This window comes from Lagopus muta, chromosome 2 (genome assembly GCF_023343835.1).
Source record: "Lagopus muta isolate bLagMut1 chromosome 2, bLagMut1 primary, whole genome shotgun sequence".
Lineage (NCBI taxonomy): Eukaryota > Metazoa > Chordata > Aves > Galliformes > Phasianidae > Lagopus > Lagopus muta.
The window spans coordinates 54827417-55110480 of record NC_064434.1 but is presented as its reverse complement, the minus strand read 5'-3'; the positions used below and the strand labels follow the sequence as shown (position 1 = coordinate 55110480).

The 283064-nt window shown below is 38.0% G+C and overlaps 3 protein-coding genes across 14 annotated transcripts; 1 reads left to right on the top strand and 2 right to left on the bottom strand.

The window, feature by feature from the left end:
* Nucleotides 1-348: 348 nt before the first annotated feature.
* Nucleotides 349-59730, bottom strand: LOC125689885 (uncharacterized). Of its 3 annotated transcripts, XM_048937613.1 has the most exons (7): nt 59688-59730; nt 59188-59335; nt 43565-43805; nt 28802-28862; nt 17126-17237; nt 5107-5263; nt 349-1144 (listed from the first exon to the last, which is right to left on the bottom strand). In XM_048937613.1, the coding sequence occupies exons 3-7, from the start codon at nt 43592-43594 to the stop codon at nt 857-859; spliced, it is 648 nt and encodes a 215-aa protein (XP_048793570.1). In that variant the 5' UTR covers nt 43595-43805; nt 59188-59335; nt 59688-59730; the 3' UTR covers nt 349-856. The 3 variants fall into 3 exon arrangements, 1 of the variants encoding a protein (XP_048793570.1); XR_007375445.1 differs by lacking the exon at nt 17126-17237 and having other exon boundaries at nt 4013-5263; XR_007375446.1 differs by lacking the exons at nt 349-1144; nt 5107-5263; nt 17126-17237; nt 28802-28862 and adding an exon at nt 40955-42280.
* Nucleotides 59731-96302: 36572 nt separating this feature from the next.
* On the top strand, nt 96303-203811 carry AHI1 (Abelson helper integration site 1). Of its 8 annotated transcripts, none has more exons than XM_048936728.1 (25): nt 96303-96510; nt 100943-101077; nt 101927-102048; nt 106648-107258; nt 107502-107659; nt 108631-108841; nt 109583-109775; nt 111696-111791; nt 113668-113853; nt 114416-114571; nt 116354-116486; nt 116824-116947; nt 119079-119308; nt 121390-121493; nt 121900-122018; nt 124746-124876; nt 126412-126552; nt 130926-131128; nt 141044-141161; nt 158965-159023; nt 164058-164123; nt 166372-166534; nt 167742-167842; nt 182612-182691; nt 187456-203811. In XM_048936728.1, exons 2-25 carry the CDS (start codon nt 101068-101070, stop codon nt 187676-187678), a joined length of 3738 nt encoding a protein of 1245 aa, XP_048792685.1. In that variant the 5' UTR covers nt 96303-96510; nt 100943-101067; the 3' UTR covers nt 187679-203811. The 8 variants fall into 8 exon arrangements, with proteins under 8 accessions (XP_048792685.1, XP_048792686.1, XP_048792689.1 ...); XM_048936729.1 differs by lacking the exon at nt 96303-96510 and adding an exon at nt 96764-96982; XM_048936732.1 differs by lacking the exon at nt 96303-96510 and adding an exon at nt 100309-100395 and having other exon boundaries at nt 141044-141152.
* A 10526-nt stretch (nt 203812-214337) lies between these two features.
* Nucleotides 214338-240195, bottom strand: MYB (MYB proto-oncogene, transcription factor). Of its 3 annotated transcripts, XM_048936741.1 has the most exons (16): nt 240073-240171; nt 237033-237150; nt 235480-235551; nt 234756-234848; nt 234131-234351; nt 232441-232675; nt 231581-231661; nt 231078-231182; nt 229488-229745; nt 228097-228456; nt 226441-226583; nt 225924-226038; nt 225712-225837; nt 224932-225042; nt 224270-224377; nt 214338-215704 (listed from the first exon to the last, which is right to left on the bottom strand). In XM_048936741.1, exons 1-16 carry the CDS (start codon nt 240093-240095, stop codon nt 215588-215590), a joined length of 2286 nt encoding a protein of 761 aa, XP_048792698.1. In that variant the 5' UTR covers nt 240096-240171; the 3' UTR covers nt 214338-215587. The 3 variants fall into 3 exon arrangements, with proteins under 3 accessions (XP_048792698.1, XP_048792697.1, XP_048792696.1); XM_048936740.1 differs by lacking the exon at nt 228097-228456 and having other exon boundaries at nt 240073-240195; XM_048936739.1 differs by lacking the exons at nt 214338-215704; nt 224270-224377; nt 224932-225042; ... (1 more) ...; nt 225924-226038; nt 226441-226583 and having other exon boundaries at nt 227922-228456.
* Between the last annotated feature and the right edge of the window lie 42869 nt (nt 240196-283064).

The following is a 283064-nucleotide window of genomic DNA, read 5'->3' as shown; positions in this document are numbered from 1 at the left end:
ATCCCTGGGAAGACCCTTAGAGTGAAGGAGGAGAAGCACAGGGGGTGGTATGGCACTGAACAGAGCCTGGACATGCTGTATCTCTCAAAATGCGGCACTAGGGAGGCCTGAAAGCTGCTGCAACCTACCTCAGGGAATGCTGTGTCAGAAAGAGAAATTGATTTTTTTCCAAAACTTCCTTGAATTCTAAAGCCAACATTTAAGGAAATCCTAAGAAATATCACATAATGTGACTTTTTTTTTTTTTTTTTTTTTTTTTTTTTTTTTTAAATGCTTCTCTGAAAATACTGCCTAATACGCCTGTAGAGGACCTTGGAGTGCCAAAGAAAATATTTGTGTCATCGGCTTACTAAATGAATAGTCATATCTATGGAAGCCAAAATGATTCAGGTGATCACCATTTGTATCCTCCTCTTACTTCATTTAGGTTTGCTCACTTTGCCCGCAGGAGATGGTGGAAAAGCCCTCTTCCATCACACTTATTCTCCAGACAGACACCAAGGAGTCATCCACACCACCTGGTTCTACAGAGGGCAGCATTATGAACCAGGGAGAGGCATCATTTTTTTCCTGTCCAATGCTGCTCTCTGTTGAATGAAGCTGTAGGCGGCACATCGTATTTGCAGTGTATATTGATTTATGATTTCAAAGTGCTGAACAAACAACCCATTCTTCCAAGCAGACTGCAATTAATGACTCATTAGCCCCACTTTAATATGCAGGAAAAGTGGGGGACAATGGTTGCACAATTAATCTGCTAGGCCACTAGGCATTAAGGATGCCATATTCTGCCGCTCTGCCTGTGCTGCTTTAGCTTCACTGCTTGAAGCATCCAAGTGGAGGAGAAGAAAGAACCTCATAATCTCTTCTGTGCTGCTGCACTTCTGGGCTTTGACACCTCCTGTGCACACATTCTGTCCTGTGAGTCGATGCACTGGCACTGAACTCCACATCTGGCTTGTGCTTTCTCTACAGCAGCTGAAATGCAGCTTCTCATCTTCCCAGGGAAAGGATGCGTTGCAAGGAAACAGTTGGATTGTTTTCTCTTCCTTCTTTCTTTGACAGTTTTGTCTTCCCATGGGCTGCTCTTCTGTCGGATTTGTCTCCTTTCTGCTGGAGAACTTGGTGTCAAAATCGAACTGTACTGGGACAGAAATAAGCCAATTGAGTGAGTAAATAGATGCCTGGAAAGACCAGGTACCATCAAACAAATATGTGTAAAATTGACACAAGATGCTTTTTTCCTGCTCTAATAGACTCATAACCATGTTTTAATTGTACCCAAACGACCATCTGTTATGAAGAGCAGTGTGCTTGCTTCACTGACGTAATTCTTATTGGAGTCTAGGAAAGCCTTGTGCTGCTTTGGGAAGCCAAGATGATAGGAACATTTATTTCATTCATAGTAATGCAATTTTAGAACATACCTTTAGGCAAACATTTGTGCATTTTAGTACAAATATTCATGGAGAACACATATTCTTGGTTGCTTGCCCATATTGATATGAATTTGATAAACACTCATTCTTAGTAGCTTCCAAGGTTTTCTGCCTTTTCCCTTTGTCATTGATGAAAGCAGATATTTCTCAGTAAATATTGTGTTTGGACACATCAACATTTCAAGTTACTGCCTGAAAATGTGTGTTGAAGGAGTAAAGGATCGAGGAGAAACAAGAGAAATAAAAATGAAAGAAGCCTTTCTTCTATGAATAAAATTGATTTTTCTGTTTTTGTAACTCAAAACATGAATAGGTGAATGAATTCTACACAAATTCAGCTTCATGCAGAGCCTGGGAAAAGGTGGTGAAAGTACTGGAAAAGTGTGCTCTGCAATCAAGTCTCCTAGAATTTTAACATTGGTGAATTTGCATACAATTAAAAGGTAATGGAACATAACATTTCCTTAAGTTCCCATCTAATCTGAAACACTAGAAAGTGTAATTTATTAAAAAGAGCATAAGCAGCATTTTCCCTTCCTTTAATCAGACCTATGACAATCAGAAAAATCAAAAGTAAATCTAAACCACATGTGTATAATTCAAAACATAAACAGATTCTTCAGCTTATATACATACTGTGAGAAAATACTTGGGTGAAAAGCATCACTGTTCTCCTGGGAAACAATGGCAGAGACATTGTATGACTGAATTTCCAGAGACTGACATTTCTTTACAGAGCAACATATAAAACATTTATTGTTTAAATCCTGCTCTAAAATCTATCATGTTGTGGGCATTTTGACCATGTTGAATTAATCCTTCTTTTTTCTTAACGAGTACTTCAGCACTCATGAGAAGGAAGATTATTAAAAAAGCAGCTTTTATGTGTCCAAAAGCTCTTGACGTTCTTAGGTTAATTATTTAAGTGTCATTAGAATTTAGAAATTCATAATTGAGACTCAGATTGTGAATTTTGGCAAATATACTACCACCAGAGTTCTAGACTGAAATGCAGTGTGTGAAGTAGGCTTTGCTACTTGAAGTAACTGAAGAAATACTTCTCCTCTTCACCAGAAAAATAAGAGTTTTGACATGGAAAGCAAAACATTCTCTGAATAGCTTATTGAACTTTTCTGGAGGTCCTCTTGAGTTCATGTTGCTGTTGACACTGAAGCATTACATGATTGGTCAGAATTTCCAGTCTTTACCTAACAGCTGGATGTCTATCCCCAGCAAAAGTACCTATGTTACAATCATAAACTGGATGGAGCAGATAAAAAACTATCAACTGTGACTGAAATCAGATCAACAATAATAAAAATAAAATAAAAAAAAATAATGTTCCTTTGCAGTAATTTTCAGATTACTGAAAATTTGGTCCCCAAAACTTCAGTGTCTCAGATCAGAAAAATCTTAAGAACTGTAAAATTAAAGCAAAGAGTGATTTTTATTTCTTGGAATAATTGAACTCATTAGATATATTACAAAAAGTATATTGATATTTCTGGCCCTGTTTTTGAAATAGAAGAAACACAAATAAACACATACCTAATAGAAAGTATTCAGAAGCCTTACTCAACTATGAAAGAAATGTTGAATTTCATCTTCCTCTGAGAATATAAGTTCATTTTTAACCAGTAACTACTGCACTGTAGAAACTGATTATACTGCTGTTGAAGACAGTAAAGACGACACATAAAGGAAATAAAGTACAGGTAGGTCTACTGTTCTTACCCTGACTAATTGCATGTTTAAAATTAGACATTCATTAAAGAGCCCTTAATTGAAGTACAGAGGGAAGAGGATTAGTTCCTAAAAAAACTGTCATTATTCATTGCTGTGTGTATAAGGAAAGCTTCTTTCCTGGCTCTGCATCCTGTGTGGTAGGTCAGAGAAGATAAATTCTTATTGTGAGCACAGTGGCTTCAGCTCATGGAAGCTTCCAATATGGCAACAGCATCTATTTCCTTTTGTAGTAAATTAATATAACTCCCATAATAAAAAACTATCTATCAGAGACCAGAACTCCTAGGAAACCTCATACAGAGACTGAATATGTTCTCTATATACTTTTTTATTTCCTTAGTATGTAGCTAAAGGAAATACAATGAAATTAATGTAAAACTCAAGAAACTCTATGTTGTACACAATCAAACACTGATAGAGGCTGAGTTGCTGACATGCAAGGTCATAGCAGCTGTGCTAAGTCTTGGCTTATCCTCAAGGTTGCCCTGACATTCCTGGTGTTACTTGTAATTTTGGAAGTTAAGAGCAGATTTATTTACTTAATAGGAGGTTCAATCTATTGCTCTAGAGCTACCTTACTGGAAAAGCTGGTGTATATCAAAGGTTCATGTTTATGAAAATATAAGACAAGCAAAATAAATCAAAAAGAAAACTCACTGAGAACTTTGAGAGGTACCGGTAAAGAGCAACATACTTCTTTTGGCTAGATATTCATTGTAGATTTAGATGAAGAACATGATTTCGTCCAACATTTTTGTGGTTAATTTGCTGCCAGGATGTTTATATGAAGTAAATAGCTGAAATTGGAAATTTGATTCTCTACTTACCAGTAATATCTCTAATCTGAAAAGCATTTCATGAGTTTAACTCAGAACCTGGCTTATGTGCATCTAGGATTTCACATTTGCTACAATTAATTTCATAATTTTCTCCTTGTTCTGGTCATATGTTGCCACATGTCTCTTCCACACAAATGCAAAGGAAGAAAGAAAAAGAGGTTAAAATATCATTACCCAAACACTTATTTTTTTTATTTTTTCAGCTTTTCAAAACAATTGTATTACCTGCAAGACTTTACTGCACAAACTCTTTGGATTGAATTTAGTCAATAAAAAGTGTTAAAGAGAACAGAAGTTCATCCTACATGAGAGTAAAAATCATGTTCATATAGCACTTGCCTCATGCTTTAGGCATATACCAGCAAAGCTGCTAAACTGCAGACACTGAGCATCAAACTCACAGAGTGGATATTCTACAAGGATGCAAGGAAAAAGGATAATTCATAGCTATCAATAAAGGTTCTAAGTCTTTCTTATAGAAGAGAGCTACTAAATTACAACCATACAATTGCAATCTGAAGCCATATGATTTCCAATCTGTCACAGAATCTTATCATTTTGATGGCATTTTCATCTTTGCAAAGGTCAGAAATCTGAAATAGAGCACCATTATCTCATAATGAGTATTGAGAGAGATAGATCCCTTATGTGTCTGCATAGTTTGTTATTAGAAACACTACTGTGGACAAAATCTTAATTGCTTGCCATAAAATGCTAATCTTATTTTTTCTTTAAGGGAAAAGTATTTGTCAAAAAGGTACACCTTAAACTGAGCCACAAAAAAATAAGGCTTTTTAAAATAAGGCTTTCAGAATACATTATTTATGTATCAAGAATTCACATTTTTAATTCTTAAGAGCTGGAGAAGTTTTTCTTTTCATAATGGCACACCACTGTTAATCAAAAGGTCTACTCTGTACTTCATGGAATAAAGCCAAGATAAAATCACGTTTCACCTGAAGGGCAAGGCAAATGAGCTCTCTTGTTTATCATCTACTTCAAGTTGGGTTTTTTTGTTTTTTTTTCCTAAGAATATTTGAATTTTGTCTCCTAAATTACACTAAGACGCTGCTGGAACTTACGCTGCCCTCTGCTGGAAGGAATACATTTGGCCTTTTCATGAAAAAACAGCGCAGTGAGTAAGGGCCGATGTTTCTAGACCCCAAAGCTGGGTGTTCCCCTTTGGCGAAGCCTGCAAGCAGTTGGCATGGTCTGTGTATCCACAGGCAGATGTTTGATCTACAGATAACGACAAATAAACATTGAATTTTACAAAAGTAAATGAACATTGAATTCAAGAAAGTAAAAACTAGAAGACTGTATGGTTAAGTTCCCCAAAGTCAGGAAATGCCAGAGGTGAAGTTTCAAATGGAAATGTGACTCTAATCCCATGCGTGTATGCATTTACAGGGCAGATTTTAATTATATGGGGGAAAATCTAATTATTTATTCTACATAATTTGGAGATGTTCTTCAATTTAGGTAGCTTTCAGTTTGGTTAGCCATATGCAGGAATTTGCCTGAATCTGTTCTTTACATTAAAGTCCCCAAAGGTGCTTGCTTGCTTTTTGTTATTGAAAGCAGCCCATCCATAAACATCAGATGCAAAACAAACTCATTCATAAGCAGACTGAGAACACAAATCTGAATTGCTGGAATAGACTCATTTTTAATTAATAAATTATTTAGTAGAATAAAACATTTAGCCACCACTTACTGTCAAGCCAAATCACTTTCCATAAATAGAATTTTGCATAAGCAAGGGGCAATTAAATCAGGACAAGCCTCATTGTGTAACCATTGTGTAACCACCTATCTACCTACAGTGAATGAAGGATGAATTCAAAACATTTGTACAAACATAAATGGTTGAAGGAAAACAAGTGAATGTCTCTACCATGCTATCTCTTTCAAAAAAAGTAGGCAATAAAGCAGCGCTGATTAAACTTTTACTGTATATCTCCATGTTTCTGACTGATACAGGTTTTCTTTAGAAACTGCTATGAAAAAAAAGGCTGATAAAAGAGACTGGGAAGCAAACAGTATACAGAAGGGAAAGTCTTCCTTTATTTCTTAGTTCTGGTTTTGATTTAGCTTGCATGACGGATCTGGAAACCACTTCTCCTATTCTGAATTCATTCTGAGGAATGGAGGGGAAAATGAGAAAGAACTTTCTTGCTTCAGTTTGAGGTAGTCTGATTAATCTTTATTTACGGATAAACAATGAAAAATAGCACACATGCTGCTGTGTTCAAGGTCATACATATCCTGTAGATGACACAGATATCAGATCTATTTTTAAATCATTTACATGTATTAAATGTGCCGTTCTGCAATCAGACACCTAAAGTTAGGCACAAACTACACACAAAGGCATACCTTTGTTTAAAATCATACCCCAGACGCAATCTAGTCATTCAAGTCTTAATCAGAAACCAGAGTTGTAGTTCATTTGCAGCTGATTTTTGTCAAACTAAATTTCATTTTACAGAGCGTTTCAGTAACATGAGCAAACCCCAGGCAGCAGGAGTTTGGTACAGACTGGAGAAGCCCTTTCCCTGTGTTACCTGGAGGCAGCACAGTGTTCAGCAAGTCTCTTGGATCCAAGCAGATGTGGTGGAAAATGTAATTAAACGGATTTATTTTTTTTTCTGGGGCTGGTGGTTTTGCATTGCTCTGGAGCAGAAATGCCAATAAAGCAGCAATAGACACAGCCATGTTTTGTTGCGGAGCAGTCAGAGTACAGAGCGTACGCACAGAGCATGTTCGCAGAACCCAGGCCTGGGGACGTGTCTAAGCCAGTGCTAGCAGCACAGCTGAGTAGTATGGCATGCGTGCTTAAAGGCCTCCATCAAAGACTTTTATGGTTTGTTCCCATAATTTAAACCCATGAAGGAAAACAAAACCGTCCTGACTTCCTTACCAAGGGAAGTTCCTGATCTGAGTACATCTGTCTGACATGTGCCTATCCCTTCTTCCAGGTCCCGCAGCTTTCCAGCAAGCAAGCCGCAGAGCTGTTTCCCACTCATTCAGACAGGAAAATCCAGCAGTACAAGAATATATTTTTCTTTCCCTTCAGCTAAACCTCTGCCCATCTTCATGTTCTGGGCCTTGCTATAATAGAGGGATTCTTCTCTGTACATATAGGAAAAAGGAAACTGTCCAGAAGCACGCAGTGATCTCATTGCTGTATCACTTTTCCCACTAGCCTATTTTGGACTCCAGGGTAGGATCCTGGGGCTTAGAGCCACCTGAGCGCCTGACTGACCTTCTGTTCTCTCCCTTCGTTCTTGGTACTGTGCAAATGAATCCAGAAACCTGCAGATGTTTCGGGTAACATAACATTTGACTGTTTAAAAATGTGGCATTGCCTTCATTAGTGATTTCCTCCTTGATTCTGTGACACATAGTGGAATGCTGTGGCAGCTGATGAAGGGAAACTATCTCAGTCTTAAATCTAGATGAAATTACTGTTACTTTGTGTGCATACGGAACTAGCATGAAAATCAAGTTTTAAAAGAAAGAACAACAAAAACAAAGACAAAAACCACTCGACCTAACTAGAAAAGACTGTGGAAGGAATGTTTGAAAAAGAAATTCTAATTTCCAGAACCAATTTAAAACTTCAACGGCCGAAGCAAGCGAAGAGAGTCTTGTGAAATCATTTGTCCTATGATAATACCTCAGAAGCGCTGACGTGTGGAATAATAAATAATATTTCTCACATTTCTTTCTTACCATGTAAGAGAAATGCATTACTTTCTAGAAGTTTTGAGAAAGGAAGAATTATTCTTGCTTGTGTTCTTCTATTCTTCTGTGAGTAAGTTATTAAGGAAAGCTATGTTAAAGAAATGAGTTTCAGTATAAAAATGTCTTCTTCTACAATCATGAGGCATAGGATAGGGAAGGAGGAAAGCAATAAATTGCCAGGTCTTCATTCAGCTACATGAAAAATTATGTTTTTCTATTGGTTCATTGCTTATATATTCCAATTAAATGCAGCTTTTATGAGACTTCTGCAAAAGAAGAATCTCCCTACCCAGTAATTTGAGCTGGTTTAAGGGAAGTTCTGAATTCTAAACCAAAAATCTTCCAATTGACTTGGAAACTTGCATAGACAGCAGAACACCAAGCTGGTGAGCTCTTTGCAGTCTGTGTTGCTAGGGAGACCAGGAGCTGATTTTGGAGAGCAATGTAAGTACATTTATATAATAAGGAGTTGCAAGTTTCAGTGCCACAAGTGTACAGATTTCTCTGGTAAAATGTACTGGAAATATTAGAGAGGTATAGGTGCTTTTTTTTTTCCTGTTGTTGTTGCTTTTTGTACTTTCCTCCTCTCTACCCCTCCTTTCCCCACTGCCCCCTGGAACAAATCTGGGAGAATTAGAGAAATGTTAGAGACAACATTTTGCATCTATTTATATTTATTTATCTGTGCTCTCATGGTATTTGGGTAATCAATAGCACTGGAGTAGTCAAAAGATTCTGAAGATTAAGAACAGACTTAACCTAACCCACGCCAATATAAAATACTGTCTGGAGGCTGTACATTGCCCCAGCTTCATTTGTGGGAACTGTAAACAGCTGACGGGCAGTAGCCAGCTGTCCACTGAGAAATTGTAGCTCTGAATCATGACTGTGCCTTCTTCCTTACCCATCAAGCAGAGACGTAGGGCTGCTGGAGGCAGAAAAGCTGCACCTTGTGTTGCCTAGCCAAAACACGTTCTTGCCTATCCTTAATTCTCAGGCACATTGAATGATCATGGCATTCAAGATAAAACCAAATTTCCCAAAGTTCTCATGCCTGGTTCAGTTTTACTAATTTATTTCCATCTCAGATGTATGCATTAACAACATACTGAAAGAGCTCTACTTTTCACATTTGTTTAAAAGTGTATATAGTTTTGCAGATTATACTACTTCATTGCTTCTTTGATAACAAAAGCCCTAATATATTAACGACTACTGTTGTTAATAATTTCAACACAGCTTTGTAAATAAATGACAAGAATCACAGATTTCTCTTTTTTGTTTGACATTTCACATGGAAAGACACAGACGTGTTTGTATACGGTGAAACATGTTTGTACATTTGTTAAATGTTCACTTTAACCACCACGTTCATAGAATCATAGAATCTTTTAAGTTAGAAGGGACTTTTAAAGGTCATCTAGTCCAACTCCCCTGCAATGAGCAGGGACACCTACAGCTAGATGTTGTCTCACCAGTTTTATAGCTACATCAAGACTAGAATACTTAGTGAAGGAAAGTAATTTGAAGAAATATATTTTGCATTTAGTTCTAAGAATTGCTGGCATTTTGGGACTATAAAACTGTCACTACAAGAGATTCTGTGATCACTGATTTCACTCTGGAACACCAGTAGTCATACAAATTGTTTGTTTGTTAAAAATAAAGGTCTCTGAGGACGTTATGGGAAAAAAGAGAAGAAAAAAAAAGAAAAAAAAGGAGTTGACAGTCATTGGGAAATGACTGTTTTCAAAGAACCTATCTTGGTGTATTATGAGGGCTGCTCCAAAATTAATGCCTCGCATTTTATGATGTTAGTCCCACAACATGAGGCTTTTGGTGGTATGGCAGTAGAGGTTGAACCTTCCCACCAATACCCTGTTACATTTTGTTTCTGTGTGACGGATACCAGCAGAGGGGCAGTCTGACAAATTGGCATCTGACATGGCAGTGCACACGTATGAATCAAAGGTGTCACTGGAATGAGTTGCACCCACTGACATTCACTGATGCTTACTGACTGTTTATAGAGACCAAACAGTGGATGTGAGTACAGCGAGGTGGTGGGTGGTGTGTGGCATCAGAAACAGTGGGTCACCTCTGCTGGAGCAGAATGTTACAGGTGTGGCATACAGGTGTGGCATGCAGGCTTTTGTTCACCTCTGGCAATGGTGACTGTGTTGAAAAACAGCGTTTTGTAGCTGATAATTTGCTCTATCAAATGGTGTTATTGTGCTTTTTGTATCTGTTGTAGTTGCCATGGAAATAAATAGGAGGCATTACTATAAGACCTATACAGTAATTTCTCTTTCTGTCACAAGATGACAGAAAGACTGTTCACTTTCTGAGCGATTCAAGGCTCTCTATAGTCATGTTACGAAGGGGAAGGAGATGATCTTGCAGCCTTTGACTCTAACAGTGATAAAAGAATTGCTCATTTGTGTACTGTCCCATCCTGTGGTACAGAAGGGCAGCAGTCCCAGAAAAAGTTGTATCTAGAGCTCCAGAGAGCTGCCTGGTTGCTAGTAGGAACTCTCTCACTGGGGCTACTGAAGTTCCAAAAGACTATGCTTGAGGAGGGAGACGTGTTCCTAATGTGATGATTCCACATTACATCATTATCTGCCACCTGCTATGATAACCTACACTCTTTGAGTCTTTGAAACAGAATGCCCTGAAGAGTGAATTCTGATGATTCCATATGATGAGATTTAGCTTTTAAGTGTTCTTCCAAAGGTCTGAATTTGCAGAATGATTTAGAGACTAGCAATTTAGAGACTTGCTTTCTTTCAGTTCTTTGTTCAGAGATGTTCCTCCATCAGAAAAGTAGTTTAGCCCAACTCATACGAATTAACTTGCTATGAATCGTAGTACCATCTTGAAGACCTTTGGTTCATTCTTTGGGAATGTAAATGAAAGGACTTTTATTTGATATAGGACTTTATATATAAAGGATAAAGGACTTTTATTTTATATAAGCCCCGGCCACTGTAAAATCCAAGAGGAAATCATTAACATTAGAAAAGAGGTCTCCTGTGTGTCTAAAAGCAGAAACAAAACTCTCCTAGAGCTAGTGAAAAAATAGTAGCCAAAACTCAACTTCTATATAATGTGATAAAATCTTCTTAAATATAAATTGATGTTTAAATGATCTTTATTTTTGAGCACTTTACTCCTTTTATGTTGTGGAAGAAAAAGATTTTTTTCCAAGTTTACTGTATAAACCCAGTGTATATTTCTTATCATGTTCTGTAGGGAATTGTTCCTTTCTCCAAGGGCAAGCTCAACTTTTTGAATGCAGAGTGAAAAAAGGCAGTGAGAGAAATACAGCCTGGGAAAACTCTGAGAGGAAAATCTGCCTGCATTACAACGTGGTGCTGACTCAACACTGAGATCTGGAGGAAACAAAGGAAGAATCATTCCCAAGAATGCAGAGAAGACTTCAGTGTTTATTTCAACCCACAGATTCACTGCCATCTACTAGGGTTTTGGAGAAAGGACAGTCATCCTGCAAGAAACATCGGTTAGGATTGATTTCTTTCAGGCTTCTCTCATCCAGCATTTCTGATATCATGAGTCTGATGTCATGACCTCCCACGTCATCTTGTCCCACTGCATTTGCTTTTGTTCAAAAAAGTAACAGGTAGCATTAGAGTTTGAAGTTTTTCCTAACTTATGTGCAAGTGTGAAAGGAAGACAGCAGTGTGATTCTGCTTCATGATTTTGACAAATTCAGTGTGCAGACAGGAGAGAGGCACACAGGTACCGAGAAACCACTGACAGGAATGACAGGATCAATATATCCTCTGTGTTCTGCTAGCATATGTATTATTAAACCGCTCTTCATGTGATAAGGATAAAAGGATTAGAAGAATGGGAAACAATGACACTAAGCAGTTCATAGAGCTGCAGTATCAAATGGTGCATATCATAGATTCTACTGAAGACTGCCTATCACTGAAAGGCTTGAAATTTGAAATAATTAGGACTAATTCATCACTGCAGTGATCAAAGACATTTTTGAGATTCAGTGTCACAAATAGCAGTGTTGTAGTGGCTGGGTGGATTTTGGAAATAGCAGTAATACATATTTTTTCCACTATGAGTTAGTTACAATGAAATGGATAAAAGAAGCTGATTTATCCCATCAGGACAATAGTTGGTGGTAACTGCCGAGGCAGCATCTGAGAAAGCAGAGGATTATACTTCCATGTTTAGACTCCATTATTGTTATCAAAGAGCATGGAATTCTTTGCTTTCTTCTACCTTGAAAACTAAAGATGAGAATTAATAGACATGAATACATGGACTTCAGTCTCAATTTTTTGCTTGTTATTTCTGGATGAAGGATGAAAGGAACAGGTGACTATACAGACTTCCCCATGTGAGATGAGTCTTATCTCTTTACCTATATCACATTTGAAACTGCACAGGTGAATGCATAATACATGGCCAGCTGCAAGAACAATAAGTGTCACTTTCCAGGAGAGATTCTAGGATTCTAGGAAACAGTGGTGCAAAATAAAAGGACAACCAATACAAAGAAAGATGAGAAATCTTGACATCCCATTTCCCAGTGGGAAAACTATATCATTATTAAGGTGCACAGATTTACAAAGGGAGAAGCCAGACAGACTGAACATATTATAATAATATTAGAGGAGACGGTAATTTGTAACTACACCCCTACAGATACTGCCAAGTATCTGCTCTTGAGCACTGATAACAAGATACAAACATTGATGATTTCAAGATTGATGCAAAAGAATTCTTGAAAATTGAATATTTTCCACTGGAGTATTTGGTTGTCTAATACTTAGTGTCTGTGTGTGATCAAGCAATTAAGCTTACAAGCATTCCATTCTAATCTACTATCAACCTAAATTTTAAAAGATGCCAAATTCGTATTTGCTTCTTCAGGTAAAAAAACAAACTAATAAACAAGTTGATTAACTTTTATTAGCTCTGTTTTATTTTCAACAAGTACTCCTTTTTTATTCATTCCAATGAAACGATAGGCAAAACTACTAAAATTTCAGTATGACTGGCTGAATTTCAATCAATTTGTATATGTCAATCAAGTAGACAAATTTAGTCATTAGATCATCATTACCAAGTGAACTCAAAGATACTGTGCAACAGACAAGAATGAACATGGACAACACTTTGACAGGCTTCTGAAATAGCCTATGAGAAAAGAGATTTCATCCTTCCACTTCAACTTGACTTTTAATTCAGTGGTAATAGCAGTCAGATCACTTGCAGCCTCAGCCTAACAAACTGTTTACTTCTAGTGAAAGTAAAGGAATAAATCTTTGTAAAATGACTAATTTGTCCACAGATAGATATTCTACTAAATTCTAAAATAAAGGAGTCCTATGTGTTTTTTTATAGAACTTTCAAACTAGTCCTAAAATTCTGGCAAAACACATACCTCATCTTCTGGAAGGAACTAAATGTTGCATGTACAAATCATTTTTGTCTGAAGTAGTTACTCTACAGAGAAGTCTGCTTTATCCAGATTGTCTTTTCACCAGACAAGATTCAAGTGGAAATAGAAGTTTAATTAAGAAAAGCAAAAGGTAAAGGTCTCAAGTTCAGTTAGAATTTGAATATGTGGAGTTCATCTAAGATCATTATAACGTTTTTTTCCAATTTACTAAGAACAGAATCTTACTCCTCTTTCTCTTTTCTGGCATTATTGTTGCATAGAAATATAGCTTCTGAATCTACACCATAATGATTGTGATGACTTCACTTCTCCTATCCTGTCTTTCAGAAGAAGCTAATAACAGGAGTTTCACCTTTAGGAAATTAGTGAGTGTATGGTGTGGATGGAATCACGCACAGTGTGAATGCATATGGATGAGTAACGAAGAGAAAGAAAAGTTACTTCCAATAAATGTAGCTTTTATGCTACATTTTATCCAAGGTTGGACAAAATGAATGTCAAAGGCAAAAAGATGCTTTTTGAAAGAGTATTAGACTATGAAACCACCTGCAGAAACTGACAAGGTCACAATAGAAGTGCAAAAGTAAAATATTAATCAACTGGAATGGAAATCCCAAGGTAACACAAGAAGCAAGGACACAAAAGGTACTATGTAGTAAGAGCTCAGCAAAACCTTCAATTTGCTTTATAGAGCTGGGGAAAGGAATTATAAAATTGAATAACTAAAAAAGTATCCCTCTCCTAAAAGCTATGAATAAAATAATATACAAAAAGGTGTGGCTTTTGGAAAAATGTTTTGCTTCACTGGAAAAGTATTTTGAAAAGTATTTCACAGGGTAGCTGAGATGATGTAAGGAAAATGAATCCACGAAGGACAAAGACTACATATCAAAGCCAAAAATGGGGTCTGATTCAAGCCTATACTACATGAAAATTCATTATAAAGTGAATATATGTTCATGTTATGTAGACAATAATAAAGTAGAAGTGTATGATTACTCTGTATGATGACTCGTTTGGTGAGGCTTATGGAGCACCTTTGATTTGACAGATAAAATATAACTATTTATGATCAGCTTTCAGCAAAACTTAGACTTTTAAGTGCCGAAGTCTGTTCTAAAAATGACATATACTTTAAAAAGAGTCTTGGTAGATATTTCTTAATCCAAATATTGTTGACTACATTCTTCCTTCTATAAAATTTAGAACGCTGTTAATTTCGATCTCCAGCATTAATTGCTTCTTGCCCAGTAGGCATCACCACACAACTGCATCCACTCATTTTTTGATAACTTGACCCATTCAGGTTGGGGGCAGCCCAGAGCACTGATTAAAAAAACTCAAATCAAGTAACTTAATGAGAAAAGTAGGCGGCATTGGCAAGAATTTTCTTTCACAATAACCTACATAGAAATTTGATTTCATTTTTACTCCAAGCATTCAATGCTTTCAAATTCAGATTATTCAAAACTAAAAAAAGGTTTTGAAGCAGGTTTATTCAATCATTCAGGACCACAGTTCACTAGGATCACTTGGTGAAATACAAAGCTGAAAGACCTTCAAGTTCAAGATGAGAGACATGAAAGAGCGAAACCATTTTTATTTATCCCACTGCACTTGCTCTTCACTATATCTAAATTGTCATTTGCTTTGATTTTACATTTGAAGCTCAGAAATCATCCAGAAATGGTTTCATGACTATGGGATAACTAGAACAGCTTTACTTTGGACTATTTACAAGAATCTATTATAATTAAATATTTCCACTATATGCCTATCTGAAAATGTTTAACCAAAAGACTTTCAATATACCTTAAGAAAACCATCTGGAAAACAAACTAGTCCACACCGTGTTATATCTAGCAAATGCATTGTATCATATTATTTCAGTGTGAGGTTATGCACTAAAAAAATCTTATTCTGTTATTTAAAAGCTCAAAAAAAAAAAAAAAAAAATCTTCTGTGTGACGTCAACAGACCTGAAAAATATTCCTTTCCTGCAACCCCATTAAGGAGGTAGGAGATATCTCAGAGCACTGGTCTGTTTCTTGTGATTATATTATGTCACATCATTGATCAAATCAATTTTATCTTGTGTTTATAGCTAGAACTTGCTCATAAAGTTGCCGTTGTTCTCTGGTGAGTTGCCACTGCCTACTTTGTCAAGCAGAGTTGAGCTGGAGGTTAGCAATCTTTTAAAGTTTAGTATTTCACTTCTAGCTTCCCTTCTATTTTTTGGTATCTTGAGCTCACTAGAAATCTTACAAGTATTTTTTTCCCACTGGCAAATGTTTCAGAAACAAGTTGTTTTGTGCAAAGATAAGAATCCCAAAAGAAGAAAAATGAAATGCTTGCTCTTTTCATAAATATATTCAAGTTCTTATTTTCAAGATTTATATCATTTATATCAAACCACAAAAACTGAAAAGTGAAAATTCATTTTTAGATAAAATAAATGACTTTATCAATCAAATATTTTCCATAATTTTTCTTCAGAAATTCTGAATTTAATTTCTTTCATTCTATAGTGGAGTGAAAAATTGTGAAAATCCTTCTAAAAATCTGGTTTGTTCCTAATTCACATAGACTTCTCATTTTACATGCGTCACGTATATATTTTTCATTAAAGTTTTTATAACCCATGCAGTCAGAGTTTGTACTTATTAATTCTTCCCCAAAAAATTAGTCTTTTTTGCTGCCTTTGAAACATCAAATTTTTTGCCTAAGAAAATTTTCCGAGTATGTTTTTAAAATTATGAAGAAAATTCATAATTCCTACAAGCTCCATGTTTCAAGATAAAGTATTTAAACTTTAAAATTTTAAATTTTGACATCTTAGAGAAAAATATTTTTTAACATTGTAGTCTTAGCTCTACTTGCAAAACATAATGTAACAGTCATGCAATCACTAATATCTACAGAAGTGCAATCAGACCTGAGAAATATCAGTAGCAGATGTGCTGGTGGGCTGTGATGGCACTGAGCCTTGAATACAAGTATGGCTGCTCTGGTGCAGATATGAATGGAGTGGTAAAGCAACGCAGTGCCAAGCAGCATCAATTTTGTACTGGCTGTCTTTCAGCAGTTTAATCACAAAATGAAAGAAACATTTTTATGGATTAGGGACAGTCAAATAAATGAAGGGATAGATTATGCATTGTTGAGACCATACAAGCATGGGGAGAATAGCTTGTAAAAGAGAGAAGGCAAGGATCTTCCGTCTGTGGAAACGCACGTATTTGTTTTCAGAAACATGAAGATTGTACAATCTCAATTATCAAATTCACACAGTTCAAGTGTCTACTGTACTGAAGAATCTGAGCTTTTCATTTGATAATGTACTTCACTACTCACGAACAGAATCTGGGACTTCATTGGTACCTTCAGTATTTTCCCCTAAGAATTCTTGGTCAGAAAGCAATGAGAAGTTGGATAAAAAATGTAAGATCATGTGTCACAGGATAGTTTGGGTTGGAAGGGACCATTCAAATCATCTAGTTCCAACCCCTCTGCTGTAGCCAGGGACACTTCCCACTAGACCAGGTTGCTCAAAGCCCTGTGTGCCCTGTCACAGCAGTTCAATTCAGGAAATTCAGATAAATAACCTGATTTAAGGGCTGTTTATGACTAAATCAGAGTGCAAAAATAATCATAGACTTAGGTGAGAACTATAACAGCATCACAGCATCTTTTAGCTCTTCCCTTGCTACTGCAGTTTCACCAATTTGTAGAATATTTATACCATACAGAGTAAGCTCTGCAACAGTCTTACAGCATCAGATGTTTTTGAAGGCTCAGATAGGTTTATTTGAACTTCTTTTTTACTGCCAAAACTAATGTCAGTTTATTTCAGATAGTGAAGGATAGCAAAAATGCATAGCAATGAGAGAAGAACTCACTTGTGAGGTAGGAGTGGCTCCCCAGCAGCACAATCTGTGCATACAAAGCAGGCATGCGTTATTCCTGCAACTCCTTTTATTGATATTTCCAGCTCAGAGCAGTCTGTCTCAGCTGAAGTATGAAAAAATAAGAGGTAAGAGAAGCAGTTAAGAAGCTTGGCAGACATTGACAAGAACATGTGTGCACGCTATGTTGGTTCATGCATATGAACCAGCACATGCATGCACATACAAAGGTGGATGTCTTCTCCACCACATCAGGAAAGGGGACTGATCTGGTAACAGCATTCTCACAGTCCACAGCCAAGCAGCATGCTGGTTAGCCTGCTCAAGCTGGCCCTGCTGAAGGCAGAGCTGCCAGGTTCCTGCTGTGCCTCAGGGCTTGGTTATGAAGGAGTCAGCTCCACTGCTTATCCTTATCCTGGTTTGAGAGAATACAAAAGGAAAGGGTTCCACTCTTCACTTGTCTTTGTATCTTAGCAGGGAGAGAACATGTATTTTTTGTTTGTGATTTTAGGTATTCTAAATATAGTTTGAATTTTATGCTTGAAAATCACAATTAAATCTCCCCAACCTAAATCAATGCTTTCATGAACTCGAACGTGAAAGACAGGTTCTTACAATTTCATTAATTACAATAGATTAGAACTTATTTTAGATCTACAATTAGTCCGGTATTTCACTCAGTGAGACACAGACACCAGCACTGCACAGCTGGATTCCTGGTGGTATCACTGCCATTGGGTAAGTGCTCCCACTTTGTTGTGCATTCACCATCCAACAAATACACGTTTCTATCATCCTGTGCTCAGCACTGTTATTATTAAAACTTAGCAATGTTTTTGTGACTAAATGATGATATTGTTTCTCTGAAGAGGTTACCACTGAGATGTTAAACATACTGTAATTCCTTGCTGCAACCACCTTTTAGCACATTTCGTGCATGTGGCAGAGTGTATGAGACTCACACAACCATCTCCCAACCAGATCTGAGTGTTACAAATACAGTGTGCAGTTCTGAGCATCTTTGGAGAACTCTGACTCACATCTGCTGGAAGCAGTTGGCCCACCATATTTGCAGACTGTTAACTGAAGGCACCTGGTATTTTAGACTACAGAAGGAAAAACCAAATAGTAATGCAACAGGGAAATGCATAGCCCCTTCCTATTACTGGTTTTGATCCATTAATTATATGATCTAACAATGTATTGATGTACTTTGTATGCTTTGCAACACAGCTATCTGCTCACACCATACACCATACAATTGCAGGAGATATTAACAAAGCTGTCTACACGCAGAGCAGTGTACCATCATGTTTTTTTTTTTTTCATAAATACTAATAAATATAGAAAAATGTGAGAGCTGACTGGAAAAAAATAAGAAAAAAAAAAACAAAAATTAAGCATCTTTTTGCTTCCTAAAGTGGAGATACTAGAGGTTCTCAATTTTTCACGTGCATGCATGCATATAAAGACTTCTAGTTTACCCTGTATTTTACTCATCAAAATCTCAGTTCATTCTAAAGTTTAATCCTTCTTCTTCTGGGACCAGATGAATTTTTTCTTTTTCGTTGGAAGAAATCAGGGCTGAGTCAACTGGTTTCAGTGGCTTTTTGTTCTTTTCTAGTGTTGTCTGGAAGCAATTTTCTCAAGCTTTGTAATTTATTTGTCATCTTCCTCAAAATCCCCACAAAAAAGAGAATGAGAGCCTTTCTTTGGAATTAAAAACAAACAGAAGAAACCTTGACATTTGATTTTTGTACATATCTTTCATATCCTGAGTGTAATAAATACGTGTTTCAAGTACAGATGCCTGGAAGCTTTAAGAAAAAGAAATTATGACTGAAGTGATGTCTTATGCAGAATAGAAGCACAGAGTTGGCATCTTCAGGGATTCAGCTATATATTAGATACGAACACAAGCCCCTACTGTGCTCTAGTATTGTAAAATCTAGTACATAAGAGGATAGAGTATCCCAGTCTTTAATCCTAATCTTTAAGGGTTTCTTCTGTAAAGTCATTCCAACAAAGCAACTCTACAATAAGCATCAAATCCAATAACAATGTCCTTTCTTACAAGTGCCATTTTCTTCTGTTTCACTTTTTTCCCACCTCAACCTAGGTAAAGAGGTTAATGGCCTAAACAACAAGATTAAGCTTTGGCAATATAAAGACAAAACAAGACAGGAAACAATCTATTAATAGCTGGAGTTCTATTAAAAATAATGCATAAAATACTTGTCTTCAGTTGTTACATTTCTTATTTTTTGGTATCACTCAGTTCTTCTCCCAATTTCTTAATCAAATGCTTCTGCTGAACCAGAGTTGTGGCAGGATATAAAACTGGTTCTGAAAAATCACAGATTCTATATCATCCTTGCAAAATTATTCAAATCTTCAGCTGCACCTGGAATGTAGCATGCATGGTTGTGAGAATTCAGCTTGACCTGTATTCTGCAAAAATGCAGAATTTTAGTATCAGGTGTTACATTCTGTCCTGGATATAGTTTCTGGATTGATTTAAAGTTCAATCCCTCATAATGTATGCATACAATCTAATGTCAAAATGGAAATAGCATATCTTACAGTGGCCTGCTTTATGTTCAAAATAGATTGATGCAGCTTGAGAGCCAAATACGGGGAATAGCTTTCCTTAGTAGCACTAAAATGGGATTTTAGAGCAAGCTGGCATCAACACTACAGTAGTTTGTAAACATGAGTTACAAAAAACAAATATCTAATGAGAGGAGCAAGTATGATCTCTACATATATCTAATTACCTCTTATAGGTTATCAAGATTACCTCAGACTTACTGGATTGAATGCAAGCTTGTTAGCTAATAGTCGTGTAAAATTTGTTTTCAGACACAATCACTCTCAAATGATACAAACAAATAAGAACATTGAACTTATTCACTGCTACCTTAAATCATGTTCCAGACAGTCTTAGATTGGACAATCTTTATGAATTAAGCCAATTACACATCAAGATATTCTGCAGGTCTTAGAATAACTACAGCCTTGAGCCACTTCACTGCTTCATATTGTCTTCATCACTGAAAATATACAACAGCTACAAGCTGCATATTTTCCCTTAAAACCATGCACATTCTCAATATTTTCTCCATTACCCAAGCACAAATATTCTTGTCTCTAAAAAAAATCATTTTTATAACTGAAACTTTGGCAGATTTATATTGCAGAATTTACATATCTGACAACATAAAAGCCTATCAATCTCTTACTGTTACATGTCATATAGTCCTTTTCACGAATTAATCAAAAAGCGTTTAGGATATCTACCTACACTCCTCCTACTGGAATCTTCTTTTAGATCTCTTACCTTTGGTGGTTAGGAGCTTTATTCTAACTTCCAACCTAAGTTCAGTTATGACAAGTTCAACAGTTATTCACTTCTGCTATAAGTGCACCTCTTCAGCACATATGTAAAGAACAGAAAGCTCCACTTAGCTAAGTTAAGCAAAATAAGTTCTTTTTCCTCATTCTGTAGAGCACGATCTCCATTTCCTGCCACTAAAGGTCTCCTTTAGGTCCATATTCCTTTAGAACAACTGCATTCAGAATATCAGAAGACAGAACTGCACACAACTTTCTAGAGAAAGGCATTTGCAAGCTATCTGATCTTTCCTAGAAAACACCTCTTTGGATGCACCTCAGGATTACGACTGCTCTTTCATTACAGCCATAACAAAAAGATGAAGTGTTGTCATTTTCTGGTTGATTAATCTGTGCTGATATTTATTCTCCTATTTTATTTGCAGATGCTGAACATTCGTGTTGTAGAGGACTTTCTTATGATTAGTAAAATCAGTACTTTCTACTGTTACTACCATGGTAAAATAGTTCTTTTCTGACGGTTCCTTAAAAATCCTGTAATAATCAGAAAGACTACAGGCTGAAGCAGAGAATTTAAGCAACCTGGCATCAAAGATAATATTGGAAACATTATTCAAGTTTTAAGACTTGCTGTTTCTTCTGCTTAAATTATATTATTCAGTTATATCCATATTATTATTGTGTTTTTCATGTGTTCACACATTTTCAAATTAGTTGGGCTGACATATTCTTTGTAAAGGTGAATACATGAGTGACTTTTGGCCTAATTTCTCTTGATCCTGTGTAAAAATGGAGAAGTCTCCACAATTTTTCTTTTCTTTTCACTCTTATTTAAGATATGAGTATAATCTAAAACCTTTGACATCCAAATACCTATAGTTTCAAGTAACAAAGTAGTTGCTGCAAAATGTCCTGTCACGTTATTCTATAACGAGTTATTGCTCTTCTGACTGTGAGACCTGTGTGCTTGTAGTCTTAGTTACTACTACCATATGAATGCTCCAGAAGAAAAAATTGAATTCAAAATCATGTCCTGATTGAGCAGTTAGGCTAGAAAACATGGATCCTCCTCCAAAAGATAGTAAACTCACATAGCTCATTTTATTATCTCAATTTCTACTATGAAGTAATTTTGACCAGTCATTAATGTATCTTATTAAGAACACTGATTCCAGGAAGTTTGGAGAAGAGAAATAATGTAGATGTCATTATTTTTAATCTTTTTTTTTCTTTTTTAATGTTTACAAGATATAAGAGAAAGACTTATTTGTAACATTAGATGATAAATATATACCACAGACTCCACTGGATGAAGAATTCACATCTTGCTAGTGGAATTCTTTTAAGCTTGTTGCAGTTTATCCTGCTAAAGATTATTTTTTTCCTCAGACTTTTGTAGTTCAAATAGAACACAGCTTCTAGATTATCTGGACAAAAGACATCACCTGCTATAACTTAGTGTCATATCAGAGTTTACAGTCAGACAAGCTGAATTCACCAATCTACTTGGCTATTTTTCTTTGCCTCCAGAGAAGTTTACCAGGAATTATTAATCACAATCATCATAATTACATACAGCTCAAATTTTCAGAGCTCTAAACCTCTCAAAAAAAAAAGGCTGGTAGGATCTCATTTTATTGATCCGTATGTGATAATCACTGGAAAGAGCAAATGGTAGTTAAAGAAAACGAGTGGATTTTGGCAGCCGGCTAGAATCCTAGTCAACCAAGGAGAACATTAGCTGTGAATATAATAATAAATACCTCTGACTGTATTTCATCACAACAGGGAACCACATTTGCCTGAAGATGAATTTGTATTACTCTGTGGCTCTCTCTTATAATGCCACTATCATTACAAACCTTTTTCGCATGAAAGTTTCACAGTTTCTTTTCCAGGAAGTGACAGTACCCTTGGGCTTCCCAACTGATAGCAAATTTTATCTTGATAGCTTTTCATACCTAATTATGTCTGTTTAACGTCATGGCATACTACACAGATTTCTTGCTAGTGTTTACTATGTTAGGCATAGACACTCCAATGGCATGGGGTTTTTTTACAGTTCAAATCACTATACACGTTAGAACCTCCTCAAATGAATATGAATAATGCTTAACAGATAATTAGGATGTTCCTTCTCTCTAGATCTTATATGTAGAAAGCATAAACAAATCTATTCTGTTTGCAATGGTATCTCTTCTTCCTGAGCCAACAACAGGAGCTGTCTCATTATTCATTCTTTTTGCGTGACAAACTAAGCTTCTGCAACATTACTATTTAAAACCTCTAGAAAGTATTTCTTGTCCCTCTCATGAATTCCGAATTCTTAGAAAAATCCTCACATACATTTTTCTCAGGTTTTTTTGTAGAGCACGAGAAATTCATGAGAACATTTAATAAAATTCCAGGAAGCACTAAGAATTCTTTCTGAAATCTGTTGCGTTTTCCTTTGAACACCCTTGGGCCTGGAACACAATTTAAGTGGTAGCATGATGGAACATTATCTCCCTAGAAAGGTGCTTAGGTGTACATAAATGTGCATTTCACTTATTTCTTGCTATTAGGAGCATATTTTAGAGTATTGCTGATAAACTGTAAAATATTTAGTTGTCAATCACTTCTGTTCACAAGAAGAATTATTTATTCCAACTAAGATGAGTGATCTTACTCTTGTTTCTGCAGCATTTCAAGAATATTCCCCTATACAAGAACTTCCCAGGGGTATGACTTTGGGATAGTTGAGTCTTTTAAAGCATATAATTTAGTGGTTTACAAGATGATACAGGGAAGACTAGGTTTCTTCTTTCACAGTGGATGATCTCTGGCAAGTACATGACTAACAAGGATGGAAAGCAAGCAGTAATGGATAAGAAAGGAAGAAAGCTATCAATAAGAGCATGCTACTCTGAGAAATGGGTTTCTGAGTACTATACACCCATTTTGCAGTTAGAAAAGAAATTGATTATGAGCAATCATAAGTAATATCTTAGCATATTTTGTATATTCACAAAATGTTTCCTTGTACACACACCGTCAGAAATTACACAAATTTCAGCTAAGGAGCTACAGTTCTTCAAAGAAGCAAATGTATTTGTTTTTGTTCCTCTTTGACACCCTATTTAGTCTGATCCAGTCTTGCTCCAGACACAGGGTTTTTAACCTGGCAAACACTATAATATCAAGCTCCTCACAGAAGTAGAGAAATAATTTTTAGTGTCTTTTTTTGTTTAGTCTCTCTGTCATATGGAGTTATCAAATAGTTTAAATTATTAGACAAAAGAAAAATCATGTGTGTAGTTCTTACTAAGTTATGAACATTTATGTACTTATTAACAACTTCAAGCATGAACCCTAGCAAAGAGGAATATTCTCTAATGTTTAAACATTAAAGAGCAAGGACTACATTACAAACACAGTTGACAAAAATGAGGAGACAAGTTCTTGAATATCTGTTTCTTCATGAGCTGGGATTGTTCAGTCTGAAGAAGAGGAGGCTCAGGGGAGACCTCACTGCACTCTACAACTTCGTGAAGGAGGTTGTGGTGAAGAGGGATTTGGCCTCTTCTCCCAAGCAACAAGCAGGACATGGGGCAATGGCCGCAAGTTGTGCCAGAGGAGGTTTAGGTTGGACATAAGGAAGAACTTTTTCTCTCAGAGAGTGGTCAGGCACTGGAATGGCTGCCCAGAGAGGTGGTGGAGTCCCCATCCCTGGCAGTGTTCAAGAGGCGTCTGGATGACGTGCTGTGTGATATGGTTTAGTGCTTGTGGTGGCAGTGGTGATTAGGAGACAGTTGGACTAGATGATCTTATAGGTTGTTTCCAACCTTGTGATTCTAAGATTCTATGATTCTAATATTATCTATAAATACCTAAACATTGAGTAATTTTTTTGGTGGTATGAAGTTCTTGTGAGAAGAAAAGTAAAAATTTTATCACAACAACAAGAATATAATGAAGTGCTAAGCTAAGGTTTCTCTCTGAAATCAGATCATGGTAGGAGGTGTTAATGTTTTAGCAACGCTGTAAGACTATAGGAGAAAGTGCCAGAAATCCTGGATCGTGATATCCTGCAACCTAAAATTTAACTGTATAGCTGTAGCAAAAGCACTTCTCACTTGTTCAGCCAACCTTCTCATTCTCTCTTCTGCAGTAAATAAGAGAACAGCCATGGATCACAGCTAGATGAGCATTCTGGTTTTGATACTTGCCCTTCCCATAAGGATTCAAAGACTATGTTAATTCTGAGTCACTTCAGCAGTTTTTAATCTTCTTCTTGGAGTCTAAGTTGTGGTGTACTGTCCTTAGAAAAAATAAATTGTTTTAAGTTCGAGAAATCTTTCATCTTACTGTAAATTGTAATTCAGTCAAATCTCCTAGCCATAAAACTCTCAGTAAAGCACTTCTAGTCTTCAGAAGAAAAAAATATCTAACAATTCTCTCAAGGTTTGTGCTGAGAATGTAATGGCTCTTAGCAGCTAATGAAGAACACTATAGAGTTCAGTGCTAACCTCTTTCCTACTACCCTACAATCTTCAGAGAGAAGACAAAGTCCTATGCAGAGATGAGATAAAAATAGGAACAGGAAAATCATGAGATAACAGGTGTAGATTGTGACAAAAGATAGAGCAAGCATATAGAAAAAGCCTCTAAATCATTTGAACACATCACCTACAGCCCATGCAATAAACTCCATCATATTTCTCTTTTAATATAGGCCACAAAGTACAAAAAGTATAGCAGTTGCACGTCAGATTTCATTGGGCATCCTGGTGAATATGACTATAGAAATGTATTGCCATCAACATAATGTAATAGAATATGAGTTGTCCTGTGGGAATAAACAGAAGTTGTGCCCTTAATAATTTATATGAAGCACCTCCAGTGTATCCACTGCTAAGTGAGAGAGCACAAAATGAATGAGTCTGTGCAAGTGAGAAAATAACTGTAAGAAATGAACAGTGTCTTGGAATCATGAATTCTTGCCTTATTTATGTCACAACTTACCAACTATGATGTTTCAGCTAGTGCTAAGCACAGCAAATTAATCTATAAAGGCACCTCATCACAGCTACACTGATTTGGTCATTCACATTAGTTTGGGTGTCCCAACACTCTGAAGCACCACTATTATCCTCACACAATATATAACCATCAAAGAAAATTTGCATTTCATGAGGGGTCTTCCTTCTACTGAAACAAATCCAGTTTGAGTTGATCCTACTAAATCTAAATCCTTTTAGTCTGTTGCTTGCAAATTTGGAACCCTTTTCATTCAGTTTAAGTAAATAAATAAATAAAGGTAATCAAGGTTACTCAGAACTGTTCCTCAATGCAACACCAAGGTGCAGTGAGTTTCAGCCCCATCTGGTTTCCCCAGGAAATTTCCCCAGGGGGAAATAGTGGGAGCTGAGGACAATAGGATAGCCAGTAGCTATGGGACCATACCAGTCCCACAGACCTGGGGCAACTTCATCTGGGTTTGCTTCTCAATGAGCCCAGCCATGGTGTTTGGGCAGATCCAAGGTCAATCTGGAGAGTCAGTCCACATGTCAGGGTCAGGTCTGCTGAGGGCAGTATGAATGCAACACAGCCCTGCGATACCTGGGTAGGGCCACCACAACAAGATGGGTCTGAGGTCAGCCCACAGGTCAGGGGTCAGGTCAGCAGAGTCTGTGGTGGGCAGAGGCATGGCTGCAGCTATGCTGGAGACTGGCCCTACTGCACAACTGCAGTAGGAGTGAAGGCCTGGGGTGACACAAAATAGGGCTCCAAGGGCAGGGCTTGAGTAGGGTCACATCTAAGGGCCAGGAGCACACTCAGAGAGGGTTCTAACACAACGTTAATAAAATTAAAGCTTTGTATTAAAAATAATGAGTCTTAAGAATTATTGCTTTTAATGGGAATTGATGCAACTGTTGCTAATTAGCTCTGGCTCTTGTTACCCACGAGCTTTTGATGCTGTTGCCTCATTTAAAACGGTGACCTTGAGGAAGAACAGGATGATCTGCCTAGCTGTAGACCAATCTGACGAAATCAACCAGGGAATGTGTATTGGTAAAACTCTTTCATAAATTCAATACCTCTTGTATTTGGGTTTCTAAGAACAGAGAGTGAGAATATATTTTCCATTTTAGTATGGGTGGCAATTAATGACAAGGCCCACAGATAGATTGCAATAGCCCAGCACAGCAAGCCCTCCTGCTGAGAGAGCATCTATTGAATTCAGGGTCAAATGCTTTGGGCCCCAGGAGTTGCTGTCATGCTTTGAGCAGAGCTTCAAAGGCAAAGCTCCACTTCTTGTATCAGTTCACAACCAAAGGAAATTGTGTCCTCTGAAAAAAGCACGCAGACCCTCCCTTCAAAGCCTAAATCTAACCTCATGAATTCACAGTAGATAGAGTTACAACGCATACCAGTGAAAGGTGTCTGCCTAATCCAGGCTTTTCTTGTAATTTCCCTGAAAAGCGTATTTAAGATTATTTTTTTCACTCTAGAGGAGAGCTACCTCCACTTCTGGGTTGTGTAGGAACTGAAGAAACACATCTGCCAGAATGAACAAGCAGAAGTTAGTCAGCAAGCTTTTATGATTGTCTAAATGGTCCTCTCAGGCAATAGAAGGGATTTACACATTCTGTTTGATGAATTATCAACATCTACCACTGTCTCTCCCTTCCAGATATTTGGGTTATATTTGATTGTCTTTACAGGAATTTTGGGCAAATAAAAGGGGTTTGGAAAACCCAAATCTTTTCAGGGGGTAGGAACAAAACCTATCAAATTTTGTTCAATAGTTATATTTGTACGTCTCTTGTGAAGGCCGTTTTTCTGACCTGACATCCCTAATCCCTTTTTTCTCTCAGCCAGGTATGCTATCTTACAACATTCCTTATCCATAGTTTACTTGTTAGAACATGTTCAGATGCTCAGATGCTGTAATACTGACAAGAGAAACTTTAAAATCCACAGCAGTGGCTCCTGCCTAAAGCCAGCTTCGGAACTGAACAGCATTAAAAGGTACCTTTAAAGTCAGCTAGCCTTCCCCAAGTCCTCTCAGATTTACTGGGAAGATGAAGAGACTGTAACCTTGGTTAGCATTTCTGAGCTGACAACAGTTTGACCTCCAGCAGCTCCCAAGGCTCCTACCCTCATACATTGCCTGTGCCTAGCCTGAGAGCTCAGAAAGTAATATTATGTCCATACTAGGCAAAGGAGGGAGCCTACTGCAGCTCTTAAATTAATCTGTTCCTAAAGCAGATTCATAAACTGAACTTATAAAATACACTTAGGAAACAAACACATCGTTTCAGGTCTTCAATTCTGAAAAGCACCTTGCCAAAAGAACACTGGATGGGTACCAAATATGGACAACAACTAAAAGTAGAGGTGACATTATTTTACCTTATTTCACCTCAATTTGTACAATGTACAGTTTGTGTACTTGTGCTCCCTTCTGAATTGGGCTATAATTGCTAAGTGTATTATAGTAAATGGGTGAAAAAACAGCCAAAAGCAAATGCTGACCAATTCAGCCATATGAGAATCTTGAAATCTGTGCTTCGTATGTACCATCTGTGTACAGGTTACTCAGCTCTGCAGTAATAACCCTCAGCAACTACCCCTCTCCTTCAGTTGATTACACTCTAGGGAAAATGCATAAGAAATAAACCATACACAATCTTACAGGCTTGCAGCTACACGAGACCTGAGAACAGATACTCCAAAGGACTTGGATGAAATATCTTATTGGATAACTGACTGTCATTCAAAAGCTTGCAAAAGATATTGATTGAGAAAATCTCCTAACTTAAAGTTAAGGCACATTCTTTCTGAATAGTCACCACCATAGTAGGTTGCTGGAAGAAAGAAGGCAGGACAGAATGAGTATGTCATCTAAATTTCAGGTGTCAAGTATACATTATCACGCAGAACACACATTGTATGTATTTGGGGGTTTTTTTGCAAAACCGATGGACAAAAATCACATCAAGCAATTCAGCATAAAAGACTGAACACTAAGAAAAAGACCACCGCAGCTCACTGGTTTTCTCTCTGCAACCATTCACAAAAACACAAGACAAAATTTGTTCATGTTTATATGATCCATGGATATCAAAGTCAGGGTGAAGTAGTATAAATATTAGTTGGTAACAAAACATTGATATTCAACATGCCAGTGTTGACAATTTTTGCAATATATCATTTTTATACCTAACTTAACTGAAAATGAGAATGAATCCATGACATCTAATATTAACAATAAAAAACATGCTGAAGTGCATACCAAGTGCATGCACAGATTTTAGAGTTGAAACTTACCACAGAAAGTTTGAATGCTTCTCAAAAACAACTGAGGAAAGTGGGATATGCTTTGATAATCCTGTAAGAAGGAAAAGAAGTAATGTGCAAGTTATTCAAAATCTACTATTCACTTGGTTTAATTTCAAGCCACACAGCCTGGCCAATATATGAGTCCTGAAATCTTTAAGAAACTATTTTAAACATATTTTATAGCTGTAATCAAACTAATGGTAATTTTGAGAAGGCAAGTATTTTTGCACATGATCATACTGCGTACACCAACTTTATACAAGGTTTATCCAAGCAGTCAATGCCTATAGTGAATAGGAAATTTCACCGAGAACCTTTCAAATGATGCTGCATACTATCTAGCAGCTGCTGCACTAATACCACAAAATAAATACCATCATCTTTCCTACTGATCTTCTTTCATGGATTTGAAAGTGTGCAGCAGTGAAAGACAAGCACTGGCCTCTGTTCAAATTTGCCCCCAGTTCATGTGCATATACACTTCAGAGGTGGCTTATCTTGTCATTGCAGGAGACAGAGCGAACAGCAGGTGGAGGGAGCCAGCGCTGCTAGCAACCAGGCTCTCGAATTCTGCTTAGCAATTTCAGGCATCAGTGTGAGCTGACTGCTTGACCTACCCTTGCCCAGCTTGACAATTGGAGAACAGACTGGGAAAAGCATGTGAACCACAAAGCTTGCCTCTTTTTCCCAGATACTCAAGGAAATTGTGGATCTTTCCTTGTGAATTTAGCCTATCACATATCCCTGTACAATCATGGTTACTGCAGTGCTAATAGTTAACAAACTAACAAATCAAAACAAAAGTTTTGATTCTAGTAATAGACTGTAAATTTTACCTCTTGAGTTCTGCTCATTTAAAAACCTAGGTGGACAGGTGTCAGTAATTTCAAAGTAAATTGGTCAAAGCAGAACGCATCAGCAATAACAAGTATTAGCTATCTAATCTGACTCTCATTTTCGTCTCAGACAATTGTAGAGCAACCATGATATTGTTAATAAATCTTACTCTTCATTTCAATATTTGTTTTCCTAATAAATCAGTGTATCATTTTAAAACACAATTACCAAATAATAGTATTTTATTCACCAGATAAGTCTGCCACCTTCTTCCTCCTAAAGTTATTCTCAGCCTCTTGTGCAGCAATCCAGCACATAGATGCTGATTCTCCTGTTCCAATATAATAGCCTATACAGTGTATTTGCATTTGTTCCCTTAGGTAGATCAGGACCTGTCTCAGCTGTATCCTGCCTGCTCAGTGGAGAAGGTCTCTTCATCATCTACTTCATCTTTCGTTAGAAGCAACTCTCCCTTTTCCATTCCCCTTTCCATCCTTGTGGCTTATTTTTACTGAAGGTTATAGCATTCTCCAGAGATTTAGTTAGACAGTAGTAATGAAGGCTGGTCTCAGGAAATTAGGTCAGATATCTGTAGCTTTCAGGATTAGCATCACAGATACTAACACGTGAGTTCATGCATAGGTACACAGCAGCTGATAATCTGCAAATCAGTATCGGGTTTCCTGATATTAATATTCTCTTCTTGTTCCCTAGTGTCCCAAGAATGCTGGTCCCCATTAAATGCCCCTCTGAACCTCTGCACCCTTGAGCAACCTGATATCCAAGGAGGTGGGTAGACAGCACATCCCCAGGAATTTCCTCATGTTTCTGGAGGGTGAGCGCTGGCAACTGCCTGTGAGGGCTCAGACTTGTTCTGAAACTGTCCTGAATTCAGAAGGTCATTCACAGGATACATGACACACTTAGGGAAGAACTTGCCCAAGGGTTATGTGACAAGTCCCTCTATGGAAGAAATATTGCTCAGAAAGAGCTCACTAATGGGAGGTGTAAACCAGGCTTTGAGCAGAAGAAAACAACCTTGGGGATCTAGCAGTCTTTTCCTGCATCACCTTTTCAGAAAAAAGAAAAAAAAAAAAAAAAAAGTTGTATGAACACAAATCTACCGTTAAACCCAATTAGCAGAACAATTCATTGTCTGAATGACTGCAACAATCTTCCCTGTTCCACATAAGCACTTTCTGACAGATAGCCCTGTCCAGAGCCTAACCACTTCCATATCCTTTTAAAACTCCTTTCTTACTTGCCCAAACATCTATATCAATGTACTTAGGTTTCCATAGCATTTTCATTAAATCTGCTGTTGTTCAAGCTCAATATCTACTAACAGCTAATCTAATTTTTGTTGCTCTGAGTAAATAATTTTTCTACTATCTCTGCCTCTTAGCTCATTCCCTATCTGGCTAGCAAGAAAATTAGGAGCTAGATAAATGGAAGCCCTGTGGCTTTTATGTCAATGGATGAGCCTAACTTGTTCCTAAATGAATCTCACCTACAGTTCGTGTGCATGTCTGAATGAGGTCTAGAAACTACAAGGAATGGCTCCTCAGATTTCTAGGTTGTGATTTATGAATTTGCCATGAGAAGAGATGAACTAAAGAATGAAACATCAAAATGGTCTCGAGTTATATATAGACAACATACAAAACAGGTAACTTAAACACCAGCAACATCAAAGCTTTTCTGAATCAAAGTCCATATACAGCTAGAGATGGGAACTCCCAGACAACTAAGGATGAGGAAGAAAACAAGAAAGATGAATCAGTAAGGCATTGTGGATTGAGGTTCTTTTTTTGTTCTTTTTTTTTTCCTTTTTTTTTTTTTCCTTTTTTTTTCTTTTTTTTTTTTTTCTGACAAATCTAGTTTAGGAGATAATCTACTATCATTATCTCAACCTGCTTGTTCCTTCCTTTTCGCTGCAATTCATAAATACTAGGGTCACTTCAAAAGTAATGCCTCCTATTCACTTTCATGGAAACTACCACAGATAATAAGAACAAAGTAACACTATTTGATAAAGCACATTCTCAACTGCAAACCACTATTTTTCTACACAGTCACCACTATTAGCTTGCATTTTCACCAGCAATGAACAAGAGCCTGCATGCCACATTCAGGCTCATAAAAACCTGCACTAGAGGAAGTGACCAAATGTTGCTGTCACTGCTGCTGAATTGCATCACCCACCACCTCACGGTACTCATATCCACACTTTGGTCTCCATATATGTTCAGTAAGTGCCAGTGAATGTCAGAGGTTGCCAAGGTTTCAATACGTAAAAATTCAATGCCAGTGGGTGCCACTGTTTCTGTACGTGGGAGTTCAGTGATGCTCCTTAGCTTATGCACTCCCATGTCAGATGCCATGCTGTCAGACTGCCTCTGCTGCCATCTGTTGCATGGCAACAACACGTAGTGGACTATCGGTGGGAAGGCTCAACCTCTACTGCAGTGCCACCAACATCTGCCTCTGTGCACATACCTAATAAAATAGGAGGCATAAATTTTGGAGCAGCCCTTGTACTGTCTGCATTAGTTCTGGTGCACAACTTCTGGTATAAATTTATCAATTGCATCACAGAAATGGTAGAAACAAACAAACAAACAAAAACTCCAACCACTTGTTCTCGTACGCTTAGCCATGTAGATCTTCACTTGTCATTCACCTGAAGAGAGGTTAGTTGGCAAAATTTTGAAATTCCGGCCAGCCAGGTTACTTCTGGTGTTCAACTGAAAAGACAGAACTTCAGGGCAATGACCAGACCACGTTTCTACCTCTGCTAAATAAATTCATCAGCTTGACTGCTATTCTCTTCACTAAAAACATGGAGGAATACTAAGATGGAGCTGGCAAAATCAAAATGAAAAATATTGTCTGAGTAATGAATATCTGGCTATTGACATGATATTCCAGCAATGTATGAAAAGTACAACAAACAAAGATTTGTTCAATTTATTAGCTCTTAAATTATATGAACCATTTACCCCAATCTGGCTAATCAAAGAGAGACAACAGACTGTTCTAAGAAAAGAGTGGAAAGATCAGTTCATACTCAGCAAAAAAATGTTATCCTAGTATATATTAACTGAGAGGTTTTGCCTTTTATATGTATAAATAAATTTTGGTTGGAGGGCGATGTCCACTATTAGCTTCATTCTTAATTGCTTTAAAGCTGAATTATCTGAGACTGTTTCAGATGTTCATCATATTTTTTTCAAGTCTTGTTCTTTGAAAGAGCCTTTATCAGGTCTCCTATTATTTATTTGTCTGCATTCCAGCAAAAAGTAACAAAAATGAATAAGGACATGAACTCATGCAAAAGTAGCATCTTTTTTTGGGGTGCCTTTACAGTTTCCACTACTTTAAGGATTGTGCCTAACACTTTAGACATTTGTTCATCACCCTCAACACATCCTGTAAGAATCACATCCTTGGTATACTTCATCCTTTTTTCTTACTGGGACACTCTTTCCTTCTAATGTTGTAGCAGCATCATCACCCTCTTTCCTCCTTCCCACATAGACCCAACTTACCCATCCCAGCACTTTGCCCCTGCCTTCCTTCCTTCTTTTACATTCCTCCCACTTCCTCTCCCTCCACATTTTTCCAGATATAAGACCATTAACCAGTCTTACAGGGGAATGTATGGCAGAACCCTCAGCTGCCTGACCATGCCTGGTGCTCTCATTTGTTCTCTCTTCTTGCATCAAAGGTGATGCAAAGACTTGGTGAAAAATACAGACAAGGACTGCATATTGGAACAGCAGCTACCTGAGAAGGAGGTCTGCATGGCCTCAGATAAATGCAAGGTTGCATCACCCAGGTAAACAAAGTAAGAATCAGAAATACTAAAGTACAAGTTACTTAATATGTGACGCCATTTTGATATGCAATTTTTAATGGGATTGCATTCAAGATGAGTAGGTAACCAACAATGTAAGGAGATTAATGTATTCTTCAGGTCCAGCCCCTGGCAGATACATGCTGTGTTATGATTATGCATATTTAAACAGTCAGTGTGTCCTATCTCATGTTTCAGAATCCAGGGAAAATGGTGGTAAAATGTAATGTCTGAACAATATTGTGTTTTTTAAGGCCAATGAAAATGTGAACCATATCAAGTTAGTCCTAGATAATTTAAAAACATAAAAATGCCATAGTTCTTACACTGAAGCTCTTATAAAACACACTGAAAATAATAATTAAAAAAAAAATCAGAAAGAAAGGAATAGGACAAAATACGAGATTACATTAAATTCCTTGCAAGATTCAAATTAATTCAGCCATCTCCAGCTTCATTAAGTGTTTTCAATGAGTTGTTACAGAAGGGGAGTGAGTATGACAAAAAATAAGGGAAAGAAGAGTGAAGGGAAGGTAGGAACAGTGGATGAGCAGGTGCAGGAGATCTATCAGGCAGTCAGACATCAGAGAAGATAGGCAGTGCCAGGAGAGAACTCCAGAAAGAACAACTGTTTTATCACATAAAGTCTCTGGTAGGTTTCAGCTGCATTTTATCACAAGAAAAATCTACCTGCTGGTGTGGCACTGAAGAAATGTCCTGTGTGGCCTCTCTCCTCCCCAGCAGTAACTATATCAGTTGCTTTCTGTAGATGTTGAGGCAAAGTCAACCTCCAAAAGAGACAGGAATGTGGATATGGAAGACCACTGTAGTAAACAAAGCTCTCGCATGCCAAATATTTCACATTTGCTAAGCAAAAAAATCCATAAATAATATTTGTGAAAATCTTCAATATAAAAGCACAAAAAAGTCTTACTCTTGTTTTTATGTTGATTATACTGTATTTATGCCCTACACTGTGTATACTGTATCTACCACTTCTTACTTCATTTACAGTTTAGTACAATACTTAGTTCCTAAGACTTCAAGAGATTCAGTTTGGATGTAAAACACTGGAGTTGTTCAGGAAGGTTTCAGAGCTTTCAGAATAGAGGAGATTTGTGCACCAAAGCTAAGCAGGGATATTTTTTTCCCTGTAGATTACCTAAAGCAAACATTAAATATTAGTTGCTTCTTCTGCTAGCTCAAAACACACGGCAAAGAGATGCAATATTTTGCTTCCGTATCACATTCGTAATCCAAATGCATCATTTTCTGTACTTGGCCAGATTTTTCCTTCGTTGTCTTCATTTTTAATGTTAGAATGCTCTACAAGGATCACTTGCATTAAAATAACAATAATAATAATTCTTAGTTGTATTGACTATTGAATGAGATCTTTTCTTTCTTAGGTAATTTTCTTCATAATGCTGACCTTGGTGATTCTCTTTTACTTTAAAAGAATATGAAATCAACATAGAGCTGGCATGTATAGTAGCTGCTTACCCTAAACTTTGATTCCAAATTGTGGAGTGGTGAAGGGAATATGAATGAAATAATTACCCAGAACATGCAATCAGCCTGAGAGTCGTGCCACAAAGTACCATTTAGGTCAAGAGTCCAGAACGACTCAAAAAAGTTTTGGATGTCCATGGGTAGCAAGTACATCCAAAATAAGCATTTCTTAAAGCCCGCAGGAATTCATGGAGGGACTTAGGTTTCAAGGCACTTACAAACATCTAGCTAACATGGGTCAAGAAGAACATTTCTGTGGGCGGTTCATTCTGTAACGTTTTTTGAAGCAGCTGATAAAGGTCCTTATCAGAGACAGAAAGCTGAACTAGAAGCTGTTGCTGCAACTGTATGTGCCACTCTTACATTTATTCCTACAAAGGGCAGATCTGTCTCAACTATTCCAAAATCCAAAGTAAACATTTCTGATGGTATGGAACCTAGGAAAACTATTTCTAAATGGCTACTTGGTAAATGTCTGCATTTCTCTTTGCAAATTGACTGCTTTCTTTGTTTTCCCTTATTATATCTCACGAAAGAACTATCTGAAAATACAGCAGATGTTTAACATGTAAGAAATTTCATTGCTGACAGGAGAATGTTATATGATGACAGGTTATTTGAAATGGTCAGAGGGACTGTGTGGTGAGATCATAAGTCACTCTGTGCATCAGGATTGGACCTAGTCTGCCCAAATATTGATGGAAGGCAAAACCACAACCTCTTCTACCACCTGATATCATCAGGGTCTCAATTTTGGTATACAAAATACCCAGACTCCTGATTGTTACAATAATTTAGCTGATAATTAAGCTGGTTGTAAATGATTTAAGAATAGAATAATTTTGATAGCATGCTCTTTTCTTTTTTTTTCCTCCCCTGAAATTTCTGGCAAATTCTCTTGGGACAAAACTAAGTTTTGTGCAGCCTACTGTAGCCACAAGAAATCTTTGTTTCTGCTTAGAATTCTCCAGCACAGAGCCCATCCAGAGCTTTGTGGGGAGAGCTGACACAGGCAGCTTCAATACTCAAGTGATTGTTCAACTCAAGTGATTTTTCAACATTTCAATATTTTTGCAGAAGTAGGCAATGTTCATTTGAAATTAAGAAAACCTTTAAAGTGGGCTGCTTCTGTTTGTTTTGCTATCTTTTTTTCAGTGTCTTTGTTTCATTTCTCAAAAAAGTAATGTACCCTTGATACCCACAGATGGCCAAATGACATGGAAAGTATTTCAAAATTATAAAAATTTAAAAAATATATTAAATCTGTGATCAGCGCCATATTTTTAAGATACCAGTTGTGCTAACGTAGCCTGTCTGCCTTAAAGAAATGAAGCTAATATCAGCATCCTGTGAACTCCAAAAAGCAGCTCACTTATATCTGGATACTGTGGTTTAGCTGGAATAACACTTCAGAACCCCATGAGTAAATGTTAACATCCCACATTCACGACTTTCACAGATACACCAAAAAGAAAAAAATAATTAAATTCTGCACTCCTAAATACTGTAACTTTACTTCAAAGATCAGATTCTTCCTTTCTCAGCCTCAATTTCTCTCTCTCATTTTTTTTTTTCTTTTTTTAATACAGTAGAATTTAAAATGATAATTTTTTTTTATGTTTTTGGAAACAAGTATTCAAAAGTTATTCAAACCCCAAGAGATCTGAAGTCAGGCATTAAATGTAGAACAGTGACATTGAGCACTGCCTATAGTAATGCTTTTAGACTCAGTTCAAGTCTCCTATTATTTATTTGTCTGCATTCCAGCAAAATGAAGCATTATATTAAAATAAATTGATGTTATGGAAAACTAATGGCTGTTTGAGTGTTGAGATGATCTACATTTTGACAGAATGAGAACAATGATTTTGTCTTTGATTTTTATATTTGATACAAGAAGGATTAAAAATAATAAACCCCTCACATTTCTATTTTAAAAATCATGCATAGCAACAGTTCAGCTCTTCTGGGAAAACTTAAAAAAAAAAAAAAAACTACCAAATTTAGGCGTAAGATAACTTGCCATTGGTTGTGCACTCTGTATGCTTTTGTGACTGTGCTGTTCAGAAGAGCAACAGTGAAGCCACAGATAATAGAGAAAAATTTTCTTTAACAACAAAAAGGAGAGATAAGGTTTCTGAAAACAAATAAATAATCAAAAGCCCACTAGGAGATAAGAGGAATGAACAAGTACTGACGCAGATGCCAAGTACTGAAGCAGACGTCCTTCCTGAAGAGTGCCAAAAAAAAAAAATCTGATGTCAGTGTCCCACCGGTACAGTGACATATTTTTTTAATACAGTGACTGCTGAGCTAGAAAGGAGCTCGTGAAGCCTGTGGGCACCATGACATTAGAACACCTCATGCCTATCTTGCTCAGGGAGATCAAAGAAATGGTGACAAAGAGCAGAACTGAGAGTTCCTGAAACGCAGTATCTTGCTGTCACTACCAGGCTGTGATCTTCCCTTGCCTCAAGTCAGCCTGGTGAATGCTTTCTGCTCCAACATTATGAGGAATTCAGGATGGATGGACTGCAAGGGGGACAGCTTTGCCAAAATGGGTCATTTGTCAGAACAGGGGGCTGTGGCTGCCTCAGGTCCATCCTAGTACTAGTTGAATATGGCACCACCAAGCTAGTTTAAACAGATCCGTTGCTTCTATTCTCAGAGACATTCCACATTCCTACACATTCTGAAATAAAAGTCTTATATTCTGTAAGCAAGCACAGTGTGGATTAATTTTATATTACGATGATTCATGCTAAATGATATGGGGTCCAAGACTGATGGGAAAACACAGAAAAAGACAGACTTGAGGAAACAGATTCCAAGCAAAGTCTGAAGGAACTACATGCAGTTTAGAGAAGAATCACTGCAGAAAGAGGAAGGTTTTAAGTCTATCAGTGTTTCTGGCACTTTTTATAAACATTAAATTAATAGAAAAAAAACATCAGTAAAAGCCTTGTTTTCTGAGGTGATGCATGAGTGATACAACCCTGACTGATCAAAATCCAGAAATGTATCAGAAGATTAATTTAGAGAAGAAAGCGGAAGCAAGAATCAAGACTCTCTAAACCCTTAAACTCTTAAATTCTCTTTGTTTTAGGGTTGTGGAAAAGGACTTAGTTGTGCAATTAATTATACATAAAAACAGCAATTGCTTTCAAGCCCCGCTCTGAGAGGTTGCAAATCCTGTCACATTTATGTGCATTTGCTTTTACTGGCTGCCCTGACAGCTATGCCACCTCTAGCACCAGGAAGCACATGGTCCTTTCCATCTGGCTGCTGAACAGGAAACACAGGAAACTTCGACCACCTTGAGCACAGGGCCAAGAGCAGTGGTGAGAAGAGCATGTGATCCAGCACTGCAGCTCATTCCAAATTGCAGGTCATCAAGACTTGAATGTGGTCTTCTAGCCTACTCAAAACAGTGCATTCTTGAAAAATGAGGAATGCTGACCTCAGGTACAAATACTGGAAAAAGGACTGGTTAGTCTGGAAATCTAGCTCAAGAAAAATCGCTTGCTCACCTTACCCAGATTCTAACTATGTCACTTGCTCTAGACTATGTGCTTCCTGTCCCTTTTGTATGATAGGGTTTTTTGATGTTAGTACAGATTACATTTTAATTGCATTCCTAGTTACACTCTAAGTTTGATTCTGCCTTCTTGCCATATCAATACAAGGGAGAGATTTTCCATTAATCTTACAATTAGCACTACAAAGATCTGAAAGCACAAATATAAATACAAAACCAAACCACTATCACTAACAACACAAACTGACACTGATTAAACATAGTCAAATATTAGTGCACAGAATAATTAAGATTGGAAGGGACCTCTAGACATTGCGTTGCCCAAGCCCACTAGTCAAAGAAGAGGAATCTAGAGTGGATTCCTCAAAGTTCGAATATCTCCAAAGATTTGGTCATTCTCACTGTACAGAAAGATTTTCCCTTGTGTTTAAATGTAATTTCCTTTATTTCAGTTTGTGCCTATCACCACTCGCACATTCACTGGATACAACTGAGGTAATAATGATAAATAATGTTAATGCAAATGCAGGAAATATTTAGATAAAGGGAGATAAAGAAACAGACATTGTCTCAAACAAAATGGAAGATATTACAGAAAATGTCCTTTAACACTCCTTCTCAGATAAAGAAGAGCAGAAACTATTGAACCATGCAATCTTGTAAGTTGCAGGCTGAGAATTATCATCTGGGAATTCCTTTACTGAGTCTGTTAATTCTGTGTTGTTCCATGGGTTGCTTTAATTTCAGTCTTCATGATTGTTGCTCATACATATGATCACACTTAGTCTACTGTGCCTCAGAAAAAAAAGTGCTCTCGGAACATTAAAATCAGTGTGCTATACTGATTTTATGTCTTTGCATGTGCCTTTCAATCACAGCAAAATGTCATTTGTCTGAGGAGAAATACTCTTGAAAAGAACTTTCTATAGAAAATTCTGTTAAATTCTGAAAAACAAATATCCACAGAATTAAATAGCAGCAGGAACTCAATCTATTACAAGTCACATAAGAATACAATAACGGACTTCAGAGGAGGACTTTTTGTTTTTGTATTTAAAAAAAATACCTTGAATCACCTTACTTGTTAGGGAAGAATTGAAATAAAAGTCCTGAGAACTGAGTAGCCTCTATTTAGCCACATTGCAATTACTTAGGTCTTTCCATGCTGCTAAAACATTACCAACAGAGCTGACCATTTCTGGCAGCAACAGTCAACCAAAGATTGGCACTAGTTTAACTCCACTTACTCCATAAATTCCAAACAACATTTGGAGAAAATAAATCATATCACGACTACTGGGGAGACAAGTAGTTAAATCTGACACTCATGTATATTACTGTATGAAGCGTTTGGAAGCTATGTGAGTTTTCAAAACTTGGTTGATCTGTATTCTTAAAAAGACATTAACAAATATCTGGCAGGAAGTAACCGTTCATTTTATGAGTTATTATCTCCTTTCAATTCCCAGATGAATCTGCAAAATATTTTGAGCTCTTCACTAACAGAATTAAATAATGAGATATGAATTCACCTATTCACATTCCAATTTCCTTTTTCATTACATAAGCATTGATATTAGCCAAAGAAATGTCTAAACAGTGAAGGAATCCAACTCTGTCTTTGTGATCATTTGCAAAGTATAAGATTTTACCACTGTCCAGTTATAAACCATGTTGTTGCTCATATGAAATTAGTTTTACCACATTGACTTGCATTAACTATGCTGGATGTTTTGTAACATGAACTCAAACCTAGTAATAACCAGCTTGAAGAAGAGTGTTAGATCTGATTGCATACCATCATTAGCTTATCTTTATTATTTAGCAGAAATCTTACTGAGAACTGATGATGGAAACCAGCAGGCAGGGTTACCACTTTATGTAAGCAAAAATGTGAATCTGACCTGATAGGATTCCAACAAATTGAAGTTATTTTTCTTAATGCAGAGGCAGAAAAAAAAAAAAAAAAAAAAACTATCTTAGAGATATCCCATCAAATGACAATGATAAGGAGATGCAAAATATTTTCTTCAAAATCTAATATGATAGAGGAGGATTAGAAGAATTCAACTATTTCTGTTGTGAGCACCAAGGTTAATAAGTGTACTAATCACTTCTTAAAAGCCCAGCATTGAGCAAAATTCAGTATTTCTTGCATTGTGAAAAAAGCTGCAGCAGAAAAATTAGATGTTTCCCGTGAAAGTAATTGAAATTTTGGCAGTTACTTATTTTCAACATTTTAATACACATAGGGAAAATTCACATTAAGGGCAACATTAGGAACATTCTGCTTTTCAGTGACAATGCTTCAGAAAACAGCACATTAGTTCTGTTTCAAACATCAATCCAGAAAAAAATACCCAAATTTACAGGGCAACAGCTATCAACTTAATTAACAGAAGGTTGAAAATTTTAGTTCACAGATCTTCAGGGTGGGTGAACTAAGGAAGTTTGAAAAGGAAAACCCAAATCAAGCCTTGCAAGGCCAAGCTACAGGAGGGGTTCCACAAGCATCTGTGGTTTCAATAGCCTTTGATTTCATTGCCCAGTCTTCCTAAGAAGGAATGCAAAATATAGAGGAAAACTGATAGGCTATGCATATATTTTCTGCTCACTGCAGTGAGGCTTGGTGCTCTTTTGCCCTACAGCAATCATATAATTTTTTATATTAAAGCAGTTAGACAAAATAAACAGATACACTTTTGAATATGCAAGAGAACACTTTTTCCATTTCACCCAGATGTGAAATGGAAACAGAGCTGTTTTGAAACTTCATGAGAAATATGAAAACAATACTTGAACTTCTAACAACTTGGGGACATTATTTTGAGAAAAGATAGATTCCAGAATGTATATTCATTGGAAGAATAAACTAACTATTTGAAGAAAAGCTATGAGTAATTCCTATTAAAGGATATACATTTCTTCACAAGTTTCAGTTCAGCAAATTTCTCCCTCTTTTACAAAAAACAAACAAACAAAAAAAAAACATTAATTACACTAAGATATTTTCTCCCTGAAGAGCTCTTCTCTGACTGTGAAAGTGTTTTAGATTTCCTTTCCATCTTCAGGTCCTTCAGAAAGAGGCCCTGGGTTTTCACTGTAGAATATTTACTGATAACAAATAATAATAAAAGATATAATCTTGGATATACTACAGTACTTCTGATATTAGGCATGGATACATTCTGCAAAACCTTCAGTTACATGATGATGGGTCTCATTCAACACAAGGCTCTTCAGTAAGGAGAGATATACAGTTAAGTTTAGCAAGGCTTCTTTTCAGGGGGTGGCAGAATGTAAAACAAAGAAATCTCTTCAGAGGGTGGCAGAATGTCCATTTCTTTGTTTCACAAAATCCTGCAGATGTGCACAGGTCCAAACAAACAAAACCTTACCCAAGCAGGAGGGTTGCAGATGTATATCAGGCAACATAAATGATGGAGCACAAAATAAACCACTACATATCTTCCCCTGCTATCTCTGACTCTGCATAAAATATTAAACATGCTTTCTGATTTCATACTAGTTGCTGTGGAAGGCTTGATTTCAGCATTTTGTTTTTGAGATATTAGCCATGGCTTCTTGAAGTTCTTTCAGAATATTTTTGTTCATTACACAAAAGGAGACAAGATACTGAACTGTTTACAAGTGTAAAACAGCTTCCTTTCGGCTTCTTGCCATAAAAATACAATATTCCAGGAAATGTAAAGCAGTAAGACTGAAAAAAAGATTATTTCATCAAGTGGATTAGCAATTTGGCCCAAATAACAAACACAAGTGTGCTTCAGAATGTAAAAAAAATGTTTTTTGTTTTTTTTTTTTTCTTAGTGATATTGCATACACAGAGAAGCAAAGACAGACCAGGCTTCAGAACTGCTACTTTAGTATCCAGTTACTGTTCATATTCCTTTTCCTGTTAACTTTTGTGCAGTGTTAAAAAAATGACAACAAAGCCACTAACAAACAAACAAAAACCCAAAGTAACCAGAAACAACAAAATTTGTCTGACTGCTGTTCTTAAATTCTCTTTATCCACGTTCAATCTGAACTTGCAAGTGGGAAAGCTTGAACAAGTTACTGTGAGGTTCTCCGTTCTGCACAAGATCACCAAATTAAAAACTTTCCTTACTTTATGGTTTGGCGCTCTTCAGTCTAAAGTTAAAGTGTTGGCCTCAAACAGCTTTCAAAGCCATATAAAAATCAAAGCATCAGTGTTGCTGACAATCATCTATGAATTCTATTGCTAAAACTTTATTTCATAGAATCATAGAATTGCAAGGTTGGAAACGACCTATAAGATCATCTAGTCCAACCGTCTCCTCATTTCTGTGCATCTTAGCTACTTCATAGAGTCTATGGGTCTGCATGAGTCTACAGACTTTATAAGTCTGTAGTCACAAGCATATAATCAACCAATTTTTTTTTTTTTTGCGATTAGACCTTTAAAAATATCTCCAAAATTTTTAATGACATGAAATGTCATTTATGTATATTGATCAGCATGAAAGTACAAAGCAAAATCATATATTTCTATAGATAGCAAGAGATCTGCTTCTTACTTCAGATCTCAATTCTATCTGATAAAGAGCTTGAAAGTATAAAATAATAATTTTAATGTAAATCTTCAATAAACGGGACAGCTTCGAGAACTGGCCATATTATCTATCATCAATTGTTAAAATAAAACTGCCACAAGTTGCAGAGTTGCATATAACTTATGAGTTACTTACCTGCCCAGTCTTGTCTTGCTTCTACAAACAATCCTAATGGCATCCATGGGAAGCCACTTACCAGTGACAAGGATCTATCTAACTGAAGCCCAATTTAACAGTTTAACTGTTCCCTGTGATCCATAATAGGGACAAAGAACTGTCAAAATGAAGCAGTCTATTCAGTAATATTTATTTTAAGTTTATTTTGTTAGTAGCAGTAACTTTGCTATTTTGGAAGCTGTCCTTTTCACTGCAATCTCAGTTTCCTAAGTGGTAAACAATAAACATACCTCAGTCTGTGAAGCCTTCTGGTCTGGCATCCTGAATGCCTTAATTTAAACTCCTTGAGGAAGTCAAGGCAACCTTTCAAGGTAGTACATCTGAGTATCAGGCATAATCCTTCTGCTGGCCAAATTAAGATTTATTTAAAAACACAGCTGTCTTGATAAAGGAAGCCATGTAGTTTTGTCAGAGTACAACATTCAGTAGCGTGTTTGAGATCTCTCATCCTGTTGTTTCAACCCTATCACCCTAGGAAAGAAAAAGAAAACAAATATGAAATAATGGAACTCAGCATCAGCAAAATAAGCACCTTCCACATGGGAAGGCTGTTCACAGAGCTGCCAAGCTATGTAGACGTAAAACCTTCCATTTTTGTGCTGGAAGCAGAGGTAAAAATACTCTCCTTACTATCTTTGCAAAAGATGAATATATTTTGAGTCTTGGGATGAATTTAGTGATTCTTTTCTTGCTTTTGATAACCAGTTTAACTACTTCTTGACCATGAGAACATGCAAATTTTATAAGATTTGTTCTTCCAAAAAGCTGTTGTTGAATTAATAGAACACTGAAGCACCTGATAGGGTGTTTTATTTTTCTTCAAGACATCACATGCTCAAATGATATCCAGAGAAATAGATTTACTAAACAGGCACAAAATAAATATCACCGGCTCCCACGTGAATTCTATACATGAATACAAACTCCAATGACATTTCATGCAGATAAGATCTTCATATCTGAGACTAATTGAATGCCACACATAGATATTGTCAGCATGCAAAGATTTTTTTTATTTACTATAACAATATCATAAATAGTATAAAAGATAATGATCTATTTCATTATTCTATGCATTGAAACAAAAAATTGCAATTACTACTTAATGAATGTTTGTTAATTTAGATATCTAATTTTCCATTAATATTATATCTTCATTATTCTACTTAAACCGTTTGAAATGTTTAATTAACAATCTAAGAGTGCATACTCCAGAAGTCAGAGTTTAAAGCCAATAACTGAAAGGCAAATACCATCAGAAGTCACAGCCATTCTCTGTTAGCCCATCAGTTACAGGTTTGGAATATTCTGATATCATCTACAGATATTTTGTTACTGAACAGCAATTTACCACAAGAAGTTTCACTTACAAATTGGAAAGCAATAATATTTTGGAGGAACTGTTATGGAAGGGGAGATTGGAAACTTCAGAAAGTTTCCAATTTTGTATAGAAATATTTTACATTGAAATATGAATATATTTATGCTGGTCAGCATTCAAATGCAACCATAGTTCAAAATCATCTGAGCTAAATCTCAGATTGAAAATCAATTTGCCTTCCATTTTCTGAAGCAAAATCAGGGCTTGATATGACCTTCATCCCATTCACAGCATTGTGATACAGATCATCACAAAAGTGTACATTCTACAGTGATGACTTTATGTTTTGTAATGCAGTGATAAATCAAATTCAAGATGATGGTATGAGTAACAATAATTGCAAATAGAAGAACATGCAAGAACATGGAAATTGAGCAAAACTGTAGAAGTTACTGTTTCCAGAAGAAAAAAAGTAAAGAAAATGTAGGTATCTAACAAAATTAAAATATGAGATAGATAATATATAATGCAAATATGTACGTACACACACATATATTCCTGCATATATATATATAATACAATACATACATAGGAACAACAAAAAATGATCCATGAAAATAATAGTCTGTCACAGCTACAGCAAAGCAGTTAAAAAATAGCATGATGTGGATTCAGTCCACAGGTGTATTGCATCTTGAAGTGAACAAACTGACTCACATCATATAATTTCAACAGTTTTCTGTATGTAAATGAACATATGAAGTATAGTCAAGGAAATGGAAAAAGTCTTCTCTAGACTAAGAAATGATAAAAATGGCAGCAAAGCAAGGCAAAACTCAAGTAGTGTAAGCAAAAGTACTAAATTGTTAAGTACTCACAAGACTACAGATGTAGCAAAAAATATTATTTTGCAATACCATAGATCAAAAAATACTATTGATGAGGAAATCATTCTTCATTTCAGATGTGTTGCATTGCCTCCTACAGTACTGACCTAAAACCAGGCCAGGACCAAATGACTGCTGTTCATCATATTGGTGTGTACGTGCAAAATGGCGTTTATTACACGTGAACTCTAGCTTATATAACCTTTGTGCTTCGTCTATGCCCCTAAGGGCACGTGCCACACATCAATCATAGAGCAGAGAGAGGGCCTACTGCGTCACATCCCGTGGGGGGGGGGGGGGGGGGGGGGAGCCTTGCAGTTGCCGACAACAAGATGCAAGTACACAGATAAAGAATTTAGAAATTGCAATTTAGACTAACATGAAAAAAAGGAAAAATAACACTATTGTTGCTGTTATCTGTAGCTACTAATTTATTGACACCAGTGTCAATTAGTATAGCTAGCTGTTTCAGACTAATACATGCTCTACAAGGGTTTTCAGAGAGCCCTTTCACCTTCTGGTATAAGAACACAGAAGTCCTATTTCTGTCATTGGGAAGCAAGGAAATGAATCAACTGAAATAGGTTAAAACTGTGATATGATACTTATAAACCCTTCACAGAGAGCACCAAACAAAAGATAAAGATAGTTCAGTGCAGGTACAGGCCTACAGGCACCAATTGATGAGGAGGCTAACTGAGTACTAGCTAGCCCTGAATTGATCTGGCAGTTCGATTTAATGATCTTTGTAGATCAGTTCCAGCTGAACTATTCTGAGTACTATATATATAAACTCCCAGAGTCTACCAAGAAGGAAGGGAAAAAAAAAGAAAAAAAAAAAAAAAAGAAAGATGTGCAATGGCATGTCAAGTTGCTTAAGTATTACTCTTAAAGAGATCATTAGGTATTTATAATCACTGAGGTTACTAAGTGCCACATACCAGAGCTCTAAGGCCCATTAATCTTATTACCAAAACTACACAGATATGTTTTATAGAAGTTACTGATGTACTGAATTCTAAGCTGAGACAACCTTGGAGAATGAAAATATGTAAACTTAACTTGATCCTCAAGACATTCAGAAACATCAGCAAAAGTAGTTACAGGTCCATTTTAAAAGCACAACCGGGAAGAATCCAAAAGAAATTATATAGTGGTGGAAACTTATGGCTGCATAGTCTCCATTTAAATGGTCAGGCAATAGTAGAGATGTTTCACAGGCCCAGCAAGAATGCTGGAATTACAAATATGAGATAAGAATACGCAGTGCCAGATGCAAAAAGACTCAAGCCCCAGGTCACTCAGAAGAAAATTACCTCAAGATTATTGGTGGATGTGTTCTGAAGTAGAAGCCTGTAGCCAGCAAATACAGAAGTGACAAACTGTCCAAAATTTATAACAGAGATCTGCAAGTAGTTGAATAACTGTTACATATGTGCAGACATCCATCTAGCAATAGAAATAGTGAAAATTTTCAGTCTAGTTTTACCAGTCTTTTAGGAAAGTAGGAATGGACCAAAACTCAATGCACCAAAACTAAGGTACACAATTTCACTACAGAACACAGTTTACCCTTATGGATGCTAGCCAAACTATAAAACACTGCTGCAGGACACATTATAACAAAAACAGTGAAATATTTCTTCAATAAACACAAATATTGTCCGATTTCAGATGCTAAAATCTGTGCTGAGAGACCATTTTCTAATCTCTGTCTTGTCACACAGCAAGTCACTACTGTCCACAGATAAGTTTGGTACTTGAAGGCAAAATACTTTTACATGGCTTTGACCAGATTATTCCAGCTTTGATTCTTTTCAATCAAAATGGAGTCAGAACCAATTTATCTTTGCCGAATGTTTTAATTGTAGCCAATTATTATTTATCACTATCTAGTTGAGATATTTTCATTGAGTCCTCTAAAATGACAAAGTGTGTATACATTCTGCCCTATTAATACAGTGGTAATAAAAAAAAAAAAAAGACAACATATGAAAGTTGAAGTCTATTCTGGCAGGCAAACAAATGCCTAACTACCATTAAAACAGACACAAGCCAGAGAATTTCCTGGGCATACACTGAATACCTGCAACTAGACTATATATATATTCTAGTTATAGTTATCAACTTTGAGTCAGACCCCAAAAAAGGGAGCTTGCCTTTTCTTCTGAAAGTTGATGGTGCTTTGACTGATTTGGGCCTGTACAGTTTGTTACAAGGCTTTCTGATGGCATGGTACCCTTAGTGACTATTTTGTAGCCACTCAATTTGTGACATGGCACTGAAATGTAATAATGCTTTGAGGATAAGTATAGAGTTGGGTGGAGGACAGACCTTCATTAAGATGCACTTGTCACTACTGAACTACTCTACTACTGACCTATAGGAACCTGGGCCTCCAGGCTTGCATAAGTTCACGTTATTTTAATCCTGGGTGAAACATCCAAATTTGAACAAAACAGTGGCCTCATGGGTGCGTTCTGCCACTTGTGTCTTGTGTCAAATGATGATACAGGACCATGATAGTGACTGGTAATGAGCTGCACAGTTGGTGTGGTATTTGATAATAGCAAAGCCCATGATTTGTGCTTAGAGCAATCAAGGTACAGTGAGATCAAGTTCTCTGTTAACACCTCCCAAAACCTCCAGCTGTTCCCTGAGTCTCAGTAATATATGCATATATATAACTGTGAGTCTTGTCAGAGAGTGTCCAGCTGGTCTTGCACAGAGCATCATCTTTCCTTTCCAGAGGGACAGATTAGTCTTTCACTTACCCTGCTCCACCTCTAGCTCTTCCTGGCACTTTCTAATCATAATGTGTTACAACATACTGCTTTATAACACAAGCACAGATGGGATTTTCCTTCAGCTAGTGACAGACCTACAAGAAGCAGATTTGTTATCTTGAAGCAAAGTAAGCAGAAACAGGCCTGAAATCAATTTGGAAAAAGGCAATACACACTCAATGTGTAAGTCTCACTGTAGAGAGGCAATGCTGTTGTCTGAATTATTTTTCCTGGTTTAGCTTCTAAAAGGTCTAAGGAAACAGCTAAGAGACTCTGTACTAAAGCAGCCCAAGAAAACTATGAAAATAAGGAATTAAGCTCAATGGAAGATTAAATACAGAGAGGCAATGTGACATATTTTAAAGAATTATCACATTAATAGGGTTGTCATCAGTACAGAGGAAAAAAAAAGGTGATGAAGAAACTTGGAAGACATGGAAAATCTCATTCTAAAGGGCATGATATAAAGAAATTATCTAGAAATCATGGTTCTCTACACTTGCTTCAAGGTCAAGTATTCCCTATCAATCTCTCAAAATACAATCATATTTAAGTCAGAGAACTGTGTTGTAATTGAAAAAAGATGCTACTTGAGAAGTATGAGTAAGGAGTATGGGAAGTGAAATCAGAAGCTTTTTGTGATTTGAATAAGAGATGCTAAACCTCAGAAGATGGAGGAAAGACAGATCCCATGCTAAATACAAAACTGGACTCCTCTTTCTAGGTCTCAGCAGTCCTTGCAACTACCATGTACACATGTTACAGATCAAGAATATGTGAGACTACATACAAAGGATAACTAGTATCTTCCTTCAGACTTTATTTGAAAAGGGCAGGCTTTTTAAGATATATAATGGATACGAAACAAAAATGACAGAAATAATAGATAGCAGAAAAAGAAAGCCACATTTCAAACTACTAAATCTCTTGTTAGGTAGAACATCTGAATAAAATTTTAACTATAATTACTGCTTCTATAAATTATAAGCTCTCAGTGATGCTATCAATTGATACTAAAGGGGATGGATAGATTTCAGCAAAGCCTTTCACTTTAAACTGCTCAGATTTGAGAAAGCAGATGAAAGTAAAGAGTTAGAGAAGTGGGAGAGGAAGGGAGATGCAAAAAAAAAAAAAAAAAAAAAGGAAAAAAGATGACAACAAAAAAATCCTGTTACACAGTAATTTTTACCATGAATTATCAGAACAGTCTGAAACAGAAATGTATATTATAAGAAATGCTTCGTTGTTGTTTTTTTTAAAAAAAAAATTAACAGCCATATATTTACACATTATTATTCTGATTTTGTTTAGTATCTGTTCCTTAGTATAAAGTATGTGGCATGTTACAAAAACAAAACTCTAAGAGCGATGAACTCCACTGCGTAACACCAAAAGAAGGCTCAAATAAAACAGCAGTTCTAGTAATTCCTTAATGGCTAGCAGTGGGCTCATTCAGGAGCACATATTCTGGTGTTAGCTTTTGGAGACTTGAATTTGAATTAGCAACTCCGTGTTAGAAGTTGCTCAAGAAATAAAGGAAGACATGATTTTGACCTACTAAATATCAATAGCTGTAACTATTTTGATAAGATTGGAGAGACTCTGATACAGAGTACTTGGAAAAAGAATAAGGGATAATATACCATCAATCACTTCAAAGATTTCCAGACTGTGTGGCAAAATGCATACCAGAGTTATATAATGAAAAAATGATTCTGAGGCTAACATGCCCTGAGGAACTGTAAAGAATTTTCATTTCACTGGCAAACAAAGGAAAATATTGTAGTGACTGTATCAATGAATAATGCTATGGGGCATTTCTTTTTAAATGATGTCAAACAAAGTATCAAACAAATATACATGTAAAAATCTTTTCAGAAATAATCCAAACTGCTCTAGTAATTACTGGTTTGTTGAAAGAACAGATACATGAATTAAGTGCAAAGTAAAGCACTACTTATGCCTCCTGACGAGGGACGAAATATGATATGCAAAAAAAACACCCTACTGATACATTTATTTCTTATGTAATTATATTCAGCATAAAAAATAAGCATCGAGTCATTTGCAGGCAGAAGAGCAAGCTCACACAGATGTCTTGGGCAACATACACTTTTTAGAATACAAAGACGAAAGCATTCAAAAAAGCAAAGAGTTGTCCAAGAAATCCCAGAATACTGTCCAAAAAAATGAGACAATATGGAAAAATGATCTGCCATATTGTCCTTAGACATTTGTGCACAATAATCAATTATAGTCCATTGTTAACCTAAAAATTTCTGTAATCAATATTCCCAAGAAACACCTTGCTGAAAACTCGGTAGCACGGAGTGACCTTAAAAAGGAGTGCATCAGCTGCTGACCAGATTAATTAATTAGTATCTAGCTCAGGACCTGTCAAGGTTTGGGTTTTTTTTTCAAATATATACACAATCCACTGGCCACATATATTTTATATTAACCTTCACTTTTCCTGTTACTTTGTAGGGGATGATATCACATAGTATTCAGCACTTTTCATCTCCAACAGTGAGGGATTTGCTGGTCAATACAGTCTGTTACAAAAGATGATGTATCAATACTGCCAGATGAAATGCTTGGCTAATCTTTAGGATATCTTTGAGACAATGTGCATTTCCTTACCAAAGGTAATATTAATGTTAATACCATAATCTATATATGTGACAGCCACACGAAATACAGATGAGATCCATCTTTTAAAAGAAACATTCTGTAGTCTAAAAACTATTGCTCTACTGCAGCAGAAATCAAATTATATGGGCTAACTAATCACTGTTAATGCTTAAAGCTCCTTACAGAAGACTAGGAACTCTCACTGCATTTCCTGTTCTGAAGTAGTACGCTATCATCCTTTTACCAGAAATCATAGCCTCAACACTCAGTACTTATATACAACCAGTTGGTGCAAAGAGGTTCTGAACAAAGTCTCAAGCAACCTGAAGAAAAGTATTTCAGCCTCTGCTCCAAAGGGGCAAGATAGTTAAAATCTGTATGTTACATAATGTTTATTCAATGATTCAGCATTTGCAAAAGGGTTAAGTGCACCTCTTCTACATCATGGAATTCTATCAGTGCTGGCACTTACCTAACCCAGCTCATCCACATTACAGAATCAGACAGAGATAAGGTGCTAAAAAACTTGTTAGTAATAGCTTGAATTCCAGAAATAATATAGTGATCAAAAGACATTTCCGTGCCAAATAGATACTCTCCTAAATTGGACAAACCCTTAGAATTCAATTATTTCTTGCATTCTTAACATTCAGTGAGGATGAAATGCAACTGCCCCGCAAGTCATTCATGTTCATCTTGAGAAATGCCCATTAGAAGTTTCTGCCTCTTGGAGTATTTACTAATAAATTATAAAACAAAATTAAATCAGGATCAATCTCCTTCCCTATGAATGAAAGAACCTTGTGGCACAAACTGAGAAGTTTCACAGCTAGTCCTTGAACTGAATAGACCAAAGCTCTGTTAGAGACACCTGATGATGATAGTAAGTTACCGATGTAAAGGCAATGGATTCAGAAATCTCTTCTGTAAATGACAGAACGTACATGTGGGTACCTCATTTATCATAACTACTGTTTTTTTTACCATATAGGAAAAAAACGTCTCTGAATTTGATGGAAGCTAAGCTATTTTAATTGTGGGGGGCAAAACATTTTAAAATACAAACATACCAGAAATGTTGAAAGCTAATGCTAACAAGCACAGATATGAAATAATAATTAGTTACAGAAAGGAAAATTTTGCCCCCAAAAGTGAAAGACAAATTAAGTGAACTTATTCAAAAGTTACATTAATCTATCATTTACTACAGGAGGGATGAAATCATACGCTATCATTTTATGCAGCTGTTATTGACAAAACAAAAGGCATTTTCTGTATGACTTAGTAAGCCAACCATCACTCTACACCAGTACCACTTCTGCTTCATCTTCAGACAAAGCTCAATGTTGCAATAATATGCAGGATCACAGAAAGCTGAGAAAAGGCCTATGACTAAAGCAGTAAAATGCAGCTTCCTGCTTATGACCAGAATTTAAAAACAACAACACCCACCAAGAAAACAATAAAAGCTACAAAGTAAATAGGGTTAGTAATCACTACTTCCAATGAATTACTTGACAGCAGGAGAAAGTGCAAGGTGACCTCTTAATTGTTTACAGTGTAATGAGTGTAGATAATAACATCAGTTACATCTCCAGATAATTTGCACTGCTTGTAAACATTGTTGCTTTCCCCACAGGGGAAGAGCTAAAGAGTAATTTTATTATACATTACAAGACACGGGAATATTAAAAAAAAAAACAAAAAAAAAACAAAAAAAACCTGAAAATGTAAAAATAAAGTTGGTTTACTTGAAAAGGAGACTTATTCTGAGGCGAACGTTGGTCCTGCAAGAATATGTTGGGAATACATGCCAGTAAAGGTTGTACTGGTTCTGTTGCTTTCTCAACCCCTCTCTAACCAGCATGTAAATTCAAGTTTATTTTGTTCATTAGCAACAGTGACAAATCACTGCTATCTATGTTATCTGTGTGGATTATATTTTTATGGTGAATTGACTAAAGATAATTGAAGTACATGCTGATCTGACACTATGGTTGAATTTGTATTGTCAAGCATTGCACGGGACTGCAAACTGTTGGTATTAACCAGTTTTGTCATATTTATCACTTACTGAAGTTAATTAATTCAGTTCTAAAATGAGCAGCTTGCAGATTTAAAGCTTTAAAAGGGTCAGACGTCTCTGTTCGCATTTAGCATTTATTTGTAAATCTCATTTTCTCTTGGGCTTTGAGACTTCCTTATAGAGCACCACTGCTGATTTTCAGACACATTGCATTATGTTGAAGACTAGACAACAATAAAATGGACCATTAGCTGCAGTTACTGCCTGATGTAACACTGTTCTTACAGACTGACACCTTGTGGAAATGCAGGTGCACTTAGAAAAAAAACATCATATATGACAATCTCGAGCTTTACGTGCTTGTGACATTAGGCACACACAGCACTCAAAGCATACAGAGGCCTCCTCCAAAATATGCTGTGCTTGTGGGACATTAATGGAAATTGATATAAGGAAGAGTGAGATGGAGCTGCTATATAGTTAATATATGTGGTATTCTCCTTCCATCATGCTGTTGCAGTATTAGAACATGCTCCTATCAATTGCAGCTCATCTAAAGTTATAAATAACAAGGCATTTCCTTTTTTTCCCTACTCTGTTAGTACAGTCTTATAGTCTCTACAGCAGGAACACATATCATGTGCTTTCTGTTAGTAAGTATAAAAATGACAAGTAGCTGCATTAAATCTTTGTCTTCACTAACTAAAAATCAATGCATGCTAAGCTTCTACACAGTATTATTTCTTAACAAGCAGCTTTCAATACAGAAAGCTGTGGTTACTAAACGGAAACAAAATATTTATTTGTAAAACCATTTAAAGAAAATAAAAATGTAACACCAAAATTATTTATGCATTTCCATAGAGACTAGTCATTAAAATGTTGTTTTGGAGTTTATATGTAACACTGATGAGCATTAGGGAAGAACGCCCACATAAAAAAAAAACAACCCTGTGCTTGTTAATTCTTTCCACATGCAGGGCTATTTTATGTTGTATGAGGAAAGAGATTAAATTCAGCTTAGTTTTACATTAGCATGGGCATAGATACTAGAAGCAATTAGCAAGAAGGCGCAGAGACTTCCTAGGTAACACAAAGGTTTCTTGCTTCAGAGATTAAGATTCTGTTCTCGCTTTCACTTATGCCTTTTGAGATGCTGAAACTCAATTACTAACCTTTCAAACTTTTCACACAATTTAGTTTTTTCAAAAGTTACATGCTCATTATCAGTACAGAAAATGTGTAACTTAAAACAGTTTTTTATTCTCAGGACTCCTTCACCTTTACGTTCAAATTTTGATTCTGTTAATTTTAATGTATTCTTCTTTTGGCATTAACTTTAATGACACTTTAACTAGAGGATTATTATATTTCCTCCCTTTTGCTGCCTTCAGCTTTCACAAGTCCTCCTGAAACAATTAGTTTACCAAAGCATGGCACTTACCTGGAGGGGTAGAAATCTGTTTCGGATATCTAAGATAGCCCTTGCCCTAACATTTGTAAATCTTATCGTTACAGAGACATTACTTTTCTCTACTCCTGCTCAATACTAATTACATTTTAAATCCTACTGTAAATGTGAGTTCAATCTTGCTTTAAGACAGAAAGTGTTTTAATACTCAAAATTTTGGAAATTTTTCAGGAGGGCTTATGAATAATGTGCTTTTCAAGGACAAGCGGAAAAAAAATTTTAGGACCTCAGAAACATCTGAAAGCAGTTCAAGATCCATTCTGTCTCCACCTCCTATGACAAGAGACTGAGGGAGCTGAACTGTTCTGTCTGAAGGAGGCTCAAGGGGATCTTATCAGTGTTTGTGAATACCTGAAGGGAGGATACAAATAATACAGAGATAGTCTTTTGTCAGTAGTGTCCAGCACCAAAATAAGAGGCAATGGGCACAAACCAGCACACAGAAGCTCCCTCTGAACACCAGGCTGCACTTCTAGTCTGTGATGGTGACAGAACACTGGCACAGACTGGCCAGAGACTGTGGAATCTCCTACTTGAAGATATCAGAAGCCACTTGGACATGGTGCTGGGCACCCTGCTCTGGGAGTCCTTGCTTGGGCAGGAACAGAGGAACACAAAGGTCCCTGCAAACCTCAGCCAGCCCTGAATTTTATGATTCCCTATCAGTGAAGGAATTATAGGGGTGGGGGGAAGGATCTTGCACACTGCTTATTTTCAGAACATCCTTCCTGCATATATGCAGAATAAATTCAATAAATTCATACCGTTTTCCAGGTATGGTTATTTAAACTGAGGCTTACAGGTGCTGATGAAGTCTGGACCTGTTTCTCAAAACTAAAAATATTTTGCCAGAATGCAGTTTTTAACATTGCAGGAAATTCTGCTATTTTAATGTAAACAAGCTTAACTTTAGTTAAAGGATGAGTAATGAAAGGTTAAATTGAAAGCAAATGATATTCCAACTCAAAAAAAGGTAATATTTTAGTTGACTAATCTATTCTGTGAACAAGTAAAACTACATCCAGAAGTACAGCTGTAAGAGCTGATGTCTCCTTTTTCAAAGCAAGTATGCTTTACACAGTAGGAGGCAGAGGTTTCCATGTTTTTTAATAGTTTAGTTTGCTAATTTAGATATCAGCTTATTATTCAGATATTTCGTGTTTCAATTGTGCTATATTTAGCTATCAATCCTTAAAGGAATGGAAATTTGCTATAGTGCATTCTAACAACTATGTTAGTAATTATGTTTAACAAGTAGTTTTGCAGATGTGTTTATGACTGTGTGGCTACACTAAGAAAATTAGAAATACTTTCTGCTTTACACAATATCAATTATTGATCCAAAATGGGAAGAAAAACGTTAGAAGTCGGAAAAAAATCCATACAGTGAAATGAAGGGCACTCTTTCTCATGATATCTCCTGAGATTCATTGTTTTGATTCTTTTATTCTATTTTGCACTAGGAATTTGTCAAAGTAATGTGTTTTCAAATGACGCAGCTTACAACTAGAAGGCAAGTCTGATGAAATACAGGGTTAGCTCATGCTTAATTTTGATGCTCATGGGAAATATTTCTCAGGAAAAAGAAATTATATCCTAGCCTCTTTTTCCATGATCAGTTGTTCATCTTCCAAAGTTGTCTCCCCACTCTCTTCCAGAGATGCTCTTCTATAAGAAGGTTTAGGAATATATTTGGAATCTGTACTCACATGCACCAGTGGACCTAACATCAAATTCCCCACAACAAATAAATTAACCTATTGGAATCACTTCTAATAGTATTTTCAAAAGTTCATTATGTAACGTGTCATCCATCTCATATTACTCTAACCTCATAATGTAAATGCCAGCATGCTGATGAATAGGTCATGTTCAATGCTTTCCTTCATCATAGGGCTGTGTGGAAAGGGCCTTACACAGTCACGCACTGCAAGGGCTTCTGCTACAGCTAAAGCAGCCAGAAGTCCAATTTGTGTACTCTATTTATAGTGCTTCCAATTACGTGCGTTGCAAGCTGATTCCAATTATCTCAAGGATCTCTGCTCAAAATGCTAACATACCAACTACACATAAGGTCAGGACAGACTTGAAATAGTAATGTCATCTTGTCTAGATACAAAACTTTAGAAGAGATGTCCAGAAACCAGTTCAGGTAATTCAAGAAACCTGATATAGTGGAAGGTGACCTTGCCTGTGTTACAGAGGTTAAAACTAGGTGATCATAGGTTTCCTACCAGCTGAAACCATTCCGTATTCTATGATTCTAAGAAGTTAGAGAAGTCAAGATCATATTGAAATGTAAGCTCAATGTGATTTTTTTTCCTCCTGTTTTCTCCAATTAATTTCACCGCAGGATGGCCGCATTGCTCTGCTTACTGTAGCCTCCACTGCTACCAGTCCTACAGTCTTTCAGATGATGCTTTTAACATCATTTACCATTCTGTTTTGCAAATGTCCTTTTATAGACTAACGTGAAAGGTTTTTGACATAATCATTACAATCCAGACTGAGTTTTAATAAGAGATAATCTGGGAACAAAAACAGTTTCAAATGATGGTAGTAAGATGCCGAAAACAAATCCTTCTTTTATACAGTTCATATATTGTATACTATTGTAACTATTACCAGCAACTAAATGAACTAGCAACTGTATGAAGTGTGCAAAGTTTTATTATTTCACCTAATATGATACCCACTGATTGAAGTAGGAGCGTAGAATCTCACTGTTTGGTAACTGAAGATTTAGTTTTCTGCATCCAAAATGCATTCATACTGGTTTTGAGAAGTCTTTCAGTACAAAGTCCTATTGTTGTTGTCATTTTACCTCTTCCAGAAAGAAAAGTTAAATTTTGCTTTGAAAAGCTTGGAATAGAAAGGAAAGAAAGCAGAGAAAAGATACTCCATTTCACACTCTGAAATAACAAAAATAATTTAGTTCATATTTAACTATGAAAGTGTACTTCTAAACATTACAAACACTTGTTCAAACAGAGGATTCCTTTCATAGCAATGCAGTGGAAAAAAGTTTACTTAAGTTTTGCATCTTAAGGAAGAATCACAGTGTTTTCTTAAGGAAGCACTTTTTGATGGCATAATTTTTCATACTGTTTCATTATTTCAGCTAGACTTGCTCACGCTGTACAAAAGACTCATCAGCGTCTGATAATCTTTCTATTTTTGTGGAAACAGGCCAAGATGTGCAATAACAGCTAGTAACTCTGTGGTAATGAAGTAATCATTTCCTGGAAATTTAGGAGTTGAAAAATACTTTAAAATAATTATCTAAAAAGCAATACATCAATGTAGAAACCACAGTTAATTTTCTTACTCCTTTGTTACCTCTTCATGGAGACACAAAAACTCAACATAAGAATTGGACATATGTGAACTGTAGACATGACACACTACATAGTTAGGACAACAGCATTAGCAAGAAAAAAGGGAAAACCTCTTCTCAGTCAGAGAAACCTAATGAGAAAGATGGAACAGAAACCAAGTCCCTGGTATTCCTGACTTTTCCTCCTCCTTCCCCCCATCTTATTGTGGTTGGATTTGTTGATTTAGAAATCAGTATTGCAGAACAAGCTGAAGCTAACAAACTCAGAAACATTTTGTTCAAACTCTGTACCTTACTCTGACACGTCTTCCTTTTATTGTATTACTGTCTAGGCATTTACCAAAAAGAGCATTGAAATGTATACTAACAATTTTAACTGACTTACAGGGCTCATGATTACTTTTCCTTTTTTTGAAAACTGACATATGTTTGATAACTACATGGCAGTCATTTATTAATGTTTTGGTCAACATTTCTCCACATTTAATTCCAGGAAATCCTTCTATTCAATCACAGTCTCCAGAGGTGGATGAGCTGAGTGTGTGTAGAGCTTGCTGACCCTACCAAGGTTTTGCTTACCCTGCAAACAGATGATCTTAGAGAAAATTATTCTAAGAATACTAAAAATATCACTCATCCTGTGTTGTTTTTTTTTTTTTTTTTTTAGCTTAACCAGTGATTTGATGTTTTCCTCTCTCTATTTTGGTCTTTTTCATTCCCACTCTGTATATACATTAATGCACAACAAACGCTGCCCACATTTGGAACATTCCCTCATCAGGTCTTGTCTAACCATTCTATTCAATGTATGCAAACACCTGTACTTTACTCCAGGAACCATATTTGACTTTACTCTGTCCATGCACTCAGATGAGTACCTACATAGCATGCCTTCTATACCACCATTATCTCCCTAGATATCTACATTGAGGAAGGGTAAAAGGCTGGCAGGACATAAAAAGCAAATCCTTACACACTCAGTAGATTTTCAGACTAGCTGATGTTGTAATCTTTCTCACCAGTATCAGCCTTAAACTCAGATGAAAGAAAACTGATGGATCATTTCAGATGTTTCTGCTTGTAAAACTCATGGTAACGAACACTAAAAATGAAGGAATAATTTATCTACACACATACCCAGTAAACATATATTTAAAGCCATAAGCTCTGGGCTCTATCATCAGAGAACTTTGAGACAAAATAAAATCTAAATTTTTTCACCTTAATTTTAAAAAGAACAGCGTTTTATGAACATCAAGCAAAGAAAAGGTTACACTGTTTTATATTGTCTGATTTTGTCTTCATCCATTTGCACTTTCAGTGCTAGCAAGGAACAGAAAATAATGTGTTAAACAGGACCAGAAAAAAAAAAGTTGTAAGTTTCCCACTACCTGTGGCATATTTTTTTCCATCACAGTGGATCCCCATTGCTACCACACTTCAGGAAAACATTGATTTAGAATCACAGAGGGATTGACGGGAACATGGAGCACAGGGAGATACGATTCCATTTAAAAGCAGACACCTTTTCAGAAGCGTCTGAAAAACAAAAAGCAAATTGCCTAACACTGTACTGTATCCCACTCTGGTTTTCCTGTGATTCCTTACAGGTGTTCAGAAAACACTAGCGCTTTGTTTTGTAAAAACTTTAAGTATCTTGGAAATACAAATATCTCCTATCTGTTGTTGGGTTATAGCCAGTTAAGAAATGTTTCAGCAGGCTTAAATATTTGATGTAGAGATGTCCTGAGAGGGATTATAAAAAATAAGAATGATGCTCAATTGAGGGATGTATAGTCAGTGACTATAAAGACATTATAATTATGAAAAAAACAAGAGAGTTTGTCAAAGCAGACTATAACAACAAAAACAGAATAGGTAGAAAGCTTACCCGTATCCTAGGCTCACTGCAAAACTCCAGAGGAAGGATCCCCAGAAGAGATCCTTCCCCTCTGGTAGCCAGCTCTTAAATTGGTCTAGGAGAGGTGGAGCCTGGCTCCACCCCTTCCAGCATCACAGGTGAATTGCCTTCACCTGTGCTCCCATGGCTGACTCACTGCTTGCCTCAGGTGATCAATCAGAGGTTCAGGCCGTGACTCAGCAGTTCCCATAGAAAGGTAAACAAAGATAATCTTCAAAGATTGAAATTTGAAAATTTCATTTTCATTAAAATGCTTTGGATAATGGAGTGGAAGAACCTAGTCAAAAGAATTCATGTGCCATACAGCGATTGGTATGGGGTGTTCTTGAATAAGACCTACCCATTGCAACTTCTTCCTATATCCTTATTGAGACACTCCACAAAAATAGCTTATGTTAAGCAGTTTTTAAAGATGGAACAAAATGCAGGTTTATTAATATCTAAAAATGATCACTATATAATCAGCAATGTATTATCTACCTCAGAGTAGCAGGATTCATATCCCAAAACTAACAGAAGTATAAATGTAATTATGTCCTAAAATATTTAGATTGATTAGATGTCTGGTTATGATTTAATATGGCTCAAATCTGCTCAGAGATCCCTTTCTAAAATCTTCACCTTAGTGCAAGACATGAAGCCATTGTAAAATCACTGCCAGTGAGAACCCTGTTCAGCTGGTGTGCTCCTGATACCTTGGTACAATTTAACCTACAGTGCATGTATTATAAGGGATACATTTGAAACAATGAAGTAAAATCTACACAGTGTTGACACCTAGTTCTGCAGAAATATATGCACATTTGATTTCAAACAATTACAGAAGATGTTTGCACAGATTGAAGAATTTTCCTAATCCTGCAGTATTCCATCATAGATGAAAAATAACAGGAATAGAAGAGAACAGGCTCTGAATGAAAGAAAAACAAAAAAGCTGCAAGTCAAAATGGCTTTGTGAGCCCAAGGCGCCCGTAAGATTTAGGTGGTAACTATGTACTTCAATCTGAATCTCAAACCCAGTCACACTCTGCTTTTCATGCTTTGCATTAGAGTTGTCGGTTTTCCTCTGAAGATGACGAAAGTAGCCCATATCTAAACATGTGGGACAATTTAATGCCTGGATCAGTTCCAGGATCCAGAAGACACAGATTTCAGCTAAAACACATGAGGATCCCAGTGTGATAGATATTCCCAAACTATTCATAAAACGCACTTGGAAATTCAGGGCCCCTCTAAATGCAGTAGCAAAGTGGCTTTCTCTTCAAAGAGAGGACCTGAAAAGGAGCTTCTGCCCATGCTCTATTCATTACATTCTATAAGCTAGGATAATCGCAGTTTCACCTTCTATTCAGAACCACCCTAATCATCTCCTCAGCTTCTTTTTGTATTTAAATAAATAATTCTTCTCCATTAAAACGAAGAATGATGCTCAGAAGAGGGATTAAAGACCAGAAGATTTTTCTCCCAGGAAAAGGCAGTAAGAAGCAAGACACTCACATACAAAACAATTAACAATCTTAATTTCTTCCAAAGATTCCCAATTTAGTGATTTTCTTCTGCATGCTCTCAATGAATGCAATGAAAAAAAGTGTTCTGTCCCCTTCAGCGTTCTTTAGTCTCTGATCATGTTCCCATTACAGGAGGTAAAGTTGTACCTAAAAGCCTCTAAGCAAGGAAAACTATTGACCAAAATCTTGTTGTTTTTGTTTTTTTTTTTCAGAGCAAGTCCTCAAAGTAGTAATCTACATTACAAAAGATGGGACCATCACCTGTGATTCTGGCCATACCTTGCTCAGCTGCTTTTTTAAGTAAAAGCTCTGAGTTCCACACTTCAGCAGAGTAAATATATATATATTTTTAAAACCCAGAGTAGATTATCTCTGGGATTCAGGGACTGAAACGTTCAAGATGTGTATGTCTGCTCTCAGCAGTTCCCTTTCTAGTATTTCCACCACTATGTCAGTTTTAGACAGTTGTCTACTGATTTTTGGAAGCCAGTTTCTCAATGTGTTTGAATCTCATTTTGACACATTTCCTTCTCAGAAATGCTTCATAATTATACATGCAGCTAATTCATTCTTCCAAATTCACCAAGAGAAACGGACTTGAAAAAGGTCAGGTAACAGACAGAACTGACCTGGTCCATCACAGATTCCAAAAAAGCTTCTTAAAACAGAGGTAGAATTACCAAATGATTGTGGAGAATCTCAAAGTCCTCAAGATTGACTATTCACTCTCCATAACCTCACTTCCCTCATTGAATGAGCTTCTTATAGCCAAAAGCCTTTTCACAAACAACAGTAGCTTTGTTAAGTCCAATAAACTTTCCTTTCTTATCTGAAAACCTTTGTGATTTGGAGGTATTTGTTTCACCTCAACTTGAAAATCTTCCTAGTACCAACTGTAATGGCACAGTCTTGTAAAACCAGTAAAACAATTAGAAATTTGAGGACATATGTATATCACTTTGAGGTTGTTTTTCATTTTTAGGATAAGATCTGGAGTCAAGGTGCTAACATGTCTCCAATCAGCAGCAGTATCAGTTTGATTCTGCTGCTGATTTATACACAGGAAACGGCTTTATAGCGCAGCAGCACATCACTGATAGGATAATTAGGTACTGTGTCTGGGGCACTCACACTAGATTTTCCTCTAATATATCAGAAGACGAACATCTTAAATAAAACATTTCAGAAGCCATCTACATGTCTTAACATCCGGAATAGTAAACTGTCTTTCTACCTGCACGTAATCTGCAACTCCCCAGTGCCTGCAGGAAATCCACAAGAAAAACCTCACTTACGCACATATTCACCACAGCAAAATCATGCGATCAGCAAAGTGAAGACAGCAGCCATGGCTGCTGCTGCTGGAATACACTTGAAATAAAGAAAGCCAAACCTACACACTCCTCAGCATTACTTATACATAAAATACAATAAATATGTCTATATATGTCCTTTATGTAAATAAAATAAATACACACAAACTCGCCATTAGAGTATGTAAACATACAAAAAGAGAATACCGCCTATTTTTATGTGACTTTTTTAAAACATAAAATGTGTACACGTGTACTTTGAGGACACACACATAATGGCATCATTGTGTTATTACAGAGCTCTGCGTCAGTAGAAATCTGTGCTGGTTTCAACTTGTCTGCTTTGTACTTGTCTGAAATTGATGTCTGACCTTCCTGGTTTGCAGCCTACAAGTTTATATCCAGAACTGCAAATTTTGTGAAAGCTATTTGGTGATCGCTTTTAAGAAAACCAGCAAGGCCTTGTACAAATTTATTGTGCATCTCATTAAGAGATACTATCAGATGTGTATTTTTAGCTTTTCTGTGTTAATTTATGGTTAATTTGTTGAGAGCTATTGTGCAATACTTACATCTTTATAATGTAAAAATACATACACCAGGGTTTTATAAAAAAGAGCTTTACAACAAGTGTATATGTATATGTAAACTCAAAAAACTTGTATCAGTCTTTAGTTAGGAAGATAGATGCATCAAAATATCCAGGAGTGGTGAAGTGCTGATGTACAAACGCAAACTAAATAAAAATTTCTTCTGTCTTGGTCAGCAGCCTTGGCTGCTTCACAATAAGCAGGATTTGGTTCACCTCAGCAAGGAGCAAACTCTGTACTCATTTATTTGTCAGATGGCTGCTTTTGGCTGTATGCTGGGTGGGACAACATGCATTTGTTTTGGTCACTCCTCCTAAGAATTCAGGCTTATTCCAGTAAGTTAGTGGGCATGGTGGTGATGGGTTGACAATTGGCCTACATGATCTTAAAGGTCTTTTCCAACTTCAGTGATTCTATCATTCTAATAAATTACACTATTTTCCCCCTGCCATCATTTCTGTGCACTATGGCATTCCTAGCTTCAGCCAGAAACACAGAAACAGTGCTAAGGGAAAAGCTCTTCCTCTGCTACTGTACTTCTGCTCTGATGAGAAACAGGAAATACCAGCACTCTCATGAGAGTGCCTGTTTTCTAAAGACCTCCAGCTCAAATTGGGATGATTACACAAACCATCTAAGCCTGAAAATCTTTTGAAATTGGCCTATTTCTAAGTGGGACATAAAAAGCATAGCAGAATGCTATAGCTTCATCTCTTTAAGACACTCATAAATATGAGGTGAAGCAGCACTGTTTGTCTGACATCTCTACAACAAGAATTAACTCTTGATAAATATTGAATTGGAAACCTTGCCAACTCTGTGCACAGATCTCTACATTTAAAGCCTCCTTTAACAAACAGATAAAAGTAAACATTTTCAGACAGGGGCTTCTGTCTCTGTGATAGCTTATAAGGGCTGTATTTTTACAGGTTGCACAGTCACCTTTCCGATAAGCAGAATCCGTCAGGATTTAACAATGAATATGCAGAACCTCAACCACTCAAGTCCTTGATAAAAGGGTCCTAAGAGTCAAAACCAAAAAGTCAGTACATAAGTAGAAGTAAGTAGTACCCAGAGTAATGCTGACAACAGCCAAGAACCGATGCTTCAAGAAAGAGTACAAAAATCAGGACACACAGCATGTGCCTAGAAAAGGTTTTAGCAATCTGGTTAAGTGACTTTCTTAGACAAAAGGCATATTTCTGCCATCATGTTTACTGGCAATATGAATCAATCTTTTTTTATTTATTTTGAAAACAATCATATTTTTGGCCTCAAGATCTTACAGCAATGAATCCCAGCAGTTTAACTATGCATTCTGTAGAAAAGTACATTCTTTTCTTTCTTTTAAGCTGCTTTTAGAGTTCCTGTGCTACAAAATGCATGATTATTCCTTACTCATTTTCTCCATGATTTCATTATGCTTTTTCCTTTCTTTGGCCTTTTTTCAAACCAAACAAGTTTCTCCTAATCTATTAACTCCCTGTGTGTTGCATTCCTAATCAGATTTTTGTACTTCTTTGTATACTGATGTTTACTTACTGGAATTAGACAACCAGAACTTCATTTAATGTTCAAGATGTGGACATATCCTGGATTATTTAGTGATGCATGACACTGTTTATTTTTCTCTCTTCCTTTCCTCATTCTTTTCACATTTTTTTGGCTGATAATATGTCAGCTGATGTTTTCAGAAGCCTACTCAGAGAGTCCAAGCTATCCTTCCTTATATGTGACAGCTCATTCTAAGTCCATTGCTTCATAGACCTAATTATAGGGACTTCTCCCCCCCCATACATTATCAATATTAAGACAAAAACACTGTCTTTTATCCAGCTAATAAGAGCTAGAAAATCCATTAGCAGCTATCCCTAGTTTTTGCCATGCTGAACAGTTTTTGATTATTAGAAAATCTTTTCATAGCCTTCTCCCATCACTTCTTTTACACCTCCCTGTGAATAGCTGAACACCACATTTTCCAGTACATACCCTCATGAGACACCAATGGAAACCTCCTACTACTTTGACAACTTGGCCATCTTTTAACCAGTAATTTATCCTTTACAGTATTTTTTTCTTTTCTCTTGCAGAAATTTGGTCACTTCAGGAACCACTGTGAAGGGCTTTGTGAAAAATTTTTTGAAATCCCAGTATGCTTTATTCACTACACCACCCTTATCCACATGCTATTGACTCTAAGAACTGCAATACATAAAATTGGCTTTCCTTCACAAAATCCACGTTAATATTTCACCCATGCATTTACGTTTTTGGTTACCAGTTCCATTTATTGTCATTTTTGGAAAGATTTGCCTGGAAATAGAGTAAGATTTATTGTTCATAGATTGCCAGAGCATCCAAGGACTTCTAAAGCTCAATATCATATTTAACACTTTCATTTCCTCAGTTACAGTGAAAAAGGGGCATGTGACACGTATTTCTTAGCCCACTGTTTTTGTACCTGAGTTCTTTCAAAACTCCAGGATGACTCTGGCAATCTGATTCTTCATATTCATTATTTGAGTAAACATTTTAATTTCTATAAAAATACAGTGAGAGACAGGCATAATGGAATGGAGCATATATCCAACAGGTTCCTTGTGTAAGCCTATAGATACCTGTAGTATTCTCCCTGATTGCAGCGATAGCAGAGCTGGGACTCCTTAGGGGCAACTCACTAAAACCCAGTACTAAGACTGTAACATACATACACAAAATCTCTCAGAAAAACAGCAAGGCTAGTTCTTAAGAGTATTGCATATCTTCAAGAAAAAGACAAACCTGAGCTTGATTCACTGACTAAAGAAGCCAACACAGACTGTGTTCAACTGCAGGGGAGGGGCAAGTGTCTGTTAAAGCCTCCATCCTGCCTACATCTCTCCACAAGCAAAAGAACAGTTGAAGATGTGCAGCAACAGCAGATGGATAAAGGTTTAAAGAAGTATCAAGCTTCAGCTGGGAAAGTTCCTGAACAATCTGCTACAAATTCGGAGCTGAAGATTACAATGAAATACAAAATTATATCTGTTCCTAAATTACTAAATCTCACCTAGTTTGTAGGTTTCAGGTGGTGGTGAATATTCCTATCACATACTGGATCCACTCAACGTATTAAGTATCAATAATGTGATTGTTTTAAATCTATCTAAAATGTATTATCTTAAAAGGTCATTAGCATTTCCTGGGGTTTGTATCATGAGAGAAGATACGCAAATCTATAACTATTTCACCACTTTATTTCTAAATTAGTTTTAAATCTAATGAGTTTTCCTCCTAATTTTCAATCACTAATTATATATTTTGTATTATTTTTACTTTCCTCCAATTCATTTTTTTTTAGCTCTGGAAACAAGATATGTCAGTAACTAGAAAGATTGTTCTAGAATAAATCACATTTCCCAGAAATGTGAATGAATTCAAACTATAAGAAAGCCTTCAAACCTGAAGGCCTTAGGATTCATCATTTCAGATATTTTTTTTACCAGATGTAGAGGAATACGGGATCTTGATGACTTTCAGAGTAGATTTCTGAAATATTCAACTCTGTTTACTGTTAGTACCTCTCCTCTGCACCCTCACAGTGCTTCACTTCTTTCATTTCTGACTTGTTTATGTTTGACATTGCTTTCACTCCATAAGCAAACACACTGAGATTTTCATAACATACTTTTCTCTGTTGCTTTGTAAAAGAACTAGATAAAAATACAGCAGTAAAAGCCTTTTTACAACACTGTTACAGACTCATTTTAACAGCGTCATTTGTCATCTTAATACTGTCCCTGGTGCGAGACTGCAGAGTGCATTGCAACCTGCAACAAATCCCATCAGGCAGACCTGATAAGGCCCATCCAGCTAGAGACTATTCAGACTGTATTTAGACATAACCACACTAGGCCTGCAAACTGTCATATTTTTCCTGGCCCCTGCAGTCCGCAGAACTGCAGGCAGGCTTTCCCTGCCTACTCTAGAGTTATTTCCTGTGCATAGCTTTTTTTTTTTAATGGCCCCCAAGTGGCTTTTCCTGAGCCTTTCAGACAAGGGCAACTACATCCATTCTTCCTTCACCCTCGGGGGCTTTGGGATTACCTTCCATCCTTGAAAAACATTCAAGATTGCAGCATTATTCACATGCATCTCCGTGTTTAAGTTGATTTTTGATTTGGAAGTTTTGGAAGTTCTTTCAGATGAGTTCATAGGACTCTGAGGAAACATATCCAGCAAAAACCCATCCTACATTCTGCCAAGGTCTTTTCCTTAAGGATCCATCTTCCATGTAGCATGCCTTCCCTTTACTTGGCTGGCTCCACACAGAAACTAGTCACCATTGCAAGAGACATTCTGTTTTTCTGCCTTTCCAATACTTCCTGCCTGAGAGCTTCAAGGGATAAGTCAACACCAATTGTTGCTTCTGCAGTGACGGCCTTAGGCATGATGTGCTCTGCAGCCTGTTCACCTGCTTACCCAGCTGCTTGCAGGAGTCTGTTAGTTGTACCAGGTAATGTAGGAAAGCTTCTAGTCACTCCTATATCTGCAGTGAATTTAGGATTGAATTTGTAGCCCTGCTTTCCTTTATGACTATACATACTTTCAAAAGACAGGATCAATGAAACCTTTTAGCTTACCCTCCACCCATCTCTGCTTGCCAGAAGTGGGGTTTTTAAAGCTCAGCATTAAGAATGTCATGTCTTTGTCTTTCTTTCCAGGGGATTTCCACATTCAAACCACCATCTTCAGCAGAGCTTCTGGAGAAAATAGCCTTCATGAAGGATGTGGCTATCTCATTGTTATAAGTCAGCCCCACAGAAACTTTTTATTGCTGCAGACAAAACTCAGCAAAGAGGAGGCGGAGACACTGCCTTAGGCTCCATACCCCACCCTGTTACTACTTTGTTATTAATATCACAATGCAATAAGCAGTGGAGGGAATATGTGCTCAGTGAAATAAAGTAAGCTTGTGAACTTAAATACATAATCTCTAAAACTGAATTCAATCCCTGGAACCTTTTTCCAAAACTGAATGGAGCTAAGCACAGTGGCCCCCTTTTGACTGGTTTGTTTGTTTTAAAGTTGATAACAAAACAATAAAAGTTGGATGGCAAGGAAAAATGTAGGCTTCATTTCACTCACCTTCTCAACATGCAGCATATATGCCTCTGAAAATACCTATTTATCATTATCTATATTGCACTGACAGCAGGGTATGACAATGCTAGGAGACTGTGGTCTACTAGACTATTATTTTGCAGGCAGTATTATTTGTAATGTCTTTAGTGGATAAAAGATAATGAGAAAAAAAGAGACATGAACTACAATTTCTTTATCTTTTAGTATAATCAACTTACTTTCTGACAGAAAGCTAAACTTTGTGGAAAGTGCATTAAAAGCATTTTTGCTAAAGGTCATAATTGCAACAACAACTAGCATTTCCTAACTAACCCTGGGAACTCTTCAGTAAATGATAATATCCAGTAGATGACATATCTCTGTTTATTCATACCAAAAAAGTGTCCTATCCTTCATAATACGTACACAGTCTCATACACTTCCACATATGTATGCCACATATTAAAGTCATTTCCTGTATTATTTGGACTACTACAAATGTGGTTACAAGGTAGCCAGATTGACAACTTTTTTGTATTTTCCAGCAAGCCTAGATACTGAGGAAAATAGAGCTTTTACAGTCTATTTGTTACACATTTAATAGAAAGGGATTTGTAGCATAATGAGGAGTATTAGTTTGGACATACAGCATTTCCCTAGAAGGGGACAAATATAATGTTCCACTGCAAATACATATGTAACAGCTGCCATCTCTACAAAATAATTTTTGTGAAGGTATGTTAGTTACTTGATCTAAGTACCTTCTTTAGTCTTTGTATATACAATTCTCCCAGATGGTTAACAAAGATTAATCAAATTAACTGAGGTGATTTGAAGTGGAGTGTCAGAATTACTTTGGAGATTCTTTACCTATCTGATGCTGCCATAATTTTAAATAATGTTAGCTCTAGGTTGTATCTGTTGTTTTGCTTCTCTTTAAAAAACAAACCAAAAGCTGCAGGTGAGTAAAATAAAGTACATTAAAAGTACAGTGCTTTCAGAAATAACTTTGTTGAAAAAAAATCAGAGATCTCCAGAATTGAAAGTAAATAAATTGGTAGTTCCAAAGACTATCAAATGTAAGTACAAAGCATAAGCTTGTTGAAAACTGTTACAGTCAGCTTTAATAATGTTTATATATATATACATACACACACACACAAACTAGGGCATTTGAAATTAATAATGTTATGAATATGTAGAGTAGAATAAAAAACAACTATCCTGAGAAATGAGATGAGGTAGATGGCAGTTATAACTGAGCCTCTACTACAATCCTGTTCACCTGGCTGTACCTCTCAAGTAAGTTGCTTGCAAATGATAGAGCTGCACCAGTTTGCGTTCTCATTGCAGACAGTTATGCTAAATGAAACTGCACTTCAACTGGAATATCTTAATTGGTGGGAATGGAAAAAAACACTGCAGAGCATCATGTGGTACAAAAGAATTTTGATCCTCCAAGCTGCTTTCATGTATGAGAGTACTATCAATATAACATATATCTGCAATAACTACACTAGCAAACCAAAAATGCTCAGTATAAATCTGGATGAGAAGATGTTTGTGCTTAGAAAGAGTATTAACTAAATAGCAATAATAAAGTATTCCACATGCCCTGAAAAGAAAGCTATAGTGTTTACAGAGACTGAAACAAAGATGAAGATTTCTACCTGTAAAGTAAGTGATTATATCCATTTACTTGCCTGATTGTAAAAGACGAAAGAAAAAGTTACAACACTTCAATAAAGTGTTATGGTGTCTACTGTCAAGTATTCTTTTGGATTATTGAACAGCAGATAAATAGGAACAGGGGTCATCAGGACACTGTTAATAATCAAACACTTCAGGCATAGGACTCACAGTCTGTGTCCACAGTACGTAAAAAGTGTCACATTCTCTCCCATAAAATTGGACATTCCAGAGCCAAATTTAAGATAATGTGAAGTCAGAGGCACTGACTTGAAATGCAAAAGCATTTCAGTTGCTGAGAAACATTTCCCCTCATCTAAAAAACAGAGGAGGGGAGGAGAGAGTGAGAGAGAAAGAAAAATAACAAAAAAAGAAGCATCTCCGGAGGTTCACTGCTAGCTTAGTTTCTGGTTTGTGTCAACTTGTTTATATCAGCTGCTGATTTGCGTCACTGTCTTGGCTTTGTGGTTGTATCTGGGGCCTGATGGACACCCTGGTGCATTAAGAAATTCACCACAACAGTACAGCATGCTAAGATCAAATAGCACAACCTAATGTTTTCTTAAGTATGCACACCGCACACAATCCTACAAAGAAAAATTACTGGAGGCAGCTAAGAAAGGCAAATTATCAGTTTTATGCAAGACAGCTTTAAATTCAGATAAAGAAAAAAATGTTGATGCAGTACCAAAAGAGTGCATGCCAAATATTTTGAAGGGTTTCAAACTATTGCAGATGCATTTCTAAAAGGGCTTGTATTTCTAGGAATTCTGACATCTTGCTTGCATCCTTTCATCTCCTCTGAATTTTTAGTGCAAGTATCTTGAACCTCTTCGTATTCCCTGTGGTGTGCACGGAGTTTTTTTACTTTAAGATATAAAAGGTTATTTTAGTTATGTCGTTAATCAGCTCTTTAGAAATGAAAACAAAACAAAAATCACACAAAAAATATCTTGAATATTTAAGCTTGAGCACTGTACACTGGATATTATAATTATAGTGTCTAGAGTGCACATACAGCTGATATCAACTCTGCATTTTAAACTCTGTGCTCATGATCAGATAGCACATACTCCCACAAACAGAATTGCCTAACTGAACACTTTAAAAATGAGCAAAAGGTGGTGCATATTCCTTCCTGCTGTATCCATGTTGTAGAGCAGAAAAGGCAGAGCAAAAACTACTGCAAATCTGAGAGCAGGCTTCAGTAAGTCGAATAGTAATTGTCCTCAGCTCATACTTTGTTTCACATTTTCTATCCAAACAAGCAAGTTTTTTGTGATAACTCATAGCAGGCCTAACAAATAGACAAAATAAATGCATGAAATTTTAACAGGGATATACAGAAAATAAAGTACTTTCAAAACCACATTTGCTGTAAGCAAGCTTTCTTTAATAAAACCTGAGAACAGTTCCAAAAGCCTCAGAACACTTAAGATTTTTCTAAAAAAAAAAAAAAAAAAAAAAAAAAAGATTTCTTTTTTGAAAATAAAACAAATTTGGTCAAATTTATAAAGATATTTAAAAGGTGAACATTACAGTTGAAATTACTGTTTTACCTCTCCTTTTCTTTCTGAGAATTTAAAAATATTTGGCTGTTCCCTCAATTTGAAATGAAGCCAGATTTTGAAATCTCAAACTCTTGAGTAAAGTAGAATGATTCCCCTCCAGGTTTTTTCGATAACACATTGTATTTCAGAAGTGGGAGCTGAAGTTATTGACCTCCATAGGTGTCCAAAGACACGATGCCCATTTTCATCTTATGAGTCTATCCTCCTTGTCCCCTTTCCCACACACTAGCATTACCACAAAGCATTACAGGGCAACCTGGTTGAAAGTTATGAGATAACCTCCAGTCATCACTCTCAGCGGACACTGGGAATTTTGAGAGCTGGCAGGATGCCTCAACTGTGGAACTGGGAGCTTCTGAAAATATTGTGTTAACACAGCTGCTAGTGGCACACTGAGGATTTGGTGAGCAGGACAGAGCCAGAAAACTGGACTGGAGTAGCTCTGTGGTTGCAGGGCTGTGGCATGGGCCCCAGGCTAAAGGAATCCTAACTCTGTTAGCTTGAGTATCGAAGGAGAAATACCTGGCTACAAAGGAAGGCTAAGAAGAAGCTCGCCTGTAGGTACAGCGTAGAGAGGACGAGAAGAGAAAGAACAAGCAGTAGCATCCAGCAGCATTTCCATCTCCTCCAAGTGGGAACTACATCTCTAGGTAGCTCCTCTGTTCTTCACTGTTACACTGAGCCAGCAGGTTTGCTGCTCCCATTTTCTTGGGGCTTTTTTTGCTCAGCCGTCCTAGACAGTTTCCCTGGTTCCCAAATTTTGTCCTTTCAGACCTCCTTAAAAACAACTGAAGGGCCTGAAGTGTGCCATTATGACAGCCAGAGAAACTTGGAAAGGAGAGTTTGCAAAAATATTTACTATGTGAACTCCCTTCTGCCTGTCTTCATAGAAATTGATCTAAGTGACCAAGGAAGAAACTTGAAACCCAAGCTTCTAATTCAATCCACAATGAAACAGAAAATCAACATGTCCTGAACTGACAACTGGAAAATTATGTCAAAAGCACAAGTCTTCACTGCCTTTATAGCTTTGCAATTCTCTCCAACCCCCCCACGCCTCCATTTGTTTAAGCATGTACTAATTGGATAAGAAACACAGGAAGATGACTCTTTGCCTTGCTGACAGCATGAACTACTTCAATTTACTGCAGCAGTTTGACTGCCTATTATCAATTGTTAGTCACTTTCATATAAGCAAAGTTGGAAAATAAAAAGTCAGTCCTTTAGTCCAACAATCCTCGCTAGCTGAGATCATAAGAATCTGCAGTTTTGGCTGTAGTACTTAGGTGTTCATTCCTCAGCCATTCCAGTATTAGGAGATTATTATTCTATCATACGAAGAAAGTGTGTATTATTTAAATTAGAGAAATAACCCCTTTTGAAATACACAGCTGTGAATTATAAAGCATACATAACACTGTTCAACTATTTTCACTTAGTTTTTCACACTCCCACATAATTGACATGGTAAGAATAACACCACAGGTGAGAGAGTTACCATAGTTAAATAACATGATAGACGTGGCATTGAACAGCAACAGCCTCTCTTAAAAACGCCTTGCTTAGTTATAGATTTATACACCAATAAACATACAAATTTGTTTCTAAGGTCAGACCTTTTCCTCAACACTATCCATAAGGTGCACAGACAACCCAATCTTCCCTGCATTCAGTAGCACAGGTGTAAAAAGAATTATTATGCTCCACACCCACTGTCTTCTTCAGCTTCAGAACTAGAAAACTTCCAAATATTCTGCAGGAGAGGGACAGAAGGGTGGTTATGAATGCACATATAGACAAGGTATCTTAATTGAGAACCCTAGATGGCAATCTTTCTCCCTTGTGTACTTATGTGAATTGTCATACAGTGTGTCTACATGAAGGACACCTAATAAACTCTGAATGACCTTGAGGCTGAACAACATATCTTTCAAAGGCAGGGGGTCAGAAAGGATTTATGTAAAGCAAATGATGCTCAGAAGGTGGGTATGGGGGTATGTGTACCTCAGGGATGGAGATATTAATCAGAGAGGTCGCTGATGTCACTTCAAGCCTAATTGAAAAGGCCTCAGTGGTTGCAGGCATACTAAACTACAATTAACCATTCATCAATACATTTTTGTGTTGGTACACCTATTGTCTTTTTGCCGCTAACTGGAAGAGGAGAGATACCTTGTAAAAATCCTGGCCTATCAACATAAAAATTGACAGCTTTCCTATTAGCTAAGTTATAGAGGCAAACATTGGTCATGACAGTCTGTGGCTTAGGAAATTACTGTGGTTAATCTTCTGACTCATAGAATTGGAGAAAACTTCAGGAAGAAACTTGGAATGGATCTGAACCATGACTTTGTCTGAAAAATATATCAGTAGAGATTTGCATGGAGGACAGTGTTTCTTACTGAGGTCTTTGGCAGTTGTCGTTATCAATAGTTGAAAGCAAGAACAAGATGAAACTCTCTCATCATCTCCCCCCTAACCGTGAAGCTTCATAGGCCTGTCCAGCAAAACCCAAATGCTGGAGCCAAGAGTTGCTTCCAAGTACCACTTCAAACACTTCAGTGAAGTGTTCAATAAAGTTTGAAGTGTTGAAGAGGACAGACTTTGCCAGCAGCAGATAATATCTGGTGAAATTTGTACAGCTGCATCTCCATAAAATATATTAGATGACAAAGTATAACTACACCAATGCCAACATGAACAATCAAGAATATTAGAATGACACCAGCGAGTACACTGCCAAGGATGATTTCTCTGGTGATTTTTCTGTCATGTAAATCATGCTCAAGCAAGAATATTTCTAACTTGGGAAGTTTAATTTCTGTGAAGCTTTGCCTTGTTGTGACAAATGGATGCCCACAGAAAGTTGCAGCAATGCAGGAGAACATAATAGGTCCAAGACACTGCTTTACACTAGTGAAAGCCGCTCCAGCAATACTTGAGAGCCCACTTCAATGGATACAGGCATGTAAGTTGTGCATAAGAAAAATATTAGTAATCAGATGACTTCAAAGGGGACTCACAAAATCTCCACCTGAAAAAAAATAATGATGAAGATATGAATGATCAGATTAAGAAGGTTGAGGGGAGTAAGAAATATGGAGTATATGCTCCTTCACTTCAGAGTGCAGAAGGTTGGGAACAGCTTGCAGGCATGCATTATCAAACAGTAAGTTCTCCTGGAGCAAACATGTAACCAGAGGCACAGGGAGAGAATCAGCATAGATAAGCAAGGGAGAATATGAAGAAAAATATGTTTTTGCTAAACAGCTTGCCAAAGACCTGGTTTTCTTTAATGTATTTGTCCAAAGCATATTTTTAAGCTGTTGTAAATTAGGAAGAACACAGTTATATGAGAATTATGTAAACAGGTTAGCATGACACTCCTCATATGAATGGATAACTCATCTTAAGACAAAGTCAAAAGCCATAATGCAATTATTGCTCAACTTACATGTTTAACTGGTGCCAGTATCAGAGAATGAAAACAGAGTTTAATATGTTACAATATCCAACTACTGGCTTGGTGACCACTTCAGGTCAAAGATTCAGTCTAGTTTTCCCTACAGTTTAACAGAACACAGATTTTGAACTACAAACAGAATTTTTTCCTTAATCTGCCAAGTGACATTTGACAAATCACTTTGCTGTGCCACAATTCTCTGCAAATTAAATACAGCATAACAATTATGACTCTAAGCAAAATACTTCCAAAAGAAACTAAGTAAAGTTCTAGAAATTATTCAAGAGTAATTACCTGATTATAGTCATGTGAATGCACTGTCTAGTATGTTAATATTATTAACCTGATTATTTTTGTATAAACATACACATACTTAACCTAATTTCTTAATTTAATGAATAAATTTTTATAATACATCAGCTGTCTTTCTGGTAACTTTTTAAAACTCTGGCATGATATACAGTGGCGGGGATACTCCATCATTTTCTTTTCAAGCGTTCTGTATTTCTTGATTCAAACTTCATTAAACTAGTTTCCCTCACACAGAAGAGTTCCAATAGGAAAATACTGATGCAGTTAGAAGAGGCCATTGAAGACGCCAGTCTTTTCACCCACATCTGCTGGAAGACTCAGCGTTGCTAAATTGGAACAGGCATGCACTTTTCAACTACTGCAGTGTGCAGTTCAGTAGCTGTATTCACCTCCCCTGCTGTTAAAGCCAAGGCTTCATATCTTTATGCCTTGTTCTGTGAACTTGGAAATAAGAAGTTCAGGGAAAACGGGCAGTACAGCTGTGGCACAACATAGGAATATTCTGGTGCTCATCAGTGAGTTTATTGGCTCATTATTTTTTAAAAATGTATTGGATCATAGGATATTCATACTGTCACAGGATAGCTCAAGCTGGAATGGACTCTGAAGGTTCCTACTCCAGCCTCCTGTTCAAAGCAGGATCACAGTAGTGGTCAGATAATATTGCTCAGGGCTGTATCTACTCAGGTCACAAAAACCTGCAAGTATGGATAATATACAGCCACACTGGGCAAGTTGTTCCAGTGGCTCATCTTCCTTCATACCTGTGTCTCTTCCATGCAGTGATGTGAAGTGTCTTCCTCCATTTTCTTAATAACCACCTAATGGCTGGGACAAGACTGCTGTTAGGTGTTCAAGCTGAAGAATCCCGATTCCTTCAGCTTTCCCTCACAAGGCAAATAGTCCAGTCACCCGAGGGCAACATCTTAGTTGTCTTCTGCTTAACTCTCCCTCAGTTTATCAGTGTTTTTCCTAAACAGGATGGTCTTTAAATTAGCCACAGCACTCCAAATACTGTCTCGAGAGTAGGAATCTCCTGAATACTTAGTTAAGTGGGGATCATTCCTTCCCTTCATCTACTGGCTGTGCTCCTGTTAATATAGATCAGGATGCTGTTGGTTTTCTTCATTCCCATGGCACACTGCTAGCATGCTCAGCTTGCTGCCTGTCAAGACTTCATCGCCCTTTCCTGCAGGGCCTTTTCAGTATCTCTCTCTAGTGGTCCCTAACAAAATGAATTTTGTGCTCATGAAAGCCAAATTCCTGTCAACAACATCAATCACGCAATCAGATGTTTATCCACAGAATTTATCTGCTCTCCCCTCCTTATTACTTTCCTCTGCATTTGTTAGATAGACGAGAACACCACCTGGACCACCACACCTTTGACCCTCACTCCCAAAGCTGTTTGGTCACTTTGATATACTCAAAATCCCCAGCAAAATTATTAACACTGCTAAAGTGATTCAGAAGCAAGAAAAATAGCATGAAGGCCAAACACCTTGGCAGTTTTTTCCCCCACATGCTGTATCTAAGCTCTCAGCAAGCAACAGATCTTCCTAGATATCAAACCAGGTCAGCTAACTGGGGCATCTGTACCTTATAGATTGAAGTCCTTCACTAACAACACTCAAAACTTCCTCTTGGTGTTAATGTTCATCAAGTGGTTCATCAGGCAGCTCTGATGCATCTCTAAGGATGTCTTTTTTTCAACACGCTGAACAAGTACAGCAAGTGCAGGTCTGCAGATGGAGAAGATCCTCCTCTGCAGATGGTAGATCCTCCTCTTACTAGAAATTATGAGCTCCCTACCCTTTCTAGCCCAGGACTCTCAATTTCACCCACAACTGAACACAGTTTCTGGCTGCCCCTCTTGTTCCTGCAGGATCACTTTGAATATCCTGACAACTAGTTTCCTATCTTTCCTGATGCTGTGCAGTTTGTTCTCTTGCTCTTACAGCTCCTCATCTTGGCAAAATAGCTCCAGTACACACCTTCTGCAGCAAGGACACTGCTTTCCCCTGCTCCAGACTTTGGAAGAGGCACTGGGCAGCCTGAAATCTGGGGAGCTTCACCCTCCCTCAGAGGTTGTGACCTCTTATGTGACATCTTATGTGATGCCAGGAGTAGTTGCCCCATCTGGTGCTGGGAACTGTGCCCTGTGGTGCAACACTATTGTTCTTGGTGAGTACCACATCACCATCATCAGATTTCTGGCACCCTTTCATGCGTCTCTCCAAACAAACTTCTGCTTCTGAGAGCCATACCCGAGGCTCTATGCTCTGGGTCTACCAATTAGGTAGGTGAATGGCTAGTGCTGACCTTCTCTAATCAGGATCAGCCCTTCCCAACAGAAAGCCTTAACCTAAAAATGCCAGGAAAGCCTTTGGAAAGTCTAGAAACAAAACCCAGAACTCCTCTGCAAATGGCTAGCTCTGACAGAGAATAGAAGAGCCAAAAACAACTCTGCTCCTCTTCATGTACCCAACCCTGTGAACCAGCTCCTAGTCACTGTGTTCCCTAAGGGCCAATAAGACAGTAGCTGAAAGTCTATAGAGTGGGTTTGTGCTGGAAGGGACCTTAAAGACCGTTAGATTCCAACACCCAACTGTGGGCAGTGCTGCCACCCATGAGGTCAAGCTGCCCAGGACCCCTCCAACCTTGTCTTGAACACCTCCAGGGACGGGGCAGCCTGCTCACACTGAAATGTAAAGGCTGGATGCATATTGCCTTAAGGGTAGGCTTTATGTTAAAAAGCTGTCATCCTGCTAGGACTGAAAACGAGATGGTCATAGGCTAAAAATGGTGATAGGCTAAAAACCTAACTAAATATTTTTCTTGCATCTCTTTACAGGGTTCACATAATTCTCCTGGCAGAAGGGTCAAAACAAAATTAAACACAACATGTCAAAACTAATAAAGTGAAATAAATGCCAACAGTCTTAAGTTGTAACAACCCAATATTAGATGGAGAAAATGTTGGTAAGAGAAACATCTCTAATCCAGAACGCCAAATAGACCACCAGAGATGAAGGGAAAAAAAGAATTTAGCTACATGAAGAACGTGCTTTAAATTGAAGTGGAATAATAAACTGAATTTTAATAATAAAGCAAGTAATTACTGTGATTAACTAAACTATGCCATGTGAAAGGTTATGAAAAGACTGTGAAAGAGGAACAGACTTTCACAGGGGCATGTATAGTTCCCATTGCTATTGGGAGAATTCACACATACATCAGAAAAGATGTGGTTTATTTTATATGGCAGGATTCATAGATCATGAGAAAAGTCTTACAGAAATGAGAAGTTGTGATCTACCATTAACATCCCTTACGCTTACTGAGTTAGAGTACTCATTTCCTTGTCTAGTGCAAATAGGACTGAATAGCTATGTAATGGGATTGTACTTATATTACTTGCATATCATCAGGAAGGAGTTCTGGAATAGTGAACCGCCCATGACACATGTAACATTGCTACCACATCCTTCCAGGTTTGAGAAATAACTAAACAATTTGCATAAAGAGCATTATCCTAAAAACTTGTGCTCTCCCAAATAAGGATCTGTTATTTCTTTACCATTAAAGGGTTAAAAGTACAAATTTAAATATCCAACAATTTTGAACACACCATTCTTAAATAGTTTCCAAACCAAAATGTTTTGGTAACTTAGTTTTCTGCAAAATGATTACAGTCTTGGTATTTTGTCCTGATATGGCATGAAAGTTATCCCTGAATCTCGAAGAATTTTGAAGTTAGGTTTGCCAGCATTATTCAGTTAGCATAAAAGTTATTTCAAAGAAAAATACAGCTATTTGATGTAAGTGTATATGAGAACACATTTTAGAATGAAAAGGGCTAAAGTAAATTTACACTGCTCTTTGTAAAAATAAACAAACATTTCTATAGTTGCAGGGAGTGAGCTGAAGACACCTGGACTACACATACCAAGTTCAGGAGCACACTAAAAGATAGCATTATGAAATCATTCAAATTTGTGGATTCATTACACATGAGAAGGAGCTCTACCGAAGTTTCTGAAATCTCACATCCCTAAAGCCATTAACATACAAAGTAAAAAAATTCACTCTTCCAGCTTATGAGAAGCTTCTCCAGAAAACCAAACCAAAAAGAAAACACTCAAATCCAAGCAGATACAAAACCTCACATTCTCGTAGAAGTTGAACTACTCATCGAGAGGGATTCTTGAGGCAATATCGCATTCCCCTGCAGCACACCTCAACCAAGCTAACTCTCACTAATAGACAGCTTTGACTGAGAAAAATGAAACCATGCATTTGACAGGACGCTGAATATCCTAATAAGGCTTTGATTGGCCTCACCTGGGGACTTCAGCCAGGTCCTGCCCTGTGCTCAGGAGCCTCATTTAAGCTCATCAGTGCCAGCCTTCTTTTCTCTAGACTGGAGACTAATAGCTCTCTTGCTCTATCTTTGCAGGAGAGATGGTTTATTCTGAGGATCATCTTTGTGTCCCTCCTCTGATGCATTCTGTGTTTCTTCTGTGCAGACAACTCAGCATCTGGATGCAGCCTTCCAGATAAGGCCTCAACAGTGAGGAGTAGTGGGGCAGGATCACCTCCCTTGCCGTACTGGCTGTGCTTCTTTTGATGCAGCCCTGAATATGGTTGCTTTCTAGACTTCAGCATGTTACTGGTTCATGTACAGCTTCCCATCCACCATTATCCCCAGGGCTTTTTTTCATCAGGGCTGTGCTCAAGTCTTTCATCCCCTAGCTTGTACTGGTAACAGGGGTTGCAAGACCTTGTGCTTGGATTTGTTGAACCTAGGCCCACAGCTCAAGCCTGTCTAGGTCCCTTCTGCTTCTCATTCACTGCAGCTAAGGCCAGGGTTGAGGTCTGATTGTGTCAGGCTTTGGATTAAGGATGATAGGGACTGAAGACCTATGTTTATCCTGGAAATTGTCAAGAGTGGTGCTGCTGCAAGAAACAATGAAAGGTTTATGGTAGATTACTGGGGATCTGGCAGTCACTGGGCTGTAGTTAGCTTAGATTAGTGTTATACTTAGGTCTTAAGACAGCAGAGCTCCAAGAGTTTGCTTTTCTGACGCACTTAACAGAAGTAGCATGAGAACTACGGAAAGAGTGAATGGGTCCAGCTTAGTGTTGTGTCAGAGCTACTTGGCAAGAACTATAACTGCTTTGAAAGAGGTTTAAGGTTATGGCTTGGTAGAGTACGGACTGAAAGATGGCTTCAGTAATGGTTCCTCTATAGTCTAGAGTGAGATCTGATGCTGGTAGTGTTGGAAAATCATAGTCATAGAATGGTCTGGGTTGAAAAGGACCACAATGATCATCGAGTTTCAACCCCCCTGCTATGTGCACGGTCACCAACCACCAGATCAGGCTGCCCAGAGCCACATCCAGCCTGGCCTTGAATGCCTCCAGGGATGGGGCATCCACAACCTCCAGTGCAATGTGCAGTGTGTTCCAGTGCATGCAAAAAAAAAATCTAGTTGCTTATGGAAGTTTCTAGGACAGAGTGGATCCTGCAACCGTGGTCTTTTAAATTGGGATTTGAAGTTTAAACAGTGTTGTGTACTGGAGTCTCATGCCTGTCTTGTTGGGAGATGTCATTTGTTTCCACTGGTGCTGGGAAAGCATTTGTGCGTCCTACAGTATAAACAGTGTTCAACTTTAGTGCTGATTCTGCAAGACCTAAATGAGAGGAAAATAGCTAATCCTGGGAGAAAAAATGACTTATGATAAGGCAATTATGGATTACTTGGCTATCGCTAACCATAGGAAAAATATGTTAAAGAACTTGTACAGGGGCCATGTTTGACACACATATTTTGACTGATGACGAGGATGAGTTATAAATCTTTCAGCTTACATTTTCATACAAAATGCACAATAATGCTCAACTGCTTAATCAGAGAGGCGATGAGTTTCATTCAAGAAATTATGGAATTATGAATTGTGACTTTTTAAATGTTAAATATATACATGATTTTATTATTTGAGCATGGCAACATTCTTTGTGTTTAATTTGTTGTGAATTAATAGCTCAAATTTTAAAAACAAGCCTGTTTGCTTTGTCCTGTTTAAATAACAAAGGCCTCTAATGTCATGTAATTTTTCTGTTTAATGTTCTACCACTTATTTAACTTAGATGCCTAGTTGTATAGCAACTGCTAATAGTGAATTTGTGTTCAAAGAGAGTATTTGAATGAAGTGTATGAAATTTCAGTATGAAATTGAAAACTTTAAGTTTTTAATAAAGCGATACAAAATACTTAACAGGGATTATGAAATTCAAAGTTCATGATATAACACTCACCTTAGTGTGAAATAAGAAGGTCCACAGAAAGGGTTTTTTTTTTTTTCCTTTTTTAAAGAAAGGAAGAAAAGATGTCAAAACTGTTACAAGTCTAATGGTAGGAGGCAGCATTCTATTGGATTGACTTGTCACTGTTCAATTGTCTTCAGTACCAGTTAAGATGCAATGCTACTTCATATTCGCGAAGTATGCAAAAACAGTTACAATGATTCTTAAGCTGAAAAAATTCTATCTGTTTTAAAAGAAAAAAGTGCAATACATTCTCCAGGTTGCCAGCTTTCCTTCAGAAAAGAATAAGAAACTCAAAATACAGGAAGCTTGCGATTAAAGTGTCATTTTATTCAGCTTTTCAATTTAGTGCATTTGGAAAGTAATAAGTAGAAATAAGTAATACGATGACTAGAAGAACAAACACATTATTTAGGAGCTTACTGGACAAATCAATATGTTATTCTTCAGAAATCGAAGTAATGCTGGGAAGGCTTGAAATTAAAACAAAAGCTAGATTCATATGAATCACCGTTTTAAACTGAGTTAATCCCTCTTGTTTGATTGCCATGTACTGAAAATTTGGATACACATTTTCTTTAACAAAATATGCTGCATTTTATTCATTGATTATAGAACTCTGGGTACATACAAGGAGTAATGCTATTTTCTTAACTTAGATTATTGCATATTCCTATTGAAAAGGAACATGACTGTTGAGATATTTAGCCTCCATTTCAAGTGCAATCATATAAAAGCAGTTTGTTTAAAATATTTTTTTAACTGTTGAATCATGTATTTCAGTACTGGATTGAACTGGACAAAGATGTCATAAAATATAAATAAAATTCTGTATTTGACCTCATTCTCTCGAGCAAAATAATACACAGAAGAAATGAAGTATAGACAAGAACAAAAATCTACAAATAGGAGACGTTCAGTTTCTGTTCAAAGTCATTACAGGTTTGAACAAAAATGGCATGAACTCTGGCTTTGTACTCTTCTCAACCAAGAGGGAACTTGCTATCTTTGTTCCTTATTGTTTTTTGTGAATGTGCAATTTGTTGTTTACATTCCTAAGCCTGCTTTGTGCTAAATCTGATAGAAAAGGCTTCTGCAAAACAGCTGAAAGAGACAGAGGGAAGTTTGTGTGATTCTCATGAGCACAGGAACAGTGAATTTCTAGAAAAATAACTTTGAGAAACAATGTTTTAACTAAGGAGATATTATCAGGTTTCAGGAAGAAAAACTCCCTTTCTCTTTCATTCCAGGTGGATATTAAAACTATTGTGAAATGATAATTCTTCTTCCCCACGTTAGTCCTTTCCTAATACTTTCCAGTCCTCAGGGAGGTCTTGAGGTTCTCAAACAATTTTTGTGCAGTATCAATGCCCACTCAGCTAATTTATAGACCTTTCAGACAAATCTGCATATCCTGACTTTTCCTTTCAGAAAACAAGGGAACTCCTTCCCTGTTTGCCGAGGAAAGTCTGTGTTTTCCACTGTCTAAAATAACCACATTCCCAAAGAAAAGAGAATTTTGGTTTTTTTGAAGTACAAATTTCAGTCTTTTTTTTTTTTTTTTTTTAAAGGTCATTCAGATACATAAATGCTCCTCAATGTGGACATTCTATCAACTAATTTGTTTTCACAAAGAATGTACCATTTCTACTTTATGTAAGCTTTTGAAAGCAATGTTATAAGAACAAAAGTTACATTTCATAAGGAGCACTTAGTGTGTTCTTATGTTTGGGATCTGTCTTCGATTAATTTTTCTCTCACTTCTTTCATCCCTCAAGAATGTATGTATGTAATAGTTTGTTAACTTGCCAGCTTTGCCTGAAGCATGGACAGGACAGTTCAAGGCAATTCCCAAACATTATATCCTCTCTTCCTAGAGAAAGGTTTTTGCTAATGTGCTCTAAAAGTGACTTTGTTCTTTTCCAAAATCTAGAATTCAAGTTGCTGGTCAAGTTTGGTGGTCAAAGACCAAACCACCTCAATTTAGTTGATGTTCCTGATGGACTTCAGGACTTCCCAATCTGTATAGAATCATGGAATTGCGTTATTTGGAAAGGATCTTTAAAGGTCACCTTGTCCAACTTCCCTGCAATGAACAGGGACACCTACAGTTAATCAGGCTGCTCAGAGCCCCATCGAGCCTGACCTTGAATGTTTCTAAGGATGGGACATCCACCACCTCTCTGAAAAGCCTGTTCCAGAGCCTCACCTCACATCATAAAAAATATTCTTCCTTATACCCAGTCTAAATCAACCCTCTTTTAGTATGAACCCATTTTCCCTTGCCTTGTCACAACAGACCCTGCTAATGAGTCTGTCCCTTTCTTTATTATAGCTGCCCGTTAGATACCTGAAAGACTGCTATCAGGTCTCCTAGGAGCCTTTTCTAGTCTGAAGAGCCCCAGCTCTCTCAGTCTGTCCTTGTAGAGAATATGTTCCAGCCCTTGGCTTATTTTTATGGCACCCCTCTGGACACATTCCAGCAGGGCCACGTCTCTCTGGTACTTAGAACTCTGCAATACTCTAACTGAAATCTCACCAGAGCAGAGTGGAGGGGCAGGGTCACCTCCCTTCAGCTGCTGGCCATGCTTCTTTTGATGTAGCCCGGGATAGGGTTGGCTTTCTAGGCTAAATAATGACATGACGTTTAAAAGAGTCAGGAAGTGTTACATTCCCACTCATGATGGAATTTAACATCTATTTGATTCCATGAAATTAGACTTAGGACCAGGAAAGACGTAGAAAAGTAAGTTTATTTCAAAACAATACAAAGGTTGCACTACAAAGAATATATCACAACTTTTGGAGAAAAACAAATGACAGAAAAATATACATTATCTGTCAGATACTTTGGAATGTCTCTGTGCTTTTACATGGTTAGCAGAACTAAGAATCGAAAATAGTGAAAAATTTTTGCAATGGCTAGAATTATGCCCTGGTTCTTGGAAGGGCTGCATCCCTGGGCATGGTCTCCCTGAGTAATAACTACTACTTACTGTAGGAAAAGGGAACAACTCCCCCCGTTCCCAGGTGGTATGAGCAACATATCATGCATATTTGCTGTGATCCCTTAACCTTGGCAGCTATTTCAATAGAAAAATCAAATTTTAATTTCTCTGCTAATGAAATTCAGTTTGCCTGGAGATTTAAAGCTTTGTTTATCAATGAAAAAATGCATTCTTCTACTGCCTTTTCAGTGTAAACTGTGTGTGACAGGTAATTTTTTTAGCACTTCTGCAAGCAAATTCATTTCATGACTTAATTTTTCTATATTATATACATATGAGGGCTAATTATTATATAATAATTGTATGATAATCTATGCAATTTTCTGTCAGCTCTTTATAACAACCACATGATCATTAATGAGAAAATGACAGAGATAATGGTATGCTTGTATCAGGTGTGTCTGAATCACAGCTAGTCTCATTTGAAACATATCACCATAAGAACTTCATCTTCTGCTACAAGAGTTCAAGTACAAGTGTATGTCAGATTCCTGGCTCTTGAAAAACATGCCCTCTGAATTCATTCTATCCTTCTTAGTCTCCTCTGCTTTCTTGAAGCTATCAGCTTTTAAAGCATTTCCAAATCCTGTGCTCAGATGTAAAGAAATGTGAAGAGAAGAATCTTTCCAATAGTCACAGGGTAAGAAAAAAGCAGAATTCCCTCATGCAGCTGGACTTTCTGCTTCTCCCCTTCTGGCTCTGAGAACAATCCAGGCTCTTGAAACGGTAAGGAGAAAGCATGGCTTGACCACAGATGGTCAAGAGAAAGCTATTAAGGAATAAAAGATGCTCTTTCCTGAATCTCTGGAAGACTGATGGGAACATTTCCAACTGAAACACATAGATTCATGGAAACACCATGAAAAAACAGTCTTACATGAGCACAAGATATCATTACCTTTGTTATCAAACTATCTGATATTATAGATGAGTAAAACATAACTCTATATAATTCTCTATATCTTAGTCTTTTTAAAGACTTAATTTAAAAGACTTTAATATGTAAACAAACAAAAAAACTAAGTTTAAAAGAACAAGGCAATTCTTGAGTGCCAAAAAATTTACTGTTTTGTATACTTTTACACCTGTTAGTAAATTAAAAAAAGCAACACTGCATTTATTCTAAATCTGACTTTAAAAAAAGTCAGAGAAACTTAAGCCTGAAACAATCAAAAGCCAGCTGTAAACAATCTGAGTGATAATAAACTTCTACTTCTTATGCAAACACACAGGAATGATCCATAGCTGGGGACAATTTAGTCCTTCTTTCTGACTGAATCATACAGTGATACTTTGAGTATGTGCTGATCCATGCTTTACATGGAAAGAAGACTGAAAATATAAGACTCTCAGCTGACTTGAAGCAGCAAAAATCAATCCAAATTATTTGCCTTTAACAAGGGTCTTTTATACTTGAATTGCATGGAAAAAAATTTCAAATAAGCAACACCATTATTTGTTGTGGCTTCACATCAGAGACTGCAATGAAGTGTTTATTTTTAGTCTATGAAATATAGACTTCTCCTACTAAACACAAAATTACACACTGATAAAAACTTGGAATAAAATAATCAAAAGGGCCATACTCATTGAAGCCAGAAAATGAAATAAAACAAAGTCTGAGGAATTCTTAAACTGCACAGTATTTAAGAGCTGAAAGGACCATTAAATCATCATCAACCTATGGATGTAAGAGACCATTAGTTTTTCTCTAGATACGTGTCTCTACAAATTAAAGATTCATAAAATGGCTCAGTTCTCAGAGGATTAAGCTGTATCTCCCAAGCAAAGACAGTGGTTTAGTTCCCAGCAGTGACAACACTAAACTATTAGCAAGCAAACCATAACTGAAGCTACTGAAGGAATACAAAGTTAAAAAACATTCTTGCCAGTGGAACCAGAGAAAACTTGTTTCCACTTTCAAAGATAAGGATTAGTATCAGCCTAAGAAAAAGAACAAAACATTTGTGATTTGGCAGTAAAAAAAAAAAAAAATTGCTTCACCTCAGAACTACTCCGATGTCTAATGTTTTGTCTCTGAAAAAAATGTAATATATGTTGTTAAATACTGGTCTTTGTCTTTGTATTATGAACTATGCAGGCACTGCCAGCTATCCTCAGCATAACTCAAGTGAAAAAACTGGTAATGCTGAGCTGCAACTACTAAGAGTGTGCTGCAGATAATGTAATTATTATTTTCTCCCTAGAATGGCAGAAAGTCATTCAGTGGCTTGATTATTCATAGGCTAGTTTCTCTCTGCCTCTCACCTTCCACTTTTAAGTACAACAGGAATGTCACCTAAACTTTTCTTCTAATAGATATAATTAGTCCTACATTGTAGTACTATAAAAGTAACTATAACAGTGCTATAACAAAGAAACCTATGGAAGAGCAGGGGAAAAAACAGGAAATTATATAACAACCAGTTTAACAGGAGTTTCTCATTTAAAAGAAAATTGTCATGGAATGAATAATCAAGACACTAAATGACTGAAGTAATAGCCCTCATAGATGTGCTGAAAATAAATTGGTTTAGATCATACAGAGAGGGTAGCAAACTTTGGGTGTTAGGTAAGGATAACAGATGGCACACATCCTTCTTTTGTGTATATACATATATATTTCTTGTACTCATGTACAGCTTGCATAAGCAAGTCTGAGATATCTAGCTTAGAGAAAATGAGCATACAGGTGATATAAATGCTATTGAAAAACTGTTTAGAAGTAGCTGTTGTTAATTCACTGCCGCCATGGAGACAGTATTAATGTGAGATTTGCAGGAGTCTGTCCTGAGTCTGATACTATTTCATGTACTAGTTATTAATTGAATGTTGTAATTAAGAGGAAGCTTTTTCAACTGCTGGTTACACCAACCCATGAGAAACTGCAAGCATTTTAGACAAGAAGGCTATACTTCAAAGGGGCCTTGACAAATGGGAAATAAATCTGAAGAAAAGAGAATGCAATTCAGTAAGGATATGTACAAGACTACATGCAAAGCAACGAACACATGTACAGCTTGAGGAATGTTTACCTGGCAGTTCTGAAACTACAGAGATCAAGAGCTGTACAAGAATCAACAATATCAATGCCACTGGAAAAAGTATTCATGACTATCATCCAAAAGATTGTTAAGAGAATTTTACTTCTTCAACACTAGGACCTTAGCTGCACTACTGCATTTAATTTAGGCACCATGCTTTTAAAAATGTTTGGAGCAATTCCAGGGAGTCTAGAATAGAGCAACAGGCATGGCTGAAGATCTATTAAATATCATCTACGGGGAAGGACTGAAAGTACTGAGATTGTTCAGGCTGGAGAAAAGATGGGAAAAGTGTTAACAGTGTTCACATTTTGAAGAGCTCTCCCCTTTACTGCTTCAAAGAGAAAGGCAGTCATCTATTCTCTCTGTGCTGAGTAAAAGACCTAAATGGTAGCAAAAGGCAGAACAATGTTCTAAGAACAAGCATAACCAGTCCTTGGAGACCTGTGATTGAAGACGTTGTGTAACCTCCAGTTCTGGAAGATTTTAAGAACTACCTGCAATAATAGAGATATCATTCTCTGTGCCTTAAAAAGAACAGATAGATTGCAGGTCACTTCAGAGCCCTATATTCTACATTTCTAGGGCAAGTGTATCAATCTTTTCTCTCCACAGCTCACTTGATTACAGCTAATCACTGCAACTACTAGAACTAGCCAGTAGAATTAATCTAATGGACTAGTCTGAGTTACTCAAGAGTGATCAGGCCGTAAAATACTTCAGTTCAGGCAGTGCAAGCAAAAGGTGAGAACTAAGACTGAGGCTATTCAAAAATGCACAGTAACACAAAGTATGCTAAAAAGCATAGTAAGAAGCAAAAATGGTTTTGTACCCATTCACTGGTAGCTGGATTTATCTATGTGGACTGCTTTCCAGCTTTATCCAATAATGCAGAGGAACACTGGGCTGTAGTGGGAAATGGAGACGAAAAACCATTTGGAAGAGAAGGTGATTTAATAAGCAGAATGTGAAAGTTTCAGACAGTTGGTGTAGTCTCAAAATTATCTTTTAATCCAGTTGGGATCTGCAAATCTGAGTAAGAGTAATGATAGAGACCAGACACATGAAAAAGTAAAATGACTGAATACAGAGGTAGAATTCTGATTATGGAGAATGATGGAAAACTAACATAACTGATAGGAATCTGAGTATCTAAAATCTTAGGGAAAGACTGCTAATGGAAAGGCTGTAGGCAAGAAACAGAATTGGTAAACTCACAAAAATGCAGAGAGAAACTGAGGGCAATCAAAACATGAAAAAGATGCAATAAAATATCTAAACTTCAGGAGGAAACCAATGAACATTGACACTATTATTTTCCAACACAATGGTTTTGTATATGGTTTTGTATATGGTTATTTTCCAACACAATGGTTTTGCAATAGGGCTTCCATCTCTCTGATCTATGGATATGACTGATACCTCTGCTTCAGATGTGGTCAGGTTGCCATGTCCTTGTTTTACACAGCTCAAAAACAAAGGCAAAATACTTGGGTCTTCTACTTCCTGAAGCAAAACAGGGCTTGCCATTATTCTTTTGCAGTCTCAAGAAGTAAGATCTGCCTTTAAGGTACCTAGTTGAACAGAAAAAGGACACAGACTATAAAAAAAAGAAGCCAGTTTAAAAAAAAAAAAAAAAGACAAGCACAGAAAGAGGAGGCAATACTACATTAAGCACAAACTGCATTCCAAAAAAACAGAGAAAACATTAGAGAAAACTGGAATGTAGAAGAGAGTATCAAGGATAGTTATTAGATTTCTGGTTTCAGAAGCAAAGTTAGGAGCTGAGTTACTACTAAGAACACTGAAATCAAAAACAGGGAAAATAGAAACTTTTGGCAAGAACCTCAAATGATGTTATGCCTTTGCTCAGGTGATAACAGAATCCAGACAGGCATGGAAGTGGGAATTAAAAATGCAGATTTGCTAATATGTACATAGAAACAATGGCTAAAATAGATATTAAGAGTTGTGACAAGATAAGGATGTATATAAAGAAGACTATCATGTCTTCATTGAAGAGACAGGGAAAGAAGAATGTAAAGGTAGCCAAAACTGAAAACTGAACAGGTTGAAAAGCATCTTCAGTCAATTCCTGGTTTCCAGCTCAACAAAAAGGGCAGAAATGGGAGAACTGAGATTAGACTTACGTGCTGAATATATGAATTACTTACCAGATTTTTTCTTTTTAATGATAAACATCATTTTAATTACAAGCATCTGTTATTGCTTTGCATACTATTTAAGGAGGAATATCCTGTGCAAAATCAGGTGCTGTTTTATTCTGCATAATCAAACCAACACGATATTTAATTAGCCATTTTGAGTTCATTTTACTCCAATAAATTTGAAATATTGTTCCAAAAGTAATGCCTCCTATTTATTTCCATGGAACTATAAGAGATACAAAGATAATAACATAATAATAAACATAATAACACTATTTGTGGGGGCAAATTTTCAGCAAAACACTATTTTTCAGTCTTATCACCACCATTAGCTATGCATTTTTGTCAGTGACAAACAAAAGCCTACATACCATAATGCAAAAATCTGTCAACTTCAGCCTTGTATTGGTTCAGTATGTTCTGACAAACTTGCATGTTTTTTCTGTTCCTGCATGAGCTTTCATGGGACCCACTTGGCTCAAACTTTGCAATATTCCACCATCGTTTCCAATTAATTGAAGGTGATATTAAGCTTTTTGCAGTTTGCATGGATGAACTGATCAAGCTGCTCTCACTTCTGTAGTGTGCCAGCTGTGCATGGCCATCTGGAATGTGATGTGTCTTTCACATTGCGATCATCACTGCTGAAATGCACCACTTACTGCCTAAATGTGCTCACATCCACTGTTTGGTCTCCATAAAAATTCAGCAAGCATTGGTGAAGGTCAGTGGGTGCCATTTCTTCCAATGGAGGAATTCAAGGACACACATTTGCTTCATATTTCCATGTCAGATGCCATTTTGTCCAACTGCCCCTCCGCTGTCATCTGTGACACAGCAACATGCAATGGAATACTAGTGGGAAGGTTCAGACTCTACTGCCATACCACCAATATCCACCTCTGCCATCATGAGATATTAAAATAGCAGGCATTACCTTTGGAGCACATTTGTAAATTGACTTATAAAGTATCATTATAAATCACACGTGAACTTTGATGGAATGGTGCCTTTATGAGAAATTAAAGGTAAAGTTTTATTTTTTTTCTGTGCTAATACCAAAATTTGATTACACTACTGCACCAATGCAACACCCTAACAAAGGCAAAGTCGCCTAATTACTCAGTGCCCATAACTGCAGAGATAAACTGCACATTTGTTTGAGAGCAGAATTTCATGAGAAAATGAGATTTCCCACCTTATCTGATTCCAGATCTTTTCATTGCAAAATCGCAATGAAGTTAAACATTCACACTGCTTCATTTATCTCTCAGATACCTTCAGTGTAACTGCAGCAAGGCTCCACAACAGATGGATCAGAAGCAAACAAAAACAAGGCTGCCCAACAGCCCGCTTGCAATAGAAATTTGAGGTATTTCTGAAGTTAAATGGAACTCTTTTGCTGGCAGGAATACTGATTTTTATTCAACAGACCACACTGGAAGCTTGGAAAGAGATGAATATTAATAATGCAAACAAATAAATTATTCCAATACGATAAGAAATGAGTAAAATAATATGCTTAAATATTCTGAAAACAAATATATAAGAACCTACCAGAAATCTATGAATTAAAAATCTCTGAAACAACCTAATGATACAGATGATACAAATCAACAGAAACATTTTAAAGAATACATTAGTCTTCTAAGAAAAGATGGAGACCACAAGTAATCCACAAATAAAAAACTATTAATCATAGGATACAATAGGGATATACAGCAGAACCAAGCTCTCATCATTATTCTTTCATCATTATTCTTAATTAAAGCATATTGTATAACTGAAAAAATAACACAAACGGAAAACAGCGTAATTAAAATGCATGCAAAGATGCAGTAACCATAGAAGGGAAACAATGACATTTTGAAAAGTTAAATAGTGTTGCACTTAGTTGCAGGAAAAAATTAGATCCAATAACCAGTGTTTTCAAACACTTCAGAAGAAAAACAGACTTAGTGACAAGTGCTGTTACTCTGCCATCGTGTGGCGAGGTACCTGCAGCTTCTAAACTGTTTCCTTGGCAAGAACCTGCGTTCAAGAATACAAGAATTTGTAAATATTATTGTTCTGAAGACGGGGGAAAACAAAACAAAACAAAAAAACAGTAGAGTTTTAGCTATAGTTCAGGAGATAGTGCTGGAGAAACTTCAATCCTACTGAAATCACTATCAAAACTTTGCTGCAGAGGGCAATGACTTCTCTGCCTGAAAAGGCAATTTGAATCTATGGCTTTTGCATCCTTATTTTCTGGCAGTTAAACAAAATAAGCTTATATCATGCTTCTTCGTGTTCTAAAAATAAAGCACATTATCAAGACTGAACACATCAGTACACAACCTGAGATAAGAGGGTGTGTTGATAGGAACTTCCTATAAACTTCAACCTAATTAAAACAAAGAATTATTCATTCAAAAGTAAGTAATCTAATATTGCCCATTAACACCAGATCATAGGACTGTGCTACTTTTTAGTTTCAACCTCGCTCCAACTCTCTCCATTACTAAGAAAACTAAGACTGAAGTGTCATAAAAGGTTCCTAAACTGAAAACATCTTCACATAGACAAAAGGAGATTTATCATTCAGATTAGTGCATTGATTTTCTGTTATCAGCCTACAGGTAAAAACTGTAGCAAACTGTGAAAGAAGACTTCTCCATTTCAGAAATTTTAGCTTTGAGGGAATTGTCACCCACAATTAAGTGACAAAGCAGAAAGGAAAAAATAATCCATTTTCTACTAAAATTTAGAATGATAACTGCAGCTCAAAAAAGTCAATGAGGGTAAAGGACATTCAGAAGCACATGCAAAAATCTTTACTGAAAAAGGGCTGAATATGTTACATGCTTATGTCTTCCCCTGAACTACAGATACTAACTTCAAGGGCTGTGTCAAGGTCTGAACTAACAAGGAAATCTTTTCATCTCAAAGAACTGAAGCTCTGAGAAAAGCCAATAGAAATCTACACTGCCAAATAAGCATGCACTGACATTCATAATTACACTATCCAACTATTTAGGGAAAATCAGATTTCCAAAATAGCTAGGCCTCACGATTTGCTTTCAAAGTGCTAAAATCTGGCATGAAAGATACACTGATCTCAGGATATCAAGTATCTTGCATGACTCATTTCTAAGCTTACTAAAGGAGCTGGTAATTGACGTTAGACATTTTGTGGCATTTCTTTTCCTAATCAGTATCACTGAATTTTGTCTGTGAGTTGTCACATAAACTACACAAGCTTCAACTTATATGAAAAAGTTTGTTTGCTCAGAACACCCAACGCACCAGAAGCTAAATTAGATTATCCTATGAAGAGAAAATAATTCACAAACAACTTCTGCTAGAATCCCACTGCATATTTAGACCTCTGTAAATTGCCCAATCTAAAATCCATTTTCTATTTCATGCCTTCAAGTGACACCTAGAGGTTATCCCCTGAATGGGACAGATTTTACCTTTCTGTTGTCAGTTAGGTACTGACAAGAGCCACAATCCATTCTTCATCATTTCAAAATGCCCGCAATATTTTCAAATACACATGATATCTGCAAATTTTCTTAATGTGGACTACAATACAACATCATTGTGCATGTCCCTTTCTACTTCTCAAACAAAAGTAATGGAAAACTTTTGATACACAAGCTACTTCACTTCAAAAGTGAATACTGTGAATACAGACTTTCCAATTCATTGAAGAATAAAATTCCATGTTTCCATGTAACCTTTCTTTTTCAGGAGTCTTGTTTTTCCCCACACAGCTGAATAGAATTTTTGGTTATGTTTTTGGGGAGGATGCACTGTGTTTGGAATATGCATACTTTTTTTTTTTAGTCACCCAGAGGTCATTCAACTACAGACAAAATGCATCCCATGATTTTCTGGGCTGACAAAGTTCCCAGCTGGACTTCTTAGACGCTTCCCCTGACTTACATTGCTTTTGCAGTAACAAGTGAAGCTTAAATCTTGTCCAAATACATTTTACTATCAGGAAATGAAAAAAAAAAAAAAAAAAAAAAAAAAAAAAGGATTTTTGTGACATTGACTTTGTTACATGTTGTAACATTCTGAGCTGTAGAGCAAATTTCATTTGTAACTTAAAGAACTGCCTTGTTATCAGTTAACAGTAAATCATGTTACATATTATGAAAAGCACATGGAAATATCTACACTTAAAGTAGCTTTCTATCTGGAATATTCTTAACGGCAGAATAGTGATTTTTAGCCATCCAAGAATGAAGGTACCAAATTTGACATAAACTTATACTCTTGGTTTTATCACAGAATACACTACATCTATTCCATATGACTACCAACAAAAGCTGAAGTGTTTTTTTCCACTTATTCCCCAAAAACATCAAACTAAAGCCAGCTGAAGAGATGGGGTGGAATTCCCCTCCAACATGGAAAACTGTCCTAACAAAGACTTGTTTATAGAGCTCAGGCTGCAGAAAGAGTCCTTTATAAGTGTAATAGCTACAGAACTCTTCAAGGTGCTTTTATGAAAGAAGTATTCCTGGAAACTTGATGTCTGATGCCAGCTTTATTTATAAGGTCCTGTAGCCCATTATTGCTGCTGACCTGTGCCAAATCTTTGACAATATCAAAGCCAGCTTCAATGTCAATGAGTAAAAGTGAGTGCTGTTGAATTCGAAGTGTAAATGAGCATCCTAACATTCATATGTCACTCTCTATGCCAGGCCCAGCTTTCATCCAAGCCATGAGGCCTTGCACAATCTTGCCTTTCAACAGCCTTAAAAAGTAAGACATTTTTCAGCCTTGCTGTAATATCTACATGTCAACCTAAGTCCCAATACCTATAAATTACAACCCTGTATATCCTGAAAGTGAATTTATACGGTGGGCACCAATTCTTACCTGTGAGAATCTGGTGATTCTCATTTAATCCCAGTACTTAACAGGAAGCATAATGTCATGAGTGACAGCACTCTTCAGAGTTCACCATAAAGGGTGAATCACTTCCATCACTACTCATTTCAATATGTCTCACTTTCCTCAAGTCTGTTGGCTTGCCAAATCCAGCAATATATTCTGTTTATTTCTGTCTCAACTAATTAGATTAATTTTAATCATAACCTAGAAGCTTCAATACAGTGAAGAGAACTCCATCTATGAGCCTTTCTCAGAGAGCCCACTTCCTAAATCACTGCCATGAAGATACAGCAGTACCATTTGCTTTTCAGTTCCTTCCATCTAGACAATACACAAACCATGTCATCAATAAAACTAAATGACTTTTAGCTTCCAAAAACCTTGCCTCAAATTCTCCTTTCTACAGTTGTTACAATATCTGCACAGGATACAGAACTACCTCTTCAGCTTTTGCTCTGTCTAATCTAATTCTAGGCTCTTCCCTCATCTGCAATGAAACTATTGCAATCCACTACTGGGGGTACTAGCATACACCATGAAACCTTGTCACTGCAGTCTCTCCCTCACAGTGTGGCCACGGAAAGGCAAAGCAGTGCTTATGCATTTTTATACCAGGTAAATGTGAAACTTCACAAGCAATCTCTAAGGTTAGAGTTCAATATGGTACACAGAAGGCTTTTGGGACTCTTCACTACTCACTGACTCACAGTGGGCTCTTAAAGCCCAACAAAACTTATAAACCTGAAAGAATAGTGCTTAAGTCATCTATCTCCACCAGCTCCAGTTGATATACAACTCTGCAGACTTTGGGAGTGAAGATGATTGCTTTTCAACCCATGTTAGTTTAGTGTTAATACTGTATGTCTAACACCAAATTTACTCTTAGAAGAACTACACTCTAATTCTCTGTAATTAACAATAATTAAGCAAGCATCATATTCTGGAAAGATTCTGCATATATTCCCACACACATTCTAATTCTCTGTAATTAACAATAGCCATGTTAAGAAGTACTGTGTGAAAATACAAAGCATGAGGAAAAAAATATATAGAAACTCTATGGAAACTGTTAATTTGGGAGTAATTCTAATTACTCTAATTCTAATTGGCTTACAAGTTCCGTCTGTTTATTCCAAATGCAGTAGTTGTGATACTGCCTCATTCCCTACCTATCACTTAGGTGCACGCATGCATTTCAGATTGTGGAGGGCAAGCGACTACTGGAAAAAGAAAGCATCTGCCACTGGTACAGATATTAGTAAGCAATTTCAGGAGCTACATTCTTCTGACAGATTGCTAGGGACGGCTCCCTTGGGAAGTGCGAATGTCATGACTGCAGAATCCTTCACGTTACCTCACCTCTAGGTTGTACCCAGGGCCCACAGCCACCGCGCGGCGCCGCCAGGAGTCCCGCTGGCGGGCAGCTCCCACCACCTCAGGGCGCCAAGGCCCGCGGGAGCCACCAGCACCACCGAGACCGGCAAAGCACCACCCTACACGCACACAAACACCCGCCAGGCCGCCTGCCCCCGCTGCGCAGGCCACCGCCTCCACGCGGCGACAGCACTTCGCGCACGCGCTCCTTGCCGGCGGGAAGACCCACGAGCATGTTCTGCGCGAGCTAAACCCAGAGCTCTCCTTCCTCAGCGCGCATGCGCCAGACGCGCGGTTTCCCCGGCAGCGGGGATTGTTTTCGGCTAAACCACCTGCGCGGCGCTGCGGAGGGGGGGAAGCGTTGCGTAAGGGAGAGCCCACTGACTGGGGAGACGGTGAGGTGCCACCGAGGCGGACGGGCCTGATGTGAGTGATGTCTTCATGCCGCGGGCGGGTGGGCTGGAAAGCGGGGCCGCGGCAAGCAGCGGACGGCTGGGGTCCGGAGGCGGGCAGATCGGGATCCGCCTCCAACCCTCTGCTGTCTTTCCCCGCTCCCCTTGGCGGTCGGGGGTCGGCGGTGGATGCGGAGCGCGCTGTGACGCAGCCGTTGGTGCGCGCGGGCGGTGCTCGGCACGGGTGGCGGCGTGGAGCGGACGGGCGGGCCTCTGGGCGCGGGGGAACCCATCGATGGTGTCTGAGCCTCCTACAGGCTGAGCAGCCCTAGGTTCAGCCCCTCGGTTAGCCTTGTGTGTGCCGCTGGCAGTGTTGGTTTGTGTCCCTCTCGCTGCCGCCGCTGCCCCGTGAAAAGGGAAACTGCGCTCTGGAAACGCTCACAGTAGTCTGCTGATGGGAATTACCGTTTGTCATCGTGATTAATAAGGCAGAGACTTGAAATGAAGTAAGCAATGATAGAAATCTGTGCTTCCGCAGTGGGAGCTGAAATCCATAGTTTTGCCAGCAAGACAGCAGCTTTTCTTTCAGCCTTCTCAGGCCCCAAGCGTAATGAGAGAAAAAAAAATTCCTCAGTTACTGTGAGGCTTTTTGGTGTGCTAATGCCAGAAAGTCAGAGAGCATTTTGTCCCATCCCTGGAGGTGCTCAAGGCCAGGTCGGATGGGGCCCTGGGCAGCCTGAGCATGTGGGGGCAGCCCTGCCCATGGCACGGGGTTGGGACTGGGTGGGCTTTAAGGTCCCTTCAGACCCAACCATCTTGTGGTTCTGTGATCGACTTTTAAAAATAACCTCTCAAAGTAGTGTGAACATAAGGTATTTGCAGGCATGTCTGCGCAGCTCTCATGGGCTGTTTTGATAGGCAAGTTCATAGATACTTGCATGGCATCAATAAAGATGGCTGTCAGCTTTCTTGACTTAAATACTAAATTTTTGTGAATAATGCCCCTGCTTTGTAAACTCATATTTATCATTAGTAAAAATGAACAGATTTGACTCAGTATTATGTTCCTGTATAATTCTGCATTAAAGCTTTTACATGAGTCTAGAAGTAGTGGTCTGTAGAGATACCTGAATGAGATCTTGGTAAAATCCAAGATCTCCTGCTGACCTCACCTAAAGGATGAGACGTAAACAAAGAGCTGCTGGAAGATTTCTGAATTTCCATAATATAATACAATTTATACAAAATGTGATGTGTTATAATATAGATTGCTTTTGAGTTTGTTATTCATTTATTAATAAAAGCACAGGGTAAAGTGACATGTTTTGTGTTGAGAATAGCTGGATTGTAGTTGTAGAATATAGTGATTCACTGTACTGCAAATGTGAAAAAAACAGAAATTGATGCAGAATCAGTTAGAAGTAAAGGTGAAATATTAGAGAAGAGCAAGTTGATTTTTTTCTGGAAGGTCTCCATTGGTTCTTGAAAGATTTCATGATTTATTTTTCCTGGTTATTCCTGATGGCTGGAATATACTTCTGTTCCCAAATCTGCATTTTTGTTGTTCTGGGATTGCCTTACGTTAATTAACATGGAAAAGATTAAGTCTGGTCAGGCAAAAGTAACATTTACCAGATTAATCTCAATGAGTTTATTTTAGGTTGGGTGTCAGGAGGCAGTTCTTTACTATGAGAGTGGTGAGGTGCTGGAACAGGCTGCCCAGAGAGGTTATGGATGTCCCTTCCCTGGAGGTGTTCAAGGCCAGGTGGGATGGGGCCCTGGGCAGCCTGGTCCAGTATTAAATGTGGAGGTTGGTGGCCCTGCCTGTAGCAGGGTGGTTGGAGATTCGTGATCCTTGAGGTCCCTTCCAACCTGGGCCATTCTGATGGCTTGTGGTTGTTGATCTCTAATGTAAGGTTAAATCTCTCCTATTTTAAGATGATGTTATATAAAGTAAACAGTTCTTATCCCTGTTGATTAATGATCTATATTTATACCAGTCTAATAATTGCTTTAAGCATGTCAGATGTCATGTAATTCTGAACTAGAAATGTGTACGAAAGAAAAGCACTGTCATTATAGGCTTTAATCTCAATTTTATTGAGCTAAGATGGTAGATACTTTTTTTCTGAATGCTCAGAGGTAAATGGAAAATGATGCAGTCCCTGGTGGATTTGTCAAATGTATGCATTTCACAGAGACTACTGGTCACGTAAGATGAGCCTGGCCTTGGGAAAGGTATTTTTTCCATTAAGAGGAAAAGTATCTGCAAAATTAATTTACCTGCAGGTTGTTTTTTTTCGTTGTTGTTACGTGACTCACTTATCCTTTGGCTATAAAATGTATCCGTACTTGAAGTAGGTTTGTACTGTACTTACTGCACTGCTTTGCTCTATGTCATCTTGTATTTTTTGTTCTTATGAAGTACGCTTTATCATTTCATTTGATTTCATAATTATATTTTTGGAGAGGTGGGTGAAATCAATAAACGAATCATAAGAGAATATTACAAATTCCTGCAACTCACAGTGAATGATTCCAGTGTTAGCATGCAAAGTTTTGTCACTGTATTATTTTCTACTCCTTCAAATTATGAGTATTTCCTAGTTTATGATGAACTATACTTTTAAAATGGCCATTTTGTATAACAGTAGACATTTCAAAGGCAGACGTACTTTCAGTAGTGTTTTCTTCTTTCATTCCCTGAAAGAATAAGGCATTTGTGTTACTTCACAACAGTCACTGTTTAATTGTACTGATGAAGCTTTGCTCTACAAGTAGGAAGATTTTTAGTAAGGGAAAATATTTGTACCCTGGGTGAAAGGATGAAGCAATATTACAGAATGGATCATTTCCTGTGGAGTCATTTTGGTCATCCTTGGGCATTTCAGATGTTCTTACGTTTTGGGATGGTTAGTACACAAAACTAACAACATTTGCCAACTGACTAAGCAGCACTTATTTAACCTCAAACCAACCCATACACTTTGCCTATTTTTTTTTTTTTTTTTGTTTGTTTGCTCGTTTCTTAATTTGGTTTGGTTTTGTCAGTTAACAGACCAAGCTACTGTAAGTAACTGAAAGCTTGTACCAGAAGGGGCTAAGGAAGAAGCAAATAACACTGCAAGAGACAGGAAGAACCTGAGGCTACCATAGTGCAGATGCTCAGGCACATAATCTGCACCAACTCCTGATCTGTATACAAGTATTGTTCAAGAGAGTGCTAGATGGTTTGGATTGAAGCTGTTCCAGGGAGAATTAATCAGTATAGTAAAATTTACCAGTACATCTTAATTTACTAGGACTGTTGTATTCTGGGTCCTGTGAGTCCTACATAACATAGGCTTTGTTATGTAGGAAGAACTTGGAGTTCTTGCCTGACATGCTATTGGAAAGGTAGGTAGGAATGATAGTGTATTGCATAGAAGGCCAAGGGAAACACAATGCATTTATAGGTTGTAGGAAGGTAGGTTTCATTAGTTCCACTGTTTACAAACTAGCTTCTTTTTTTTTTTCTTTTTTTTTTATTATACAACTGTTATGATTACAAGGAAGCAAAATTGCTTCTGACATGTTCTTGGCAATACCAAGCAAAATATTCACAGGTAGACCAGTAATCTCAGAAGAGCTGAACTCACCTAACTACTGAAGGGGCTCTCTGGCTATGCAGCACTCCTCATCAGGAAAAAGCCTAGGCCTAAGAGATATTCTCCCTACAGTGGCTGGCCTTTACATGAGTCCAGGGCAGCTCTACCCTGGGTCCAGCCCTTCTGGTCAGGTGGGGAACACAGGTGCAAACAATGTAGTTCTGCCCCCTGGGCCAGCCACCCCTTCATCAGGTGCTCCATCAACAATTCAAGCCCTGACCTAGCAGTTCCCCTACAACAACATTCTCATTTTTCTTGATGAGGTGATAAATGTGTGTAATATTTTTATTTGCCTTCCAGCTTTGTTTGTATTGCATTTTCAAGCTTTTCTCCACAGCCAGGAGGGTGTAACATTTTTTTTCTTCACAGAAATGTTTCATGTAATTGCTTGTCTACTTCATACAAATACTTAAACATAACATGTAAACATAAATATTTATAGAACTGCACTAAAGTTAGATTTGCTAACAACTGTGAATCTTTTTCATTGTAGGCTATCACTTGGCTAAAATGGGACTTCTTTAAGATGCTATCAGATAGGAGTCTGATTAGGGAAGTTTCAGTATAAATGACTTCATATAAATGAAGTGTACAGTAGGGGTACTTGTTCTTTGAGGGCAGCACTACTGAAATACTTGGCTATTCAGAAAAATATATTTAACTTGCTATAGCTTTTTATTTTTTTGCTTTGAAATAACAAGTATTGGGTGCTGGTATTTGACAGCAGAGAACTTGTAATTTAGAGAAATACTTATTTCTAGACTGTCTGAAAGACCTGTACTCATACTTGATGTTAATGAATATGCATTCAATTTGTAGCTTCAAGTCCATGGACTAGTTGTGTTATTAAAGTTGTTAATTACTTTGGAAAAAAAAAAAAAAAAAAATGAATCCTGAGGAAGAAGCAGCTGTTCTGTTGAGCCTCCTTTAACTGAGGACTGAAAATGCCAACAGGTAAGAATATTTGTGTTTAATTTCTGATGTGTATTTTAATAGATAGAACTATGTGATAGGAGCTTCTTCTGTTGATGAATTTTTAAGCTGCATTGCTTTCATTTTATTTTGTTGGTTGTATCTGGTTTTTGAAGTACTGTTTTTTTTTTAGTTTGTTTTTTGTTTTTTTAATTTGTCTGCTTTTTTAAATATTTTAATTACTGTAGTAAATATGCTTTAGCTGAGGACTCAGTAACCTTTTCTGGTGGTGTGCTGGATTACATTTTAAAGTTAGCTATAAATTAAGCATTACCTGGGCATTGGGTGGCAGAGCTAGAACACCTGCTACTTCAAGGGTCAGAATGCTGCTGATAACAATATTGTGGTTCAGAGAAAGGCAGAGGCTCTCAACATTAGCTGATTTCAGATCCATAGGTGCTTCTTCCTCTTGCAGATTTGTTTCAGGCTCAGTAAGAACCCAGGGCAGCTCCTTTTCCCAGAGACAGTATGTTAACCTCTTTTATCAGGGTACCTCTGCTCTTAAATGATGAGGGCAGTCGCCTGTGCTCTGCTTTGGCTAGCCCAAGGTCTTTTGCTGATCCTGATGTGTGTGCGGTTCAAAAATCTGCTTTCTTCAGGAAACAGATTAAAAACTGTGCCAGTTTCATCAGTGAGTAGCAGCCGTGTTTGTACCATGTTGCCAAGTAATCCTCTTGCAGTTTACACTGTCAGTGGAAATTCTTAACTGAATACTAAACACATTTCTTGGTAACTTTTTTCCTGATAAAAATAATTACTGCCTCCTGTCATGTTAAAGCACTTTTGTAGGAGTAGTGGTTTTCGAATCATAGGCTAATTTACTTTTTTCAGTTGAAAGTGAGGCGAAAGCAAAAACCAAAGTTCGCTTTGAGGAAATCTTCAGACATCATGCTGGCCTGGCAGACAAAAAGAATTCAAGGAAAAAGAAGTCCCACTCTCAGGAGAATATTGTGGTAAGTTTGAATGCATCCAGCTTTTGGTTAGCTGCCTTTCTCAATGGAAAAAGACCAGGAAAATGTACTTCAGAAGTGAAATGTGCTGAAATACAGTTTATACTCTGAACAAAATGCTTACATGCCTTTTGGCTTAACGTGGGTTTTATTTGTTGTTTACATACCAGAAGTTTTACTTCAGCGGCATGTCAGAATTATTTGGTAAGTAATCTTGGAAAGGAATAAATGATATGTGCACTCATTTGAAGTCTGTCAGTACTTTTTCCCATTATGTTTTTTTAAAAATTGTTGCAGTTTTTAAATTCTCTATTGACTTCAGTAGGAATCTGAATGATAGAATAATGTGGGATTGTAGCCATAACAGTATTTGGTTTTGAGAGTAATACAGATGTGTAATACATCTGTGAATTGAGAACTTATAAGAACTTAGATCATCATCAATTTCATTCCCTAAAGTTACTGATACAGGAATTTACAAACAACAGTAAATGGTACTTGAAATGTTTTTTCATTTTTATCTCCATAATAATGTATTTTTTGCATTTGCTGAACTATGCTGCTTTACCTGTGTCGCTGCATGTGTACTTATGCAGTACGCCCATTTTAAAGATCATGCCTTAGCTTACGACTTGCAGATTATGATTGCTTCTATCAAGATGACCGCATGGTTAGATGACTTCTTTGTTTGTGGCATGTCTCTAGTTAAAAGAACCCGAAAGATTCCTCTGAGTTTATATCATAACATTTTTCCTGAACAGAAACATAGTGTTTGAGTCCTATATAATCCCAGCTATTGATGACGATTGGAATTTCCAAGGAAAGGAATTTGCTTAAAAGACAAGTTTTTTGATTTTTTTTTTCTTCTTATTTTCTTCCTGTTAGGTTTTATGCTATCTTTTTTTCTAGCAGTTGCATCCATTCCACACGTTGGAAGTGAAAGTTCATTCTTGTGTAACTTGTTAAAGACAATGGAATGCTATTTTATATAATCTCAGATCTTTACATATATTTGTTATTTATTATGTGACTACTAAATATACTTAGAGATAAAACTTAAAGTTGTCTTATAGAAGCGTAAGTTTGTCGTTTGATCATCTGAAGCTAGTATTTATGGGTACGTATATATGTATTTACTTTGTGAGCCTTGGAGCATGTATTGGGTTGTCAATAGTATATACAGAGAATCAGTGTGATGTTTAAAATGTAAAAAAGCCTTTTGCTTTGCTGGCAGGTGGAACTACAAGAGTACTCTGTTTTTAGGTTTACTTCAGTAGCAAGGAAGGAAAAAGCATCTGTGCTAAGTTGTTATGTATTACAGGTTTTGAAACATAGTATGTAAACATTGCCACAGTTAAATGCAGCTAGTAACAGCTTAAGAAATTAAGTGTCAGAACATCCTTTTGAGTATCTCAACCATGCTTACATTTTGAACAATGCCTCTCCATTGCTTAAATAGTCCCTGATGCAATCAGAGACAATTGGAACTATGGCCCTGTTCTAGTTCTAAGGTAATCGAGAGAGGATCACCAAGCACTGTATTGCTGTTCTGAAGATCATTCCCTATGAAAAAGAAATACACACAGTGGATGAAGATTGTTCTACATTGAAGCTCAGTGCATTACTGGCTATTAAATTACTTAAGCCAGCAGTCACAGCTAACAACTCCTTGCAAGGTTACCATCATTTTCTGATATAAGACTTCTGCAAAAGTGATACTAAAAGTCCTGCTAACACAATAATACAGAAATATTCTGCAGCACAAATGTAACTATATGGGTATTCTGATGCTGGTGGAGTAGATGACCTTTAAAGCTACTTCCAACCCAAGCCATTCTGTGCTTCTATGAAACATGATTATTTTTTTTTAATTTGTAAATTTTAAGGACAATGTGTTTTTGAACACATAATTGCATATTCACATGCAACTATATACTACTCACATAAGAATCTAATGCTTACTTTGGTTTTTAAGTTGGTTTTCAATTAAAATGTTTCTGATGTGAAAACACTACTGTTTTGGAGTCAGCTAGAAATGCTTGAAGTACAATCATGGTGAACAGAAGCAAAAGCTGCTACACACCAAAAAAGGAGCATTTTTAGTATTAGTGTGAGTGGAGCTGTGAATTTAAACCAATCAAAAAACTAAACAAAAAAGAAAAATTGAGAACAATATGTATTGAAACCTTGCAGTGACAGTTTTGAATATTTCCTTAAAGCCTGTCAAAGATTTAAGAGCTCACGTTGATATTTTCCATGCTGCATTTAGGTAGGAATTTCTATGAGTGATTCAGCAAATGCCTTTCATTTCTTTGTGAGAAATAAATGTTTGTGAGAAAGCAAGAGAAAGAGATGGTGAGATTTGTCTGGTTCTCTGCCAGTTTTGCTCACTTCATATAACAACTGTATGGAGTATCGGATATCTTTAAGTAATGTGAAATTCATCAGTGATGTTTGTCTTTGTGCCACATACTTGCCATAAATGGTTTCCCAGGTTTGATAAGAAACAGGTCATAGCTGAGAGCATGTTTCCACTGGAAATGTCCCAGGCTGCTGCTTTTGTTCTTACCAAACCTAGTCTTTCTTAAAGTAATAAAACCTTTTCTTCGTAGTCCAATGTTTCCTTGAGATCTGAGTTTGGAACTGCAGGAGGTTGCTGTGATTTTTAATTGTCAGATGTGATAAAGAGACTGCTCACCTGCTGCATTCTATGTTGCCTATTAGCAGGAGAGAAAGGAAGCAGTCTGACTGGAAGGGGAGAAGCCATGGCAGTAGGGCAGGATGAGTTTCAAGACACAACTCATAGGAATGAAGGGATTGTAATGCAAATGGATATAGATGTCAGCTGTGGCTGATGAAGATCTACTTTGCTGCTTAGTAGCCAGAGGTGCAGTGGCTCTGACACCTCCAGGCAGGGCTGAAAAAGCAAGACGTCAAGACACAGTCAGGAAAGGAATTTGCTATTAACCCTTCCAAGGCTAACAGTCTCTATACTTATTTTTCCCTCCGTTGTACCTCTTATTACAAGTTATTAGAATGAGCTAAACGTCATATCAAGCAAGGATTTAATACATCTATGTCAGTATAGATTTTCTGGTAGAAAAGAGGATATAAAACTAACAAAAAAAAAAAAAAGTCTTTGAAGTTTTCTACCAGGTGATAAACAAGACTGAGTCAAGAAATTCTTTCCTAGTCTACAGCCTAACCAGCTGATAATACTGAGATGAGCATACATTGAAAACTAAGATGTTATATTCAAGGCAGGACTGCATTATGTGTGTCCATTTCAGGCTTTCTTTTTACTATCTCACTGCAAGCAGAATCAGTGGCCAGCTCAGCCCTTCACTGAGTTGGCAAGTGCTGGTTCTTATTCTTTGGAGGTGTATCTGTGTTGTGGGAAGACATACAGTTGCCCATGTAATGCTTGATATCATGAGCAAAACCAGTTTGTGTTTCCAGGTTTCCACACACACACTTGAGAAGTTTTTTATAAAAGAAACTGCTGTCAGCTCTGGAGTATAGGTGGCAAATGAAAAGTACCTGAGTTTAGCTTGTGTGTTAGCCAGCCGGTGTGCATTTGCCTGTGCCCGACCCTCTCCTGTCAAATCAGCTGCACAAGCAAACCTGTTCTTGGGCAGGTAGCTTCCTCTGCCCGGTTATCCTAATGTGACAGTCCTGAAAAAAGCCACCTTGTTTGTTCTATGCTTTAAGCTGATGAGGTCGGGACCAGATGTGCTGGAGTTATTCCAAAGGTATCACTGTCCTCTGAGCTGCTTTTCCACATGGGGTGCTTTTTCTAACTTGGATCAAGTGTGTTATACATAGACAGTTGCTCTTTGCTGATCTCCCATGGTTCTGCTTTTCAGATAGATGATCTTTCTAGCAGTGACTTCTTGTCTGTCCAGCACCCAGTCTGATGCAAGTGATGTTTTAATTACTTTTTGTAATTAAATTGTATGTGTAGAAAACATGGCCCAAGCTAAGATCACACAGGCTGTGTGTCTGAGGAACTGCTTTTTTTATGTTTTAAATTTGCTTTCACAGTGACAAATATGTGTTGGAGCAGCTGAATCTGACACGAGGTGGTGCTGGTCTCTGCTCAGAGAGGCTATCCCTGCAGCTCTCTTGCTACTAGCATTTTACCTTGTAAGTTTAGTACAAGGCTTGATGGAGTAATGATCTATCAAAGGCTAACAGTCAACATGATCTTCTTTATGGTCCCTGAAGCTTGTCTCTAACTTGCATTTTAAAAGGGTGAAAATATTTGTTTTCATGCTGCATGTTGTTTTCCAGTCTGTCATAGTGTAAAGCATACTTATGCAGTATACTTACTGGAGTGGACTTACTGGTTTCTTTTTGCTAGATACGCATGAGTCATTTGAAAACATATGAAACTGTACTGAAGGTGAAGTGTCCAAATACACTTTTTTTTCCAGTGTGAATTATCTGTTGTCTTTCAGTCTGTCACTTGTTAATTTTAAATATAAAAACTATTATATCCTTGATTTTACTTTGTGTAATATTGCTGAAGAGATAACATAAAGTAGTATGTTCATCCTTAGAACATGATTTTATTACATTTCATATTCTTTTCATTTATAGCTTGACACTTTTAGAAGTAACATCGATCTAACAAAGGAAAGTGGGCATGATGAAGCAATTATAAACAACACGTACAATCCTGAAGAAGAGAGTCCCCGATTTACAAAAAATAAACTCAGAGAGAAAGCATCAATCGCAGAGAAAATAAATAACGATGTTGTTAGTGGAGAGACGAGCAAGCAAACAAAGTCTAACAAGAAGAAAAAGAAATCGTTGTTACAAGAACAATTTAATGAGGAGGAAAATTTATGTGAGGCTGAATTGGAGAGTTTTGGAAAAAAGCTTAATGATTTTCCAAAGAAAAAGACAAAAAGTAGATCACAAACAGACATACCTCATCAAGGAGGTGATGGAAAGGCAAAAAATTCCTTCACTGAAGTGAGAAATGCAATTGAATTAGAAGAGGAAGAAGAGCTAATTCAAGCCTATCAGTTGCATGTGGCTGAGAATGAGATAAATGCAATTAAAAAGAAAATAAGGATGAAACTTAAAGAACAGGTGTCTGAATTTACCTCTGCTGTTCAAAGCAATGAAGTTGCACTGAGTGACGAAGTGGGCAAAAAGAAGAAAAAGAAGAAAGAAGTAGCAGTTGTATGCAAAGCTGAAACAAGGTATTGTGATAAGTATACCACTTGTGTATGAATCTTCAGCAACATTTTTCATATTAAGATAGTCAATCAGGGAGATTTTGTGTTTATGCGTTAAGTGGTGAGATAACTGGATAATTCTGTTATGAAATAGATGTTACAGAACACTCTTGACATTAATATTAAACTTATGGATTCTGAATCTTCCATACAGTTTTTCCATATGTCACAGAATGCAATTGTTGACAGTAATCCATTACCTTGCAGTGCAATGTCCCTTTCTGAGCTGCAGCATCATCCAGCAGAAGGTAATAATGAAAATCATTTATTGGAAAGAGAATTTGTATCAGAAGAACAGAACCTGGAGGAAAGCATGGAAAAACAGAAACCTAAAGCAAAGAAGGTTAAAAAGAAAACCAAAAAAGGTCTGCTAGCAAAATGAATGGTGTGCTGCTATATCCAAATCACTTTGTTGTTTTTTTCCTTTTGTTTCTCATGTAAATATTTTGCCACTAGTACTCCCTCAATAGTGGTTGAGACTGGAATTGGAGTTGCATCTGTTTCTTTAAATAGTTGTATTTTTTTGCTTCCAATTCTAATAATCAATTGTAAGGAAGTTAATTTTGTGTATCAGTATATAATCTTGAGAATTCATTTACTGGAGTTAGTTTTAAAATTGTGAAGATGTTAAGTGTATTTTAGGAATAATATAGAATTTTATATATATATATACCCTAGCTTTATATATTACTGTTTAGTTTCATATTCTGATTACCCTTTGATTATTTAATCACATCTTACTTTATAAATGGCGTATTATCGCTGTTTTAACCTGTTGCCCAGTTCAAATGTAAGAAATACATTTTTCAGGTAGCACGTAGTCATGCTGGAGAATTAATTTCCTCAAATATTGCAGAGTCCAAAATAGGAAGCAATTTTTTAAAAAAGGGGCATTACACAAATTCCTGTTTTGCTAACTATTAAGGATGGCAGTCTCTCTGTAACTTCTAAATTGGGATGTTCTTCAGCAGGTGTTTGGTAGATTCAGGGAGAGTGCACTAGAGAAAGCATCAGTCATTGCTTATATAGTTTTTAAAAAATAAAATAAAATTATAGGCCATAGCCCAGGACAGGTTAGTGAACTATATCAATTTTAAGTAATTCTGGCAGAGAAGAGCTTATGTCAGTCGAGAGGAAGACCTCTGGTTTTGAATATTTTTAATAGAAATAGTTTACATGCATTTATATATATTCTTTCAATCGTGTTTTCAATTGTGTTTAAACTGTAACCTTGTTGCAAATTTTATGATGAACATGAAATATTTTTACTCATTAAGCTGCTACATTAATCTCTGAGTTTTGTTGTTGTTTTTTGTTTGTTTCTTACTGTTTATAGAAGATAACACAGGAGTTTCTGCAGAAAATGATGAAGAAATGAGGACTTCAGAAATTTCAACTCAGTCTAAATTTGGTTCTGATGATGATCTTGTGTTGGGAGTTTATATCCATCGATCTGATCGACTTAAGACTGATCTTGTATCTCATCCTGTAGTTAAAATCCATATCGTTGATCAGAAAAGTGGCTTATATGTCAAAAAGGAACATAGGTGACTTTTGCTTAGTAAACTGTTTCTGTTTGTGATTATTATAAATACGTATGTTTTTTTCTCCTGTTAAAATGGATCATGAAAATAACTCTGAAGCTTACGAGGTCTCTTGACAGCTTCTACATCTCTGATAATGCATAATAATGCTTACAGTAAATTAGGATGATGTTCATTCTTTTTTGACTCTTTAATCTGTGCTATTTTTTTTATTGCTTTTAAGGTCTGCATGTTTACCACACTGTTTATTCTGTATTCTTTCCTGAGAGACAGTGTCTCAAATTTTCTTGGCTCAGATGCCAAATTAGAATAAGCAAACAAAACTCTTGTGGTGTAAGCAGCATTTGCCTTTTCATTTCCATAAAATAATTTCTAAAATCTTTAAGTGAAGTTCAGTCCTTTACATTTTTCTAATGACTTCTGTTACTTCCTTTCACTGTTATTATCCATAATTATCCTAAAAAGCAAATTCTAACACTTTTTATGCCATAGACTCTATCAGAATCATTATGCATAAATGTGGTCACAGTGGCATGATTGTTAGAATTTTTAAATTTACTGTGCCACTTTCTGTGTACATCGCCAATTGTTTTAATCTTTATGTTTTTTGATTATTTTTTTCCCTAAAATCAAATGTTATCTTATATTTTTCCTTGCTTTCATTAATCAAAGTTACTGTTTTGTTTGAGTTTTGTGGTTTTAAGACATTAAAACTATTATAACTTTTTGGAAATTTTTATACAGGGAGAGGAAAGTTGTGTCTTCCAACGAGGAAGAGCAAATCGACCACATTCTTCCTATTATGACACAGCCATATGACTTTAGACAGTTTAAATCAACAGTCCCAGATTGGGAGGAACAAATCATATTTAATGAGCGCTTTAATTATTTTATTCAAAACACTGAGGAAAGCCCTCAAGTAATTCTGTTTTTTGAGGTAAGATGAAATATTTCAATGTTTTGATTGTTTTGATTTTGTAAAGTTTGTGTGTAATTCAAGAGTGTATATATGGCTTATTCAAGTGTTTTATTTCAGTTATATTGAATTACAAGTGAAGCTTTAATATACAGCATTAAGTGGATGTTTCAAAAAGTAACATTGGTGTTTTTAACACCACTTATAAATAAGTCAAAAAAACCCTGATCTGTAAGAATCAAGTTTTCTTATGAACTCAGCTAACAAACTCAATGTAAAGGCTCATTAAGATCACTTCAAATCATGAGGGGTGATACCACATAAAAAAGATAACACTTTCTTTTCTACATTCATATTTGAAACATTGAATGGCTTGAGTTGGAAGGAATGTTAGGTTTTCAACCCCCTTGCTGTGGGCAGGGTTGTCACCCACCAGATCAGGTTACCTAGAGCCTCATCCAACCTGGCCTTGAATGCCTTCAGGGATGGGGCACCCACAGCTTCTCTGGGCAGCCTGTGCCACTACTTCACCATCCTCTCAGTAAAGAATTCCTGTCTAGCGTCTGATCTGACTCTCCTTTTTCGTTTAAAAGTGTTCTCCCTGGTCCTGTCACTATGAGACTAAATAATATATATCTTTTTATAAGCTCCTTTTGAGTACAAGAAGAGCACAGTAAGCTCTTCTTAGAGTACTTCTCCTGAACAAGCCCAGGTCCCTCAGCCTTTCCGCATAGGAGAGGTTCTTCAGTGCTCTGATCATCTTCGTGGCCCCCTGGGCTGCAAGAGCACACTGCTGGCTCATGTCCAGCTTTTCATATGAGAGCCCTCAAGTCTTTCTCTGCAGGGCTGCTCTCAATGAATTCTCCCAGTCTGTACACATATCTGGGGTGGTAATTCTTGAAATATGAAAAGAAGCTTAAGTTCTTGAGGGGGGAAGGATGGGGAGAACTCGAAGACAGAGTCAATGTGCTTGCTGCAGTGTGTCTTTTCCATTGTACCAATGAACAAGCCATTGCCCTGTTTTCTATTAACATTTTAGAAATTGTAGAGTAGGTTTTTAATATAATTTTCTGCTTAAGTATTTCAATTATTGTAAAAAGTGTATACAAAGAGAGATTCTGCAGTATTTAACTGAAATTGCAAAGCTAATATATTATTTCTTTATTCCTTGTTTTTCTAATTCAAATACCTTATATATACAATCTCACCGTATGTTGGTTTTTTTTTTTTAATTTTCTGTGACACTCGTAAATGAACACGTCTAGAATTAAGAGTCTCCAGTTACTTAGCACAGATCTAACTACAGTTGTTTAAAATTCTTTGTGGGAGTTATGATAGCCAAAAGTATGACTACACCAAAAACCTGCTGTTTGAACACCATGGTTTTTGAAGTGTAACTTAGAAAATGAAATGATTGTAAGTTTTTCATATGCTTTGTAAATTTAAAGGAATTGCTATATATGAGAAGATTCTGATCTGATGAGAAAAATGAAGGCTCTTATAGGCTAACTGATGAAGTTAAGAAGGAAAATTAACTTTTTGACTGATCTTTTTCCAGTTAGATTATTTTACAGCTTGTTTTGCCTGTTAGGAATGTTATCTGTACGTATCATATATGAACTGTAGGATTTATGAAAATTATTCATGATCTTTTTCCTTTTTTTATTGAGGAAGAAGGGAGAAAAAAAAACCTGATCTTAAAGAGAAAAAAAAAGCACTTCTTTTTTAAAACAGATCATAAATAGTCATCAGGTAAATGCAAAAGGTCCTTTTGCTTCTAATTGTGTCATTGTGTGGAAGAAGGACTTTTTTTTTTTTTGTAACTGTATAAAACTGAAATCTGTAATAAATCACATCTAGTGCATTTTTAGTGGTATTTTTTTATTGCTGTAAAGTATATATTCACTAAAAGTACAGTTATATTCCTACTAATGCTTGCAGATCCTTGATTTTCTAAGTATGGATGAAGTGAGAGTCAACTCTGATGCACAAATTCAGAACTGTGGTTTCCGAAAAATCTGCTGGGCATTTCTAAAGGTATTGTGAATTTTTAAAAGAAGAAAATATTAGAAACCTTTTTAATTAAATTATATAAAATAACTACTAGTAAGTGGTAAAATGCTTTTGAATATTTCCAGGCAGTGGTGATGAAAAACAAGTCCTTTCCTGTCTGTTCGCATCCTTCCTTCTCTCTTCTCTAGATCAAGTCCAGAGGAAATTCAGTAAAGAATAACTATTTTTTCAAGAGGGTATAAAATGTGGAATAATTTCCACATTTTATTTGCTTATCAAGAGTAAGAGACTATCTTTGACAGGGAAAGTAGGAACTTGCTATTTTCAGTTGACCAGTTTTCAGAAAGACTCCCTAGCCTGATAATAAAATGACTGCCATTTTTAATTGCGGAGCTTGAGATGCTGCAGCAGTGAGATAGAGCCTGCATGTCGTGCTTTTTTAACTCTATTTAGGGGAAACTCAAGTGTCTTCGTTTGGGCTTTTAAGATCTAACAAGATTATTATGTATTTTAACCTGCTTCAGGGTTGTTCGTTTTTAACTACCTCTGTGGATGATAAATTTTGACAGCCGTGAAGCAGTCCATAACATGAGACATACAGGAGAAGATAAATGGACTGCAAGCTTACAGGAAAGCACAGGGACCTCCTGATCATTCTGTAATGATTCTTATCTCATCCCAAGATGATTCTACAAGAATCAGAATCCCCTGTCTGGCTGTGCATACAGCTAGAGCTGTGCTCCTGAATGAAAGGAAAGATGGACTTCAAGCTCATAAATACAAATAAAACTGACCTGTTCTTCATTACTGTTGCATCTGACTGCATTATCCTTTCATCTGTCTACGAGTGTAGAAGTGTCTAGATAAATGTTAATGGCAGTAGGTACACAGAATGAAAAACATAAGTGTTAATTTCTGACTTGTTCTGACAGTATGACTTAATGTTCAGAGAGGAATAGCAATTTACTTTTCTAACTCTATTTACATCAATTTCCTCTGAAGTGTGAAAATTTTTATTATATCTTCTGCTCTGAGTCAGTCTTAGTAATGCCCTGAGCTCTAGAAATCAAAGTTATCATAGAATCACAGAATTGCCCTGGTTGGAAAAGACTTTTAAGATTATCAAGTCCAACAGCAACTTAACCATTCTACCCTAACTCTAACAACCCAAGTGTGGATGAGGAGGCAGATTTGGAAGAGATTTTTTTATGGATTCACAGTCATTAAGGATTTTGGTGATTCCAGCAAATGATTATTTAAAAAAATAAATAAATAAATGAGGCTGCAGAGGTCTTCCCATCTGCAGGATATCATTGCTGTGCATGTGAAATATCCTTTAAGAACTAGACCACTAAGTGTTAGTCTTTGTGATTTCATGATTAAGGTATTTAATTATTTCATTACCACTTTTAGGAATAATAATCTTCCCCAGAGGAAAGTGGATTTCAGAATTTATGCTATGTTTATTTGTAATATTAGAAATAATGAAAGATTTTTATTAGTTTTGTTTAAACATTTGTAGTGGAAATGTTAAGTCATGGCCTGAACCAGTGATTGAGCACCTGGTGGGAAGGTAGTGCCAACCTAGGGGAGCTCAGGTGTATGCAATGCACCTGAGTGACTGGAAGGAGTGGAGCCAGGATTCACTCCCTCCCAGGTGTCTTTTAAGGGTTGGCAGTGGAGGTAGGGTTATCTTGCTGGAATTCCTGGTTGCCTAAGGCTTTCTAATGGTGAACAGCGTTTTTACTTTTATTTTTTTGCCGTTGTTTCTGCATCTATGCCTACTGTGCTTGGGCTTATCCTCGCTTGCTGCAGCCTAGACCCTTCTACCTCACTGTCACTGCTGTGTTTTCAATCACATTACAGCATTACACACTTCTCTTTTTAATTGCATTTACAGCTTGTTGGTGCAAATGGAGTTCTAAACGTTGATGGAAGACTCCGTCTGCAATTGTATTACCCACCTTCAAAGACCAGGTCACATTCAGACGTTGTTGAAGTTTATGACTGGTGGGCAAAATGTCCTAGAAGTCGTTACCCATCAACTTTATATGTTACTGTAAGAGGCATAAAACTGCCAGATCATGTAAGTTAAATTTTATATATTTACTGGTACTAGGCTCCTACAGAAAAATCTGTGTAAATAGCTTCAGTGTGTGTCTCATATGTGTGCATGTATATAAATGCTAGCTTTGTGTGTAGAATGTAAAATAGTACATAACTAGCTATAATACAACTCTGCATCTTAAGATATTTGTTCCAAACTCAGTGCTTTGTGGCTATCTTTGGAAAAATAGATGCTTTCTCCCACTTGTAGCATTGCATATTCTGCCATTGACAGAAAATTCAGGGTATTTTCTGGAAAACAGATATTCCTTCTCATTAGGAGAAATGCTTTTTTTAGTCACTGGACTCATGCAAATGTGTAAATTCTGTGAGAGGAACAGTAAGTCACTTACTTATGAATTGCTTTAAATAAATTCCCTAATATTTGAATCTCATGTATGAGATTCTTTCCAGTCTCTTTGTTTTTTCATCTGTAAAAAAAACAACCCACTTGAAGTTAAAAGTACTTCCGAATCTTTTCAGATAAGATACTGTTTATTTTATGAACTTTTTCCCTAATAATTAATTTTTTTTGCCTTAAGGTTGCCCCTTCTTTCCATTCTATGGTGGCTGTTCAACAGGAACAAAGTAGTGCAACACTGTGTGAGCTCCGTGGGGAGGGATCTAAAAGATCATGTGAAGTCAGTTCTCTAGAGGAGAAAAAAGAGCAGCTGAAGTGGTCAAGGCTTCCTGGACAGGTGAGGTGTTTTATTTTCCTTTTGAAGTAAAACATAATTTAAAGTTTTATTACCTCTTAATAGCTTTACCTGTATGATGTGTTATGAGGCATTAAAACATGAGAAAGAACAAAACAACACTACTAAAAGCACAAAACGCAAAGATCTCTCTGAGGTAGCAGAGAAGGCACAGCTTCCAACCAATGTAGTTCATCCAACTGTTTTTCCCAAAAGAGTCAAGTGTTTTCATCTTCAGAATTCTCTAGGAATCTGAAAGGCTATTCAGGTAAGTAAGTAAGGAAAGTAAGTAAGTTAGGAAGACAGTTCTCAAGCTTAAGCTAAATCGTACACCTACTTTAAAGGAGAACACTTCAAGATATCTAAACCTTTATTTCCTAGTAATGTTTGCTCATTATAATCCTAAAGAATAGGTAAGACTGTTTCACAGTGCAGATTTTCTTGCTACAAATGGCAGGTTCCCTGAAATGTTTATTCATGTTAATGTTAATTTTCCAAAAATTGCCATTCTGCAAGTAAGTGTTTATTCAAAGAAAAATCCTAAGAATATTAGTTTGCAATAAAAATAAAATTGACAGCTCCTTTATTCTTAACTAAACCTTTGTTACCAACGGTGATCTGTTTTGTGATATGATGTCCACTGAAAACATTTTTGTAATGTTAGGAGGATGTTGCTCTGATACTAAAGCCAATGTTTTTCTAAAAAAAAATATATATATAATCATTCAAGGTTGTTATTTTCTTTGTATACAGAAGAATTATTTTAAGAATAAATTATCTTTAAAATATATTTTTATCTGTCTCCATAAATATAGATAGATGATATTTTTCCAAAATGCTCTACTGTGAACTGAGTTTCCTATGAAATATTTTTATATGAACTCAAGCTATATGAAGTGTAAGTAAAATGTGTGGGTTTTTTTTGAAGCTGAAGTTGATTCAACGTTGTAATCTTTTAATTTAAAGAGAGGTTAAAAAGAAAAAATACACTTCCTCACATATATAGTTTTTACCAAGATGCATTTACTTGTATTCTTAAGTGAAGAACATATACTAAATTATTTCATAAGCAGATCATAAGAATATTTGTATATTTTAAGTGCATAGAAATCTGTTCATTTGTCATTCTGAAAAATAAATCAAATTTAGGTTAAATAGTCAAATGACTATTCTGGTTTGTTTAGTTTCTCTTAAGTTTTGAATTTAGTTTTGAGGAAAAAGCCCATGGATAAAAGAGGAGGTGTTTTAAGAGATGATAAAACACTAATACCTATATAACTTTTTGACAGTTAAACATTGGAAAAATATTAATAATAGGGAATTACAATACCGATGAGGAATGCTGAAGGTGATTTGGCAGACCAAACTTTTGTGTGCCTGTAATTAGTTTTCTGAGTTCACACTGCAGCTATTAAATTACTGAAAGTTTTACTTAGACTACTTAATGAAACTTGAGTTGCTAACTCCATAGCATATAATATGAAGGATAGTCATAGCTAAGTGTATCTTAAAATGAAGGACGTTTTCTTTTTAGTTTTCCTTGAGTTTTAAAGACTTGTCAGTTGTATAGTCATTTCTGTTAGACAAGCTAAATGTGGTGGAAGTTACACAGAACTCCCTCTGTTTATGAGGTTGATTTTTTTTTTTTTTTTTTTTCTTTTGAATTCCCTTCAAATATTAGTAGTTTTTGAAAACTTATGCAAGACAAGAGCTGAGAAAGTGTTTTGAGTGTTGTTCAGTCAATATTTATAACTCTGTAATCCCAATTCTTGTCTGAAAAGCTAGGCTTGTCGCATTCCAAACAAACATCTGTTTTCACTGCGAGGTGGAGATATGGGCTGTTTCTGTATTCGTTTCTCTCACGATGGAAGAACCCTGGCAGCAGCATGTGCAGGAAAGAATGGCTATCCCATTGCTTGTAAGTTAAAACTGTGGAGTATTTTTCTATAACTAATGTACTTTATCTTAACTGTGGTTTTAATAATTTAAACCTGTTGGGCCCAGTATCTGAAGAGTTAGGAAGGGTTAAGACATCTGTGACATCTGTGAACCACTAGATGGAAGTGTATGCTTGCTGTCCATGCACATCTAGCAACTGTTTGTTAATGTTTTCTGAAAATGAGAATGTAAAGAAAATAAACTAACTTGTACTGGCAAAAACTCAGCCTCAGGTTAGACTAATCTTTGCTTTATTTGTGTACAATTGATTGTTAATGCTTTCAAAATGTTTATTGTTCTATTTAAACTTTCATTAGTGTATGAAATTCCTTCTGGACAGTTCCTGAGAGAATTCTATGGTCACCTTAACATAGTGTATGATCTTTGTTGGTCAAAGGACAGTCAACACCTTCTTACTGCATCGTCTGATGGTACTGTCAGGTACGTATGATAGAAATCTTCTGGTAGATAGCTTCAGCAGCATGAAAGAAAGTGACACAATTTTGTGTGTATATATTTGAGAGTAAAACTTTCACAAAAAATAGTAGTATCTAAATGTAAAGCCCAGCAAACCAATGAATAAAAAAGGCTCTATATTTCAAGAAATCATTGATGCAATTGGAATATTCTGTCCTTGCAGAAACTGACATTGTGTACTCTACATTAAACTTGCAAATTTGTACCTGAGGCAGGAAATAGAAAATCTAAAATTTGTGAAATGTGTTTAAATCTGCCATTTTGCATGTATGTAAATTTTGATTTTTCTGGATATATAGCTAAACATTGCAACTTAAATTACCGTAATTAGAATTGGACTGTCTTATTTCAATGTCTGAATGTGTAACAATTAAAAAGTGTACTACCATGCGGTGTTAACGCTAAAATCCTAATCTGTTTGAGGTTTAGAAGCAAAACTCTCAAAACTGTAGAAAACAGGAAAATATGCCCATGACACTGCAGAATTTTGTTATGAGCAACTTCATAGGTTTTCATAGGCTTTTTTTTTTTTTTTTTTTTTTAAGTTCTTCAGATCCCTATCTGTTGCTTCTGTTATGCAATTCAGTAATGCTACAGGGAGTTGCATAATTAAAATACCAGAAGAATTGTTAAATGATATATGTGTGGAGCTTTTTTGCTATCCCCCTATCTTTTTCTGTGTATGAATAAAGAGAATATTTTGTTTATTTTATTTGGACTGGGGTAAAATAAGGTGTTGTTTTTTTTATATTACAGGAGGTGTCAGTTTCAGTTGTTTATATTTATTTGTATGAATGCCATGAATGTTCCTAAATTCTTGAATTTGTGGCAGCAAGATGAAACTGCAGCCATCTACCTCCTTTTCTGTGTGCTGTGCGTAGTCATAGTATGAGTTATTTCCTGTGTTTATTGTCCACTGCCTTCAAAGTGACTCAGTTCAGGAAAGAATTTTCTTCTTTTTCCCTTAATGTTGGAATTACTTGACTTTTGAAACATATTAGAATTAAAGGATGAGCAGGGAAAGAACCTTTGTTATTTTAAAGTCATATTAGTTTATTACCTGGATCATCACTCAGAGAGTTGTACAAAAGGCTGAAGGGAAAACTCAGAAGTTAATCCTTCTTTATACAATGTCTTCTACTGGCAATGCTGCCTTAGAGCCTACCTAAGCTTTAATATCTCATTATTTCTGAGCAATAAATAAGCTTTTCTGCTGTTAGAGCAAAACCATTCTAAGATAGGTTTGTGACTTTGTACATTAAGTTGCAAGTTAATAGATGTACTCTTAGGGACTGTAACTTTGTAATGAGCTCACCTCAGAGTGATACTAGAATTCTTCAGCATTCACTGGAAACAAAGCCTCAAACTAAGCACTCAAACAATTAGATTCCACGTTGTAACTGTGTGCTCTCTGCAGTGTGCTATCTGCCTCTATTTCATAGTCCGTGTACCATTGCATTTATGGGTTCATCTTAGGAAAAGGCTTAACAGATGAGTATGAAACAACACTTCCTAAGAAAAACTTGATATTGCAGCTGTGGATAGTGAAGGACAGGAAATAAACTCGGTTCTTACTATGCACTTATCTGAAGAAAATGTCTTTGAGATCATGATCGCCACTGTATGGTAGATAATTGCTTTTAAAATTTGCTGGGTTTTTAATTTTTTTTTATTGGTTCTGAATGCGCGTTTGTGAGTTGTGCTTTTATTCTTTTTTCACTTCTATTTTGTTTTTCTTGTAATGATACCTCACTTTTAATAATGTGTTTATAACTGAAGAAAGGAAAAAAAAAAAACCAAGCCATTCCATGAAATACCTGTTGTATTTTAAAATGTGCAAAATATCCGTTAATTAAGTACAACTGAATTTACCTAGAAGACAGAGTATTATGTGAGGTATTAGATGTACCTTAATTCTTGTTTGAAAATAGCTTATTAGAGGATTATATGTGGAACAAATTGGGATGATTAAAAATGGCTGTTAAGTGTTTGCAAGCATTTGACTTTAGAACCACTAGCATAAAGCAAGGCATCAGTTTTACCCATGTATATGATTGCTTTATTCAGTAGATATCCTAACATTTTTTCCTTTTAGAATGTGGAAGATTGAAACACAAGTTGCATCTGCAGTGAAAGTTTTCCCTCATCCTTCATTTGTTTACACTGCTAAGTACCACCCAGTTTCTGACTCTTTGGTGGTGACAGGATGTTATGATGCTGTAATTAGAATATGGAATGCCAGTGTGAAAGAAATCCATGGGCAACTGCTACAAGAGCTTGATGGTCACAAAAGTTTCATCAACACGCTTTGTTTTGATACTGAAGGTATATACCTGGTATTACTTCTTCAAATATTACTGGTCTTCAACTGAAGACCAGTTTTGTGCAACTTGATTTATTTCCTAGAAGCAATGTGAAATGCTATGATAAAATCATTTTAGTTCTGTTTGTAATTAATATATTAGTATTGTGTGTTATTTGGAACTACTTTGGATAAGCACAAAGGGACATGTAGTTCCTGATGTAATTGAAGGGTAATCAGGAATGGTAAGCATAGAAAAGATGTAGTCACTCAGCAGTGATGACTGGACAAATTTTGATAGCCATTTAAGTTTGTATTGTCCCTGTAACTATCTAATATTTGCTGGTTAATATTTTGTATATATTGCAGCAAAAAAATAGCAGAAGATAAAGTACAGATACTGCTATTCAGAAGATGCAAATGCAAAAGTATGCAGGTGGAAAGCCTGGTAGCTAGTGTAAAGAGTTAAATAGGGGGAAAAAAGCATGTTTGGATAAGGAATTGAAGAATTACGTAATCATTTAAGAGCAGAAGCAGGAAGTTTGAAACCAGATTGAAAGAACTCTCAGCACTTGAAAAGATTACGTGATCAGAACAGTAACAAAGACAGATGCTCCGTGTTGTTTGAAGTTGCCGACTAGAAACAAATAAAAAATAGAATAACAGAAATAAGACTGAGAATTTTAATGCTCAGCTGAAGTGGAAAGGTGGTGAGATAAGAGGGCAGAGATTAGTTCAAATGTTGTGAAGAATGTTAACTGGTAGATTAACAGCTGAAAGTGGGTAGTGTCACAGGTGCACTGACATAATTCTCTGTTTGGTGGGGAGAGTTGAAAATAGGTGAATGAATAATGTACTTGAAAGTATTTGACTTTGGGTATTAGTGACTTCCTTAGTAGTTGTGTGATTCGTTTTTGGAAATATTATTGGTTATAGTTACTAAGTAGAGGAAAATGTTGCGTTTTTCCTAAGCAGAATTTGTGCCTAAGTTAAGATCAACTATTGGAACGTGTTCAAGTTGCTCTTGGGGAATATATAGATAAGCATGAGATGGTCATCACTATCATTCACTATCAATAAAAGCTGGGGAATTAAGGGATTGAGCAAAGCCCTGTGGAAAAAGACTTAGGACAACTGGTGTCAGACTGAATAGCGATGTATCTTCTCAGCCCAGAAACCAACTGTATCCTGGGCTGCATTTTAAAAAAAGAAAAAAAAAAAAAAAAAAAAAAGTGTGGCCATCAGGATGAGGGAGGTGATCCTCCTCCTCTACTCTGTGTTGATGAGACTTCGCTTGGAGTACTGCATCCAGATGTGGAGTCCTCACTATCAGAGAGACATGGACCTGTTGGAGTGTGTCCAGAGGAGGGCCACAAAAATGATCCAAATGATGGAACTCCTCTCCTATGAGTACAGGCTGTAAGAGCTAGGGCTGTTCAGATTGGAGAAGGCTCATAGGAGACCTGAGAGCAACCTTTTGGTATCTGAAAGGAGGCTGTAAGCAAAAAACAGACTGACTCTTTAGCAGGATCTGTTGTGGAAGGACAAGGTTTCAAACCTTGTGAAAGGAAATGGTTTCAAACTGAAGGAGGGAAGATTGAGACTGAATATAAGGAAAAAGGTGTTGTTTTTTGTTGTTGTTGTTTTTTAACTATAAGGGTTGTGAAGCACTGGAGCTGGTTGCCCAGAGATATAGATGACCTGTCCCTGAAGATATGCAAGGACAGACTGGAGGGGACTCTAAGCAACCTGATCTAGCTGTAGGTGTCCTTGTTCATTGGAGAAGGGTTGGACTACGTGACCTTTAAATGTTCCTTCTAACTCATGATTCTCTGTAACACTCACTGAGCTATGAATGTTCATTTTTAGCATATGAATAGAAAATGAATGAATTTAATAAAATTTTTAGCATCCTAGTGTCTAACTTATTTGCTAAATCTAGTATAAGCAAAATGTATTTTGTACTGATTATGTCATAGCAAAACATGAAGTAATTTGTTTTTGCCTATTTCTGAAAATAATAGAAGCTTTCTTTTTGTTCATAACTCCTTGTCTTTATTTGTTCTTTTGTATGCTTTTCTGAGACGATATTTTTATTTCACAGGGCTCCACATGTTCTCAGGAGATAGTTCAGGACTGATAATAGTTTGGGATACATCTGTGAAAGGAAGTTCTCAATGCCTGTTTCAACACTGGAGAATTAATAAAGTATACAGGTTTCTTAAACTAGCATTGTAATTTTTATGTAAAGTGTTGCAAATCTAGTCACTTGATTAGAATTCACTGTTTAACTGGAAATAACTTGTTAACAATACAAAATCATGTTGTGATTCATTGACAGCATTTTTTAATTATTTCACATGTTTAATTTTGGCATATAAAACATGAAAATGCTTGAGGTTTAATAATGTCATATTAACAGATATATGTGAATTCATTAGATTTATTCACTAGAGAAAACAGCACAGTCACTTTTGTTAATACCTTTGAGGCCTACATTTTCCTTAACCGAATAGAATGAAGAGAGCAGGAAAAGAGCAATGGAAGAGAAAAAAGAATAATAATGTTTACGAACTTGAGTATTAAAACACAACTTCTTCTCATCTTTCTGTAGGAAATAAAAGAAAATGATCTTAAAGGAATCCCAATAAATCATTTGGAGGTGCATCCAAATGGAAGACGTTTATTAATCCATGCCAAAGACAGTACCCTGAGAATTACTGATCTCAGAATGTAAGTAGATTTGGGTATTACTGTATAGTTACTTTTATTTTAAAATTTTCCTAGTGGAGAAATTGGATCCCATAAAACTGCTAGATGTATGATTGTGAAGAAGAAAGATGTCCTAATAATTAAAGGTTAGAAATATTAGTGTTGGAAAATCATCTCAAAACACTGTTGTATTTTGTAGGCCTTCTGTGTGAGGTTGGGTATGCCTTTTAGAATAAAATTGCTAAAAATGACTAGATGTCTTAAGCTCCAGAGTCAACATGAAAAATAACACTCTAATCTCCTGAAGATTGTATTCCCTTTTAGAAATGAAATCTAGGCCTGAGAGTAACTTTGAAATTTTAACACTCATATATTTCTCTTAGTTTCATATTGGGAAGTGCCTGGAAAAGTGTAATGAAGATTGTCATCATATATATTGAATAATGCAATTATGTACATATTATGGTTGTTTTGAGCAGGTGGTGATATTTTTTTAAACTTAATTCTTGATTACTTTCTTCTTTTAATAGTTGTGAATGTAATGCTCTACTAATAGATTGCAAGAAATGAGGTTGACAAAATCACTGGAGTTAGTGAGGTTGGATGGGACCTGAAGAGTGTCTAACTCAACCCCACTAATCAAAGGACAAGAGTAGGTTGCTCAGGGCATTGTCCAATTGTGTTTTGAATGTCTCCAAAGAATAAAAGTCCGTGACTTCTGTAAGCAGCATGGTCTAGTGTTTGTACATCTTCAAAGTATGAAGGAAAAAAAAAGCTTAGGTTGTAAATGGAATATCATATATTTCAGCATGTGGCAGCATGAGAAACTTGTAATGGCCTACTTCCTCCAGAGATCTCACTACTGGATGTATTGGATTGTGTGTTTGAGCTGGCTGAAGGCTTTCTAGTCCTAAAAGTGACTCTTTATTTGTTACTGTAAATGGTAAATTATAATGACTGTGCTAGAAGGTTAAACTCAATGAAAGCCTGAAATCTGTAGATGAACTGAAATAACTTGTAGCCTTTTTTTTAAAGTTGATGTTGATGTCCTATCAGAACCATTTCAGAATCGTGAAGAGAGTTTAGTTTCAGAGAGAAAATTGGAGATGCATATTTAATCTCTATAAGGAGTTAATGTGATATGCAATTGCACAATTGTTTTAAGTCGTCTTATCGGTAGAATACAGCACACCTTTAGCCATGTATTCCTAGTATTTTCTGTTTATCAGCTCTAGAGATCTTTGCAGGGTAAGTCAGATCAGTGAACTGATCCAGCTGAAAATCAACCTACAAAAGCAAATGATTAATATTAATTTAAATCAGTTATCTAATCTAACTCATCTGATAGCTGCTAATACACTAGAGAAATGAGGTAGAGCCTGGGAAAATAAGGGTGGAGAGGTTAGCAGCAGGACTACTGCTTTGACCACAGCCCACAGTTACACTGGCTTAAATCTATCAATAAACCACAGAGTCAGATACCCAGGAATGATAAGTTTGCACGTCATCATTAACTCTTCATTCCGTGCATGAGAAAAGAGGGGGTGGAGGTCACAGATCAGCACAATTCACTTTGGCGGCTAGTTGTTCTGAACTGTCCTCTTTCAACTTTTTTTTTTTTTATCTTTTTGGACAATGCTGTCCTGTCATTCAGGTATGTGATCAGCATTTTGATTCGGACATTAGGGTTTCTTTCATATACAGGTTAGTCTCACATCATATAGAGCATCTCAGAGATACTGTCTTTCTGTTCACACAACCTAAACTCTCACTTGGGAAAATATGTTCTTGCAATATGATCTTCAAAGCATCCAAAGATTGCCAAACGTAATCATATCTCAGATATATTTATTCAGAATATTGTTAAAAGTAATGCTCTGTCTTGTAATATAAATCACATTGCAGTTCTCCCGGCATATGTCCATTGCTTCTGCAGTAACCTTTTAAAAATTACTGTCCTCTTTGAGGGCTGTTTTTAGCCTATAACTATTTTTCTTGCCTCAAAATCTGCATCACAATATAATTTCTTTCTTCACTTTGCACTTCTATACCTCTTCTAGCTGTATGTGATGTTGGAGGTCTCTTGCAAGCTGGGCTGCTGGTTTAAATCCTCTTGCCAGTTCTGTCTTACATGATGCTTACAACTTATTTAACAAACTAGTTCATTTTTAGATCATTATGACTATGCTGACCAGTAGTTTCTCAGTGATGAAGATTCCTACTCTTAAATAGGAAAATGATATTAAAATATTAACATCAACAGTAGAAGATGTTTGTCTAAAATTTGTTGATTCTTCTGCTGCTTTTGTAATGAAGTAAATAATAGCCTGAAAAGTGTAACGGGAGATGCTAGATAAATTTACGCATTACTGAGTTGCAGTTAAACTCAAAAAGCATAATGAAAATATTTTTGGCAGAGCTTGGAATAATAGTACTAATTTCCACATTTGCTTTGAAGCCCTGAATCAAGAAAATTTGAATACCTGTATCTGTATCTATTCTCTATATCTAAGTATATACTTTTTTTTTTTTTTTTTAATGAAAGATAAAAATATACATGTGTAATTTCAAGTTCATTAAAAAAGTAGGGAAAATGAAGGGTAAGAGTTGCACTCAGCAAGAAGTGGGTGCTTGTATATTTACTTGAGAATCACAGTTTATTTTTCTGAGATACAGGAAGGAACTGAGACAAGAAGTTGGCTAAAATGGAAGTATTTTCTGCATTTACAGACTATTCTTTATTTTCAGCTTGGCTACAAAGAAGTATATAGGTGCTACAAATTACAGAGAGAAGATTCACAGCACTTTAACACCATGTGGTACGTTTCTTTTTTCTGGAAGCGAAGATGGAAAAGCTTATGTGTGGAATCCAGAGACAGGTAATTGTCTTACGATTTTAACTGAATTTTTCAAGATTGAGAGGAAAGGATTCTCTAAGCTTTACTGAAACGCTTTTGATATCAGGTGAAACCATCAGTAAGATGTTCTTAAATCTTGGAGCCTTAGCTCCATCTTTTCAGTAGTTGTCATTAATTTCTAATATCTAATTCTTTAGAGGAAACAAATAGGCAGAGATAGAATTTGTGGTATTCAGCAGGAGTGGAGCACCTTAAGCCGAGCTGCAGTTCCACAGTTCATGTGTGCAGATAAGCATCTTGAAATACACAAAAATGTTTTAAGTCAAATCAGTTATTTTGCTGATTGTTTTGATTTGTGTTTGGGTGGTTGTTGTGCTTTTTCTTTTTTAATTTGGGGATTAGGCTTTTGTTGTACAACACGTTTCTCATTTCCCAGGGCTGATCTGAGATTCTGAGTGTGTTAGGCCTTTGGAGTAAATTCATAAATTATTCCTCAGACTTAATAATTTTAAAATAACTTTACTACCAAAATATTTCTGGAATATATCTAGATGAGAAAAGATAAAGACTTTGTAATCTTGACTGTATGAGGTAATAGCAAAAAAAAAAAAAAAAAAAAAAAAAAACCCAGCAGTAGGTAACAAGTGCTCTCTAGTTTTCTTGACAAAAACTTGGCCTTGATTATGATGTGAAGAATTTTTTAAAAGGAAAAATACTAAGTCATTTAAAACTGGTAGCTAGCCAACAGTTTCATTTTGGGTTTCTTTCCATGTTTCCAACTAGATCAGCTCACATCCATGCCACTACATGATTTGTCTCAAAACTTAATATAAGTAGATAAATATGATACGGGAGAGAGAGACTGTGTTAATATATTTTCATTCAGCTTTCTTTCTTACTTAATGTACCATGTATATATTCACACACAATGTACACAATGTGATCATCTGAAGCACAAATTTTATTTCATTTTTTAATAACGTTTACATCTACAACTAAGATAGATATCAGTGGTGAAATAAAAGCACAAGCTTTTATTTCATTACATGTGCTATGTAACACCATCTTTCCAGAACTTGCTTAACAGAACAGCACAATTCAGCTAACCTGATGCATCCTCTGGGTTTTCCTGTTGCTGTTGCAACACCACTAACCTTTCTGACTTCTTGAATAACTCGAAAGCTTGCAGTGCTTTTTGTTTGTTTTGTCACGTAATACCTTTCGATAAGGAAATTATATAAAGAATGTTTATTTAGAGTAGTGGTCAGTACATTTAAAAAATATGAGCCTTAACCAATTCAAGAAGTAGTATACTCTCTAAGTACCTGATTTTTTTTTTCTATCCTACAGTAATATATCATTTTAGTTGTTCAGCTGAATGTTTGACTCTATTTTAATAGTGTAGGAATAATTTAGCTTACAGCTTCAGAATCATTACCTACTTCAAAAAGGTAAACAAAGTCTTTAAGTGTTTTGGCACCCTGCAAAATACTGCAGTTACTCTGCTGCATCAGATACATTTCCACGATACCAATAACTTTGTTTCACTTCTGCAGGAGATCAGGTGGCAATATATTCTGAACTTTCCTTCACATCTCCACTTCGTGACGTTGCCTTTCATCCACATGAACATATGGTGTCATTTTGTGCCTTTGGTCAAAACCAACCAATACTTGTATATATTTATGATTATAAAGGTACAGTACAAACTCTCTTTATACGTATACATGTAATTTGAATATGGTGTGTATTCCATATGAATATGGAGTTTTGAGATGGTGAAGGGCCTGCAGCATCTCTCCTATGGAGAAAGGCTGAGTGAACTGGGTCTGTTCAGCCTTGAGAAAAGAAGACTGAGAGGGGACCTGATCCAGGTTTATAAATATCTGAGGTGTGGGGGGCAGAATGGCGAGGCTGGACTCTTTTCAGTGGTGAGTGGAGACAGGACAAGGGGAAACGGCCGGAAACTGCAGCACAGGAAGTTCTGCACAAACGTGCGCAAAGAACTTCTTTACAGTGAGGTGACGGAGCACTGGAACAGGCTGCCCAGGGAGGTGGTGGAGTCTCCTTCTCTGGAGATGTTCAAGACCTGCCTGGACGCCTACCTGTGTGACCTGGTGTAGGGAACCTGCTTTGGCAAAGGGGTTGGACTCGATGATCTCTGGAGGTCCCTTCCAACCCCTACAATTCTGTGATTCTGTCATTTTTCTTTACTTCAGTAGTTATTTGCGTAGTGTTTGCACTTCTTTTGAAGGAAAAAAAAAAAAAAAAAAAAAAAGGTCAATTGATGATAGTAAATATCCTTATTCGGGGAGATACCAAAACATGACTGGACTTAAGCTGGAACAGGAAATTGAATTAGACACCAGAAGTCTTTCTACTTCAGTGATGTGTTATTGTGTGATTCTCTAACAGCACTTCTTGGCGTTTAGGCAGCATTGTGCAAATACACTGATCACTCTGAAAGTAATGCCTCCTGTTTATTTCCATGAAAACTGCAACAGGTACAAAGAGCACAATAACACTATTTGATAGAGCAAATTCTCAGGTACAGAACACTTATTTTTCAACTTAGTCACCAGCATTAGCAATGCATTTTCATTACTGATGAACAAGCACCAGTGTTCTGTGCTTGTGAAAATCTGCACCAGTGGAAGTGACCCATTGATTCACAAGTGCTGTGACTGCACTGTTGCTTGGAAAATGTTGCCCCATGTTCATCTTTCATCAATCCAAATGTATGGAAGTCAGAATGCACCGAATCCAGACTATATAGTGAGTGTGGTAAGACAGTCCGCAGTTGCCAAGATTGGCAATTTGCTCTTCAGATGGGTATGGGGCCTGTTGTTGTGTTGCAAGAGAAAGGTTGTCTTAAGTTTGAACATTCAGTTTAGTCAGTATCTCAGTGTAGCTGTCAGAGTTCATGGTTTGTCTGGGTACAGGAAAAGGATTACCCCTTTACTATCCCACAGGACAATGCACATCACTTCACCTGCTGAGGGCTGTATCTTGAACTTTTACTTCAATATGGAATTCATGTCACTACTTGGTATACAACTGTTTTGACTCCTGCTTAGACTGGTGACACTGTGTCTCTTGACTGGTAATGATGCAATCCAGGAAACTGTCATCTTCCACCTAGTATTAGTTCAATAGCTCCTGACAAACTTGCATAGGGAAGTCTTTCTTTTCCTGTGTGATCATGTGTGGAGCCCACATGGCATAAGCTTTGCAGTATTCAAATATAACCACCATTCTTTCCAATGCATTGAAGTTGATCTGCAGTTCTATATGCAGTTTCCTGGTTGTAATGTGTCAATTCACAAAGATGAGCTGATCTAGACATTCTTCTGGTGTAACAACGTCTGGCCACCTGGAATTTGGCACGCAACACTCACTACCTCACTGTGTTCACATCTGCTCTTTGGTCTCTGTAAGCATTCAGCAAGTGTCATAGAATCACTAAGGTTTGAAAAGACCTCTAAGTAGATCTTACATTCCAGTCATCCACCTACCACCATTATTTCCTCATTAAGCCATATCACTTAGTTCCACGTCTAAGCATTTCTTGAACACCTCTTGGGATGGTGACTTGACCACCTCCCTGAGCAGCCTGTTGCAGCACCTGGCTGCTCTTTTGGAGAATAAATTTTTTTTTAATAGCAATAGGACTAGAGTTAATGGCTTCAAGTTGTGCTGGGGAAATTCAGGTTGCATGTTAGGAAAGGTATTGGTGGTATGTGAAAGTTGGACTACATGATCTTGGAGCTCTTTTCCAACCTTGGTGATTCTATGATTCTAAATGTCCAACCCAAAACTCCCCAGTGAACCTTGAGGCCATTTCCTCTAGCTCTATTGCTAGTTATTGTGAAGAGGAGGCCAACACTTCACCACAACCTTCTTTCAGGTAGTTGTAGAAAGCATTAATGTCACCCCTGAGCCTCATCCTCTCCAGACTGAACAATCCTAGTTTCCTGAGCCATTCCTCATAAGATCTGTGTTCCAGACCTCTCACCAGCACAATTGTCCTTCTCTGGATGCACTCCAGGGCCTTGATGTCTTTTCTTTAATGAGGGGCAGAAAACTGAATACAGTATTTAAGGTGCAGCCTCACCAAAGCTGAGTACAGGAGGATGATCACCTCTCTGCTCTTGCTGGCTGTGCTATTTCTGAGGCAAGTCAGGATGCCATTGGTTGATGAATGTCAGTGGGTGTCATTTTTTCTACACAGAGGAATTCCATTCCATGCTTTGTTTTGTATACACTTCCGTGTCAGGTGCCATTTTATCAGACTGCCCCTCTGTCTGTTACATGGCAACAAAATGTAACAGGATGTTAGCGGGAAGGTTCAGCCTCTACTGCAGTACCACCAACATCCACCTCTGACATCTTGGTCCAGCATAATAGAATAGGAGGCATTATTTTCAGAGCACCTTTTGTATTACTTAAAATCCCCTTGTCAATACCAAGGTGGATTATGAAGCCAGAAAATAACATTGTCCTGAGAATTAGTGAACAGCTTAAAAATTCTCAGTATTTCATATTAGGTTTTGTTACTAAATAATTCTTAGTAGCATAGAAGATAACTGATATGAGATCATATAGATTTTTTTAATTAATGTTAAGCTTCTGATGTGAATATGTGGCAGACAATGTTTATTTCTCATGTTATCTACTTGTTAAAGAGAAGATGGTCAGAAATGCTAGCTGTGAGTTTGTGGTCTGCAGAACAAAATCCAGACTGTCCATTGCACTTTTCTCTGGTTTTGTGTTTTGTAGCTAGCTTTAGCAGTGTCACTGTTTCAATTAAGGACGTATTATTAGATTTTGATAGTAGATAATGTGAATGAGAATTAAGCATTAAATCTTGCTCATCTCTGACAGATTTTTTTTTTTGAATTTACATTTGTTATGATTGTAGGTTTATAAAGCTAATCCTGACTTCATAACTGCTTTTTAAATAACATGCACTAATGAGATTACTCATATCAAATCTCACAGTTCAAGTTATTTGTCTATTGAACCACTTGACTTTTACAGGAAAGTAAAGCGGAATGACTTTGCAGTCAATATTTAGTGCTAAACTTCAACCTAGTATGGTACATGCATTCTAGAGAGCAGTGGAAAATTTGTCAGTTGAAGGATTCCTTTAAAACAAATTTAGTACTTTTCAGTAGGCAGTGAATCTTTAAAAAGCTAGTAATGTGTGTGCATGTATATTTAGAGATCACACTGATATCACACTGGTAGTTATTTGTATCATCTGACTTTAACTAAGTCACTGGTGGCAGTAAGATTTTGCATAGGTTGTGGTTTTTTCTACATTGTCTGTTACTAACTTTTTGTTCCTTTTCTGGCTGAAAGCACACACTGCTTTCAGAAAACAGTCTTATTGCTGCAGTGTTGAAAGAGTTAATCATACAGTAATATTAATTTTAGTCATTGATGCATTTTTTTCAGACTCCGACAGTATGTGTTTTACACACACCAGAAGTTTTATAAATATCTTGGACAGAAGTTACATGTGAAATTAAACATTAACATTTATTGACTTGAGACCACAGTGTGAAAATTACAAAACTCATGTTATTTGTTTAAATGAGAGAGCACACAGCTTCCATCGAAAGTGTCCTGTTCTAGATGAGTCAGCTGCTTCCTAAGAAGAACTCCTGTATTTATACATGTGTCTAACAAAGAAAATTTCAGAACAGGTGTAACAAGGTTATTTGAACTTACTGCAAGCTATATACTTCCTGGCTTTTGAAAATATTTTCCCATTGTCAGTGTTTCTTTGTGGAGAGTGCCACTGTTTATCAGCAATATCATAGTATGAGTGCAGAATGAAAGGTTGTTGAACAAAGATAACAGAAGGGAGACATTGTGATCAGGAAGTGTATGGGGAAAGTTCCATGTCTTTTTGAGGTTTTTCTCCTTAGCACTATTAGTACAAATTCTGATGGCGTTTCACTGAAGATGTGACTGGCAAAATGATAGAGGTCACTGAACAGTTTTTTTTTCTCTTGACAATGTAAGTCTTCACCTGACACGTTAATATTGGTTGTTTTCACAGTTGCACAACAAGAAGCTGAACTTGTAAAGGATCTCAGCTCATCACTTAGCACAGCTTCTCCAAGAGGCCTGCAAATTAGTAGCAGTTTTTCTGAAGTACCTATGCAAAAAAGTTCAGTGATGTCTCCAGCAGATCAGTTTGCCAGTGTTGCAAGAACATCAATGCGAATGCAAAAGCTGAAACAAAAACTTGATTCTGTAATGGTAAGTCTTTTTTTTTCTAATGCAGGAGTATGCATTTTTCTCAAAGTTCATATTCTTAACTTATGTAGCAAAACATATGTGTATAGTCTTGAGATCTCTTCAGAAATGAATACATATTTCTGTAATGTTGTTGCACCTCTGACTAACTCTTTAGAAGAGATCAATCACATAAAGCTTAATTTTTGTTGTGGTTTTTTTTTTTATCAATTACTGGTGGTTAGGAATGGATTTTTTCAACACCCATTGTCGTTCACGCTATCTACTCTCTGGATCACTGTAGCTAAACTTTAGGAAGGTTGTTGGTTGTTATTTCTTTTCATCTATTCACCTATAGAACTATGTTTGGCCTAAGAAACAGAAGTTTCATGTCAGGGGACTGACTGTGTAGGGCTCAACTGTGTGGGATGAATTGCCTTCTGTTGGGTGCAGCCATTTCCAGTAAGCTCCACAAAAGCAGTTTGGACCCACTTCACGATGAAACTGGAAATGATCAGAAAAGCATATGGTACCTCTAGAAAACCATTAAGGAAAAATATAGCTGCAAGGGGCAGGAGGCACCAGCAGAAGGTGCAAAGGGAAGCACAGGAGGAGGCATATTTGGAAATAGAGAAGAAAGGATTTGAGGAAGAAACATAGAACCATGCACAAATAGAGCTACAGGATGAGATAATGGAAAAAGCACAAAGAGAAGCGCAAGAGAAGGTGTGTGAGGACACAAGAGAAAAGATAGGAGTATGTACATCCCTGAAAGAACTGCAACCCGTGAGAAATCCCTGCTGGAACAGGTACAACTCCTGAGGGGACTTTGGCCTGTAGAGGACCCACATCAGAGCTATTAAAAAGGGTAAGAAACAGTGACAGACCAAGAAATACTGCTAGTCACTAACCCATCTCCTGCACTATGCATTGCTTTACCAAAGGGACTAAGTGTAACACAGCATTAAAATAAGGCAGCTAGAGACTACAAAAAGGGAAGAAGAGATGTTTCAAATGAAGTTGAGGCAGATAAAGAGGAAGGAGAGATGTTTTCTTTTAGTGTTTTTTTACTGCCTCGGTAGTTTCTCAGTATCTGAATTGGTAATTAAAAGCTTTTGTAATTGACAATAAATTTAAGTAAGCAAAATTCAGCAACTTGAGGCTACCTCACTTTTGACAAGAAGGCAAGATATTTCAAGACTGTGCAGTTATAATTAATATTCACAATTACATGAACTGCATTTTGGTTTCCATGTATTATTTTTCACTTTAAGTACTTTTGAGTGCATGTTGATTTTTACGTAGCCTTAGGCTTTGTCTGCATTAATAATAGTGGTCATTAGATTAAGGTACTTGCTACTGAGGACTCTGTAGCTATTCTCATCAAATTTTAGAGGTTTTCATTAGAATTATATGTAGTCTGGTTCTCTGGCCTATACATCCCCATTATGCTTGTGTTTTGAAACTATCCAAAGGAAAGCTATCTCAGCCCTGTGATTTCTGGACTGCAATCTCTTAGTGGACCTCATTATAAAATGCCGTAATAGAGCATGGCTAGTGGTAGCATGTGACTGCTATCTGTACATCTGGCCACACATAAGTAAGCAAGTCTTGTTTATGTTTTGCCTATTTTGTTCTTCTCTTCCTCTACAAGTGAGCCCTAGTGCCTTGAAGTTTATTATGGGAAATGAGAGACATAGTATGAAGATAATCAAGCGTCTAATTATGCATTTGGGGAAAGTTCTTTAGAAAGACTTTCAAGGAGAAAAGATTCTTGCTCTTCTGCATGTCTTCATCTGAGGAAGAAGATGGGGATAATAAATTTCTTGGAGTTTTTTTGTTGTTGTTGCAGCAGTTTGATCCAAGAATTCTGGGTTCTCGGAGACAAATCTGTTTTAGTAGAGTCATGTGATAGACTACAGAATGATGATTGTGAGCTTTTAGTATCGGTTTCTGTAAAGTACACTGAGATCATCTGTCAAGAATTTTGCACTACGTGTTTCCTGTAGTTAGATGAAACGGTGTAAACTTACTGTGTGTTTAAGAGGATGACTTTCAGCCGCTGTCGTTCTGTAATCCTAACCTCCCATTTATAAATGACAGACCAGTTCAAGATGAACAAGTCCACTGTTAGCAGAATTGTGACCAAAGTCTTGGACAGCATCCTCCAAGCCCTCTGCTCATGGACCATATATTAGGGACATTTTAGAAAGGTCATCTGAGCCCTTTCACTGCATGGGTTTCTAAACAGTGCAGGATGGCATTTGAAAAAGTCCACATCCAGTCTGACGTCTGTCCCAGAACAATGTTGTTTACTGGAACTTGGAGACCTTCCTTGCAGAGATTTATGAAGAACTGAGGTCTTGGGTAGAAATTTCTTTTCATCTGAAGGACTTGTGATGCTTATATTTTCAGCAGTCTATCAGGAGAACCAGTAGGGACCTCGTTTCCAGTGAGAAACAGGACATTTATTGTATGCAGCTGCAGTATCTGTCAGCCTTATTAGGAATCTGATATTTGCTAGGGTGAGTAAGGAAGTTCCACTTGTGCAAAAGTAGAACCTGGATACTTGCAGCACTTTATTCTTTCAACATAATGATTGTCTAAGTCTTCCATTAGATAGAAACAGTGGAATACTGATTTGATAAGTGATAACCTTTGTGATTTATCAGCAATAGCAGTAACATTGCAAATTTTTCCTGACTTATTTCTACAATTTGATTTCATCAAACTCACCACCCAGCACCTCACTGTGCTCACACCCACTGTTTGGTCTCCATAAAAATTCAGCATCAGTGAATGTTAATGGGTACAATTTTTTCTGCATGGAGGAATTCAGTAACACAACACATGTTTGCTTCATATGCACTTCCATGCCAGATAAAATTTTGTCAGACTGCCCCTCTGCTGCCATCTGTCACACAGCGACAACATGTAACAGAATATTGGTGGGAAGGTTCAACCTCTGCTGTCATACCACTAACCCCCACCTTTGATGTCATGGGCCAGTGCAATAAAATAGGTGGCATTGATTTTGGATCAGCACTTGTATTGCGTATTTCTGCCTTGGGGAATTAATGCTAAGGTACATTTATGTTCTCAGAAGTTTTTGATAGAAAAACAATCCATCTTCAGACATGGAAGGATCACTTAAATGCTTTTCTTTCAGTGTTTATGTACTTAAAATTTCACTTCCGCCTATCAATCAAAATATGTGTTTCTATCTTTTCATAATGAGGGTAATATATGATATGTAAATATGGAGAGAAGTGCTTCTTGTAGAGGTATCCTAGCTGTGAATTTTTTTGTTTTGTTTTTTTTTTGGGGGGGGGTCAGAAACTCCATGCAATAACTTGAAAGAGAAGAAAAAAATCTTAACAGCAGCATCTGTTTATACTCTGTAGTACTAATCCTGGAATCAATTATATGTTGTCTGCCTCATCTCTTAGTACGTGAATGATTCTAAATTAAGGATGCTTGGATTTTCCAGTCATCTTCATGGCATATTTCTGTGTAAAAATACTATGAAAATGTTATAGAAGTGATTGCCAAAATTCTGTTACTCAGATTTTTCAGTGCAATATGTGGAATTCTTTCCTATACACAGAACTACCAATAACTGTTTAGTGGGTTTTTTTGGTTCTTTGACCATATCACTTCACCCAAATTCATCGAGAGAGTAGGTACTGGGAGAACATCCAGAAGTATTCTACCTCAGATTATGTTTAATATATAGAACTTTGATGATTAAGCTGTATGACTGTATTTTGATATCTGATACTTCTGGTATGTACTATTTTTCTTTCCATGACTTTCACTTCATATAAAAAGTATGTCAGGCATGAGAAATGTATTGCAGTCATTTTCTGGCATAAATCTATAGCCATTGTAACTATTTTATCTGAGGATGAATTAAGATGATGATAAGCATTTTAATGTTGTGGATTTTGCTGATTGATCCCTTAATTTTATTTATTAAAATTAGTTTTCTTGCCATTAAAGTTTGTGTAATATTAAAAAAATGTCACTCACTGTTTGTTTTCTCCCTGCTGAACAAAGATGACAGGGATATCTGAGCAATGTTATTTTTATTCAAATCATATATAGAGCAGAGAAAGCTTGGCTCACTCATACTGGTAAAAGAGAACAGATTATATCTGCTTGTGCAAACTGCCTCCAAATCACCAAAGCGTGGAGAAAGCAGCTTTTGTTAACAAGGACATTTTATGCAAGAAAAGACCATAAATGTACACTGATTCAATTCACTTTCCTTCAACGTGTTGGGTACAGGAGGAACACAGTTGGTGGCTCAAATACTGAAATACTGTAAACCAAGAGGAGTGTGGATGCCCCTTCCTTGGAGATGTTTAAGGCCTAGTTGGATGGGGCCCTGGGCAGTCTGATCTAGTACTTGATCTAGTGGCTGACAACCCTGCCAGTGGCAGGGGGATTGGAATTTGATGATCCTTGAGGTCCCTTCCAACCCAGGCCATTCTATGCTGATTCTGTGATATGTAAGAATAAACCTCAATGGATTTTTAATAAGGTTTTGCAAATTCCTTTTTTTTTTCTGTTAACTGGAGTAAGCAATCTCTTTCTTATTCAAACAAAAAGAGATTAACTATGGATTTACATTCAAAAGTGCTGCTTTATTATGAGGAAGTTGTCAGGGTTTTTTGTTTTTGTTTTTTTTTTTTGCTTTCTCTAAATGTGCATTAGTTAATCTCTGGAGTAAGCCAATGAAGACTAGTCAACATAAATTAGATTATTGTTTATGTGCTTCATTTTAGAAGCAACATAATGAAATGCAAACTGGTTTCTAGAAATTCACTTTTTTGTGGTCTAGAATAATTGGGATGATAATGAAGTTTTCACCAGAAAAAAACAAAAAAAAAAAAAATAAAAAAAAAACCTTTTGGACATCTCTGGAAAAGCAAAGAAATCAGAAGTTCTACCTAGAAAAAATGTATATGTGGTAGGAAAAACCTAGAGTCTAAGCAAATGCTTTGGTAACAGTGAATTAATGCTGGGAAGGAGTTTACAAATGTCTGAGTATTTACAGAGTTACCTGAATCTGCATGCTGTGTTTAGGATTATGTCCTAATGGCTTTTACCATAAAATGGAGAGGAATTGGTTTCTATACATATTTAAGCATCTGTGAGTCAAAGAGTTTCTGTTGTCTGTTTTCTTTAGGAGGAGGAGACATAAAAATCTTTGGGTCCATTTTGAATGAAATGCAAGTTACATCTATTTTCATTTCCATGCAAAGGTTATTTGTTTTCTTTAACTAGTAAAGAAAAGTCATGGATTTTTTTTTTTTTTATCCCACCGTATTTTTGATAGCAGGAATCAAAACCAACCTTGATGGAGTCCACAGTTTATGTATAGCCTACAGGGTTTTACTGTGCTAAGATCTAGTTTTTACTACTTATGCTGATACCCTCGGCCAGTTCTGCTATCATGTATTTCCATGCATGTTTGTATGCTGAAGAAATACCAGTTTTCTCCAGACCAGGAAAGATCATACTCTGAGTATGACTGAGTGAAGCTGCATAGCATAGCCTAGAATTAACTGCGTTGTACCTTGAACAAAGAATTTGGTTTTCTTTGTGGCTAAAAGAAAGAAGCTTAATACTTTTAATTCTTAACAACAACAACAAAATCTTAAAAAGGAAGAAAGGTTTTGCGGTAAGCCGGTCATTGAAATGCAGGAACTCTGTGGCGTTACTGAGCAATGGAATATATATAATTGCTGTGAGCTGAGACACATCTGCTACAGACAGTGGCTTTGTCTGTACTGAACAAAACTGAAAGAGTAAGAGGTGCTATAGAGCTGGCCAAATTGATTTGACTTGCGAGTAAGCATATATATATATGGAAATCTTGCTTTGTATTGATTAGAAAGATCATAAAATTGCATTCCTATGGAAAAAAAAAAAAAAGGTCCTTGTCAGCACGTGAAGTTTTACAGTATTCTGTTTTTTTGTCTCTCAGAATTCACTTTTAATGTAAAAACTAGTTCTACTGAAAGTGCTTATTTGCATAATTTGCATGGAGCTTCCCATACATAAAAAAAAAAAAAAAAGAACAATGCAAATCAGCTTTGTTAAAACTTGGCAAAAATTATCTAGGTATCCTTTTATTGCTACAAAAACTACACAAATGTTATAACTCTAAGTTTTACTCAATTCAGGATAGTAGCAAACTGTGTCTTTGATAAAACTGCGGTTTTTGCATGAAGCAAGCAAAGTCTGTTGTGAAAAATAAGTAGATTGATGGTTGGTCATCTTAGCCAACTTTGCTCGTTGTTGTAAAGGTATTTAGCAATGTCTTCCCTCAGCATGAATTTCCAAAAAAAAAAAAAGAAAAAAGTGAAAAATTGCTTCACTCTACTCTGTAGCCTTCTGTGTCTGTTGTAGGAAAATTAATTACTTTTTGTAAAACACCATACTTTACGTAGAAACACCAATGTGAATAATCAGTTCTCATTTTAAAGCTGAATGACTCCTTTCTCTGTTATAGTATTGTCAGCAATTTTTTTTTTTTTTTTCTTTCTGGACCTTTTATGAGATTTAAATAGCACTTGTGAGCATGGCACTGAAGTCATAAAAACTCGTATTCTGCATTTAGTTCAGATGGGCAGTCTTGTATATTTCACCTGCAGTGAACTTCCCTGCTATTAAGGGGAGGAATGCATCACTCTTGTCAAATTTCTTACATTTAAAATGGAGGTGTCCAACCTTTTGTTTTGCCTCGTCCTCCCTGAGTGAAGAGGAATTGTCTTGGGTTGCATATAAAATACATGATATAGTCAGTGTATGTCATAGAAAACAAGGGCAACAAAAACATAAAATGAGGAGATCAGACACGTATAATTTAAAACTTTGTTAAATCTCACTTTTATATAAACATAGTGTTTTCTTCCTTTTCCTCTTGCTTTTAGGGACTTGGAGGAGAATAGTAAGCTAGATCTTGTTTTGTGTTTTTAAAAAGCTGATTTTCTTAAATCTAAAGGAGCACATTCACTTCTAATGTAAGTGTCTAGTGCATTTCATTTAAAAGCATATGTAATGAGTGTTTGGGCAATACAACAGGAAAATAAATAAATAAGGAAAAATAATAATAAACAGGAAAATAAAAAATAAATTCATTAAAATGAATTAAATGCTGCACAGGTATGTTTTATGTGTGTTTTGTATCTCTCACATAATATGATTCAAGCACCACAATCAAGACAATTTTCTCTTGATTCTCTCCCCCCTCCCTGGGATGAGCCAGAGAAGTTAAGTGTTTCTAAGAGCTAGTTTTAAATAGTTTGCTCTGCCTTGCTTTGTTTGATTACCAAAGGCTGATACATTTAATCTGTCTTTATTCCCTGTTGCATTGGGAACTAATTGTTTGCTGTCAGAGGAATTCCAAAAAGTTTCATGACTATTCTTAACTGGAAAATATACTTTTGTTCCATTGATGATGGAAAAAAAACATAATGTGTGCCCATCACAGAATTCATGCAAGGGACTGATCTTCTAATTTGTCTTCCTGCAGAAATGCCCCCACTGGAGTTAACAGTCAGTAACAGCAGATGAAATACTGGGGAACTGAGCTCCACATGTTTGCATAACAAGATTGCTTTTCTGTATTTGAGTAAAGACATAAGCTAATGGCTTCCTACTGTATTTGTGTGTATCAGAGAAAACTTCGTATTAATGAAACTTAATTGCTTACGTATGTAAATTTTGCAAAAACAAGATTGGTTCTGGTGTTGTTCAGAACAGTCCTTGCCATTCTACTTGCGTTGCGCAATTGCTGCTTATTGACATTCAGCTAAATTGACTAATACCTAAATGTGTTAATGCTTTTATATCATGTCCACTGATTGTTCTGGTTGCCCAGAGATGTGGTGGATGCCCATCCCTGAAGACTTTCAAGGCCAGCAGCCTGATCTAACTGTGGATGTCCCTGTTCATTGCAGGAGAGTTGGAAGGAACCTTTAAAGGCCAACTCTAAGGATTCTATGAATCTTTCTGTCCAGTTTTGGTATATAGTCCTACGACTTATATGCAGTTGCTAAGAGGGTACAGTTTTTATCAGGTGCTTCTTTCAATACAGTTAAATCCATTTTACTACATAGTATCCAAATATAGTTGCATTAAGGTCTAATATAATAATGCAGAAGAGATGACAGAATCATAGAATGGCCAAGTTGGAAGGGACCTCAAGGATCATGAATCTCCAAAGCCCTGCCACAGGCAGGGCCACCAACCTCCCCATGTAATACCAGACCAGGCTGCCCAGGGCCCCATCCAACCTGGCCTTGAACACCTCCAGGGATGGGGCATCCGCAACCTCTCTAGGCAGCCTGTTCCAGCACCTCACCACTCTCTGTAAAGAATTTCCCCCTGACATTCAACCTAAATCTCCCCTCCCCCAACTTCAAACCATTTCCCCTGGTCCTGCAGTTATCAGCCCTTTCAAAGAGTTGATTCCCCTCCCCTCTCTAGGCTCCCTTTAGGTATTGAAATGCTGCAATGAGGTCACCCCTCAGCCTTCTTTTCTCCAGGCTGAACAATCCCAGCTCCCTAGCCTGTCTTTGTAGGGGAGGTGCTCCAATCCCCTGATATCTCCGTGGCTCTCCTCTGGAGTACTGTGTCCAGAAGAGATAACAGATATCCTCCGTGTCTCAGTCAGGTTGCTCAATGTACATGATTGGAGCTGTATTACCTTCAACTCAGAACATCTGCCAAGGGCCAAATAGTTGGCCACTTTTATCAAAACCCATTGAACTGTTTATGATATGACAGAAATGATACTTAGACAAATTATACCACTTCTGGAAATAAGTCTCTGACTCTCTTTGTTCTAGCTGTCTCCATTTGTTTAAATAGAATTTAAAAGCCAATAGATTGAAAATTAGAAAAATGTCACTGTCATATTTTGGCCCCCCAAATGAAGGTTAAGGGTGTGATTAAAGATTACTGAAGCCTAAGAAAATGCATCTCTAATAGTAGGATTTTAGTTGCATTAAGTGACTATACTACATTGTGTAATGGGCTTCATTTTTGAAAGGGTTAACAGTAATGGTTTATTTAATGTAAAATAACTCTCCCCAAAATTTTAGTATTCAAATATTTTTGAAGGGGAAAGTTTCAAATATTTTAAGGTCTGTTTTTCCCTCACCTTTGGCCAGTTTACCAAAGGAAGCTAGATAAAACATTTAACAAATAGTGAAATTCTTTATTTGATTATGTGAAAACCTCTGATTGTCATACATTTTGCATAGCCTCTATGGGATAATGTATTGAGTAAGGTTTGGGAAAGGTTTATGCATTGCACTAGCTTCGTGTATCCCAGGAAATACCACAGCAAATCAAATTTTAACTACATTATCTTTGTTATTATGAAAATTACGACTCCACGTATTTTTTGTGTAGCTTGCTTGAAGGATGTGTCTGGTATTTTGGATAAAGTATACTGTATTGACTTGCAGAAATAAGTTTGGTGTTAGGACTGATTTAAGACTTTTTTTTCATCTCAGACTAATATTATGTAATCTCTTCTTAGATGTTGCATTGTTTGAGTACTGAAAAGTGAGAAGTTATTTTAAATATTGCAGTTTATAACTGTATATAAATGCCATTTAATTTTGATATACTAAGATGCAACAAGATGATAATTGACTTTTTTTTACGCTTTTCACTACTTGAGAATTTTTGTCTCCAAAAAAGTGCGATTTGTTTTGTGTATTTGTCAATACTTTTTCCATAACTAAATGTTCAAAAAACCTACCCATAGAAATTGCTATTTGCCATCTGCTTGTCTTGTATTTTTTCCTATATTTTAATAATTCTTTAAAATGAGTAATTGTTTCTCTACATGATATTGCATCAGGTAACCCAGGAAATTACACGTTGGTTTCTGATTTGTCTTTCCTATTACAGACAAGCTCAAATCTCTTGCTTCCTGCTACATCATCACTGTCACCGCACTCCAAACTAAGACTGCCAAACTCTCTGAGCACTCCATTGAATCCTCTGTATTCTTTCTCAGGTAAAAGCGGTAAGTTTCTTTCTTTATATTATTACTCTCTAGCAAATATGCCAAAACTTCCGTGATATTTTTTTTTCTATCTTTATAAATTTTGCTTTGTAGCTCTTCCAGGGAGTGGCTAGTTTGTTAAATGCGATTATCACATTCCACCCGCGAAGGGAGAGATATGTGACCAGATTTGTAAATCCCTTCAGTTAGATTAAGGTGAAAAGTACTTGGAGTCCAAACACAGTCATCAATTTTAATGAGAATTTCTACAATGCAATTGCCTTAAAAGTATTGGCACTCTTACAGTTGTATTTATCTAAGCTTTGCAGCTAACCTGTGCAACTTGATAGAGCCTTGTGTTACTTAGGAGCTTTATTAGACTGGGAAAAAACAGGAGAAAGAGAGAAAAGAGATGGACTGAGTAGGTGATCCCTGGCCAGGTACCAGCATTTACCTAGCTAGTGGTGATCCTCGGTCTGTGAGAATGTTCATACAGAAGTCTCACCTTTTCTTGGGAATTCTTGTATACCTGCTAGTTTTTGGGGTTCACAATTATTATCAGTTGGTCGCTCTGTCCTCCTTGAACGTGGGAATTTGGGCCAGAATGAGACCATCGGATCTCCAAGTGCTCCTTCCTCCAACCACATCCGTGAGCTGTTTGTCCATTGTCATGGCGATGGTTTTATCTCACACGTATTTGAGACAATTCCAGGCATACCACAGACAGAGTTTCTTGTAGATCTGCTACAGTGATATTGTATTTTTCTTTAAGTTGTGTATCTATTTATTAGTGCTGTAAGTTGCTAGAACTTTTCTTAATTTAACATTGTGTTTAATGTATCTTGAACACAGGAACTGCAAAACAATGAAATCGTATATTCAAAATCTTACGTATTAACGTAGGAAACCAGCAATGAGAAAAGTAGTTTATTTAGGAGCAGTACTGCTCAGTAGTCTGTTTGCACTTGGATTTTGTCTACATTTAAGAGATGTTTTTTTTTTTTCCTAAAACATTTTGTGTTCAAAGATTTTGAGAAAAATATGTGCAATGAACCTGTGTGTTTTTGTGGTGCGTATTTACCACATTGGAATCTTAGTTTCCAAGCGTTTCTGGTTTTGTATCCTTGAGAAAAGTAAAAAGAAGTCTGTGAAATGGTGACCTGGAGAAAGGTAACAGATTTAAAATGTTGATTGTAGAGAAGGCAATGGTATCTATAATTATACAGAATTATCTCCTAAAGGGAGATCGTTTTCTTTGCGAATCATGTTTAGACTACATGATGTATTTAGTAAGAATGAGTCCTCAGCATGTACCAGAAGATGAACCAATCTTGCAGTCACTTTTATCTTCAGCACAAATGGTTAACTACCAATTAAGTTCTTTGTTTGTTTTTCTATTTTAAGAAAAGAGCTGTTAGAGCCGTAATAATATCCTTGTATTTCTGAGCAAGTGTGTATTGTTTCTAGCACATGAAAATCTTACAGAAAGAGGGTACATATTCTGTCTTGTACTTATTCTGTTGTTACTTGTTAAAATAAGTGGTTACAATAAGTGGGCTAGTCCTCTAAAGGACTTTGTTTCAAACATGTATATGTAATATTGCTCAAAGCAGCTCTCTTGGAGCTCACAGAAGAGCAAACGTGTTGATGGAGAATTCTTAATTAGCATGCTCAAACAGATACATGCTGAGATGTTTGTGTGCTTCCAATGTAGTTGTTGCAGAAAATGACTAATATCGCAACAAAGTCCTCAGATACAGTGTTAATTATGGAGTAGAAGTACAGTAAAAAGAAATACATTTTAATGGACTTTCTTCAGTCAATGAAGACAGTAAGAAAATGAAGTTTTCTAAGGGAAAAAGACGATGAAAAATTCAGTGGCACATGAATGAAATAGATTTCCTGTAGGAAAATTTGAACAAATCCTAAATGACTTTTATCTGTCATTTTGGAGACTTTCAAGTTCTACTGATGTGACAGAATTATCGTCTTTGAGATGCAGGAGTAAGCTCTACTCACCTAGTTAGTCTTTCCCCATTTGTTATTTAATGTGCTTTTAGCTATGTACTGCTAATTTAATTTCACTTTTGGACATGATACAGTATATACTAAACCAGATCTACTTATTTGTAGAATGTGCTGGAAGAAGAAAACCTTTTTTTTTTGTTTGTTTTTTTAAATGGACATATGCACTATTTCCGTATCGTAAAATAATATGGCATCATTAATTGCCTGTAATATAGGAACCACTCACTTTTATTTAATGCATGTTAGCCTCTTCCTGAGGGTTATGCTGGCTGTTACTCTCTCCTCCTCACATTTTCCTGTCACCTTTTTGCTGTGTATGTAATGCATCTCCAAACAAATTGCAGAATGCCCATTGCAGTGGAATCCATTAACTCTGTACCTGCTATATGTTCTTGTTCTATTAACATTGCAGTTACATCTTGAGATATGGACAGTATGGTAGCCTAGGTACATGCAGCACTTTATTATTTTAACATATCAAGTGTCTAGGTCTTCTGTTAAGTAGAAACAGTGGAAGAACTGTTTATTTAACTTTGTGACTACCAGCAATAGCAGTAATACTGGAAATCTTTACTGACTTTTAAATCTTGTTATATCCAGTAGAGGCCAACCCCTGCTTCTCCGTCAGGCAGTTGTACAGAGCAATAAGGCTGCCTCTGAGCCTTCTCCAGACTAAGTAATCCTAGTCCCCTCAGCCACTCCCCATAAGACTTGTGCACCAGACCATTCACCAGCTGTGTTGGCTTTCTTTGGACATGCTCCAATGCCTTAATGTTTTCCCTATAGTAAGGGGCTCAAAACAAAACGTAACACTTGAGGTGCAGCATCATCACCAGTGCCAAGTACAGAAGCAGAAGATGTTGGAAAAGCCACCACAGGGATAATTGTCTTGTGGCAGCCAAGCATTCATAGTGATATGACTTTTTGATCCTTCAATTTCAGTTCTTCCTATTATTGTGAAACAAAATTCACCAAGCATTGTCCTGTTCATCCATTAATAGGGAAAGTGAGACTGGTTAATTTTGATAAAACAAGTTGAAAGTTGCAAAAGCACTAGCTTTCACTTGTCAGTTTACTGATGTTAAAATCTTCAATGTTTTTGTTTGCCTTGCCTCCTTAATATTTTAAGCATTTTTGGATGGTGAAGATACTCTCCTACACACAAAGACATGGTTTTGTAGATGTCGTACCGTGAGAAACTGGCTTACGTTTTATGGCTGTATTCAGCAGTGTCTCTTCAATAACTCTCACTGTGTTCAGAGACTGTTTTCTGAAATAAATTCAGTGTTATAAGTAATTATAATAAGTGGTGACCCTAATTGTTAACTATGTGGGAGACTGAAACTCAACTATAAGTATTGCATAGATCCTTTCACTAAAAACTTGACTTCAAAAACCAGTTAATTAAACTTGCTTTTAAAAATTAATTACATTATGTGCTAGAAACGTGATGGTTCTTGTATCTTGAAAAAATCTCAAAAACAAAAAAATGCTTTGGCAAGGTTGAGAATAATTAGAAATTTTCCTCCATTAACACAACTGACAGTCAAAGGTGTTTTCCACCTATGTAAAGCAAGAGCTTCAGAGTGGTCTTGCTCATTCTCTGAAGTTGTAAGCAAAACTGACTTTGTATTTAAGTCCTCCGTTGTATTTGATAGACTGTTCAATATTCGTCTTTTCAATCGTAACTGGGCAGTAAATTTCTGTTTTGGACATGAAAAAATATATTTGCGTCGATTAAAGACTTTTAAAATTCACTTTTGTAGAAGTAGATTTTAGATAAAGTACATCACGTAACAAAATTAACATTTTTGTGGAGTCACTGAAGTGTCAAAAGTTATATCCTTACAGATATGTTAGTTTCACACCTTTTTTTTTTTTTTTTTATTTTAATGTTTTACATTTCTTTCCCAACGCTATAACATCTGTCCAAGGAGGTTGTGGATGCCTCATCCCTGGTGGCATTCAAGGCCAGGCTGGATGTGGCTCTGGGCAGCCTGGTCTGGTGGTTGGTGACCCTGCAGCACATAGAAGGGGGTTGAAACTCTTATGATCTTTGTGGTCCTTTTCAACCCAAGCCATTCTAGGATTCATTGCTACCATTACAATGCCTGGAGACTCTAATGATTTATTGTTTTTTTGGCAAATATTTTCCTTACTTAAAACATAATTCTGTGAAGCAAGGATGTGTATAGAAAGCAGGTTCAGTGTGGCCTTACTCTTTGCAACTGTGAGGAAGAAACTACAAACTTATGGAAACTATCATTGAAAATGTATCAAATGAACAATGAATTCAGTTTTACTATTAGAGTAGCTTACTTCACTAATGTGAAAATAAACAACAGTTCATTAACTTGAAGAGACTGAAGAGATATTAAAGAGGTGACAGAATGCATATGAATTGAAGAATATATGTACGCCAATACAACATGCAGTGCAATATTAGTAGTGTATCTCTGATGTTTGAACAGAGTTTGGTGGCATTTTCAAAGAGAACTGAAAGTGCTGGTTAACAGACAGAAGATGGCTAAGAGAAAGCATGCCGTAAAGCCAGTAGCAAGCACTGCAGGCTTTCCCACACTGCTGTACAGACGTTATATAATGCCAACCCTGAAGGACTGTTTCTGTTTAGTGGGAGTGCCAGTACAAGTTTCATTTAAGAGGGGTCTGTTTACAGGGACCTGATTCATGCAAGCCAACTGAATGGCATGGGCTTCACTGAATGTCTTTTATACATATATATCTCTCTTAGCATTACTGTAAATACTATACTTTAACAGATTTTATATTAGAAATAAAATCTCTGATGTTTTTGGTTTTTTTTTTAAGAAATAATTAAAGTGTGTATAAAAGACTTACTATGAAGAAGATGAAGTTAAACAAAGAAATCAATTTTGTCTTGAAAAATCTGGGCGGATGCAGTCCCTGTTAAACTTCAGTGCATGCTGCCTTATTAGTTCACCCCAAAGATTAATTTAGATTCACTGTGGTGAAAAAAAGTGCTTAAGCCTGAGTGTTGTACAGGAAGTGTTATACAGGAGCTATGGAAATGGTATAGCAGTTTGCCATAATGTCCTAGTTCAAGTGAAAGAAATTTTGAGTTGCTTTGAGATCCTTATTTTCAGTCCTGCATCTTAAAATCATGTCAGGCTCATTCTGTGGTGAAGACTTCCAAATACGTACCAAATAGTGGGGCTACTGAACCATTTTTATTTCAAAGGTTTGAATGTAATGCAAGATACTAAGAGGAACAAGCAGGTAATGATGGATAATATTTTTCATTTTTTTATACATTAGAATATTATGAAAGGGAAGTAGATAATGTATAAGAAAAGAATGAAAAAAATGATGCTTACACAAAAGTTTTTGTATTTTTCCCCCGGTGATCTGATATTTTCTTTTTAATCTTTTCCTATTTATTCTTAGTACTTCAGAGAGAGAGCTGCAAGCTTCTTTTCCACCATGGAATGATCATAACATTACATTGAACTCACAAACATTATGGATGAAAATAACTATTATGAGAAAGAACAGAAAACTAGCACTGAATTTAATAAATTTTATTTTATTCTCTAGGTTTTTGCCTTTTTTGTTGTTGTTGTTTTTTCCTAATAAGCAAAGATAATGTCTTTAAATTCAATAAAGGCTGTATTTTAATAGTAGGGCACTGCATAGTTTTGGATTCAATTGCTAGAATTTCTTTTTATTCTCAAAAGAAGATAAGAACTGAGTAGAGACAAAGTGCCAGCTAAATACACACATCAGATTTTCGGCAAATGTGAACTGAGATAGCTACACTGAAGCCAGGTAAAAACAAAGCAAAACATTGAGTCTAAAATGCTTATTATGTATGTCTACATGTTAATTTGAATGGGAGTTCCCATGGGGAAAATGGTTCATTTTATTGTGTTCTTATCTCTCACCTTGCGTTTAGGGACAAGATATTAAAGAGAGCAGAGTAAAAAAAGATTTTTTTTTTTTAAATTGAAGAGTACCAGGACAGAGCTGCATCTTTGCCATGGCTCACAGGCTGCTCAGGAAATTCTGCAGGGAAAGGAACTTCACAGAGCTCTGTAGCCCCCTCATACTGTGCCCCCACTATCAGTTGCCAGTGTCAGAGTTTTGGCCCAAGGCACAATTATAGGACCTTAATTTAAAATAAAAGATCTGAGTGCTTACATTTCTAAAATGAATAGTAAGAATCCTTTTGCAATTTGAAAACAAAAGATGTATAAATAGATTCATCAAACCACAAAAATTTTCCAACAGAATAGTAAAGACACAGAGACAAAACCATTAACGTTAATGACAATCTAGTTCTTCAGTTTTAAAAGGTTGGTTATCCAGTTTCCTCTGTCTGATTGATAAGATGTTATAAATGTCAGAAGAGTTTGTATTTTCTAGTTAAACTTGCAAGAATTGTTTATACTGAGATCAAAGATACACATGTTCCTTTATTATAAGTTCTTTTTCATGTTTCTTCTAGGCAAGTTAATTAAAATATTTCACTAAAAATTACACCAAACACATAGCACAATAACAGCAATCTTTGAAGATTCCAAAAACTTTATCAAAAGAACACCATTTATATTTACTTGAAATTGGTGTGTTAAGGTAATTACTGCTGTGCCTTCAGGGTAAAGGAAGTGCTCTCAGCCAAATTATACAAGGGTGTGGATTAAATGAAGCATTACTCTCTGTTTGGCAGCAGCAGGTATAGATTGCAAAATCAGGGTGTGACGTAGTACTGTGGAAGGACTCTGCCAAAAGTGATTTGGCCTGAGTGTGCCCTTACTTTCTCAATTATATGGATCCTAAAACAACCAGATCTAATTAATTCCTAAGTAGAGAGGTCTTGTTAACTGTTTTCAGTCTGAGCTTGTCTGTATTTTTGGAACTATTCAGGCATGAGAAGGCACATGTTGACAAAGTGCATGCTTAAATGGAATTGTAGCTGTTTGTAGAGATGGAAACACTTCTGCCAAAGAGCTGTTGCAGTGGAGTACCAACTCTGCCTGGAAGTAAGTTGTCAGCAGGGTTGCTCTGTGTGTAGAAATAAGCATGCATGAATGAGGTGATCCAATTCATCCTTCTGTGTATTGCTCCAGTCCTTCTGTTCTTATCATTTCCTGAGGAACTGAAAGGACTATAAAAAAGAATTGATGCACAGGAGACAGGCATCTCCCCCAGAGGGGACCTGGGTCTCTTGATTTTGTTCTCTGTTTTGACAAGTACTCTTAAAAATGACATTGTTTTTAAGATGTGTTATTCATTCTTTGTTTTCATAGATACTTCTTTGGCTATTTTAAATAACTTTTCTTAATTTTGTAGATTTTTTTTTTAATCTGTGTGAAACAGCTGAACTTTCGTGGATTCAGGTGCAGCGTGTTAACCTCATTGCTGAAAATCAATTTCAGTCAGAACCAACTTCCCTTAGGTGACTAGTTCTTTTAGTACAGTGCTTTTCAAACTAACTTTGGATATCTGTGGGCCATATTACAGTCTGCAATTTATGCATTGTTTCTGGGACCAATGTAGCTCCTTATAGCTTGGTACCAGTTCTGTTAGTCTGTAGAAACTGATGGTAGAGGATGCTGAGGAAGCATGAAGAAAAAGTACAGAGAAATGAGAGCCAGTATGGGTGGGTAACTTAAACCTCGCTGTTTTTACAGAGCTGGCCTCAACATGCTGCTTTGATCCAGATGAAGTGAGAGTTTCACCAGAGCTTGTCTCCTCACTGTTGGCTTGCTTTCTTGCTCACTGGAGGTTGTAAGGAACAATGAGTGACTTCTTGTTTACGTCAAAGGAGGTGACAGAATCACCTTAGAACTCTGCATATCGCTTCTTCAAACCTTTATTTTGGAGTTTTCTCTCACCTTAAGGCACACTCAAAAGAAAGAACAGGTTGCACATGTTCCTTCCTTATCTTTCAACTCATAAGTGGGACTTGGTCCCCTCAGTTTTTACTTCCTCCTTTTCTCTTAGAAGATCCAAATGCCACGTAAGCAACTTAAAAAAAAAAAAAAAATGCAAGCAGAAAAGGTCTTTAGAGTATTTTCTGATCACTTGACCCCGGGCCTAGCTCCAACATGCGAGACAGACCTTTTGCACAAGACTTTTATTCAGGCTGAATAACAAATAGTGTTTGAAATGCTGCGTATCTTATCTGAGGATTGGTTGCACTTTGTGGCATCCCCATTCCCTGTCCTGTCATTATCTCTTTTTATGAAAAAGGGACACTGTCTCTACGTCAGAGGTAGCATCTATTGCCTCTCTGCTTTTTAATTTTCTAGATTTACTGAGATGTGTTACAGTGATACATATAGATTGATGCAAGTCTTTCCAGAATCTGTGTAGAGCCTGATTCTGGCCAAAGGAAAAAGGCTGCTGCAGCTAATATGCCAAAGAATAAAACAGAATGTTGTAGCTTACTTAATGCATGTTGAACATCTTTTGTTGTGATAAATGGAGTACTAAAAGGACATGTTTTGAGAATTCTTTCATGTAACTTCTGTTTGTCCCCATCCCCCAGTACAGCATAAGAAGCAAATCCCCCAGCCTTTTATCTGATATGGACTGTAACAGCTTAGATGGACTTTGTAAGATGTTGTATTTTCTGTTATTTTTTTGCATGAAAAATAGAGAAGCTTTGCTTCCCTACTCCTTGTGTCTTTAAATTTTTATTTTGGGTAACCACATTTAAGTTGAGTTTACCTCTATAGTAATATTAACAAAGTCCTTGAGGTTTTTTGTTTTAGGCTGTCTTGAGCAGCAAGGTCTTACACCTTCCGTGTTTATTCAGGAGAATCTGCTGTAGCGAAGCTCTTGTTAACTTCCTACGGCACACATTACTCTTTAAAGAACTTGTGTTGTGAACCAGATGCAAGCTAAAATTGACTTAAAATTTACTTATCTTAAGGACTCCAAGTCTCACTGAGCTGGAATTTTTCATTCTGGAAAGGAATTCAGAATTTTTGTTTTGAACTACATATAGGTAAATTTATGATAAGTTTTTCAGCTTCTGTGTTCATCTGTTCAGTCTTAAAATATTTTACAGCTCCTTTCTAGTTGCTTCAAATTTGACTTCATCTGTACTAAAAGCTGAATCAAAAGAAGTATAATTGTGCTACTTTTTCTTGGAGAGTCTGAAGTATACTACTTATGTAATGGGCATTTAACATATTGTGTGTACCTTGATAGCAATGTTTTATCAGAAAATTGTCCTTGTGCTATGGTGCATAATCACTCATCCATCATTTTACCTAATCATATATGCAAAAGATTTTCAGTGATTGAATTTGTGGTTTGAATTAAGGATCTTCCTGTAAATCATCTTCTCTTCTTACCAAAAACAAATCCTTTTCAACGTAAGTTCCAAGAAACCTGCAAAGAGAACAAGGTGTGTCTGGAATTGTCTGTATCACCAGTGTTTGAGCTGATAGTTTGGGCATGTGCAAATGTGGAGAGGCCATCTAGGAAGATCTAATATCCGTGTATTTTTATGTGAACAAGCCTGTTAAGGTATATGCTTTCACAGTCCCAAACTTTGACAATGCTAGTAGATGGTTTTCTTTGTTTTTCCTGGTTGTTTCAAATTAATAAACTTTTTTTGTAGCAGTTAGCAGTGAAGTCAGTTTTAAAGAAACCCAGGTATCTTTAATAATGCACAATGTATTGTAATGGGTTACTTTCATAATAATATATGGAGAAGAATTCCCTGTCCTTGAGCATTCGGATCTCAAAATATGCCATTTCTCTTATCGATGAATATGAAAACTTTGCTGCTGCTTTTGTGTGAATTTTGGGATACTGGAGATGTGATACGAGGCCCCAGTCAGTGGCAATTTTAACTGCTCATATTAGTAAAAAAAAAAAAAAAAAAGGAAAGAAAAAAAGAGAGGAAGGGTGATGTAATTAACTGGCCATTGCTGAATTTCGGTTGTGAGAGGAACCACGTAAAGTAAATTACTCTGTTTTCCTTTCTTGCTTAATTTTCATTCTTTGTCTTTTATCTCTGGTCAGGTATGTTTCCTAAGGACACGAAAAGACCTCCCGAGGTCAGCAGATACTCAAATTTTAGAGCTGCAGATAACAGTTGAATTCTGTGTCAAATCCTGATTGTCACAGCATATTTTAGGAAAACAATAAATTCTCTTTAAGAGCTCTATTTCCTCTGATTTGAGGAGGGTAAATACAGCACAATGGATGCAAGAATACTACCGAACACCAGTGTGAGGGTTACTTCTTCACTGTTGTGCACTCACAATCCTAGTGTACTGCAATTTCTCTGTTTCTTGAACATGCTTTTCCAAAGGGTAACATGACAAGCTTTGTTTAATACAATACAAGTTTCCTTTTCAAATTTAATTTAGCTTTTTTGCCTTTAAATGGTTCTGATGAGCTTAGCAAAAAGACTAATCACTTTCTGAGGATATCTGTTAGAAAAATAACCCTTGTTAATCCAAACGATGTGTCACAGTCTGTGTTTTCCTTGCATCTTTTTTATCTGCTATCTAAAACTTGTAAATAATATTGCCAATCTGATTTCAGAATGCTGATTGTATCTATACAGGCTTATTAATGTTTGTTGTAGAGTCATTTTCCATTCTCTCTGTTATAGAAAGAAACAACAGGATACTGTAGCCCCTGTTTATTTTTCAATTCTATCTAATTCCACTATGATGTAACGTTAGATGTTGTTATAAATTAGCACGTTCTTGATTAGCATGAATTCAATATATATTCTTTACTTCAAAAGAATGCTTAGGACACGTGCTACTACTTGCGTTGTTTATATATGGTACTGTAGAAACTTAACATTTGCAAGAAAAATGTAAGATGATGATTTGATAAGATTACTCAGAAATAATTAGGTGGGTGTGTAGGCTCCTAAATGTATTTGATTTTAATCTCTAATTAAAAAGTTAGATTTTTTTTTATTGTTTTTGTGATGCAATAGCTTTTACTTCATTATACCTTTTGTAAATAGGGGCCAAATTCTGCCTGTTCATTATGTCTAAGTACAGCATGAATATGTGTATATGGAAACAGTATTCTCCTCAAAGCCATTGTCAGTCTGTCTCCATAGTTCCTTTTCAAGGATTATTCCAAGATGCAGAATGCTTACGTGTTTGTGTCCTTGTACACTTTGGACCAGAAGTGAAAATGGTGGCTAACCTTGTATGAGTTATCTCTGTGCATTCCTTTGGCTGATGGTAGGTATAATTATCTTTGTGGGATATGGCACTGCCAGAAGCATAGTGTTTTTCATGTTGGTGCTGTCTGATTCTGAGATCTCTTATATGAAGGTTGGAATTAACTGGTGTTGCAGTGAAGATATCTCTTTGTGGATCTACAGGTGTGAATTCAAGTCTTGCTCCATCCCAGTGATCTAGCAGTGACTTAATTCTGCTTGCAAGGGCATAGTTGGTCATTTGGGCTGGGGAATCAGACAACCAGATGTAGTAACCATAGCTATATCAGTCCTTGAATAGGAAAGTTACTGTCTTTAAGCATATTAGACTAGTTGTCTTGCACAGTTGTGGAGAAACATGACTGACTCATGGTTTCAGAAGCCAAGTTTCTAATGCCTGGAGCTGGGGCATCTGCTGGAAAATCACTTGTGGTGTGAAAGAAACAGCAGCAGTTTGCATAGAACTGCATGGTACTGAATTCTGTAACTCTCTGGAGTTAGTTTTCTAGATAACAATGTCTAAGAGCAGCATTTAGTAAATCACTGGTAAAGAGGTGAATATTACATGCTTTTAAATAGAAAGCTTATCACAGAATCATAGAATTGCTCAGATTGAAGATCATCAAGTCCAACCTCAACCTAACCATACTACCCTAACTCTAACAACCCTCCACTAAATCATGTCCCTTAGCACCTTATATCCTCCTGTTCAGATTTTTCTGTATAGTGTCATATTTTACATGGCAGCCACAGCCTGATCTACTGACGTATGTTCCCAAGCTACTTTTAATTTGTTAGTTTGAGTTTCTGTAGTAGTAATGGGAATGGGGAAAAAAAACAAGTGGGTATTATTCTCTGCCACCTACCAGCACAGCTCTTTTGGCTTTTTTTGTTTGTTTGTTTGTTTGTTTTGTCACTGCCACCTAAGTCAGTCTCCTGCCTTAACTGGAGCAGCGACATTTGGCAGCAGTAAAGCTGAAATTTCTTACTTTTTTTTTTTTTTTTTTTTTAAGAGTATGAAGAAAGCTTCTCATATCTGAAAGATAAAATAAATGAGCTTTATAGCAAGTAAGGGAATAAGCAGAGCTATTTTATTTGTCCTGTTGATTTTGTGCATTGTTTTTAAGTGAGTAGATCTAGACAACAAATTGGAATCTGATTTAGAAAATAAGTGCTAAATTCAGGAGGTGGTACAATTTACTCTGAAAAAAAAATAAGCAGGGAAAAGACAAGGAGGGGCTGTAACAGCATGGGCTTAGCTGTTGTTGGGTAGAGTTCTGCAAGCTTGCAGAACACATTGTAAGAACCATGCAAGTGTTTGCAGAAGTCCTTTGCATTCAGTAGTTATGCTGTCCTAACACTTTTGTATGTACATTTAAACATGGCATGTGAGAACTGTCTGTTTTAAGTGATGTGCATGATACAGACTGAAAAAAATTAACTCGTATCCTTTGGCCTCACAGTAGTAGCAAGGAGAACTTTAGAAAGGCTGCTAAATTTTGTTCAGTAGCAACTTTTGAAATTAATTTTCTCATTCTTCAGTTTCAGAGGATTGTGTTCTGAAGTAGTTTTAAAAGTTATGATACAGATTACACTTAGAAGCATTTTGCAACACACTTTGATCCTATCCATTTTCCTCTCAGTCAGAGCCATGAGATTTAGACTAACTGGTGTGAATTTGAAGTGTGTTCTCTCCTGCAGCGTCGGATATTAGTAAAATGTGTGTTTTGGTGGTAAAGCAAAAGTGTACACCCATTCCTTTAATATTATGTGAACTGCATCTGAAAATGTTTGCACTGGGTTTTGAAAGTGTGATCTTGTGTCTAAGTAAAGAGAAACAGTTTCTTATCCAATATCTAAGCAGTTGTTTTATTTAATGAATTCTGTTTGATCTGTTAAAGTATAATTGTTGTGAGAATAAAGCCTTTGAGGAAGAATAAATATATGTTTATGCCACTGCAAAATGATCATCTTTCTATTATATAATGCCTCACTTGAAAAATCCCCAAAAGGAGTTCCGTTGCTCTTTTTGTTAAAAACAAATAAACAAAAAAGCTGTCCTATGAAACCTGAATTAGAGATTACAGTGCATACTAGAATACCTTCTTGATAGAAAATTCACAGTTTTGAATAGGTGACTCTACTGAAAACTGAATCCTTTTTACTGAAAATGGTTCTAAAGCCACAAAAGATGGATAGGAAAATGGGCTGAGCTGATACAAGCATATGTAACTTATATGAATTGTTTATTTGATTATATTTTAACTATGCTGTGTTGCAAGAGGCCACAATATAAATTACAAGATGTATGTCTGCAATAAGAAATACTGTTTCCTAGAAGCATAGTTTATTTTCATGTTATTTTTATGTCTTTATGTTTTTCAGAGTTTGTTTTCTTTTCCTTTTAAAAGAAATTATTAATTAATGTAAACTTCAGAGTAATTTGATTTTTTTCTCCATGTGCTTTAGAGGATTCATCACAGGAATGAGTATGAATATTATCTTTAGTTATTTGTTCAGTGATATTGTTCAGTGGTTTTCTGAGGACACTCCATGCTTCACCTTCAGTTGATTTCCCTAACTGTAGTTTCTGTGAGATAGGAGTTACAGGAGTTTTATCATGCAAAATACCTTTATTAATTAACAGAAAGAGTTTATCAAGTGAATTTCATGAAGGGAGAAAAGGAATTCTTTCAGAAAGTGAATAAAAGGCATGGAGTCTGTGAAGAGTGCTCTCTCAGTCTCTATTAAAGCAGATTTTTTTTTTCGTATGAATATTTAATATTAGGTGGTTGTAGATGCTTCAATAGGGTAATAGTGTGATCATATGACTACTGAGAATTTTTCCCCCTCTTCTGGCTCTCTAGTTACTTTAAAATGCATAATGATGATGCTGTTTAATAGGAAGTGTTCTCAATTAATTGCTAGTGCTTCTGTGTGGCATTGTTGCTATTATCATTGCTGTGATGTAGAGGCTACTTCCTCATATAAATTTTTATATAAACCTAATCCCAGAATCACAGAATTGTAGGGCTTGGAAGGGACCTCCAGAGATCATCGAGTCCAACCCCCCTGCCAAAGCAGGTTCCCTACAGCAGGTCACACAGGTAGGCATCCAGGCAGGTCTTGAACATCTCCAGAGAAGGAGACTCCACCACCTCCCTGGGCAGCCTGTTCCAGTGCTCCGTCACCTCACTGTAAAGAAGTTCTTGCACACATTTGTGCGGAACTTCCTATGCTGCAGATCTGTGTGGTGCTGAACTCCTCTACTTCCTGTGTATTTCAGCCCAACTGTTTGGAATTTTATCAGTTCATGCTGAGCTTATCTAGAGCAGGGGTTCATGTTTTTTTTCTTTCAGTGAAAGCACGTAATGAAGCTGGGGATCTCGTAGCACAGACTTACCTTTTGGATATGAGAACAACTACCTGGTTTATGTCTTTTCTCTATAGTCTCAGTTACATTGGCAGAAATTATACTGCCAGAAAGTGACAAAAGATGCACTTTCAATTCATTGCTTAAATAGCACAGGAAGCTAATATAGTTTCAGACTCCTCATGGAAGGAGGCTCTGTTTCTCAAAAGATATCAATTCTATCAGCATTTACATAACATCAGTGCATACTTGGATTTACAAAACAATAAAAGCAGTTAAATTGTAACAGTCTGGAAATTCTGGTCATTTGATAAAAAGCAATGGAGCCAATCATATTAAGGCATTTAACATCCTGTTCAGACATCACTGATTGGTTCCCCTAGAAAAATATTCTTCTCATATAAAATTCCATATCAGAGAGACCACTGGAGAATCAGTGCAGGGTGTAATAATAATAATAATAGTAATAATAATAATAATAAAAAACAGTAATTCAAATGTTAATGCTTTCATGGGGAAGATTAACTTCTTGAGATGTACAGGGTTTTGGAGGTGAGGACAGCAGTTTAGAGGGATGTTTGAGTTCAAATAAATCCTCTGAATCAATAGAAGTGCTTCTCCATTAGAGATTCTGAAGCATCTGTAAGATAAGGCAGCCCAGAATAACCTGGGAGGATGGTTTTTCCAGGTGTGACCTTTATCTGACTTGCTCTAGGTGAGAGCCTCAGCAGGTTATGGTGTTCCATAAAAATCATTTTTTGGATGAAATGCAAATGTTTTTCTGCAATTCTGGCCTCAGTTTCACTACCTCACTGCAGTAGGTCAAAGTTTGCACATCTAGGATCAGAGAGAACTGAAGCAACCTCTGCTGAGGCTGTTAGTCACACCTGGTCAGTGTCGTTTACACACTTCATCAAGTGTAGAACTGTGTTAAGCCAGTAGCTGTGAAAAATTGCTTCAAAAATCTACTGCATCTTTTGAGAAAAAAGGGATGGATATTCCTTTGCTTGCTGAATGGACCTTTCTTCATAGGTAAGGGAGGTTTCTACTATTGTTTTTAAATGTCATTGTCATCATTGTGTGTGCTAATAAAGGAATGCTTGATAACTGAATGCAGCTGAAGGATGATACTGAAGAATAGTCTGGAGTAACCAAATGATCAGTACAGTACAAATAAAACCAGCATTAGCTCTGTGAACCGTAGAATGCTTCAAACTCGATGTCAGTATTTGCACCTCAAATGAAGTAATAGGAATTTCCTGCTTCTCTTGGAAGAAGGCTCTGCTCACTGGAAATGCTAAGTCAGGGTTGGTGCTATCTGCTAGAACTCAGCACAGCACTCTTGACGTCTTTAAGTTTCAAATCTGTCTCTTCCAGTGCTTGCAGCAGAGCAGGTTTGTGCTGCCTTTATTCAGGTTTTATGGTTGAACTAATATTCTCCAATTAAGTCTTCACCTGATAAGTAGTGGCATATAGAGACCCACAGAAGTACTCACATACTGCTGGAGAACTCCAACAATGCATCTTTGAAGAAAGTAGTCGGTGCTACTGATTGTATGTTTAAAAATATATCAAATAAACAATTGATTTGATCATATGGTTTTTTTTCAACTCTTACCTTAGCATAGATAAAACAATTGTATGGATGAAAAAAAAGATTTTTTTTTTTATCTTGCAGACATCTTATTAGTCTTGAGTTCTGATTGCTTTGGATCCAATAGTTGATATGACATCTGTAAGCAGTGCTTTATCTACCAACTTGCAGTGTCCTCTCTGTAGCAGCATGTCTTGTAACTGTTGGACTTTGTGAATAGCAACTTTGTAGACTGCAGCATTAGTGGAAGCACTGACCTTTGGCATTAATGCTGAAAAAATGTTTTGAGGAGTAACTTATTTAAAGAAAAGAAAGCTTGAGGCCTGTCATTGAATGTGTGTTGAATTCGGAAAACGTTTTCTATTCTCATCTCCATTCCTTTTCCAGAAATAGAAATACTAAAATTAAAAAAAAATCAAGGCAAGTCTTTCAGAATAAACTGTTTCAGAATTTATACACAATTTTTTGAAATGATTTTTAATTGAAAAGTTAATTATTGTACTTAGGATTTCCCATAAGTAAAAAATTACTGACATGCAGAAGATCTGCAGGAGCATGGTTTAACTCTGATTGTTTGAACTTGCAGCTTTTATTATATTTAGAAATATCTTAATATCTTAATGATTAAACATTTATGAACAAATCTCCTGTGAAAGTCTAAACCACTGGGCTTCAGAAAGTATACAGTAAGAGAAGTTGTGCAAGCTTCCCCATGGACCTCTGCAAGTGCATGGGAATCTGAATCTGAAGAAATCCTCTTTATTCAGATACTGGGCTTCTCAAGAATAGGATTTGGAGTGGTAAATGAAAATGAATTTTCATAATTTATTCCTGTTTGAAAACAAATCTTGTTCCAAATCTTGTGTCTCATTGAGAAAATGCAGTGAGCTTAACTCTGTGTTGTCTGGCCTCTCTATTCTTAAGAAAAGAGAAACCTTTCTCCAGCAAAGCAGCAGCATTTTTCATTGTCATGTTCAACAATTTTCAGATTTTTGTGTCTTTTTAAGATGTTTTCTTAAGTATACAGCTGAAGAGACCAATAACAAAAAAGAAAAATCCGTAAATGATGAAAGGATTTCTCTTGGCTTAGTAGTTAACATAATAGTTCGAAAAGAAAAGAATTTACAAGTGCTTGTTCAAATGCACTGTACAGAAAGTGAATAAAATAAACAGCAAGATGTGTTGTGATAGGGACTCAGATGATCAAAGAGAACTACTGAATAGGCATACTTATTCTTTTAGATAAAATAAGGAAGTAATTCTTTTGAAAATTTTTGTGATCTGCTGGAAAACTTTGTGTGCGTTCCTTGGAAATTCAGTGAAGAGAGAAGCAATACAGGCTAGATAATAGCATCAGCTCTGAGCACGAGGTGGCATGTGGACATTGCTCGAGCTATTTCTCCAAATCATTTGAATGGAAATATTGGATTAGTTAACCTTGTGTCAGGTCTGTTAGTTAAATACACCCTCCAACTGTTTCTGACTGAAGGATGCATAGTTGTGATTGAAAGATGCTGCTGCTTTTCATTAGAATTTTGTCAAATGTATCCTGCTAACATAATGACATTAAAATAAAATGATTTATTTGGTGGAAGAGGATAACAAGCAAAAAATTCACAGCCTTTTCTTTTCGCAGGGTGTTTCAGCCCAGTAGGAAACCCTCTTAGCGGAACACTATTGGGCAGAATACAGATGGTAAGGAATTCTATCTTTGCATTTTTTTTAAAATTGATGTCTAACTATAAAATGCCATTATTCACAAGTTCTCATGTAGAGAGGTGTTTTTTTTTTTATCCTGCCCTTACTCACAAAAAAAAAGTATCTTCAAGCAAATTGTCTGTGTGGGCAAATAAGGTTTTTTTGCAGGTAGCTGATTTGAAGATCAGATAAGTGTAAATAAAACCTTTTTTTTTTAATCACTTATTTATTGTTGTTTAGAAATAAATTGGTAATTAGAAAGAGAAAAATGGAGCAAGAACTTGAAATTAAATCCTGTGTTTCTACTAATATTTTTGCTAATTTTTACTAATATGTTTGCTAATATTTCACCTATTGTAACAAATGACATCACAACTGTTCTCCATTAATTTAATGGCTCCTCTCTAAGTCTCCTTGAAAACTTACAGTAATTTTTCCTTTCTTATATTTCTCATTTCCTAATCACTGTGATAAAAAACGACAGAATCTATAATGCCATTACTTCCAAGTCGTTAACCTGGATTGAGCATAGAGGGGCTAGTGATGGAAGAGTAAGTTTGTTCTGGGCTGAAATTACACAAGGCTCTAGATGACTTGGGCCTGTTGTATTCAGATATTAATGCTCCATCCCCTCATGTATGGAATGCCATGATTTAATATTCTGTGTTAATAAAGTTATGGAAGGCTTGTAAGACACATGGGATTCACCGAGTAATTTTGAAACTGTATTTCTTTGTTGACTAAATGGTTGTTGTTTACACATTTCCAACTTTTTAACCCTCATATAATTTTTACGAATAAGTATGCATTCATTTTTCAGTTAGTATGTTAGTTTTCTGTGTCACAGAAAGCTTTATAAACAAACAGAAGATCAACTAAATAATAAATAGCAGCTTTTTTTTTTTTTTTTTTCCTGAGGGTTAGATTAAGGGTTTTAATGTTTTTGTTACATTTTCTGGTGTATAAATAATAATAATACGCAGAAATATGTATGTGTTGCAAGTACAATTAAACGAAGTTGTTTTAATCAAGCAAGTAAAATATTAACAAATGACAGAACAGCTTTTGAATAACTTCAGGAGCTCGAGTATTCTCTGTACATCTGAATTGATCCTTTTTTTTTTATTATTTTCTCTCTCTTTTTCTTTTTCTTTTTTCTTTTTTCTTTTTTCTTTTTCTTTTTTTTTTTTTTTTTTTTGTTTCCCTAGCCCTGTGGGTTTTACTGCAGCAGCTGTGTTTGCATTTCTGTTTTCTGTTTGTACATTGCAGGTTTCAATAAAGTGCAGCCTGGCACAGGTTGTTTTTTTTCTTTTTTTTTTTTTTTTTCCTCTAGGCAGATTATAGATTCCCATGCTCATTAAATATTGAAGAGGTGTAATCAAATAAGGAATGTAGTCATCTGAAGCCTAAGGAAGTAACTTTACAGTAGTTTTCTGACAGCAGACGGATTCATTAAAAGACAAGAGAAGAGTACATTATTCTTAGCAGTTAATGCTTTTAGAATCATTTTAATTTAGCTATTAATTCCGTCCTTGTCATTCTGTTTCCTGTAGACTGAATTTGTGCGGTTAAGTGTCCTTAGCTGAGTGTGTGTTGACAATTAATTGGACCAGAGAACATGAACAAAAATGTGACAGTGCTAACAGTATTCAATTATTTTATGTTAAGTCTCAGCTTATTTAGTATTTCATTTAAAACTTCAGTTACAGGAGTAAAGAGTTTGCATGACATTCTTAAGGAAGGAAAGGATTAAGTTAATTTCTAACCCTCGACTTTATAAGGAAAAATGAAAACAATGCAGTAACTGTGAATGTTCTGACTGACTCTGTAAATTTAAAAAATGCATTAAATGTTACCAGATTTTTAAGCCAGTCTCAGAGCTTTGGCTGTTAATCTCTGAGGTACAGATCTGTTGACCAGACAAGGGAAGATTTGACATTGATTCCCAGTGTCCTTGCTGGAGTGTCTGCACAAGGGGCACTCCAGCTTCTTTTACATCCTTGCAGAGAACAGGTGCAGGGAGGTGGAGAGAAGCAGGAGCACTGGCAGCATCCAAGAAAGAGATGATGTCCTCCTTCATGTCATTGGGTCAGTCCTTCCAACAGGAACAGGGCAGAAGTTGACTTGGGCCCTGGATTTACAGTCATTGTATTCACCATGTTTGTGTAGTGTATGCCTAAGACTGATATTAGACAAGTTTATTTTTCAAATTGAGTTAGTAGGAGTTAATGACTAAATGCCATATACCTTGATTTTTATATTTATTCTGACTGTAAAGAATTTGTTTGCATATAAGGGAGAAGCATATGAAACCACCAGTAAACTTTAAAATTTTCCATGATTTTTTTCTTTAAATTTTTATATTTTTTGTATTTGAAATATAGAAATAAAATGCTGATTTTTAATTTTTTTTTAACAGAAAAGGCAGTGATAACACATCACTTGTTCTTACTCAAAGCTGCTTCTCGTAAGGCTATGAACACTATCTGCTATCTGATGCCCAAATCTTGCTGGCCACCTTACATCTCTGAATAAAAGCAAAACCTCCATTACCACAATCACTGAAACTACTCAGTTATGGAGAAGTCATAAACATTTTAATTAGTGCTGTTACCAGTGACACTTGATATGGCAATTCTCTTATCAGCTTACTCTTACCTGAAATGCTCTCTTATTATTAGTTCTTAAAATGTTTCCTGTTTTTCTTAGAAATACCTAAGTTATCCACATGGGCCTATTGTGGATATCCAATATCATGTTCCATAGTCTGAAGCTAGATCCATTTGTCTTTGTCTGAGGATGTTTCTTATGCTGAAAGCTCCTTGCAGTTTTGTTTGAGCCAAATCAATGTGACATGGCAGGCTTTTTTTCCTCACAGATGGTCTACTCACTTTAAGAGCAGCTCCTAAGAACTTATCTTTAGACCTCACATCTGTTTGGATGGAAGAAAAGGATTAATTAGCTTCCATCTTGCATTAAAAAAGAAGACACTAATACTAAGAACACTGCATTCACACTCTTCAGTATATATGTATTGCTTTACTGCAATCCTAAATATGTAGCTTAATCTTGTGACGCGGCACTAAAAAAATAACATTCTTAAACTGAACGGGCAGTTGTTTGCACCAGGTTTTTCTTGCAGAGTACCTGGTAGTTAGCAGTATTTGATGAACAACATGGCACTGCAGAGCCACCTTTGGTACTGTGCAGGGTTGGCAGGCCTGTGGTAAGCAGCTACGACACAATTTCCCGGCTGGTGCAGCAGCCAGCTGCCATCAGGGCTGCCAGTGTGGTTAGGGGCAGCTGGGCCCTGCTCCCTGGGCCTCTCAAGAAGAAACTCTCTGGATTGTTGTTGCCTTAGAAGTTTAATGCGGCATCTGAGAGCGTTCAGCATAGTCTCAGGATGACTCATGGATTTCAGATTGTTATTTCCAAACTACTCGCTCTCTTCAAGGTCTTCTTACGCTGAGTGTTTGAGAGCGCATAAATACTTTATTAAAAAGAGAGAGACAGATTGAGACACAACAATGGGGCAATGTGAGTACCTGAACTAGATACCTAAATAATACTGCTAATAATTCTGATGAATCATTTTTGAGCAACAGGAGGCACTCCCATCCCACAGGCTAAGCACATTGCCTACACAATTCTCTTAACCTTGACAGTGAAAAGTGAGAAATAGCTGGATCCTGTAAGGCACTGCTAGCTACCAGTAGACCATTGATCATGCCTCATACTCTGAACTGTGCTTCCATTGTTCTTTGCTCAAAATTTGCTTATCAAATCAGGCAGTTACTTTTTTCTTTTTTTCTTTTTTTTTTTTTAATTCTCTTTTGTGTATACACATAATTAATCAGAACTGTGGGTGGTAGGCTGAGTTGTTTTGGTAAACTTTAAGAACTGAGTGCAACTGTTCATTTCTGTATTGCATTCATCAGTATGCATTGCTTGTGTATGTAACTACGGTGATGATGCCTGGAGATGAGATAGAACCTTGGTTTTCAAGAGCATGAAGAATGTATTTCCCCTATGTGATAAGCTTAGCAAAGTTAAGAAAACAATGTGTAAGGGCAAGAATCTGTCACAAGAGTGTCATTTACTCTGCTGAAGATTGTAATAATGATGTTGCTTGGATCAACCAAATTAAGAAATAGAAAATAAAAGAAGTTGGGTAGAAATTCTCAAATTTCAATGTTGTTTGCAATGTGGCACAAGCTGTTATGGGTGGAAATGTTTACTTCATGTTATTCTTTGATTCTTCTCTTCTAAAATATTTTTATTACTATGTAATATTTCTGTTCCACACAGTACTTAGTATCCTTTGATGCATGCAAAATCTAGGGGAAACTGGTTTCCCCTTTGTGAAAACAGGCCATTGGAAAAAATTAGGCAAAAAAATTCCATTTCTTCCATTGTTCTTTTTTTTTCTTTTTCTGCTAATTTTTCACTGTATTTCTATTTTATATTTTGTTGTAAATTAAGGGCTGTTGTTTTTTTTAATAGAAATCAAGTTTTGTAAGTATTGGCACACCCTAATGCTTGCCCTATATATACAGTGGTATTCCTGTGGCTTTACTGGAAGTCTGAAGAGTTAAGTGGCAAAGATGGAGCTATTAGAACTGAATGTTTAAGTATTGGTTATTAAAACCAGCCTGAAATTCTTCCTTACGTGAAAGTGAAATCTTCTGAATATCAGTTCAGAGGTAAAGTTCACTGCAACGATTTCTTAAACATCTACTGTAATATTTGCAGTGCAGACAAGCTTAGACTGTATAATCATCAATCCTCTGTCCTCCCACATGTTGTCTTTAGTGCAGCGTACACATTTGAAAAGCTTTTTAAGTTCTATAAGTATCCGCATAGCCAGCATTACTCTGGATTGCTCAACATCACTTCTGCTTTTTCTTTTTTTAAAAAAACATTTTTATTGCAGATTTTTTTTTTTAAGAATAGGCAAGACATATGGAAGAAGTGTAAAATTGTAGTATATCAATAACCTTTAACACTGTGTTACAATATTTAATCTTCTAGAGTGATGACCGTCTAACTGCACTGGGGGAAAGAGGAGGAAGCAGTTGTCTGCTCGACCAAGAAACAGTAAGTATTATGTAATTTTTTGCAGTACCTGTCACACTGCATCCGTGTCTTTGAAAGCGTTGTGTTTTTTAGCATGAATTAAGGATTTTTTTTTGCCACTCTAGATTTTCCTTGTTAATGTGTTCATAACCATCTTACTGGTGGTTTTACATCATTTCTCAAAAATGATTCTTTAAAATGTTGATGGGTATAGATTATTATTTTTTTTTTTTTTTGCTTGAATTTGTACTCAGACAACATTTAACACATATCTGAATGTCACATCAGGAGAAATTCCATTGCTTTGGGCATAATTATGAGTCTTTTACATTCTTCTTTGGTCCTGAGATACATTTCCTGTATTTCTCTCATGCTTATTTTCTGGTTATTTATCTCTAGGGAATATTATGGCAATTTCCACATTTCATTTAAACTGTCAGACTTGCTAAACCAGTTGTATTACAGGACACATTGGTATTTTAATTTTTTGTTTCTGAGAGACAAAAATAAATGGGACTTGCTTGGTTAGTTTGAACTGTTTGTTGGCAGTGTTTCCATGTTAATTAATTTTTGTAATTTTTTTCCTAACGACAAAACATTGCAATGCTATCTTACAAAAGGCACTGCAAAAATAAATAATCATTACTCTGCCTTTCATTCTGCCAAATGCTAGTGTAAAATTCCTTTTACCTTAAGTGACCTCGTGATTTTCATAGTACTATTACTAAGGAAACCTTAACCATTGAGCTGAAGTGGGCATTGTTAGAGCACCCCTTACTGGGCATGATCATGTAAGCTTCCAGTTCTGCACGGTTTCTGTATGGAGCTCTGTAGTGTATTTTATTATGGTTCTATTCTATCATTCATATTTCTTTAGTCAACATTACTTGTAATTGCTGCAGTGTCTTTCTTAATGCTAGGAGGAGAATTATGACACAAGATGGTCCTTGTTTAACTACTTAAATATAAGTTCATGCTTACTGAATGCATATTTAGATAAATCTCTTGTGTACCTACATGTGGTGATATTACTTCTTTGTCACCAACCAGCTCACAAATTACCACATACAATTTTCAGTGGTAAAAGCATTTTCATATTTTCCCATTCATAAGTGATTCATCAGTGAAGTGCAAGTATGAAAATATAAATGACATTGGCTATATTTTTACACACATAACTCATAGGTGATCATAGTAAAAATAGAAATAACAAATATAAAAACACCGCAGTTCAGCACTCTTCAGATTTAAATGCATGCATAAGTAATAAAAAAAAAAAAATTGTGCAAATCTCTGTTTGCATAGTAACTTTACTGTCTTTAATACCCTATACCCTCCTGTCACTCCCTAACAATCCCTGTTACTTATCTTTTTATTTATGATTTCATAAAAGTGAGGATTCTATATAGGGGAATAGTGCCCTTTGTATAAAGAAGTCGTATTTATGATCTTCACTTACAATGAAAGAAGTGAGCAATTCCCCTCTTCTTTCAGTTCACCTCTTTTCAGTCATTTCTGGCTCCGAATTTGTCAGAACAGATTTTTGTTCATAGAGGGAAATAAATAAGAAATTATATTTTATATTTTCACATTCAGAGTAGAAAGCAAGCTTCTGGCAATGTATTCTATGTAGTGTGCATGGTGCTGATCACCGTTTGCGCTTTCATCCTGAAAAGTATCGATGTCCTGATTTTCACTGACAAATGGCTTTGTTATGTGAGGAGGAATTTACACCAATGTTTTTGCAGATATTTATAAAATACTTTATGCAAATGCATGTTTCCAAAGAAACAAGAAAAATGTGAGGTGATCAAAGCAAAACTTTGCAATAACATTTTTCCACTGAACTTTTCCTTCTGGTAAAACTGTAGCACTGCTGAAGTATTTATTTGAACACATATGCTTCATACGCACTCAGAGTGGGATCTGAAGGTGGTGTAACAATTCTGAGAAAGCGAATGTATGAAGTGTTTTTTTTTCTTTTGCTTCACAAGTAAATTGCTTATAAAACTAACAGCTGCTGTTTTGAAGCTAATCTTAGTGAATTGAATGTTCTTAACCATTTCTAAAATCCCACAGTCCTTTATCTTGCCTCTCCTGCTGCTTTCCCACCACCCCTGATCCCATTAGCAAAACTCGAGACAGCCTCAGCTTTTACCAAAGTGCAGCTTTGGTTTCAGCTGCTTTTCTGCAAGAGGAAGTGAATGTTGTGCTTTTTTCTCTGTGGCATGGTTGTGATAAAGCTGTGGTGCTCTTATCTCTCTTTTAGGTAGTGGCTCTTTATGACTACACAGCGCATCGATCAGATGAGCTAACCATCCATCGCAGTGACATTATCCAAGTGTTATACAAAGATAATGATAACTGGTGGTTTGGCAGCCTAGCGAATGGACAGCAAGGCTATTTTCCAGCTAATTATGTGGCTGGTGAAAGTAAGTTTACTGCTGTCTTCCTGGTATACTGATGTGGGTTTAACTGATGGTACAAGATTTTACCATGCTGTACTGCTTATTATTTTGAAAATAAGAATTTATGTAGCACACAGGTGGCATAACGATGATTTACTATGATGCAGAAATCATATAAAGTTAGCTAACCGTGTAGCAAGTTGACATACCTGACTTTAGAATATATTGATGCCTGATTAAACATTCCTGCTTATATTGTATGGCTTGATTATCAGTAAACTGGATTGATTCCTCGTCCCTTCTTACATATAACCACCTGATTCGTGCCCTACCTTGGCAACGTTTTAGTACATATTTTAGCTTTTCACTGGCATCTTAGGCTTTTTAGGCAGTATCTGTTAGATCTAACCAATTGCATCTTGTAAAAACTCTTGTTTCCTCCACCCCCCAGCTCTTATGGAGAATGCTATTTCCAAATAGATGAATTCCATTATGAAGTTTTAAAAGAACAATCATGGTTAAATCTTGCATCTGAGCACTGAACTTGCTACAAGGCTCTTGTAATTAAAGTGGTTAGGATTAAACTAATGCAACTAAAACTGCATGTAAGTGAACAAATAGTATAAGAGTCATCTTAATGAGTCAACTGATATAAAGGTGTTCAGTGTCCTGTCACTTAATAGTATTCAATTTATGAATATTGCGTGTGATTACATGCTACGGGAAATACATTTGCTTTCCTAAACTATCAAGCTATCAGTTATACTGGTATTTAGAAATCTTTTAACCCAACGTTTCTCAAGATCTTCTCCTCTGTTTTCTAGTTCCTTCCTCTGTCTTCCAAGTGAACTCTATTATCTATGCCTCTTCCTTTAAAAACTTGAACATACTACTGTGCTAACTAGATGATGCTACTTAAAATTAGCTGAACCGCCATCCTTCTCCTTTGTCCTCCTCCCCTCACACATCCTGTGTATTTTCTCCTTCCTCTCTTTCTTGCAAAATAAGCCAGAGACCTTGAATCTAAATCGAAACATACTAATATAAACAAAATGAATGGACAAACTTTGACCAGTTATCTTACAAAGTTTAGCTTCAAAGTTTTTTGACCAGTTTTATTTCACGTACAATTATTGGCTAGACAGTAATGTCACAGTTGTTCATATAATGTTGATACTTCTCTTATTGTTTCATAGTGCTCACAATAGTGAATTATGATTTCTGTTTTCAGAAGAGTACGCAGAACAGCCTTCAGAACTAGTATCAGACTGTGCTCCTCTTCTACCCAAAGGACCTGAAGAAATAGAGGAAAGTTCCCCGACACCCCATAAGGTATTAATTTGAGAAGAAAGGATTTTTTCTGCAGTAGTGATGGAGTATGTCCTTTGTATGCCAGATAGACTGTATTAATTTTCCTTCCTTTTTACAAAAATTGTGACATGTAGACTACATTGTAGGACAGCAGATTTTTTTTTTTCACAGCAGATATCTAACATTCATTTCTTGTGTGGATCTGTTTTGTCATGTGGCAATTAAATGATCTACCTTACTCTTGCATCATTATAATGAGCACCTAAACTACCTCTGTCTCCAAAGCTGACAGAAGTATTTAATAGCTACCCAGCAGAAGTAACTGTTGAAGGAACAACATGGATTTGTCAAAACCTGACAGATTTTCTGTCATTTGCTTGTCCTTCCTGTAATATACACTGCATTGTTTAATTCTTCAAACTTTTTGCTATGAGATTTCCATATCTGTCAGGTTGCTTAGAGAAGGAAAAGAAAAAATGCTGTGATGTTTTCTCTCGAGAGTTTTTTTTTAATCTATTTAGTACTTTCCTAATTAAGATGGGTAATGTCATCATAAAGCCTCATTACCAGACCATGCAATACCCTTCATACAAACCTACTTAATTGTCAGTGGACGTTTCTGTTTAAAAGCTGCCGATGGTCCTCTGATGTGATTGACTGCTCCCATCCTGGACATTACTCAGGAGGATACACTGCAGCAACACTATAGTTTGAAGGAACAAAGGAAATAAATATCAAGAAACCTTAAACAGAACAGTGTAATGCTTTTTTTATGACTCCACTGCTTTTTCTCAATTCCAGGTGTAATTGTTTTCTATAATAATATGTAGGATACTATTTAGTACTTCCAGAAGTTGTCTCTTTGGTTAATTATTTTTATCCCTAAAGAACGTTCTTAGTAATTAAATAGGAATATTTACCAGTAATTAAGGCTTTTGTCATGACCAGCTCTAACATCACTCTCATGGTAAACAGCTTTTGAGTTGCAGTTGCATATAGCATTTTGTTTACATACTATGTACTTTTTTTGCATGCAGAAATATTCCGATTTTTGTTATTTTAGTTAAAAGTCAGAATGCAGTCAGAACAGCAGCCAGAAGTTAGAGAAGATTTATGTAAAGGGGAAAAAAATAAGTAGGATGTTGGTTGCTTTTTTTTTTAATGTTTAGAGTTACTGCTACGTGCAAAGCTTGTCAAAGGATTCTCATGTCTCAAGACTGTGATCAGAAACTTTGTGTAGTTTATTTTTCCCTTCTGCAAAGTAGGGATTATGTTTTTCTTACACCAAAGGACAGTTTGTAAGCAAAGAAGTGATAGAAATGAATAACTGTTAGAATGTAAGAATTATATTTTATTGCAATATGTTTGTAGCTCTCCTAACTATTCTTTCTGCAGCTACTCATTTAGTCAAATACTACCAATATCTCTGATTTTAAAAGGACTTCTGTTCAGATGCCTCAAAGGCAGCTTGACTTCCCCATGTACTTCTAGAAAATTGAGTATAATATTTCATCTTATTTGCAGGACTTAACGTATGCAGAGTGTCTTGGTTACTTTTTTTCTTTTATCAGATGATTTATCTTTGCTACATGATGTATGTTGTAATGTTGAAGGTTAAAACACTCAGAGCCACTTCTATTAACCTATTCTGTGCAACTTTTGTTTTTGTATACATGAATAGGGAGGTAGCATTCAATAAACTATTTAGTGCAGGTTACTCTCTTGGCAGTCTTATTGAAGCCAACCGTCTTGTAGAAGCCAGCTGCTTTAAATTGAATTACTGAGTGTTATGTTTCTAACTATACATTAAAAATGAAATTAATCACTACACCAAGTAGTAATAATTAATCTGAAGTATCTGTTACGACTTGGTAGCTGAAAAACTTCTAGCCAAACCGTTATCCCATAAAGGGAGGGGTGATTTACTTCCAGATATGTGATCTTCTCTAAATATGGAACAAATATAAGAAAAATAACTACATTACTGGAAAGCATGAAGATTTCATTTAACTGTTATCTGCATTACAAGAGGCAAAGGTATTACTGGGGGAATATGTTGCTATACTCTGTTTCACACATAACAGATTAGAAAAAAATGGAGAAGAGCTGGCCTGTATACTGTCATTAAAGACTTAATAATCTTTATCTTAATTTTTTTTTTGTTTCAGTTTAATAGAAATCTAGTTGGTTTACTAGCTCAAAATAACTGTTAAGCATACTAACCAATGTTAATTGGTTACTAACCAATGCTAACCAGTACTAACTAATGCAACCGGTATTTATTATTCAACTTTATGAGAAATAATGTTTGATTAGTCTTAGATTTTGTCAAATGTCTGTGCCTGACGTACTGTTCTAACAGTAGTTTTTGTACTACTAGTAACACTTGCAGTAGCGCTTAATTTTAGTAATTTTTCACTGAGATTTTCCTTACTGTGTTCTGCTGGCACTTCAAATTAAATTGAAAAATTTTAATCATTAGTTTGAATTTTCTAGTAAAGCACATGTAATACATACATATATTCAAATGATATAATGCATAAGCTTGCAGTAGTAGTCCAGGCAGATGTGTTGGTTTTCATCTTGAGTAGCAGTGAACAGTGCCACAAAAGAGAAAAGTGCTAGAAAAAATGGAATAGGAGTATATATTTAGCAATATTAAACAGTGAGTAATGACGAAGAAAGTAAGTAAAATAATACATGGTGTAGAGAAGTGCACTGGATGCATCCGTCTTCCTCCTCCCTTTTGTTAAACAAGATCTGGGAGAGTTAAGCCATGATGGAACGAATGCAGTGTTGTAGAAGGAAATTTTTGTTTTTGTTTAGTTGATGTGGTGAACTAGCTCCTACAAGAAGCTATCAAAACTTAGACATTCATAGATACATATTTTTTTCATATCAAAGCTTAGGCTGAGATAATGACTAAAATTCCAGAAGCAACTGAATGGCTGACAAACACAAATCTAGTTGATTTTTTTTCCAAGTTACGTAAGTATTTAGTGTACTGACGTATACATTGTATAACTCACCAAAAAGATAGTGAGTCGGAGTTACAGCAAATGAGTCAATTCTCTGTGGGAAGCATGAGATGACTCGAAGTATAATGGTTTTAACAAGAGCTGCTGAGTGCTGCATAAAAGAAGCAAACTGTCAATGAGCTGTTTGTCATAGTGAAGTTCTGCAGAGCTTTGGCTTTCAGCAATACCAGATACTTCTCAGACAAAACTGCTAAGAGGACCACTGAGTGGGCTGATCAGTTATGGCAGTTCTTGTGTTGCAGCAGTGACACAGCAACTTTTCTTCCTATTCTTTTCATTTTTTTCATTAGTAGAGCTGAAAAGAAACACCAATTTATTCTACATGATAAATATGAAAAATCGTTGTTTTGTAATAGCAAAAAAAAAAAAAGCCTATTTTCTCTGGGAGAAAAAAAAAATAATTAAGTTGTTGCTTAAGTTGTTACCACAGACTGGAAAATATAAGTAAATGTTTTCTGTTGAGCTTCTTTTTTGGCCACAAGCATGCTTTCCTATATACTTATATCCAGGTCTGATGTGCCTCTTGTTCTTCATGTATTTTTTGAGGAATGCTGAAATATTTAGTTCTGTTAAGACTGTAGAAATAAAAAGATCATCTAAAAGGTAAATAAAGAATACTTTAGTTCTCATCACTGAGAATACCAGATAGTCTTTTTAAAACTAGTTTTCCAACTGCAGGTATTATAAGCACATGTATCTAGTTAATCACCAGAATTTACAATGGGTGAATAAAAATCGTTAACATTAGAAGAGTATGCAATACTTAGGATCCAACATTAATCTTTGCAAATACAGACCATTTTCTTGTAGTTCAAAGAGCTTTCAAAATGATTTCTACCATCAGCTTTGCATTCATGATATAATAATTTTATGCAAACCTTGTTTTCCTGCGTTATGAGTTACTTAACTCCTGAGCCACAAAATTAAGTCATAATCATCTTTAATTACAACATACATTTAAACTGCCAATAGAGATTTCGTGGAGTGAAGTTCTCACTGTGCTGTTGAAGAATCCCAAGAAATGGAAACAGACCTGTCATCCGGCTGTTCCAATACATCTACTGTTTTCAGGTTCCTTAAGGTGAAGGCAGAAAAGGCAGGAGTTCAGATAGTGTTCAGTTAGAAATGAGAATTTGTGATTTTTTTCAAAACTTTAGCAAGTCTGAGATACTTCATTTTTTGACCAGAAATGTTCTACTGTCTAAAAATGTTGTGAATACCTTTTTTTACCACGTATTCTTTAAACTGAATCCAAAAGGATTCTGAATGTTAAGTATTTCAGTTTGAGGTTATGTAGTAACAATAGGGAGGAGTGACTAAAAAGCAAATCAGTAATTTAAAATATCCATACAAACTGTAAGAAAATATTTTGTTCTAGTATATGTATCTTGGAAAAGTGAAGTCAAGGTATAAAATAATGTTTGTATGCATGAAAAGAGATGGTTTACTTCCTAGAACTACATTCTTATTACATGGTTTGGATAATCTGACTAGAGATGATCAAAATTTGACTCCATGTATATTTAAACAAGGTTTGAGATTATCACTGTGTTCACATAAATAATTCACATTCTCACTCTTTTTTTTTCCCCAGAGCAGGTTATTAGACTTAGCCCCACATCTGTAGAAGTAACCTGCCAACCTATTGAGGCTTTTCCTCCGGGCTTAAGCTCGCTCAGTGTGGTTGGATGTTTTTGTGTATTCAAAATTTATTAATTTTATTTAAAAATTAAAAAGCATAGAAAGCTTACTCAACACTATTTCCAAAAATACTAGCTAGAGATTTTGCTAGTAGTTCAATCAAAACAACGCCATGTTATAGTTTGTTCTGCTTCTATATTCTTCTTTGTTTCTTTCTTCTAGTTACTGGGAAACACTTCAGTGACTGATTATCTGTTTGGACAAGGAGGAATAAGGAAAAACAGAACTTTGAATGGGGACTCATTTTAAAAATTGACATGATAAAACTTTCACAGTGAATAGAGCTGAAGACTTTCAACACAGCACACAGAGGTGTGTTTATTTTGAAGGTCCAGGAAGTTGCAGACCCACAAAAATGGGCTATTAAATTGGATTAAAATACTGAAACTAGTAACTGGTCTTCATCCTTGCCTCATATGATTACAGATCTCTTCTTCTCAAGTCATGGACACCTTCTGAGCTGAAGGCATACTTTTGTAGAGTCACTCTGCAAAGTTGCTATGTGTTCTTCCACAGCACTGTAAAATACATATATATTTGCAATATATTTTGCAAATCATGATCTTGGAATGGTAATTACTTTGATTTTTCCTGTAGAAATCTAAAGGAAATTTACTATGGTAGCATGTACTAGGAAAAGATTATTTCTCTTAAACATTATCTCACCTATTTCATCTTTTTAGTGCTATAGTTTCTTATTTTTAGATTCTCTGTTTTCCCAATAAAAGGGAGTTTGTTCTGTTCAAGTTGAATTCCTCTCTATTTAGTGTGCATGGTCCTAATTCTAAAATACAGAGGTAGTAGTTCTTTCTTACTCAGGTCCAAAACCACCCCCATGGTTCCTATGAATTCTGTCTCATATATATTTGTGCCTCTGTTTATACTATTATTTAAGTTATTGAAATACTGTTATTTGGTTCGTAAGCAAGCTTATTTATTGGGAAAAGTAGATATCTCATGGTATCACATCCATAGTCATTTGCTGTAAGTGATTTCTGTCTGCTTAAAGATAGGAAGAATCAAACTGAGCTGAAACAGAATTGAAAATACTCCTGATAGACATTTATATTATTAAAATGGCTCTCAGGAGCAAGCTAAATTCTCTCTTCCCCATTGTTTTTCCTTGTGTCCCTATGGCCTCTTTCTGAATGGGATTGAACCATTTTTATGCAAATTTAAATGCAAAGCTTTAACCACAGATAAGTTCCCAGAGGCCAAGAATTCAAGACTGAAAACACCTGTTCTAAACCGTAGAGCTTCAGTCTGCTGGTCTCTCGTAGCTGTAAGCAGGCCCAGGATTTTGCATTTTCAAAGACTAGATGAAGCAAAGCCTGTTGCTCTAATATTCCTGCAGGGGAATTTCAACTACTTAGTTCAGGAGAAGAGATCAATTTAAATCTGTGTAACTCCGCCAGCAAAGCCTCCTGTCAGTTTTTTATTTAATGGGGACACCTTTGGAGAGGTGCAGTATAGGAGGAAGGAAAATTAGGAGCGTGGTGTGGTGTCACAGCATTTCTCCTGAATTTGATTCACTAGAGCAGTTTTGACAGGGGACATCAGCATAGTTCTGGGGATGTAAAGTATGTTGGTATAAATGTTGTCATCCACAGACTGTGTAATAGAAAATATAAAGTTAATTCTAAGAGAGTTTAGTATTCTAAAGATTAGTGTCAAAAGACAAAGACATGTTTGTTTTTGCACTTTGTGATCCAATAAATCTTTTATTAGATTAGGTTCTGTAGAAATAGCTTCTCTGGGAGTGTTAGCTTGTACAGAGGAGGCTATAGAGCAAGCACGTTTACTTCCATCACTTCAGTCACCTAAATAGAGAAGGAAATAATTTCACATTGCCTGCACCATTCCATTCTGTCCATCTGCCTCTTAGTCTGTCAGAGACCTCTCCAGACCCTTGGTTATAGGGACAACTCTCCTTAGCTTAGAGGAAAGCACTGACAAGGGCCTAGTCTTATGAGACTTTGTCCTAGGTATTTCCTTTTGAAGCCTTCTGCTTCATGTTTTCCTATGAAGTGTGTTCTGATGCAACTGATTTGTTCTATGAGTAGCACAGGGAGCACTTAATGCCTGACTTTCTGCTGTGGATTCTGCAGCAGGGAGAAGGACTTGTGTAATTAATAAGTGATTGTGTATTTAGTTGTGTTTTTTTTTGTTCTTTTTTTTTTTTTTTTTTTTTTAAGAATTGAGCCCAAATGAAGTACAAAGTATGCACACCTTCTAGAAAAGGAAAGTGAATACTTTATTGCAATATGTCTTTATGATAGTAAGCATGAGGAAGACTGTTAAGCAAAACAGACCTGGCTGGCCTGAAAGGGTCAAACAGGGAACACGCAGCCCCTCCTGAAAGGGAAGGACTGCCACGTGTAACATGCGGCCCCTCCTGAAAGGGAAGGACTGCCACGTGTAACATGTGGCCCCTCCTGAAAGGGAAGGACTGCCATGTGAAACCAGCAAGCATAATTAACAGCTTCTTCGTTCCATGACCAAGAGCAGAACATGTTCTGTGGAGAGAACACCTTTTGATCACTGTACTGATCATAATACAAAGAGCTAACTAACCAATGATGTATTGCTGTCAGCCACATGAATGTTATCCTATTTAAGTATTGTATACTCCTGTAGCTAAAAGATATAAAAACCCTGTAACAACAATAAACTTTGCTTCTTGCGCCACCAGAGCCTAAGCCCGTCTGTCCCAGGCGTCTTGAGCTGGTCTCCGTCATATGGTGCCGAAACCCGGGAATCTCGGACTCCATATGACAAAGGCGTCGCTTCCTCCCACGAGCCGCGGTTGGTAAGTTGGAATAGGGAGGTAAGGACTAGGGAATTGGACAGATTGTTAAATAAAATGGGACAAGCTGCAAGTACAGAACGAGGCATTTTTTCTGCAATGCTGAAATCATTATTAGTTGCCCGAGGAGTAAAAGTGACTCGGGGTCAGATTAGTAGTTTTTTAGATTTTATAGAGGAAGTATGCCCCTGGTTTCCCAGGGATGGAACTATTAATATTGAAACTTGGAATAAAGTAGGTGAAAGACTCCAGGGCTATTATGCTGTGCATGGTCCTGAGAAGGTACCTATTGATACCTTTACGCTTTGGACTCTAATAAAAGAATGTCTCAGAGGAGACACGGGAGATGAGAAGTGGCAGCGGACCACTCGCTCAACAGAAAAGTTATATCCTGCCTTGTCGCGATCAAAATCTCTTGATCATATCCCTTCGTCTATGCCATCGGCACCCTCACCCTCCCCTCCCCAATATAAGCAACCTTTGATTTGTAAATTAGCAAACGACTTGCCGCCTTGTAAACCTCCTGGCACTAACATAACAAAGGAAATTTTACCCCCTGATGATTGGGGAGAGTTAGAAAAAGAGGCTGCTAAATATCACCGTAAGGACTTAGCGGCTGTATTCCCAGCGTTACAGGCTGCTGGTGCCGCTGTGCAGACACAGCAGATAGTCAATCAGGTTAGATCAGATCCCCTTGCTGTTTCACCTGCCTTTCGAGCAGGGCGAATGCCTCCCCCGCCTGGAGTAGATGCTTTGCTTATGCAACAATCCCCTATGCAATTAGCGCTCAAAGAAGCAAGGAAAGCTGGGGAAACAATAGATGAATTTTCTGGGCAACTTTTCCCGTCTCAAGTTTTCCCTGCCATACAGCGTCAACTTGCAAACGGTGGCATTCTGAATGATTATGAGCCTATTCCTTTTAAACAACTGAAAGAGCTTAAAGCTGCTAATATTCTTCCCCCTTCTGACTGGAAAAGCTTGGCAAAGGCTGTGTTAAGTGGAGGTGAATATTTGCTTTGGACTTCCGAATATGCGGAACGGTTCTTCTTGTGCCCCTTTATTACCAGTTCCTCATTTTGGAGTGAACCCCAGAGGATTAATGCCTAATGATTTATGGCAGATGGATATCACGCATGTACCTTCTTCTGGAAAATCTTCTTATGTCTATGTAACAATTGACACTTTCTCTCACTTTGCAGTAGCCCTCAGACTTGTCTGGTGAAAAACTCTCTCATGTATGCAACCATCTTTTGCATTGTTTTAGCGTTATGGGAACACCGAAATCATTAAAAAACGATAACAAGACAGCTTATGTAAGTAGCGGTTTTGCAACCTTTTGTCGACATTTTAAAATTTACCATAAAACTGGAATTCCATATAATCCAGAAGGCCAAGGTATAGTAGAAAAATTTAATCATTTATTGAAAACTCAACTAAAGAAAATAAAAAGGGGGACATGAGGAATTAAAGATACTCCATCCTCTATGTTATCACATGCATTATTTGTTTTAAATTTTTTGACATTGGATGATGACAGAAAATTGGCTGCTGATAGACACTGGAGTAATAAAAAGAGATAAACCAATGGTATATTGGAGAAATCCAACGGATGGTAAAATTTATGGTCCTGATCCTGTACTAATTTGGGGCAGAGGATATGTTTTCCCTACAGATGAGCCATCACCACGGTGGATCCCTGAACGACTCATTCGACATGCCGAAAACCAAGATGGGAAAACTGCGAAGGAAGATTCAGAGACTGACTCTAACCCAGACGAATCCATTGTGTGAACAAATTATAATGCAGCAAGATTGGGATACCAATGTTTCAACAGGAATTCATTGGGCTCTGAATTTTCTCTATATAGATTTAGCTAATGGGACAAGAGGTTCTGGAACACCTCCCTTAAATTTTCCTTTATGTCAAAGCACAATCACTCCAAAAACAGAATTTGCACCTTTATGGAGAGCATGTCGAGCTAACGAAACAGTGTGCATTGATTCCACTATCTGTGATTGGAATATGATAGGAAATCAAGGGCGACCAATTAATTTGGTCTCAGGAATTTGGACAAAAAACAATCATACGTTCTATTCTAATTTATGGAAAGCAGTCGCAGCCATGGAAAAAATCAAAGCAAAACGATTAAACTTGACTTGGATTCAAATAAATAATAAATGGGCAATGACTGCAGAGAGTTATACAACTGAGTTTTATATGCGAGCTTGTGTTCCAGAACCTTATGCCTTTTTAAGCGGACCACTAAATATTGTAAATAGCATAGTGAGTTGTACCAATTGTGTAATCTCTAATTGTCTTAATAGTAGCAGTAGTTCCTTCTTGTTAGTAAAGCAACCTGATTATGTCTATCTTCCTGTAAATTTGACACATTATTGGTATGCTGATAAGGGAATGGAAATTCTCCAAGAAACTTCTTTGCAATTAATAGAGAGATCTAAGCGAATGGTCGGATTAATAATAGCCGGAATAGCTGCGCTCATTGCTGCCATAGCAGTAACTACAGTAGCTTCTATTTCTTTAACAACTAGTATTCAGACAGCAGCTTATGTTAATGAATTATCAATTAATGTATCTAAAGCTTTACAAAATCAAGCTACTTGGGATGAAAAGATTGAACTGCGTCTCAATTCCTTAAAGGATACAGTAGACATCCTGGGAAGACAGTTACAAATTATAGCTACTCGTGAATCTCTCTTATGTCATGCAGAATACCGAGCTATCTGTGTGACTCCTGTTGAATACAATAATACCAAATTCTCTTGGAACAAAATACAAGATCATCTTCAAGGCATATGGAATAATGCGAACACATCATTAGATCTTAGGGAATTGAGACAGCACATTCACGATATGATACAATCGCACCATATAGATCTTTCAGTAGCAGCTCAAACTACTACATTTATAAGCGCTCTAAAATCTGCATTTCCATCCTTCAAATCATTTAGAAATGGAATTTATGGGCTGATAGTCATTGCCATAATGATAATAATAGGAATTCTTGTTTGTCCATGCTTGATGAAAATGATAACAAATAAACTCCAAAATTTGCGTATAAATCTTAAAAAATTGGAAATGGAAAACACAAAAAACAAACCACCACCACCCCTGGTCTAATAAAATAGAAAAGGGTGGAATGAGGAAGACTGTTAAGCAAAACAGACCTGGCTGGCCTGAAAGGGTCAAACAGGGAACACGCAGCCCCTCCTGAAAGGGAAGGACTGCCACGTGTAACATGCGGCCCCTCCTGAAAGGGAAGGACTGCCACGTGTAACATGTGGCCCCTCCTGAAAGGGAAGGACTGCCATGTGAAACCAGCAAGCATAATTAACAGCTTCTTCGTTCCATGACCAAGAGCAGAACATGTTCTGTGGAGAGAACACCTTTTGATCACTGTACTGATCATAATACAAAGAGCTAACTAACCAATGATGTATTGCTGTCAGCCACATGAATGTTATCCTATTTAAGTATTGTATACTCCTGTAGCTAAAAGATATAAAAACCCTGTAACAACAATAAACTTTGCTTCTTGCGCCACCAGAGCCTAAGCCCGTCTGTCCCAGGCGTCTTGAGCTGGTCTCCGTCATAAGCATAGTAAAAGGACTTTCAGAATTAACTGATATTCTCCTGCCTTTCTGGCGCATTGCATATTTCAAACAGTGGAGAAATAGAATATAGCAACAAAATGGAGCACCAGTGGTGGTACTCTACAAAATTTGTAATATTATGTCCAGTATTCTTTTGAACAGAGAAATTCAAGATATTCACATTAATTATCTGACACATTTTCTTTTGAGCAAACCCAACCCTAGTAATTCTGCAATGTGGATGGTTTTAATAGCTAACACCATATCTGTAACTGTACTTAATAGTACAGTGTTGTCAGTACACTGACTATAGCGGAGAGTTGTTCAGAGTTTCCTGTGAAATCTGCCCATACATTACAAGAGGTCAAGAGGTTTAGAAAGAGCAGATAAGCAGTTTCATCAGCCCCTCTGTGCTGTAGACTTCTGTTGCTGTTTACGTGTACCCCTGGCGCACTGTCAGCATCTATGTATTATCACAACGTCCTTAGCTACATACTTGCATGTCCCTCAATACTCCCTTGCCTCATTCACTGCACGGTTTTCATCCTCTTGTAGCACCATCTTCTCGCAGCTGCCCCCATCTCTCTTGTTCCTTCAGTATTGCTGCTGCTTGCATACATCACTGAGACAGGAAAAATAGGTCAAGGACTGGGCTAAGGGAGATAGGAAAGAAGAGACGATAGTGGCAGTGAGATGTGCTTCAAAAAGATCTTGTTTCACTGCGGTTCCTGCCTCATTACATGCTTGAAAGTTTGTAGGAATGAGGTAAGAAAGAAAGCTATCGTATTCAGACAGTACTCTGGAGAACTGGGAGTCTGTCCCTACATACCCTAGGAATTCTCATTAATTACTGTGCCAGCTATTCCAAGGTAGTCCAATTGCATGCTTTTCTTTCCTTGGTACCCATGCTGAAATGCTGTGCTTGAATATATAAAAGCCTACCTATGTAACGAGTAGTTTTTAAACAGATCATAGGAACTTTCAGTTAGGCTGTTTAATTTAGTGGATACTTTAATCTCATAACTGTAAACCAAGGATAATTTTCTGTGTTTTGGTACTGAAAAGTATGTTAAAATGTAAGATATTTCAGTCTTCTGTAGTGACATTTAAGGAAATGCTACTGGAATGGGCTTTGGAAAAATCCATACATAATTATATTATTAGTAAAATATAGAAGTTCAGTTATATTCGCTCAAAGGATAGTAAAAAAAAAAAAAAATGTTGAACATTGTTCACACAGGATTTTCAGGGAAAGATTTAGCTCTGACAGCAGGCAAAGGGAATGTGTGATTGTATTTGGCAAGGAGCTCAAAGTTACCAATGCTGTAGGAAGGATTTGTTATTTAAGAGTCATTTCCTTTTCAGCAGTCCCTTGTATGTTCATTACAGAGGCATTTTTTCCTTTTGAGTTTACTTTTATCATTGACGTAGTCTGAAGTTTATGGCTGTATTAACAAGGATTTTGTGTGTGAAATAGGTTTTTTCTCAGCCCAGTGCTACATTATGCTGATTTTTATGTAAACTAACCCAGAAAATTGTGTTGTTTCAGCAGACTATTTATAGTGACTAATGTTTGAACTTGGTTGTTGTGGGCAGCATGCATATATGAATTCAGTAACTCAGTGGGGTCTTGGTCCTGTTTCTTTTAAGTCATCGGTAAAATAATACCATATTACAAAATAATGTCGGAGAGCTGGATGAAGAAAAGAAAGTTCAAATATCATTCGATTACTCGCATCAAATAGTTGTTTTGTTTTGTTTTGTTTTTTTCAATTAGTTAAATTTTAAGAAAGTAATTGAACTCTTCATGGCCTGAAACTGAGGTTTGGAAAATGCAAATTCTGGTTCTAGTACAGTATTTGCATGTGAAGATAATTCTAATCCAGATTCACTTAATTAGAATAAAACCTGGACAAATAGCACTTGACAGGGAAATGCTAAGTTTTATTCTTTAGAGCTTTGAAATCTGTGATGGATAAGTTTTGTGTTTGAAAACAGTATTTTCATTCTGTTTTAACATACTGATTTTTTAAAACATGCTGATTTTGTAAAAATTGCTTACTTTAATACACTTATTTTTTAAAAAAATTGCTGTGTAGCAATGTATTGTTTTCTGTTTCCATTCGATCTGGAGTTACTGTGGTATACCTTGCATATGAGGTCACACAATGAAATAAGTAGTTGGCAGACTAGACAGTCAAGAGCTATCTTTTTTCTTTTTTTCCCCCTCTTTGTTCCTTCCAGAAAATTCTTGTTGATTTCATGGTTGCTTTTTTAGATGTTGTATTGTTGTCTGGCACTTTAGAACTGTTGAAAGATGCTCACTCGTTTTTAGCTGCACTTTCAGAGATGGTCGTGTCACTAACTGACTCTTTCCTGGAGCCATTCAGGCTGATACCAGAATATTAAGGATCTTATTTACAAGCAGATGAGTACTTCTGTGCTTAGCAGAGCTGAGTGGGCAGATTTTTTTTAACACCATAGCTATTTGAGAAATTCAGAAACAATGTACTAGGTTTTGCTTTAGACAGGCTATGAATCTGAAGCTGAGCTAAAAAATTGTAAGCGTGGGCCAAGTTAGTTTCAAGACCATTCGCTCTACTCTGTGAAAGATCCTGCTTTTTGGAAAGTACCAGATGTAATCTCACCCTCTCTTCTATGCCTTGGGCTCTGTACTATTCTGAAATAAACTTCCTGTCCAGTTTCCAAGATCTTCATAGGAACTACTCTCTCAGGGCCTGCCTGGTTGTTACTCCTGGTTTTCTCATATGTATGCTGTACCAAACGGATGCTTACAGAACATGACTATCCCGTCAGCCTAAAGTACAGGTCCACATCCACAGCAGTCTTTCATCAATGAATTTGTGATATTAGATCTAAGCCTACAGTGTGCCTGGAGGTCATGGCTGGATGCGTAGTGCAGGCAATATTCCAAGAGAACAAATTTTGAGTGGGAACATCAGGCCTCTCAGTTGGATTGGGTTGTGTCCTCCATGAAAGTGAAAGTACATGGGTAGTTACCAGCTATTTGTGAACAGTTTGTGTGGAAGGTGGCAGAGAAAATGATCTTTCTGTGAAAATGTTAAACTCAGGAAGAGCAGTCACCATGTCCTTTTGAGAATTCTTGCAGTAAGTGAGTAGCATAGAGAGCCACCTTGCATTAGTAATGAGAGTGTTTACTTAAACTTTTCTAGTAAACTGAAGTTACCTAAAGGTTTGTTTTGTTTTTAAAAAGGTGGGTGTGTTGTTAAAAACGTACAATGAGATGGCTTTATAGCATTCTATCTTTATCCATGCAGTAGCAGAAATAACTGTAATTCTTTACGGACTTGTATATATTGTAAACTTAAAAGCAGATTCTAAATTTTGGGCTTTTACATACTTGTAAACTGTCTTTTATTTGCAAGTAGCTTTCGCTTTTTTTTAAGCAGGCTACTGTTTCCTTGTTTGTAACCACATAGGAGTTAACATTTTATGGCTGATAGACATTCTTTTTCAAATGAGGTATATTCTCTCCTTATTCAGGAAGCTGGTGGGTTTTCAATGCACATGTGTTGTCCCTGTTGTCTTTCTTCTTTTTACCTTCCTGCTTTTTTTTTTTTTTTTTTTTTTTTTTTTCTTTTAATTTTACAGATGTCACCAGTCATCAGTAAGTCAGGGGACCTGAAGTGCATCTCAGAGCGTGACACAGATAGAGACTCACCTGCAATACAGTAAGCAAGAAATATTTTAAATAATTTGTAGTGTTACATCTGCTAGGAAACAGTGACAAATGTCTGCAGGGTTATTTTGTCTTAGCTAGCAAAACAAGAGAATGGCTCTAGGGTACTCATTCAAAAAGAGTGCTTCACGCCTAAAATGTGAAGGAAATAACAGTTTATATATATACATATGCAGAAAACTATATACTGTTATGTATATGGTAATCGTAACTAAAGGATAGAGCCTTGTCCTGTGGCATTCCTTACCTGTGTGTTAGGCTTTATTTATACAAACGGAAGATTCTTTTTGCACTTTCTGAAAATTAATACAAAATGGAAAGAGTCACATTCTGAGAAGACATAATCTAATAGATTATGTTGCTTGCATTTCCTAAAAATTTTTGTGCATTTCTTGTGTGAAAGCTGTAAGAAGGTAAGATGTCAACGTTTTGAACAAGAGCTTTCACAATGTTTTTAGCTATTGCAAGCATTTATACTTGGAAAAATACACCTATATGTACTTGTACTTGTTGGGTTTGCCATTGCAGATATCTGCATCTAAGCAAAGTTACTTCACTGATTATTTTCCAGATTGGTTCACTCACCATTTTGTTCACCACAAAGAATACTTGCATATACAGTATAGACGGATATTTCTCTCTAATTTTAACTTTTAATTCCTAATTTTTTTTTTTACGTCTCCACCGGTAGCTAGATTTGAAAATAAATTGTGAGCAGAAAGTTTAATACCCATCTTTGATGAGGCATGCATTGTAAAATTATAGAATTCAGAGTTGAATTTTGACCATAACTATTCTCATAGGACTTAAGGAAGGAAATGCCTTAAATGTGCAGTTACTGTGACAGTTGACACGGTCAGAAATCGGTATCAGAAATTTGATAAAACTGAACTGCATTAATGGAACTAGAGCAAACAATTCTTTTGAGTGCCTTTTCTCAAGTAACTATTGAAGACTGGGGCAACACAGATTTAAAATGTGAAATCACAATGATTTAATAAAATTCATTAATTTTGAGTCATGTCAAATGTTAAATATTAATTTTTATGAAAACTAAGTCAACCCTGAGAATAGATCACACAGCAATGTCATCTTGGAGACACAGAACCACCAAACTCTTCAGTTGCGTTTCAGAACACTGAGACAAGACGCATGCATGCCTGTGTCACTGGAATGTGCACCCTTCTGAACTTTCAGGCACTGAAGCAATCATGGAGATGAAGTCATGTTTCATGTCACTGCTGTCTGATTTTGCAGTATTGCAAGCCTTATTTGCAAGTTCTCAGGGTACTAAGCCATTTATACCTGATTGTTAGTGAGGCAGTGACAAATGCCATGAGATAGTATTTGATGTTATCCTTTATCAGGGGAAAGTTAACATGAAAAGGAAGAACTACAGTGCAGTAAGTAACACAGTGTTGTATTTTCCTTCCCTGTGACCAGAGATTCTAGACTTCATTATGTTTTTGCTGCTTTGAAAGTACATACTTTGCGAGTTTTTCCATGAACTAGAATGTAACATACCAAGTTTTTCTTTCAGAAGTAACTGTAAGTTCTTGCCTTATTTTAAGAGCTGAAAGAGACAAGGATCTTCTTGCACCTTAAGTCACTTTGAAAAACTGTTTCATGTTTCTGCTTATACATTATTTATACTGTACACACTAGATATCAAAACATCTCTGAAACATGGTTGCATATTTTTCATTAAATGTCTCACCTCTTTGTACCTAAAACCATGATGAAGAGGGATTAGAACAGAGCTGTAGTTTTTCCTGTACACTGCATTTGTTGTGATTTGAGGTACCCTAGAAAATGACATATATGCAAATGTTAAGATGGTAAAGGAAATGATGTTAAGATGGTAAATGGAAATGTTAACTGGTAAAGTTTGTTACTGTAGCATCTAAAAGCTATTTCAACATGACTTGAGATCCAGTCTAATCTCTACTTAAATATTTGATCCACAAAAAAGTTTCCATTCTCTTCATATTTTCTGAATAATATACTTAATATCACTGTCACATGTGATTATATAATAGGAATTAAGTAGTAGCTAAATGATAGAATCATGGAGTGGCTTTTATGGCCATTAGATCAGGCTGCCCTGGGCTCCATCCAGCATGGTGTTGAATACTTCCAGGGAACTTCACTCAGCCCCCTGTTCTGGTGCCTTAACACCCTCTGAGTTAAGAATTTCCTTCTAGCATCTAACTTAAATCTTTCCTCTTTTAGTTTAAAACCATTCCCCCTTCTCCTATCCCTATCAGACTGTGTACAAGTGAGTCTCCGTCCTGTTTATGAGCACCCTGTAAGTACTGGAATGTCTCCCCGCAGCCTTCTCTTTTCTGTAGTGAGCAACTCCAGCTCATAGGAGAGGTCCTGCAGCCCTTTTATCATCTTTGTGGCCCTCCTCTGGTCCATCTCCAACAGCTCTACATCTCATGCTGGGGGCTCCTGGCCTGAACATGGTACTACACGTGGGGCCTCACAGGGGCAGAATAGAGGAGGACAGTCACCTCTCCCTTGTCCTGCTGGCCACTCATTTTTTGATGCAACCCAGTTTACAGTTTGCCTTCCAGGCTGAAAGTGCACACTGCTGGCTCATGTCCAGTTTTCCATCCACCAGAACCCCAAAGTCCTTGTTAGTAGATCTGCTCTCAACGAGCTCTTCTCTCAGTCTGCATATACACCCAGAATTTCCTCAATCCAAGTGCATCATCTTGCGCTTGGCCTTGTACCTCATTAGGTTCATGTGAGTCCGCTTCTCAAGCTTGTCCAAGTCCCTCTGGGGACCGTCCCTTCCTTCTTTTTTGTCAACTTTACCACTCAGCTTGGTGCTGTGTGCAAACTTGCTGAGGCTGTACTCAATCCCACTGTCTAGGTCATTGATAAAATGTTGAAGAGCACCATTCTCAGGATGGACCCCTGGAATCAGTTGAGATGTGATAACACGGTACACAATTTCTCTATGGAGAAATGAAATTTAGCACCTCCACAACTCACTAGACCTTTATTTGAACCTTCAGGTGAGGTTTGCCATTTTTCCTATTAAAATGGTATGGCCACAATACCTGCTGTAGAATGAACTGAATGGTAACATACCTTTCAGAATTTCCAAATGGAAGATAGTTTTGCAATATGAAAACAAACTTTCTCCAAGGTTACAGGCTTTTTTTTTTATCTTAGCCAAGCAGTTAACCTGTCTTCTGCAGTCTCTAGAGGAAGCAGAAAGCTCCATATAATAGATACCAAGTGAAATAGGGTTTTTTATTGGAGTATCTCAAGCATTTGTTACATTATCACACCTGATGCGATTGTTCAAATAGTAAAAAGATGAAAACTACTTCTCAGAATTAGATTAGTTTTATGCTGAAAATCTGCAGGATAGCTTCATCATTTAAATATGCCATTTCTCTGTGCAGACTTTTATCTCATTATATATATTCTCATTTTACAGTTCTCTTGTGCTACACAAAGTAGTGCTCTCTCCATAATCTTACAATGATTATACATCAGATCCAGCTGAACACTCAATTTGGTAGAAAATTTTGTTTAACGATTAATTATGATTTTGAATCCTGATTTTCTCAGGCAGCAATACTTCTCAATTTGTCCTAGGAATCCTAATGCAGAGGGTCATAACATCCTGAATCTTTTCCCTTGGGATACTGTAGTATTACAGCTGCAGCAATTTATGTGTTTGTGAACAAACAGTTTAGTTTTAAAAATATGTATCAACCTTATAGGTTGATACATATAATAATATATGTATTATATATATATTATATATATATATATATATAACCCTGAATTATATATATAATATAATAATTCCATTAGCAAGGCCAATACATTAATGTTTTAAAGTATAAAAAGTATTACATTAGTACAATATCACCAAATGTAATGGCCTTGCAGCAGAGTTTTTGGGGAAATTAGAAACATCCGTTGCATTCTGTAGTCTTGGTTCTTCTGCTTAATTACGTGCTTCAACAGCATCCAACCAAACACAAGCCAGTGTTAGTTTGTGCAATGTGCTGTACAGATTTTGGATGAAGACAGTAGCTGCCCTTTGTAGATTACAGTTAAACTATTATACAGTTAAAGTTGCAACTTCTGCCTGGCATCATCTGCAAGACCAGTCTTATTCCCTTGTTCAGGCAGCTAACTGGGAAAAATAAATGAATTTGACTGATACCTTTGTCATTTTCTGAAGTTTAACAAGTAGGAATAGACATTTGACTGACTAATCTTATGAATGTATCTTAGTTCAGGAAAGTTAAAATAGGAAAGCTAATCTTTTGCACTTTACCTGACTGTCTCCCTTAAAATGTTCAATAGTAAACCATGAATTATCTTCAATTGTAATAATTTTGATGCATAAACTTAGAAAAAGAAAAAAATAAAAAGACTCTTGCAATGACTTCTGTGATAATGGAGATTGTAATTGGTATTTTTTGTTACATCTGTTGACTGTCTATCAAGACTTGCTGATTTTTAAGATCAGGATCAGTTCTTTTGAAGGCAGTGCTGTGACATGGTGAAAAGCATCGTAGTAAAGTGGTCACATATTTTGTCCTCGTGTTTTTTTCTGTCTTTGTTCTGCAGTGGAACAGTAGTTTTTGTAGCTGTTTCAGCATTGTACTCAAGGGGAACAGGCAGACAATTGCTCTAACACATCAGCTGTGTGTGGAAAAAGCTCTAAATTTGAGCTAACTTTGTTTCTTTTACTCTTTTTATATCCACTTTTCTCTAGAAGCGTAAAGAAAAAGAAGAAAAGGATACAGAAGAACGAGATAGAAAATCAGCCCTACTTAATGGGTCTCGATTCTCCTGTATCATCAGCTAATGGTGTTGAAAATGAACCTACAGCCCATGGGGTGGAATTGAAGAGGAAGAAAAGGGCGGTGAGAGGCTCAAACTTAATCACAAGTGGAAAGACAAATACTGCTTTTGAGCCTGAATGCTATGATGTGTAGTCATCATTTAATTCCAGATACTGGTGTGACATGCAGTGTACTCTTACATTTGAATGCTGCAACTGCAGCTTCACTTCTAGGATTGACAAGAAATCAACAACAACAAAGAAATTAATCAAATGCACAAAATGGTGCTGGTTGTGAGTTCCCAATGGTGTAAGCCTGTTCAGAACAATTTTGCTCAGGGTTCCTTGAAATTAACAGAACTTGAATGCTCAGCACCTCACTGTACTGGTAAAATCTGAAATGCACTTTCATATTTCATGAGAACTCCACTGACAAATGTAGTGTTAACCATGTGATTGTATTCTAAGTCAGGCTGACCAGACATTTCTGTGGACTGCAGATCAGTGTACTGCAAGCAGAGAATAGAGTCGTAAGTGTGATCTAGAACAGAACAAGCCTTACCACAACTGAAGTCCTTGGATAAGCATTTTATGGTTTTGTTGTAAGATTGAGCAGGGTTCAGAATGGTGAAATTTCAAAGGAATGCTGATGTGACATTGTACCTGAAAAAACAAGCTTTTAAGAATTGTGTTCTCCTGATGGGAAATATTCACTGGGACCACATTTTGCAGCACTTAAGCGAATGGTTTAGTATCTATGCAACTGCTCTGACTTCATGGGACTACCCATGCTTACCAATACAAATAAGTGTTGCAAATTCCAGACACTTATATTTTCAAATGAGGTTTTGTGCACATAGTAAAGGTGCATTGCAGTTTTGTCAGAGTTCCTGGCTGCTTTGGCAGAAGTCTTGCCAAATATACATTCTTCTGTCTGAATGAAATATTTTATTTTAAATTGTGTTGTTTGCTTTACTTTTTCAGTTGTATGTCATTAATTGTTTTTTGGTTTTTTTTTTCTTGAGTATTATGTTGTACACTTTCACTAATAATTTCACTAATTATCTGCAATTCTAAATAATTTATGTTTTATATTAAATGAAACACTTTCTATCAGTTAGTGTTGATATTTTTTTCTGGCTGATGATGTCCATTTTATTTTTGCTCTGCTAGGAAATTCTTCCTCCTCCCTCTCTGAAGCAATAAATAACATAAAATTAGAAAGCCCTTATTTAGTAGATGAGGCACTTGATTCCATTAAAAAAAGAAGTGAGAAAAACAGTGTTGGGCAGTGATGTGTGAAATGCCCCCAGATGCAGAGCACTAGTTTCTATATATTTTAATATCTTCCCTGCACATATACGATTGCCAGAAAAATCTGTGAACTTGTTTCTTTTCAGTGAAAAGGAGCAGAAAATTTTCTTTTTAGTCCCATTGGTAACAGTAACATTTGCTTACAATCCTAGCTACGTGTCTAAGTGCATGTGTGTAGGAAGTTCTCCTCTAAATGGGGCATGTATGTGTACTGGAACATTAGGAATCTCTTTTCCAGTGGTCAGTTGTATAAAATTATCTTAGTCCTGGGACTGCTGCTTTTGGCAAGGTTCCTAGCTTCTTACATTGCTGCTTTTTTTGCAATGTATTTGAATTTAAAGGGATTTAAAGACTTTATAATAGAGAAAAATCTCAACATCTTAGGTTGCTCTAAAATATCCTGGGTCACACTTAAAATAAGGGTAGAGCATGTGACATCAGGCTCCGCGTCAGGAAGAGCTGAGCAGTAGCCAAGATCTGGGAGCTCATTGGAAGGCATTGTAAAACATTAATTTGGCATTGTGGATGCTGAAGACAGAAATAACACTTCAGATAAACACCACGGAGAGATGGTAGTTCTAATCAAAGGCACAGCACCTCCTTTCATGCTTGCGAACTAGGGCTCCAATTATGTTCACTGCTCTGAAGCTGAATAGAGCTGCTTTGCCACACTTTCCAAATTGAGAGGAGAGGCAGCAGCAGTGTCTTCCAAGGCATGGTTCCAAATAACAATTAAGCAGAAGAAATCAGATAAGAGCCAAGCATGAAAATGTGTGGAGTTGGAAATAAACTTTTCATAATGTTTTCTTGTAATTGCAATATCTTTTGTTTCTGTAATTTTTTCCTCCCTACCACGTGCTTGGCTGGACTCTTCTATTGCTTTATACCAGATTACTGCTGTTTTAGAGCTTTTTGCATTCGTTTGATAGAAAATGAAGAAAAGTAAGGATCTGCAATTAAAAATTAAAAACCAGCTCCAAGTGTTCCTTCAGTATTTAGGTTAGAACTTGCAGACAGATCGCTTCTCAACAAATTATTGACAGGGCATTATAGAAAAGACAGTTTTTACTTTTTGTTTTCAATTTTAGGAGTTTCTTCATTCTTCAGATATTGTCATTGGTATTCTAAAGTTGCAAGAGAGTAATACTTTTGAACGGTTTGGAAGAGGATAGTGTTTTTTAAATGGTTTGAAATTAAACTTTCTATAATGCATGTTGTTTCAATGTTAATGCAACCTACGTATTTTTTTATGTCACTTCAACATGAACATTGTGTGCATTTGCTGACAGTTGTCCAAGTACTTAAAAGAATTCACGGCAAGTTCAGAATACCTATTGAAATTTTTCCTTGTTTGTGTAAGTTGAAGAACTATAGTCAGTACTCTAATACATGAGTGCCCTGCAAAGTTGCTCACTAAGCCCTGATATGAAATACCAGAATTAAAAACATCTGTTGGAGGAGTTTTTACAGGGTGATACTGGTTCATTGCTAGCACAACACAGATAAAACCTTGTTTAAAAAAGGGTAAATAGTGGATATTTATAACTGCCTGGTGATAACAGCACAGTAGGTCTTTCATTGTTCTGGTGTTTTTTGATTTTATGTGTGTGTGTGGTTGCAACATAGAGCTGCTATTACATTTTTATAATTTGGCAGAGATATTGTGAACAATGAACGCATAAATTAACAAAATAGGAACGAAGGGATGGCACTTTTTTCCTGTGTTTCCCAATAGCCTTCAGATTGCATTTAGTTTTTTTCCTTAAAATAGTTTGAGGAACAGACAGCGTAGAACACAATAAGTGTATTTGTAGCATCACTTAATTCAGAAGGCAATAGGGGATGGATCACAGTCAAACAAGGGCTAATGAGAACACAGAGGAACATGACAACCGAAAGTCTCTGTTGACTAGTGAACTAAATCTGCCGGCTGGACCCAATTGTCTGATGGAGAATTGAATGTCAGGATCACTTAGGGTTAACAATGGCCCATTACAAGCAAAAGCAGACAGCTATGAAAAATAGCCGGCATGGTCGCCGTTCTGCAGAGTCTGTGGATGCAAACTTGATAATGAGGCACTTCATTCACTACATCCTTCTGCTCTAATTACTAAGGTGAATAGGAAATACTTCATTTAAGGCGGGAACAGACTAAAGCAAAAACACTTGTTTGGTAAACACAAAGAGTGATGGGGGGGGTCTAATGATCCTTTTCTAGCACATATGAAATTAGTATGTGTGCAGTACAGCCTATTTAATGGATGTGAATTTGGGAGGGGATAGGAGTGTTTTTGAACAGTAAAGGAGGGCTGAAAAGATTCATGTACAGGCTTGTGCTGAGGTTTCTTTCCTAAGTGTTCTATCCTATGGCTACATAGAATGTTTTGGACAAGCTAATATGTGGATGTACACCTGCACTTGTAAAAACATATTGCATCAGTTCAAGGGCTTACATTGCTTGAAGTATAAATACGTGCATTAGGAGAAGAACTGTTGCATGTAAGGAATAGAAACAAGCAGAGGTCTGAGAGAGGGAAATAAGCAGCTTAAGAAGAAGACTACTGTCTGGGTGAGACTTGCAAGAATGTGGCAATTAGAAATTGGAACTTAAGAAGAAGGAACAGAAGATAGAGGGCAGGCGTGTTAGAGCAGAGCTTGGGTGTTTTTTGGACTTCAGAAATTAAGATATTTAACCACTTCATCTTTTGATACATTTAAATGTTGTGCTATTTACAGGAGCTTGGATGAAATCTTGGAGCCTGTGATGAATGTTCTCCTGTGGCTTCTCAGAAATCCATGACTCAGCCATAACTTTGAGCTGGAATCCAGAAAGCTCCACACATCTGGCCTATGCTGTTGGGGGTGGCTGGCACTTTAGTTCCCTAATTCTGCTGCTGGCACAGATCTTTAGAGGGCACTTTTCTAGCTGTTGTCTGCTGCCATGTGTGCCTCTACTTCGGTTTATTGTCCTCTGGCCTCTTTGTCCACTGTAAAGCAGAGCAGTGATGAGAACATCACACACGACATTTATCTACTAGTTGGAGCATCATGTGTCATACAAATGAACTGTTATACAGAAATGTGCCTCACACACAGTGTTACTGGCAAATGCTGTGCCTGTTACATTCTGGCTGGCTGCTGCCTTTCCCTTCAGGGCGCTCTGTTCTCCAGTGGTTACACGTGTATTGAGAGTCCCAGTCCTGTAAGCTGCTCAGAGTCAATGCACCACTGTACTCAAAGCTCCAGCAGAGCTGGCCAGGCTTCTAGGAGCCACATCATGGCTGCAGTTTGTACAACAATGTAAGCTGACTTAAAAGATTGCAAAAATAATTTTAGCTGGCTCTCATAAATGAAAATGATAGCTCTGCTACGGAGTTCCCACCTACAATTTCAGCTACCTGTTTTGTGTTGGTTGTTTTTTTTTTTGGTTCTTTTTTTGTGAGGATTTTTTCAGGCCAAATTAATTTGCACAGTTTGGTTGTGGCAAACAAGCTGATGAGTCCTGTATAATGCTCAAATGCAAATACTCGGAAGAAACTGCAGATGCCACATTTAGAAGAAAAATGTTTCCACACCGGTAAAGCAATATCAGTAAAATCTATGCACTGAGAAGACATCACATTCTTTTTGCACTTATATCGCCTGCACAGGCAGGGAGCATAATAAACTAGTGTGTAGCAGCTGTAAATTTTCTGAGGATTTATCTAACCACAAATACATCGAAATGGGGAAATAGGGCTATATTAAACTGTGCAAGATGCTGCTGGAACTCAGCCACTTCTGCAACATCCTGTAATTAATTTATTATGACAGGTCTGGCAAACTGAAACACTCAATACACTTGCGACAGACTGTTATGATATAGCTGTTTGAAAACCCTGAAGTCACATAAAATGCAGGTATAACTGGAAAGGAAAAAGAAAAAAAAAAGAAAAAAAGCATCAGCCCAACATTGCCCTTATTTCTCTGAATCTAGAAATCTTTCCCAGAGCCACATTTGCTAACATCAGGCAGTGTCTGTGGCAGAGGCAGAGCAGCGTATGAGCTGAAAAGGAAATCCTTGCAGAATATATTGGCTTAGATCCTACTCTGCTGGGAGTCAGAAGGGCAGTTAATAATGTTCTGTGGGCATGCTCAGCGAAGGAGCCCCTTTTTCGTACGCTGAGTCAGTGCAGGCCCTATGAAATTCTGAACTGGAGCTGAAACACTCAGCAATGGTTTAATTTTCATTTGATTGCTCCTTATCTTTGGTTTTTTGCCCGTGCTAAAAACATTTGATTTTACTTAATAATAGTGAAGAGATTCCAACGAAATTCTATGAGCTGCGGAATGAATTGGTACAAATTTCTCACAAATCATTTTTTTATGTCTCATTGTTTTGTTCTGAGGGAGATGATTAAAGTAGGTTCTCCATGCACTGTACGACTGTATCAATAGAAGAAAATCCTTCTTCCCGCCTTCCCAAATTTTCTTAAGAAGAATAGGTGGTTTTGCTTCTGTGCTTTCACTTCTTGTTTTAAAGTGCACAAATTAAGCCTTTCTGAGTCTATCCACATCTGCAGGTGAGAGGAGCATGGTAAATGCAATTAGTGCTCATCCCCACGTGTTACTCATTTGGCAGTGGTTGTTTATCACAGACTGGAAATGTTCCTTTAGTTCCACTGCAAAAGTGGTTTCTTTTGCCATTGCGTCATCAAACATTTTTTTTTCTGTGTATGTCATGGGGATTTTTGACACCTTTGCAAGGACACTTTGTGAAGCAAGTTAATTTTATGTTCTGGGTTAGTTTTAGTGCTTAACGGAAGTGTACAGTCTTGGCTATAGGAGTGACATCAGCCCCAGACTCATTAAAAGAAATGCCATCTAAAGCCAAGCTCTAACAGCCCACATAAGCCTATAATAAGCTTACAGGGGGTGGTTAATCCCCATTGTAGTTTGGTATAATGTCATAAAGAGAAGATGACATCATGAAAAGGGCAGAAGGGGCACTCAGCGCACTCTGCATTGTGGCCCAGGACACTGGCCAGACTCCCTCCCCATCCCTTCTGCTAAACAGCAGCATGGCTGGTCCTGACTGGACCCGAGTTGCTTCTGAGGGTGTCTAAAAGCATCTTTTCTGTTAATGCAGGTGGAATGCTCATACAGCTCTGAGGTGGGGCTGCTCTGAGCTGGCATGGGCTCAGGCTCACTGCTTTCCAGGTGTGAGCTGAGTCCTTAAACCAGCACAGGTGAGGAGGCTGGAAGCTCTGACAGGCTCCTTGCCACATGCTTGAGTGAAATGGTGGCTGCAGCTGCTTTTTCTTTCCATTCTATCAGGCGAGGTTGTTGTTTTTTGTGTTTTTTGTGTTTTTTTAAAGATAGAAAAAGCCTTCGATGACAGTTCTTGGAATTCAGCATTGCTGGAATTTAGCTCCTTATACTCTTTGGCAACAAAATAGCTTAGGGTTTCAGGTCACATTTGGAAACTTGAGCAACCAGCATTTGCTGAGAGTCCCCGAAGGCAGTTTTTTGACATCAGGTTCATATGCCAAGAGGTATAGACTTGGCTGCCTGAAATTCAGTCTGTGAATAGCCTGAATTCACAAGGTGGGAAGAAGAAATCTGTTAATGCCTAGGTTCTGATTGTTGAACAAATTACTGAGGGGCAGAAACCCATGTGAACATTATCTGAAAGTACCATTGCCTGCTTCCTGTTCTCCCCGTTACTGAGATCCACCTCTCAACACCCTCAGATTAATGCAGATTATCGTGTAGTAAAAGCCTGATTCACCTTGGCTCACCAGGAGAGCTTTGGCTTTCATTACTTCTTTTTCTGGATAATACTTAGCATTCATTTTTTCATGCCAGTAAAACAGACATGAGCCAATATAGGGCCAGTAACTGATAGTCATATCACCACCAATGAAGGTTCCTCCTTGGCTATGAAAAACTGAGAGGATTGGAGGAGAATTTCATAAAACTGAAATTCCTTTCTGCCTAAGCAACAAGTGCACATAGACTTATTCCGCCACCAAAAGATTAGCCTAACATTTAGCTCCAGTTGCTTATTCTAGGAATAAGTTTTACATGGAGAGGAAAGATCGAGTGCTGTAGCACACTGAGGTTGACACATGGCTCAGACAAAGCCAGGATTCAGTCTTTGTAGGCTGAGGTTGCTTCACTGAGTCATCCAAACTTTGCCAGGCTCCCACGCTAGGAGTAGCACTGTAACATCCATGAATGTGTTGGGGTATCACTTTTTTTTAATTATTATTGTTTTCCTTTTTTGAATGTGTGGTAATATGTATTGGAAACTTATCTCTGTATCATTGAAGAAACCTGTTCCTAATTTGTTTGAACTCTTGGTATCCTTTTTTCTGGAACACTGCCATCTTATTGTGGACCTGGAATCAGGCAAGCTTAGAGCTTTTCTTGGGACTCTACAGTGAAAGACACAGCTTCCAAATTTGAAGACATGCGTATCTGTACCTGAAACTTCAGCTGGGCAGTAGTTAGCCTCTCTTGCAGAGTTCCCTTGTGCCTGGAAGTTTCTTGCATGAGAATATTTTGCAGGGTCAGATTGGATTTCACGAGTTCAGTCAGAAAGAAGCAAGGGGTTTGCTTGTGCCATGCCAAGCCCATACACTTGCCATTTGATCCTGTGCACAGCCAGCAGAGGAGCACGCGAGCAGCACGCTGTCACTTTGCTGCTTGGTGCAGAAGCACGGATCAGGCACACTGAGGACCCGGGACTTAACGATGCTGCTCCCACCCTCCCTCAGAACCTTTCACCACTCCCTGCTGGCCTCCTGCCTCCGCTCTAGCATTCCAGCTATGAAATGGAGAAATGGGATGGGTGGCAGCATGCCAGGCGCCTGGGCACCAAAGCCCACGCCTCTCTCTGGCGGACACCCTGCCATCCATCCCCAGTGACTCACTTCTTCGTACAGCTCAAAGAACTTATTCACTCCTGGACAAATGTGTGCAAATATTGATAGAGCTGCCTTGTTTTGTACCGGCCTTTTTGAAGCACGGGGTTTTTGTTTAGGTTGGTTGGCTGGTGGTTTGCTTCTATCATTATAACTTTCTTTGACTGGAAAGATTTGAATGGAACTGGTTTTTGCTGCTTCTGCCCTAACGTGCTGAAGCATCTGCTGTGGGAGGAAATGCACTTCACCAAATTCAGTGTAAAGCTGTGGAATCACAGTGCTCTCCAAACACCAAGGAAATAATTTCACAGAGTATGTCAAAGTGGCTTTTTGTTCCCATTTTGTTGGATGTAATTTGCATCTGTTTTCATGGCTTTTTTTCCTAATGTTTTAAACTGAAATATGATTGATTAACTTTAATCTTTAACAGTTATCTAAAAATCAATGACCTTGTTCTCCTAATTCATGTTTTATGGTATTTAACAAAAATACCAGCAGTGATTTTTAAGATAATTAAAAATAATAATAATAATAATAATTGAAGTGTCGCAGGAAGTGTTGACAGTATTGATAGTTTGTCACAGAAAATTTCTCTGCTTCCTTGATGACATTTTTTTTAAGTAAAACCTTTGTTTAAAAAACACTGATGTTGAATGCTCTAATGAATTTCCTTTCTGGTAGTGCAACTGTTCTAAGCGAATGAGGCTGCACCGTAGGTGTAACAAATGTTGATGTTGGTAAGATTTTTGTTGCTGGCTCATATGTTGTTTTTAATAAATGAAGAGAAATACGGTCTAGATGAAACTATCGTGAGGAGTTGATGCATAACTAATTAAAAAAGAAAAGCTGCATTCAAAAAAGACTTACCCAATTTTAGTTATCATACCAAGGAGATATTGCAGGGGAGGTCCCTGAGGTCAGTTCTCTGTCACTTCTATTCACTATTTCCATTAATGAGTTGGGTGATGTTGTAGGATTTGTAAAATTTGAGTGTGACACCAAGAGTTTGAATGCTCTTTGCAGGACATGACCATAATTAAAAATGATTCTGGAAAATAAAACAAATGATGAAATTACCAAAATAGCACTCAGCGTAAAATACAGGAAGATGGAAACAAAAGGCAAATATATAAAATACATCTTGGTTTTATTGGAAAAAAAAATATGCTAGGGACAGTAGGCTCAAACACAAAGTGAATCAATAATACACTGTCTTTTTTTTTTTTTTTTTTTTTTTTCCAAAGAAAGTTATCTGAGTGTTGATATTAGTAGGGATAAAATGTGTCCCTGATGTTGTTGAACATCTGATGTAGTGTCACCAGGAATACTTTGCTTTAGTTTTAGTCACTGCATACTGAATCCTGTAGACAAACTGAAGAGATCCCAGGGAAAAGCAGTGACAACATGACAGCGATCCTTAATCTTGTGTAGGTTTTTATAGAAAGCAGCAGCTTAGCAGCCCTCTGTTTTGTATAATCTATGTGTTTGTTTTTGTTTTTGTTTGTGTAACATAGCTATTATTTTTTCTCTGTGTTTGGTGGGCAAGATTAGTTTTGTTTGACAGCAGTGCGACAGAGCAAAAACAAGTATTTCCGGGACCATCTAAATTAGATGGTCATATGTTTGCTTTCATTCTCTGTGTTACATGTATTATTAGTTGCCTTTTTTTACCTTTAATATAGCATTGGTAAGACCTACTAGATCAGTGCTGGGGCTTGACTGCTCTTAGAAAAAAAAATGACAGTGAAAGTGTTTTAATCATTATCTTCCCTGTTGTAAATCTCTAACTGGAGCAAAAATCCTGACCCTGAGTCTTTCTCCAGAACTCCTGAGCCCATGGCTATTCAGTTTTAATCGTACTGTTCCAGTGATTTATGGTATGGCCTTGGGTAGATTGAACCTCCACCTCTATTTCCCTGTCTTTAGCTGGAGATACTAATATTTCTCCTGGAGACAGCCCGGGAGCTAATCTGTATAAGAATGCCTTGACAATATGCAGTCCTCAAGCCCTTGTCTAACATCATCTCAAAAGTTTGGCTGTCGTGCACTGGTATGACTCAGTAAGTAGTTGGCAAATAGTCTGTATTTATGGTGAGACTAAGTTTGGAGGGTTTTTTTAACATACTTTTGTAAACTTGCAGTGTTCAGTCTTACAGCTTGGATAGATATTTGTATTGATCTTATTTTGGGGGACTGGCAATAGCAGATGTATGATGAAAAAGCTCTGAAGAAGGTCTTTCTTTGGAAGGGAGGATTATTCAGCTGTATTGGTGACTTTAAGACAACACGCTTTCCCCTGGCAGCTCTCAAACAGGCTGTAGAGCAAGCCCTGCTGGAGCAAAAATCTGGGGTGGAAGTCTAGCCAGAAAAAGCCTTGAAGTGTATTCCATGGCAAGGAAAGAGAAGTCTTTTTCCCTCAGGTTTCTTGCATTCGTAAGTGATAATTACCATCAAAACAGAGAAGATAAATACTGGATAAGCTGTCAGAGAAAGTACTCAAGTTGTTGTACCCCACAAACAGGAATGCACCTAGCACTTTGAACAGTGTGCTAATTTGATGGCAAAACACATTAAGAAGTAATAGGGGAAACGGTGCTTTTTTTTTACAATATTTGAAATAAAAATGCAGTGCCAAAAGATCCAAGGGTCCTGCTGCAGTTCTGGTGCTCATCTCACTAGTGAGCACACCCTCATTGAGGGTTGGAAGTACCTTTATGTTGAAACTGGACTAGCAGAGGCTGTAACCACTTAGGCTGTTGAAAAATATGTGGCCTACTACTATGGTAGGGAAGGAGGGACTCCCAGTGGGTCCTGACCTGTGCACCTTCAGTTCATCAACTCACTGAGCAATATGTTTAAACCAGAATAAATACCACAGTCCACTTGGAAATATTTCATCATTGTAAACTGGGCCTTTTTTCAAGTCTGTTTTTCTTCTTTTGTGATTTCAGTCAGTGAGTGATTTGTAATGATCTCACGTTTTTTTTTCTCAATGGAGGAACCTTTCTCCAAGTCTCAAAATTAACACTATTTCTATTCAGGAAATATTGTAGCCAGTGAATGTAACAGTTTGGCAGAAAGGAGAGAAATAGTAGTCAGGAAATTAACTTCTCTGTGTTTTGGTTGGGTTATTTTCTCCACCCTTTCCAGTTCCCACAAACACCCTGAAAATGCCAAATTTACTCAAGTATTAGGCTGAGAAATCACTTTTTGCCTTCCAGCAAAATGTATTCACTCCAACTCTATTTTAGTTTCATACTATACCAAGTACATACGGATTTTATAGCATTTACATTGAATAATCCGACCAACCATTAAAATAACTTTGGATTTGGTGGCAAGTGATGGAAGCTGCACATTTGTTCTACAGCAACTGATGTACAGCTGAATGCACTCAATTTATTTTATTGTCTGTGGTGAGAACCAAACTTGGCCCTGAGAAGGTTCCTCCATTGTCTGCTCTAAAGAGGAGCAGCTTCAGGGTTTAACTTCCACCCTCCGTCCCTTATACAAGCTGATTTACTATAAACTTTAAAATGCAGAATTTCTGACAGTATAAATGTTTACACTATTTTATTTCTGGGCAGGTTGCACTGAAGCCATGGGAGCTGCTTGGCATAGCTGCTCTGTATGGACCTGATTGACCTCTGCATGCATTTTAGCAGTGGTGCTGATGGCAGAGAGGTTCTGGGAGGCCTAAATAAAAATGAGGCACTCAGATGCACTGGGTCTGGGCAATGCTGTTCCTCATCCAGCTTTCTGTATGCACAGCCTTTGCTGTGTGCTCCCGTGGTGCTGTGCTCACCCTTCATCCATAGGGAAACATCAGGCTCTGGCTGCTCAGCTGCTGGTACTTCATGTAGGTCATGCTGACAGCACCTATTGTTCCCATGCATTTGAAGGGCATCCAAGTTTTGGCATCATTAGATTATTGCCATGGTGCTCAGGTTGCAGATCCTGTACAATAAAGGAGTTCTGCTTCATGTTCAATCGCTACAAGCTGTTATCTGCAGCTTTCATCTAGTCTCCATTAATGAAAGAACAAATCATTCCAAGGACTAAATAGATGTTTGACCACTCAAACATATGCAAAGTGATATGATTTATGAGTGGGAGGAAGTCATTTTGCAAGCTCAAATTCCACTTGCTTTGGAATTTTAGTGTAACAGAGTGAATCCAGTCAAGTCCTGAAAGTCCTGAGCAATGGCACTAGTAGCCTTGTGTGGTCTGCAAGGAGTACATTTTGTGTTACTAAGCTGTATGAGCTTTCATCTGAAGACTTAAAGAACAATATTTCTAAATCTCATTTGGTTTCATTTATTAATACTGTTGACAGTGCTGCAAAGAGGAAAAGAAGACTATTCTCTATGAGATTTGCCAATCAAAATGGAAGGAATGAGCTTGAAATGCAACATCTCCACTGCTGAGGACACGCAAGAGGAGGCTGAGCAAATCTGCTGCAGGAATGGTTCATAGGCTTGGTGCTGCCTAACAACAGTGGAATTAACATGACATCTTGAGATTCTTTACAACTGCATTTTCTATTCTTTTTTGCCAATATAATGTATAAAGCTTGCTGCTGGAGTGTCTTGGCACTGGTGGCAGACCTCCTTCTCTTTCATGGGTCTGAGCCATCACTCCGCTTGCTATCACAGCTGTAGCATGTAGCAGGCCATTTTGTGGAGGGCCAGGCCTGTGGTGGCAGCTGAGGTATCCTGAGCTCCAGGCTGGTGAGGTGTTTTGAGCTGGTTCGTTGAAGTGAATCTGGGAGCAACCAGCAGCACCAGCACTGAATCTGAACTCATGGTGCCAGCATTCTTCAGCATTATCCCTCCTACAGCCTGCTGTGTCCTGTGTGTCCTATATGTCCTGTGTTTACCAAAACCACCTTATTTATGACTACAGAGGCTTTGACGAGTCAGAATTGAGGGTTTGTCACAACTGAAGACCGGCCATAGAGCTCTCTCTCCACCCTGAAAACTGAGGTACGGAAATCATGAAAGACGGTCAGAAAAACAGAACCAGGCAGCAGGCATCTCAGTTATTTTTTCTGTATGTACCTGTCTCACCTCCGAACATGGCCAGACCAAAGGATGAAGGTAAAAATAAGCTCAGGGGTCACTTTCCTATTAGGCCCTCTTTTAATGGCCTTGCTCAGCTTTTTTTCGTGGTGCCATTCTTGAAGCTGTGGTGGGCAGCTGGGGGATCCAGAGCAGAGCTCAGCTGTCACTTGGGGTGACCTGCGAGGACGTGTGCAGAGAAGTAAACATACCTCGGCTTCCTGACAGCCATCTAGCTAGTGAGGTGATGAAAATTAGATAAATATTTGAGACTTGTAAATAATAATGATCAGCATTTTCTTCTTATTGGGGGAGGTATAAATAGCAAGAATGAGATGAAAATGAGAAGCAAAACTTAGCCTGCATGTAAATGGAAGAATCCTAACACTGGGATTGGGGAATAATCTCCCCAGGGGAGCATTGGAAGCCCATAGTTTAGGACCTGAACAACCAGACAGAGAAGGAGCGCAAGAAACTGCATCATGGGGAATGCCTCTGCCTTTTGCAGAGGTAATTCAATTTCACCTGGCTTCTTCCAGAAAGAAAGTTAAGGATTGTAAGTCTTCTTGGCCACTTCTCCTTGAAGATCCAAAGGAATGTTTAATGTTGACATCTCAGCCAAGCTAGGTCTTTGGGAATTCTTATCTATCCTCAAATTCTTATCTCTATGTTCAGTTGTTTATATTTCCCAACTTCCTGTCTACAGTACTTATCCAAGTTTATTGTTTAGTTCTACTATTCCTTGTTTAACAACTTTTCCTTTATGCTCAAGCATTGGCTGTGCTTCAGCAGTGAGTGATTTCTGTGTTTATCTTCACGTTCTCATTCAGGTGTGAGAAACAACATGCTAGTGCTTGGAACAGCCTCAAAGATCCCAAGATGCAAAGTTTTCCCAGTACTCTGGCAGTCTTTTTTTTTTTTTTTTCAGCCTTGTAGCAACCTTTTAGTTTGTGCCATTGTTTTGGACTTCATTTTGTTACTCACTTAACTTTAAACTTGGGTGGTGCATTGAGTTTTGTTGGGTGGATTTTTCTGGGGGGAGGATGGAGGGTGGTAATGTTTTTTTCTTAGGTCCACTCCAGGCAAAAAAAGGGTTAATTACTCTCAGTAAAACATTGCCAGTCACTAGAGACTGCTGCAACTGAGATGAAAAACAAGACTGCACCTGTATGCTGGCAATTTCACATAGATTCTGGTCAACTATTTTTCTCTAGCGCTTTGTTCTGCCAGCTGCCTCAATGCTTTGGATGCAGGTGGAAGGATGGACTTTGCTATCTATAAAAAAATTAAATGGTGAAGACCAACTTCCGCTTCACCTCCCTGGGGATCAAAGTTATTGTATTGCCACATAGCATGGCAAGGCACAAAACAGGCAACAGGATGTGTGTGCCTGACTGCTGCGCGGACTCAAAAGAAATTTTTTGAAAGTTTCCCCTTTCTTTTCCCTTTCCCTTTCTTCTTCTTTTTCTTTTTTTTCTCTTTTTGCATTTTTTTTTTCTTTCTTTCTTTTTTTCCTTTTTTTCTTTTCTTTCTTTCTTCTTTTTTTAATCTTGAAAGACAGTGACTGCATGGAAGGAATCCCAAACTGAGTACAGTATAGAGAAGAGAGAAGCAGCCACTTTATAATACGTGCCACACCTTATCATTATTATATTTCCTCAACAGAGGAGCTTTGTATTTCTTCCAATAATCTGATGTGAGGCAAAAGATTGTGCGGGAGCACTAATTGTAGGGCTTGATGTGTGCTCACAAAAGAAGTTCTCACAGAGACCCTATAGATTTATGTCATAACGTGCTGCTGTAGGATGAAAATAAATAGTCCCACCTGCTCATGAAGGTACCTTCATTGCCCGTAGTGGTGCAGCAGATAGCACACAGACCCTTTGAAGGGCTGTATCTATTCTCATGACAATATAAAACTCTTAAATAAATCTGGTAACAGCAAACTCTGCTTAGCACAATGGCAACTTTCTGAGGTTGCCTTACAGTGTGTCATACAAGAATGCACTCCTTCATATTTTTAACCACTGTTGTGATAGAAATAAACAACAATTTGATAGTGAAGATATTTAAATTTCAAGGAAGCATAAAACTTGTAAGATAAGTTTCCACTAAAGGACTGTTGGTATAGGGAAAATCCCAAAATATTCATTGGAAAACTGCACAGAGCTCTGTATTGTTTGTGTGGGCTTTGGAAATACTATTAGAAGAAAAGACTTTTTTTTTTTCCTCTCTCTCTTTTTACTCAGTGGTATGAACGTGAGTTTAACTTAGGTTATTTTCTAAGATTACTCTTTTACATCACTACTCTATAACCCTAAGCCTTCAAAGTGTCTTAAAAAGAGGAAAAAATACAGAAGTTGCTAAATGGAGATCAACGAGTTACAGCAGCTGAAAATAACCCACATGAATATTGCAATGAAATATGCGGGGGCTCTGAAACAGGTAGTTGGTTTGTTGGTTTGGTGTTTTTAATTGTATTTTGAGTTGCCTTCTCATGGTAGTCTATCTTTAATCAGTGTATTTTTATGTTCATGGCATGGGTAGCTGGCTACAGAATAACATTTGGTATTTAGAACGATTATGAAAATCTCACATGCCAAGACATGCCATGGAATATACTGAGCTGGTTTGTAGATGTGTCTACTGCAACAGGTACCATCATCTGGTGTGAGAGGCAAGATGTAACAGGGGTTGAACAAGGGATCTTGTCTGATTTTGTATACAGTGTCCTCCTATGCATTCTGGCATTTGGACTCTCTCACGTGTGGCATGAAGGACACATTTAACTTTGTGTAGGAAGGTCTTGCTGATGCTCATTTTACAATGCTAGCTTCATATGTAGTCATGGGACACCTCTTTGTCCTACGTGCCTCATATAACTTATGAATGCTCCTATAGCTGTGATTATTGAAGGACATGGGTGAGATTCTGCTACCTGCTACAAAGAACAAAGTCAGTAATATTTTTGCACTGGTTCAACTGTTAGTCTAAGCTGTATCTGGTAATCTAATAAAAATATTGCTTTCTCTATAAACCTTGTCTTACTGTGTTGTAAATGAGTTGCTTTTCTTGATAGCCAATGCACTCTTACATAATCCTGTGTTGCATGGTGCATGAATGGGTTTCCGGACTTTCTATCCACAATCTTCACTGTTATCTCATGTTTGTCTGAATATCAGTGCTATGAAGATAAATGACTCATTATTTCTCTTTGGTTTTGGGAATTGCATAAAAGCATTTACAATGCTATCGCTCTATTTTATGTCTCTATTCTATCATATGTCCAGACACATTAGTTATTTCTTGTCTTACAGACAGGTTGAATTTACTGTCACATTCATAGTCTGAACTTTTTGCAATAGGTGCTATTTGCAAATTGGCTATTTTAGGTTGTTGTGAGCTCTTATTTGAGATCATTTCAAATTGCCTTCAAAATGCAATTTGTGGTATAGCCTGTGTAGAATGGTGGAACCAAAACATGAAATACTCCCATCTGTTAGCAAATAGTTAAAACTGAGGTGCATGAATGCAGATTATTTATACAGAAGAAAAAACGTGTGCTTCAAATGGACCAAACCCATAAAAAGGTGTGATTTCCTGAAGAGAACTTCCACTTTGGGTGTACAAACTTTGAATGAGCCAAATTAGTGGATACAGTCTGAGTTAAAAGCTATGCTGTTTTGTTGTTAGCATTCCACTTGGTAAGGATTTGTTTTTGGACAGGTTTTAACTGTGCTGTATAGGCTTATATGTTAGGGTGTGCTGGGAATGGCATCCAATTGCATGTGCAAACACAGAAATATTCTTTTGATAGACAGGCAGTGCTGGACATGTCTGATGACGCAGAGGTGCTTGGTACTCTGCTTACTCAGCACACTGATGGATTCTCTAGATCATCATTCATTTTTACTCTACACATTTTGGTCTTTCCTATGAAAAACTAAGATGTTCACTAGATAGAAATCCCAAGGCTATTCATGTCATCCTTGTCACATTGAAAAATGTACATTCAGTCCTCTGTTTCTGTTACTTGATTAGCACAAACATATGCAAGACTTTCTGTGTAATTAAATACATGGTTAATTCAATGCTTTCAATAATAACCAAATCTATGGGACTGCATAAGTAGCACACTGCTGATTTCCAAAAGTGAAAACTACATAATGAATCCTGATATTAACTTAAGATAAAGGGACTGCCATAGGGGATATCTAAAATAAGATCAAATTAAGGTATTACATCATTTGGCCTACCACAGGTTGGTTTTGACTGTCCAAAGACAAACACTGTGTTTTTTCTTTCAGCAGAATTCACTTCTCTCTGAGGCTTTTCTTGGTATTGGAAAATCAGTGTTTGTGAACCTACATGATAGGAACCTGTATTTTCTTTCAGTCCCAAAGCATAGGTGTTTCTGAAGTAGTGAAATAGTATAGAAGTGCTGAAAAATATGGGTGCTTCTGAAAAAGTTTCATAGATTTCATTCCTATTTTTGCTGTATCTGCATTTCTCCTGTAGTGTATTGGATTATTCCAGTAGACTAAGTATGTTCAGATATGAGTATGAGGAAAGAATGCTGATCCCCATGATGTATTAAGTGCCTAAAATTTAAATAACACTGTGGTTAATGAAGCTTTGCCTATATTAATATGCTCATTCAGTTTACCTGTGCTTCACTCAGAAGTGCATTCTGCATATCTTTCCATTAAAAGCATTTGCATCTTTTCAATTACTTTTCTTTGCTTGAATGTAAAGTGTTGGTGTAAAATGTTGCCCATCTTTTGAATAAGCAAAATGAAAATTATCATTTAAAGTATAAATTAAAAGTCCATTAAGGCTTGGGAGCTCAGTACTTCAAAGTTAGGGGAGTCAGAATTGAGGCTCTCCGTGCAATTAATTCACCCTCCTCTCACTCCCTACTTTTCTCTGTGTGCATTATAATACTGATCTTCATTGCACAGTCACATTTACATGCGTGCACACACTCATATGCAGATTTACATGTGGATCCTAGCCAGTAGTTTCCATTTCTTCCAACTTGTCCTTGTACTCACTTTGCTCTGTATCTCTCTGCACTTGTGTCAGGTGGCTTCCTTTGCATTTAGCCTCAGCAAGGGGCAACAGGAGGCCCGCTGGGAGACAGCAGGAGCTGAACTGAGCTGAGCTGCTTCATGTCTGTCCAGCCCTGGGGCAAGGAGCACAGGATGGCCAGCTGCAGCCTCTGATGGCTGGTGCCACTGGGAATCACAAACAATATGCCCTCATAAAATTTCAAGTCCCTGATCCGTAGTGTGGAGGCAGGAGTGTTTCTCCCTTGAAAACAATACAAAAATATTTTTGAATTGGTATCATGGGTTAAGACCAAGTGAGACTGTGGAGTCTAAATGATTTTTTAATTACAGATATATGCAATGCAAAACAAAAAGTCAGTTAAAGTTCATGGGCTTATGCTGAGCTATGCTAACTAGGCATAGTAGGGCAAGGATAAACTAGTTTTCCTCAACCTCATTCTCAGAAATGGATGAACCATTTCTGCTACAACACTTCTTTTTTTTTTTTCTTTTTTTTTTTGACATTTCTTTTTATTTGTTTTCCACTCTAGAGTATATGTTCTAGTCATTCTCTTACCTGTGGTTAGAGTTATTCAAAGAAGACACACTCTAACTGAAACTTGAAGTTCCCTGCAGCTAATCCAGTACCACCTTGCTTGACTGAGAATCCTGAAAATGCTTAAAATAAACATGTTTTTCAAGGTGGACAAGGCTGCCTTTCGACAATGAATGAGAACAAGAACAAGAAGTCTTAGGTAGTAAGAGTCTCTTTTTCATCAGAACTTTGCATGTGACCAGCCAGTGGGAAATACATTGATAATTTAAGTAAATATTTTTCAAATGAAAAACACTTCCCACGTATATTTTTGGCTGAGTATCAGCAATTTCACAGTGGAAAATATCTGTGCAAGACAAATACAAAGACAGAAATAATCCACTCTTCCTTGTATATCAGGGGACCATGTAGCTGAAGTGTCCTGTCTGGAGTGCAAGTTCTGATCTTTTCAAATCTTAGCTGCAACTCACGCAAGCCTAAAATAACCAGAGCTTAGACTATTTGTGTTTAGCAGTATTCTTAGCAGTTATTTACTGATCTGTGTGTGCTTTTTCATGCAACCTCGATGAACAATACTGAAAAACAAGGAAAGCTATGTCATACATTACTTCAGTCTCAATGAAAAAGCAACAGCTTGAAAAAAAAAAAAAAAGGCATCTTTGAAACCCATGGATTCCCATTTACCAGAATCAGGACAGGAGGCCAAGCATTCACAGGATGTCCTGGAGCCCATGATTTTTCCAGTCAAACTTTTTCAATCCTCCTGAAGAAGATGGCTGCAACACAAGTTGGCCAAGCATGTTTTCAGATCAGCATAGACAGCTGTGGCTTTAAACAATGGCAACCATTGTTAGGTCAATTTTAAAGTAGGTCCTTAAAGTTAATGTGATTATGCAAATGTTGCCCTAACTACCGTGGCTGTCTTATATCCTTCACAAATGACTGCACTGTCACTTTTCATTATGTGCATACAGTCCTGGTGGTTTGGTGGTATCATTATATCTCTCGGAAATGGACCATGTAAAGGCCATTCACTGTTGGCACTGCATTGTGCTTTCCCCCAAGCAGACCAACCTTGACCCACAAATGAGGGTAGTAGGGATTTTCAGGCCGAATCCTTCGTGTGTTATTCACATGATTACTCCCATTGACTTCATTTGAAACATTTGCATCAGGCATTGCACGAATTACATTAAAACGTGATTGTGAAATTAAGTCCAGTCCATTCTGAACTGCAGCGTATCCAGACAAGCCTCTGTAAATGGCTTTATGTGAGATGAATTTGTGACACAAATTCAAAAATTAATCCATTATTCATTCAGAGAAAAGAAAATGGCTTGGACAACTTCAGCCATTTTTCCTCCCTAGCGTCTTTATTATTATTTGATTTTAATCATGAAATACACTTTTACATAAATACGTGATCACAGATGAGGAAGCTGAGAGATCTCAAGATCCATGTGTTCTGGAAGGTGGCAGATTTCAGACAACTCATCGGTTGGGGGATATGACTGATTTCATACTCCTGGTTGCATTGCTTTCAATGAAAACCAGTGACTTGCAGTTTCAGTTCTCATCACAGAAGATGTTCTCACAGCAATCTCTTGTTTGGATTGTTTTCTCTTTTTTATGAGTCTGATGTTTTTCTGAATTCTGGCCTGTATGATTTCTGTTCTAGTGGCCAAGTGTCTCCATTACTCGAGTGTGCGATACACAAACTGTGATAGGCTCAGCTACTAGTTGGGATTTATGTCTCCTCAGTAAAATATCCTTACAGTTCTTAATAGGATAAGCAAAGGTATATTTAGGGAGATACATGAATTTGTTTGCATGCACTTAGCATGGGTAAACACAAAAAGCAGTCACGTCCTGGGGTAAATCAGTGCCTCTCCTTTGCTGACTTGCAGCACCTCTCCTACAAATGCAAACTTCCTTAGGACATTCAGTGCCTGGAAAATGCGAGGCACTGAACTGACGTGTTGTGTTGTTCTGCTGTGTTACTCATCCTGCAGCTTCCCACAGCATCTCATCGGTGCTCTAGGACATCCTACAGCCATCCTGCCCTTTGCCTGCCTACATGCACAACTAATAGAAAACTGGTAAGACCATACCTACACATGTAGCCATCAGGATGTCCTGCTTCCTCTAAGCTTGACTCTAGTGGGAAGTTTGGATTAGGGAGTAAAAACCTACTTTGGCATAGCAATACTGAAACTGTAGCACTCAGCATCAATTTTAAGCAAGTGCATGATCCAGAGTGAGACTTCAGGCCTTCTGGATTACTTCCTGCCCTTTAGACAGTAAACTAATTTCTGCTATTGAAAATCCTTCAAAAAAGTCAGTTACATGTGTTAAAGAGGAAGGAAGAGGAACTTGTACCCCAACAGTTAGGAAGACAAACTAAGATATCATTTAAATTTCACACTCTATCCATTCAAGCTGTCATATAAAAACCCAGTTGTTGCATTGATCAGGTGCCAGAGAGGATGATAACAGGTTATTTTTTTGAATGTCAGACAGCGCAGTAAGCCTTAGAAGTGACAACTTAACAATAGGAAAAAAAATCTGGCAGCTTATTTTAATCATCATGTAAGTGAGTTCGCTGCTCTGTGATGCCTGTGGCAAAATCGCAGGGCAGGTGTTTCAGGCTCACTCCTCCCCTGTGACAGGGGGGCTATTTTTTGAGATCTAAACTAGTTGTGCTGGTTTTCAGTGTGGTGATGGAAAGATGGCTATCACATTGGCTCTGTACCTTACTGCTGTATGAAGGGCAATTTGTGTTCTAGGCTTTCTGTTAGAGGATGTGGCTACAAATCAGAGATTGGCAAGGAAAGGATTACCCTAACCTCTTTGATTAGAGAAAATTAAGGGCATGCCTTAATTGGATTTAACTCAAGATGCCTCACTGTGGGTTGCTGCTCCTGGGGACCCACCACAGGATGTTCATGAAGTGGCAGGAAGCACTGTCCCCATCCTATTCCCTGCAGAAAGGATGCCAGGGCTGATCCTGATGGGAGAGTAGGCAGTTCTACCTGCCTGGGGAGGTCACCTCAGTGAAAGGACGTTGAGCACAAATGAAGCTTGGCCAGAGGATGGTACTGGATATATATACAACCCCAGTTCTCTCTTTAACAAGGGCAATTTCTTACGTAGGGGTAACAGGACTACCATCGTAAGTTCATGGGGCCTGTCTACATCCCTGCGTGGGGCCTGTCAGCAATGAAGTGAGAAATAATCCATATTCTCCACTCTCACAAAGTGAGGCCTTGAACTTTCTGAAGTCACAGAAACCAGCTACTTTTTGCAATCAACTTTTAGAGGTGTTTGGGAGGGAAAACCTTTCAGAAGCTTTAAATAGAGCTGAATCTGCCAGGAGCAGCAATGGGAAGACTAGGAATGGCCAGGAGAATGAGCAGAGATGAAAAAAATGAAGCATCACTGCCTTTCTTTGTTACTTCACTGAAAGGTGTTTCAGGCTTTGACTGAAGCAAATCATGGCAATTCCTCTATTTTATTGTGGTGTGCGGTGAGCATGGTTAGGTAGGTACAAGCCGAAAAACTTGTGAAGGTTTCTATCTCCCCACTGGCAGCAGATGCAAGCAACGCAATGCACACCTTTATCTACACAGGAAGGCTGAGCCGGTGCCTCTGAGGTCTTTGCCTAGAACTAATAGGAACCTAAATGCTGAAAACTCATCACTTAGATAGCTATGGCCTCCCTCTGAGTTCAGATAACTCTTACATTGATGCACATTGATGAGAGAGTTAATGAAACATTAGAAGAAGCGAGCAGAGATGGGGCTTGCAGGAAAGCACACCTGCATGCACACTTTCAAGACTCTCACACTGCTGACTTTATCAGGACTGCCACGGCAGGCTTGCAGCTGGGCCAGCAGGAACTGGGAGATACAGAGATGGTCTCAATGGTTAGGGTAGAAACCTGTTCATCAGAGAGAACTTCCTGAAACTTTCTTCTTTGCTGTTGGTGAAAACTTCTCTGACAGGCATGTGTGAAAATTGTGTGCTGAATCTGTAGTGATGAGCAGTAATTTGATCAGCTAGAAGAATTCTTTCCCCGTGAAATGGAATTTCCCCAGGTGTAAGATGAGCAAGTCTGTCAATGGGCATCCATGCAGCCCAAGAGACAGAGGCTTGTTAAGAAGTAAAACAAAATCAGTAACTGTTGTGATATTCAAGTGAACTGGAAAAATGCCTTGTAAAATGCCTTGTAAAAATGTATCAAGAGGCAGTGTGAAAAACCATGATCATAAAGAACTTACAGACAAATAATGGTGGAGTGGCTACATTTTCAATTTAACAATGCATGTTGCATGTCCAGTGTCAGTTTGCAAGCACATCTGAAGGCAGAATTCGGACCTTCATGATTTATCTTTATTATGTTACCTGTAGGAGTCACTGAGAGCAAAGAAGTCACAGATGAGTTTGTGGTGGTACCAGGGATCTTTAGTGAAAACTGCTGAGACTTCTAAGTCAAGTTCAAAGAAAAGAGTCAAACAAAGGGAACAAGCACATCTGATCAGGAATGATGGTTTCTATCTGAATTAAGACACTATCCCAGTAACTGGGAGAGGCAGGCAGTGTCTTTCCTTGGCTGCCCAGTTAGAGCATCAGAACACTGAGCCTGAGCAGCACTGGGGCTATCAGCTGATACCAGCTATGCCAGGGAATAAGGAGGCAAGTAAAATGCAGAACAATGCCTTAGAATCATTCACCTTTCCCAAATAGGAATATTTTTAAGATAATCTTTTTCATGTCAAGGGATATCGAGTTTTTTAATAGATTTATAAGAATATATTTGCTTTCTGAACTTTGCCATCAGTCCTGTCTCACATCTGGCATAGAACAGAAGTACAATTAAATGTGGCAGGAGTAGGAGGAGGTGAAGACCACGATGCTACAGCCCTACAGCAACATTCTCTTCTTATGTGACTGTCTATGTATGCTTCAGAAAGAGTTGGTGGCCACTGAGTTAGCTAGCTTGGACAAGTATCCAGACAGTAAATACTGAGAAAAAAAGCACATTTTCTTCTGGTTTATTTGAAAAATCACTTCGTGTTACAGAATATTCAATGCTGAACTGTGCTTTACCCTCAAGCAGACTTGCAGTTTTGGCTCCTAACTTCTTGTTCATTCAAATGGTAGTTTTTGTTTTGTTTTGTTTTGTTTTGTTTTTTTCCTAAAACATTTCCATCTCTGGCACCTTCTCAATGTAGTCTGATGCTTGTCACAGAGGTATGAGTTGTGGGATTGAAGTCATAGGAGTTCAAGTCCCACGGGTCCTACTTCTGGGACAGAGTATGTCTTACTGAGGAACAGTATGCTGAGGAAAGCTAGAGGGTTACATAGTCTAGCTGGGAAACACCTCATGCTCTGGTATTTCCCTTTATTTTTGCCCTGGCTCCTTTGCCTCTTTATTTTTAATTAGTGGCACATGCTGAAATTATAATTTACATTCTTTTCAGAAATCAAAAGAATTCCCACTGACAACATTATTAAGTTGGAATTTGAGCCAAATATCTTACCTCCATTAAATGAGAACTTGACTGAACCTGTTTCCCCTTCATTTTGGTAGGTTACTCTGACTTTGAATGGGTCTGGGATGGCTGTAGACCTGCACAAAGGGTCACTGCAAGGCCAAACATCTGCCCCCTGACACCATTTACACAGAGTTTGCTTGCCCAATACACAAGAGAGAATCTGACAGTCACAGAGGACACCTCTTGAACTGCTGGAATAAAGGCATGTATTTTGACTATAGGCAGAACATAGTCACGTGGGGGGGATATTTGTGTGAGAAAGATATGTAGGAGGTAGCAAAGGAAATTTATTGAGTATTGGTGGAGGAAAACTAATTAGGTTCCTGGGCTACAGCATACAAACAAAGCCTTTTCCTTCACTCATGCTGAGCGCCACATGCATGCAGAATCATATGTAAATCTCCCTTAATCTAACAAGTGTTTTGCATTTTCAATGAAATGAGAGAGGAGGAAAAAGAAACATTTTCTCTATATTAGAGGTGAGCATGCCCATCAACAGGAGAATTATGGCAATGATTTTGCATGTAAAAGTGCATTTTAGGCAACTGTAGATTTTGGAAAAAAAAAAAAAATCCTCATGCTGGGCACCTGCAAGGTGAGCCTCTGTGCTTCCCAGCACTGCTCTGCACTGTGCAGATAGATAGACCCTAGATAGCCAGCCTGGTCTAGTATTAAACGGGGAGGTTGGTGACCCTGCATGTGGCAGAGGGGTTGGAGATTCATGATCCTTGAGATCCTTTCCAATCCTGGCCATTCTGTGATTCTGTGATAATCTGTTTAAATGCAGCCATGCCCGGTACAGTTGCAGCTGGAGCCCCATATGGCAAGAGCTTTCCCTCTGAGACTGGATTGTATGCCTGGTGTTTCTTTCTTTTTCTTTTTCTTTTTCTTTTTCTTTTTCTTTTTCTTTTTCTTTTTCTTTTTCTTTTTCTTTTTCTTTTTCTTTTTCTTTTTCTTTTTCTTTTTTTTCTTTTTCTTTTTCTTTTTCTTCTTTTTTTTTTTTTTTTTTTTTTTTGCTTTTAAGCTGTAACGTGTTGCTTAAACTGTGGCGTACCTCAAAGGCAGACCTTTCCCCCTTCCCAAGTTGCATGCCATGCAGTCCTGCAGTCCCCTCACACATCTTGCACAAGCGTTTCTATGGCTCAAGCCCACAACCTTCACACACACAAGCACTCCCGCAGACTTCCTCTTTGTAATCTCTACTCAGATCCAGGGTCCTGCCTGCAGTAACTGCTACAGAACTACCTCAGGGTTGTCTCTCCCTGGGCCCCCTGCTACATAAGCCTGGAAATTGGTCCTTCTCTTCATCAATCCTCTCCCACTCCTTGTGCCAACCCGTAGGATCCTGGAAAGCTCAGGTTCCCCTCTCAAAAATTAGTGCAGTGCCCAATATGAGCCCAGCAGAGCAGAGGAGCAAAGGATGCTCCTATCATGGTACACATCCTTGCTGGGACATCTCTGCTCTGAACAGCCATGAGACTTTGAAGCTGCCCAAGCCTTTACCAGCGACCTACAGAGAGCTCTGAGGACTGACCTCAATTGCTTCCTGCACAGAGTTGAACTCTGCTCTCAAGGACGACTTTGGAGAGCTTACATAACCATCAGCAAAGGATGCATTTCAGGATCCTTAATAAAGTTTTCCTGGCAAGTTGTTTGCTTTTTTTTTTTTTTTTTTTTTTTTTTCCTTTTTTGTAAGTCAATACTCTCTAGCTTTCCTGGGGCTGGACATTTTCAGGTCTGCCCAATTACATGCTGTACCAAGTTTGGTGCTTGAGTCTCAAAATATATACCAACCTCTGGTTTCTTAAGAAAGCGTGGAAAAGTCTCTTATATTTTAGTAGAGGAGCTCCAGAATATTTTGCTCTTAACTCTGTTGGTCCCCGATCTGATGGTCTTCAATGAAGAAATAAGTTAGCTAGTATTTTGGGAGAAGAGCAGTTTGGCACAAAAAATGCACAAAGCCTCCCACTGGCTGAGGCTGACCTGGACTTCATGTCACCACAGATGTACCTTGAGCCCACAGTGTCCCATGTTTGGTCTTGTGCTGTGCTTTTTCAGCTTTTCAACAACTGAGGATGTTGAGGCTACTTACGGTGTATGCAACACTCTATTCCTTACTTATCTGAGTGTGCTGGAAAAAAACCTTCTTGGCTAGATTGTTGCCTAGAACACTGCCTAAACACTAAAGATAAATAAGATTAGGAGACCATATGGGTTTAAGTAAAAAAAGAACACACTTTATTTATCTACAAGGCAGTACATTGTCGTATAAAAAATTAAGTGCAGGTGAAGCTGCACCAAATGCTATTAAGGCAGCAAATTCAAAGGCTGTTAATAAAAAAAAAAAAAAAAAAAAAAAGAGGACAATTAAAAAAAATAAAATAAAATCAGTGTTTTGCCATACTGATAAAGATTTGGTATGGCAGTACAAAGAACCATGTATTTCTAAGAACCTGATTTAGTACGTGAGACCCAAGGTAGGGAACAATTAGCTAGACATGGAACAAAACAGATAACACGAACAAGACAGTGTTCTCCCAAACATATGAAGGTGCAATACATGCTGTTACGAACCAATGTGAAACAAAACCACACATTGAGACAATTAAAAAAAAATAATAATAATCTCCCAGGAACAGTGTTTAAAAATATTGCTTATTAAAAAAAAAAAGAAAAAAAAAAAAGAAAGGGCGGGGGGGAATATAAATGATGTAAAAAAAATTAAAATAAAAAAGTCTGAAATGCTAGTGCATAGTCAATTAGCTAACATCAACATTTGTTTTCTTCCCATATAAAGCTCTACTGCTCCTTTTACACTAGCAGCATGTCTACACGCTAAGGTCTTTAGCAGCAAAACACAGTATTCATTTGGCATTTACAAAATTAAATTACTGAATAAAAATATAATTTTTCTTATAAATCTATGTTTCATACAGTAATATTTTTTTAAAGCAAGCTAATTAACCCCCCAACAGAAACACACAACGTATAATGGCCTAGAACCATAAACAGAATGAAAGAGTATTTCAAGAGGAATGGATGTCTGAGCATTCACGAACTGGATCAGTTTTCCCCCTTTGCACAGACTAGCGCGTGTAGTAATGCTTTTTTACTTCAATATTTTACACCAATGCATTTTGTTCAGTGATTTAAAATACATCTGTTTGAGTACCTGCTCTGTTATTATAAAAAAATAAAAAACAAACAAACCCCCACCCCTGGATAGCACATCACTGAAATAACAATACTGGTGTATCACGTCTGCTTGATCTCAGAAAGTACAAAAAAAAAATTGCCTGTATTGTAAGTCTGCACTTAAGATCATTAATTACTGATTAAAACTTTGTACCTAATAATTTAGGCAAGTATCGTTCATCATTCACTCAAAAAAAAAAAAAAAAGAAAAAGAAAATTCTCTTAAGTTGGGTGAAATCCAACAAGAAAATATATGCTCAGTGACTAAATGCACTTCGTGCTCTCCCAACTGTTGTACCACAACAAAGATAGGCTCGTCTCCCATTCATGAAAAGTCCTCGTGCAGAGGAACAGGGACTTCCCAGTGAACGAGGAGTGTTTGCCAACCATAATGCTTCTCCGGAGAAGTCCGTCGGCCCTTTCACATCACCAGAGTCCGGGTTGGGAATGCGGCCATGTATTTGCGTGCCTGGTCGGTCAGGGCCATCTGGTCCTCGGTTTTCCCGCAAGACGCCGACTCCCAAGCGTTGTTCAAATGCTATGTTGGAAACAAGAGGAAAGATTTGGGGTGGACGTCAAGGCATTTGTTTGTGGGCCCCCAGCTGCAAACCTGGCAGTAGGTATCGAGCAAGCCTGCACTGGGGTGCTGTGCCAGCTCCAAAGAGTGGGGCCCCTCAGAACAACAGTAAAAAAGCTCCATCCCTGCATCTCAGCTTGTGACTGCAGGGGTGGGCAACCAGACCAGCCGCACAACAGCACACCAGCAGAGCCAGGATTCAATGGCTCTCAAGTTCCCACTCACAGTTTATTCTCTCTAAGTCCATGCTAAGGACTCTGACGACCCGAGCACAGCGAGCAAGCAGCTCTGTGCCCAAAGCTGCTTTCACCTGCATGCAGCAATTAGCATGTGCCTGTGAGCAGAGCTCCTCTGGCAACAGAGGAGACGTGGGGGGACCCTTGGCAGAAGCAGCATTTTAATTATCAAGAAAGCCATTTTGCTTCTTGTGGTATTTATGGAGGTTAGAGACACCATTTAGTATAATGTTAAACTGAGATAAACATATCTGCACAGAAGGCTGTGCACAGTCTGTTTATTTACTCCCTACACATACAAGATGTTTCTCATTGCCTTAAGCTATAAACAGTAATGAAATTTCAAAGCTCCTGGAACTTACCAGTATTACACACACACTCATATACGTGTATTGTTTTTTGTGCTTCAACTCTTTCAATTACTCAGTTTATTTGTTTTTCCACATTGAGATATTCACTAAACCCTGAATAAAAACCATATTAGATACAGACAGCTAAGCATAAATTCCGAAAATGTGCACGACCGTGCTCATGCAAGCTGCCTGCCAGCAAGGGGTTCATGGGACCCCTCAAGATTAAGAAGGTCTAAGCCCAAGATCCACCAAGAAACACAAATCAAGAGAAACCTTTCCCTGCTTTCCTCTACTTTCAACAAGGTTAATCTTTGCAGCTCAAGATCTACATCACTCAATGAGGTGGCCAAAGCCTTCTCAATGCTTAGGGCACCAAGCAAGTGTACTTACTGAACTGCAAACTGGCTACTAAGAACAGAAGCACCCCAGGATGCCCATGGTTCTTTATGCTGCTCCTTCTAGTTGCTAACTGTGCAAGAGGATCCTTAAAGTATCCTCCTGAAGAATGCTCTTCGGGTTGTAAACAGTGTTATCCAAAACATGTGCAGTCAGAGGCATCATAGGAAGTGCAGATAAATTTCATTACAGGCCCTAATCAGGGCGCTGCTACACAAGGACAGAGGTTCTCTGCTCTGGAAGGCTTGCAGCCTAAAATGGATAAAAGCAGTGAATGAGCTGTGTGACCATGGTGGGGAAATGCAGGTTAGTCCTCGGGTTCCCCAGACATAGCTCTCTCTTATCTGTAGACAAGTTCCAAATATTGTTTCTGCTACTGATGCCTTTCTGCAGGCTGAACTCCTGCTCAGTTTCAGTAGGAGTTCCCTGTGTAAAGGAGAAAAAGGTCCAGCCTCAACTCATTAGTTTCTACAGCTTTTTGTGGGAAACCCGCGTCTGTGAAATGAACGAACACACAGCTACCTCTTACAAAAGTGGTTCAGCCTGGGCAGCTTGTGCTGTGAGCCTTGGGTGCACACTGCAGCCAAAAGCAGGTGTGACATACTTTTTGCATATGACACACCACAGATTCTTTTATATTTTAGTTAAACAACTCCCAGGGTAACTTTTTCAAAGGTGCCTACATCAGCTGGCAACCCACAGCCTCCTACTGATCCTCAGTGGGACTTGGGCACCTGCAAATACTTTCCCTTGCTATTTTAGAGGTATTTGCATCAGGGACCAAAGTAATTGTTGCCACAATGCCATCGGTTTTGCTTAGAAGTCAGGTACGGTCCATCCGTCTCAAAAGCAATTGGCAACTACAAAATATCCATCATTTTGAGGCAGAGAAATATGTGTCCATTCAGTACTCCCCTGTGACCTTTCAAAGCTTCAAAGTAACTGGTTAAGAGAAGTTAGAGCAGCAGAACCCTAGGTAACTGTAAATATGTAAGGGAAAGCCCATCCATCCCTACACGCCAGTTTTTAAAAAATGGAAGTAACTTGAGGCAAGTAGTGTCCCAATTTCATTAATTACATTTCATTGTTAGTACCTACACTGAGCTCTTTGTATTAACAGCCATGTGCTTAGGAAAGAAAAAAACAAAATCCCCATCCCGTATCTCCCACATCTCAGCAGGCTGCTGCACGTCACTCCTTCCACCTGAAGCCTGCTCCTCACTCTGCTATGCCAGAGGCGTAGCAGACGCTGCACGGGCTGCAGCCCCCTGTCCTCCCTCGGAGCCAGCTGTCCCCACACCCTGGGGGAGCAGGGTCCCCAGCACACGTCTGCCCCAAACTTCTTACTCAAGCTCTCCTGGAAAGACAGCACAGGACAGTCCACATTACTCAATTTTGACCCTGGTAGTATTTTCCCAGAAATCCATTACAGTATTTTTTTTTTTTTCCCCTTCTCTTTTGGGACAATTTACAATGCAAATTTACAGCTTACATCGAGCTCTCATTGAAGACGGTGAGAGCTTGGCGAATACAGAAGGATTTGACCCAAAGTAGTGTATTCACTACAGCGGCGTATTTCAATTTTACCCTGGGGAATTCGGGTAACATTTACAGTAGGTATTTTTAATAAGCTTTTCCCATCCGAAGCCTTGGCTCCGAGCAGTGAGCACATAACAAAGCACAATGCCTTGCCTTGCCAGCCCTGCCGCGCGGCACTGGAGGCACGTGTGAAAGTCATCTGAAGGCGAGAGATTCGACTGCCGCTCTTGGCAGCGAGCGCTGGGTCCCATGACTGATGCACAGCATGTTGCCTGGGCTGAACATCCGCAGCTAATGGATCGCTTAGCAAAAAGGGAAAGCAAAACTGGAGGATGAGAAGCACGGCGCTTCTTTCCATGCCAGAATCTCGGTGAGTATTGACAGGACTCTGCTACTGGAAAGCATCACTGCCCTGCAGACAGAAGCATTTCCAGGACTTATGAGAAGAGAGGAGACCCGGGCAAATAGCTTGGAGTACACAGGAAAACAGCACAGAAACAAAATTGAAATGTTCCTTGTGGAAAACGCTCACTGTGTCTCCCCTATTAGTCTGCAAATCAATGGATGAAACACAAGAGCTTTGTAATGAGAAGCCAAGCGGCTTGACCCAAACTCACTGACACTGATAGGCGTGCTTTCATTGATTCAGTGGATTCATTCCATTTCAATTCAGCCACCTAAGAGTGGGGTGTTCCCCTCTTAGCCAGTGGGGAAAGAACGAGACTTCTGTGGTATGATTAATTCCATATATGTCTTCTATTGGCTGAAAGAGCAGAACACTACTCTTAATTTTGCTGTTAATTAAAAGAATTTAAGCCTTCTCTGCCAGTATTTCCACAGCTGCATTTTGCTCTTCCATGCACAGCAACTTCTTAAGTTACAACTGGGACTCGTGAAGAAGCAGCTATGCTACTGTGTGTTCCCATAGCATAAAATCACAGACCTCCAGTCAATTCCTGATGTGTCATTCTCACTGCTTCATTTTTTTTAACCTCAGTAATCCCCTCAGCACATCCTTCTCCTGGCAGTGGGACTACCTCACTTATCCTGCAAGGTACCTTCAGCTGCCCTTGGGCAGATGTGAGCAGCAGTACAGACTGTTTAACTGGGATATCCAGTTAAAGCACTTTAAATAAAAACTTGGACCATCTAGAGAAAACAGAACCGTAAGGAAAGAAAACCTCATGGAAATTTGCTCTTTGGACTTTAATTAAAATAGCCAAAATGTTTTCAACATTTAGAAAGCTCAGACTACCAGAAGGTATCTCAGACTTTTTCCCTATTGCAAAAAGCTGGCCTTCTGGCTAAATAATCTGCAGCACATGCCACAGAAAAGGTGGCTTAGAACACAAATGTAGAATTCTTACCTTTGCAGTGAAACGATCAATGCCATAGCTCGAAACAAAGCATTTTCCTTGCACTATGGTAAAGTATCATCTAAAACAATTTGGTTTTCTACTCCATGAGGATGAGAAAAAGGGAAGCCCTCCTAGACCAGTTAACTACTCCAGTCCTCTACTCCATTTGAGAAGGCAAAGCACCATTCCTGTTCCTCTGAGGCATGGGATGGTGTTTTCCTAAATTCTGAGGTTTCTGCCCATTTTCAGAATTACAGCTTGCTACATGTGTGAGAATAGGATGGCCCAGCTCCCCAGCTTTTATGATAAGTCTGACGTCAGTGCTAGCAGAGCTACTTGGTGGCACATTTAAGAGCTTAACTCTGAAGCCCTTCATTAGACAAAACCCATGATCAAAATGTATGAGCTTTCTAAGATTAATGCAAGAGATATGGAAATGGTCTGAGAACCTGCAACTCACATTAGGATATTCAACACCTTTCTAATTGTGACCTTAAGTAATTTTATTTTATTCACAAATCAGAACACGTTGCAAATGGCTGGTAGTCAAATGGTCCATTTTCTGCAACAGCTCTGCAGCTTCTCAAAGCAGAGACCTTTGCATCTGCAGCAGGCAGCTACATCTGCTGAGTTGTTCACAACCTAAATTCTGCTGCTCTGGGAGGAAAGCACCCAATGGCTGACCTGTACTTCTCAACCACCTTTTGCTTCTGTCACTTATGCAAAGCACAGAACATGAGAGAAAGGATAACACCCATGGGGGACAAACTCAGGGCTACTTCTCTTTCCAGTGAAAATCTTGAAATTCCCAGGAATTGAGCACAGTGTGTTTCCCCCTTTCCCCTTGATTAATCAAAGAAGGGAATAAGACTATGTGACCCTCTTGCTCCTCAGGAGTCACAGAGAGGAGTAAAAGAAAGGCTCCACTTGAAATGTGCTGATGCAGGAGGGTGTGCTGCCTTGCCCGTAAGCACTGTCTAACAACAAGCTGCAAATGAAATTCCACAATTCTTTTTTAACTGAGGAAAATAAGATAATGACAGCTCACGATCATGAAAAGGTTAACCAAGTAACTGTTTTAAAATCCTTTAGACTTACTCTTTAAAGAAAAGGGTTACATAAACCGCTGAAAGTCAGGAAATTCGAGCTGAAACGTGTCAGTCTGTGGTTAAAAAATGGAAAGTGACAGGAGCTATGGGTTTAAGAACATTCTCTTTAGCTTGCAGGTCTTTTACCCTGCGTTGTTTCCTTTGTTAGTGGGGGAAGAAGATATCAAAGCAGTGCTATTTTCTTAAAAGGTTCCATTTCATGGTGTCTTTTGATAGCCCGCAGGGTTAGGTGGATGGCCTATGATTTAGCCTACTTTTCTAACTGTTAAAATGTCTATGTTAGGATAGTTTGTATTGTGCACTGCTACTTGTGTCACTGGCTACAGAACATAATGTGAAATAAAACGTAACTTTTAGACAGGAACAGCCAGGAACATCATTTTTATGTAACCTCTTATTTGGTGCAGTTCAAGCGAAACTCAGTGCAGATCTTCAGTCTGCCTCAATAAGGTCTTCAGACATTATCCCAAAATCTTAACCCTTGAAGAATTTCTTGACGAAGCCAAGATCTCTGCAGTGAGACTGAGTATAGTTTGAGTGACAAAAATGTAGGATACTGGTTGCAGCTAGCTCCAACAAATATAAAACAAAAGTACTTGGGATTCATGCAATGCACTCTAAGCCCAGTTCCACCCTAAGACAACACAGTGGGATGGCGAGACATCTCCTGTTCCTGACAGTAAAAGAACATCCCATACGCAACCATGAGATTTACTGTGCAGGACAAAAGTGCTGGCTGAATCTTCATACCTTATCAGAAAAACCCTACATACAGATGCTAATACACCCAACATTTTATGAAGAGGGGAACAAACAAGAGTGTAAACCCAAGTTTCTCTACTGTTTTTCTCTCTTGCAATGGTGCAAAACTGATAGCACTCTATTCCCAGAGTGGTTATATCCAGCTACCTGTCTTTGCATGCCAAATGCTGTGACATACTGTTCCTCCCAAGTTGATGGTGAATCACGATGTATTCATCAGCAACTATTTACCAAGTTGTGCATGACCAGCTCTACATCCTGAGAGTTTGCATGGAACATCGGTAACTAACCAGACTCCAGTGAGTTTGTGGCCAGACACGTGCCTTTTTCTTTAAGTACAGGCAGTGAAAGTTACTAAAGCAATGAAAAATACTTCAGACTTATAAACATACTACTTCCCTCTTACAAAAGTTTAATTTAAAAAAGTAAAATAAAATTTTAGGAACAAATTGTATTAAAAGCATAACTGTGGGGGGAAAAAAAGTGTAGCTCATTCTCTCTACTCTCTCTCTCTCTCTTTCCCTTCTCCATGCACACAGCCGAAGGTGGAAACAGTGCTGTAATTCTTACTTGGACTAGAGTCAATGAAATTTGCTTAAGTCAGAAAGGTTGGATCAGACCCAAAGTATTAACAACAGCAATGTAAACATACACAGACACAATTATATTTCACTCCGAAGAGTTCTCTAGTGTTTCATTTCTACCTGCATGGAATCAATGGATTGAGTCCAATATTTATACGTGTCCGTGTGTGTGTATGCCTATCTGTATATGGGCAACACAACAAATTATGAATCAGAAAGTGTAGAATGATAACATGCTAACATCTGATCCATGCAAAATGCTACAAGTCAAAACTGAAGCACAAATGCCAGCATTTTCAACCACTTTGCACCCTTTAGACAGGTCATGTCCTCTCTATAGGTGAATGGGGAAAAGCATTAGGGGCACAGCAGCAGTATATCCCTTTTGGCATGCATCAGACCCAGATCGTGGCTCCTTTCTGTACTGTACAGCACCAAATACCCCTCTGATGTGAGACCAAGCAAGTCTAACAGCAGAGGAAGCAGATGCTCCTTCCTAACCAATGACACCAAGTCCAGCACAGACAGCACAGTGAGGGACAAATGATACAGCACTGTTATAAAACGCCTGTGTTTTATTCTGAAAAAACTGTCTATGCCACAGACACAGTTACCTCTAGCCTCATTTTTGCTTACATTTCAGCTGAAATGCTCAATGCTTCCTCATCAGCAAAGAGGGTTACATATTGGTACACCAAGAAGCTGAATCTAAGCATTCATTTTGGGGCTTCTTACAACTGCTTTGTCTTTTGGTTCAACACTTCTTAAGCACTGAAATGAGATGGAAAGTTCTTCTTAACTCAGTTTCTACTCAAGGAAAAGTCCTCTTTATCCAAACAATAAGGATATCTGACTTCTAACATGCAAAACTAAGGACTTTTCCTGACCAAGGAGTAAAGAATGGGATCCAGAACAACCTGCAACCTGACTTATGTAAACTTCCTGACCAAAATCAGTATAAGTTAGGAGAGAAGGTTAAACAAGCTCTTTCATTTACAGTGGCTTGTTAAGAAATTATTTTTAGATAGCAGGAAACATAACATTGTTATGCTCAAGATCAAAAGTACCTACATGCACCTTAGATGCTGCATTTTTATTACAGGCAGAGCACAGGCAACCACCATGTAACAAGACAACACACATCTCTACCAAAATGTTAGCTAACTCAACATTTTGCCCTAACCTTACTAAGGAGCACGGGATATGGCCTCTCAGGTGTGCCCCCAAATGTGTCCCCAGAGTGGGAGCCATGGGCTGTTCTACCATGAGATGGTTCAAGTTCAGTGCCCAGATGACCGCCCCTGAGCCTGAGTAGCAAGGACGTACTACTGATGTTTGATATGCAAAAATGGGGCTGTGTGTAAAATTTTAGTAGCTTACGTTATAATGCCAGGCTAGAGATCCTTGATGCAAACCCTGTTTTGTTCATTCTTTGTTATTGTAAATAACCCCTTATGTAAATTCTGAATAGAAGCAGGAAAAGAAAGGATTAGCCATGTAGACTGTCCAAAAGTCAGTAACTGCGGTGTTATTTATGGTTTCCTTTCTGACGTGACTCACTCTGGAGAATGACTTTCTCCCGACCCACCCACGTGGAGAAGGGATAAAAAAATCACTTATCCACCTGCCTCAAAAACAAAGGTTGTGGTGGAAGGATAATTAATCACTATCTACACTGTGTTTTGTTCTCTGAAAGATGTGTGAGGGCCCGATCTAAAGCCCACACAAATTGACAAAAAGGCTGCTAAGGATTTTGGTGGGCTTTAGGTCACGCCCAATGGAAAAGAAATTTATGTATTTGAAAATATAGCAAGTTTATACATTTGTTGTTAACACCACGAACAACCACAGCTACCCAAAATCCAGCCTGACACCCGGCTGACATTAAAACAGTCACAATTTTAATTCTGCTCAGGGGCTCTAGGATGTCCAGGGAGTGCTAAGGAAGCAGTGCAGACCATCACTCACATCTCCACCTCTGGTGCATCAACAGAGCAGCCCCTGGGGACAGACCCCAGCCCCGTGTCATGGCAGCACAATGTTGGGCTGCAACTGGCCAGGAGTGCTGGCTGAACCTGTGCTGGCACAGCTGGGCTGCCCAGGTCCATTCTCCCAACCCAAGACAGCTGACAAGCTCTGGCCAACGCCGTGCTATCAACATACATACGTACAAGTGTATGTTTTGTTACCTGCAGTGGGCTAGCTAGTGGCCGGTTCCTAGGTACAGCAAATGTTTTGTGGAAACTGCTCTCCTCTTCTGACACTGGCATCTTTAAAATTGAGCTGGTAAGAAGATTCTGAACAAGTAAGGAAAGAAAAAAAAAATGTTTTCAGGTATTTAAGAAAACCACTTGAATTTGAATGTACTAAAAGCAAATTCAGCCTGACTGTGAAGCAAGCAATGGTGGGCACTGCCACAAATGCAGCACTCAGCCTTAAATTCTCAAGTACAAGAGAAACATCAATTTAGAATAATCTTGGTGAGGCACAGACCCATGCATAAGCCAGGCCCCCTTTGCACAAAACAAAGCAGAGCCTCTTGTTCTTTTAACAGTTTTAACTCCTCAGTCCAGTCATTCCAATACACAGATGCAGTAGTTCTCCAAGAGCACACTGTATGCAGACTGCACAGGCTGCGACTGCAACATCAGCTACCTTCTATAGGCATCATAGCAACCTAATTAAGAGCAGGATTTTGATTATACGTGCTTAATACAGGAAAACAATACAGAAGTAATGAATAATGCTTACTTGTGAGGAAGGTCAAACAAAAAAAATTCTCTCTTCCTTTTAAGAACTTTACAGATGTAAAACAAAATAATCATTTGGCAGTGTGAAAATATGCACTTACTGGCACATCTTCCATGGAAGATGCATGTGTAAAGAGCTGAGTGTTCAGGTTTTCTCCTTCCCAGTGGTTTGAGCAAAAAAAATTTCCAGCTTTATCTGTAGGAGACTCCACCTGAAAGCAGGAAAGGCACCGTGATAAAACCCAGCATCTAACTGACCAGAGAGAGATCAATCTGTCAGTTGTTTAACAAATTGAACAAATATTCTTCACAGCTGCACATAACACACATTTACAGTACTTTCTTTTACTGCAACCTTGCTCTTTGTTGAAAAGGTTCTCAAAAAAATCCCTTAATATAACTTTGAATACTTGCACTCAGTGTTCTGTCAGTATTCAAGAGTTTAATCCTCTAAAAAGGACGGAGAATATATGTATTTTTAGAATTTTAGTGACAAAGTGATATAATGCAGCATCCCCAAATGTTCAGGTTTCTAAATCACTCCGTGTAGCTTGGTCCCCGTGGGGTTCTTCTATAGTCTTCACCAGTATTAGAAAGATTCAATCCAAATTCCTGTCTAATTTTTTTTCTTTTTAAGTTTCAAATGAAAACTGCATTAGAACAGCCTAAGCAAACCCCTGCTGAAAACAGCAGAAAGACTTCTATGGAAATCAATGGGAGATGAATTAGACATGCCTAGTACACTATATAGAACTGACAGTAAGATCTTGGGGCTCACATGAAAGAAAAACAGACACAGCTCTTTAATAGAAAAGGTATTGGTCTAAGTTTCTCAGCAAAGAGGGCTGAATTAAATTGCCTCAAGTAAGTTTGCGATTTACCTCTTGTTTGATTTTCTTCAGCAAAGGGGGTCCACTTTCATGTAGCCCTGCCACTATCGCAGATTCCTCTGACTCCTGCTTGATAACGTCCTGCAGATCTTCTACAAGATGAGTCGGAGTTTGAGGCTGAAAGGAAGAAACGTTACACACGGGTCCCAGAACATCCCTCTACACTAATATCAAAGCAACTTTTATCATTGTTTCCTTCTTACCAGCATCTTCAAAGGACCATATTTGATTTCCTGAGCTGCAAGTGCGTTTTTGAATGGAGTGGGTGTTCTTGGAGAGCTCTCTAATATCGACCTCTTGATTGCAGGAGTTCTGAAACTTTAGAAAGAGGAAAAAAACTTTAAAGGAACTGGATGGAAATATTAACTCCTTACAAAAACACATGCATAAAAGCAATCATTGTGGTGAGATTTTGACAAATATTTTCCTTCAACCATATAATCTGTTCTGCTCTTCTGTGTCCTTCTAGAAGAACATCTATTTAACTTGAATAAGATGGAATGGCTTTATTTAAAAAAAAAACAACTGATGAGCCTATGTGCATGGTCACAGCCTTCCTCTGCAGTTACGCAGTGGAAGTCTTATTCCAAACTAAGAAAAATCTGAATGCATTAGCACATAACTCTGCAGGAAGCACACAGCCAGAACTTTGGGCGCATGCAAACCTGTAAAAAATGAACTCTCATGAACCTGGCAAGGCAGCGTGAGAAAAAAACTTACATATGATTTTCCTTCTGAGTTTTGAAAGTCTGGTCCCTGTGGAATGGGGTGGTAACAGCCACCTTATGGCCACACACCGGCGTGGAGGTTAGTGCAGGGTTGTCCAGGTTCAGATTTTCGTGACTGGGCGATGTGTTTAAGAACTGTAGACAGGAAAAGAAAAAATCAGCAGGGCCACCCAGATTGCGATGCTGACTTCTTCAGTTGACTTTACTGAATAGAAGAAAAATAAATTGTTTCCTTCTCATTGCCATAAGTGACTCTCTTGTCCCTGCCATATGGGTAGGTGTGTGTAGAGTACCTGACTATGTGTAAAAACAATATTCTGCAAACTATCTGGTTAGAGCATTCAGAAAGTAAGGACTAATGTTTCTATTGTGAGAAATCATAAACAAGATGACACTCCATTCCAAACAAAAACCATCTCTACTACTTAAACATCTGATGTGGATTTTTTGCAAATAGAGTGTAATTAATATCAAGAGCTTGACGTAAGAAACAAGAGAAAATGAGTAGGGGATGTTTCATGAAGAAACCCTTTGGAAATGGGTTTTCTACAATTCCACAAATTTTTATTAGGGGAATCTAGATACTTCTGAAGCAGTAAATAAGGCAGATATGACAGGAAAATAAATTTCTTATCGTCTCTCTCAAAACAAAGTGCTCCATTTTCACAACATAAAATGAAATTTGCTGCCTACAACAGGTGTGTGTTTTCCGCTGACTGAAAAGGAGGTGGAGATAACAGTTTGAAGAAAATTGCTTTTCCATGAGTTCCTCTTGGCAGCCAAAAATATGGCTTCCATTTCTAGTATCTATAAATCTATGAGTGTTGTGGTATCCTTCATTCAGACACTGATTCACCAGGTTACCTGCTGGACTTCATGTGTACCAGATTAGAAAAATACGGTATGTATGAAAACATGGATTTTACTGGACAAGTGATATATGATTAAAATACCTAACACATAACTGGAGATATGGTGGGAGATCATTATCTTGCCATCTATATTCTTCATGAAAAAGTATTTATCTGACTTTAATGCCAAATCAAGGAAAAAACAACAGAAACAGACAAATGAAAACAAAACACTTTTAAATAGTGCTGCAGCTGTGAAACAAAGCAACAATGCACAGGAATTTCAAAGTGCACACTGGACAATTGTAAGAGGCAGACCTTCTCCTCATTCCTATTCCACTCCGCCCCACAATTGGAATTTTCTGGTTGTTGCCAGTTTGTCTCACAGCCTGAATGCTATTTAAATGCAGTTTGGGGTTTTCTAGGTCAATGAATCATACTGTAAGTGGACAGTGATGGAAAGTATTACCAATGATCAGAAATGTTTAACTCTAGTAGCTGAAGGAGTTAACGGCGTGAGCAAAGCAAGCAATCACAATCCCCTACAAAAACAAACCAAATCAAAAAGAAAAACCCAAGCTCCACAGATGAATTTGAAAGAAGAAAATCAACAGTTAGCTTGCAGATGATCTACACTCAGTGGTGAAGACTAGGAATAGTGAGAAGATTCAAAAATTGAGTGAAATCAACGAGTGCAACGGTAATTAGTCATTTGTTCCAAAGGATTAGTTTCTAAATTGTTAACACTGCAGCGACTTTTGAGAATTAGTAACAGCTGTGCAGAAGTCTTGATCTACCTGCGAGGGAGAGAAGGGCAGGCTTTTGACAGGGGAGTGCTTAGAAGTTGAGCTGCTGCCATCAGCCAGTCCCAAGGTGCTACTGGGGCTACTGGCTAAGGGGCTGGCATGCCCTCTCCTTTTGCGAAGGACCAACGGAGTCGCACTGCCCTGCGAGGCAGACAAGGACTTTGGTGAGCCAGGAGGGCCCTGACTTGACATGGTTTTGCTCAGGTTTGAGGTGGGGCGTCCTGGAGGTCTACAAGCACTGGCCCCTCCATGTTGCAGCTGCACGGCTCTGCCTGAAGTAGTTTTGCCAGCCAGAATGTCTGTGTCTTCAAAGAATTCAAAACTGCTGAGATCACCCCATGATGAAGGATCCTGAAACAACGTGGGAGGCGCGGAGCCATAAGACAGTATATAGTGCCACCTCATGAAAATGCAGTGTTAGGATACAAAGACTTTCCCAATTCAATTCTGCTTGACCGTGTTTATTTGTTTACTGATTCTCAAATCTCTTATTTGTGTTTTCGATCTATATGTCAAGCATATCGAGTTAGCACTCTATCAGTGTTGGTGAGGTCCTAAAGAAACAGTCAGTCAAATGATGTCCTTGCTATTGGCTAGTCCAGCATTTTCTGTGCAGAACAAAGACAAAAAATCGTTAGGAAAAAAAAGCATGTGCCTTAGACTCCCAGCCAAGATTGGTCTCCTCTGAGCCAGCACAACTGCTCTGGAGGTGCAGAAGGGGATTTGGCACTGCGTAAAGCCGACCCCTCCGCTGCTGAAGCAGAGTGCCACCAGCAAACATATTTCCCCTCATCATTCCTGTTACACACATTAGCCGGGAGACCGCGATGGAAAAAGGACATGTCAGTGTCACTCAGCTACCTTGGAGTTAAAAACAGTGTTTCCAGTTCCTCACACATGCTAGGGCAGACCCTTTTTGCTCTAGGAAGCAGCAATTGATGCTACGACAGGAAATTTTAAAAAATGATGCAGATACATGATCAGCCACATGTAAACCTACAGCATGTGTCACTTCCAATCTAAAAAAGTATTATTTCACTGTTTAAAATCTTCCATGGTGTCTCTGCTTTTAGCTTAGGGAGATGCAACACAGTAAGAGGCTGTTTGAAACTCGTAATGTGTCATTCACTAATCACATTCCCATACCAAAGTGTAGCAGGAAAGGGAGACATGCACAGAAAGCAAACGCTTCCACACTCAGGGGCTTCAATTACAAGCAGACATATGTTGTTATTTCAGAAGCTAAGCTTCGGATCTTGTAGCAATTAGAAGTTACTCAGAAAAAAAACCAAAAACCAACAATACTTTTAGGATGGTCCCAGTTCCTCTCCCCTTACTCCTTGACCACACACAAATGCACCTGAGGCGACAGTTCTACTTACGGAGTCTATTAACTGGAGTGTTTCTGCAAATTCTAAGAGATTCTTAACATTATCCAGGATGTTGCTCTGGTGAACAATCATGCACCGTGCAGGGGACGCACTTTCCTCAGGTAAGCAACCATGATCCACTGGCGGAGATGGAGTACAGTGGTGATGTTCCCCCAGACAGGAAACAGGTGCATTGTCACCACTGGTCCTGGTATTGTCAGCAACCGTGGTGCTGTGCCAGCCGGGGTAGTTTGCTGTGTGGTTCTGTGTCTAAAGGAAGAAGCAAAAAAAAGGAAAGGAGGGGGGGGGGAAGGCAGAAGGAACTTAGCAATGAAATTGCATAAGGCGTCAGATGCCACTGGAGGAAAGATAAAAGTAGTTGCATCATCATCTAAAAACTTATGTCTATGAAACAATTGTCAAGATGTTTCCTTTCATCAGTGCAAGACCTTGTTTTAAGTAATTTCAGCACTGTGTTTGTTATCCCAAAGTTACCTCATAATTCACTTCCAGGATTATGAATGTGTGTCATGACTAGTGGATTATCAATTTGTACTGCATTACTCCAAAAGTTCAACAAGTGTCTGCAAGTCATTTTCTGTGAGAAGCATGAAATGGCAGGGTTTCCCTAATGAGCACTCAGCACTGTAGAACACTAAAGAGTTTAGAGTTAGAGTTGCTTTTGTTTACTTATCTCCTTCTCTTCTTCTATCCCTGTCTAACACTACAGCTTACACCAATGCAATGAAGAGGCTGTCAAATCAACGTGGTTAGGAAAGCAGAAGAACATATTAACAGAAGTTTCTTTCCAGTGTGATCATGCAACAGAAGAAATTGCAAAACATTAACTAAAGTTAAAAAGTGGCCAAACTAACGTATCGTGCATGCAGTTGTTTTTACTATTAATTTAAATATTACCCAAAAAAAAAAAAAAAAAAAAAAAAAAACAAAGAATCTGCTGGCTATCACCTTTCTTCCAAAATGATTTGTGGACTCTTGGCTTTGGTGATGGTGTTAAGTAACTAAGTGAGGGTTTTCACATATAAACATTCAATGGCACATACAACAAAGTGTAAGAATTCAGTAATAGCCAGCATTTGTTCCACACATGCAGTTATGAAGGATCTACCATTATTTGGAGAAGTAAAACAAACTGTCAAACATGCACCAAGTCTGAAGCTTACAAAGTGTATAAAACACAGCTGAAGAAAAGAATACAACAGAGAAGAAAAATCTAACGTATAGGCACTACATTTTCATCACATGAACCATTGCACACTTTGAAAAACGCAGTTCCCATTGGTTTAAGATCTGTGGGATTTTTCATTTGAGTACAATCATCACATTTCCAACATTATGTAATGTTACAGAGCCCAGCCCTGCTCCCACTTTGCAAAGTAAAATACCTGCAAATTGAATTTTTTTTATCACAGAATTTACAAAGCAGATACAGAGTATGCATGTGCTATGTTTCATCCTTTTTAAAACAGAAATATAGAGCCTCGATTAGTATCAAAGGCAAAGGGGGAGTAAAAAGTTAAGAAGACAAGCACTGGGGTAATGCTGCTATCCCTCCATCCAAGCACACAGTGACAATCTTACTGGTAATGCCTGCTGCCCTTTCAGTTCATTCTCAGTCGACATTAGTAGCAACTCTAATTCCTTTATTCGTTTTTCTTTCTCAGGGTCTTCATCATTATAGTGTCTCTGAAATTAAGAGTTAAGGGAAAAGAAAAGATAAAGGTCTGATAGGATGTAGCAACTAAAATGCTCGTGGCTTGCCGTTCTGTGGTTATAATAGCCAAATTAGACTCAAAAGATGAAACAAATGTCAATCGTGTTTTCCACTATCAAAGTCCCTGCTGAATTTCAGTTCAGACATTTGAAATGGAGAAAGCAAAATCTATCACACTAGAAGACAACTACTGTGTGTTAAATTCACTTCAGAAAAAGCAATTATTAGCCAGGTCAGAACTCCCCCACCTTCCCCATTTTCTCTCTTCACACATATTACATTAAAATATTTCCTTAAGGTAAGATGTCTGCATTTTGACTTAGCAAAGGTTTAACAAATTGTCTCTCGAAATGATGTTCAAATTATCTACCTGAATAGCTGCAGCAGCTGGCTGAGGAACATTGACAATATTTACATGCAGTGCTACTGGATATGGGATCTGACCAGGGACCTAGGCCAAAAAGCAAAAGAGACTAAAAGTTATTACTTCTGGCATATCACCTGCCTACGTTGTGAATCTGCTTTAAAAACACATTTGCTTTTGCAAGCTTAATATTATAAAGAAAAATTTACAAGCAAAACAAACAGCTTTTAGAACATGACAGTGAGTACTACAGAGGGAGAAAGAACATTTACAAATGGAGCAGGTACCCTCCTGATGAAAAAAATGAATAATTTGTAGATGCATTTGTGAGATGTTTCTATCTCAAAAAAAAAAAACAAAAGATGCAATTTTTTATCATCTAAAACGATATTGTAAGCATTTAAAGCAGAGACCTGTTTAATTATTAATTTCATTATTAATTGTTAATAGGAATGGAATCAGATTAAAACACTACTGTTTACTTGGTTCTGATAGGGAATCCATTCACAGAGTATGGCCAAAATGAACCCAGAAGATTTTGAGACAGAACACAGAGTTAATCAGATTTAACTCATTTTCAACATGGCTACATTCACCACTATAAAAAATAGCACTCAAAACATTTCCAGTGGTTACAAGATGCTAAATATGCTGAACCTGACTCCACCTGTATGTCAGCAGTGGATTTGAAGCAGGCATATACCCATCACTGCTTAAGTCCAAACCATCACCTGACCCCAAACATAAATCAATTCTCCACGAATGGGAAAAAAACCCCAAAACTTTGTTTTACTGGAAATCAAACGAATTGCACCCACCCATCCCACAGAAGGAAACAAAACCGAAAAGCGCTTCCAGGAGCTTACGTTTTGTGGCTCAGCAATGTGATAGTAGGGGTAATCACTGCCCAGCGGGGCCTGGCCGGCCCCGGGGAGTGGGCCTGCAGGTGGGCTGTGGGCAAAGGCCATCAGGTGATTGCTCTTCTGGAAGCCGGTGGCTGCCGAGGGCAGCCCAGCTTTGGAGGACTCCTGCAGGTAGCCCTCCTGCTCAACCTTCCGGCGCATGGTGGAATTCCAGTGGTTCTTGATAGCATTATCAGTCCTGCAACAGAAACGTGTACGCATGAGGGTTGTTATAAGTGAGGCTAATAGGCAGGAGGACGCTGTTAGCATTTGTTCAAACCCTGAGCAGTGCTCTGACCTCCACCTGGCTCTGGCCCTTACAAACGCTACCCTCGACCTCTCAGGAAAGATGCTCACAGTAAAAGGGAGGGAAGAAGACAACTGAGCTACTGTTGTTTATACGCTGCCTGAAGCATTTAAAGCATATAAGCCTGAAGTACTCAAACTGCAAGCAATGAATACCATCAGCTTCACCCCATTCCCATGAGGTGAGGTGACACTGAGCCCAACACTTCTCTTATGTTCCCCTGAAGACTACCAGCACCACCTTTGCAAGTCTTACTGTTTTATTGTGACTCACTACTGGAAAGAAAGGCTATGGAGCACAGCTGTCAAAAGACCAGCTTCCAAGCAACTTTCCAGCTGACCACCTAGGCAATGAGAGCACTGTACTCTGCACACAACACTGCTGTGATGGCTATTTGCCTCAGAAAAACTGAGGTTCAAACTCTCTGAATCATGGGCCAGAAAAAGTAAACTTAACAAATCTGTGAGATTGTATACAGTCAGCAACAGTTCCTCCGCTTGAAAAAAATCACCACCACATAATAAGGTTGAAATTAGTATCAGTGATGTGTGGGGGCTACATAGAAACTTTCCAAGTGGTAACTGCTTTCTTGCCCTCTTCTGGAAGGTGGAAGCAGCTTATGGAATGTCCACTTGAAATGATATCACAATCTCAGGCATTGAAGATGCTTCAGCAAGAAACAGGAATAAAAATGGGAACAGAAAACCCTCCTCTGCTTACAGTAGTTGCTCAACACACTTTATGTTGAGTCACTTCTACTGTACAGTGAGTAAGACTCTGAATACCTAAAAGTATATGTAACTTGTGCATGTGCTTTCAATGAGATAAGTATTTCCAGGACTGCAGCCCAAGGAAGTCAGCTTCTCCAATTTTATATGAGGATTTATATGTGGATTATAGGTAAATACCTTCTGGATAATTCATGAGCAATGACAAACGCTGAAGCAGCCTTCTCCTAAATCATTCTGAGCCAACATACTGGATTTCACTTTGCAAGTGCACTCTTGGCTGAATGTAAACTAAGTTCCACTTGCAAGTCTGACTGTTAAATTATTTTCAATTTTGTCAATTATTGAACATACATTCAGGAAACTTGTACAGTCTTGCTCTACTTACTGCTTTTTTTTGTCTATGGCAAACATTAAAAGCATGTAAAAATGTCATGCTGTTCCATGTACTGACCAAACAGCACAGTTTCCCACTGAGACAAAAGCACATTGATGTCATTGGCTTGCCAGGTTTTGATTCCAAAATTTTCTATTTATAATGCAAAGGCTGAAAAGGCCTGCTTGAACCTACAGCTTTTCCCTTTTTTCCTATTTAAGAGCTGAAGGCATATGTCATTACCGTCCAGGCAGCAACTTTGCAATTTCTGCCCATCTGTTTCCCAGTCTCTTGTGTGCCTGGTAAATAATTCTATCTTCCTCTTCTGTCCAGGAGGTTTTCTTCACTTCTGGATTCAGATGGTTGTGCCACCTCTCCCTGCACTGTTTTCCAATTCTTCCCTTCAAGTGCTTAGCAATGACCGACCAGCGCTTTGGACCATATTTCTGCACGAGTTCTATCACCTTCAAAGAAGGACATAAAAACTGCCTGTATTTAATGATGCATAATGAATCAATGAAAGTTTTACTGCAGTGGAGAAGTATTTTCAACAACATTTTTCAAAATCGCTATAGAAAAACTAACACAAAATTAAGGTTCCCTGTTTCCCATTTACACTTTTACCCAAAAGAAAAAATCTCGTAACAGTTAGGGCATTTCTAGATTGCATTTCTACATTACAGCGCTATAAAGCAAAATTAAATAGTTTGCATAGAAAACTTAGAAATACTTAAGCACTGATAAGGCAGTATCAGTCCTGCCTCAGGCAGTTACAACAGTTAAAACCACTCAGCTCTCTGGAAATTTTGCCCCAATACATGAAATCTGTTATTAAGGTATTAATTAAATGGAAGGGAAAACTGATTACCCTTTGATCCTCCTCTTTAGTCCATGGACCTTTGATAAGTTCTGGGTTTAACACTTTCTGCCACCTGTGCTGGCACTGAACATCTGTCCGATTCTAATGAAATATGAAACACACAAGTAGATTATTCTTTGAAAAAGATGAATGTAGAGTGATGACTCTCTTATCTATGTGCCTCCAGCATATTTCACAGCCAACTACGATTACTAAGAGAAAAAGGAATCATACAATAGGTCAGAGAAGAAGGTGCCCAACTATCATTTGGTCAGTGCAACTGTTTCTGTAGTTTTTGCAGTTATGACTGTATAGCCCAGACTACACAACCTCAATCATCATCCTCTGGCACAATAGCTGTTGTGCTTCTGCTACAGCTGTAGCATTCACAAAACAATTCTCTTTTAAACCACTTACCCAGAGTTCACCAAAGCTACTTTTTTTTCTCTGCACTAAGACACTTTGTTTCAGCTTTACATTGACCTTTGATCATGCAACACTCCCTGGCCCCCATTTTAGTCTGTTTGATGTTCCCTGGCCCTCTCTAAGAAGTGAAAGGAAAATTAAGGCAAGGGCTTCACAGAGTTCTAACCAAACTTTTGAGGTCTCCAGATGTGGAGGTTTTATCTCCCGCAAAAAAGTAACTACAAAAACCACTCCCCTTTCCCTTACTTGGAAACCTCTGATAAAGAGTTGTCACTAGAATTGGAAACAGAAACTAGTGTCCACCTACAGGAAGGAAATTGGCAATGACTTTCCAGTCTTCTGTGCCATTCTGTTCCACAAGTTTCTTCAGTTTCTCATCCTGAATCATTAAAAATAAATAGATAAATAAAATAATTAATATCATGATCTCTTATGATGCAAATGAAAGGCACTCAAAATTAAGTTGCCCACTTCTAACTCTGTATGTATCTATTACTTTTGTTGGCTTGTGTCTTGAGAGTAAGAGGAGGTGGTCTGCAGTCTTCTTGTGTTTTTAATTGCCCAGATCCGGATGTTTTTCTTCTTCCATGGATTTTGGTAGGCTCTTTACAGTGCTGTAGGAGAAAGGCTGATTTTTTCCATGCTCTCTGACTCCCATTTTACTGCTCCCAGCAGTGTAACTGTTACTCTGTTACTGGATTTACAGGAGTGCTTGGACATTTTTGATGCCAGGCATCACAGCAAACAATGACACTGAGGCACCCAGCTGTCTGGGGACCTCTGGAAATCACAGCCTTAAGCTTTGAATGTCTTGCAAGTAATGGGAGTTCCAGTAATTTGTTCATTGCTGGTCCGTTTACAATGAAAGCACAATAAAATGAGTGCTCCTGATGGCTGTGAGGGAGTTTTGCATGCTTGCAACAGCAAGAAACTCAGCCCACTATTTTTAATGATAAGGCCAGAAATATAGACCCTCGAGACAAAAAAGCAGCAGTATCATGTATTGGGAAAGATCAAGATAGGGGAACTCACAAGAACTGCCCCAGGAGATTGGAGGAGGGCAATGACCCCCATGGTACCTCCCTGGGCACTCCTGGTCCTCGTGACATGGAAGAGGCCACTGGGCCACGCAGCCATCACCACCACAGCCACTGCCATAACAGCAGGCTGTGGATTAAAAAATAAGTGCTTGCAAAAGGTGACCTGCCTCTGTTTATATATCAATATACGTTGTCAGAGAGGAGAAAGTCAAAACATAACTCAATAACTGTATTAATGCATTTCATAATGAGAACAAACCAGTTCAATGGCCATGGGACATCCACCTGGCAAAGGAGTTTGATATCAGAATTCATCTGGAAAGTCAGCACAAGGGTACCGTGACTAAGGCATTATTCTGACCTTCAGAGGCAAAACACATCTCAAATGCTCAATTTTGGTACGACTGGGTTTCTTTCTTCCAGCTTTTAATTTATTTCCTCTCCGAATCACAATGGTGCAATTAAAGTGCAAATTTCAAATGGCACAAAAGTACCAGCAGTTTCTGCCACAGTTGTTTGCTGCTGTGGGACACAGAGCACACGTCAGCTTGCACATAGCAACTGCTCTCAAACACAAAGAGGCAGCGGGAAGCGCCCAGCACTGCCACAGGTGACTCTGCTTCTTCAACAGAGATTACAGAAGCTCAAATACCTGCAAGGCAGACCATGGTGGACATTTAAAAGAAACCAACGATCCTCAAAGAGAAGTAAAACGCTGCATGTAACTAATGGGTCAAAACCATATTTATTCTCAGAGCTGTCACTGCTACACTCTCCTTCTGACTTCCCCCATGCAGGAGATGACCGAACTGGCAATTACCTCTTCGCGGGTCCATCTGGTTTTCCCTAGGTGACGTTTCCCAGCCTTAGGAAGCAGGCCGTCGTAATCATGGTCGTACATCTCAACATCTTCTTCATCATCATCGCTGCTGTATATGCTGCAGCAGGAAACACAGCAAGACACAGAGCGGAACGTGAGGACTGGAGCTACTTAATTACACAGCACACAGAAAACACACAATCTTTACAAAGGTTACACAGATAAAAGTTTTAAAACTTGCACAACAAGATTTTGTTCTGCATTCTGTTGTTCTTGTATTCCGAACTGGTTCTGCTGTTTTTGGTATCCACAGATACAAGCAAAGGGCTGGCAGCCTCCTCGCTGCCATGCATGTTTGGACCTGCTCACACTATTAGATCGGTGGTGAATTACACATTTGGCAAACTTTCAGCCAATGGGGGTTTCGAATTAGAACACAATGTTTGGGACAATAAAGAGAACTGGAGGCTGTGTCCATTACACAAGTGCACGCTCACGATCTTTAACTCATGCCACAAGTTCTGAACAGTGTTCGTGGTTTGCTATGGCCAATAGGACAGGTAGCTGCATGGCTCCCAAACGAGATATATGAATACAAAAGGCTCACCCATAATGACCTTGTTCGAGCCCATGTTTATGGGTCCTGTGTGTGAAGACAGAAGTTTCTGTGATGAAGTGAAGCCAGTGAGTGGTAGCATAAATGTGGACAAGCATACAGAATATCCTGCAACCAACCAATGAAGGATTGAGCCACTTTGCACTGCCCATTTTGCTAATTCAAGGCTTTATTACCTCTACTCCATTTCTAAATACCTCATATTGTTTTTGACACACTGCTGCTCACCTCCTTCATGACTAAGGGATTTCCCCAGAGGCTATCAGGGGTAAAAAGGGCTCTCACCACTCTCACAAACAGCACTTTTCCCCCAGTGAACCAGGACGGCTTTGCAAACAGGGCTGCCTTTCTGCTGGGAAACATTTTATTTCCAACTTCTGTGATAGGAACAGCACTTTTGACACTCTGGCAGAGACGAAACTACAGCGCTCAAACAGAAACAGTGTTATGTTATGAGACGAACAACTGCGCTCTATCTGATGGCACAGAGCTATGGGATGTTACAGGATGACTAAGGCAGTCAAATACAGTCATTTTGTAATAAGGCAATTCACTACACCCTAATTCCCAAGCATTGTTTATCCTGTTTTCCTGTTTTCGAGAGACCACGTTTTAAAACAAGCTTCAGCAAAGACGCAGACACCTCAAACGCGGGCTGTTGAGCACACACCCTTTAAAGCACGCGGGGTTAATCGCGCCTTCACAGTCTGCAGCCCTGCTTTCTGCCCCGCTCCACGCAGGACGCTCCCCATCGTCTGCTCCCATGTGTATGCCCAGCTGCCGCGGCGGCCACTCAGCGCCCGGGTCACGCACCGACAGCGCCGTCGGCCGCCGGGGCGGGCAGAGCTCGGGCGCTCATCTGCCACCAGAGCTGCTCGCGCGCAAAGGGAGCTCTGCGGCTCCCAGGAGTTTGGCAGGGGGAAGAAGCACATCCCGCCCGCGCCGCGCTGCTCCCGGAGCACGCTAGGCAGCGCGGGTGGCTCGGCAGGACCTGGCTGACGGAGAGCCCAGCGCGTTCCCCGCGTCCTCCAGCGGTGGGAGAGCATCCCGCGCCCTCGGGATACTCGGAGCCCCCACAACTTTCACCGGCGCAGGGGCTGAAGACTGGAGTCAGAACAGTGCCGGGCTCTCTCTTAGAGCAACCGGCTAACGGGGGGGGGGGGGGGGGGGGGGGGGGGGAGGGGGAGCAGAAGAGAAGGGGGAAAGAAAAAAAAAAAGAAAAAAGAAAAGAGAGGGTGGAGAGGAAATGACTCGCTGCTGCCGCTACCGCGATTGAAGGAATTCGGGCAGCAGCAGCCCCGCGGGCACAGCCCTCTCCCGCTCCGCTCCGCGCCGCGCCGCGCCCCGCGGGGTTGGCGGCAGCCCGCGCTCCGCTCCCGCCGGCACGGCCGCTCCCGGCGGCGGCCGAGTCCCTGCGGGAGGCGCCCGCGAGGCGCCCGGCCCGGCAGCGGCAGGCGGGGTGATTCATAGCGGCACCCCGCGCTCCGCGCCACCCCGCGCCCGCTGCCACGCCGAAAGCCCCTTCTCCTCGGGAGCGGCCGCGCGGCCGCGAGCGCTGACGGACGGGGCCGGCAGACTGACGGGGAGAGGCAGAAGCGCGCCTCGCTCCGCTGTCACAGCGCAGCGGGAGGGGAGGGGAGAGGGGAGAATGCAAAGAGAAAGAGAAAAAAGCCTCCACGTGTCCGACCCGCCGTCCGCTGCTAATTAGACAACAACCCCGCGCCAAGCGCCCGCCCGGCAGCGCAGCGGCGAACGCGACCACGAGGTTCTTACTACCGCCCGCCCGCCCGTTCCGTCCCGTCCCGTCCCGTCCGGCCTCGGCTCGGGCACGGTGACAGCTCCGCGGAGCGCACCCCACAGCCGCCCTCCGCCGTGCTTGCGGGCAGAGCCCAACCTCGCGGCGCGCAGCCGCACCCGTGGGGCAGAGCCGCGCTCCTGTGGGGAAGAGGCAGCGGCTGCGAAATAAAATGGGGAAATAAATTAAAAAGAAAAAAAAAAAAAGAAAAAAAAAAAAGAAAAAAAGGAAAAAAAAAGAAAAAAAAAAGAAAAAAGAATAAAAAGAAAAAAGAAAAAGAAAAAAAGAAAAAGGAAAGAATAAGAAAAAGAGAGAGCCCAGCCCCACGCCCGCCGCCCACCTGCCGTCACGGCCCGCCGGCAATGAATGAATGAATGGGACGGGACGCGCTGCCCGCCGCCCCGACAGCTCCCGACAGGCAGCCCAGGACGGGTGGGCAGCGAGCCCTCGTCCCTGCGGAGCGCGGGGCAGCGCAGGGCGCCCGGTACGTCCCCTCGGGGCGAGGGACGCTGCGGAGCCGGGGCGATTCAGGTGCGACGGGGGCGGCTGCACTGCCGCCCCGTTACGGGAGAGCTCTTCTCCCGCAGCCCCGCGTCCCGTGTGACAGCGCGGACCCCCCGCCCCGTTACCTGTGCCGGGGTCTCCGGGCCATCCTCGCGGCGGCCGCTGGGGGAGGAGGACGGGGGAGCCCGCGCCCGCCGCCGCGCCCTGCTGCCGGGCTGCGCCCAGGCGCTCCGCCGCCGCGCAGCGAAGTGCCGAGGAGCCGCGGGAGGAGGAGGAGGAAACAGGTTGAGATTAAAGAGTAAACTCTGTAAACAGAGATGCCATCAAACAAAGGGCTTTTGGACACTCCCCCTCCCGCCAAATCTGGCGCCCCTGTAGTGCGCAGGCGCCGAGTGGCGGCCCCGTGCCGCGGCGGCGGGGAGCAGGGCGGGCGAAACGGGGCAGCGCGGGGCACGGCACTCGGCACCCCCTCTCGCCCCGCCGCAGTCCCCGGCGGGATGAAGGCTGGGAGGAAGCAGCCGTCGGGAGCGGGGAGTCAGACCCCCGGCCGAGGAGAACGACCGCGTTTTGGAGACCTCCGCCGGGCGCTCCGCGCCTCCCGCCCCCTCGGTGTCCCTCCCCGGGTGCACCTGCTGCGGGCTGAGCGGCCCCGGCACGGAGCGCGCTTTGCGTGCGTGTTGGGGTGTGGGGCGGCAGCGCGGTGCCGCGGGGATTTTGGCGATAGTTCCCCGCGGGGATGTGCCCGGGAGCCGTGGTGGGTGTCCGATCGGCACCAGAGAACACGTTTTTTTTGCTACAGAAATGAGTCAGGACGTGAAAAAAGATGGCGAAACGCGCCGAGTTCCCAGGCTCCGCGCCGTACTTTGTAAAAACGGGGCCGCGAAGCACTCGCACCGCGCTCGCCCTTTCCTCAAAGGCTCCGAATCATCAATGAGCCCCGGCGGGGCGGGGCGGGACGGGGCGGAGCGGTGCCTCCCGCCGCGGGGCCGCGGGCGCTCCCGGGGGTGGCGGCGCCAACGCGCGGGGTCCCGGCGGGACGGGCCCGATGTCCCCCCGGGCGGTGCGGGACGGAGCCGGGCGAGGGCACAGCGCTGCAGCCCCCGGGGCCGCCCCGTCGGGGCGATCCCAACTCTGCGGGGCTGCCGACTTACGGCTTGGGGGGAGGGGGCTCGGCGGGCCGGCCCGTGTCCTGAGCTCCGCATGGACGTCGCTTCGTGGGGAGCGCGCTGTCCCCCAGAATCGTGCTCTGTTGTCCCGTTGTTGCTGCTTTTCACACCTCTGACGGGAGCTGCCTGCTCTCTCGGCTTCTGTTTGTCTAGCTCTAAACGAGTCTGCTGTATCTGAGCACTGGGCGCCGTACTAAGATGCCGCTTTCCTACAAGTAACGGGGATGATAACGGCAGCCCCGTTAAGGTCCAGTCCCGCATCCTCCGCTGTTAACGAGAGTCATCGGTACTGCCCTGCTCCGCGCTGCTCGGCACGCAGAGGCCCGCAGTACATCACAGTGCAGCTGTAAGGCTGGGCCGGGACAGCCGGGTCTGCTGCTCGGAGCAGGCTCTATTGATTTTGTGACCGAAATTGCACGTTTGAGGGAAATGGTGCAATTGCCCATAGCTTCCCACATAGGTACAACCTGAGCGGTGCGAGGTTATCTCTCCCTGCTGCTGCAGGAAGTGTCTTTCTGAGCTGATTTTTGTAAACGTTTCCGAGGTGAACTGAGACAAATCCAACATCATCCCCATTTGGATGCAAATTCGCTGAATAAATGCAAAGAATGTCTATTATTGCTCTCAAGAGAGCAGTTAGGATGCCCAGTTTTCTTCTGAAGGTTTTATGCAAGACCACATTTTTTCTTCACTGACTGAATAAAAACTTTTTTTTCCCCCTTCTCACACACACTTAGTTTATAAATACATTTAGTTTATAAAAATACTTAAAATTGCAAATAAAACATATTTTGTTATGGTCAAAATGAAGAGGGAAATTGCACCATCACTCCAGGTTTGCAGATTGGTCTTCCCCGAGTCCACATGTATGGAGCCCACTGAAATCAGGCAGACACATACATAGGCTCCACTGGTGCTGCTAAGTTTAGCTAAAAATGAGCCATGACCCTCCTTGTTCATTTTCTTTTCTGAGCGTGTGTAGCCTGAGGCAATTAGGATGTAAAGGTTCTTTCTGGTAGACACTTGCCAAAGCCCCAAAGAACAAGAATCCCCCTTCCGCATGTGCTGTGTGCAGGGTATGTGCAGCAGCAGAGCTCTTGTGTTACCCCTCTGACTTCATTAATTAGTGATGTCTCTCAGCCTATTTATAGTAATTGCATCAACCAACAGAGTAATTGCAAGCAGTGCAACTGTGTGTTCTGGGGATCTTTTACTTACACAAATTATATAAGTAATTTAATAGAGGTAATTATATAAGCAGTAAATACACATCGAGTTACCTGATTTCCTACACCTCTGCTGCAAACAAAAACCTCAACGTGGAGCTAAGAGCACAGTCAGAGCATTGTGCAAATCCCTGTTGAACATCAGCCCCAGGACGTGTTGTGTGCAGCCCCAGTGCCTCTCCACAGCAAACTGCTCCATGGGCCAGTGGGCTGAGCAGGGACAGCCAGGCAGAGCAGAAGCTCTACGGGAGGAGAGCAGTGAGCACTCACATCAGGGATCCCCAGGTGGATAGGTGAGGGCTGCAATACATTTCAGGCTTTGGGAAATCCCAGGAGCTGCCTCTAGCTGTGTGTTATTCCTAGTTTTTCTACGTTTGCCATGTAACCTGCAAGTACTGTGGGATCAGTATCGTGCAGTGCATTCAATCCCACACATGGTTTTCTAACACGAGTGTTACAGATGCTCACCTTTCTTTCCCTCTGCTCCAAAGGCATCTTCAAGTGCCAGGAGCATTTTTATAAACACATTGGTCTGTGCTTTATGTTTACTTTCAGCATTTCTCTCAGCTTGTGCAGTGAAAAGCAGTAAGCAACTTTCACTTTTTTAGTTTCACTTTTAGACTGGAGTTACTGTAACGTTTCAACTGCAGTTGTGGTATTTTTATAATTGAAAATCAGATTTTGGGGAGATGTTGGAAGACAAATAAAAAAAAAAGTATGTTTCCTTTTAATGCAAACTTCCTAACAGTTTATCTTAAAAGAAATTATGAGGATTGATTAAAAAGGCTGGGGAAAAGGCAGGTGACTGCCTCTGATTTAGCATAGATTGCATCAAGTGCTGGGTCCCTCAGAGGTGTCTGTTCAGCTCACAGGTAAGGGTAAGGGATGTCACCGGGAGTGCTGCATCCAAATACAGAGTTCTCAGTTGCTCAGGACAGACATGGATCTGTTGGAATGCATCCAGAGGAGGATGGACCACCAAAAATGACCCAAGGGATGGAAACATCTCCTATGAGGACAGGCTGAGATAGCTGAGGCTGTTCAGCTTGGAGAAGGCTCCAGGGAGATCTGAGAGCAGCCTTTCAGTATCCCAAGGGGTCTATATGAAAGAAGAGGACAGACTCTTTAGCAGGGTCTGTTGTGAAAGGGCAAGGGGAAATGGTTTCAAACTAAAGGAGGGGAGATTGAGACTGAATATAAGGAAGAAGTTTTTTACAGTAAGGGTTGTGAGGCACTGAAACATGTTGTCCAGATAAGTGGTGGATGCCCCATGCATGGAGACACTCAAGGTCAGACTGGATGGGGTTCTGAGCAACCTGATCTATCTATAAATTGTCTCTGTACATTGCAGGGGGCTTTGGACCAAATGACACTTAAGAGTCCCTTCCAACTCAAATGATTTTCTAATTCTGTGATTGTATTTATGGCCAACCATGAGCATCAGCGTTTCATTCCAGTAAGGTGCACTGGGAGCATGCACAATCTCAGCACCCCATAGTGGGAAGGGCACTGTCCCCTAGGACAGGAGGTAGTGTCACCCACCACCTGCATTTGAAGATGAGTGTTGTGGTCACCTGCTCAGGGCCAAAATGCTGGTGAAGTGAGGGGGGGCCAGCAGGAGGCACGGTCCCTCTGCACCATCAAGTGGAAACAATCCCCCAGTCTACATGGAGTGCAGGGACATGCTCCCAGTCCCACTTTGCAGCATGTGCACATCTTCAGAGACAGGAGGAAGAACTCTTCTGACTACTGCTCCAGCAGTGGAGATGGCAGCACATGCCATTGGAGAGCCCACTGTATTTCTGCATGAGCCTTGGAGTGTACCTGAGCACCCACACTGTGAATCTGTGGTGTTCTGGAACAGTATGAGTGCCAGGCAACAGTGATTAAGGCACTGCCCTATTTCTTCATTCATTCTAAAGGGAAATTTGGCTTTAGCCTAGGTCACGTAGCAATGAGAATCTGGTGATATGGTTAGAACAAATCAACAGAAATTTGGAATGAAAAAAATCAGCAGCAGCATATGAGCTCTATTTCCTTTCTGGTATAATACCTACAGTTTCTGACATCTAAGTCTTAGTTGAGTCTGTCAGTCTAAAAGAGAAGGGGAAACCAAGAGGGCTGCTGCCAGGAGAGACCTGTCGGATCAAGTAGTGTAGTATTAGAATGAAAGAAAGGGGCACAACTTGGTGAAACTGGGATCTGGAGTGAGGGAGCAAAGAGAAACCTTCCACGCTTCAGCAGAGGTTCTTTTTTTGTGGTAAACCCTCTTTGTTTGTGTACGGCTTGGAATGAGAGAAATGCCCCAGGCCTTTCAACTGCAAAAATAGAGCTCTATTTGAACGGAACATATGTTGTACAGAAGCTGTTACTCAATTTGTTCTGAAACAGCATAGTATAGTAGGTGCACAACGAGGCTTAGGGCCCAGCTCCTTGGGCAGTAGCAGCAGCACTGCAAAAGGAGCAGAGCAGGCTTGGTGCAGGGCAGCACCTTTCTGAAACCCAGCCACAGAACAATTTAAGTAGTTCATCCCTTGTAAAATGCAGTACTAGCAGTGGGAAGCACTTATGGCATGTAGAGCTCTGTCTTCCTAACCTGTTGCAGGTCACTTATATTCGAAGCAAGAATGAGCAGTGTGGTGGGATACTGACATCATCCCTTACCTGGAGCAGTGCATCCCTTCCACCCACTCTTGCCACACAGCAGACAATGTGCTTTCTTGCCTTTACCTTCTTGCTAGCAACAAGTATTTCAAAGGCAATTGCGGTGTTTATTTATTTATTTAGAACACAGCATGATAAAAGCATTAGACAAATTTGATTAACAATAGAGGGTAGGACTAATAAATGTAAACACAGGCAAATAAGTTTATTTTCTTAAGTGACTCATTTAAGTGTACTAATATGTCAAGAAATAGCAGTATGCCTTTCAAAATGATAAAGTAAACCCTACTCACAAAAGAAGCGATTTGCTCTATGTACCTGGTTTACCTCGGAGGGTGTGGTTACTACACTGTGTGCCCGGCTGGCAAGGAGAGCGGCTTTGTTCTGTAGCTGCTTTCAAGTGTGTCCTCTGACTGAGCTGCACCTTTGCACTGCTTTAGCAGGGAATCGAGCCTGCTGCCTTCCTCCCGTTTTTGCTCCTGTAAATGCAAAGTGACTCCACTGATGGGTTTTGATGTACTGTAGGTTTACCCTGCTGTAACTGAAAGCAGAGTTCAACCTATAGGCCATAGTAGTGTCGCTCAGGGTAAACACGTGCTGATGATTTCAGCCACTTGTGCCGTGCCGAGCACGGCAGTATCTCACAGACACCCTCTGCTCCAGGTTACCCGCTGTTAGTTCATTATCATCTTACAGTAATCCAACCTTTTACATGCTTACATTCTTATATCACTCTCAAACCTTCTGAGTTCCATGAAGATGAATCAGACTTCTCCTTCTGTTCTACTTTTCCTTCACACTTTCCATATCTCTGTGTAGTCCAATATAGGCCACACAGTAAAACTTTTCACTTTCCACTGTCTGTTTTACACCTTCAGGCCCAATGTCACTCTTTTTTTGTAGTAGTCAGTAGGAGGTGCCAAAAGATTATTGAGGAAAACAATCTTTTCAGGTCAAGACAAAATTAATCACCACCATTTTATACATTGCAACCCTTGTTACACACTGATGTTTAATAGCTGGTCAAACTAAGTTGGCATTAACCTTGTGTATCCAAATAATGCTGCACTCCTTCCTGACTTTCTTGTGCCCCTAAGTTCCTCCATCTTGTCCAGTGAAACTTCTTTCATGTCACACCAACAGCTTTGAAATAAGCTTATTGGATCCTAATTAGAAGACTAAGTGTTTGAAGAGATGATTACTGTTGTTTTACACAACTTTGAAGCAATTGCTATATTGAGTATTTGTGTCCAACAGGCTTTGTGTATTTTGTTCAAAAGCACATTCGCAAAATGCTTTTTTACAGTAACTCTGTGAATTGCTTGCAACATTGCATCTGCATTCATCCACTGGTTTTCCAGTGTTTTAAATGCTTTGGAGACCTGCAGAAATATTTCCTGAGGTGTGCAGTAAATGTTCATCGACCGCACTCAGAAGCTTCTGGTGTGAGAGTTCAACCAAATAGGAAAAGGACAGCCAGAAGTATTGAGCAAGCAGCACACTCAGTTTTTTTAACAGAGAGCACCTGAACAGTGGCTGGGCACTTGTTTTCCTTTAGGGATCTGAGCCTTGGTGGCTGATTTTGAAAAGGAGTTACTCCAGGGAACCAGTGACATCAGTGAACAGAAAAGCAGGCCTGCTGCAAGACTGCCTTGCTGCGAGTGTTTGTTTTCTGCAGCTCCCTTACGCATAACTACGAAGAGAAATTGTGAAAATGAAAACAGTTTTAGAAGACAGGTGTCAAAATGGAATTTTCTGTGCTTTCCTTTACTTCTCCCTTCAGTGAAGGCTGGTGAGTTATATAGAAAACGATACTTGGAAGATTCTTTCATACATTTTTTTATTTAGACACCCTAGTCTCTTGCTGGGCACCCTCTCACACGTGTAAGAGAAGACACTAACTTTTGCAGTCACACTTCCTGTGCTTTCATTATGCTCATTACTAATGATTGCATTCTGTGGACACACTGGTGTTTGTAGCTCTATTGTTTAATGTTTTATTACTCTTGTGTTGTACTTCCCATATGTTTTCGGGGAGAATTCCCTTCTCTCTTTTACTTGTCTTGTTTCTGCTTGCTCTTTCTGTGTATGCCAATTAATAATGAAGGCTGTGTGTGTGCTTCCCCTCCCTATGGCACAACGTGGTTTTCTCTAGCTCTCACTTTTTGTGAAAAGTAGGCCATCTACTGTTGCTTTCTAGTATGGATTATAGATAGCCCAGCACATGGCCGCGTTACGCGTACAGCTCCAAAATTGTACTTTGGAATTGGAAAGCATTTTCTCCTATGTATACACAATTAATTTTTTTCCAGAGATTTTGTGGTGGGAAAGTCTCTATAGAAAACTGACATATTTATTTATTTATTTAGTGGTAGCCAGTGTATTTGGGTTATGTTCTTCACTGGAGTTAGAAGGAAGGAGATGACAAGCTAATGATTTAAACAAGCACTAGTGACAATGTTTGTCAGCTTTGAACAACTTTTTTGTTTGGCTGATTGGCTTGGTCATGTTTTGTGTTTTCTTCTTCTTCTTCTTCTTCTTCTTCTTCTTTTTATTTTTTCATTTTTTTTCTCAGTGTGGTTATGAACAGAAAAGTGACTTTAAAAGTTTACTCTTGCAGATACACATATGTATTCTCCATATGTCTTCTGACTCATATCTAGATAGTATATTGACGTACACATGCTCTAGTGTTGTCAGCACCATCAAGTACAAAGAGCTGTGAAGAGGGAGCTGGACCATCGTCTGCCTCTTGTACCATAAGTTCACCAGTTGGTTTCTGATTTCTCAGTTAATTTTTGGAGATCCTACGGAAACTCTGTCAAGAGTTCTTAACTTCTTGTCAGGGGTGAACTTGCTTTGGGAAAAATGGTTTGCACTTCAGTTTGATGGGGATATGACTGCTAGATAATAGTCAGATACAGCCACATGCAGCTTTTCTGATCCATATATTTGGGATGAAGGAAGATTTTTCTTCCTTTTCTTCCTGTGAAAACTGGTGGAGGGACTTGTCGTGCAACATTGTTATTGGAAAAAATTTCCTTTAATTAGTCACCTATTAGTCTTAAGTCTGTAATAAAATATTTACTACTTTGTTCATTAAGAATAAAGCATGAGTGTATTAACTTTATTATGCTGAGTTCATTTCTTTGTTTGCTTGCAATCATATATTGTTTCTTAATGCCTTGCCTCTTTTTGTGTTTTCACATGGAACTTTCTCTAAAATTCTTTATCACCGTTTCAGGAAAGTGCAATTTTCAGGGATATCCCCTTTTCTCAATGAGAAAAACAAGTACGATGGTAGCTCCTCTGGAGAGTGGTTTTTTAAAAATACATCTACTTTGCATAAGCAAAAATTACAGAACAATGCCATCTTCCTGAGAATCTGATTATTTTTAAATTGGTCATGAAAAGAGAGGCAATCTTGCACTGGGTGCCATTTCTGTGCGAGAGAAAATGAGAAAGGAAGTAGGGAAAAGTACCTTTTGTAGCTCTGAAAATGCTACAGTGAAGTGGATCCTTAGAATTTGTGGTTAGAAATGGGGCAAGTAGAGGCAACTTGCTTGTCTTAACCAAGACAATTAGGGAACCAGATGAATTGCTGAGAGGTGCATATGAATAAATAAAAGATCTCGCCTAACTATCTGTAACTTGTCAGATGTTGCTTTAATTTGATGAGAAGGCCAATGTCTGTTTATACTCCTGCTTTCTGCCCAAATACAACTAGATAGGAGGACAACTTTTAGGTTAGGCCCTAGAAATACACTGTGACAACACTTCAACTAGATGTTGTGGATCTATGACAAATAACTTCTTGTCAGGCATGTAGGAACTGCATGATTATACTGTAATGTTTCAGGAATTAACCTCAGATGTCCTAAATCCCAGTGTAGTAGGCTAATGCACACACACACACCCTGGGTTAGAAGAAATGTGATTCTTGAAGAGTCTGGACAGAACCAAAAAACATTTTGAATGCTCCTAATGTAAATGATGAAGCAGTCAACAATGACAGTGTTTAAATGGGCTATCCCGAGCTTCAGACTTGGCTGAATGAATGTCATGAGCAGATCGCACTTCTTAGAGCTGATGTTTTGGGATGCTTTAAACACAGGCGCATTTCACGAGTGTCTTTGATTGCACAGCTGTGGGGAATAAAAACATTCCACTGAATTCATACATGTTATGTATATATATATATTTTTTTTTTCACTACCAGAGGCTGCTCTTGCAGCAAGTCATGTAATTTTTTTTACCTCAGATACCTCGAGGCTTTGCAATGTTGCTGTTATTGTTTAAATGTGCAATGTAGGCACTCTTGATAAAACCTGTAGGATTTAGTGTAGAAACATTATTACGTGGAGACAAATTTTCTTATGATTTTGCAGGAGGACTTTTACTCCTCATCTAAATTTCCATCTAAATCTAAATGGTTCAGAGACCACTGGATATCATAATATAGACTATGCAATCTCTATCTCCTATGGTAGGTGGTAGGTGGATAGATGGACTGACAGATGACAGTTTTCAAGAGTCAGTCACTGAGAATGCAAGTGCTTCCCTATGGAGTCTGTTTTATTTAGCTGACATAACAGGAGCTGATCTGCACATAACTGTGCCAAGGAAGGATCATCTTGTCTATTTATTCCAGTCTCTGCCTTTGCTTCAGGACATTGAGGGCTAGTGATAATGCATTGGAACTTAAATCTTGCCAAAAAAGCTTTGAAACATTGCTCTATAAACCATGGTCCATTTTTTCTTTATGATAGTTCCTCTGGAATTCCCCTGTAAGAAACCATACTCTTCACCTTTCCAGTGACTTTTTAGTTGTACTTTGCATCCACACAGTTTCTAAGTATTTTGGCTAATACTGTAGCCCTATTGGCTATTTCTCTCCCTCCTGTGCGAAGAGATTGACAACCACTCTACCAGTCTTCCTCAGACAAAGCTGGCATTATTAGAAAATCACCCTTTTTGTACTGCTGTACTCATGTGTCAGTATTCAGAGGTTGTCTGGCTTTTTCATGTGTTCCAACCTTCTATGGAAATATGCTTGTTTTTTTTTTTCTTTTTTTTTTCTTTTCTTTTTTTTTTTTTCAGCAGTTTCTAAAAGCCTCAGGGCCTTCCTGTCTTCTGTTTTCAGTTTCCTTTCCAGGCTATAGGGATTACCCAAACCCTTGAGAGGAATATGAATTTTGTTTGTATTTAGTAACTCACTACTAAAAAGGCATGATGTTTTGTTACTTTGCACTCTATTGGGTTTTGGTCAGATAATTGTGTTTTATTTGTTTTGACTTTCCTAAAGAACAATAGATTGTAAACTTCCCTGACCCTGTGGTGGTTTTGCTTTCAGCCATGGGATAAATGTATTTAGATTTTTGTTTCTGTAACAATAGCCATTGTTATGAAAACTTTCTGTAGGACAATGTCACGCCTGATTTTGCAGGCCCAAATAGGTTATTAGTGGAAATCTTGTGTTAGAAACTACTCATGAAACTTTATGTGATCTCACATTAGATAGGAAAGAAGGAGACCTGTTCTACTTTTACGTGGAAAGGAGCAACACCAGTAATACTTATTCCTTTATAAGAAACATCTTTAGGCTATATGGTTGATGAAACACACACTCTTCTCGTAGAGAGCTGGAAAAGACCAAACACTCTGTATTCCTTTATTTTTTTATAGAAATGAACTGACTGCAGAGAATGACCTCAGAGTTGCTACAGACAACAGTGAAACTCACAAAAGATTCATTTGTAGAATATATGTCTTCATCTGTTCTCATTTCACAGGAGAGCAGCATGAAACCCACCAGGCTTTTTGCAGGCAGAAGATATTCTCCCTTAGTAGCTGTCTCCTGCTCTCTCTGAATTAGTAATGATGATGTAGGCTCTGGTTCAAAGAAACACTTTTGCACTTGCTAACCTTAAGGAAACACTCAAACCTCCATGACCTCCTTTTGTAATTAATCGCACATAGTATAGGAATACTTAAGACTTGAACCTTCCTGAATTACCTTCTTGCCAGTACCAGAAGAATAATTACATAATTAAAAGTACTTGCCAAATGGAGAAATTTGAAAATAATTTTGAAAATTTGCAAATTGCAAGTTCTACCCAAGTCTACTTGAGATACTGTATCTTGGGGAAAAACATTTATCTGCCTGATTGCTTTGGAGAGTGGTTATCTGAATGCACTGCATTCCTCTGAGGGTTTAGTTTGACCTTAGACTATATGCAAAATATGTTGCTTCATCCTGCAGGACCTGCTACTGTGATGCTCAGATCCCTTGGCTGTTTTCTTCTGACCTCATCAGAAATTGAGCTTTCATGCTGTGCATCACTGCTATCAGGGTATTGCTACCTCTCCAGCATTTTGTCTTTCTTGCCTCACATATCAAGAGACTCACATGCTTCCAATGCACCCTTTGAACTTCTGCATCAGTCGTATTGGCCTGCCATTATGTGTTGGCTGAATATTAGCCTGTGACCATACAGTAGATCCCAGCAAATGAGATGCACATTATCTCCTCTGTCATACGCACTTTCAAGGCCGATTCTTGCCACTGATATATCAAAGGTGATGCTTGTGAATTTTAGCTTGGATCGGTAATGAAGAATCTTGTATACTAGCCCTGAAAATAGACTTTAGTTATAAAGCCTGATTAAAGCTGATACACTTACCATAAATTCACTTTCTGGGATTCATCAGAGCTACCAACACAAGCACTAGAGCCTAAGAAGAATGGCCTGCATGCTCCTTCTTATTGCTTTTGATCAGCATACAACTGAAAAATGACCTTTCCTCTGGCATTTCCTACATCTTGCATTCCTTGCACATCTATGATCAAGATCAGTCTTTAAGTACTGCTTACTGCTTTGATTACACATGGTTGCAATGCTTTTCTGTGGCCTGCCGTTAGCTGGGAATACTTTTGCAGTGTCTATGTCTGACTTATTAGGGACATCTCTGTGAGGTTCTTCAGAGTGCCAGTGGTGTAGTTCTACAAAACCATTTATCAATCCTACTAAGTGATAATAATTACCAGGTTCTCTTTCATTGTGGCAAATACTTCACAGAGTCTCTCTTTGGCTACATTGCCAACTCTTGGAGTTTTATTTGGGCATAAAGTTATAGTTAAATTTTCTGAGGTTTTTAAGGGTTTCATCTTATTTTTTTCCTCCTTGATCAGGAAAACTATGATCAGCCAAAAAAATGCCCTGCCTTTCCTATTCAATTGCAGTGTAGGGGATCTCTCCTTTACCTTTAACTGTCCTTGAGCTAAAACTTGGTGGCTACTTGTGAAAATTCCTTTTAGTCTGGCTATCTGTTAACTATGTCAGCATTTTAGTCCTTTGAAATGCTAAGACCAGACTTAATTTTTTGTCTTTACAAAGTTAAATTTGTAGAAATTGTTTAACTTGAAATCACACTGGAAAAGACACTAGTGAAAATAGTGTAAAACATAATATAAATTTAATTAATTTTATTTAATGCAGCTCAAATTCATTTATCTTATCTGGAATAAAATCTATATGAATTGTACATGATTTGAATAGATTTTACTACATCAGTTTAACTAAAAATTGTATTTAAAAACTACGTATAAAAACTATATACAAAAACTGTATCTATGAAACAATATAACTTTTCATATCACACAGAATCACAGAATCACAGAATCACCCGGGTTGGAAGGGACCCCAAGGATCATGTAGTTCCAACCCCCCTGCCTAGCAGGGCCACCAAACATACACATTCAGATCAGGTTGCCCAGGACCCCGTCCAACCTGGCCTTAAACACGTCCAAGGACGGGGCATCCACAACCTCCCTGGGCAGCCCGTTCCAGGGCCTAACCACTCTCCTAGTAAAGAACTTCCCCCTAACATCCAACCTAAATCTTCCCTCCTTCAACTTAAAACCATTTCCCCTAGTCCTGCTGTTGTCAGCCCTTTTGAAGAGTTTACTCCCCTCCTGGGTGTAGGTTCCCTTCAGGTATTGATAGGCTGCAATGAGGTCACCCTGCAGCCTTCTCTTCTCCAGGCTGAACAAGCCCAACTCCCTCAGCCTGTCCTCATAGGGGAGGTGCTCCAGCCCCCTGATCATCTTAGTCGCCCTCCTCTGGACCCTTTCCAAAATCTCAATGTCTTTCTTGTACTGAGGGCTCCACACCTGGACACAGTACTCCAGATGGGGCCTCACAAGAGCCGAGTAGAGAGGGACAATCACCTCCCTGTCCCTGCTGGCCACCCCTCTCCTGATGGAGCCCAGGATCCCATTTGCCTTTCGAGCTGCCAGAGCGCACTGCTGGCTCATATTCAGTCTCTCGTCCATCAGGACCCCCAGGTCCTTCTCTGCCGAGCTGCTCTCAAGGACCACTCCTCCCAGCCTGTACAGGTGCCTGGGGTTCTTCCGGCCCAAATGCAAAACCTTGCACTTTGCCGTGTTGAACCTCATCAGGTTCACCCGAGCCCAGCCCTCCAGCCTGTCGAGGTCCCTCTGAATGGCATCCCTTCCTTCCACCGTATCAACCGCATATAGATAAGCCTCATTGGTAGTAATAATTTAAATACATTTATATTTATATTTAAATACTGAGTTATGACTGATTTAGTAAAAGCTAAAAGCCAAACTACCCGGGGAAAGTATAAGATAAAGAGATAAAAAGTAGCTGACTTCAGTGTTTATTGATTAGTTTGTTCTTTCCTGTACTGAGGTTTCGGCATAAAAAACTGCAATTTAAAAGGAACTTTTTAATTTCAGAATGGTAGTTTCAGAGGTGGTAGGTGAAGATACATAAAAAATCACAGAGAGGAGGCAAAAGATTTAAGTGGTATAATAACCAGGTTGGTAGAAAAAACGTGCACATGTGTGTATCTATAAGTATATACGTTAGTTAAGACAAACAGAATTGAGACACAGATGCAATCCTGAATTTAGTTCTCAGTTCTTTAACAGGCCCCTTTCGTAATGTCATATGCCTGCTTCTGTTCATAGCAGCATCAAAAGGACTTCTCTGATAGTCTAAATGAGGGCAGGACAATGCCCAGGACATGAAGCATGAAGCTCAGCCCTAGACAAGATGATTTCAAGAGCAACAGCCAGCAGCAAAACATATTAGTACAACTTCATCAGGTGCTCAAGGGTCCTCTTGGAATTGCTGAGGTCACCATGAGTCTGAGTTTCAGTGCAGAGGACTGCATGCTACCATGGGCCTGCTGTGTGACCCAAAGCACATCATTTAGCTTAACCGTGTCCAGCTTTCGGACTGTTACAAGCGGTAATATTTCCACTCCTTAGAGGATGTTGCAAGAATTAGTCCATTAATGTTCATGAGAGTCACTAAGACGATTGTGATATAAATCAAATGGAAAGTTACTGAAGCAAAAAGCTCTGAGAGAGATCTTTCTTTTAGAACAGTTTCTCCTACTCCACTTCCTTCTGTCCACACAGTGGGGGTCGGCAGACACAGCTGTATTGACTTTTCTAAACTCTACAGATATTTATTAAATAGCAGTGAGGCAACTTTCTAAAAGGGGAGTCATACTTATGCCTTTTTTAAAGCCTCTACATCTTCAGCCTGAGAAAGTTCGACTTGGGTTTTTATATCAGATATTTAGGTCTGTTTCTTCCTGGAACACAATGAAACATGGAGGATAATGGTATCAGTGTCACCCATGCAAGTGAGATCCAATTAAAAAAGGTGGACCTTTTTTTTCATCTGAATTATTCTAAAGTCATTTCTTCTGTCACACTTAATCACCACAAATGCCTAGATTACTTGTGAGGAAAACTTCCTTGTTGATTTTTAATATTCTTGTCTTTTTGTTGAGGCTTGAGAGATCTCAAAATACAGGGAGGGTTGCAAACAGGGGAACATCTGATATAAAAAACAGAAAGAAAACAAAGTGAGCAGAAATTTGAATGAAGTTTATGTTCTTTTAAAACAGCAGAGATAAACATACCGTGCCATATTTGTCTTTTATTCTCACAAAACATGTTGTACAGAGTCTCTGTTGTGAACAACAGCAATTGTAATGTTAATATGGGACTTTATCTGAGACCTACTGAAGTCAGTTGAAGACTTCCATTGATTGCAGTGGATATTAGATCAGGCCCTTTCAGAACACATTCTGGTCAACTCTCATCCAACCGTTATTTCATAGAGGAGAAATGAGTTTTATCTCCTTTGTGCACTCCAGGCTTCTATCAGCAGAATACCATCCAAGCAGGGGATCCAAGCACAGAAGGCCACACTGCTCCCCTGGTGAAGTGCATGGGGTGGGACAGCCTTCAGGGAGCATCAACATGATACATGAAAGAGAAAGGGAGGGCAGAAAGAGAGAGTGAGAGAAAATAAATCACAGAGAAGGACTGGAAAGTAAAGAGGTAGAAAACAGCTCTTTAGTTTTTCTAAAAGAAAAATAGCCCAGTCATGTTAAGACTTGAGCAGATGGGAAAGTACAGCTTCACAGCTTTAAAATTTCATATTGTCATACAGCTGTAACACAAAAGAGAGGCTGAAAAAAGTGAAAAATGTCCCAGCAAGTTTTGGAACAGGAAGGAAGGCATGCCAAATTATTAGTGATGTTCAGTCCTTACAGGTGTGCTTTCTTCCTCACTTTGGTGGGAAATCCCCACATTTAATCTCACAAAAAGCAGCAGAGTGATTGTAAGCAACCTCCTACCTGGTGTCCTTTTCTTCTGCTTTTCAAGCCATGGTTAGGAAGCAGGAATTAAAAGCCTGCAGGTTATGGCAGGTGGATGCAGTCACCCAGCCTCACGGAGCACCAGTGGCAGAGGGACGCAGGCTGCTTCAGTTTTACTTCATTCATATCTTTACTTTTTAAAGCTCTTAAATTAGCACTAGTATGATGTCTGTATTGTGTTTGACATTAGAAGAATAATAACACCTTGTACTGTCAGGCTGACATCTTGTAGCAGAAACATTCCAATATTTAGTGTGTCAATACAGTAGTTTTGATGTTTCCACGCAAATCTTTTATACAGCAAATCTCAATATTTTGACTACTTGCTTCAAACTTGGAAATGTAATTGCTTCTTGGTATGCTTCTTGTCTTGTTTTCTCTTACCTGCTTGTTCCCATTGTAATGCTACAGCTAAAACCAAGATCAGCTCAGTCCTGTATACTTGCTCTGTAGTCTGAAATATGTGCAGAAGTATTTTTTCTCCTTCTGTAGAAATTCAGATGCCAGGACTCTGACATAAAAAGAACCTTAGATAACTGGAAAAATACAGGGCCACAACTTACTCTATACAACTTTCGTGAAATTGTACCTTTTCCCCCCTCCCCCCCCCTTTTTTTTTGTTTGTTTATTTGTTTGTTTAACTGAAAGAATGAAAATGAATAATTCAGTGAGATCTGGTAGTAATTATGCCAACGTACCACAAGAAAATCTATACTTCACAATATTTGATAGTAACTGACACACAAATTGTTACTCCTGTATGTGCAATGAAAACATAAAACATATTCCTCCAGCTCTGTAGTTAGAAAATGTGAATGCTCAAAGAGCTTTTTCCAAATACTGAGCAAAAAGATCCACACATTTTATTTTATTTTTCATTGTTTTTTTTTCACTATTTTTACACCAAATAAAGCACTACAGATGAAACGTTTGATGATAATGATCAAAAGACAAGCTAGAAAATGCCTTGAGAAAAAAAAAATCTATTAATTACATTTTATTAATTTACATCTCTTCAGATTTTTACTGTGATTAAAGATATAGCTACAGATTTTTCAGTATGAGCCTGATCCAAGGCTTGTGAAAGATAATAGGTGATAACACATTTCTAATAAAACTAATTGGCAAGGTTTCTTCATCAGGAACAGCAAGATTTTGAGCCTTATATTTTAAGATTGAAATTCCAGTTCATGCAAGTACAGCTTGTTAAAAACAATGAATGGAAAGTTGGGTGGAAAGCTTAAAGTACTTGTTCAATGAAATAAAATTGTTTTCATGTGAATATACTAATTTTTGAAAAAAATTTGCAAGAAGTTATCAAAATAGTTTCTCATTTCAATAGTCATGTTCTATATATTGATTGTATAAAATACACAGGGCTTTCAGGAATTACTATTTTAGCTTTTTCTGTCATAACATAAGCCAAAATCTTAAGGTCTAAGGTGATTATATTGACTTAACCAAAGTAAGCATTTACATCATGTTCTAATCTGAAAAAAAATCTAATACTGAACAATTCCCTCTCAGTTTGGGAGGAAACAAAATGTTGGCATCTCAGAGCTTTGTAGAGGGTGACAGCACTAACTTGTACATTGACATCCTACTCTCTTTAGTCATACATCTGGCTAGTTAATAAGTCATCCTATTGAATCCACCAGAAATTCTACCATTGTGTGAAGTAGGATGACAGGTATGAATCTTACCTTCTTTTACTTTCAAATAGATACACACCTTCCTTAGCTGCTCTTTTTACCTTTCTGCCTCCTTTCCACTTGCATCTCCACAGAAATCTTGTCTTTCATAGGGCTATGGTAATTTTGTATTTGATAGACCTTGTGCCACATGGTGATCATAGTGTCTGGCTCCCAGCAAGTTCTATCTCATTGCATTGCCTCTTGGGCTGTCATCTCTCTGTGATAAAAAATGTCCCTGTTTGTTAACATAAGCTGATTCTGACTAGCTGGGAGGAAGGACAAAAGAGGAAGGATGCTTGTGTGGTTGTGGTGTTAGCCAGAGCCTCTGGGGATGAAGGTGTATTTCCTTCTTCTGCCACAAATGGCTGTAATAACCTGGGGCAAATTACTTAAAATACTGTACAAGCCCATAAAATGGAACATAGGCAGCAGAAACACCTCAAAACCCCTGCTTCAGATGGTGATGGCTTGAAATTCATCAGGCCCTTGAACTTTTCTTTCCATCTATGTGAAAAAATACTATGGTGTGGACAAAACAAACAGCTCAAAGCCTGGCTCATATCTGAGCCTGCCTGGTCAAAAAAGCCTTGTTCCTTCTCCACCCATCATTCCCTGGCCAGGGACACAGCCTACTTGGTCAGCTTGCCTGCCACAGGACCACCAGGCTGAGTCCCATGCAAGGGCTGCTTGCTGCTGTTCCACAGGGCTGGACGTGGTATCCCCATGGCTTTGAAACTGATCCAGCCCTGTCCTGGCCAGTGACAGCCACTAAATAACTCTCATGCACTGCTTTCTCTGGCAGTGTATTTTGAAATGAAAGCTGTAAATGATGGGGGGGGTGAGGAGTACCTTCCTGAAGTCCACAGTTCAGCACATAGGTCTCTGGTTTCTGGGGACTGAATAGGAGGTATATTTCTTGACCTCAGCACTTGTCAACCAACCATCCCATAAGAGGATGTGTCCCCCATATCAATCATTCCATGCAGTGAATCCATTCCCTCTGAGCTGCTCTACTTGGCAATGTAGATACGGTGGTATGGGAATTAGATGCTCGGCTAAGACCCTTTGTGTACCTAGCTTTCAAGTGCTCTTTAACTCAGCTCTCCACTGAGAAGTGAAGATGACAGAATTTTTGTGTCTTCTAGTATTTAGTTACTGGATTTCATCTTGGTGTTATCTCACTGGAGTAAAGATTTGATGAAAACAAGATCTTTTGTCTCCTATAAACATAAACGTTAGGCCAAATTCTGTGCTTAGTTAAATGCACAAAGTAACCAAGATCTTAGAGTTCTCTTCCTCTGCTTTGCAAAAAGAGACAGAAAACCCGTTGATTTGTCCCAGATTTCCTTTAGTTAAAGGAAGACAAATACTGTCCTTTATTTTACGTAACAAGATGTCTGAAGAAAGATGGGAGCTCCACATTCTGTTTTTGGTGTTTTATGGACTTCTGCTGTTTCTTAAGCGATCTATTCTCTACACCTCCCTGTTCACAGGTGTATTTAACTGGTGCACATTTGACCTCCTTTCTCACTGTCTTTGCCACTGTCAGGTGGTTAGTCCAACTTCTCCAAAACTGTATTTCTGTCTACACCATTAAAATCTTTTATTTTCATATCCTGAATCTCTCTGTGATCACTTTTAAAAAAATACAGCTTTTCGTTTGTTAAGAAAAGGGATATATTTCAACCCATGTTAATTAATCTTTGATAAAAATTTGAGAAGGCAAGAGAATTGGAGTTTTTAAGACCTTGTAGCCAGTCAGGGGGAGCTAGGGATTTTGACAGAGCTGTAAATTCAAAAATAATTCAAGGTGTTTTGAGTATTTAAATAGTTTGAAATAAGACTCTGTCAGAGCTGAAAACTGACGTAGAACTCTGGCATCAGAGTACCTAAGTGGCTGGTATCCAACTGACAGTGATTTGTAAGATACTGTTTTGGCACATAAAAGCTCAAAGGAAGCTACATTTTCCAGATACCAGTAGAAAAGATTATGGTTGGTTCCTTGGACATTTGTTGACTGAGACAGATTGAAGATTATACTTCCCTTGGTTTCAGGACTAGATTAAAAACAGCCTCTTTTTTTTTTTTTTTTTTTTTCTTTTTAGAGAAGATGTGTTCTGTATACTAAGTAACTAGGCAGGTGCATAGAAAAGCAATATATAGTTTCAATATGAAAGTGATCATCTCTCTTCAACAGCGCCCTATAATACAAGCTTCATCTGGAAGTACACAACAATCTGGAATATGTTGTGATTGTCACTTCCACAGATTTTGGAGTCATACAAGCCTATCACGCCCTTCAGTAAATTTTGGATCAGGCTTTGGTTTCCTTTTCTGAACTGAGGACTGGCTCACTCAAAATCCTTGACCTCATCACCTGGGGAAATCTTTTCTGAAAAGTCCCCCACATTTTGGGTTCTTCTTTTTTTAGACAGCCTAATTTAGACACCTGCTGGTAAGTGTTTAAAGCCAGACAACCGTAAACAGAGGCATGCAAAGTCAGTGAATACTTTTGAGACCTTTCAGCCCTAACTCTGTATGGCTGATTAATTTCTGGTATGATTTGGGAGGCCCAGATAAGTTACATCAGGGCTAAACTGTGAAATACATGTTAATATTCAGAATTGTTTAATTTTTTTCCGGAAAAGCTGATGAAGGATTTCAGACTGTAAGGGCTAAACGTAAGCTCTCAAATGTACTTATCTATCTGCCTAGTAGATGTGGCCTGGTTGGACAAGGTTCTGTGTCTGTGCTGACTAAAAGTGAACAGGACGTGTATTTGTTAGCTTTCATAACTTCAGGCACTTAAGACTGAACTGAATTGGTCACCTACAACTGGTATTAGCAACAAGGAGTCCTGAACTGAAATTAGATCAAAATTACTAGGATTGATATGATGAGGAGAAAGCATATTTGGTGGTTATCTTTTCAGTGCTGGGCTTGTCACTGTCACATGGAATTAAAAGCAAAATCAAGAGACAAGACACTGAAAACAGAAATCCACAAGATAAAGAATCTGACTCATGAAAGGGATGCCCTTACTTTCCCTACTGGTAAAAATGAATCACTTCTGTGTTTGAGCTAAGTGAAAAAAAAAGAAAAAAAAAAAAAGAAAAGAAAAAAAAAAGAAAAAAACAAGTTCACTCTTTTTCCTCCCTTTTACCCTGTCCTTGCATCTACAAGCTGTGGTTGCTATGAAAAACATATTATATACAGAGGCAGAGTCACCGTGATACTCACCAGCTAACCTGGATGTTAATCTGGCTTCCCTCATTTTGTCCAGTCATCCATGCTTTGGGTGGGATAATATGAGACCAATTTTTATGATTCAGTTCATCTATCTATGAGTTTAAAGCCAGTATCTCACTGTTTGGGAATGTTTTGTACACAGCTAAGATGTAGGAGTGTTTTGCCTCAGTGGGCTTTTGAGACTTTGATGCAGAAACTTTATGCTTGCCACTTTAGTTTATTGTGTTTGATCAATCTTTATGGTACCTTGGTGCCTGTGAATAAGCTTAGCCTTTCTCTGTGCAGTCTGTAATAGTAAAAAAAAGAGTCGCAGAACTAAGACAATTTGATTGCGCTGTTAACAAAAAAGTATGTGTATGATTCAGTGCATAATGGAGATCCTGCTCCTGATCTTGACTTCATTGGATGTTGTCTGTGATACAAAGGCCTAAGAATGGGCTATGTGCTAATGTTTTGTAAAACAAAAACCCAAGCAACACTATTGACTAGGAGATTTTTTTTTTTTTTCAGTAATAGATCCCATATAATCCAGGAATATATATTTTTCTTTTTTTTAAGAAATCACAGTAAAACTAAAAAACATTCCAAGTAAAACAGCACCAAAAATTCATTAACATAATACGAGCTGACACATTAATCCCTGAACAGTTGGGGCCAGACCACTTATAAATCTAGCTGATTTATTTTCCCCAAGCAGGGCTATAGACAGGTTTCCCTCTCTGAGCATCCTCCTTCTAAACTACCAGAGTGTATATGAATGATGGAAGTGCGGCAACCTCCCCAAAAGACTATCGCTACTGCCATAAAAACAAATGTAATTGTCAGGTTATTGTCCAACCTGTACTTGAAATATATCCTTGAATCACCCTGCCAGTAAAGTGACTCAAGTTTTCCAGAATATGTCCAAAAGACTTCACCACTCACCTTCATACCAGCACACTTGTATGAAGGGAAGTGGCCTTTGAGTCACATACATAGTATTTGCTTTCTTCATAATACAATATGCCTCATCAAAGCTCTCCAGCACAGACAATACCCTTCAATTCTCAGGATTTGCAAGAGGATTGAGACGCAGAGTACAACTACTATTGCTATGGCTGTGACTAGGATAGTTCTGGGGGCCCTGCCTGAAATCTCCCCAGCAGAGAGTAGACTAAATTTTGCTTTCTGTCTCATTCAGTTACTGATCTGCCACATTGCCCAGATAGTTTCTCCTTTTGTGTTGTGGTGTTCTGCTTCTGTGTAGCTTTGGGTGGGTTTCATCTCCGAATTTCCGTTTGCTAATTTTTCACTATTCCCATTTAAAAAGATTAATGTGAACTGTAATCCTTTTCACCAAAGTACTTGTGGCTGCCCACAAGATTTTTTTTCAAGTAGGATTTCTATTGCCCTGTGTAAATGATTATGGAAATATTAAATACAACTAGATTTGTGAGAATCCTGGCAGAATATACTTGAGGATTTTTGTTTGTTTGTTTCTTGGGGAATCGCTGATAACTAGGTTTGAAAATTATTTTTTTCAGCCAACCTTGTCTACCTGATGGTGACCATACCTAGATTCTGCTTCTGTACAAAAACACCACATAGACAATGACAAAATTACTGTGGTTGACATACAGCATATCTTCTCTTTCACCTTTATGTGTTAAACCTGGAAGCTATCAAAGAAATAAGTCACTTCGGTTTCATACTCCCTTGTTGCCTTTTTTTTTTAATCACTTTATCACCTTCACAGCAATTGACATGGATTTTTCAGTAATTTGTTCAGGATTTTTATAGACTGATTAGTTTATAATGCTTGGTATCTTCACATCTTCTCTCCCTCTTCAAAAAGTATATGCCTTTCTTCATTCTCTGGATCTTCCTCTCCAGGATCTCAAAGATTCAGGAATTTAGGAAAGCACCTTTGTAAGTTCCAAAATCAGCTAGCCTGGCTACTTCCAAATTTTTCTCATTTCTTTCTAAAGACATTTTCATCTAGCTCTGCCAGCTAGAACATAAATCATTTACCTAAATCTTCTTCAGAAAGTAGAAACTCACTTCTTCTGTGCTCTGCCCAGTACTCTTCTATCTTTGTTAATGTTTCCCTCTAAATAGCTTGACTGCAATTTATCTCGTGTGTGTGAAAACACATTTGCTTTTGTCTTACATAAAGAATAATACATCATAATACATCACTTTCCTTTCTTTCTAATAAACTAATCGCTTTTTTTTTTTTTTTTTTTTTTTTTTTTTTTTTCATTTTATGCCTTATGATAATTTAAATCAGTTTTTCATCCAAGGTTTTCTGATTTTTCCCCTGTAAACATGCTTGGAAATAATATTTGTTAAATAACATGCCTCTCAAGACTACTTGTTACCACTGTGTAAATCCTAATCTGAAGGCCAGAAAATAAAAGTTTAAGTACTACTTACCTTGCAGAATAAAGCTGCAAAGTCAATGAGAATTAAAGTGAATAAGAAACTAAGAAAAAAAAAAATAAGAAAATAAGATTACAATCACTCTTCAGAAAGAAGGTGACCTCTTCAGCTGAATCAAAGTTGAAAAGCAGTAACTATATATTTTGTGGCATTATGAACTAACTGAAAGATACTGCAGGAATACTATTTTTGCCTTTCTCATCTAATATAAGAAAATTCTAGAAAAAAAAATAGTGGCTTACTATGAAAATTGTGTTAAGTTATGGTATGTAGATATATTTTTAATACTATTATTTAGCTATAGAACATCTTATTGTAGATTCAACATGGGAAAACCATAGCAATACTATAAGATGGGTTTTTCTAATCATATAGCTGACCTGAAAAGTTTGAAAAATATTGTATGTACTTTACCAGTAGCTTCTATGAATACTTGTCCCTTGAATGATCACGCACCTCTCTCTCATCTTTAGAAGCCTGTTTTTTTTCTGAAGAGGCTGTGTTTTCTTTTAAAAGCTGCTGTGGTATACCTTCGAGCATGTTTTATTTGCTTTTTTCACTGGCTTGACTTTTCACTTCAACAATACAGCTGAATTACAAGTCTTGCATTGACTTTAACTCATCCTTTTGATAACATTAATAAAAAAGAATTCATTCTTATCAGGGGTAAGAATCAAGGAGGATTAAGAAGCTAAAGCAAGTGGAACAGAACAGGGTGTGAATCGGGTTTCCAGATGGGAAATGAAAAGATGAAGAGAGAAGAGCATGGAGAAACTCATGAACTAGAGGAGGAGGATAAAATTTGGAGCAGAATGTTACTGTGAAAGTTCAGGCCTTGTGGACTATTGGACTTGCCTTCAAATATCTGAGACTTTTCTTGGAGCACTATGATAATAGGCACCAGAGTTCTGATGAGTTCTGATACTAATTACAACAGAGGAAGGTAGCTAACTTTGCTACTGTACTGCATGAAGCTGGGAGCAGGTCACACATGGCTGCTATGGTGAGATCCCACAAAATGAGTCTGTGTGGGGATTTGAATTGATTGGTTCAAAAAAACAAAAAAGGCAGAGGAGGTTCAGATGCAGACTGCCCACAACTGAGTTCCATGCCCTTTCCCACCCATTCCACAAAGCAATGGTGGGATATCTGAAGGAGAAGTTGCTTCAGCTCACACCTGTCATCATAACCTTCTTCAAGATCCCCCCCAACTATTCTCTAGGAATACGTATAGAGGCTTCTTACTCTTGTCCACATGCAGATTATTTTAAGTCACCTGAAGGAGCAGAAAAATTGGCTGCTATGGATGAGTATTAGAAAAGGCAGGGAGCAGACGGGCCATGAAATACTGAACACAACTGCAGCCATGTTACTTTAAAATAAAGAGAATGAGTTATTAATGTGTTACTATTCACAAGAGAATTTCCAAACACTGAGGGGTACTTGGTGCATTGTTTGTAATGAAGTCGATGAGGGCTGGGCACCTTATTCTCAGCTGTATCTCCCTTCTAAATTACCAATTAGGGTAGAGAGGAAATAAAATTAGGAAAGAGACAGCCTATGAAGTGTTGTAGAAACAACTGGAAATGAGGAAGGAAAGAAGGGAAACAAAAAAATTTACCCACATCTCGGTCTTAAAGGAGTAGTGCATTGATGGATTGGCAATCAGCAATGGGAAGTACAAGAGCAGGAAAATACACTTGTGGAGAGAAGTATATATATACATATTTAACAAAAGAGAATATCATGTCTTTGTAGGTTTCATGTGTTTGTTGTTTCGTTAGAGCATTTGCAGTGCGGCTGGCCAATTTGTAGATGTGTATAGATATCCTCTGGAATCCAAGAAGCTTTTCTCTGACTCTCAGTGCTCTGTTTTAAGTAGAACTATGGCTGTTACTATAAAACAGCTTTATCATATACACTGCTTAAGTCTGCCAAAATAAATAGGGATGTAAAGGAAAGAGAGGGACAGTGGCTGACAGAGTAATGTTCAAGCTGTCAGACTCCTTATAAACAAATTAGCTGATCCTAATCTAGTTGACACTGGGAAACTGTCCAGGATTTTTTTTTAATATAAGATGACTTTTTACTGGAACTGAGACAACTGTTTCATTGGCTCTCATTACATCCTTCCTCATCAGAGTGCTTGGTATGGCTAGCAGAGAGAAGTCTTAATCCTTGTCTTATCCTTCCTGCATGTATATCAATGCAAAGAGGTGGGGAAGGGGATAAGGAAAACCTCTTTGTCGAAGACGACCTGGAGAAGAAACCTTCAATAGGATGCTGTTGATGTGAGAATGCTGAGGCATGGCTAGAAGGATAAGGCAGAGCTGAGCCATTCCACCACACAGGAAGGACTTTGTTGTGATCATTCTCAAATGAGGCCTTTCCTTTTCCAGCTACTTGAAATAATTATATGCTTGTAAGTTTTCCTCCTTGAACCCCCCTTTTGGAATTGAGCCCCTGACAGCAAATGCAAAGATGTGAAAGACTTCTGTTGTTGAGTTATACAGGTGAGCTGTGCCAGTTTTCAGCTGTCATGGGAAATCTTTTGCTGCATGTATGATGTGCTTAAATGTTGTGCTTGGGAGAGCTCTTCAGAAGTCTGTTCTTCAAGTTCTGTTCCAGTTCCAACAGGCTGGTCCACCAGCTCAGCCTTCTGCTTGAAGAATGAACAATTTGTTAGTTCAAATACCTTTGGATTATAGATTAAAAGTGAGGTTTGGCTAAGTTGTTCAGGCTGCTAGATACTGTGGAACTAAAAGGCCACAACCAGAGGGAAGAGAAGGAATTTCACATCTTCTGTGCAGAAACAAAGACAGAGGAAAAGAAAACCCTTGAAAGGGGAAAATTAAGAGTTACAGCAACCACATATTAGAGCTAATTGCCCGGACACTTTACAAAATTTTATTTCAGTAAGGGGGGAACTTAATTTGCTCTTGGCAACAGGGTAGAATGCTTAATTCAACTTAACAAAAATACGTTTTTTGAAAGAGGAAACAAGACTGACAGAATTTTGGCATGTCAACAAAAGGCACAAATACAAAAAGAAAAGGATTAGTGAAAATGAAGATCAAGAAAAGATCAAAAATATATTGGCTGGAGTCCAGGAAACATTTGTTACATTTTATAAGCAATGCTATTCTTCCCAAGTGTGTAGAACAGAGGAACTAGCTGATCTTTACCTAAAGCGATATTGGCCTCCCTGCGTGCTAATGAACAGATGTCCCCATAGGAATCAGAAAAGCGTTGATCAACATACTGTAACTGAAATGGAGTAAACTGCCAGGTCCGTGTGCACTAAAAACAAATTGAAAATTCAGTAGAGACTTGCACAGATATACTGATTTCTATGTAAATATTAATGCATAATACAATATGACACAATGAAGTGGTTTTACACTTAGTAAAATCTTTTCTTGTCTTCTATTTCTTACAACACAAGGACCTGAACCACACTAAAAAATTATCAAGCAGCAGGCTTAAGTGAAGGAGAATATTTTTTTCCAGGTGATGACCAAGTGCTATGGGATAGTAAAAATGCCAAAGTATGGATAAATTAAATGAGATCAGACAAATCACTGTAGAAACTTCCATCAGGAGGTTTCAGTTTTCACCAAAATTTCTTACAGCTGAATGCTAATAAATACAAGCATCGTTCAGTACTTGGCTTTGTTCCTTTAGCGTTTTTGCTCATAGCTGATGCATGTGTCAAATACTGAGCTAGATCAGTGTTAGGTCTGATCCAATATCAATATTCGTTCATTCTCGCAGTTCAGCCTTGTATTCTGTCCTGTTTTTCTAAAAAAAAAAAAAAAAAAATTTAGGAAAATCTCACTCCCAGCTGAGATTTCTGGCTGAGACTTGGTAAGCCTTCCTTTTAGAAGTCAAAATGGCTCAAACTAAGCTGAGAGTGATTTAGTTAGCCTCTGCAATATTGCGCTGAAATGGACTAGGAGCATTCACATGGTGATCAAGGATGTCTCAACACAGTGCTCAGTGATTAACACAAGACCAGCTTTTATTTCATGTGGGTGCAATCACTGATTTATGCCTTGGAGTAGAACAAAAATTTGGAGCAAAATTACTGGAAGAATTATCTGACTATTGATGTTTCCCATCCGAAATTTTCACGTTATTTCTATGTAAGAAGATGCAGTAGAATGAACAGAATCAAGAAATTCTTCCTGCAGTCTTAAGTATGAAATGTATCAATCATTTATTTAAACAATTTATCTGATAAGCAGATTTAACTCGAACCACTTTTCAAAACTATTCAAACATATTCTAAAGCTGTATAATGTCAATTTTCAAAGCTGTTGCCTAACCAAATTGCCAGATGCTGTGATTTCTGGGAGAGTTTTTAATGTGCCTAAATTCATATCAAGCAACTGAATGGGTTCAGGACAGAACACTGTGAAGATTGTCAGGAACACTAGTACTAACAGAGCTGAGTTTTTCACTGCTAAACTCTGTTCATGTGGGCTTTGCTGAGTGTGTCAATTTACTTCAATTTAGTTTGACCGCCTTTTTCTGATATGGAAAAAAACCTTTTTTTTTTTGCAGTTTACATTGTATCATTTGGAAAGGGATTTATGCTTGACTGGAAGAAACATTCTCATACTTGACAGAATGTCCATGGTTTTATTTTTATCTGTGCAATGATACTGGTGTAAGCAAGTGATTAAACATTCCTGCATAAATAAAGTATGAGTCACTAGCTCAAACAGAGGCCATGTCAGCAACCAAAAGATAGAATCAGATGGCATTCCAGTGGTCTACCAGTATGAGCTCTGTTTCTTCATTCCTGTTCCTAGGAAATGACCATCAACACCAGAATTAAGAGTAATTTACAACTGGAATTGCAGCAGTCAAGTTCTTAATGCACTACGCTAGAAATGGGCTTCCTAGATGCAAAGAGTAAGAAACGTAAGCAATCTTAACCTACTACACCCACTAATATGACTAAAAGAAGAAAACTAAATCGCAGTTTTGTGATATGAAAAGCTGCCAAGGCTATTTGTTTGGGAAAAAAAAAAAAAAAAAGTTTTTGGAAACAACTAGAGATTGTTATCAGAGTTTTAGAAAATGGCAGTGAATCATCAGAAGTCACTTGCAGTGACTCATAATGCGGTCAGAGTTTTCACATGCCAAGCAGGTATTTTTCTTAAACAATACCTTTTGGTTTTTCTTTCTCTCTCTCTCTCTCTCTCTTTCTTTCTTTCTTTGTTACTGGTTTTGTTGGTGTTTTTTTTCCCAGTAATTCTCAGTATTACTTAGTATTTCATCTTCTACAGCAGTTCATGCTACCAGGACATATGGTTCACTGTGCAATACTATGTTCTCTACCCATTCTAGTTCAACTCTTACACACACTGAGTAGTCAGAGTAAAGAGCCAAACTCACCTTTGGGTTACAGCAATTTGAGAGAGCAATGCGCAGGTACCAAAGACTGCCCATTGCCACGAGAGAGTGTGTGGGCTTCTCCCGCCAGGCCCCTACTGCAACTTCTGTACCCTATGCAACTGGGACCTAATCCACAGCCCATTGAAGCCCACTCACATTCACTGACCTTTGGATCTGGGTTCTTTGTCTACAGTTACCAGCAGTACTGTTCACTGACATTCTTGCCAGGATGATTTTACTTGTCATCTGGAGCAGTGTTAAATGTCTCAGAGGGACATAGTTGTGCTCCGAACTGCTTTCTTAACTCCTGACTTGTCAAGCACCTGTGCAATGACAGTTCTTAGAGGTTCAACAGCAGCTAGGTGGGTAGGATTTCATTTTCCCGTAATGCATGATTTAGTGTGTACCATGTTACTTCCTTCAGGATATTAGCCTAAAACCACTTCACCCCATTTTCAAAGACACCTGTTAATTATTCGGTATATTTTTTTTATTTTGACTGTACTCAGTCTCTGGGGAAGGTTTGTGCTGCAGGTTTTGTAGGTGTTTTTCCAGTTGGCTTGTTATATAATCTTTTATATTGTGTATGGCATGCTTACCTTTGGAATTTTCCATTTTTTAAACAATTAGTTCAGAACTGTACCTAATAAATATGGTGTATGTATGTTATTCCTGATACCTGCTGTTGTATCTGAAAAATGTGAAGATGTGTAATTGTTTTTCTCCACATTTATTTATTTATTAATTAAAATTAAAAGACATATTTATTTATTTATTTATATTAGTAAAGATGTGGAGCATAATTTCAAAGATATTCATTGTGTGTTAATTTTAAGGTACTTCATTTTAGAGTGGGAGAAATATTCTTCACTGTCAATATATTTTTTTTAAATACAAAGACTCATCTTTTATGCAGGTTCAATTTAAAATCAGTAAGATTAAAGCTGTAATGCAGTTTTGCCAGTAGTAACCCCCACACTTCTCCCTCCTGGCATTCTTGGAGTGAAATCCAAGGATTTGCTGTAGGTGGAATAAGAACACCTTGGGGAATAGTTCCTGGGCCACCATTGCATCTCTGCTGGGCAGAGCAGCTGAGAGTACAAGCTGATTTGCAGCAGTGACCAAGCCAACTCCCTGCTGCCCTTGTTGATGCTAATCTCATTTGCAGACAGTTTGCCCTTTTGTCCATTTCAACAAGGCCGACACTGAGCGGCACGTGGATGGATTTGAGAAAGCAGTCATTTTGATTCTCCTCTTCTGGCATACTGGAATAAAGCTGTGGAGGCATGTGTGGAATAGAGTGGTCTATGAATGCGTTATCTCCTTTCTGTTGTTTGACAGACTTTCGATCTCCTGCTGACTCATACGAAAGAGAGTTGGCAGAGAGGACAGGGGGCCATGTGCCCCTCTGGTGATAGCAATGAAAAAACAATGCCTTGGCCTGAAAGTTTGTTTCAGCCCTTGTTTCAGAAGATATTTTTCATTATCAGTCTTTGCTTTGAAACATATACTCTTCCAATTAATTATATTCAGTTTTGGTTTTGTACTGGTTTTAAAATTATTGCTTTGGCAAATAAAAACTTCTATACACAATATACTTATTGCATAAATAGTTGCATAATTTGACTTACTGCTCTAGTCAAATTTCTTAATTTGACTTGATTTTTTTAATCAGCATTCTTTGGAGAAAGTGGATAGTGTTAATGAAATTGAAATTATAATCAAATTTTTGGATGCTTATATTACTGCTGCACTTATACATTGTATTTGCATATTCAAGGAAACATTTGACTGCTTAGAATTGATGCATAAATGTATTAAAATATTTCTTTGCTATTTTGTGCATAGATATAATGACATTTAAAGATGTATTTGGGATAATTCTTAATGAATACACTCATTGAAAAAAGTACTGCGTGCTGAATATTTCTGGTGATTGCAGAAATCTTTTGTATGTGTAATTAATAGGTGGTTCTAAGCTGGCTTTTTACAGATTTTGATCCCTTTTTTTCTTCAGCCCTTTCCACCACAATATCCTCTGCTCTACAATAATTCCCTCAAAGGTAATTATAAAAAAAATTCCTGGTAAGGAAATATTGCTTCTGTGCTTGTCTTGATTGCTATGCTTGTTAGCCAGCCGCTTACATCTGGGCTCACTGGCCAATGAGGCAAATATTTTTTGTAACTGCTGAGTTCTCCTTTCTTGTGCTCTATTTGAGTACTGTGAGATGATATTCCATCTATGAGATAAATTCTATGAAACACTTAGGATTTTAAGTATTATTAAGATGGCAGCCATACTTAGAAAAGTATAAAAAATCTACAGAAACGGGTCAGAAAGAAACTGGGACAGAAAGTTGCCTGGACAGCACAAATTGCTGTTTTCTTAGGAAACCAAGCTAAAACAAATAACAACAACAACCAATCAGAAAATATATGGTATGTGACTTAGAGTATTTTCCCCAACATTTGAATAATTCTGAGACCAAGTTTGCAACAGACAGCTTTACAGCTGCTTTGGAACTCAGATGCTGAAACAAGTTTTCACTGAAAAAGCAACAAATTACAGTTTTGTGCAGACTTAGTATTGTAAGTGAAATTTCCAAAGAAGGAGCAGTTCATAAAGATTTTTTACTGTGTTCCATAAGGTCTGGTATAATAGAGTAGGGAAATCACATAACCATGTGAAGTGGCCATAAATATAATGTAGCATCTCATGTATTGTTTCCTCTAATCTAGCCAGTGACCTATAATTCTCTCAGCTTTGGTTCTATCTTGAAAACAATTTTCAAAACTTTTAGTGCTTTTCTAGTCTCTTGGCATAACTTTAGTCTTTCTTTTCTTTTTTTTTTTTATTTTTTCTTGTTTCTAGTCTTCAAGTTCTCTTAGCACCTGTCGAATGTCTCATTTCCCACACTTTGTGTCATCATGTGATAACACCAGCTGAAGGGCTTCTTCTAAAACAACAACTACAGAGGCAGTCTGTGGTTTACAGAAAGGCACATCTTGCAGAGGGTGATATCCACCACTGTTGTGATGCCACCTGCATCTATGTTTGAAGCAGACTCAAAAGTAATGTGAATCATGTGTTACTGTATAAGTTCCAGAGGTCCAATGTAGGACCTTGAAAATAAAATTAGAATCAAAGAATCATAAATCATTTGAGTTGGAACAGTTCTTACGGGTCATCCAGCCCAACTCCCCTGTAATGAACAGGGACACCTACAGTTAGATCAGGTTGCTGAAAGCCTCTCCTGTCTGACCTTGAATATCTCCAGGGATGGGGCTTTTACTATCTCTCTGGGCAATCTATTTCAGTGCCTTACTACCCCTATTGTAAAAAACTAACAAACAAACAAACAAAAACTTATATCCAATCTAAATCTCTTCTCTCTCAGTTTGAAACCATTTCCCGTTGTCCTAACACAAGAAGACATATCTTGAAAAGGAGGAAGAACAGAGTGGCCAGGGATTTTTTGGTACAGGCCTTAAGATTTTTTCTGACTTTGAACTATTTATTCATGAGATTAGGATAAAAAAAATTCCAGTCTAAATGGTATGCATCAATTCATGTAAGAGCTCATTTAAATAGTTTATGTAGGAGGTCAAATTATGTGATAACAGCAGACTCTTCCTGATTTATAATCTGCAAAATGATCAGTATTCCTGGATGAGACAGGAAAATTTGTCAGAAAGAAGTAATAAACTTGCAGAGATAACATGTATGTGTAGATTTCATTAACATGAAGATGACAGTTGCCTCAAGTTTAAAGATAGTTCTAATATTGCTGAATGTGAGAGCTGAGTAGAATATCAACAAAAACTTATCCATGGGTCATAAAACATAACACAAGCATCAAATATTGTCTTCTAGCTCTTGTTGATGTTACCAGGAAAATATCATTGTCTTCTCTGGCTGTTGAATGAAACAAAGTGCAATATTTCTAGTAAAACATATTGCACATATTATTCTTAATATATTGTCTTCTGTCTTTTGTACGTAAACCAGAAATTTAATTAATTATTATGTAGAAGTTTTCTTGCTTTTACAGAGATCAGTATTTCCTTTTTGGATTTTTTTGAGAGGAGACCTTTTGATTTTGCAGAATCAGGTGGGATGAGAGAGCAGAGATGGAAATACTGAAATAATCTCATTTCTATTTCTTATTGAGAGGCCCACAGGGAACAGTAAACACAAGTTTTCTCAGCCCAGATAAGCTTAGCAAGTTAATGTGAGGTGAGGGTTGAAAAATTTTCTTTGATCATCTGCAGGCCAGGGATCTGATGAGTATAGAGTATGTTGATGAGTATGACGATGCTGTACAAATTCTGCAAGAATGAGCACACTCAAATTGCATAACTAACCATTCAGTGTTGAGAACAAATTTACACTAATGAATGGGGAATCTCTTTAAGAAAATATTGTTGTGTGAATTCTCACATTCATGAATCAAACAGCTAAAAAATGCTTATTATATATAGCTATATATGTAGCTTTTTTTAATCAATGGTGGCTTAATTGCAATTCCTTTCGAAGGGAATGCCAAGAGTCACGATTGCTGTCTCCAGGTCACCTTACACCCACTAAAGCCAGCATCTGACCTTAACTTCTACTACTGATCCCTCCTCGACTCTCCCATAGGTGAGTCACAGAACAGTTTTGTTCTACCTCGAACCACTTTACCACTTGAAAAGTTCTGTGCTGGCTTCACTTCCTGGTTTTCCGGGCTAAGTTTAGTTCACGAGAAGCTGCTGAGCTGCTACACACAGGTAATGTTGAGTTGGAGCTCACCACAGTTGCTAAGGGTGAAGATAAGGTCACCAAGAAACAGGAGGAAATCACCAGCTGAGAGAGCTAATGGTATTGACAGAAGACCTGTTCAACACATGGGAATGTACCTGTAGCTATATACACTCACAGGAGATGGATCCTACATGTGCAGTCTGCACAGTGCTCTCCTTGCTGCCCTAGCAAAATATGAACCTTCTCCCTGCTGAAGACATCCGACTCTGACCAGCAGAAAGCCTAATAGGGAGTAATTACAAGCTAATACTTGCACACACTGACAATAGAGGTCTATATTTAGAAATATATTCTCCACTCATCTGCTGAGCTATGGTTGTATAAATGTCCATAGTTTTACATTGGACATTTATTCCTCTTCTCAAGTCAAGAATAAACAGTGAAAGAGCACTGGCTACATACGCACCGCAGAGGACTGGTAGAAAATATTGATTTTTTGGTAATGATTTAATCAGTTGGTTTTTAAAAGGAATTATTTAAAGATTTGAAATCTTTGTTAATACAAATGTCCTTTTTCCTTGGAGATTTCATCATGGGGAAAATGAATATAGAAGCATCCATTATTCCCTCCTTCCCTGGGGCTGCAATTATAATGTTAGGCCAGATAGTTACTATTACCTGCCTGCTTCCTGTTATTTTTGGAAGGATCTTCAACGGGGTGAAAGTGCTTATTTAGGGTGTGGGAATAGGAAGGTTCTATTTCACTTCTCTGAATATAAACTCTGTATTGAGCCTGTATTTTACATGACAAGCTAAGGACCAAAATCCATTGAAGTGAGTCTTACAATAAGATCAAATAGATTTGGAAGGGATCCTGAAATAACAATACATATCCTGTGAGGATCTGGAGAACATGTTGCATTATCATTCTTAGAAAATACTGTACACCGTGTGTCAGTGCCTGCAAACAGCATTTTTTTCGCATAACATCACAGAGTACTGTTCACGCAGTCAGGAATATTAGGTCTGTATCAGGCTTAGTCTATAAATAATCACATTTGTTTATACCTTGAACAGACTGTTTGTTTGAGCATTCTCATAGGAATAAATCTCATTACATCAAAGCAACACTTTCCTCCATTCATCAGCCAAAACAGAGTAATTTTCTCTTAACCTTGCCGATGTTGAGTTCAAATTTAAACTCTATTAAAAAGTCTGTCTGTGTTCTACTTTTTGCTACTAATACAAAGATACGTTTAGCTTCCAGAGAGATAGGATAGCATAAAGACTGGCAATTTGGGTAAAACTTGCACTGACTTGGTTTTCCATATTTTGCCTTTTCTGGAGTAAATATATGCAAACATTTTGACTTCCCTCAATTATTATTCTCTTCTCTTGATATACCCATCTATTTTGTGGCTACAGTTTTGCTTTCCATTCTCATTTGTTTATTTCCCCGTTTCCCCAAGAAAATCTATGGCTTCATTTTGTACTTTGGCATAGCTCATAAGTCCACTGTATTTAAGGATTCTTTAACTTACATTTTTGAGCAATGTGCTTTTCTACCACTTCACACATAGATACTTTTGGAATTGTTACCTGCCAACATACAAAACACTCTTAAAAAAAAAAAAATTCAAACTCATGGATCATTAACAATCTTTTTCTTCACTTGGAGTAGCGATACTTTTTCATGGTATGCACTCAAAGGTAATTTGCAAGTCTGCTTTAAAATACTGAAAAGCATCATGTCTTTATTCCAGGGTAAAGGAAGTCCTGCACAAGCACACAGTGTGTGCTAAGCTCCTACATTTTTATAAACTGGCAGGCTGCCTCATCAGCCAGGTAAAAATCCAACACCACACCCAAACCTCTTTTCAGCCCTTTCCTCAGGCACAGTTTATTATCTGACATGCAAACTTTATCAAGCAGTACAACACAAGGTTATTTCCCCTGACTAAAACTACACCCAAAGGGCCTCCTGACCAGCAGTCATCGAATCCAGCCAGGTTTCTTGGGTCTTGTCAGGACCCATTTTATGCCTTTCCTTGTGTCTCTCAGGACTGGCTGATTCCAGAGCTCCTTTACCATTCTTCTCCAACTCATAGGGACAGCCTCCGTTGTTTGCCTCCCCTTTGCTATCTTCTACTTTTTCCTTTTTTTTTTTTTCACTCAATCTTGTGTTTTCACAGATAACATCCATTGACATTTTCTCACTGCCTGAGAACACAGATAAGAAATTTTCTATACCTATTATTATCTTTTGTTGCTCAGCTCATGGTTCCCTTAGCAGTAATAGGGGCCTCTCTAAAACAATGTACTCCACTGGAACTCTACGTACAATTTTGCAGTTTTGTTCTACCAAAATCCTTTCCTTTATATGTTTTATTGGTCTTTTAGTGTCAAAATAATTCACGAAAGCCATTGCAATTATCTCAATTGACTTTCATGAGGTTTGGACCAGGCCCCAAACGTATTTCTATAAAAAGATGACCAAATTCTTTTAGTTGGAGAGTATTAGTAGAATTCTGCTGTGACATTTATTGAGAACAAAATTTACATTTCCACATAAGCATAGCTGAATTAAAATGAAGTAGGAATCTTCTTTGTTTCTTTTGCTAATAATGCTTGTACTGATCTGATCCTCCTTGTAACATTGCAGATCATTCTAAACTTTAACAAAGTTAAGCGATGAATAGAGAATGCTGGCATTGCATCCCAGCTATGAACTATGATATCAAAATTATGTCTTGTAATCCAGCAAAACACTGATGCATCTCTCTAATGTTTCAGCAGAATTAGGTTTCTGAATGGCAAGTAGGTACTAAAATTTATTGCTACAGCATTAAATTTGTACCTGGTTGACTTTTATTGAAGACACTTCTGCCCGCCTTGCCAAATAAATTACCCTGCTTCAATTCCTCCACTTTTCATACTGCTAACTATTAAACATTGAATAGAGGTAATTTCATTATTTCCTGAATATCCTACCATCAACTTAGGTAATGTGGATAGACAGTGACTATTTATAATAAATACTTCTCACTCCAGGAACAGTTTCTGCCAAATGAGACAAGTATTCAACAAACAGAGAAGTGACGAAACCCAGATTCTTCTGCACTGTGTATGTTGTAACCCTGCTGCCCTTCACAGCCATAACTGTGGCAGTCTTTGTATCTCTATAACACTATCATAAGACTCAAAATGCTGCTAACTTGAAACTTTGCAGGTATAGCATAGGTAACAATTCAATTTTGTATTATTTTCTGTGTGTTTGAGTAAGCACTAATTTGTGTCTTTCTCTTGTATCTTGCCACAGAATTTCACGAAGATGGGAGGAATATATGATAGCTCTTTTTTGATAAGCCTTCCTAAGGTTGTGAAAAACAAACAAACAAAAAACAAAAACATCCCACCCAGACTACTGGTGCAGAACTTAATGAACTTAATTCTTGATTGCCAAGAGTGAAGAGCAAAGAGACTTTGCTGCTTCGTGGATCAGCTGTGTTCAAAGGTGACAGTGTTATCGATGTGTTAGTCCCTTCAGGGGCTGTCTGCAAGAACACCTGGTGCAAGGTATGCTTGATTCAGCATGAAGTCTAGTGGGGAATTATTTTATCTACAAAAGAGAGATATAAAGAACTATTTCATTCCATCATGTCAATGCATTTTTTGAGAAGATGACTTCAACTTTTAGAGGAATTTAGCTTACACTACAACATTGTTGTGTCTTTCAGCTTATACATATACAGCTTTCATACATTCACTGTATGAATACAAACATTAAAAATATGAGGACTTCAATGCAGTGGTGGAAGTTCACGTCTTTAATCAGCAACAAAATCACATAAAGCAAATTATATTAAGTAAAACTTACATGTAGTTAATCTATGCCCAGCAATAGCTTAGAAAGTGAGAAAACAACCTTTTCAGAACAGAATACTTTGGAGGTAGAGCAAGATGCATCAGTTAAAGTTTTGACACCAGCATTAAAATATTGATTCATAAAGCCTAAACCATGTCTGTTTTTATAAACAGTGTGGGTATAAAACTGGAGAGATGAGTAAGATACCTCCAGTTAAACTGCCATTGCACATGAAATAGTTGCTGTCACACTGTAAGACCAAAGGTTTATGTGTTCCTTTTTGTAATATACAATGCACAGACTAGAGAACTTCGGACTGGTGCAGTTGTTTTAAATTAGTGTTTCTCCTTTACACTTTGTGGCTAATGTTTTCCTATTATCAAGGTCTTGCATATTTTCAGCACCCACCCAACTCTGTGGTATTATATGTAATTTTTTTAAAGGTCTGAGTGACAAGTACATTGATATAAGTGAATCATCATTTTGCAGGCATAACATTTTATCAGATTGGTTTTCAAGTAGATTTATGTATTTGAGAGTCTGCATCTGCCATACAAGATTAGTGCATGGAAGATAGGACATTTGTTGCAACAGTGAGAGACAGAATTTTATATTTTAAACATGTGAAGCAAACTTGATAGTAAATTAGCATCATGTTAAGTAGTTCCTGTTTATCAGATACAGTAACTAGAGCTGAACGAAAAGGACATTATTGTGCAAGATCAGGACAAGTTTCCATTCCCCACTAATGTCACTGCTTTACATTCCAGGATGAACAAAATATCCTAGGGTGGTAACCACATGACCAAACAAGAAAAGTAAAATAAAAGAACAGCTGAAGTACAATATTTTCTTTGAGTGTGTGATGAATTTGCAATATGTGCTGTGGGATACTTTAGGCATGAGAATTAACTGAGAGAGAAAAAGGCAATTTCATACAGAACTACTTTAAAATGAAGCCTTTTGGGGGCAGAAAAATCAAGACTTTAGTCAAAGACTAGAGCATATTATCAGTTTGAATGACTTGCTTGTCTAGTGATGCTCCCTCACAATGCATAACACCATGTAACTCTTTTCAGCCTGACATACCCAAATTATACAGATTTAACAACATGGACACATGCCAATACTTCGTGGTACAGAGGCTAGCAGACCGTGCAGGCTCTGCTGTGCTTGCCACCCCACACTGCTCGTACTTGAAATGAGCCTAACGACATTGTGTAGCTGGGGTTTCACTTTCAGGATACCCTATGACTTGCCTAGAGCCCTTGTGTGAGTCTGCACTTCAAATAAAACTGATGCATACTCAATGACTTTGCCAGAGCCACAGTTAATCTATGACTATCAAATGGTAATTCTTCTGTATATCTTCTGGAAGTTTGAATTTATTCTTCTGCTGGAAGTCTTTGTTACATTTTCCATGTGTTAGCCAATATTTTTTCCCTTCTCAGTCAGCTTTTTCTTTTCGATACAGTAACAAGTCAATAGCAAAAAAGGACAAAAATTAAGACTATGAGAGATTGTTCTATGGACTTTCCCCAACAACACAATCAATCTCTGCTGGTTGGGTTTATATTGTTGTGTTTTCCAAAGGCAGGTCCCGAAAATTCAGAAGTGCGCAAAAAACACATAAACACAAAAACAAATGTAGAGTGATTATAAGATAATACTCTGGAATGAGAGGCCGTCCTCCCAACAATCCAGCTATAATTATGCCTCTCACAAGCACACAAGTGTCAACATTTCTTTTCAATTTTATGTCTATATGTCTATATGAAGAGATCAGCAGTGGAACGTCCTGGTAAGATTTGTATGATCAATGGCTCTATCAAGAAAAGTGAGGTACTTTTCAAACTGTACTCATCCTACTTTCATTTTACAACTCTGCTACTTTATCTAATTTCCTTATTCTATTGAGGCAACAGAATAAGATTCCACTGGTTTTACTGGAATTTAGACTGCATCCCTACATTTAAGAAATATATTGCACCACATATGTATTGGTGAAGACATACTATTTATAATAGCAACCAAGACCCACAACAAACTTTTTAAAGTGCATACTAAATTAGTGTATGCAGTCACATACAAGAGAATGCTGCTACTACATATTTGTGTGAATCATTATAATATGCCTTATCACAGACATGCATCTCATTTAACTTTGAGTCATGACAGCCTTCTGTTTCATCTCTTCCGTGTGTCTGTAGCTCTCATTAATTTATTCTGTCAGTTTCCTCTCACAATTAAAAGTGGACTGAATCATTAGCATGAAGATTTCCATTCCTTCCAGAACTTTTATATAGGTTTTAAATATTTCCTGTGAACATGACTAAATATTTCCATAATCTACATAATTATCTAAACTTTTTGAATTGATAACTTTTTGGTCTTGAACATTTCTTCTGGAAGTGAATTTTACAGCCTGGTTCTGTGGTGAATGAAAATTGTTTGCTTTTATAAGTTCAAATTTTGCCTCCTTTAAGCTCCAAGAATTCCTTCTTTTACTGTGAGTGGAAAACAAAACAAAAACAATGGCTATTCTAAGCCACTGCCTATTATATATTTTGCTCATGTCCCATTTCATGCATCTTCTCCGTAAGAGAAAGTCTTAATCCTTTTAATCTTCATGTAACACACATTGCCTGTGTGCCTGATGATTTTCATCACCTACCTCACTCTGTAAGGACAGTACACTTTGTAAAATTCGTAAAGAAATGAATACAACTCTCTGTTGCAATCATGTCATATTTTTATTTGCATTCTATGGTAAAAACAATTAAGCTGAGATTTTCAGTGAGTGCTTCACAGTGCCTACATTTACTATGTTTGCAGCAACTGTGCTTGAATTCAAACTCCTGCCTTTGTAGCTGTATGGTTCAACAACAGCCCCCTTCTTGAGAGGATGAACTTCCCTTTCTGGGCCATTGTTGGACTCATTCTACATGAAAACCAGAAGAGTGGCAGATGATTATAAGGAAATTTAGGATTGAGCCCAAAATGCTTAGAGAAATACAGACATAGCTAAAGTCACATAAATAACAGAATCATAGAATCATAGAATGGGCTGGATTGAAAAGGATCACAGTGATCATCTAGTTCCAACCACCCTGCTATGTGCAGGGTCGCCAAGCACTAGAGCAGGTTGACCAGAATGACATCCAGCTTGGCCTTGAATGCCTCCAGGGATGGGGCATTCATCATTTATTCCTTCCTACAAAACTAACTTTATGTATTTGTGAAGAACACAAAATGTTGGGTTTTTTTTGTTTGTTTGTTTGTTTTTTGTTAACCCATTTGAACAGGCAACATTTTCACATCAGATTGACACTATATAGCTTACTTGTCTAATTTTGCTAGATCCTGTTGAATAACATCTAGACTAATGTATACCATACCATCTCACATGCAAAACTTGCTGTTCCACACATTGATAAATTCTAAAAAAAATAATATATTTAACAAGTTCATTATACTGTGGAAAAGTGGAGATACTTGCTATTTACCATATATACAAAATGATCTTTCATTAATACTCATTGCATTCTTAGTCACCTCCTGATCTAGATAGCATCATTTCAAAAATTAGACTTATTTTTTGTTAGCAGTTCTTTTGCTTTAGTCAAATCATTTATCAGCTGGAAAAGTACACAGTGATATTGATAATATCTCTATTTTAGAACTTACCCATCTACTGCATAGTATGGCATGATATCTGGAATTAAGCTGCTCTTTTCCAAACCATGGATTGCTTAACTTTGGTTGAAAAAAAAAAAGCAATATTGAAATAGACAAAATATATTTCTTTTAACTAAAAGCACTGCAACTACTAGAAATCTGGATTACTTCACATTAAGAAGAAATAACGCCATTCGCAAGATTTTCTGCTAAGTAAAAGTACATGATTAAAGTTATTTTATTATGGAATAGCATGAATATCCACCTCTGACGTTCACACAGTTTCAGTGGGCAGGAAGGAAATAAACACTCATAGTGCTTACCAGAAGTGACCTGGTTAGTCATTTCTCTATCAGAATTACTGGAGGCAGACTGATATGATTCCCTGCTAGAGAAGTAATTGCTGCTGAAGGAGTACTGTGTAGTCAGACTGCTTTGCTATTGGGTGAATACCTTTCATGAACCTTGTATTCACTTCCAAATAGCAGTAGCTGTTAGAGGTGGGAATTGAGAACTAAAGCTTATTTTTTCTCAAACACTTAAACAGTTGGTCAGTTTCCCTAAAATTAGAAATGGAAGAAATGATCATAATGTGTTTATGACTTCTAACAGACAGCGCTATAATATAAAACAAGTGCATTTCTGTATCAAATTATTGTTCCTGGTTGTTTTTTTGGTTTTTTTTGCTTTTGTTTTTGTTTTTTTTGGGGGGGTTGGGGGTGGGGGAGTGGGGTATTTTTGTAGGTCTTTATATTATATCACTAAACTTCCAACTTTAATGTTAATGCTGTGGAAAGGTTATACAGCATATTATGTGCAATATTAGATACTCTTTGTAGTTTTTAATGCTGTTATCTTTTTTTCCTTCTTTTAAATATTATTTTTGAACTACTGTGAACAATGTTACATTTGAATATCAAGCAAATGAAATGTAGGTCATATCTGCAGAGGTCACAGTAGCTGAAAATCCAAACTGATAACATAATGAACATGAACATAAAATTCAAAAATGAAAAATAATTATTTGATAAGCAGCTGGCAATTTGTGTAAAAAGCATGATGAGGAAGACTAAAAGAAGCATCTTTGCAATTCCATGATCTGGTTTGAAAAGAGAAATGTCACTATTTGAAAAAGGAAAACATGTTAAATTTACATGATTAATACTCACTGCACATTTTAACATTTCAAAAATGGGAGTAATTCTCGAGGTTGAAAAAAGTGCAGTTTCCAAGTTAAAGCTGTTGGAGGCAAACTGGCAGAGTGTTATGACGGTTGTAGTGGTAAAGGGTTCTAACTTACAGTGCTAATTTACTTCACTAGAGGACCAGATTGCACATGCTACAATCAGTTTTTAATTTAGAATTGTATCACCCAACAAAAGATACCACCTCAGCTCTACATGATGTTACACAACTTTAAAGCACGACCTGTTTGGCCCTGCATTTAGGAGTTTTCTACAAGCACTCCCACTGCAAACTTATTTTGAATGTATCAGTCTGACTTCTGCTAGAAGCAATGGGAATCAGTAGTTTAGAAATTTCATACATTTCTGCAGGGAATCACTACTGTTACAAATGGTTTGAGTACGTATTTGTCATAATCCTTCAGAAACTGCACTTGAAGACACTCAAGAGCTTCTAAAGACTGTTTCATGCCATGTGGCACTTAACATTTAGCAAGCATCAGCAAAGCTTGCTTATGATACTTTAAACCATAAAGTATGACAGCAGTTCTGCATCTTTGACCCATATCAAGAGACTGATAGTCACAGATAGTGATCAATACAATTTCTGTCAAACTCTGCGGCGGAGAACATTTATTTCTGTCACTGAAGGTCAACAGTACATCAACATTAATCAGATATTTTTGTTTCCAGTTGTAATTTAATCCTAGCACCATATGAAAGACACCATATAGATCATAAGTTTGTGCAGCTGAGTGTGCCATTCTGTACAAACTGATTAGAAATATGCAAATAACACAAGGAAACAATCTGCACATTTGCGTACAATTTGTACATGAACACAAACTTTGGCTTATGTTTAACACACCTTGCCTCTGGCAGTAGTCAGGAAGGATATGGAGTTGCAGATAGAGACAGCCTTTGCTTTACCAGTCGGGACAAGACAATAGCTAAGCACCTTTTGGACAACCAGGCTCTGTATGCTTGTTGGGATGCGTGGCTGGAAGTGAACTGAGGACAAATAGGCTATGCAGGTCGCTGGAGGAAGCTGGATTTGCAGCTGTGTCTGGACAGGACACAAAGAAGGTAAACAAACTATTAAATGTCTTG

Coding starts and splice junctions, on each gene's coding strand:
- MYB (XM_048936741.1), bottom strand. CDS start 240,095: ATGGCCCGGAGACCCCGGCACAG. Junction 235,552..237,032: donor CCAGATGGACCCGCGAAGAG/GTAATTGCCAGT, acceptor TTAATGATTCAG/GATGAGAAACTGAAGAAACT. Junction 231,183..231,580: donor CAGCTGCTGCAGCTATTCAG/GTAGATAATTTG, acceptor TCTTAATTTCAG/AGACACTATAATGATGAAGA.
- LOC125689885 (XM_048937613.1), bottom strand. CDS start 43,594: ATGCCAGACCAGAAGGCTTCACAGACTGAG. Junction 17,238..28,801: donor AAGCATTCAAACTTTCTGTG/GTAAGTTTCAAC, acceptor TTCATACTTCAG/CTGAGACAGACTGCTCTGAG. Junction 1,145..5,106: donor TCCTTCCAGCAGAGGGCAGC/GTAAGTTCCAGC, acceptor TTTCTGTCCCAG/TACAGTTCGATTTTGACACC.
- AHI1 (XM_048936728.1), top strand. Junction 124,877..126,411: donor TGTGTGGAATCCAGAGACAG/GTAATTGTCTTA, acceptor TCACTTCTGCAG/GAGATCAGGTGGCAATATAT. Junction 131,129..141,043: donor AAAAACTTGATTCTGTAATG/GTAAGTCTTTTT, acceptor TTCCTATTACAG/ACAAGCTCAAATCTCTTGCT.